This window comes from Heloderma suspectum, chromosome 17, assembly GCF_057233095.1.
Source record: "Heloderma suspectum isolate Gila_16-S chromosome 17, 16-S_ref, whole genome shotgun sequence".
Taxonomy (NCBI): domain Eukaryota; kingdom Metazoa; phylum Chordata; class Lepidosauria; order Squamata; family Helodermatidae; genus Heloderma; species Heloderma suspectum.
In genome coordinates, this window is record NC_139474.1 from 17,606,947 (window position 1) to 17,831,347 (window position 224,401).

The 224,401-nt window shown below is 48.6% G+C and overlaps 5 protein-coding genes across 17 annotated transcripts in view; 1 reads left to right on the plus strand and 4 right to left on the minus strand.

The window, feature by feature from the left end:
* RIIAD1 (regulatory subunit of type II PKA R-subunit domain containing 1) overlaps positions 1-391 on the minus strand; it is a 10,755-nt gene extending 10,364 nt beyond the window's left edge. Inside the window, exon 1 of the mRNA XM_084823812.1 lies at positions 286-391. Within this exon, the coding sequence (XP_084679938.1) occupies positions 286-369 (84 nt within the window). The 5' untranslated portion in view covers positions 370-391. The remainder of the gene's footprint in view (positions 1-285) is intronic.
* A 20,383-nt stretch (positions 392-20,774) lies between these two features.
* On the plus strand, positions 20,775-87,126 carry LOC146334623 (CUGBP Elav-like family member 3). 3 transcript variants are annotated; one of them, XM_084823661.1, is made up of 14 exons: positions 20,775-20,919; positions 45,366-45,448; positions 71,439-71,487; positions 71,870-71,998; positions 73,128-73,207; positions 73,986-74,129; positions 74,957-75,107; positions 76,229-76,378; positions 78,395-78,460; positions 79,143-79,254; positions 82,536-82,543; positions 82,820-82,834; positions 86,194-86,337; positions 86,999-87,126. In XM_084823661.1, exons 1-14 carry the CDS (start codon positions 20,775-20,777, stop codon positions 87,124-87,126), a joined length of 1,404 nt encoding a protein of 467 aa, XP_084679787.1. The 3 variants fall into 3 exon arrangements, with proteins under 3 accessions (XP_084679787.1, XP_084679785.1, XP_084679786.1); XM_084823659.1 differs by lacking the exons at positions 82,536-82,543; positions 82,820-82,834 and having other exon boundaries at positions 74,957-75,129; positions 76,236-76,378; positions 79,143-79,250; XM_084823660.1 differs by lacking the exons at positions 82,536-82,543; positions 82,820-82,834 and having other exon boundaries at positions 79,143-79,250.
* Positions 85,191-120,226, minus strand: LOC146334624 (neuronal acetylcholine receptor subunit alpha-7-like). 2 transcript variants are annotated; one of them, XM_084823658.1, is made up of 16 exons: positions 120,143-120,226; positions 113,627-113,766; positions 111,919-111,963; positions 111,499-111,608; positions 111,022-111,101; positions 109,726-109,893; positions 107,735-107,929; positions 106,523-106,609; positions 104,436-104,545; positions 100,206-100,761; positions 92,813-93,092; positions 91,847-91,879; positions 91,162-91,258; positions 86,928-87,214; positions 86,180-86,447; positions 85,191-85,870 (listed from the first exon to the last, which is right to left on the minus strand). In XM_084823658.1, the coding sequence occupies exons 1-10, from the start codon at positions 120,165-120,167 to the stop codon at positions 100,246-100,248; spliced, it is 1,476 nt and encodes a 491-aa protein (XP_084679784.1). In that variant the 5' UTR covers positions 120,168-120,226; the 3' UTR covers positions 85,191-85,870; positions 86,180-86,447; positions 86,928-87,214; positions 91,162-91,258; positions 91,847-91,879; positions 92,813-93,092; positions 100,206-100,245. The 2 variants fall into 2 exon arrangements, with proteins under 2 accessions (XP_084679784.1, XP_084679783.1); XM_084823657.1 differs by lacking the exon at positions 120,143-120,226 and adding an exon at positions 117,251-117,341.
* A 1,767-nt stretch (positions 120,227-121,993) lies between these two features.
* SNX27 (sorting nexin 27) lies at positions 121,994-169,988 on the minus strand. Of its 7 annotated transcripts, none has more exons than XM_084823651.1 (14): positions 166,579-167,100; positions 144,640-144,871; positions 140,815-141,007; positions 139,318-139,382; positions 138,296-138,400; positions 137,241-137,319; positions 136,077-136,240; positions 134,997-135,086; positions 134,467-134,616; positions 133,092-133,220; positions 132,809-132,868; positions 132,283-132,345; positions 131,450-131,522; positions 121,994-122,080 (listed from the first exon to the last, which is right to left on the minus strand). In XM_084823651.1, the coding sequence occupies exons 1-13, from the start codon at positions 166,926-166,928 to the stop codon at positions 131,475-131,477; spliced, it is 1,728 nt and encodes a 575-aa protein (XP_084679777.1). In that variant the 5' UTR covers positions 166,929-167,100; the 3' UTR covers positions 121,994-122,080; positions 131,450-131,474. The 7 variants fall into 7 exon arrangements, with proteins under 7 accessions (XP_084679777.1, XP_084679775.1, XP_084679778.1 ...); XM_084823652.1 differs by lacking the exon at positions 121,994-122,080 and adding an exon at positions 126,378-126,459; XM_084823650.1 differs by lacking the exon at positions 121,994-122,080 and adding an exon at positions 129,153-129,239.
* A 381-nt stretch (positions 169,989-170,369) lies between these two features.
* On the minus strand, positions 170,370-210,702 carry TUFT1 (tuftelin 1). 4 transcript variants are annotated; one of them, XM_084823665.1, is made up of 12 exons: positions 210,598-210,702; positions 194,945-195,019; positions 194,544-194,648; positions 192,246-192,332; positions 189,229-189,300; positions 187,988-188,107; positions 187,133-187,261; positions 184,974-185,068; positions 183,166-183,271; positions 177,231-177,314; positions 175,144-175,232; positions 170,370-173,650 (listed from the first exon to the last, which is right to left on the minus strand). In XM_084823665.1, the coding sequence occupies exons 1-12, from the start codon at positions 210,661-210,663 to the stop codon at positions 173,587-173,589; spliced, it is 1,092 nt and encodes a 363-aa protein (XP_084679791.1). In that variant the 5' UTR covers positions 210,664-210,702; the 3' UTR covers positions 170,370-173,586. The 4 variants fall into 4 exon arrangements, with proteins under 4 accessions (XP_084679791.1, XP_084679792.1, XP_084679790.1 ...); XM_084823666.1 differs by having other exon boundaries at positions 170,371-173,650; positions 187,988-188,104; XM_084823664.1 differs by having other exon boundaries at positions 170,371-173,650; positions 175,132-175,232; positions 187,988-188,104.
* Positions 210,703-224,401: the final 13,699 nt, after the last annotated feature.

A 224,401-nucleotide genomic window follows, 5' to 3' on the forward strand; every position in this document is an offset into this window, starting at 1 on the left:
TGTCTCTCTGCGTGGTGCGCGCGTGTCGTTATTGCTGTTATTTCTCGCGGAGGCTTGCGATGAAATGAACTCGCCCGTGCAAAGGAACGAGAAATGCGGCATTCTTTCCTTCTCCCCCTCCCTCCCCAAACCATGCCTTGCAGGAGTGAACCAAACCCCCAGCATGCAGCGGGCAGTGCAGCGGTGTGCAAAGAATCGGCACGATTGCAAGATGTATTTATTTATTTTAGAGGGTCGGGGGGTGTTCTTTTTGAGCCCCCCCCACTCCTCTTTTCTCTTACCCACCTTGAATTGCAGGAGCTTATCTTGCTGCTCTGCGCGGAGGGAGCCCACATCCAGGCACTCCAGACCTGACCCCGCGTCAACCATCTTGCCGGCTCCTTCCAAAGGCAGGCTGGCTGCTGTTGGCGTTGCCATGGGGATGGTTGCTACCAGCTGCCTTGGCCTTGGCCGCCAAGCAGAACTAGGCCCGAGGAGCCGGCTGGCGCTGCCGTTTCCCCATCCACCCTCCCGGGTCGTGGTTTCTCTTCTTGGGGGGGCCCCCGTCTCAATTACCACTCCTTGCCAGGAGAAAAGCAAAACAGAAAAGCAGGAGGAAAAAGCCTCCTCCCCTCATACGATGCGCACGCTTCGAGGCCCTCTTGGAGCTCGGCGTTTGCAAAGCGGCGTCCGCCTGGGCCCTCGCTGCTTGCGATTTCCGCAAAACCGCGCCCACTTCGGGCCCTTTTGCGCGTGATGCGGAAAACCGCACGCGTGCGATTTTTGCACGCTTACAACATGGAGCCGGGATGAGCCACAGCTTCCTGTCGAGTTCGGTTAGCTTAGAGCAGCCGTCCCCAAGCTGCTGCCCTCCAGATGCTTGGGGCTACCACTCCCGTCTTGCAGACTGGGGGTGATGGAAGCTGTAGTCCAACACATTTGAAGGGAAGGCTGGCTTAGAGGAATCCCCGAGTTTGCCCCGTGTCATGTGCGAAACGTCCCTTGGGGACTTCACGTAGTTAGCAGGGGTGGCAGTAGGCAACGCAAAACCCACAAGCCGTATCTGGCCCAACAGAGCCTTTTCTCCTAGGAAAGCTTTGGTTCTCCCCACCACTGCCCTGGTCCCATTCTCCCACAACTGGCCATACATGGATCGCCGCAAGGCACCGATATCGCTAACGGATGTTTCCCGAATGGCTGCTTCCCTTTCCCCCCTTTCTTCTAGCCTGTCACGCGGAAATTCACCAGGGGAAGCCTTTCCTGGTATGGGGGCAAATAATATTAGCAGTTTCACCTCCTACATTCCTGAACCTTAGAAGCAGAGGAGTTAGGCCTGGGGAAAAAAGGTGGCAACCAACCTGGGTTGCATTGGAAGCCCTTCTGGGCCCATTTTGGCCCATAATTTTATGAGACCCCGGTAATCTCCATATGCATTGTCAATGCTCCATTTTACACACACGCGCGCGCGTGCGCGCGCATGCGTGAGTTTTTCCCGCCATTTGTGTCTTGCTTTCGCTCTCATTCAGTCAGGCGATCTTTGGGTACATGCTGTTTGTACCTCAGTCAGCAAATGTGATTCTTAGAATATACCCTTAGCAATATTTACTTATTTATTAGGATATTTATAAACCACAATTCATCAAACGATACCAGGGCAGCGAACAGTAAATATAAGCATGCAGCCACAAAATGCATGCAGACAGACAATAAAATGCAACAGTGAACCAGCTTTCAACGGCAGTAAAAATGTGGTACTGGGCAACTTAAAATGCCTGGGCAAACAGAAAAGTTTTGACCTGCCGGCGAATATTTCAAGATTGGCATTAATCACGCCACAGAGGGCACCATGACAGAGAAAATAATAATGCCCGGGAATCCATGGGAATGAGGCTGGGGAGGGAGGGTGAAATCTGTGGCTTCTTTAAAAAAAAGAGAAAGGTGTAATTGGTACCTGACTTTACCATCCTCTGCATGAGCAGTCACGTGCAAGTGCCATTACGTTCATTAGGATTTACCTCAGCGAAGGTGTGCATAGGATTGCAGCCTGGCATTGCAACGCCATGTATATTTACTTGGGACTAAGACCCACTTTGTCCAGTGGCGCATGCTCCCAGGTAAGCGGGTATTGGTAAGCGGATTGCAGCTTACATTGCAATCCTTCGCACGTCACATCAGGCAAGCCCCATTGAGTTCAATGCGACTTCCTCCCAGGCAAATGAGTATAGGATTGCAGCCCGACAGTGCAACCCCATGCATATTTACTTGGATGTAAGCCCCGCTGCGTTCAGTGGGGCTTACTCTTGGGAAGCTGTGCACAGGATCGCAACCTTCGACTCTGAAATACAGTTCTAGCATTCTTGGTTGTACAGCTGGGCTTAGGTTTCATCGCATGTTTTAGAGGTTTTCTGTATTGGTTTCCCCTCATCCCCCTTAATTTTATATTAGATATTCTATTTAGAGATATAGATTTAAAAGTGTCCTGCAAAAAATGCACACTGTGTGTAAATCCGCTTACACAGAAGCCATACACCACTAACGCTAAACGGTGCTTACGTATTTCTAAGCATACTTAATACTAGGAGTAAATACATGTAACATTTATCAAATGCTAACTCTTTAAATGCAGAACTTGATTAAAAAAACCCTGTTTCTATCCAACATTCAAGGTTAAACACCCTCTTTTTAACAATTACACTATGTGCCAGAATATGTAGAATATGTTGTCTCCTGTTTAATTATTTATGGGGTTTGTTTGCTTTCTAATTGTAATTACTTTTTTTTTTTTTTTTTAAGTGTCATGTTCTTGTTTCGTTTTTGTGAGCTGCCTTGGTTGCCTCTAACTGAAGCAGGAAGCCAGGTTATAAATGTATCATCATCATCAATATTATTAATTTGTAGTATTAATGCATTAGCTGTTTGAGAACTGGATTATTGATTTCCCTCAGTTTGGAAATCATTAAGAACTTTGAGAAGATTTAAAAAAAAAAAAATAATATAAATGTCACATGAAGGCTGAAACCTCAGCACTGACATGATAGGGAAACATCACCCGTTGGATTTTGGCCTGCCAGTGCTGCACACAGCTGTGACAGGCACGTGAGCCTTGCTGTGGAGGGGTGGTGGTGGTGGAGAGAATGGTAGCAATGCTGGCAGTTAGTGTTTTGACCCGTGAGTTAATCTTGCTCTCCCTCTGCCTAGCGGCCTTGGCAGCTTCCCAGCCCAATTTGAAGCATTTTTCGTTTCTCTGTGTGGTCGCATAAATAGATTTTTGTAGCAACTGTGTCTCTTCTGTTGAAAATGCCTAGGGAGGGAGGAAGCAGGATGGCGAAAGAAACTTGAAGCAAAACCAGGGGTGTGGGAAGCCTAAAAGCACCCCTTGAGTGTTCTCTGGGGGAGACACTTTTGAGAGAGAGCGGGTACGGGTATCAGGGCACAGGCCTACCCAGATGCCTGATGTTGCCCTTTGGTGGAAAGTGCACTCTGTCCATGCTCAGAGGCCTCTTTCCTCTCTTACATTGCATCCTGCAGGCCTCAGCCTTGGTAGTCAAAACAGCTTCAGGAACTGAGTTCAGGTTCAAGGTAGGCCCCAAATATTTCCCCCTGGGGTTCAACTGCATCTATGCAGACCCTGTTGAATAAGCTTTCCAGAAGAAATTTGAGAAGCGGCCAGCGCGTTGCTCTTGGCCTTATCAACCATTGCCAAATTCACTCCCCTGAATTTTTCCTTCTACCTAAAGGGAGGATTTTCTTTCAAGTGAATGTCATATGCAGAAAAGGGGCAGAGAGAGGGGGGGGGAGAAAGAGAGAGAGAGAGAGATTTTCTCCCGAGGTTCTAATTAAAAGAGAGAAGGGCCGAAATGCGGGAAGCCAAGGGCCCAAAATAGCTGCCTGCAAAGGCCACGTAGTCGGAGTCAATACTTGTGCAAAGATGACTTTTGGTTTAAGATTTCTGGATATAGCTGTGACCTTTGGGAGAAGCAAGGGAGAAACTGGCGGTAACGGGAAGCAAGTGGGGCAAAAAAAAAAGCCAGGCGGTACGCTCCATTGAATACAGCTAGACAGCAAAATGTTTCCTGGTTTCTTTGTTTGTTTGTTTTGTGGAATATGGTATCTACAGGCAAATGCTTCTAGGAATAAAGAGAGGTACCGGGTTTTATACTTGCCTAAAATCTCTTCTGACCTGGGAGGCTGACTTCCTAATCCCAGATGCGTTGTTGTTGTTACTTCTGACATTTATTTGTCACTTCCCACCGCCAAAATCAGACTTTCAAAGTGACATGCACACAGAAATGCAGAAATCCAGAATTAACGTAACAGAAAACCCCCACGGTCAATATCAACTGTAATCGGCACAACAATACAAGTAAAAATGAACACCATAAAAACCTAATCAGAAAGCAATGTCTGTATGACAAGCATGTATACGTATGTGTGACAAGTGCGTGTGAATGGTGCCTGTTCCCCCTGCGGACTTGGCAATAAAACTCCGCTACCTTGGCGGGTTCGCAGTTAGCCTAGCTACAAATTAAGCCCTGCCAACCAAGAGGACAAACCCTCTCCCCCCGCCCACCTCGCCACCGCTGTATCAATGGTGGCACATGCAATGTTATGCGAGGCGCTGCGACCTCTGGGAGTCAGCTTGGCAAAATAATTATAATGATTTCCCAGTGTGCGGGGGCAGCCCAGGCATCCCTAAACACAATTGCATGTTACTCCTTGAAGGGTGATCAGCAGCCCACACGGACTAACTGTGCAAAGAACTGATTTCGATGTACACACACATACGTGCAGACATGCCGCTAGATTTCTGTGCGTATAATTATTTCTTGGCTGGCAGCTGAATGTAGCATGCACATTAGCAAATGCAGTGGCAGGTCCGTCAGTTTCAGTTTCACTCAGGACCAGGGTGAAGGAGTTATAAGCAAGATTTCCTAGAAGTGGATTTGAAGGAAGATTTGAAGGAAGGAGAAAAGAGAGGGAGAGAGAGAGGGAGGGAGGGAGGGAGGGAGGTGAAGGTGGCACCAGTAGCTGACCTGGGAGAAAGTTCCACAGTGGTTTCTGGATCCTACTAGTATTTATTCATATTTCTTTGGCTTCAAAAAAACATATGTGGTGAAGCTGCTCTGAATGTCCTAGGGCACGGTACTGAGCCTCTTTCAGACCAAGAGCCAAATTCAGTTTTGGAGAAGCTCTCAGAGGTGGGTGAGGCCAAGTGCAAAAGCGGGTGGACTAAACTACCAGCCCATTTTAGCTTAAAGTTCCCCTTGCCATTAATGAAGCCTTAGGAGAGCCATTTTAAATCTGTTAGAATGAGGGCGGGGGGACACGGAAAAGCCAAAAAACCGAACAATGGGCAGTTGAGGGGGGAGCAGGAATCACATAGTGATGTGGGGAAGTGGGCGTGGCCATTATCTGGGGAATCTTGGCGGGCCGGATTTAGCCCCTTGGGGGCCACTTCAGCACCCCTGCCCTATGGATAGAAGAGTGCAGCAGCACAAGTACGTTAGCTATTTACTTCCTTCCTTCCAGGGGTATGGGCCAGGAAGGGGGGTCAGTTAGGTGAGCTGGAGGCTTCCGGGCAGATGAAGGGGGATCGAGTTGTGGGAAGGAGGGCCACAGGCATCTTGGGAAATAAGAGCTGAATTTTGAGGGTGCGGCCAAGCCTGCGGGGAGCTTTCAAAAGAAGCCGTCACTGCCAGAAGTAGTCGAGCTGAATTGACTGTTTGGCAGGGGATGACGACATTGGGGGGGGCTCCTGCTGGGGACCGATGTTTCCCGTCCACCCCCGTGCTCTGGCAGTATCTCCGCCATATCTCCACCAGCCCCACCACTACCTCCACTCCTCCCACTCCTCCTTTCGCTCTCTCATTCTCCGTGGGGGGCAGATCATAGTTTTGAACAAAGCTGCTTCCCGTGGTCCTTCCACGTTCACCGTAGGAGGCTTCCCAGCTGCCTTCCCTCCTCCTGGCAGGAGGCAAGCAAATGGGATCGGGGAGAAGGGGCGGGGGGAAGGAAGGATGGAGCAGCTGCCGAGAGCATACCGGGTCAGGCAGAGCAAGAATCTTCCCTGGGCCTTGCAAGGGAGGCTTTGGTTAGGGTGTGTGGCAAGGGGAGGGGGCCTGCAGGGCATTTTGGATCTGCCCTTTCCAACATATGCAGTGGAAAGACCACGCTGCCTCATTCCCAAGCGGATCACCTCCCTCCTCCTCCACGCCCTCCATCAGACATCTCCTTCCATGACAGGAAGGCAGCAGCACCTTCTCTGCATCGTGGCCCAGAAGACTGACCATACCCGGCCGTAAGGCTGCAAGCGCCCTCTCTGGGCTTGCCAAATCCACACCACCTCCCAAAGCCTTTGCATGCCTCGTTTCCCAGAAGGTGGTTGCTCAATGGCCCTTGTGGGCCAGTAGCTACTAGCTGCTGGTCACACCCCACTTGCCTGGGCTGGGAAGGGAAGGGCTTGAAGGCCATAGCTGTGACTGTTTTCAGAACGCAGCTGGCAAAGGAGTTTTTGCAGTGAGGGTAGGAAGAAGGGGGTTCCTGGCAGCAGACTGCTTGCTTTTGCGGGAACGGTTTCGGCTTTAAAGGCTCACATGGTGGGCCTGAGTATTTTTTACGTGTCATTTCACCGTGTACATAGAATGCTTTTAGGCAGTCTGTTTCTAAAGGGTATCTTTTTCTCAGAGTGCGTGTGTCCACCCCCTCTCTTTTGGCGGGTGCACCTTTGTGGGATCTTTCCCTACTTAGGGAGAAGGCAACTTCCTATACTTCCTGGGGGATTGCTCAAGGAGAACTTTGCTGAGAATTGAACTCCCTGGGCCAGCACCACCCCCCAGCTCTGCACCCTAAATTCATCGCCTCACCGTCCTTTGCGGAAAGGCCGGTGCATGTCCAGACCCCAGACATTCTGCATTCCTGTATCTTAGGAACACGCCTCGCGTCAGGCGGTGTCACTCCCCGCGAAGGCTGGTAGACCCGTCTTTCGTCCAGCAAAACAAGTCTAGAGTGCAGTGGGTGTATTCACTAGGGATACCGCCAAAATTCTGCTCATCCAAATTTCAACCTGGATTTTGGAGTTCCGAAGTCCTGCCGTGGGCCCTAACCTTGAACCCTTGTCTTCTGAAGAAGACACTCCAGAGTTAATGGTTCAGGGTGAGGACTCAGCCATGGATAGGTGTTGTGAAGCTTGCAGTTCCCCAGGAACCAGTTCTCCAGAAAGACCTTGGGGGTCACCTCTCCTGAGTTCAGGGGAGGTTGCATGACCATCCTCAGGCTCTGAGAACTTGGGCCACAAGGACGCTCGCATGCCACAGCTAGGGATGGCGGAGAATTCCGCCACGGACTCCAATGGGGCTGGATTCTTTAGAGTCCGTGGCATGGCGGAACGGAGTCTGTGGAGGAACGGAAGACTTACCCCCACCACCGCACAGAATCCTCTTTGGCCAGATCCTCCAGCTCTGCATTTTTAGCGATATGGCCGCCATGCCGTATCGCTGGCTGAAGGGCACTGACTGAGGATGCAAATGGCGTCTGGGACGCCATTTGCGGCCATAAAGGCCTTAGTTTAAGGTAATCTCTTACCTGCCAGTCCAGGGGGGGTCTGTGGGGGGGGAGGCGATTCCCTATACATCGATTCCGAAGAGGAATCGATGTATAGGGAATCCTCTGTAGTTGTGCTTTTCAGTGCTGAGTTTTCCCCAGAGCATGGTGGATGTGCAGATTGTTGCAGCTCTCAGTTCCTTCAGGTATTTCCCCTGGTATATTACTGGCATATGTGTGTACATTGATAAAACACTCCAAAAAGGTAATCTTGATGTTGTTATACATACAGTTGTATTGAGAGTCTTGTGTGTGATGTGTTTCCAATCCCCTCCCCAATGTGCGTCAGTAACATGCTTGTTGGTAAAACACTTCACCTGCAAAATCTTGATGCAATCATAAATACGTAAAGATACCAAGAATGCTTTTCTTGCAGTGTTTTATCAGTGCACATAAATGATGTACAGGAGAGAAAGCTGTGGCAAATTGGGCATTACTCCTACTCTCGACTTAGTTTTAGAAATTCTGCTAGTTAAACCAGCATTTGGGAAGAGTGGAATTTGGCACAGAGGAAACCAGAGAAACGAAAAAGGAATAGAGTAGGGAAAACCCTTTTTCTCGCATTAACACCAGAGTACAGACCTAGAACCTAGAGTCTCCTAGCAGAGGGAGCTGGGTCTATGATCCTGAGGACTGATCGGATCTAGAGTTAGATCAGATATGTGGTCAGATATTAGCTATCTAAAAACCAAGAAATGCTTGTCTTCACTTGACATGATATCACAATGATTTTGTCCGCACAGCTCCAAGCACGCTGTGCTTTCAGTTTAAAAAAAAACCCAGTTTGGCACAGAGAATTATTCGTTATTTTTCGTTCTTTTGTACAATGTAAGGCTGGACTCTGCAACCACTAGAAACATACTTTGGTTTTTGCATCCACTTAACTGCCATGGATTCCCCCACGAGTCCTGGGATTTACAGTTTTGCCAAGGCTGAGAGAACTCTGTTAGAAGTCCCCCTCCTATGTCTCCCCCCTCGCCCACCATGCAACCCATCCCTATAATTCCAGGGCAAGGCCATAACTCAGTGGTAGAGTCCCTGCTTCACATGCCCCGGGTTCAATCCCTGGCATCTCCAGGTCGGGAAAATTCCTGCCCGAAACCCTGGGGAGCTCCTGCTGCCAGTCAGTGTTGGCAATACTGGGCTAGATGGGCCAAAAGTCTGTCTCCATATGAGGTCACTTCCTAGGCTCCCTATGATCTGTGACTCTCGTCTCGGCCTGGTTTGAGTCCTGGCTGGGTGCCGCTACACCCGTCGCCCCTTGCATTGGTGAATTGGGGTTTTGGATATCTGGCAGCCAATACAGGATAGGAAGGGAGCTGGCCCTAGCCCCCCACCCCCCAGGACCCACCTTGTACTGACTCCTGTTCAGGATAGAGAAATGCTTTGACTCCAGCAGCTGTTCCCTCTCCTTAAGCCAAGGGCTGCCTCTTGACCCACTTTCGCTGCTCCTTCTCCACCCCCCCGGCATGAAGGCACAAGCTGTTCAGGCTTGGCTCGCCCAGCCTCGCACACTCCCTCAGACGGGCCGATTTTTCCTGGCCCTATTGAACATCGCTTCAAAATTGGTGTTCAGCAAAGAGCGGCTAACAACGGGACATTTCCCCTCTGAATTAAAACGGGCTCTCTGAGACCTGAAAGGGACGGCTGGTAAAGCACATAAGGAGAATGCTTCACAGTCGGTAGAGCCCCTGCTATGCATGCAGAAGGTCTCAGGTTCGATCTCTGGCATCTCTAGGGAGAGCTGGAAAAAGCCCTGCCTGAAGCCCTGGAGAGCTGCCGCTGCCGGTCCATGTTGACAATATTGGGCTGGATGGACCGATGGTTTGTCTCCGTAAAAGGCAGCTTCCTCTGTTCCTATCCTCTGAGGCACATTCCGCTGATCTGGGTGTGCCTTCTGAGTAGCAGAAGGCAATCACAGAAAAGCAACCCCTGCAGAGATACAGCGGGCATCCTCTTCCAGGAGCAGGTAGCTGCTGCAGCTTTGAATTGAATGGTTCGAGTTCACCTGCAGGATGCTCTGCCCCGTAGCAGAAGCTGATCAGAAGGCGGTAAAGCCAGAGCAGGGACTTCTTGGAGTGATGCAATTGGTCAGAGATGTTTCCAGCAGCTCCCTTGCAGAGTCGTTACTCGTGGCTCACAGCAGCCTTGATAATGATTTCGGAACGGCTGGTTTATAGCCCACCATCTCCCACTGGCTGGAGTAGATGCATTGCATTGGTTTTGGTGCTAACTAGAGAAAACCTCACCGTCAAATTTGTGATGAGGTTCAGAAAGGAGCAGAAGCCAGAACTCCCCCTGTTCCCATATAAAAGACCTCTGGCTATAATATGAATATTGCAATGTCAATCCCTCACTCTTCTTTTTAATTCCCCTTTGGGACAGGGTTTGATCTGGATTTGTCCCTCAGCCCCAGGGCTTGTTTTGTTTCCAGAGCCAGGGCTCCCACCTGAAATGGCATGATGTAATAATAAACGGTGCTTCTGAGCATAACCAGAGCACCCTTCTGCTCACCAGCGCTGTTTCCCACACAATGTTCCCTCAGGGAGCAGGGAGTTGTGGGCCACATATGGCAACTCTGCCCGATTGAGCCCCCAGTGTTTCTATCTTTAAAAAGGAGCTGTGGTCCTCACCCCGGATGCAGCAATTGCTCTCCAGCCAATTGGCCCTTTGCATTGCAAGACCCTTGGGTTGCTCCTGGTCGTGGCCGCAGGAGAACCTCCCTGTGGTTTTTGCCCAGTGGGCCATTTCTGACTGCCTCCTCTTCTGCCACGCCTTTAACGGCACCCCAGATCCACCGCCTCACCTCACTACTCGGAAGCACCGCTGTAATCCAGGCCAAAAGGAATTACAGCTCGGCCGCGGTGCCCATTTTAAAAAATTAAGTACCAGAGGAAGGGAGGGTGGGGAGAAGTCAAGGCCGAGCCACGACGTAGGACAGATTTGTGTGTGTGTGTGTGTGTGTGTGTGTGTGTGTGTGTGTGTTTCTACCCGCTCGCGCACACACGCCCAGGCAAAGAGGAGAGTTCGTTCTGCTGCCCCCCCCCCAGCACGAATGAGATCATTGTGGAAACGAGCAAATTCTTAAATCATCTTGTCATCTCCAATATCAACAAACAGTGCATGCTTCTCAAGAGGTGCCAATATATATTGCACAGGTGGGCATCTTGCCATCCGTGCACACAGACGCCGGGGCCCTTTACGTGTCAAGGTTCCGCACGTCTTAACATTTTAACAGCAGCAGTGCCTTAGCCATGGTAGCGAAACAGAGCCTCTGGGCTCAAAGGCAGCAGGGGATCAGCATGACTGGGCATCCACCAAGGCCCATGCCCAGCAGGGGGGCCCGCTGCCACCATCTCCCCCCCCCTCCCCAAGCCTTCTGCCTCTGCTGCTGCTCCCCCTGGCTGCCAGGGCCAGTTCACCTGCGCTCTCTGAGCACGTGAGAAGTGACAAGCATGGGGGGAAGAGCACCACAGGAGACACCACTCGCTGCCTTCTCTCCTGCTGGACACAGGGGTGTGGGGCAACTGAGTGGGCAAAGAGGTGAGACCACTCATGCAGAGGGACCCACGGAGGGAATCTTAATCAAGGCCCTGTCCCCCCACTCCATGCCAAATGTGGACCGATCACTGAAAGCCAGTATGCCTGTGCACAATGGGTGTCAGGGAGAAACAATGAGGGAGGGGCTGCTGCCTTCCTGTCCCACTCAGGGGCTTCTCGGGGGCATCTGGCTGACCACTGCTGGAAACAGAATGCTGGGCCAGATGGACTTTTCATTCAACCAGTGGGCTTCTCGCTGTGTCCTTATCAGCCGCAGGAACGGAACCTCCACGCCAGAGGCCGTCAGCCCTCTAAATACCAGCTGTTCCACAGAGCAGCCATGGGCAAGGGAGTGCCCTTTTGCCTTCTTGCCCGACTTGAGGCACCCAGCTGGCCATGGAGGGGAACAGGATGCTGACAGACCCTTGGTCTCTTGCAGCAGGGCCCTCGAACGGCAAGAGGACATTCTCTGGCTGGCGACCGTAATTCGGGAAGCGAAGACCTGTATGGGTACGATTGCACAGGGTGAACGGAGCCTATATTTCCAGTGGCAGTATACCTCTGAATGCCAGGACGGTAGGAGCGGGCTACCTGCGAGTTTCCCAGAGGCACTGCTGGAAGCTAGGTGAGCCTTTTCGTCTGAGTTGGCAGGGCTTCTCTTTTGTTCGACAAAGCTTCCTCAGAAGGTCTTCCCAGTGTATCGTGCCCCATGTTAATTAGCAGGGGAGTAGGGTGCTGTTTGGATTTTTTGTCCGTGCCCCCAAATACCTTGGGTCCACCCCATCTCCTGTGGGATCTGGGGTTCCTGCTTTCCTTTCTCCTGAAAAGAGAGATGTCTGTGTGCAGATATACAAACAAACAACATGTTTAGATATGGAAGAGATAAAAGTGCATTTGTAGATGCATAAATGTGGGAGTTACACATCTCTAACCAGGGCCCATGATGTGAAGGCACTTAAGATGGCCCTAACCTTGCATGGCCCTACCAGTCAGGACCTGGTCCGTTTCTGTATGGGGAGACCTATCCCATATCTGCTGTTTGGAGCTCTGTGGAAATCTGCAGAACTCCCCACCACAAGATGTATTGATGGCTTCTAGATAGGACAGCTTAACAAGGGGACTGGGCAGCTCAAAGGAGGAGGAGAGGCCTATCAACAGCTATTCAGCATGAGAGCTAAATGGATTCTCCATATTTAGAGTACTTCTACCTGTGAATACCAGTTTCTTTTGCCTTCATGCCCTGCTTGTAAACTTTCCTGGAGCATCTGTTTGGCCCGTGTAAGAAGTTGCATGCTGAACTACACAGATACCTGATCCAATTCAGGGATTTTTACAAAATTAAATTCTTAAATACTTAAAATATTACTTTTGCAATATGCAATAGGTTGGAATGGAGGTGCGTAGAAAAACTGAGACAGAGATGTTGTGGATAGATGATTAATGGGAGGAGATGAATATGGGGACAGATAACTCAAACAGACCAAAAAACCTCTAGAATTTTCCTAACCCACTTCTAAAACGCTGGCCATCACCTCATGTTGTGGTGTGTGAGAGAGAGAGAGTGAAAGAGAGGTTGGGGGGAGAAGAAGAAGAGGAAAAAGAAGCAGCAGCAGCAACAGAAGTCTCTGCACCAGGGCATAATTTTATAAACCTCTATCATGTCCTCCCTATGCCATCTTTTTTCCTGAATCCCCAAAGCCCCGAGTGCTTTTCTTCATAGAAAAGGTGCGCCCAACCCTGGACTCCTGATCTATAAAACAGCCAGCCCAGTGTCCTTACTTCCCAAAGGGGTTTCCAGATTAGAGGCTTGGAGATTCGTGCTCCATCATGCAGTAAAGAATTCTAAAAATGAGGAGGGATGGAGGAAGGAAGAAATACCGAGCACAGTCAGGACTGAATTTATTTGGGGAGGGAGGGGGGCTTATAGAAGTAACACCATCCTCTCTGATTTGAAGGCAATTTCGTCTGCTCACTTGCTCAGAAGTTCCCTCTCGCTCCTTCTGTACACCAGCGATGAGAAAACAGGTTCCAGGGCCAGTGCAGGAACTGGTTACGCCCCAAGATTTGTGCATATGGGAATGGAGAGAGAATGAAATGTAGGCATATGATAGAGAAAAGATGGTTAGGGGCATGGCAGAGCCCCCCCCCCTTTACATAGGGGGAGAGGGGGTTGCTTCAACCAGCCTCCCTTCGCTCCTGTTTCCTGCGCGCCCTCCCCAAGGTAGCGCTTTCTTCTAATTGTGATCCGGCCAGCTGCGTTTCAGCACCCAGGACAGCTCCGGAGCTGAACAATGGGGCAGTGCGTTGGCCCCGATTTAGGGACGCTCGTCAAATTCCGAGCCAGCAAAAGGAGGCAAGGAAGTTCGAGGTTGAGTTGCACTGTGGGATGGGTGGGAGGGAAAGAGAGAGCGGGGTGCGGGGAGGCCTTCCTGGTGCACATCGCAGCCTCTCAATTCATGCCCTGATTTCCTTCAGGGAGGCAGGTTGAATGTAACGGGAGATGGGTCTAGTGTCTAGGCTGGCGGCTTCACACACACACACCTCTATCAGTCTGTCTATCATCTATCTATGTATGTGTCGCCTCCATTGTGCCTTGTTACTGCTGGCCTTTCCGGTGCATATGAGCACGCTAGAGAGCAGGGGGGGGGGCCACACTGCAACAGAAGGCAAATGCGGCCAAGGGTGGGGATATACGAGAATTTCGTTGCTGTTCGCAAATCATGTGAACACGCCCCATTCACGACCTCAAATCCGAATGTGAGCAGGAGAAATGTTTTTTCGAGAAATGTTCGCAAATCCCCAAATTTGCAATCATGTTTGAAAAACGTGTATTTTCTTTAAAAAGAAAAGAAAAGTGCACTTTGAAATACGCGTCTCGAAAAACACACCACATTTTTGCAGTTCAGTCAACAGAGAAAAGTGCACACTTTTGAAAAATACACACAGAAATGCACGCTTTTCCCGTTTGAAATGCATACTTTTCCTGTTCTAACGAGCCAAAAGGCGGGTTGAACATGAAAATGGGAGTCAGCTGAAAATCGCTGGTCCTCCCATCCCTAACCAAGAGACAGAATGCATGTGTGTGTCTCCCATATGAACTTGCCTGAACTTTTAACAAGATCAGATTCCCATCCTTTCGTTGCAGGCAATCAGATAGGTGGTTTCAAGAGACAAGGCCGGTGGTGGGGGTCAAACCATGGAAGATGCCTCCCTTTTGTTTTTTGGCATCCACTGAAGACCTTTTCATCACAACAAGTGCTTAATGTTTAACAGTCTGCTTGCTTTGATAGATTTGTATTGATGGCCGCGTGGAATTAGTATGCTTTCTTGGGCTGCCCTTTTAAGCATTTTCTGTAGTATTTTTCATTATATTTTGTTGAATTTTGATTGTGCTTTTTTCTGTAAGCTGCTTTGAGTGCTTTTTACAGAAATGTGGGATGATGATAATAATAATTTGTGTGTATATATATATATATATATATATATACATACATGTACACTAGCCGTATTCAAGCACAATATTTAGGAGGCTGCCTTGCTTTACACATCATTTAATATCTGTTTAGTTCTGGGTTTCACACTTGAAATGTAGGATTGTAGGATGAAATGTACACCAGCTTTCATTCTGACATCTCAGTCTTGAGGAGATGTCACAGTGCATTGTGTTATTGCAATTTCTCATCCCCTTTGAAAATAGGTGCAGGAGGGTCCAGTTGGTATTTGAGTGTGAAAAGTAGAATTGTCTCTTTGACATGCATACCAAAACTTATTCTGGTATCTCAGTGTTCAATGGAATGATCATGTTACAAATCACACAAGCTTGTGATGAACAAAATGCTGTATGGACAACCACAAACGCTTTGCTTTACTTAGCCAAAAATTACCATCATTATGAGAGGTGGTAAGATAAGCTTTGTAAGAGCTTGTATGCCAGGTGGTAAGAAGATAAGCTTTGCAAGAGGTTGGTTATAAGAATAAAAAAATACTAGTATTTACAAGCAGAGGAAAGCAAGTTGACAACTCTGGTGTTCCGATAATGCTTGAATAGTAACGTTTGCTTCTGGATAGATATGCATAACACTACATTCTGAAATTTAGTGTCGAGCACCTAGATGTTAATGTGCCATAATCAGACCTAATTTCAAACAGTTCTGTTGAGAAATGGCTGAAATGCAGCAGTTTAGGAACGTCTTTCCTTGTCTCTGTCCTCTGCCCCACCCCCCTTTTAACAGCCTTCTTTGCTCTGGAATCCTGTTCCTTTGTGTTGTTGCTTTTCTTGCCCCTTTAAATGCATCCACAATTTCAAGAACAGCAGAGGACTTGTCCTTCCCTGTATTGTGAAAATCCTTTGTCAAGTTATATGGTTTTAAAAGCTCAATGTAAGTCAGTGCATTTCCCACTAAGAGCAGTTGGTGTGACCCAAGCTCAGTCACAGAAGCATAGAATCATGGAATAGCAGGGTTGGAAGGGGCCTACAAGGCCATCCAGTCCAACCCCCTGCTTAGTGCAGGAATCCAAGTCAGGGCATCCCTGACAGCCTCCTCTTGAACGCCTCCAGTGTGGGAGAGCCCACCGCCTCCCTAGGTCATTGGTTCCATTGTCGTATTGCTCTAACAGTCAGGAAGTTTTTCCCAAAGTTCAGCCGGAATCTGGCTTCCTGTAACTTGAGCCCATTATTCCGTGTCCTGCACTCTGGGATGATCAAGAAGAGATCCTGGCCTTCCTCTCTGGGACAACCTTTCAAGTACTTGAAGAGCGCTATCCCATCTCCCCTCAGTCTTCTCTTCTCAAGCCTAAACATGCCCAGTTCTTTCAGTCTCTTCTCATAGGGCTTTGTTTCCAGTCCCCTGATCATCTTCATTGCCCTCCTCTGAACCCTCTTCAGTTTGCCTGCATCCTTAAAGTGTGGTGCCCAGAACTGGACACAGTACTCCAGATGAGGCCTAACCAGTGCTGAGTAGAGGGGAACTAGTACTTCCCGGGATTTGGAAGCTATGCTTCTATGAATGCAGCCCAAAAGAGCATTTGTCTTTTTTGCAGCCACATCGCACTGTTGGCTCATCTTCAGCTTGTGATCGACGACAATTCCAAGATCCTTCTCGCTTGTAGTGTTGTTGAGCCAAGTATCCCCCATCTTGTAACTGTGCATTTGGTTTCTTTTTCCTAGGTGCGGAACTTTGATCAGCATTCTTTGCACGTCCTCATTCAAGTAAAAATTAGTAAAAATGCTGAAGGGCACAGGGCCCAGGACTGAGCCCTATGGTACCCCGCTCGCTACCTCTCCCCAGTTTGAGAAGATCGCATCGATAAGAACTCTGAGTCCGATTCTGTAGCCAGCTGTGGATCCACCTGAGAGTTGTTTCATTTAGCCAATTTTTAGCTAGTTTGCTAATCAGGATACCATGGGGCACTTTGTCCAAAGCTTTGCTGAAGTCAAGTATATTAAGTCCACAGCATTCCCAAAGTGATTAATTGTACTTTCCTGGGAATGCTGTGGACTTAATATATGTGTGTGTATCTGTATTTATAACGATATCTCTAGATAGATATAGATAATTGCTTCTCAGTTCCCAGTATAAACTTCAGCATTTAAAATAACTTGTGGGCCAAATTAAACTTTAGTTTTAATCACTCCTTTATTCACATAGCACAAGCAATAAAGGGCTGGATTTCATGTATGGATTTGGGGCCCTTGAAACGTAGCCTGAAGCATGGAGAGAGACAATTCAAACTTGCATTGTGAAAAAAAAAGTCTTTGGATTAATTACCCTGGGCGTAATCTCATATTGCAAATCAGTGGAGGTTCATGACAATCTTCCTGTATGTTTTGGGGATAAATAAGGGCTCCCTTAACCCCTTTCCATAAACTGGAAGGAAGGAAAGATCTCAGATGTTACAAAGAAAATAAAACTTGAACACATGTTAGCGATCAACACATCTTCAGGGAAATCGTTCAAATCTTGGGGATGGGAATTTCTGAGAGAATTGGGAGACTTCATCTGGAATTACTAGCTGGATGGCTTTGTGCGGGGCGGGGGGCTGTATTTATTGCAGATCAATTTAACTAATAGATGTTAAATTGACCAATGGAAAACAGAGAAGTAAAAAGAGCAAGTGGATGTTTATGATAACTATGCCTTGACCCAGGAAGGCTTCCCTTGACCTCACCTCTCGTCTGGTAGTGGGGCAAAGAAAGGAAGCATAGGACAGTTGCTAGGGACCTTGCAAGAACATGGTGTCACCCAAGAGAATGGATCAGCAGCAAGTTCAGGATTGGGGGAAATAAGGAAGAACTATTCCATAGAGTGCACAATTAATTTATGGAATTTGCTGTGGTGATGGCTAGATTAAATGGCTGGAAAAGAGAGTCATTCATACAGAGCATTCAACAGCTATTAGCAAAATTAAGGGTGTTGAACCTCTTTCAGCTCGAGGGCCAAATTCAATTTCAGAGAAGCTCTTGGGAGCCATATTCCAGGGGGGAGGGGGCACACAGGCAAAACAGGGCGGATCCAAAATGCACAAAAGCCAGGAAGCTACCAAATAATCGTTGGTCAGGGGAAAAGGGTTCTCTGGAGACCCCAGAGGCCCAGAATGGAGTCCCAGGTGGGCCAGATTTGGCCCGCAAGCCTGAGGTTCAATACCGCCAGGCTAAATGGAGCCCCCATATTCAGGGGCAGTGCACCTTTGGTGACCACATGGTACAGATAAACTACAGGCAGCTGCTGCCTTGTAGCCCTGCTTGTGGGCTTCCCGTTGGGGCATCTGGTTAGCCATTGTGTGAATCAGCATGCTGGGCTCGATGGATCTTTGCCCCGATCCAGCAAGGCCCTTTTTTGTGTCCTCCTGCATCCAGGACGGGACTCAAGCACCGTTGTTTGCTGCCACCTCAGGACAGGGACAAACACACCATCCGATGCCTGCCGCAAAAGGATCCGATGATGTCTGCATGGCGGCAGCGGCAGCTTCTCACAAGCAGCACCATTTTTCAGGCAGCCCACATGTGGAAGAAAACCTCAGAGGTAAATTTGGTTTAATTTCTCGCACCTTAACTGAAAACACCATTGTTTTCTCGCTGGTGTCAACCACGTCAAGCAAAGTTCAGCGCCTTTAAGTCCCCTGGAGTGCTGTGAGAGCACTGAGCATGTTCTTAACTCCTTCCTGTTGAAACAGTGATCGTTCCTAGGCTGCTAGCCTATACACATCCCCTAGGAATTATTAAGTCCTGTGGAACTCAGCAGGGCTTACTTCCAAGTAAGCATGATCAGGTGCTGGAAACAAAGCCCTATGAGGAGAGACTGAAAGAACTGGGTGTGTTTAGCCTTGAGAAGAGAAGACTGAGGGGCGATAGGATAGCGCTCCTCAAGGACTTGAAAGGTTGTCAGAGAGAGGAAGGCCAGGATCTCTTCTTAATCATCCCAGAGTGCAGGACACAGAATAATGGGCTCAAGTTGCAGGAAGCCAGATTCCAGCTGAACATCAGGAAAAACTTCCTGACTGTTAGAGCAAGACGACAGTGGAACCCATTACCTAGGGAGGTAGTGGGCTCTCCCCCACTGGAGGCCTTCAAGACGAGACTGGGCAGCCACCTGTCAGGGATGCTCTGACCTGGATTCCTGCACTGAGCAGGGGGTTGGACTGGATGGCCTTGCAGGCCCCTTCCAACCCTACTATCCTATGATTCTATATGGTCATACTGCAAACTTCTTGCAGAGGTCTATAGCAGCCTTCCCCAACCTGGTCTCCCCACCCTATGTGTTGGGCTACAACCCCCATCATCCACAGCCAGCATGCGAACTGTGGATAATGGGAGTTGTAGCCCAGCACATCTGGAGGGCACTGAGTTGCGAAGGGCTGGTCTGGGGTGTGATCCAAAGGCACACATTGTCGCAGCCTTTCCGTGGATTAGTAAACCATAATGCAGATGAAGTCTCTAGGTATTTTCTGTTCAGTTGCTTGCACCGTCTAACTCTCGCTCAGCACCTGGGCGCTCAGCCACCAGGGATTCCCATGAACGCTGCCTGGAGCCCCATCATAGAGAAGTGGGGTTTAAATGCAGCACAGTTATATCTGTGCTACATTTATATAGAGAGCCAGCGTGGCGTAGTGGCGAGAGTGCTGGACTAGGAGCCGGGAGATCCGGGTTCTAGTCCCCACTCGGCCACGGAAGCTCACTGGGTGACTTTGGGCCAGTCACAGACTCTCAGCCCAGCCCACCTCACAGGGTTGTTGTTGTGAGGATAAAACGGAGAGGAGGAGGATAATGTGAGCCGCCTTGGGCTCCTTGCAAGAGGAAAAAAGGCGGGGTATCAATGCAATCAATCAATAAATAAATAAATCTCGCTTTTAAAGCTCTCGACATACATTTTCCCAGTCATCCTTACAACAACCTGTTCAGGTAGGCCGGTGGCATTACCTTCCCGTTGCGGTTGGCAGGCTGAGATGATGGTGGCTTGTCTGGCAGAACGTGGGGGCTTCCAACATAAGAGATGAAGCTGCCTTGATACTGAGTCAGAGCCTTGGTCCATCTCGCCCAGTGTTGTCAACACTGACTGGCAGCAGCGGCTCTATAGCATTTCAGAGAGGGATTTGTTCCAGCCCTACCTGGAGATGCCGGGGGTCGAACCTGGAACCTTCTGCATGCAAAGCAAGTGCCCTCGTCTAGACTGTGAGCCACGGCCTCTTCCCCCTTTGCTCAGCCCCTGTGACCGAAAACAAGGGGGGCTCTAAAGGCCCTTCGCATTTAGCTGAGTGGTGCCCCAAAGGTTCCAGGTTGCATCTGAAAGCTGAGAAGGGAATAACAAAGGCTTCCTTCGTCTCTGGGCTTTCTCCCTGTGTGTGCACCTTTCCCTGGGCCGGTAATTTGCTGCCGGTCCCTTACTCTGACATGATTATTAGTCAGGGGAGAGGAGGGCGGGCTTGCGGGAGGTTTTTGTTGGTGAAGAAAAAGATTTGAAACAGAGCTCAAGATCCATTAAAGGAAGGGACCATCAAGCCTGCAAAAGCGGCTGAAATTGAGCCTGAGGTGGGGCTGGGGGGGAGGGAAGGAAGGAAGGAAATAAAAAAGGAAGGGCGTGGGAGGGGAGGAAAAGGGCAGCAGGCAGGGGGTGGAAAATGAATCGATAAGCAAGCGGGGGGCGGGGGGGGGCATTTCACAACAAACCCAAGAATCTCGACCTCCTCAAGGAAAGTGAATCGATAAAGTAATTAACTGCTTGCAAGCTTTGTAATTGCTTGATCAGAAGAATTAGGATGAGGGGTTGGGGGTTGTGCACAACCCAGGAATAAAGGCCAAATCGCAGAACTCTTACCTTTTTTTAAAAAAAAATAATAATAATACTATTTTATTTTTGCACCAGAAAAAGTCGGGGTTTTTTTTTTTGTTTTTTTTTTACAAAATAATAATAGAAGGATTGGGGCGAGGGGGGAGAGCAACGCCATCCAATTAAAGCAAGATTGGAGAGAAATTTTGTCTCTCAAACTGCTGGCGGCTTCTGAGCTCTTTGTCTGTTTCGCCACAAGGAAAAGCGTCAAGTCCAGGTTGGGATTCCGCTTATTTTTGCTCCAGCATCCTTTTTCTTTTCCTTCTTTTCCTTTTTCTGGGGGGTCACCATTCTGAATTCGAGGCTCGCTCCAGCTTGCTCCTTTTTGGACCAATGAAGGAACCGGACGCCATCAAACTTTTCATCGGACAAATCCCCCGGAATTTAGAGGAGAAAGACCTTAAGCCCATCTTCGAACAGTTCGGCAAAATCTACGAGTTGACAGTCATCAAGGATAAATACACCGGCATGCATAAAGGTAAGGCAGCGCACGCAACTGGACAGCGCAGCCGGCAGTGGGAAACGACCGGTGTGCTATTTTGATGTGCATGTATGTGCATGGGGTGGGGGGCAGAGGGTTGAACGGGCTGGGGAAGCGCAGTATGAAACGACCAGGCAAGATCAAGCGGCGAGGGTGGGGGAGACGAATCGAGAGCCCGAAGTGTCGCCTGGAATTGTGTCACCCGCGGAAAAAAGACGGTAAGCGCTCGGAGAAAGGTGCGGATCGCCTGGCTGGTGCCGGCGATGCGCATGGAGCCTTCAGGGTCAGGAAGGCCCCCAGGGCAAGGCTTGGGAGGAAAAGCGGTTTTCAGATGCAGGAGGCGGGCGGAGGGGGGTAGTGGCAGATGGCAGGAGGTCCAGCCGGAAGATTTGCACGCACAGAAAAGGCGCTATGAATAGAAAGCTGGGTGTTTAACCATCCGCGCGATGGCTAGAGATGCAGGCGAGTTGACTGTCAATGGGATGGGGGGGGGGCGTATATTCAAATATCCCCGTTTCATTAAGCTGTGGAGCAGGGTTTGAAACCAGCTGGAAGTGTGTGTGTGTGTGTGTGTGTGATAACTTACCAAAGATGTGGGAGCCATCTAAGGGTGTTTAGCAAATTTAGGCTGACTTTGAGCTTGCCTTGCATAAGACGCCTTTGACGGAGACATGATATAGCAAATGCTTTCCGCACTTTCTTTCCTCTGATAGCTTTATTGATTGATTGATTGATTTTAGATAAAACAGGGAGGGGGCAGGACACCCCCCGTTGTAAAGGGCCTCATCTAAATGTGTCCCCAAACCCCCTTCTGTCAATGGCAGGAGAGCTTCTGATTTTTTTTTTTACAACAACAACACATTACTTATGGTGTTTTTGCCTTAAAAAAACACACACACACACACACAATTATATACCTTTGGGGAGTGAATAGGAAATACGTATTTCTAGCCAAACCTGGCGTCGGCGCTGGGGGAACGCAGCCTCTGCCAGAGGGAGGGATTCCAAGTTTAAATAAGCCAGTTTGACACAACTCCTGGGACCTCTTGCTTTCAAAACAGAAGGCTTTCATCTTTTGTTGGATCTCTTTCCAAATTTCCTGGTGAAACCATCCAACCCCCTGGCTGTCTTTCCATCACAGGCCTTTTATTCCGAGCTATATAAAAGAACCAAGTTTGTATCTTTGCTTAATTTTTGAGGATTGGGGTTAATTATATTTAAGAGCACCTCAAACTTTTTGTAGGTAAGCAGGAGGACAGTTGCAAAATAGTAATAATTATAATTATATTATTATTATTATTATTATTATTATCATTATTATAATTCTCCCCCCCCGCCCCCTCAACCCGACACCAAGGTGGTCTGTGCCAGCTTGTAAATACCACTCTGACCTCAAGTACCACTTTAAAGGAAATAGAAAGCAAGCGTAATCCATTCAGTACACCCCGAAGGAATGCAATTGAGAATGGAGTATAATTAAGAATATTACGGTTTTTCTTTAAAAAAATTTATAGTGACAAAATTGCATAAGGTACCTTTAATTTTGAGAATTCAGCAGTGTCCAACTTCTGGTGCTGGAGAAGGTGGAAGGCAGGCAGAACGAACCGGAGATGTCTCATTCCTTCTTTGGGTTGATTAATGGACGTTTTTTGGCAGTTGTTCGCCATACTATTGGGGGGGGGGTGACAAGAAAAGAAAAGAAAGCAACATTTGCTGAGTCAATTTGAAACTGCTGTCACATTAAAGTCTAGGAAAACAGAACTGATCGTCCATAAGGCCTTCTGGGATTGGATAATGTGAAGTTGCTGGTTTGGGGTTTTTATTTTTAGTTTTATTGCAAATAGACTTTAAAATGGATCACGTGAAGAGAAGAGTTGCCAACTTTATTGTCCTAGGCTCCTGTGCCTTTAACAAGAGGGTAAGCTGCAGACAGGAACAGGTGACTGTGCTTATCTCCATGCTGTGAAAAACCCCTGTTCCCTACAAATCAAGGTGCTATTAAAGATGCAGGAGCCAGGCCAGGAAAAAAGAAGTTGGCAGCCTCGTGAGAATGAAATGAATCAGTACAGTTACTTCTGAGATATAGGCCTCGGGCGTGTATGTCCTGGGTGGTGGGTATTTTTCCAAAAATACATCAGGATTTTTGGAGGGGGTAAGCACCTCCTGATTTTGCACTAACCAAAATCTTCTTAAAGTTAGATTTTTCAAGGAATTGGACCCACGCCACTATAAAATGCTGGTGAAAAAAAACCATTAAAGCAACCATATCCACCAATGACAGACCTCCAGGTTTTGAAAAGCACCAGTGTATTCCAAATTAGCTTATATTTGATTTTTTAAAACATCAATTCAGGAATATCTATGTCTCTGTATTTAGGGGTGAGGGGGAGAAAATTTGGATTTTCTAAGGGGCACTGTTCAGGTACAGCAGGAGACAGGCCCCCTGCCAGCACATCTGTCTAGCCCTTTGGAGTACCTCTCGCCCCCTCATCAGAAGATGCCTTACGCCCAGAGTCAGGTCATCGGGCCATCTCACTTAGTACTGGAAGTGATTCTCCAGGGTTTCAGGCAGGGTTCTTTGGCAGCCCTACCTAGACATTCCAGGGATTGAACCTGGGACCTTCCGCATGCAAAGCTTTGTGCCACTGAGCTATGGCCTCTTCCCCAAAAGCTTCTGTCCCCTCAGTGACTGTGGTGCCTGAGGCAGTCCCTGTTTTCTGGCCCCTGCCTTGTCCCAGTATTTTGACCAGCCCTCCAATCTGGTCCCCTTCAGATGTTTTGGACAATAACTCCCAGCATGGTTGACCATCAGCTGAGGAGCGTTGACACCCACAACGTCTGGAGGGCATTGGCTCAGGGAAGGCCAGCTTTGACTCTCAGGATCGGATTTTGGCTCATGTGGATTTCTCGCATTGTCATCCTTCGGGCTTCGGTTTCCTTCCCCAGAGAATCCCTAGGAGGGAAATCTCTGAGAGGGTGTGGACGTGCCTCTTGGCTCTAGCGCACATGCCCAGAAATGCATGCGCATGAACACTCAGGCACCGCACCGTGGGCAACCTACCATTTCACACTCACTGCAGCTGGCGCGGCTGATAACATGTCCTCGGACAATTCTGTTGTTCTTCTGGCCTGCCTTTCACCCGAAGAACAGAACGCCCATGTGGCTTTGAAACCGGCAGGATTATTGTAGAGCAAATGAATGTCGCCAGGTGGAGAGAGACCTTTCCGCAGTATGTAGCGGCGTGGGGGAGAGGGCTCGTGCAGTGAGACTTTGGGTGTTTTTATCTGCAAGCTGTCAGAAGGCACGCTGTTGTTGGAAACAATTAAACGGAGCTATATGCCATTCGCAAATCCTTCCACGCCACGAAAAGGGGTGACTGGCTTTTGTCCTGCACCTGATCATGTTTCTAATAGCGGTAACGAAGCCTAAGAAGCACCCACAGCAAATGCTCTTAAAAACATATGGACATTCTTCATTGGTTTGTTTGCAAGAGCACCTGAGCCAGTAACCCTTGCTGTGAACCACGCCCTCCTCCACTGAAATCCCACTGCCCCCTCCCACAGCTGAAATCCGGAACGGCACTGCCCGTTCCCCCCAGCAGGACTTCCGCTTTACCTGTAAGCCCGGTACCCAAGGCTGTTCCCCTAATTCAGCCTTCCGCCGGCCTGGTGCATTCCACACGTGTTGGCTGGCTGTGCTGGGAGCTGCAGTCGAACAAAATCGGGAGGGCTGCAGGTTGCCTTAGCATGGCGAGCAAGGTGGTTGGCGTGAAGATAGGTGGTTGCGTCGAAGAAAGGAGCGGGTATTTCTGCACGATGGAGAAGCACCACAAGAGATTGACAGCGTTGCACCTTGGCAACCAGCAATCCTGTGTTTTCTTTCCTCTCCACTTTCGAAAGTTTAATCCCCAAAGATGAGGCATTTTTGCCCAAGGGTTGTTTGGATAACCCCAAACCCACAGCAGCCATGGCAGGACCTCTGTCTGAGTCAACATGTGCTGGGCTTTTGCACCTCCAGGCTGCGGTGTTAAACCACGCTGACTTAGAAGCAAGCAGAACTGAATCCAGTGAGACGTGCTTCCAAGTAAACATGACAAGGAAGGTTTCTCTTTGTCTTCCCCAAACACTTTCTCACATGCACACATTTGAGAATCTGCTGAAGGGTTTTGTCAAACCAGAAAAATGGACGATTTAAAAAAATGGTCAGCAACGAGAGCAGACTCACGGCCCTGCCTCTGGTGCTTCCGATCCATCTTTATATAACAGCAATACTTTAATAATCGAAGGTGTGAAATTGGCATCGATTTCCAGGAAGCCCCCAAAGAATTTGGGGGTCAGGCCGCCCTCCCCCCCCCACACGCCCAAAACAAATTACAAACCTTTGGGCTATTATTGGTGTGTCTGCTTAAAAAATTAGGAAAACGGTTCTCAGAGATTAGGTGGAAAGCATAACGGAGGTCTCTTAGGCAGGAGAAATATGGAATGTCTTTTCTTGGGGTGGGTGGGGGGCAGCTCAGGAGGATATGGGGGCAAATAATGGAACTTAGAGACTCAAAGATTCTTTCTCCATTTTTATGGGAGAAAGTATTGGCAACATTGTGCTCTAAGATACTGTTTGATACACCTGAGAAATATAGAGAAGATAATTCAGGAGAGTCTTCCATCCTCTTTTGTGGCCCTGGGTGGCTGCCTAGAGCCCAGAGCCACCAGACTAATTGGGAGAATTTTATAGTGGGAGAAGCATCCCGCACACTGTTGGGATAGCTTATTCTGAGGCATGAGGATGATTGTGTCTGTCCCCTTCCCCCAATTGCAATCCATTTCTGTAAAACCGAATGGAGCAAAAAGCCCCATCCGCTCACTTAAGTGGAACAGGGATACAGCCAGATTTGGGGACACAACATTGGTTTTTCCTAGAGCAGCAGAACAGTCAGCTTGGTTCACCCCTGATTTGGGGATGGGGGTGGATAAGGAATTTGCAGAACAAGAGGTAAAAGGGAGAGCTGCCAAATGCAATCTCTAAATTGCCCCAGCGGGAATGCCTCATTCTAATGTAGAAGTGTTTTAAGTAATAAACAAGCAATATGGCCCCACATCTTGGCCTGATTATTGTTTGGGAACATACGAGGATGTATGTGGGGGTTGGACTCGATGGCCTTGTAGGCCCCTTCCAACCCTACTATACTACTATTCTATGAGGTTCCGTGCTGGATCAGACCACGGTAGGCCCATCCAGTACCCTCTACTAAACTGTGTTCAGGGTGTTCACGCAGGGACTGCTATTTTTCCTCCCAGCATTCATCCAGAGTGCAGTTAGTTTTCCAAGACAGGAACAGCCATCTTCCTCCCCACCCCTCTTTGCACATGGACTGGGCTGCAGCCCCAGAATAGCCACCATGCTACCTTTCTAGCTGCAGAGATTCACAAACTGCAGCCCACAGGTGCACAGAAAGGTTGCAGGACAGTCAAGAATATCTGCACCTGCCCCTTCACTCCATTTCTTCTGATAACAGAGACCAGGGTTGTTTTGACCAGGGCCGGATTACCGAATAGGCTTTCAACGCCCTGGCCTCAGGCCTGTGATTTTCATAATACGCTGCTGGTTTTACAGCACTGAAGAAAAAGATTTCTTTTTCTTTTTCTGCAGTTTCAATCCAGAAGTGTTTTTTTTTTTTAATATATATATAAACTGCTATCGCCTTACTGTGGAACAAAAGCAACATTTATCAAGTGGTCCATCAAGACTCACAGTGATTTTCAGTAGCCTGCAGGAAAAAAAAACCAAAGTTTGAGAATCGCCACTAAGTAATGTAGGTGTGTGCTGTTGGATGGAAGTAGGGGGTGAGATCAAAAGCAGTGTAATTTTGCAACTGAGGTCCCTGATGCTTTCTTTACCCACCGTTTCCAAAAGTCTAACCCCCAAAGAAGAAGCATCTGTGACAACAAGAAAGTTGTGTGACCCACAAACCAGCACTATGTCTATTGCTACCGTTAGTCATACCCTCCTCCCACTTCTGAAAGGCCCTGCTTGATCCCTCTTGTTGCCATACCTTGAAGAACTTCACCTGCTGATTTTTGCAGAAAAGGATGCAAAAAAGATTTTATTGTAGGAAGCCCAACGCGTTTCGGCCTTTTTATTATTTTTAGGCCTTCAGGGTGTAGAGAAAAGGGCCTGCGGAGTTTTTCCAGCAAAATATTGTCTTCTGTGTCTACTGGCGACACAAGAGACGTTCTTTTGCTGAAAAACCTCTGCAGGCTTTTTTTCTCTGCACCCTGAAGAAGGCCTAAAAATAAGAAAAAGGCGAAATGCGTTGGGCTTCCTACAATAAATAAAAATAAATAAAGGCATCCTGAGAACCTCTTTCTCTTCTTTGTGATTTACTTTGGATGCTCACCTCCTTCTGTTTTCTTAGCCTGCTGTTATGGACACAGGAGCAGGATAGGGTGGGTTTTAACTGGTCAGCTGGCAACCCCATCGCTGAGATATGGATAAGGCAGACCAGATGCAAAGGAAGATGAGAGCTCCAGACTCTGGATGGTTTAGGACAGGGCAGTTGATCCTCAGACCCTCAAGCCAAATCTAGCCCACTAGGGTTCCAATCTGCCCCGCCGGGGTTTCCCAGATGGCCACGTCCCCTTCCCCTGGGCCCCCTTTCTTTGACCACCCATCATTTGTTGTTCTCCGGGCTTTTGTGTAGTTTTCCCCTCATTCTAAAAGGTAGAAATGCTTCTCCTAAGGCTCCCTTACCGGTAGGAAGAGCTTTCAGCTAAAATATGGTGATGGGGGGGGTTGGCATCGCCCACCGCTGGAAAGTGGGCCTTGAGCACTTCCCTGAAATTGAATTGAATTTGGCTGAAAGAGATTTGGCACCACTGCTTTTGAAGTTGAGTGAAAGAGGAAATATTAGCGGGGACACGATTCCTTGCCCTGTGTCACTACAAACGTGATTGCAGCCCTGTCACCCTTTGCATTTGGTCATCCTGCGCACAGAGGTCCTGGAATGGCTCTCGGGAATCACCTGTCTCTCATCAGCCTCTCCCCTAAACTTGTAAGATGTAGATAATAATATAGGCCTACCTTACATGGCTGTTGTGAGGCTTACATAGGTGATCTCTGTATAGCTAGAAATGTGCTTTGTAAATGCTAGAGTCAAAGCTTTTCAGTAGATACAATAATACCGTCTAGCGGCTTGTCCTTGCTGAAAAGCTTTGAATTCGAGCAGCGCAGAAGGCTAGTCCTTATTGAGGAGGATGATCAGGGCTGAACTGCCTCATGCTGCCAGTGAGGACTTGTGTGATGCAACACTTGTCCATACAATAACATGTACATAAATGTAATAAATAAAGCAGTGCTTTCCACTTAGACTAGCGAGTCAGAGAGAAAGCTAAGCTAGAGCCCTCCTCCACAAACTGCTAGTTTTCTAGGTTCAGGGAATGTTGTATGAAGGAGCAACTCTGATCATGTTAGCCCCTGGCTACAGTCTGATGTGAGGCAACCCAGAAACTTGTTGAACACCTCAGCCAGTCAGAGCTAGGCATTTGGCAAGGAACTTTCACATGTCCTGCATATAGAAAACTAGCATGTCAGGGTTTTCGCTTAGATCCTCCCAGACACACTAATTCTGTATATGCAAGGATTTAAAAAAAATTCTTTCTTTTTTTATGGAGTAGTCCTAAATCACGGGAGCTGCACCTGAAGTGGATACAGCCCAGACGCAGGCTGACCCCTTCAGAATTAGGCCCTGAAGGGGCCACCAAGCCATTTGTTCAACTGTCTTCCCGCTGTACATCATCCTCGGCTTTTTGTACATCAATTTATGCAAAACAATAACTGATCTGTGGAACTCACTGCCACAAGGTGCAGCGATGGCCAGCGACTTAGTTTTAAAGGGGATCAAATTTTGAAGAGGAGGAGGAGAGTTCTGCCAAAGGCTGCTCTAAATGGAACCTCCATGGTCAGAGGCAGTGTGCTAGGGGCTGAAAGTGAAGCAGTTTTGTCTTCATGGCCTCCTCGTGGGCTTCCTTTCTTGGTATTTGGACTGGTACAGCAGGGTTTGTGTATCCACTCAACAAAGGATTGTCCTCGCCATTCTCTTGTGCTTCTGCATGAGTCAATCACCTCAGTGTGCCTCCTCACTGGAGGGAGGCAATCCCAGAGCAGAGATCCAGGCAGAGATCCCGGCAGCCTCTTGTCCAAGGGTGGGCAATTTCCCTGTGTCTCTGTGGTGGGGGTGATCAAACAACCCAGATTCTCCTGTTGTAGGAGCACCATGGAATTTACACACACACACACCACAGTACCTTTAAGAGAGGCTGAATGGAAAGCGCAACACCAGAACAGCACATCATACAGGGAGGCAATGGCCAGCCTCCTTCAATGGGCAGCTGCTTTGGGCTCACAGCAACCTTTTAATGATTTGATCTATTTGTTCATTATGGCCTGCTGGCAACTCCTTCATGCCCCACCTGTGTGCCCAGGCCCACGGTTTGAGAATGACTCATCTAACAGACAATGGCCACTGCTTTGCTCTTTCCTTCTCCTCCATCTTCTGCACCCTGCTCCGCCAACTGATCTATCTGGTCCCCAGGTTTAATAGCAATTGGGATATCTGTAAACATTCCATAGCATCTCAGTGGTTGAGCCAAATCTAGGGAAATACCATTCAATTTATTTGAAGCCAGAGCGTAGCAGAAGAGGTTTTTGAGTCTGTGTTTCATCTTGCTCTGTGTGCGTCTGTATGTGGTTTTCTGATTTTGTCAACTTGATCCGATTTGGGTGACAAATAGGCAAAAACACATTTCTTTTCCTGCATTGTGCTGTGTTTTACGATTTTATCTGATACCTCTTTCGTCTTTCTCTGACCTTAGTCAGTTCCGCACAAGACTGTCCCGAGATGGCTTTGCAAACAGATATGTAGATGCGGCCGTCCTGTTCATTTCTTACCTTTTGCAAACAGACGGGCCTCGTCAGCAAAAGGCGCCAGAGTTTGGGGCAGGGCAGATGTGGAGGCTGTGAAAAGCCGAAACGGAGTTCCTTGCTGATCCAACTGCCTTGCTGGATACAAACAGGCCCAAGAAAAAGTGTCAAGTTGGGGCCAAACAACCTGTGCAAATGACTAAGGGTCCCACTGGTTTCAATACACGATTGTCCCAGGGACGGAATCCGAACTCAAGAAGAAGGTAGATTATAAGAGGTCATGGCATCAGTCTACCCATAATCCAGACTAGTACCGTATGCTAAAAGCACAACACAAGAGCTAGAAATATGTGTGTGAAGCTAGTCCTTCAAGCGCCTGCTTTCGCCCAAGGCTCCACACCAAGTCTCAAGATGTATAACATGCACAGACGTAGCATGAGCTTCTTCAGCCCAGTGCCACCCAGATGTGATGGACTACAACTCCCATCACCTTCTGCCAGCATGGCTATAGCTGGCAGAGGGTGATGGGAGTTGTATTCCAACACATCTGGGGGGTGCCATGCTGTGGAAGGCTGAATTAGCATGCTTCTCAAGCCATTAAGCATTTGTAAAATGGGAATTTCTTCCTAGCTGCAGACAGGCTAAAATGTTCCCATTTTACAGGTGGCGTACACTAGTGAAATTTAATTTTCTAAATATTTCTGTTGTTTTCTGTAAACCTGATACGACTAAAATGTTAAATACCACGACCCCATGATAATAACCAGGTAGGCTGAGTCTTCCCCTTTAGAATGGAGGTTGTACCTCAGGCCAATACTGCCTGCCTGGGGTCCCAATTTAGCCCTCCAGGGTTCCCCAAATGGGCACACCCCCTTTCCCTGACCTCCAGTTGTTTGATTTCTCAGTTTTTGTGCACTTTCCCTGCATTCAAAGAGGTTGAAATGCCTCTCCTAAGGCTTGGTTACTGGCAGTAAAGTTTAAGCTGAAATACGCTAGTATCTCTGGTAGTCTGGCCACACACCCTTTGCATTTGGCCACACACCCTTTTGTCTTCCGCCCCTCCCACAATGGCATGCGGCCCCCGAGAGCGCCTCCAAAATGGCATCCGGCCCTCAGGCAGAAAGAGGCTCAGCACGCCTGCTTTGAAGTACCTCCCTGTGAAGTACCCTGAATTCTACCCCGTTCTGTCCCGATAACATATAAATCATGGGAGGTCTGCGTTTTAGAGAAGAAAGGGCACGTGGGGAAAGGCTTTTCTTCTCAGCCTCTGATGCCTGAAGTGAGCCTGGATGGGAGCGAAACTGTTACGCCGAGAAGCTATGGGGAAGGTTCAGCAGTCGTCATCTATCCCCTTTGCTCTAAAAATTGCTCTCTCGTGCCCCTGCATATAGAAGATTGGGGCAGACCTGGGTTTAAACAAAGAGATCTGCCCCAGCCGTGTGCAGTTTGGGCCTAATTCTGTGGAAGAATGACACTTGAACCAACCATGCATGTAGTAATGAGGAAGGCACTGTGTTCTGATCTCAGAAGATGGGGGTTTTCTTTTTTAAATGGTTGACATTGAAATTATAGCAAAGCTGACGACACTCCGCTTTTATGTCAGTTGTTTTAATCAGCTCCAGTATCTTACTATAACTGTTCCTAGCTGTTTAAAACGGTTTTTCTGTGTTAAAGGTTTTATATATTATGTTTTTATTATCTTGTATTTGTGGCTTGTAATTCTTGTGAACCACCCAGGGACCCTCTGCTATTGGGTGGTATAGAAATAACAACAACAACAACAACAACTTCCATCCATCCATCTCTCTCTCTTTTTCTCGGTTTCTGAAGTCCCATCTTATATACATCTTCTAATTAGGCACCTCCAGCTAATCATGATTCTGTTTTTGCCAGTCATGCAGCTACTGAAAGCACAGGAGGCCTGCCAAAAATATAAATGGCAACCCTAATAGAGGATTCAAGGACTACGCCTCAAGTAACACTACCTTTTTGCCCACAAACATTTATGGAAAAACATGCTTTGAAGGGAACAAAACAAAGGTCCCCTGCAAAACTCCAACTTTCCCTTTTTTTTCTCCCCGCACACAGTTTTTTGCACCCGATCGTGCCGTTGTTCCTTCCAATCCATTGCCACTTTGGTTTCGTTAAAACACGCACACAACTTAATGTGGCTTCTAATTTCTCTGTGCACAGTAAACAAGAATCCCCATCCAACCACCCGGTGATCACACCGCGAAGGTGGTGACATTGTGCCGGTGGGTAGCCAATCAGAGTTGGCTATGCGGCAACTTCAGTGAGGGCAAGTGAAGCTGGCTGGTGTGCCCTCCCTCTGAATGGCGGGGTGGGATTGCATCCTGTTTCTGAGGCAGCCGGGCCACACTGCAGTCAGTGGTTGCATCAAGAACATGAGAAGAGCCGTGCTGGATCCTACAATGTTCCTACAGTGGCCAAGCAGCTGGCTATGGGAAACCCATGAGTAGGATATGAGGGCGCCAGCACCCCCCTGCTCATGTTCCCCAACAAGAGGTATCGAGAGGCAGACTGTCTCTGACACCAGAGGTAGCCATCAGGACTAGGAGTCACTGGTAGCCTTCTCCTCCATGAATTTGTCCAATCCATGTTGGCGTCACTATATTTTGTGCCTATCTATGCACGGTGCTCCTGCCAACCTAGCAGTTCGAAAGCAAGAAATTGCAAGTAGATAAATAGGTACCGCCTTGGCGGGAAAGGTAACAGCGTTCCGTGCACCTCTGTGTTCAGTCATGCCGGCCATATGTCCACGGAAGCGTCTTCGGACAGCGCTGGGTCTTCGGCTTAGAAACGGGGATGAGCACCGCACCCAAGAGTCGGACACGACTGGCTGGGGACACCTTTGCCTTTGCCTTATGCACGGTGCTATCTATGCTCTTCCTGTTATCTCTCCTGAATCTCCCACCACTCATGGGTTCTAGTATTAGGGCAACTGGACCCTTTTTCCCCCCACACCATGCATAAATTTACACACCTCTATCAGGTCCCACCTTACTGAGCTTTTTTCTACATTAACGTTGTCACCTTTCCTCATAGGGCAGTTGCTCCAGCCCCTTGATCGTTCTGGTTTCCCTTTTCCACAGCATGCCCAGCATGGCAATAAATCCTGTACAGGGTATCCCAAGTGTGGTCACAGCATAGACTTGCATAAAGGCGTTACGATATTGGCAGTTTTCTTTCCGATTCCTTGAAAGAGGGTGGCGAAGCATTGCAATCGGGTTGTGTCCTCTCCTCACTTACCAGGGCTAACACTTTCACACCCCTGTTCACAAGAGCCCCTGAAACACTGCTAAAGGACAGGGGTGGGATAGTGCTTTTTACAGGGTGGAGGGATGCGAAGCTTTGGTGAAAGTTCTTCCCTGCTCCCATTTCAGCTCACCTCTACCTTCAGCTCCCTGCTTCAGTGACTGAAGTACGTATGACAGACATATATTTAGGAAGACCGCACATTTGAAGAGAAGTTGGATCTTTACCATTTGTGCAGACTCCTTTTTGCCAAAGGATGTTAGCATGCCTACTGTGATGAAAGGAGTTATTTTTGAGAGTCAGGTGTTGTTTCCCTGTGTTGTGTTTTCCACAACCATGTTTTCTTTACCCATTAAGGTTAAACTACCACCACCCCTTTTCTTTGCTGACACCAGTTTTGTCCCTTTAACAGAATCGTGACAGCAAAAATCAGCACGGAGGGAGCTGCACCCGTTGCATTTCTGCCCGCCACACAGCCACGAAAGGCGCATCAGGGCTTGGTGCCGTGATCTGGATACCAGCATTCCATTATGGAAAATGTATAGGAGTCGTAAGGGAAGTTCGCTCAGAGCATGTAGAAAGTACATTTCCTTCACCACTGAGCAGTCGTGGTGAGAGACCAGCTTTCTTTCAAGACAGGATAGCTTCTCCACCCAGCTTCCCCAGCTGCGTGCCCTTCAGATGTGCTAGACTACAACACCCATCAGCCCCAGCCAGCATGTCCATCATAGCCCATCACATCTGGAGAGCACCGGGTTGGGCGAGGCTGAGTGGCTCTGAGCACTATGTTCCAGGTTTCCATGTGCTGCTGTCTGTGGCAGGCAGACACAGAATGCATCGTGCAAGTAGAAAGCCAATTTGCACGATTCATGCAAGTAGCAAACCCTGCCTTTTGTTGGTGCAGGTTTTTTGAAATTCATTTATTTATTTGCTGGGCCAACACAGGCCTCCGAGTGTTGAGCCACCCTTATCAAGGGATTCTAGTGTCTGTTGCACCTGTCTGTTGGACTGTGCATGCTAATCATGGTCAGGGTGGCTGAGTTATTTGTATTTATTTACCAAAACATCTTCTCATTCAGTGCTTCAGTCGTATGGACTGAACGCCCTCTTGAGTGTTAAAAGCCCTTTGCAAGCATTCTCTTGGCGATCCTCGCAGTAACCCTGCAAGGTCGGCCAGTGCTATTATACCCACGTTGCAGAGATGAAGACGACAGAGAACATGGCTTGCCTTAGGCTTTAGTTAGTATTTTCATTCCCAGATTGTGCATCACAAGAGGAGTGTTGCCACGCCACAAAAAAAAGAAAAACAATTAAACCATGGAGCTCGAATTCCCCGTCCACAAAGCTGTGCTGGGGAATGCTGTAAGTTGTAGGCCTTCCCTCTGTCTAAACATGCATAGGATTGCACCCTAATTCACCTTCTCACCAGCAGCTGCAGGAGGGCGGAAAGTTCTGCCCCACTGGAGTCATTCACCCCCAGTACAGACATGCAGGAGAACTGCATGACTTTATGATACTGTATCACTTTACAATTCGCATGGCTTTTTATAGCCCTGGTGAGATACGAAGCAGAGACTCCCTGGTTCGCTACTTGCCAGTTTGTCCACTCCTCAGGTTTCTAGTCCACAGTGGGGGGTTTTTATTTGCGGCAGCCTGTCATCATTTTAAAAACAAACCAATTCTCTTGCTATTGGCCGGTGCTTTTCCTCTCTGTTCACTGGTAGGCAGTCACACACACGTGTGTGCGCGCGCGCACACACACACACACACACACACAGACGGGAGTGACTGCTTACAAGTCCGCATGCCACCGTCTTTTTGTTCTTCCCCTCCGGAAAGCAACCACTGGCGGCCCATCCGCTGGGCTGACGTGGCACCGTGAGACAGGCCTGCTGGAGTGTGACGACTTTTACTTTTCCACCTCACTGCTCCTTGCGACAGGCTCGCTGGCAGGGAGTCTAAATATAGACTCTGCGCTTCAGCTCGAAAGAAAAAGAACATATTTTGCTCATGAATTTTTGAAAAAGGGTGGCAGGGGGAGACAGCGAGAAAGGGAAGGGGGCTGGATGTCCTTTGGAGCAAGTTTGCTTTCTTTCAAACTTGGCACACATCACAACAGGGAGCAAGAACGACAGGCGGAAGCTACACGCATCCCGGGATAACGTGTTTCTCTAGCTTGGCGTTGGCTGCGTGATCTGGATTGTTTGCGTACATAGATCCATTCTCGTGTGTAGTTTCTCTCAAGAACGTGAAGCCAAACATGGCAAACTGTCTGCCCAAAAGCTTTTGAGGTGACATCAAAGTCCTCTCTGTAGCATCTGGGCCGTGATGCCAAAGATATTGTGGATCAGACCGATATCAAGTCCGGCATCTCGCTTCCCACAGTAGCCAGACTAGATTTCACTGGAAGGTCGGCAGGACAGCAGTTCGAGACCCGAGGGCCGCGTGACGGAGTGAGCTCCCGTCTTCAGTCCCAGCTCCTGCCAACCTAGCAGTTCGAAAGCAAGAAATTGCAAGTAGATAAATAGGTACCGCCTCGGCGGGAAAGGTAACAGCGTTCCGTGCACCTCGGTGTTCAGTCATGCCGGCCACATGGCCACGGAAGCGTCTTCGGACAGCGCTGGCTCTTCGGCTTAGAAACGGGGATGAGCACCGCACCCTAGAGTCGGACACGACTGGTTGGGGACACCTTTACCTTTTACCTTTTTTACCACCCAATAGCCAAAGCTCTGGGGCAGTTTACCAAGATGAAACCCTAAAATATGATAATACAGAAACCATTAACATTCAAAAATATAGAAACAAATTTAAACCATCAAGAATAAGAGTCCCGGAACCCATTAAAAACCCTTATCGTATGCAGTCAAATGCCGGGAAGTAGAGGAAAGTCTTAACCTGGCAGCTAAAACATGACAATGTTGGCACCTGGCAGGCCTCACTTGGGAGAGTGTTCCACAATTTGGAGGCCACCACCAAGAAGGCCCTCTGTCTCATTGCTGTCCTCCAAATCTCCCTTGGAGGAAGCAATTGGAAGCAATTGGCAGCATATGGGTTCATCCTTCCCAGTAGATATTAGTGAGAAGCCCCCCAACCAGGATCCGAAAGGCAGCGGCCATCTCCTGGGCTGTAGCTCAGTGGCAGAGCACACCCTTTGCATGTAAAAGGTGCCAGGTTCAATTCCTGACATCTTCAGGTAGAAACGGGCAAGACTGAAGCTCTGTAGAGCCACTGCCAGTCGGTGTAGATCAGAGGTGGGCAACCTTCTTTCTGTGAAGTGCTGCATTCCCTCGCAGGGAATATGTCAGGGGCTGCATGTCGGCAGTGACCAAGGATGAAGCCAGTGGTGAACAGGGCTAGAGATAAGAACGTAAGAAGAACCCTGCTGGATCAGATGAAGCATCCACCTAGCCCAGCATTGCGTTCCGGGATTCTTTTCACCCAGTGGCCAACCAGCTGCCCATGGGAAACCTGCAACCACCCTCCCACCCATGCTCCCCAGCATACTGCCTCTGATACTGGAGGTAGCGTATAGCCATCAGGAATAGTAGCCATTGAGAGTCTTCTCCTCCATGAATGTGATGTGAACGCTTGGAGCAAGAACCCCAGAATAAACAGGGGACCCCTTAGAAAAAATCCCTGGGAAAATGTGTTGCCGTGGTTTTTATATGGGGTCCCCGCTCCCATTATTTTAGTTTTTTTAGTTTTTTCCAGGCCTTCACAACGCTAGGCAGGGCCAGGGCCAGGCCAAACGTGGGTGAGGTCACCCCTTTTCTCTTTCTGCCACTTCCTTCCTTCCCTCCCTCTCTCCCTTCCCACACAGCATACTGCCAGGGAAAGGAGGCCTGAACTGACTGCATGCAGACTAGGGCTTCTGAAATTAGGCTGGGGGCTGCTCCTGCCAGTTGCTCAGCCCTGGTGTAGACAGCATTAAGCGGGATGAACCACTGCTCCAACTCGGGATAAGGCAACTTCCTACGTTCCTGTGTTTGGGCCCAACATCTGGAACTCAAGGCTTGACGACCTCTAAACATGGGGGCTCCATTGATCGGCCCTGGCTCTTGCTAGACCTCCTCCTCCGTAATTCTACGCCGCGTGGAGAGAAGTGCTTCCTTTTGTCTGTCCTGAAATCTACCGCCAGTCGGCTTCACGGGGAGGATCCAAATTCTAGCGTTATGGGCGAATTAGAATAGTTTCCCCCTGGCTCTGGGATAGGGTGCCCGCCCCAGCTTTATCTCCGTAATGCTATCAGCCTCTCGTGCCCCTCCTGCCTTCTCCCAGTCATCCTTTTATCCCCAAACTGTAAAGCCCCGAATGCTTTAGCCTTTCCTCGTGGGAAAAGTGCTCCGGCCTCTTGATCATGTTGGTTGCCTTTTTCTGCCCCCTTTCTCGGCAATATAACTTCGTTCGCACACGCAGGCCATCGCCGGTTGCTTGTAACCGTCAAGCGATGGGATTCTGCGTGTGTGAAGCACCTCAGCCCATGCATTTGAACCCAAGTTCAAATTATGCCTTGTGCAGAAATGTCTAGGAAGACCCACCAGCCAGAACACCAAGGCCGCTCAAGACATCTTGCCGCCTGAGGCTAAGACCATGAGGCACCCACTCCCATTCCATGTACCAAAACCGACTGGGATGTTTCTTCCACACTGGTCAAGAACAGCATCCTCCAGACTAGCTTAGGGGGGCACAGGGCAGGTCGCACAGCTCTTGCGCTAATGTGCGCTTGCGCTAATGTGTGCTTGTGCAAGTGCACATTAGCACAAATGCACATTTGCAAATGAATGAAATTCTCGTACAAAAACATTGATTCCATCAGTGAGTGGACAATGGAATGACAGATGCCTAAGAATCCATGGTACACGGATGGAATGGATTTACTAAAATCCGTATATCCCTACCAGTGTGTAGACTGGAAGCCACATGAGCAGGGATCTCAGAAGCCGTCTGCTGCTTGCTGGGGTGGTGACAGCTGCAAGTGGGGCTGCTTGAGGTAGTTTGGGGATGATAAGGTCAGCTTGCCAATGCATTAAGGGACATCTAACGGGAGACAGCGGTCTTTGACATTTGGGACAGTTGAACAGTGGCCTGATAAAGAAGTTCCCCCCTTACGTCCAGCTTTGATGTGGAGTCCAACCCTTTGTGTAGAATTTGTTGGGCTTGTCTGGAAGGCTGCCACAACCTAATGTTTGGTGTGTAGGCTGGTTTTTGTTTTACTCAATGGTGTTCACAAAGATTCTCTGGATATGGTCAAAAGAACCTTCTCAATGGAACGCCTCCCCCCATGTTTTACTGCAAAAGGTGTTGCCCCTTGGTGGCATTCCAAAAATCCTGGCTTTCGTTTAAAAACAAAACGCCAGGTTTCTAGATCTCATGGGTGTCGAGAAAATAGAATGCAAAGGTGCTCTGAACAGGAGATTCTAGCTCCTGTGGGTGACATGAAAGGGCATCTCCACTCAGCATGGCGCTTGTTCATCTGGCATCCAAAGATCAGCTTGTTGTCTTAATCCTGGAATAAAATAAGTCTGTCTGGAAGGCTGCCACAACCTATTGCTTGGTGTGTAGGCTGGTTTTTGTTTTACTCAGTGGTGCTCGTACAGATTCTCTGCATATGGTCAAAGGAACCTTCTTCATGGAACGCCTCCCCCCATGTTTTACTGCAAAAGGTGTTGCCCCTTTGGCATGCATTCCTAATCCGTAGGCTGCGAATAATAATCAGCGGTCGTTTTTCTAAATAAGCCCAGTTTCGTAGAGGATAACAATTGATGGCCGTTGTGCAGAACCAATAAGCTGGCAAGATATCAAGGGGATAATCACATGTTGTCTGAAACCCCATCCACAGCGCCATCTTTTCTAAGTGGTGCTCCAATTCAGGAGCGTACAGGTGTATCTTTCCTTCGATGCACCGCTGACAACCTCTGTCTAATGTTCATCTCACCTGTTCTCCTGGGCGCACCTGTTTTGTTCAGCTGCATAGGTCATCCCCCCTTTCACAACAATGCAGGAATGTTGCTCCTTCAGGCCAAGGTCTGAATTCTATTTCAGAGAAGCTCTCCACAGGGGAGGGGGCACATTCCTGTGGCGGGTGGGGCCAAGGCAAAAGGGGCGGACCCCAACGTTCCCAAAACATCATATTTTAGCTGAAATCTCTTATTGCCAGTCACTTAGCCTTTGGAGAAGCATTCCAACCTTTCAGAATGGAGCGGGGGGGGGGGGGATGCAGGAAAACTGGGAAAACACCACATGATTTTGGTTTGGGGGAAAGGGGATGGGGCCCGGGGAAGGAAGTGTGGTCATCTGGGGAACCCCAGATGGGCTGGAGGTTTTGCTCCCCTGACTTAATGTGTCCAAAGAGTCAATGTCAGATATTGGGGTCGAGAGGCAAGCTTCAAAGCAACGTTCAAAGGTGGTCACACTCTCGGATAAATTCAGGATTAAAGGTGCTTCCAGATGGATAGCTCCTGGAGCTAATAATCAAAGCACCTTGTGCAGCCCCACTGCCTTTTCCTCCGTAATGGATCTTGTTATTTGTGCGGAGTAAAAAGACAGAAGAAGCTGTGGGAGAGCACGGGAGGGTTACAAATGAGAGACAAAGGCGTCTGGACCACCCGTAACATTCTGTGAATGTGGCAGGGTGGTGCACAATAAAAGCCTCGTCTAGAAGTACCTTAAATTTGGTAAGAGCAGAGTATTTTAAGGACATTTCTTATGGTTACTGTTCATACCCCATAATTACCAGAAATATAGCTGCGCCTAAGGGACGGTGACGAGAAAACAATGGGAAAGCTGCCCCCCTTTCCCACCTGAAATAACGCCCTTGAATGTGTATGTGTGATTCCCTTTTTCCAATGGAATGTCCTCCAATTAATTCCCCCCTCCCATTTAAAATAAACCAAGCATGGATGATGATTTCTGGTGGATAGATATACAATTATTCCCTTCGTGTTCTTTTCCACCATCCACAGTGCTCTTGTTTTGAGGGGGGAAGCAATGATGGAGAATTATTTCATATCTTGAGCATTATGCAGATATTTACAAAAAGGATCCAGAGCTGTAATCCCAGGCACAGTTCGTCTGGGAGCAAATCCTACTGAATCCAGTGGGGATTTCCTTCCGAGTATCCATTGAGTCGTATCAGGCTGGAAGTCTGCAATATTTACTTCCAAGTAAAGGTGCAAAGGATCAGGGCTGTTTAGTCATCACTATATCTGCCAGTATTGCAAAGAAAATTAATATTGAACCAATTTCTGCCCATAACCTTTGCAATCCGTTTTACGAATCTGGCCGCTAGAGTGCAATTGAATTTCTAATTCCTCCCTCTCTCCCCTCTACCGCCCCAGCAATGGTTGTCTCAAAATTTAGAAGTGTGTTATTCATTGGGTAGAGGGTGGGGTGAGGGGAGGGATTTTTGAGCTGTTGATCAACGTAGAAGATTCTCCTGTGAAATTTCTTGGTGGCGGTTCTCGCCCTTCCGTCTTGCACGCCGCATCGACAGATGTATTTTTAGCTTTTCCGTTTGGATTGCCAGTGGGAAGAAGTTAAGTCGATCGTGCCCGGGTGAGAAATGATAGTGTAAAAAGCTTTTATGAAGTAGAGTTAAGAGATCTGGAGTTTGGAGATGGTGGGCGAGGGAAGAGGGCGGAGAGCATTTCTAGCTGATCACAGAATTAATTTCTGCACCGTTTTCTACAATGTATAAAGGTGCTAGATCTCAAGACTCTCTCTGAAGCCACCTCCTGTGACCCAGGAGTGTAACAGGAGTGAGGTTGGAACCTGGATAGGGTGGGCCTCAAAGGTCACGGAATATATTGGTAGTTGTTAAAGTATTATTTCATTTCTTTTTCTTTGTGTAATACTTGATTAGACATGTAAGCACAGGGGAATCTAGATATTAAGCACAACAAAAGGAATTTAAAAAAAAAGTTGTAAAAGTCAAAAGAGACAGAAAAGAGACAGCAGCGCCAATGTTTTGTAGTGCCCAGCATGTCTCAAGAATACCTCTTTATCAAGGGGAAATTTTTGATCTCATACAAAACTTCCAAAATGATTTGCCTTTCCCAACCTGGTGCCCTGCAGATGTATTGGACTACAAATCCCAGCATCCCCCAACCAGCTAGTCCCTGCTAGCCTCAAGGGAATGAAGTCTGAGGAAGGGGAGCTCAAGTCTCTCTGGGCTGCAAGGTCCCCCTTCCCCATACATAAGAATATAAGAAGAGCCCTGCTGGATCAGACCAAAGGTCCAGCATTGTCATCCAGCATTCTGTTCACACAGTGGCCAACCGGCTGCCCACAGGAAACCCATAAGCAGGACAAGAGAGCAACAGCACCCTCCTGCCCATGTTCCCCATCAACTGGTGTGCAGAGGCATACTGCCTCTGGTCCTGGAGGTAGCACAGAGATAGCACCATCAGGACCAGCAGCCGTCGATAGCCTTCTCCTCCATGCATTTGTCCAGTCCCCTTTTAAAGCCATCCAAATTGGTGGCCATCACGACGTCTTGTGGAAGTGAATTATGTGCTGTTTGAATAAGTTCTTCCTTTGACCTGTCCTGAATTTCCCACCAGTCAGCTTCATGGAATGACTCCACTGGGCAGTATTATGAGGGGGGAGTAAAATGTCTCCCTATCCACATTCCCCACAGCATGCATAATTTTGTACACCTCCATCGTGTCTCCCCTGACCCTCCTTTTTTCCAAGCTAAACAAGCCCAGCTGTTGTAACTTTCCCTCGCAGGGGAGATGCTCCAGTCCCTTGATCATTTTAGTTGCCCTTTTCTGCCTTTCTTCCAGCTCTACAATATCAGTTTGTAGCTGCAGTGACCAGAAGTGCTAACTGTTGATGGACAACTTCAAGACCCTTGCTCTCCTTTTTTAGGGTTCCTTATTCTTAAACCCAACTGGGACTGGACAGCCCATCAAATAGAGGACTGTTGTCTGCAAATAAGGCACAGGGCCACCCTGTCAACAGTACATCTCATGTCTCCAGCATGCAGGCCATAAACCTGCGCAAATGAACACGAACCACCACCCTCCGAAGTGTCAGCCTGCCATTTCACACTCTGCAAGGACATCGATTTTGCATCTTTCAATCATGTATACTGTAGCACAGGGGCAGGCAAACTTTTGGGGCCTGTGGGCACATTTGGCAATTTGAGAAACTGTCCTGGGCGCTGCCACACAATGGCCACGCCGCAGAGAAAAGCATCAGCCGCCCATCTTCACTTCCTAAGAATGTATCTGAGCCCCACGTGGGGCCCAGAGGCATTCGTGGGGGAAAGAAGATGGGACCAGCTAGAGAACCTTGCTTTGCTTTGAAGCCAGCCCAGCTGCAAGTAAGAAATTTAGTTATGGAGGGAGCAATCCTATGGCCGCTAGACAGCAGCTAGACAGCTATAGGATATCTTGTTTTCTGGGAACTGACCTCGGAGCCCGCACTCCAAGGTCGTTTCCTGGAGAACTGACCTCCCCCCACTTCCGCACTGCCTCCGAGGCAGCACGGAACAGCCCCGTCCTCCGCACTCACAAGAGGAGTGCGGAGTGGCCAGAAAGGGGCGTATCTGGGGGCATTCCGGGGTGGGGAGATCGTAACTGTGTTGTACGACAGCCTCCTTCCCTGCTCCACCCTCCCGCAGCTAGACAGCCGCAATCAGCTGTCTAGCCGAAAAAGCAGGGCAGGAATAACGCGGAGGGAATGATACCCTCCGTGCTTCTCCTGCCCTGTGCTGGATAGGCGGTCGCCTCCGAATTCGGAGGCGGTCACCTATCTGGGTAGGATTGCACCCGAAAGAAATTGCAATAAAAAGTAGGAGTGGTTGAGCACGTCAGCGGGTGACAAGAAAGGTGTCCAATGGTGCGCTGATACCCACAGGTGCCATATTGCCTGTCCCCATGCTGTACTGAAGTATTATTATTTTCTAATGTAACTTCAACCAAATGAAAGAAAACTCTTTGTGCTTTTTAAATTAGCAGAGGGCAAGCTGGGGCAGAGTGAAGAAACGGAACAGTCAGATCCTGGATTTCAGAGCCGTGTAAGAGCGGCAGGATGGGGGAAGCAATCTGGCGGCCATGCTTCCTATGACATTAGGTGTGTTTCAAGCGTGCTCCTGTTTCCTTCTGTGAAATAGATGGAACGTATGCAATCTCAGCTTCCACGCCCGTTTTAAATCCTTCAACTTCTTTTCCTGCCCGCTAGATGGATTTATTTTTTTGCATTTCTTGTAATGTTCTCTTTGTTTTTGTTTTAACTTTCGTATTGTGTGGGGCCCTTTCGAGAGCCAAAAGATGGGATATACACGATCTTACAAATAAAAATTAATTGGAGAGACCCTTGCAGCATTATTGCAATAGCTATTGCAATAGCTTTTGCAATTGCCATCTTTCTTGCAGGACCACCTTTATTATGTAACTGGCAGGAACCTGTTTGGACTGTATCTTTGCTGTCTAAACTTACATAGGTCACATGAGCCAAAGAAAGCCACCAGCTGGATAGATTTATTGAAAAACTGAGTTTATTCATAAACTATTGAAGAATATGAAACGCAGTGGTAACATTCATCCCTATGCATTATTCGATGTTTGTATGTTTTATTTTATTTTTAAAACTTTGTGTAAGATGTTCCTGATTAATATTTATACTTCATTGCTATAATAAAAATGAAATAACATAATATAAATATAAATAATTCAAAGAGCAGTTTGCAATGTCAGAAAACTGAAATTGGTGTGTGTGTGTGTGTATGTATGTAAAAACATGCATGCACTAACAGGAAATGAGATCTGCAGGCTGGAAACATGTCTACACTGGAAATTCAAAGCAGTTTCAGACCTGCCGGCAACTGCCCTCTTTTCAACCCAAGAAACCCTAGCAATTCTAGTTTGGGAAAGAGGCTCAAACAGAAGATGATCAGTGTGCTCTCTGTGCTACATTCTCAGGACGTAGCTGTGGCCGTCTGGTTTCAAGCCATCTGAAATGTGTCTTCTCACCATCCTCCCCCTGTCCCCTCCCACACTAGGGAGGGGGGTATCTAACAGCACAATCCTAACCATATTTACTCAATTGCTGGGGAACACGGGCGGAAGGGTGCAGTTGCACTAAGGTCCTGCTTGTGGACTTCCCACTGGGGCATTTGGTTGGCCACCATGTGAACAGAATGCTGCATGAGATGGACCCTTGGTCTGATCCAGCACGGCGCTCCTTACATCACCCTCTCCTTACATGACACGTTTAGGGTTGCAGCCTCAGCTTCCCGGCCACAACCCACAGCTTAGACCAAGCTCCCCCAATCTGGTGCCCTCCAGATGTTTTTGGCTCCAACTCCCATCAGCCCCAGACAGCATAGCCAGTGGTCAGGAATGCTGGGAGTTGTTGTATGAAACTTCTGGAGGGCACATATTGGCTTTGCAATGGGCTGACGGTCACCGCTCCCCTCGAATGAATCCCGCTTTCTGCAGTGGCCCACCAGATGTGGACTGGAAGCCCAGGAGCAAGGCTTGAAGGCAGTCGCTGTCCTCTGCTGTATGTCCCTAAGGTCTAGTCAAGGCCAGCATCAAGGGTAGGCATGACTGGGCATGCGCTGAGGGCCCACACCCCAGCAGGGGCCCACTGACAAGGGCCCCTGGAGTCGCTCCTCCTCTCCCCCATTGCAACCCGCTTGTTCCCCTGCCTCTCGCTCCGGCCCAGGCAACGGAGCTGGCGAGAAAGGGGAGCAGGAGATGCCCTGGCCTGCCTGCTCCCTGGCTCTCTGCCTGCCAAGCAAGCAAGAGTTGGCACCGCTGAGAAAGACGGGCAAGAGCAGCTGGCGACCATGGCGGTGAGCAGGCAGATTCGCTGAAGGACGGGGCCCATGGCGGGTGACTTGCCCAGGGGCCCTCCAAAACCTGGAGCAGCACTGGGTCTAGCACTGACGTATCGCCATGGTGACTAATCATAGGCCGGTCCTCCGTGGATTTTCCTAATCCTCTTCTAAAGCCATCTGAGATGCCTCCCGTCCTCTCCAAGAATGACAGTTGCTGGGGAGGGAGCAAAGACCATTACGCCCAGTTTCAGTGCCTCTAGCACCGAAGTACCGGTTTCCGCACAGCCTGGAATCGGCCCCTGTGGGTGTTCGGTAGCTGGGTGTGCTTCCCTCCCGCTTCTAGCCTTGTGGTCTTTTTTATATGGACAGGGACCCCCCGCTTGTCCGAACAGCGCCTGGCGCCCACAGTTGGGCCCTGGGTCCCTGATTAAATTGCCACTCTTCTTCTTCCTCCTCCAGGATGCGCCTTCCTGACCTACTGCGCCCGCGAGTCAGCCCTCAAGGCCCAAAGCGCTCTGCATGAGCAGAAAACACTGCCAGGGGTAAGTCCCACAGAGCGTCCTTCCGTCTGACGGCTCTACTGGGGGCCTCTTCACTTTGCTGTCTTTCCTTTAGCACCTGCTGCGGGAGCTTTTAAGGCACCGCTGTCTCCCTGGCTCATGAATGTGTGTGGCAATAACCAGATGGTCGTCGTGCTCTCGGTGGAGCCAGGAGAACAGCAGGTGGGCCGACCCCACTTACGCCACCCACATTTATCGCTGTCCTGCCAAGGCTGAATTGTTCCCAGGAAACGAGGTTTCTCCTCCAGACCCTGGAGCTGTAAAAGTTTTGTCTCCTGTGTATTCGGATCACCTGTCCCTTTAAGTACATCTAGATCCCACCCCCCCATTTTACTTGGATTAGGGGAGACCCCGCAGCAGAGCTGTCCTTACACATTGTGGCAGAGAGTTGTATTTATTTACTTAGTCGTATGTATATAACCCTGCAAACAGTGGTGTTGGGGTAAGCTTTGAAACGTGGGCGCTCACCATGATGGCCCCCCTCGCCATGTCACCAAGGAGGGTCCAAAAATCCAGGCAGCCATATCAATAAACCAGTTCCAGTAGTTTTCATCTTCCCCAGGAGCAGGTCTTTCATAAAGTGAATGGGTCTCCATTGCCCATTCAAGACCAAGCCCATGCCAAAACACTTGGTGTTGCAACAGGGAACAATATATTGTAGCTAGGAAAATTTACTCCCCCATTCCCAGATACTGTGAGTTTTGCAGCTGAGCTGAGAGGGAACAGGGAAGTCTGAGGGGGGCAGGGGGTTGCTGACCTAAGCATCCCTGCTAATACAGGGCTGGCTAGGAATCTCTGTCGCTGGCAAATCCGGTTCTTTTTTTGACTCGGAGTTCTGCAGCGTATACAACTTGCCTTGCGCTTGCGAGCCAAGGTGTGGGCTTTTCCTCAAACTCCGGGAACTTTTTTTTTGCGCATTTTTTTCCTGCAGGCTCTGCAATTCGCACAAATTTCTGAACCGTTTGTGCAAATTACGGCTGAATTTGTGCAAATGGCTCAGAAATTTGTGCGGCTAGCACAACCTGTGAAAAAATGCACAAAACACCCAGGAAAATCTGCAAACTGGCCTAACTCACTGCACACTGAGTCGGGCACCGCAGCAGGAATCAGAACCAAGTCCGGGGGGGGGAGGGAGGTGAACCTTGGAAAGCCCGTTGAACCTGACCCCCCCACACACGAATTTCTCCGATAACCCTAACTCTGGTTCCACTACCTGTAAAATCAGTTAAGGGTGCAACCTTGTGTGCGTTTAGACAGGAAAAAGTCCTACAACTCCCGGCATGCCCCAACCATTGTGGCTGGCTGGGGCATGCTGGGAATTGTAGGACCTTTTTCCGTCTAAACACACGTAAGATTGTGCCCTTAATGACCAGCTCCTGTGTGGAGCCTTATTCCAGTAATCAAGATCGAACAGGCAATGCATAGGGTAAGGCTGAGATCTGAACCTACACCTCCATACAGAGTCCCTCTGTGAAGCCTGAATCCAGTAGTCAAGGTTCAAGAGACTAACACAGACACAGGTAGAGAGTAAAAGTCTCCAAAGGGCATTCAGGAATAGAGCAGTCTGCAGTGTCATGGAGTGATTTGATTATCATTCATTTTTAAAAAGCATACTTCGCTTTTCCACCATGAGATCCCACAAAGCTTCCACAGAAATATCAAAATATCAGTAACAGCAGTGGAAAGAAAAACTAGCAGCACCCACATTAAGGTTTACTCTTTTCCCTTTTTGTTTTTCCACAAATAAAAACGGGAGCAAAAATAATCTTTTCTGTGGTAACGCCATGCTCGATAGCAACGACAGAAAAAAATCACCTAATAAAATGGAGCAACATCAAAATATAGAAACCTTCTTTCCAGATAATTCTCCAAGAATCCTTATTACTTAAGCGGATATAAAGAGGAGCATATAGACAGGATTCTGCCCGTTTGCTCACTAACGTGTGATACAATTACATAACTTAGGGCGCAAGCCTATGCAGATAGACGGCCTCCTATCCAATGCAGGGCAGGAGAAGTATGGAGGGGATCGTTCCCTCCGCACTCCTCCTGCCCTGCATTTTCAGCTGGACAGCCCGTTGTGGCTGTCTAGCTGCGGGAGGGCTGAGCAGGGAAGGAGGTTGTACAGGCATTTCCACCCTCCCTGCCCCGGAACGCCCCCAGAGACGCCCCTTTTTGGCACTCCACACTCCCTTTGTGAGCACGGAGGATGGGGTTGTTCCACGCTGCCTCCGAGGCAGCGTGGAAGTGTGGGGAGGTCAGTTCTCCGGGAACCGACCTCGGAGCGTGGGCTCTGAGGTCGGTTCCCAGAAAACAAGATATCCGATGGCCGTCTCGCCACTGTCTAGCGGCCATAGGATTGCTCCCTTATAAACATCAGGCTAACTGTATTTAAGGGTGCAATCCTATGCATGTTCACACATGAACAAGTCCTGCAGCTCCCAGCATTCCCCAGCCAGCCATGCTGAGAGTTGCAGAACTCTTTTTTTGTCTAGCCACCCACAGGATTGCACCCTAACAGTCATAACGAGGCTTAAATAGTCATAAACGTAGTCCAGTCAAAACATCTCACCTTAATAAATATGCAGCAAAATTAAACAATCCGATAATAATTAGTCCTAAGGCCAAACAAATGAGAAACACCAACCAAACAAAGCCCAAACAGCAGCAAAACTAGCCGTGGGAGCAACAGTTTTTGTAGTCGGTGTCAGCCGGGGCACCACCCTTCTAGCCCAGGTGGAAGCCAGCCCAAGAAACAGAGACCAAATCCTGCAGGGCTCACAGCTAGATGGTCTCTCAGCAGCTTCGGCAGGAGCAGCTGCTGCCATTGCAGCTGGAGTCAAACCAGCCTGTAAAAAGCCTAGACCAAGAGTAAATCTTCACCTTTGTCAAAAGCTCAGAGTTTTGTAGCTCTGTACAAAACATGCGCAAACAGTTTGACCAGAGGTGACAACAGGACGAAAGAAATACGTGCGGACGAGGTCCTGAGCCTTACGAGCACTGTGTCAGCAGGGCTACATCCGTACGTACTTCTCACTTTGGCTTCCACACCTCCTGGGTGGCGGAAGATCCAGCATCCTGAGAAATGTACCTTTTAATTTTTATCTTGAAAATGTCAAGCTGCTATCCCTCATGGCTACACAGATAATAAAATGTAATGTTGTAGACAGAGTGTGGAACCTGGGCCTATGTACCGTCCCCAGCCCTGAAAACATGCTTGCTTTTTGAATGTTTATTTCACTAACTCTTGAACTAACTTCCTACCTTGCTGGGGTGTTATTGAGAATACAGTAAGATCACACACACACACACACACACACACACACACCACTTTTGCTGCCCTGAGCTCTTTGGAGAAAGGGTGGGACGTAAATGGGATTACCAAATGGGATAAGCTTTGGTGATGCTCACTGAAACCTCAGAAGCCGGGTTGGGGGAGGAGGGTCATTCTGGACAGGATTTGTGGAAGGGACAGCTAGTGAGTCTTTGATCCTTCGGCTGTAAATTTGTGGTCAAGGCCTGATCTCATATTTAGTTTTTGTACAACTCCTAGTGACTTTAGACGCTTTATAAATAATAGTAATTCTTATTCCTTAATATGAAAATATGTTTATACTACCTTTCTGCCCATCCAAAGACACCGCCCACCTAAATCAAGGTGGTAATAAAAACATGATAAAATACATCAAGATTTACACACAGACACACACACACACACACACACACACACACAAAATAACAACCAACTAACTAGCAAGAATAATCTAAGCCGATCAGTAAAGCAGCATCAAACACACCCAATAAAACAGTGGTGATTTTTCTCAAAAGAAGGAGCAATCAACAGTAGGAGCAATTCAGTCAGCATCCAGAGCAAGCAGTTTCGGGTGCAGTCCTATGCATCTTTAGTCAGAAAAGAGTCCTGCAGCTCCCAGCATGCTGGCTGGGGAATGCTGGGGGCTGTAGGACGTTTTTCTGTCTAAGCATGCATAGATTACTGCAATGCACTCTTCCTGGGGCTGCCCTTGAATATGGTTCAGAAGCTGCAGTTTGTGTAAAATGCAGCGGCCAGACTAACAGGGACAAGACAGTCCGACCATATAACACTGATTCTGGCCCGCCTGCACTGGCTGCCTGTATGTTTCTGAGCCCAATTCAGAGTGCTGGTTTTGACTTACAAAGCCTTACACGGCTTGGGACCACAGGACCTGATGGAAGGCCTCTCCCGGCATGAACCGACCCATACACTACACTCTGCATCCAAGGCCCTCCTCCGGAAGCCTCCTCCGAGGGAGGCTCGGAGGACAGCAACAAGGGAGAAGGCCTTCTTGGTGGTGGCCCCCCATGTATGGAATGATCTCCCTGACAAGGCCTGCCTGGCACCAACATCGTCATCTTTTCGGCAGCCCTCTTCTCTCAGGGATTTGGCAGCTTATAACGAGTCTTTTGATGAGGTCCTGGTGGATCGTCTCTGGCTAATTGTTTTAAATTGTTTTAGATATATGTTGTTGTGCATGCTATCTGTTGTGTGTCCTTATGTGAATGGTTTTATACTTTATATAACGTATTTTAATGGTTTTTAATTTTTGTGACCGGCCCAGAGACCAGCTATGAGGGTGTATAGAAACAGAATAAATAGGATTGCACCCTTAACCAGGCGTCTTGGAACAAGCAGGGAGGGAGCCAGACTGAGCCTCCCAAAGCAGAAAGATCCAGAGCCTGGGTGCCAGCACTGAGAAGACCCTGCTCTGTGTGCACAGGGCAGCTCAATGCAGCTCACACAGTGCTGGATCAGGGCCTCAACTGAAGACCCAAGTGATGGTTCTTGAGATATCCTGACCCTGAACCATTTTTAGTGTTCTATGACCCTCTTGCCTGTCAGAAGCAAAATACATTTCATTGCATTTCATTTATTACTTTTTTATACCACTGTCAAGGGGAAGGGAAGGAAGGATCCCTGCCGCTGGGACCGGCCCCAACCTCCCTGTGAGGGAGGACCGCCCAGGACACAATCCCGGGATCCCCTTCCCAAAAACAGGACTGGCCAACCCCGGCCCTTCAGTCCCCCAAAATACCCAGTAGCCACCCTCGTAAGCCAGGAGGCACTGAAATTAGCACTGAGGTTATGCAGAGAGATCACACCAACTAAAGGTTGGATAAGGTTTATTAACATCAAAATAAAGGGGCAGAGGGGAAGGGAAGAATGGAAGTGGCAAGTTACACAGAGGGTACAAAGCTACATCACTTAACTATATACAGAGAGCTTCATGAACGCACACCCCAAACCCAAAACAATAAAGCTACCTGGCCTATCCTTGCATACCTAAGCATGGATCTCCCCGGATAGCAACCAGCTGTCTGGAGGTCCTAGACCACCAGGATGAAGGGAGACCCCATGCCTCGACCTCAGCCCACTTTTAAAGCCCAGCCCTGGCAACCCAGGGCAGATTTTCCTTCAGCCAGTCCCTGGGTGGGCCGCCCTGGCCTCCAAGAGGCTGGAACTCTCCCCCAACTCCCCCCCCCCAACTAATTAGTGTGTAATCTAGTGTGTAACTCTGGGTTACACACAATCCCGGGTGGTTACATCTGACATGACAGCCTGATCCCATCTGATGGCAGAAAGCAGGCCATTATTCTTGACATCCACCAACAGCCAAAGCTCTCTGAGTGGTTTACAAAGATTACCAACCTCAAAAATACAACATTGTACTATACATGATGTGAAGAAAACAAATTATATGTTCCTAAACTTCATCCAGGTAACTGGATTCGATTTTTTTCTGGCAACACTAAACCTTTCTCCCTAATGCTCTAGCTTTCTACATGCAGGGAAATGTTTCTCCTTCTTCCATAGGGAGAACATTAAAAATATGAAAAAAAAGGTCTGTTATTCTTACTTCACACATATAGAACAGGGGCTAGTAACCTGCCAATGGCCACTAAAAAACCATTCTACACATCATGGAGAACAAAGTGGTGGAAGTCCGGGCTGCGCTACTTCAAATCGCTGCTGGGGACCTGTGTTTTTTAATGCTCACCTTTGTCAAAAGCAAAACAAAACACAAAGCTCTCTGCATGTAGAATTCAGAGGCGGAGAAACATGTAATATATCGCCCTCTCCTCGAGGTGCTACCTGCAGGGGGGTTTGTTTGTTTGTTTGTTTGTTTTGTTTTTCACTTTGGAGATCATGAAAAAATATGGACCCATCTAGCTTGCAGTTTGACAGTCCAGAATTCTATTAGCTCCACATTCTACATTCTGCAAAATGGGTAGATGGGCTTATTAATTAATCTGTGGCTGAACACCAGTTCAAACACAGGTCTCTAAAATGATCATACTAAAGGTGCGATCCTATGCATGTTTAGACAGAAAAAAAGGCCAACGACTCCCAGCCTTCCCCAGCCAGTATGGGAGTTGGAGGACTTTTTTCTGTCTAAACACGGATGGGATTGCACCCTAAAATGATCAAGGGGCTGGAGCAACTCCCCCATGAGGAAAGGTTACAACGTCTGGGACTCTTTAGCTCAGAAAAAAAGAAGGGTACGGGGAGACACGACAGAGGTGTACAAAATAATGCCTGGTGTGGAGAAAGCGGATGGAGAGGCATTTTTTCCTTTCCCATAATGCCACAACCCAGTGGGGTCATCCCATGAAGCTGATTGGTGGGAGATTCGGGGCAGATAAAAGGAAAGGCATCTTCACAAAGCGCAACAGTGAAATTCGCTTCTACAGGATGTAGCGGTGGCCACCAATTTGGAGGGCTTTAAAAGGGGGTTGGACAAATTCCTGGAGGAGAAGGCTATCAATGGCTACTAGTCCTGATGGCTATGTGCTACCTCCAGTACCAGAGGCGGTACGCCTATGTGCACCAGGTGCTGGGGAACATGGGCGGGAGGGTGCTGTTGCACTCCTGTCCTGCTTGTGGGTTCCTGGTCAACAGCTGGTTGGCCACTGTGTGAACAGAATGCTGGACTAGATGGACCCGTGGTGTGATCCAGCAGGGCTCTTTTTATATCCTTATGCTTTCCTCCATCCGAGACTCATGATCTAGGTATGGGGAGCGGGGAGGGGGGGCAGATGAGAATGGGTGTCACCATTCATCTCCAGCTGTTGCTTTGGCCATGAAGGAGAGGAATCAGGGATTAATTTGGGCTGAGCCCCCAAACTTTTGGTGTTTAATTCTGGGAATCCTGTGATTGAGAAGGGTGCCTTTGAGTATGTGCAGAGTGCTAAATTTCCACCCTTGCTGAGTCAGTTGCCACGCATCTTGGGACTGCAAGGTAAGGACAGTATGGAGGATGAAGGCAGACGTGACCCCTCTCCCTGCACCCCCCGTGAAGCATCTCTGATGCACTTAACCACTGAGAGACAGGCGCTCTCTTCTGTGACCCCCCCCCTGCAGAATAATTGACCCCCATAAAGCTAACCCATCTCCTGGGCTGCAAAAACAGTTTTTAATATGATCATAACCTGCAGCCATCTCGACATGCCTTCCGCAGGCCCTGTTTGGCTAAGAAGCCGGCTAAATGAGATAGAAGAGAACCCATCCCTCCCCACAAAAAAAATCCAGCGTCCCTTGTATATTGTCCCACTCAAAAGGGGCCCTTTTCTTTTCCCTCCCCTTTTCCCTCTCTCTTGGTCCCCGCTCCCCCCGGCATGCGATTGCAGAATACAGAGGGCTACAGAGGAATGGGGCCCGTGGACTTTGCTTCCCTCTGCCTCCCTTCTGGGTGTGGGGAGCGGATGTTTCACTGTCTCCGTGGCTTGGAGCTCCCCCTTTGTCTGTGGGGCACAGGCTCCCTTTTCCTCTCTATGCCACCTGCTTTTGCTTTCTACTGCTCTTTACTCAAGTTTGTGGATTGTTGTTGTTGTTGTTATTTCGGCAATGCCTTCGCTGTGATTTGCAAACATTTCCATGCCTTGCCGCGTGGATGGCATGCAGTTTTGCTCTTCATATACAGAAAGTTTCAAAGGAAAACACAGGCTCTTCCAAGCAAAAGGACGAAGCCCGTTCTGCCAGATCCCTAGCAGGATAGTAACCCAAGACCACCTCTCACTACTGCCAGGATAGGAGGGCTGCAGGGGCAGAGATTATCCGGGCACCTCTCTGAATGGTCAGCTTTCCTTCTTTTTAAAGTTTCTAGCCTTTGTGACTTAAGGAGACATAAGGAAAAGCATCCAGGCAAGATTCTACCCAGTTGCTCACTTAATGTGTAATACAATTAAGGGTGCAATCCTATGCAAGTTTGGACAGAAATAAGTCCTACAGCTCCCAGCATTTCTGTTTAAACATGCATAGAATTGCACCTTTAACTTACGGAGCAATCCTATGAGTGTTGGGACAGAAATAAGTCCTATAACTCCCGGCATTTCTGCCTAAACTTGCATAGGATTGCACTTTTAGGGCACAATTAAATAACATTTGCCTAATGTTTTTAAGTTATGTAATTGTATTACATGTTAGTGAGCAACTGGGTACAATCCTACCTGCATGCTTTTCTTTATATCTGATTAAGTAATAAGGACTAGAAACTTTTTTTAAAAAGAATACAAAATAATACTGAACATTCAGGGAGGGCCTCAATAATCTCTGCCCACCCCCTGTATGGCTGCATCCATGTTCTGGCTATAGGGCAATGATTCCTCACCCACTCAGTCCCCCTCCCCACAAAATTTAGGGCTTTGGGGCCTGCAGGATAAGCAGATCAGAAACATAATGGTGAGAAAGTCTCGGATAGAATCTTGCATGCTGCCTGTTAGCTCATTCACCCCATGCTCTGCCCATGGCTTGTTACAGCACCCTGCCCATACCTGGGGGGGGCCCTGGTGCCATGTGAATGAAAGCTGGCCAAGTGTAAGGAAGAGGGTTGGGTCAAGCAAGAACAGAGTGCTGATAAGCTTTAAACGTTTGGACATTATTCTCCAAATGTCTTCAAAGGAGGTGGTGGAAACGCCTAGAATTTCTAACAAAAGGTTCTGCAGCTCACGCCTATTGAGAGCCCCCTAACGGGAGTCCAGCGCCTTAATTTGGCCAAGCGACGGGAGACCTGTAGAGACTTTGGGAGGAAAGTTGGTGTTGTACCTTTAGGGCAAGGTCCGGCATTTCAAGTAGAAGACTCAGCTCAACTGCTGTACCTGTTTTGGAGGGGTCCAAGAAAGATGTAAAACACAAAGTGATAGAAATCAGAATGAAAGTTGGGTGCGTGCGTACAGGACGAAATCCTGCATTTCACATTAGAATCCATCCTCCCCACCCACCCCGCAAGCCCCACACCCATTTAAAAGAGGACTAGAAAGTTGTGACGCCTCTGAGTCATGTGCCTTCATTACTTCTCTCACGTCCTGCTTCTGGGTTTCCCATGGGCGGCTGGTCGGCCTCTGTGTGAACAGAACGTTGGACTAGATCCAGCAGGGCTCTTCTTACGTTCTTACGTCCTAAGAGTGTGGGGACAGGCTACAGTTCTTCGCCGGAGAGAGGGAGGCACTCTGTACATGGCCAGATAATCTTTTCTCTGGGCATGTACAGAGACCGTGCGTCACATCTGTGTCTTTGAAGGAGGGCTGTGGACAAAGATGGGAGAGGTGGTGCTAAATGGGCAGATGGGGCTTTAGGAGAAAGACCAGGAAGAGGTTGTTTTCCCCCCTGCTTGCACTACTGAGTGACACAACTCCCATCTGTGTAACCTGGGTTCCATAAGAACTTTCAGGGTGCGCCGGTTCGTGCTTACCATTTCTGTTGCATGGTGCTTCCCAAATGTTATCCCCTCCTCGCAATAACCCAAGGAGGTAGGGTGGATTGAGAGAGATCTTGACTTGGCCAAGCCTAGTTGGTGGGCTTCACCGCTGAGTCAGGGTTCAAACTGGGTTCTCTCCGGTCTCCAAACCTGCACTTTCACTACCGCTCAGCATTTCAAGTTCCGAAAAGGGACAGACCGGCCCTGCCTTGAAGTCACTGCCTTGGGCCCGTCCTCCACGTCACCAGACCCTTGAGGCCTGATTGTGGCGATGTAGCTCTGCAAACCGGGCATTCTGCACGTGCTCAGGCACACCCTTTGCCTTTATCACTTCCAGTTTGTGGGGGCTGGTTGCAGTCAGTCGGTGATGTGGGGGAGGTGTAAAGGTCAGTATTGTAAAGTCATGATGGTATGCTCCGAGATGAAGCCCAAAGCCCCTGTTCTCCCTGACTCAAGCCACACGGAATGAGTTTAGAGATTAAGAGATCCTGCCCAAGGCTCGTTCTTGGTAAACAAATTAGAAAGTCTACCAGGGAAAAGAACACAGTTTTTGTAACAGAGGCATTCTGCACGTGCTCAGGGGCACACCTTTGTTACATCGTGGGCTTCAGACCTGAACCCCGTTCAGACAGTGGGCTCTTCTGACAGTTCTTAATGTGTTGAGAAGAAGCAGATGTTCTGTGTGTCTGTTTGTGGGGTAGTGGCGATCCAGTTCCACTCCTCCCTTTGCTCACCTCGACCCATCCGACAAACCATGATTTCTGTTTAGTCTTGCCTCCTCTCTCCCTCTCCCTCTCTGTCTTTCTGGTGTTTCCTGGCAGCTGTTTGTCTAGGGAGGTGGTGGAAGGGGCCTATTAAAAGGAGCAGGTGTTTTGCCTGCTGTTGTAGTAGCAGTACGTATGACTTCTATATTTTTCTTCTGGCAGGGCCTGAGCCCTGAAGACTAACAGCCTCAGGTCTGTGCTTTTGTTTACGACTGGCCTCTGAGCCCATCCTCTTGGCCATGACTTGGCGTGTGCGCTGTGATTCCACAGGAATAACGCAGAATGTGGCAGGGCAGACCTCTCCAACCTGGCGCCCTCCAGATGTTTTGGACTGCAACCTCTTACGTTCTTACGTTCTTAACTCCCCCTGCCCCGCAGGCCATGGCAAATGGTCAGGAAAGCTGGGAGTTGTCGTCCATAATATTTAGAAGGTACCAGGTTGAGTATGCAGAGTATTTTTGTTTTGTTTTTTACTTCCTGAGAATTGCTGCTTTCAATTCAAAAAAAGGACAACCAATTTTCTAGCCTTTATAGTTAAGAGCAGAAGAAAAGCCCTGCTGAATCAGGCCAAAGGTCCATCTCGTCCAGGATCCTTTTTCCTACAGTGGACAACCCATGGGAAGTCCATAAGCGCAACAGAGAGGCAATATCCCTCCCTTATTGGCATCCCCACAACTTTTATTCAGAGGTAGATCTTGCGCCAGGGAGTCCCATAAGTGAATTCTGGGTCACACGAAAAAGGGCTTCGTTTTGTCTGTCCCGAATCAACCAGCCATCGGTTGCGAAGTTATGATCGCTGACAGCCTGTCAGAAACGCCCGTGGTAAATCTGAGGAGCCGAGAAAGTGGGCTGAATGAAATTCCCGGTCAGTTGGGGGGCCCTCACTGCCCTCCGTAGCTCCTTCCCCACAAAGCCCAAACGCACACCCCAGTCTTGTCCTGGTACACTTGCAAGTAAGTGGGAGTTTACTCTCTAGTAAAGTCTGTTCGGACTATGTCGATTGAGTGATACAAATGTGTATCAGTTTCTTTTTTTAATTGCAGAATGTAGTGCTGAATTTTGGATGTTCTCTCTGCAGAATTTTACATTTTTTTTTAATTATTATTATTTGTCCAGGCCTGCCTTTGGTTTCTAGGCCTCTTTGGCTTCCCGGCTCCCTCGCCTCCCCGTCCGCCTTTTGTTCAGGGACTTGTCTAGAAACATCTGTCATAAATATATTCCCTTCTGCTCCTGCTAGCGCGTCACCTGGCCGCCCGGTTGCTAGGTAACTGGCAGCTCCAGAAGTACCGTAGTCAGGTAAACATCGTCTGGCGTGGTGGAGGTGCGGGGGGGATGAAAAGGAGGCAGGTGTACCGAATTGGGGGCGGCTGAGCTAACGACGGCAGGAGTGTTCATCGGGGAGCGGTAACACCATGGGGGACAGGGGCCATGGATCTGTGGACGTGTCTGCTCTCCACGCTAGGGGAAGACATGTGTTTCTTGGGAGAGTTTTGTATCTGGGTTGATGTACGTGTCTGTTTTCCGTAGAAGCCGAGCAGAGATTTGGTCCCAGGTCTCTTACGACTCCCCTTCAGGGCTGACAAGGTGAAGTCTTTAGTAGTTTCATCGGAGGGGAGAATTATAAAGGGGAGAATTATCTCAAGGCTAACTGGGCATGTTTAGCCTTGAGAAGAGAAGACCGAGGGGAGATAGGATAGCGCTCTTCAAGGACTTGAAAGGTCGTCCCAGAGAGGAAGGCCAGGATCTCTTCTCCCTCATCCCGGAGTGCAGGACACGGAATAATGGGCTCAAGTGACAGGAAGCCAGATTCCGGCTGAACATCAGGAAAAACGTCCTGACTCTTGGAGCAATACAACAATGGAACCAATTCCCTAGGGAGGTGGTGGGCGCTCCCACACTGGAGGCGTTCAAGACAAGGCTGGACAGCCACCTGTCAGGGATGCTCTGACCTGGATTCCTGCACTGAGCAGGGGGTTGGACTCGATGGCCTTGTAGGCCCCTTCCAACCCTACTATGCTAGGATTCTATGATTCTATAGCTTTTGCATCTTCTCCAGCCAGAGTGGCACTGCCATGGTGAAAAGTTGCACCGGAGCCTAAATTCTCCCCTCTATCACCTATTGCTGGTCTCTGCAATCTGACTGGTTGACGTGGGGTGATTTCTTTCTGATCCTAAATACATAACCTCCAACAGTTTGTGGAACCTACAGAGAACTCTACTGGATTGGAGCAAAAGGTCCATCTAAGTGCCTCCCCTTCCCTGTGGCACATAACTGAAGCTATTGCTTCCTGCCCTCAGGGTGGTTCATTCTGGGTTCGAATGTTCCTACATCTTTTGATCAGCATTTTGTTATAGCTCAGCTCTAGCTGCAACTCATTCAAGCATCCGAATTGTGGCCGCAACCGAGAAAGGATCGACTTAGCCATGCCCTGCCTCTGGTCACCACGACTCCTGCCTACAATTTCCCGGTTATAGTTTGCATGCTGGAAGCTTCACCTACATGTGAGGAAGGGTTACGCACGAACACAGAAGGCAGAGAGTGCTGGGTGCCCTGTAAGGGACTTTGGTACTGTCCATAAAATCATAGAATCCTAGCATAGTAGGGTTGGAAGGGGCCTACAAGGCCATCGAGTCCAACCTCCTGCTCAGTGCAGGAATCCAGGTCAGAGCATCCCTGACAGATGGCTGTCCAGCCTCCTCTTGAATGTCTCCAGCGTGGGAGATCCCACCACCTCCCTAGGGAATGGGTTCCATTGTCGTGTTGCTCTAACAGTCAGGAAGTTTCTCCTAATGCTCAGCCGGAATCTGGATGCCTGTCACTTGAGCCCATGATTCCGTGTCCTGCAGTCTGGGATGATGGAGAAGAGATCCTGGCCTTCCTCTCTGGGACAACCTTTCAAGTCCTTGAAGAGCGCTCCAGCTTCTCTTCTGCCCGCCGATCCTTCTCCCATTCAGGAAGGGAAGGGGGCTGAGGTCCCACCCATCATGATGGAGCAGGGGTGTTTGTTGCTCTAGTACCTTTCTTTACACACAGGTCAGGGAAGGGGCTGCTGTGTCAGGAAGGGGCTACAGCTCAAGGGCTGAGCACCAGCTTTGCACGCAAGAAGTCCCAGATGCAATCCCCGGCAACCTGTTGAAAGGGCCTTAAAAGCAAGGCTGGGAAAGGCTACCCTTTTGAGACCCTGGAAAGTCACGTAATGGTTCAAGGCAGGTGTTTTGAAAGGACTCATTCCATAGTGGGCGGACCACCTGCGTGACATGCCCAAGGCCCCAGTCTCAGGTTCCCTTGGGCAGCAAAGCTGGCCAAGACCTTTGCCTAAAGGTCTGTATGCAGAAGGTCGTAGGGTCAGTCTTTGGAATCTCCAGTTTCAAGGATCTCGGAGATCGGGTCTGGGGAAGGTGTCTCTCTCCGCCCGAGACCCTAGGAAGCTGTAGCCAGTCCGAGTACACATTGCTGGGCTTGATGGACAGACGGTCAAGCTGTCCATCACGTCGGTTCGGACGCTTTCTTTCTGAACTTCCCACGGTCATCACAATCAGACAACAGCGGACTGCGTGAGTTCCGTTTTCCTTGAGGCTCTGAGTAGATCTGACTGGGGCTTTAAGCTCTGGGATTGCTTGATCCCTGGATATTTTGAGACAATTGGCCTGTCAGCTCTCTCTCTCTCTCTCTTTCCCATCCTCTCTGGAGGAGTTTACCTGAGACGCCGTATCACCCTCCCCAGGTCACCAACGCTAAACAAACAGCAGGCACTAACCCTGCAGTAATACTCTGGCCACCACGCACAGCATGCTGGGATCTAAGGACATTTGGGATTGGGTTGGATAATCCCTGGATTTAGGCCTGGTGAAGCCGAGGCGAAGTGTGGAGAGGGGAGGGAGGGGGCAGGGGAAGCCGGATTAGGGCAGGTGGCCCCCAGACTGGGGGCTGCCTTCTGATCTCAGATGGGCGCCCATGTCCTTCCTTCCTAGGGAAGAGACAGCGAGTGGCCCAAAGTCATGGCCGAAATCCCAGCACCCACCTTCCTGTGTGGGGGCTGCAAAGAATGAGCCCCCCCAGGCAAATTGCTCCTCGAGATTTAATCCTGGCCAAACCAGGGCTGAGCTGAGCCCAGGATGGTATGTTTTTAGCAGGCCTTGGTCTGCCCGTATCTTTTCCTGCCAAATTAGAGCCACCCTCAAATTTCACCTGAAGCAAAATTTCGAAGTCAGTTTGGGGATTCCGAAGTAGCAGGGCCATCTGGGAATGTCTGAGGTGAATAAAAAATAGGGGGGGTGACCATCTGGCAGCCCCCAGAGGTCTGGACTGTGACCCCAGTTTTGGCCCGCATGCCTGAGGCTTCACATCCCTTCCTAAAGGGATTGGACCGATTAACGAAGGAGGAGAAACCTTGCTCATTGCTACGAGTCACGACAGCAAAGTTGAAACTCTGCAGCTGGAGCAGTCTACCTCTGCATCCCCGGCAGCAGTGGGCTTCCTCAGAGCATCCATCTGGCCATCACGGGAAGCAGGAGGTGGGACAGGATCGTTCCTTGGTCCGATCATGGGTAACAATACTGCACTAAACATGGAAGAAACAGAACCTCCATGTTCAGGGGTAGTATACCACTAAATATCCAAAGCTGTGGAGCAGCAATGGCGCTGCTGCCCTCGTGCCCTGCTTGTGGCTTTCCTGGAGGAATCTGTCTGGCCGCTGAGGGAAAGATGCTAGACTTAGAAGTATACTTGGTTAGGTCCAGCACGGGTTTTTTTGTGTTCTTTGGAGAGGGGGGGATTCCAGCCAAGCCACCTGCACATGAAAGTGTTACACGGGATGGTGGCGGCGACGGCTGTATTTGCAGTGCACAGGCGTGAGCTGTGGAGGTTGTGATTCATGCACGCAGACACATCATGCTTGCTGTGACACTGCGTGGCGTTTTGCCCCTTAACTGGAGGATCATGGCAGCAGCTGGCACCATTCCGTGGGCGGCTAGTTAGCTTCCCAGCCACTGTATGGGCAAGAGAGCCAGCCCACAGCTTCTCTTCCGTGTCACACCAGCCAGCTTTCCCTCCAAAGGGGACACCATGCTTCTGGGACTACTGCTGTTCTAGCTATAGAGAGCCAAAGAAGATGTGATGCTAAATCTGTCATTGTTTTTTTAAATGCTTCGGGGCGCAATCCTGTGCATGTTTAGACAGCAAAAAGTCCTACAACTCACAGACACAGTATTACCCATGCTGGCTGGGGAATGCTGGGAGTTGTAGGACTTTTTTCTGTCTAAACACGCATAGGATCGCGCCCTTAGTAGCAGGCACAGAGAGAAGGGCGAGGAAAGTGATTTTTGTCAGCACCACAGCCCGTGGGGCGGGGAGGATTAACCCTCCCTCCCCAGCCATGGTCCTGATATTCCCACCCCCGTGCCTGCTACTGATTTATTTATTTTTAAACCTGATGTGCTTTCTAATGGTGCATTTAGCATCACATCTCGCTTGGCCCTGCAAACAAGGTTCAAGGCCGCATAGGAAACTACCTTATACAGAGTCAGGCCATCCGTCCCTCTACTTTAGCATCGACTGGCTCTTTGGGGGTTTGAATGGGGGTCTTCCTTTCTCACCCCAGCTTTGACAGGCAGTGATTCTAGAGAAGCAGAGATGCTTTCTCTTCACAAAGAAAATACAGTATGCACATGCCCAGGGACGCTCTGCCCTCGGGTCCTTTCTCCCTGTGAGAAAGGAATCCTGGGCATGCCCAGAGGCAATCAGAATGTTTGTGAAACAAAAGGAATGACAAACCCAGGACTTGGCAGTAGCCTGTGTGTTGTATCCAGAGTAAAAATTCAGTAGCCGATGCTCTGCCTACCAAAAAGGCTTCTTCTCTCCTCAGGAGAGGGGCGAAAATAATATACACCAATTCCTGTCCTTGTTAGAAAGGGAATGCCTGCTCCAGATGGCTAAAGGAAATTAACCCTGTGTCGGGATGATGGCAACCCCACTCTAATCTCCCCTGCGGATCAGAAAAGGGCCTCCAGTTGGTGAATGCAACAGACAGCAGACTTTCCTTGCGGGGCAGGGGGGTGGACCGAGGTTTGGTTTATACATCCAGGGCCTTCCTATCTGGGAGCAAACAAAACTGGGAGTTGTGCTCATCTCTTTCACCAGCCGGGCCTCTACACTTTCAACAGGGCTCCAGAGAGGGGAAATTTGGTGGTGCAATTCCTTTTTAGAATTGCCATCGCTGTCAATTCTATTGTATATTTAGGGCACAGGAACCCTAAATGGGGCCCTTCCCTCACACACACACACTTGCTTTTCCTGGGTACCAAACAGATCTTCAGCAACCATCTTGTTCCCTGCCTCTTGTAGTTAGCAGCTTCCATTCCTCCTTCACCGGTCCAGGCACTGGATATGTCTGGCAGCTACGGCGTGGGATATTTGGCTCCCAGCTAGCAGAGGGGTCATTACAGCATAACACAGCAGGGGTCCTGTTCGACCCCTCTGTCTTATCCCACTCATCCTCATGCAGGGAAGCTCACCGCTGCGATTCATATTATTACTTGATGGTGTTTTTGTGGTTCCGGCACCGTGCATGGCCATTGTACAAAAGTCAGTGGGGACGGGCCTCTGCCCCAAGGAGTTTACAAACTAAAATCTGACATTGCAGGAGGCAAAAGTGGAGGGAGGGAGAGAGGGAGAGATAGAAGTGAGTATATATGGGGAAAAGAATATGCATTCAGTTCTGTTACAAAGAGCTATACTTGGCCCTGAAATTCAGTTCTCTGGTAGCTGGAAAACCCCACTCCCTCTCTCTCTCTCTCTCACACACATACACACACGCGCACGCACACACACACACACACCCCACCTTCAGCTTCTGACATTTCTCCAAACTCCACACATGTTTCCAAACCTGCCTTTCCTTAAGAACTAGAACCTTGGTTTCCTCTCCCTCCCAGTAGTGACATCTACATTTAGCAAGACGCTGAATAAGTGTACCAGATCTGGCCTCTGCCGTGGCAAGCGGCAGCTGTTCTCTCCCTCCTTAACATGGGGCACAGCCCCACCATGACATGACGTTCTTTTGCACATGCCCTGTGGAAATGTCACGTAGCTACACAGGAGCACCGCTTCGCTTCCATGAGGCTTACTTGGGTGAACTTCCCGGTGGGTTGCATGTGTTCAGCGTGCCAGATCTGTCTCCGTTTTCACTGCTTTCCATGGCCTGACAGCCGGGTCCCCCCCCCGCCCCGCTCCGCTCTTTGTTCCACCCCAGAGCTGACTGCATGCAAGTGCTCAGCGTAGCTGCTGTTGTCTGTAACCTGCCCGCGTCATTTGTCATGGGTTAACCATGCCGCAGCGCCATGCTGTGGACCCAACTGGCAGAACAAACCCAGACTTTGGAAAAGCTTTCCCCTGGGGCTGGGGGTTTGCCTGACAGGGCCCTTCCTTCTCCAGTGCTGCGATGGAAATTGTGTCATCCACAGGGGCCTGCCCAGATCAGAATTGTGCAGCGTATTAACATGAAGAAGAACCAATTATTAAAGGGCGGGGGCTTAGAAACAAATGATTTTTTCAAGCAAACCCCCTTGGATGCTCCTAATTTCCTATTCTCTCAAGTTTTGTAACCCTTCCCCAGATACCCTGCTACACTATCCTTCATTGCTAAACTCTCCCCACGCCTCCGAAATGCACGCACCTTTTCTCCTCTCCCCCAGCCTGCTCTGTTCCCCTCCTTTGCCAAAGTCTCCTGGTCATTGTTTATAGAGATAAGTGATGATGTCAGGGCCGTTCCTATGGCAACGTGATGGGTAAATTGGAGATGAGTGGGTGGTTGCCATGGAATATATTCTCTAGTTGCCATCGTTACGGGGCATCTGCTCCTTTTTTCCCTCTTCTTCTTCACCCCCCCCCCCAGTTTTCACTGGCAGAGATAATGATGTTGGGAGCGGGGCGGTCTTTAGAAGTTGACGGATATATATATATATATATATATATAAATAAAATTTCTGGAATTGTCTGTGTCTTGGAGGATTGAGCAGTTTCGTGGAGGGAGGATTAATACAAGAGGAAATTTTGGGTTTGTCTTACAATAAAAATGGGGCAGTCCCATATCGCTTTTATCATAAGAGCTTCGAGCACTTTGGAGCAAACGGGTGATAAAAACATCATAAATACTAATTAGAAAACATGAATTGTGAAAAGCATGCACATCGACGAGCTCACGTTTGACAGAACCCCTGAATCCCTTGTCGTCTTCTAAAACATAGGCACATGTAACTGAAATAAATATTATTTGCCGCTTCTGCTTCAACTTTTTAATTGTAAGCCCCTCAGGGCAGGCCCCTGTCTTCCTATACTGAAATAAACGCGTATTCTTTCCCAGTTTATCTCTGTTGCCTCTCCTGCTTTGAATTTATCATTGTAAGGCCCCTGGGGCAGGGACCTTTCCTGAAACAAATGCATATTCTTCCTGTGTTTCACTCCTGCCTCTGTTGCCAAATTCTAGATTGTAAAGCCACTTGAGGGTGGGGGACCTGTCTTTTTGTTACTTTGTCTAACACCACAGGCACTGACAGCACTATATAACTACTTCATAATAGTAATTATTATAATCAGTAATAGAACTAATTCCTGCAAAGCCAAAACTACTAGAATTAGAAATGTGGAGAGGAGAGGCCTTTAAGCCGCAGAGGGACTCAGCCCAGATACATAAGCTGTCTTCAGGGACAGAAAATCTTGCAGGCCTAAGGTGAATAAACCCCCAGGAGAAATTCCCTTTTTCTGGCCTGATTGTTTTCCCTCCAACCCCCCCAATCCTAGTCCCAATGAAAGACCGTCTGCCTCTCTGTTTCTAATTCGCGGTGGTTTTGCCATCTCTTTTATGATTTGGGGGGGGGGGGTTGGCCTGGCTTTTAAAAATGGAGGTGGGGGTGGGGGAAATAAGAATAATAAAAATTGGGAGTGGTGCGTGTACGTGTGTTTCGGAGGGGGGAGAAGAATAAAAAGGAGTTGCAGTGGAAGGGAAAGCGGTCCCCTCCGCTGCACTGGTTGCCTTGGCAACGGAGATAACCTGGCAACAAGAGGCAAAAGAGGGAGGCCGATGCAGAGGAAAGATACAGGCCCCGGACACCATGGCAACCGGCTCCCAATCCCTGTGTGGAGCCTTAGTGGATGGCTGGGGGGTGCGGCATCTCTCCAGATTTGGGGATTCTGCCCTTCCCACCACCCTCAGTAAGGGCAGAAGGAAGGGGCAGCAAAACGAACCATATGTTGGGCTGATGTAGACAGAGCTGCCTACGTCACCTTGCAGGTTTGGACTGGGGAATTTCAAAGCCTGCCCTTATTTCACTGTTCATGAGCAGGCCTCTCGAGTATCCCCGAATTTGTGGTCCACACCCACTCAGGAGACGGCAGCCGTGCCGGCAAAGCTAGCCCCAAAGCGTCCTTCCGATGCCTTCCAGCAAAATGACCGCTGCAGGACGGATCGCGTTCCAGAACATTCTTGCGGCCAAATGTTTGGCTTCTTAAGTCCCACAACCCAATGGCCTCTTTAGCATCCCTGCCTTATTGGCTTCCTAGCCCACAGGCCCCAAGCACTCCCTTGCTGGTCTGTGGGGGTCCCTTGCTTGCCACCGCTTGTAAGTTGCCTTGGGAGGGCTCCTGCCTTGAAAGGCAGCCAAGGAATATTTAAAATAAAATAAATGAATAGAACCCAGCTTTTATCAGTAACGATGCAGTGAGATGCTCCATTCCTCACCTCCTCCTCTGCCCTTCTTTGCCTCAGGCCCCCATTTCCTTCATCCATCCATCCTTAGGCTTCTTCCTCTTCTTTCTACTTTACCACAGGCCGCTTCCCAGTTAACCACCCTGCCCTCTGCTTCCCATCTTGACCCAACGCTCCTCCTGCCTCTGCCTCCTGCCGCTGCTGCTCTCTGTCACTGGGCCCTGTGTGGCATTTTCCTTCCTTGGGAAAAGCGGCACCGCGTGTCAGCGCTCTGTTGCTGACAGCTTCCCGTTCAGCGTAGAATCGCCATAAGCATCCTGCAAGAACCTGGCTGAACAAAGACTCTGTGTGTTTGTGTGTCCGTGTGAGTGTTTGTAAGTAATGGACGAGACCCAGTATTCAGCCTCCGTTATTATAAACCAGGCGACCTCCCTTTAGACTTGTACTCGTTCGAAACAAAATAAACATAATGAAAAGATGAGCTCCTTCCTTACAAGCTCATAGGCACCAGATACCTGCTCCCTGCCCATCGTGCCTAGCTCAAACCCTAGGAGGGTTTCCACCTTCAGTGGGGAGGGAAAGGCACTTGGTGCATGATCAGAGGAGCTGTCCTTCCCAAATGATCTGCAGATATCAAGGAGTTATAGCAGAAGTGCAGACTCTCAGACCGACCACTGATCATTTATTGGATTCCCAGCTTTTGTGCGGGTTTTTTTTCCCAGTCCAAAAGGCTGAACTGCCTCTCCTGAGTTACAAGAGCTTTAAGCTAAACTATGCTGGTATTTTTGTCTTTTGGCCCTGCTCCCTTTTGCCTCAGGTCCCTCCCCTTTTATTTTGGCCACGCCCCCACTGGAATGCGGCCCCTGAGAGCTTCTTCAAAATGGGAATCGGCCCCAGGGTTGAAAGATGTTCTGCACTCCTGAATTACAGTCTAATCAGGGAGGTGATGTTGGCAACAGGATCCCATGTTCCAGGGTCGAGCCCGGCCCAGAAAAAAGCAAGAGATTCCCGGGAACGTGGCATAAAATTTGCCTTTATTGGGTTTTCACCGCTTTACTGTATGCCCAGCGCCACACCCCTGGCACTCCTCTACCGCAGGCTGTCCCTGCTGGATTGGCAGAGTCCCGTACGCAGTACATTAGCGATAGGAATCGACTTAGCAGAGCGTTCATTACACGGATCGCACAAGTAGGGGCTTACCCTCACCTCTGCCGCTGGGGAGGCTGTGTGGGTCAGAAAGCAGTGGGGTTGGGCGGCAGCAAAAGGGAGATGCGGAATGTGTGTGTGTGAGAGAGAGATTAGCGTTGCAGGGATGGGAAAGGGAGAAATACCGCCGTGTGTGCAAGGATCCCATCTTTTCTACCCCTGATCCACACTAAAGGCTTCAACTGGTTTAATACTCATTCCAGCTTTGCAGGGAACCCTCACAGCTGTATTTTTGTGTGTGGGGGGAGAGAATCAGCACCTCCAACAAAATTCTCAGCATCCTCCTGTAACTACGTTTCTCGGGATCCTTTGCTTTGGAGGAGGGGGAAGCCATGACAGTTAAACTGGTATAAACCTGATATAAATTAGTGATTCAAAAGTGGCCTAAGTCTGTGTAATACCAGATGTGTTCCATTTTCTGGAGATCATGAAGGTTGAGGAATAGGAGCCGCTGTGTTTATCTCCAACCAGTGGGGTGGGGGAAAGTATGTCACCCGCTCCTCCTCCTATCTCTTACTATTGATTGTTATTTATATTTATAGCTAGATTCAGTGTGCTGCTTCTTTGCTGCCAAGGTGCACTCAAAGTGGCTTAGAATCAATAATTAAAAACCCTATAAACAGTTCCATAATAAAGAAGAAGAGCCCTGAAGCCAGGTCAGACCAAAGCTCCATGTGGCCCAGCAGCCTGTTTCCAACAGTGGACAGCCAGATTCCTCCGGGAAGTCAACAAACAAGGCCTAAAGGCAGCAATGCCCACTTCTTCTTTTTTTTTGTCCCCTGCATCTGGTACTCAGAGGTAGACTCCTCCTGAGAATAGAGGTTCCATTTAGCCATCATGGCTAGTAGCTGTTGATAGACCTCTGCTCCTTCTTCATTTTGAAATCTGTTTTGAAAGCTGTCTAAGATAGTAGCCATTGCCACATCTCGTGGCAGTGAGTTCCAGAAGTGAATAATGCATTGTGTTGTCTACCCTGAAGTTTCACTGGGTGAGCCCTTATAACCCTTCAAAATGAAATAAGAGAGGCTGAAAAAAACCTATCCACTTTTTCTACACCGTGCGTAATTGTATAAACCTCTGTTGTGTCCCACAAGTAATATTTTTTTTTTGGACGAAACGCATTAGCCTTTTCCAGGCAGGAAAGCAGTCCAGTTCCCTTGATGGTTTGGTTGCACTTTTTCTGCATCTTTCCCCTGCTCCACAATCTCCTTCTTTGAGATGGAATGGCCAGAACTGTACCCAGTATTCCAAATACAACATGAAAAAATGTTAAATCCCTGTTGGCATGATACTAACACAATTAACGTGTAAGAGAAACAAGGGAGGGTCTTGGAGCCCCTTAAAAACTAACACGTTTATTCTGGCATGAACTTTCATGGACGCTGTCTACTTCATCAGATGCCGTGCCTGGACAGTGCCCACAAAAGCTCATGCCAGAATAAATTGGTTAGTCTTTAAGGTTCCACAAGGCTTTTCGTTGTTTTTGCTGCAACAGACTAACACAGCTCCTCCTCTGGAAATAAGAGTAACAGCAGCTCATAAAATCACATGAATTCATGAGCTTGGTGTTGGAAAAGAGTTGATTGACCAACTACAAACCTCAAAAAGATCAACACCCCCCCTCCTCAGAAAGAATACCATAAGCTAGGGCCACCACTATTTTAGCCAGGATTACGTCATCAGAGAGGACACTAGCACCAGCAACTTGTCAATTAATCTTAATTCACAGGGTGACGTGCATATGTGGGAGAAGATGTCCCTGTAAGGTATCCCGTCTTCTGGCCTTTTAAGGATTCGGCAGTCAAACAACCCAGACCCCTGAACTTGACTCAAAACAAACTAGTAACTGATGAGCATCAGAAAAGAATCAATGTTAGGTTTGCTGATGCTGATAAAAGCCAAGCTGCCCCATTCTGAACTGGATGACGATTCTGCGCTGCTTCCAAGGACAGCACCATGCACAGCACATCGCAGTAGCCAAGTTGAGAGGTTTCTCGAGCAGGCCAAAACAGAGACCACGTCCTTTACCTTCCAGAAAGGAGCGCAGCTGGCATATCAGCCAAAGCTGAGCAAGCACAGCCCTGGTCTTACAGGGCGGACTTTTAGCTCGGGATTTGGTGACTTTAGTTTTATGCTATGGAAGCTATCCAACATGGCTCACCATTATTTAATACATTACTAAGTGCGTGGAACTGGAATAAATGAATAGACTCTACTTGGCATGCGCATGGATGGCACTGCACAAAGGAAGACGTAATAAATAAAACAACGAATCATACACAAGTGCAAAAACAGTCTGAAAACATAAAATAGCGAGAGCAAAGAGTTAAAAACATCAGCCCCCAATTATCATCCATTAATCCAATGCATACTTTCCTAGCAGGAAGCCCCATTGAACACAGTGGGATTTTTCTCTGAGTGAACAAGCATAAGACAGTGTCTGGGTTCGGACAGTCAGCGGGGGAAACAACGCAGCGTCTGTTGTTTCCCCCAGCTGTGCGACTGGGATTATCCTAATCAGCCGCAACACGTTGCAGGTCGTCCTGTCGTCCAAAGCGAGCGTAGCGCAGTTTCACCCACCCTACAACCCACAGCTTGCCGTATGGGCTGCAGGGTGGGTGAAAATGCACTGTGTGTGTTGACTGCCACGTACACCAGAGACAAGATGCATCTAGCCACCCATCCTGAGGTTTTAGCATCTAGCGATGCACTGGGGGAGGAAAGGCCAGCTCTGAAGAATCACAGTGCCGGCAACGCCCATTTAACCCCATCTTATCAAGGAGCCCTTCCGCAAGAGCCCAAAGTAGCGGTCGTGAAGTACAAGAAACGGGGGCCGGAAAATGGAGCCTACGAAGACAGGTGATCCCCAAACCCTCCAATGCAGAGGTTAAAAGGCAGGGGAGACCAGATGGGGGCTTGTGAACAATTCCTTGAAAATTAATGCCCTCTCCTGTTCCCCATTCCATGGGCAACTGGGCGTTTTGAGAGCCTCGTCCATCTCCTTGAGGGCTCCTTGCTTTTTATATGATTACAAATGCTTTTACAGCAAAAGGCCCCAGACGCTTGGTGGGATAATCTCACTCTTCCTAATCCTGCAAGCAAGGGAGAGAGTGCTTCCCTGGGCCTTAACCCTCCTGCAGCTGACCGGGGCTTTGGGGGAAACTTGTGTTTCTATGAGATGGGTGCCCGGAGCACCATTTGTAAAACGCTAAATTTTGAAACTGTTGGGAATTCAAGCAAGCCTTCAGTACATGCTACACTTCCTAACGTCTAATCCTGGAAACATAGAGAGGCTGGTTGTTCTTACTCATGTGTTAAGAAACTATTTATTTTCATATTATCTTAATTATGACTAAATATGTTCCTGGCATTAAACAGAGGTGCATGACTCGCATGAAGTCCTGGATCATGACACTGAGGGTGGATGGTACTTTCTTCCACGTTATCCCATCTTGCCAGAAATATTTCTTCTTATCCCACAAAGGGCTAGATGTGGAGCCAAGACTGTGATAGCCCAGGGAGACTGTTCCAGAAGGAAGCCTCCCACCTTTTACAGTACAAAAACGTATCATCAAACACGCCTGAAATTCTCCTTGTTTGAATTTGTCCCTGAGTTTTGGAGTCCTGAATTACGTGCTCTTGTTTCCAAAATGGAACAGATGCATTGGGAATCCTCCATCGTTCCGTTTTTTGTTTGTTTTTTAATCCTGAATTTTTTACAAAGCCTTCTGCATGCAGTTCCCTGCAGCTTTTCAGTTCCTCCATGCCTTTCCCCCTCTATATCGCCATTGCACATGTATGTGTTGATAAAACACTGCCTAAAAAAGAAGCAGTTTTGCTGCAAACACCTGCTAGATTACACCAAAACTCTTTTTGTGTGGTGTTTTACCAATGCAAAAACAAAAAAATAGTTTGGTTTTAGATGGCCCCCACACATACACACCTATTTCCTTTCTCCAATAGGAGAGAACAAGCCATTCCCTGGGCGCGTGGCATCTGTGTTCATAGTTCAAAAATTGGTTCAGGAGACAATGTCGGAAAGAACTGCGATCTTTTCATTTGGTTTTTTTTTTGCCTTGCCTTAACGCAAATGCTACTAGTTGAGGCTTTAAAAATCTTATTTCAGCGGTCTCTCTTTTATTCCTCTAGATCAGGGGTGTTGAACCTCTTTCAGACCAAGGGCCGTAGTGGTGGTGGCCCCCAAGGGCAAAGCCAAAAAGGGGTGGGGCCAAAAACCCACAAAAAATACCAGCATATTTTAGCATAAAGCTCTTTCTGCCACTAACTCAGCCTTGGGAGAAACATTTCAACCTTTTAGAATGGGGGGGGGGGGGCTGTGCGCACGCACGCACGCACGCACGCACGCACACAAATACCAGGAAACCACCAAACAATTGGTTGTCAGGAAAAGGGGTTGGGGTCAGGAGCACCGGAACCCCTGGGCCTGAGATTCTGAAATTCCAAAAGATTTTCTTCTGCCTATCCAAATGTTTTCTAATAGATTAATCTATGTGTTTAAGCCACTCAGCACGACAGTCCAGCATCAGTCTGTGTCTCCTTTTCCTTCCAGATGAACCGGCCAATCCAGGTGAAACCAGCAGACAGCGAAAGCAGAGGAGGTACCATCACCGTCAGTGTTTGGGGCATGTGGTACAGTCCACACACAGGTGTACCATGTCATCTGTGGTTTGTGAGAAATAGATCTCAGATTCTGGACAGGATTCCCCTAATAGTTTTCCCACCTACATACGCTACTCCCATTTCTTTTACTAGTTGCTTCCCAAGGTTTTTAAGTAAAACCGGAACATTTGCGGCTACCAAAGATGAATGTCCAAGAAATACGCACGCACGCACATGCGCGCGCACACACACACGCAGACATTGCAAGGGGTGCGCCAATATTTTGGGTTGGAAACGTCTGCAATGTAGGGAAGGTGCTTTGTGGGCTAGACCTGGTCAGACTTGTCTTTTCTCTGAGCAACTTCCTGTCCCCTTCTCCAGAAGACAGGAAGCTGTTTGTGGGGATGCTGGGTAAGCAGCAAACAGACGAGGATGTCCGGAAAATGTTCGAGCCCTTTGGGAACATTGACGAATGCACGGTACTCCGCGGTCCTGATGGCACCAGCAAAGGTGAGCAGAAATTGTTGCCCTTCCCACCCACCCCACTCATTGACACATCCCAGAGAGCTGTTATTCTGCCAAGGACCTTGCGACAGCTCCAGGGAGCACCGTTATATAAGCAACTTTAGGATACATACAGACGTATTTAAAAAAACAAAGACTCAAAGAACATTGTCCCCCCTTGGGTTGAGGCCAACGTCCTCCTGCATCTGGTATGCAGGTGACAGACATACTAAAACGCAAATTCTACCATCTCCCCTCCTGACCCACCCCAACACCCTTCAGGAGTTGTCCAGCTTTGTCATTTTAAAGCTCTTTTAAAAGCTCTGCGTATGTTTTTTTAAGTTAAAAGTCCATTTGTCCACTTCTTTTGTTTTATTTTGTAATTCCATCAATTCTGAAATAGTTGAAAAACTGTGCCAGGGAGTGGGAAGTGGTTTCATGACGTCACTAGTCCCAGCCAATTGGTACTATGCACAGCCACCTTCTGCTACAAACGTGCAGAACCAGTTTGCCCTGAGCTCAGTGCGGGAGAGACGGTGGTGTGTTTTAACGAGATGAATGCCTGCAATGGGCTCAGCACTTAAATTATACCCGCACACACCTTTTGGAAAATAAAAGGGTGGAGAATGACAGCACTGTTGCCATTGCGCCCTGCGTGTGATTCACCCTTGGGTAGTCAGTTTGACATCAAGCAATTCTTCCGTACTTCAGATAGCTGTGGAGATGTGTGGGGTTAACAGTGAGGCTGAGCTGCACGTTCAACAGAATCACATATTAGAGTCCTTCCAGAGCTGTCTCCTTTCCAACTGCAGGCAGGGAAATCACATTCTTAAAAGCTCCTCCAACTAAGGGGGCAAGGCTAGCTACTACCCTTCTCTGAGATGTGCTAGCTTTCCGTATGCAGAAAAGGGAAGCTGAATGAGGAAATATTTTTTAAAAATGCAATTTCCCACCTCCCGGCAGTGTGAAAGTGGTACAGTTTAATAACGGCTTGGGCGGTGTGTCATTTTGCTGAACATGTCCCGACTGTGAGCAGATGAGAGCATCTGCACGCCCGCCCATCCGTGGCGTGGAAGGTCCTTGGTTCGGTCTGCCTGTGAGTCCTTTTCTCCCTCTTGCCTGTCTCCTCCGCCAGGCTGTGCCTTTGTGAAGTTCCAAACGCACGCAGAAGCACAGGCCGCCATCAACACGTTGCACGGAAGCCGCACGTTGCCGGTGAGACCCCAGACACTGTGGGCTGAGGGGAGGGCTGAAAAACATTCTTCTCTCCCACCAAGTCCATTAATTTTTAGCTTCTTAGAAAAAAGGGGAGCAGCTCTCCCATGGGCTCTGCTGCCCACCAATGGACGAGGCTCTCCATTGCACCTTCCCCAGAGTTTAATCCAGCCCTCCAGGATTCCCAATGCTGCTCCCTGGGGTTCCCCAGAAGGCCTCTGGCTCCTGCTCCCACCCCCACCCCATTTCGCCCCACCGCCAATCCTTTCGTGGTTTCCCAGCGGCTTTTTCCCCATTCGAAAAGGTTCAAATGCCTCTCCTAAAGCACAGTTACTGTCAGGGAGAGCTTTAAGGTGGAATGCACTGGCTCAAACTCATCCCCCGTCCACCATCACCCCTGGAATAGGGCTCCTGAGCACTTCACCAAAATGGAATTGAGCCCTTGGGCTAAAAGGGGGGCTGGACCTGGGTTTGGGGTCCTGCACCCCTGCTGTAGACAGACTTCTTGTACAAGTGGCCAGGAAGCTTTTTTTAAAACTGCAAAAAAAGAAGGGAGAACCTCGGCTGTCTCATCTAAACTTAGGTAAAGCCCTTTCCTTTCTCCCCCGACCCTCCCAAGCGTTGGAAAACCCAGGCTGAAAGGACCGTTCTGGCTCTAATTTGCACCAGCTCCTTGCTGAAGCTTCCGCCAGGTTGCCTTCAAGTCCTTCTTTTTCCTCTTCGCTCTCCCCAATCTCTGCTCCCCCCGCCCCGCCCCACCCCACCCCACCGCTTGCAGGGTGCCTCCTCCAGCCTCGTGGTGAAATTTGCGGACACGGAGAAAGAGCGGGGGCTCCGGCGCATGCAGCAAGTGGCGAACCAGCTGGGCATGTTCAGCCCCATCGCACTGCAGTTTGGGGCCTACAGCGCCTACACCCAAGCAGTAAGATGCTCGACTCGGGTCCAGAAGCCCAGAATTGGTTGCGGGGGCAGGGGGGGGGGCGTCTGGCTGGGTTGCAGAGGAGCCATGTGGGAGACACACACATAGGCATGTTTCAAGCACATTCAGAATTCCGTACTGTAATTGTGCTGTTACTTTTTATTATCTTATTTTGTATTTTAATTGCTGTATTTGTTTGGTGACCCCTCCCAGAGAACCTGTGTAATAGGATGGCTATACAGATCCAGTGGATAAATAAATCCTATAATTCTCTCAAACAGCAGCAAAAGTATGTCAGGACTGTACCACTTCAGAGTGCAGATGAAGGCTTACAGAATGGAATGCTCCTCCATATTAAAAGGGGAAAGAAATATCCCTGCTCCTAGAAAACTAGCATGTCAAGAGGAAGCCTTCACCCCGCCATGCTAATCCTCTGCGTCCACAGCATTTGTGTCCTTCTTCCCGTGAGCTCCCATCTTCATGCTGAAGTGGTACAGTCCAGACACCGGCTACCGCATCTCCTGCTTGTGCGGACGAGGCCTCCGCCGGGAGGGTTCCTCATGAGATGCTGTGTCTCTTGCCAGCTCGGCGCTTCTTTCTCCACGCAGACAGATCTGTGCACTTTCTGTCCACTTTAATGCTAGTTTAGCCATCACGGCTTCCCCACAAATATTCCTGGGAACTGATTTGGTGGGCAGGCGAGGCCAAGGATTCAGATAATGCACAGTTGCCACAGCACAGGACTGGTGTTGCTGATGAGGTTGTAGCGGTCGACCCCGGGGGGATCAATAACGTGTTTTCCCCCCAAATCTCTCTCCCGCTGCTGCCAGCTAATGCAACAACAGGCAGCTCTTGTTGCCGCGCACTCCGCCTACCTCAACCCCATGGCGACGATGGCCGCCGTGCAGATGCAGCAGATGGCCACCATCAACCCCAACGGCCTCATTGCCACCCCTATCACCCCCATCACGCCTTCCTCAGGTAAGCCTGGCCAAGGACGGATGTCTGGGAGAGGGCGGGGATGCTGCCTCACTGTCAGGACTCCCCTCCACCTTGTCTGGAGGAATACACAGGGCAGCATGGCATCACTGTAACCCAGCCTTGAATATAACCAATTGGCTGGTCGCCTGTGGCGAACAGAAATTCCACCCAGGGAGTGGAGAGCTGGTGGAGGAGAGACAGCTAGCACCGTCCATCCTACAACAGCCCACCTGGTCCCTTTGCTAGCCGTGGAAGTAGGGGCCATTCCTTCTCCACCAGTCCACTCAGTTTTTCTTCTCCAAGCCTGCCAAAACGTTAGAATCCTGTATTTCCATGTGGGCCATCTGGAAGCCTCATAGCAGGCTAGTAATTTTTGTGAGCTTATTTGCAAGGCTGTTGCAAATGACCAATCCAGGTGGGTTTTCCAGAAAGGTCTGCCACATGCAGGAGCTGGCGGGAATCTAGCTACCCTCTGGTAAATGGATCATTGCTGAAAATGGTCCGGTTTTTGGTCCCTCATGTGGAAATGCTATCAAAAAGAGAAGGGCAAAATCAGAACTGACGGAGCGCTTCCTCAGGTGGTGCTGTGTGCTTTGGGAGAAATACATGCAGCATCGTGTGTTTAGAGCAATTCTACCAGAGTCCAGGATGTGGGAATCTCAGCTACAAAACAAAATCAAGTTTCTGTCTCGCCTTTATGGCAGGGATGGAGAAATTGAAGCCCTTCCGATGTTGGTGGGCTGCAACTCCCATTATCCCTCAACATTGGCTATGCTGGCCAGGGGACGATGGGAGTTGCAATCCACCAACATCAGGAGGGATTGCCGATGCCCAACCCCTGCCTTTTGAGAGCCTCCAAGGTTGATCCTTATTTAACTTGCAATATATCCTGGGCCATATGGAAGTGTAAAATTTGGGGTGTATCTAATATTGAAAAGGACAGGTGGAGGAAATGACCACAGGAGGTGACTAGTGGGCCCCAAACCGCTCCACAGCTAGTAACTTGCAGAGTAGATTATTCCAGATTTCATAGCACTCCAGATATCATAAACGATGCCATCCTACAACGCAAGAAGTTTGAACAGTGGGTGGGGCCCTCATCCGCCACCTTTCCCCAACAGGTACCAGCACACCGCCCGCCATCGCTGCCACGCCCGTGTCTGCCATCCCAGCCACCCTCAGCGTCAATGGCTACAGCCCTGTCCCCACACAGAGCACGGGGCAGCCGGCCTCAGAGGCCATTTACACGAATGGCGTCCATCCTTATCCAGGTATCTGTTACGCTCAGGGTTAACTCCCTAAACTGTATTCCTCTGTCCCTGCACACACATACATGCCATTCCCATGTCTGAGTCTTCCCCCACAGCCCCTTGACCGTGCCATCTAGATCAGGGGTCTCCAACCTTTTTGGACCCAAGGGCATATTTGAGAAACTGCTGTGGGCACCACCACAAAATGGCTCCCATGGAGGATGTGGCCAGTCACATAATGGCTGCCAGGGGGCCTCACTAGTCAAGAGGTGGGGCAGGTGGGAGAGAAATAGCAAGGCTAGAGGCTGAGAGGGAGGGGGAAATGGAAAGAGTTGCGTCCTGGGCCACTGCCTTCTTCTGCCCACACAGACCTTTCCCTTTCGCTGCCTCTTTCTCCACTCCCAGCCTCACTATTTCTCCCTCCCAATCCCTTTCCTCCCTGTTTCTCTCCCTTCCCCATCCCCACCCTTCTTCTTTTTCTCCCTTCCTAGCTCTTAGCCTTGCTTTCTCTCTCTCACCCCTTGCTGTTTCTCCGCACTCCTAGCCTCAAGCCTCGCTCTTTCTCTCCCCTCTACCCCTTTCTCTTCCTGCCCGCTGAGCAGCTGATCAGCACCAGGTTCAGGAACAGGAAGGAGAACCTGGCGCCCTAATATTGTTCAATTTTGCATTAAATATTTTTATTGACGCGGGAAGGGAGTGAAGAGCTTTGCGGGCACCCTTGGAGGTGCCACGTGCTTGCCACAATAGCCAGTCGTTTTCCGGGCTCAGTTCAAGCTGTTGGGTCTAACCTTTAAAGCTCTAAATGGCTGGCTGTTGGAATGAACCTACTCAGTTACTAAGGTCAGCAGCAGAGACCCTTTTGAAGGCACCCTCGCTTGCAGGAGCCCACTTGTCGGGCATGCCAGAGAGGGCTTTCTGCTGCATTGCTCCCGAACTCTGGAATGCACCTCCTTTGCAGTTGTGAGTGGTGCATCCAAGAAAGGGGTCTGGGCACAACTCTTTTGAACTGGGCTTTGAAAGCTGTCGTTTTAAAAATTGTTTTTAATGTTACACTGTGTTTTTATTTGATTATGTTTTTTACTTTCGGAGCTTTCTGTAAAATGCCCTGGTTTGGCTTCAGAAAGGCAATATAGAAATAATAATAATAATAATAATAATCTGGGATGTCATCCTACGAGGCTGGGCCACTCTACAGTTTTGTACAGAGCCTGCAATGTACTTTCCTGAGTGTTTGTTTGATTTATATCCCGCCCTTCCTCACAAAGAGCCTAAGACAATGTACGCTGCTTGGTCTGTTCCACTATTAGAGATTACATCGATTCATGGAGGACGGGTGTGCTGGTGACTATAAGCCATGACCGAAACTCCATGTTTTGAAACACTCTGCCTCTGAATACCAGAGGGGAGGTTTGTTTATATGTGGTTGTTTTAAAAACAAAAACAAAAAAAACCCTAAAACTTGTATGCCTCCTTTCTGCAACTGCACTCAGGGTAGCATGAAAAGTCCTTTTGTACAAAAATCACTGAAATGTAGTAAAGAATGTAGAGTATAAAGTAATATAACAGTGGTCAAAACGCACAGACAGTAGAGCTATAAAGACATTTTGTACCGCCACAGCTGGAATACAGATAAAACAAAAGTAAATCTGTTTTTTAAAACAAAAAGCCACAAGCAACTTTGCGTGTTTGTTTTCATGCCCCACGCATGGGCTTCCCAGAGGCATCTGGTTCACCGCTGAACAGGATGCTGGACTGGATGGACCCTTGGGCCTAATCCAGCAGGGGTCTTCTGGCCTACAGAGGCAGTCTCCCGCCGAGTAGGGCATGCTGAGGCCGTGCAAAGGAAGAGGGCTGCTGCTTCATGCATCTCCTGCTTGGGGCCTTCCTGGAGGCATCTGGCTGACCCCCACTGGAAACAGGACACTAGGCTAGGTGGAGCAAGAGTCTCTCGCTGCCGTCGGAGTTCGATCACTGTTAAAAGCCGTGATTGCCACCTCATAAGTGTGTGTGCTGTTCCCCCTTCACCCCATGCCACAGCACAGAGCCCAGCAGCCCCTGTGGACCCATTGCAACAGGCATACGCCGGGATGCAACACTATACAGGTATGTGAACAGGGCCGGGGGGTGGGGGGAACTGGGGTCTGTAGGAGGCTGGGCTAACGCCTCCTCTTGCCTGGGCCCCTTTGCCTAGGTAATATCAGCCAGACCTTGTTTTCTTGCTAAGACTCCATTGCCTGTGCAACACCAGAGGCCTGGTCTTGTTGAGCTACCTAGGCCCTGTTGCCTGGGCAACGCTGCAGGCCTGGTCTTGCTGGGCTACCTAGGCCCTGTTGCCTGGGCAACGCTGCAGGCCTGGTCTTGCTGGGCTACCTAGGCCCTGTTGCCTGGGCAACGCTGCAGGCCTGGTCTTGCTGGACTACCTAGGCCCTGTTGCCTGGGCAACACTGCAGGCTTGGTCTTGTTGAGCTACCTAGGCCCTGTTGCCTGGGCAACGCTGCAGGCTTGGTCTTGCTGGGCTACCTAGGCCCTGTTGCCTGGGCAACGCTGCAGGCTTGGTCTTGTTGAGCTACCTAGGTCCTGTTGCCTGGGCAACGCTGCAGGCCTGGTCTTGCTGGGCTAACTAGGCCCTGTTGCCTGGGCAACGCTGCAGGCCTGGTCTTGTTGAGCTACCTAGGCCCTGTTGCCTGGGCAACGCTGCAGGCCTGGTCTTGCTGTGCTACCTAGGCCCCGCTGCTTGACCAATGCAAGGAGCGCGGCCTTCACTCTGTACCGCTTCCTCCCACAGCTGCCTACCCCGCCGCCTACGGACTGGTCAGCCCAGCCTTCCCACAACAGCCAGCCGCTATCATCACCCAACAGCCTCCCCCGCAACAGCAGCAGCAGCAGCGGGAAGGTAGGTGGGGCCAGGCTGCACCTTGCAAGGAGCCGCATGCAACCCACCCTAAAACTGGTGGGCCGCACAGCCATGGCAGGCAAAGCCCGGGGAGTCACAGGGCGCTGGCAGGTCAGGTGGAACCAGGCGAATGGGCAGGTGGAACCTGCAATGACCCCACCCCCAAAACCAAACTGGGAACGGTGATGTATTCTCAAATCCAGCTCAGCCTTCCCCAGCGTGGTGCCCTCCAGATGAGCTGGACTACAACTCCCAGCATCAGGCTGGGGGATGCTGGGAGTTGTAGTCAAACACATCTGCAGGGACCTATCTTGGGGAACACTGACACGCCCCATGTTTTCAGGAACACTGGCTCCGCCCACTGGCTCCTCCCCCACATGGCCTTAGGCCGTTTCTACACGAGGCGTGTCTTGCACGCTCATGATTGGCCACTCAGGGACGCTTGCGGGTGCATGACGGCGTCAACCTCCAGGACGCCTCCCGCTCCTTCCCCAGGTAATCACGCCATAAAACCCCCCGGAAATAAGCTGGAATTTTTTTTTTAAAAAAAGTGGTTTTTTGGCCGCCACTAGATGGTGCAGTTCCATCACAAACAATGGGAAGCCCTGTACTGCCGCCAGGAAATGGCATTTTCAGTTCTGCCTTGTGCACACCCTCATTGCGCCGCAGGAACGGAAGCAAAATGCCCTGGTAAGGCTGCGGAATTTCCTTTAATGTGGAGACACCCTTAGTCGTACTTAGAATAGACCCGCTGAAATCAATGGGACTTAAGTTAGTCATGATCAACTTAAGTCCCATTGATTTCAATGGGTCTTCTCGAAGTATCTAATAGGGTCACCTATTGGGAGTAGGCAAATAATGCAAAGGAGAGGCCTTGGAGACAGTAACCATATCTGGCCGAGAACATCTTACTAACTCATAGCTGTATTTGCCACTGAAAATCCTTCACCTCTTTAATTTCTGCGTGCAGGCTGTTCTTAAAGGCACAGCCATGGGGCCGATAAAGAGCCCCTGGAAACCCCCAAAACTATCAGAATTCAAGCATTCTCCTCTTTTGCTCTTTCTGCCTGCAGAATTTTGACCATCTGATTGCAGCACTCCAGAACCCTTTTTGCGAAAGAACGGTGTTTCCTTATTGCTGAAATCTAATTAATCCATTAACTGAAGTGGGTTCTGGGTGGTTATTATTCCTCACCTTCCAGTTACTTGCAATAAGTGGAAAGGCTGTGCTGAACAAACCTCTACCGCACTACAGAATAGCAGACATTAGTTGAAGCTCATCTTCTCCAGGGTGAATGGTTAGATCAGAGGGTAACATTACCTGGTCCAGCTACCAGATAACGGAACTAACGGTACGCTGTGAAGGATGTCTTTGCCTTGAAGTCCCACTCTGGATCAGGCCCACAAATACGAGTTCTGCAGAAGCTTTCCCCAACAGCTGATATATCACAGTGGGGAGGAGAGCCAGGCTGTGAGTTCAAATCCCCTTAGGTGGGGGTTAGTGTTTTTTTGTGTTACAAAGGGCATCTGTAGTTACAGGTCTACTAACTTGCAGCTCCCTGAGAAGCCAGGGATTGCTACTTCAAGGCCAGCTTGGTGCCTTCAGTACCTCCCACTCTCTTGCCCTGAGAGGACGCTGAGGAGTTAAGCCTCAAATAGAAGTTCTGATGAGATTCTCTAACAGCTAGCATAGTTCAGTGGGGAAGGATGCCTGGCTGTGCAATCAGAGTCTGTGAGTTCAAATCCTGACTGTGGCTTGAGCTCTTTTTGCTTCCTCAAGACTGCTGAAGAGTTAAGCCTCAAATAGAAGTTCCGAAGAGGTTTTTTTCAGCAGCTGGTACAGCGCAGTGGGGAAGGGCACCTGGCTGCACAGTCAGAGTCTGGGAGCTGAAATCCCCAGTGTAGCTTGTAGTTCTTTTTGCTTCCTCAAGGCTGCTGAAGAGTTAAGCCTCAAATAGAAGTTCCGAAGAGGTTTTTTTCAGCAGCTGGTACAGCGCAGTGGGGAAGGGCACCTGGCTGCACAGTCAGAGTCTGGGAGCTGAAATCCCCAGTGTAGCTTGTAGTTCTTTTTGCTTCCTCAAGGCTGCTGAAGAGTTAAGCCTCAAATAGAAGTTCCGAAGAGGTTTTTTTCAGCAGCTGGTACAGCGCAGTGGGGAAGGGCACCTGGCTGCACAGTCAGAGTCTGGGAGCTGAAATCCCCAGTGTGGCTTGTAGTTCTTTTTGCTTCCTCAAGGCTGCTGAAGAGTTAAGCCTCAAATAGAAGTTCCAAAGAGGTATTTTCAACTGCTGGTATAGCACAGTGGGGAAAGGTGCCGGGCTGCAGAGCCAGACTCCGGGAGTTCAAATCCCTGCTTGTGTGGCCTGAGTGAAGAGCCAGCTAGAGATCACCTAACAGTCAGTGGCTGATGGGATTAAGTACCCTGCCACAGGTGCAGCCTTGGGCAAGATGCATGGCTCTGAGTGCCCAGGGGTGCCCTCCTCCAAGCTGGGAAGAGGGGGCACCTAGTATAAAAGGGGTGTGAGAAGAGAAGTTTTTGCTACGGCGCCTGGGAGCTGTATTTTTTTAAAAAGATACTAAGTCAGAAGTTTTTCACCTGGGAGTGAACTTAGACACTCCCAGGTTACTTTAGGCAGGCTGCCCCAGCTAGCTGACCTGCGCAGCGCACCGCTGCCACACAGGCCTCCCTTCTCTCTGTGCCTTGTCAGCCTCTGCCAGCTGGGGGGCAGCTGGGCACTGGGGCTGCGCAGCTTGCCAAGGCTGCACAGGTGGCGGGGCACGTAACCCAAGGAGCCACTCGCTGCAGGATGACCTCGGCTGGCCCCTCTCCTGGGACACACACAGCAGAGATCGAACTCATGACTGCTAGCCTCACAGGCATGCGCCTTACCCACTGTGCTACACCAGCACTTGAGAAAAGCTCTTTGGAAGTTATATTTGAGGCTTGCCTCTTCAACAGCCTTCAGGAGGCAAAAAGAACTCAAGCTGAAGAGGGGATTTGAACGCCCAGGCTCTGCAGCCAGGCACCCTTCCACACTGGGCCATACCAGCTGTTAGGAGAAGCCCTTTGGAATTTCTGTTTGAGGCTTAACTCTTCAGCGGCCTTGAGAAGGAGAAGAAAACATTCACTTCACCTAAAGGGATTTGACCTCTCAGCCTGTGGCTCAACAGTCTGGTGTTCTGTGCCATACCACCTGCTCGAGGAAGCTTTGCTGAAATTGTATTTGAGGCTCTGCTTGCCATTCCAGGCAAGAGAGAGGGAAGAATTAAAGGCACCTGGGAGAGAGCAGATCCTGTAATTCTCAATCCCCACCGCCAGTTTCACTTCCCAGAGGGCTCTAGGAGTTGCTGCAAAAGAGAGCGCACGCATCGGCCAGTTCTATCTGCAAGCAGCCCTTGCAAGACAGTATCAGTCACCCTGGCCACCACGACTCAAGCCCACCAGCACCGGTCTCCCAGCCAGCGTTCCTTTCTGTTACGCTGTGCCTACAGTCGCCAGACAGCCGTGCTCTGAAGCTACACTTCCATGCAGCGTTTCCCTGGACAAAAGACCAGGAGGCACGAAAGCCAGGCTGGAGCCCACAGGGCCTGTTTGTTTTAACCCGGCCTCTTTTTTGAGCCACTGATAAGGTGCGCAGAGTCATTTCCAAGCCCCCTTGTCCCCCCCCCCAAGAACACCTGCGCAGCCTTGACTAAGCAAAGGAGCTCAACCCAACCATCTGGCTTGCATTCACAAGACTCGCGCTTGAGCTCCACACTCAAGCTTCTGTCCACAGGGAGCTACAAGGGGCAGGTGGGAAAGAGCTGTTGAAATTGTTTGGGGGGCTCCAATTCCAGGTGGCTTTGGGGGGCTAATGGCAGGAATACACCCTCCCACCCCCGTTGGTTGTGGTGGAACGGGCTCCTCCAGCTTTGGTACAATCCTGCTTTTCCCTCGCTGAGGCTTGGCAGAACTCTACAAAGTGTGTGTGTGTGTCCCCCACCCCCCCGAGTCAAATATCAAGGCTGCTGTCTTAAATGGGATGCCAGCATCTTGGTGAAAGCAGAACTAAAGTGGGAGTTGGGAGCTTCTGATCGTACAGGCTGTGTTAGCAGGGTGGCCAGATGCAAAAGAGGACAGCCTTTTCGAGCCGAGTGGAAGAGGGAATTCCAGCTGCCACAACCCCCTACACGAGCTGAAATTCCCTCTTCTACACAGCTGTTAGGGGCCATGGTGGCTTAGTGGTTAAGATGCTGAACCGCAGACCGGAAGGTCGGCAGGACAGCAGTTCGTGACCCGAGTGCTGCGTGACAGAGTGAGCTCCGTCTTCAGTCCCAGCTCCTGCCAACCTAGCAGTTCGAAAGCAAGAAATTGCAAGTAGATAAATAGGTACCGCTTCGGCGGGAAAGGTAACAGCGCTCCGTGCACCTCGGTGTTCAGTCACGCCGGCCACATGACCACGGAAGTGTCTTCAGACAGCGCTGGCTCTTCGGCTTAGAAATGGAGATGAGCACCACACCCTAGAGTCGGACACGGCTGGTTGGGGACACCTTTACCTTTTTTTTTTTTTTTACACAACTGTTAACGGGGCAGAAACTCTGCTGTCCTTTTTGCCATCCCTCCAGCCACCCTACCAGCTGTCACCAGCAGCTCTCTCCAAGCGGAGATGGGGACTCACATTTGCCGGGCCTCCATCGGTAACTCATTTTCTAGCCAAGAGGCAACAAAGCCAGCCAGTGGGACCTAAACTCCAAATGCCTGGCTCAGCCGTCATCACCCAATCCTCCCCCCGCCCCCCAACTGCAGGTCAGACTACACACAGCATTAATTCCATGGTCAACAGCCATGCCAGGAGACTGAAATGCCCCACACACCTAAGATTTTTTTCTACGATCCTCTTGCCACGGCTGCTAGCCACATAATTAACATACGTCATTCTTCACTGATCTTTATTCAGGGCAGGGGGAATTCCACTCACGTCCATACTTCCGGGATTTGAATTCATGCTGGCTGGTTTTATAACCACCAACCTTGCCTCAAAGAATCCCTGTGAAGGCCATGCCAGAAGCTTCTCTTCACAGCTGGATCGTGCAGATAGACAGCAGAGGGTCACCCTAGGCAAGTGGGGTGGGAAGACAGGGCTGGAACTTGGCATGGCGCCACCCTGCCTGCCTTTAAACACCCTTTGGGCTGTTGCCATTTGCGATCACCGTAGGGGCTTGCAATGAAATGAGTGGGCAGCCTGGTCAGGACATGCGAAACGAGGTTCTGTGAGTGAGTTTGGGGCCCAGGAATGCAGGACCTTGGCCTGGTTGCAGGGCGACCCACATGTCGTCTGAGAGATACTGCTGCAACTCTCCAGGACGGGAGGACGTGTCAATGGGTCTCGCAGATTAGCAGGGCTGGAGGAGGGTCAGACAGAACCCCCCCCCAAGCCTATAGCCACCCCCCCACACTAAGGTATTGGAGGTACAAAGCCTGCTTAGAATTCCCCCGTACCCTAAATAATCGGACCACAGGTTGGTCAGTGGGGGAGCTGAGCAGCTGAGGCAATAGAACAAGAGAGAAGTCAGGAAAAGTCCACTTGCTTAGGAAGGGGGGGCAGCCCTCCCACCCCTTGGCTTGCCCCCCACACACACACACCTTTATCTCCTTGTCCAAAGGTTGCAGACAAGCCCACTCTTGTTCCACCAGCAGCCCTTCTTCTTAGCTAAGGGAGCAGCTGGTTTACTTAATTTTATTTTTCATTAACAGTAAAATACATTGTCCACATTTTAGGGCAAAGCTCTCACGGAGTGGCATATGTAGCAAAATAAAGCACGAAACAACAACAAAATCACATTAGAATAAAATAAGATCATTTAAAACAGAAGTTTAAAACATCTTGCAACACAGGACACTTGTAAAATTAATTTAACCATTTAAAAGCAGCAACGCTACAGATCACTCAGTGGTTCTGAGGTTAGGTCAGAATAGCAATTTTATTTTATTTATGTATTTATTAGATGTATTAGCCGCCCATCTGGCTGGCTACCTGGCCATGAGCAACGAGTTCAGGGCAGTTTATTTGGGGTTTTACATATTTACACACACAGAGTTTATCCTCACTATCATCCTGCGGCAGGTTGGCCTGAGAAATTGACTTAAGGCTGCAATCCTGTGCATGCTGAGACAGGAAAAAGTCCTAGAACTCCCAGCATTCCCCAGCCATGGGAGTTTTAGGGCTTTTTTCTGTCTCACGGAGCAGAGGACTGTGGCCTGAAGCTTGCCTAAAGAACGCCACGCCTGTGCTGGGATGGAAAGCGCAGTCTCCCTCCTTCAAGCCAAACCTCCCACCCATGACGTCGCTCTTTCCGAGCTCATCCCCACAGGGCGACATGCTCTCACTCCCGTGGGCTATGGCGCTGGCCAGGCAAGGCAGGGGGAATAAGGGAGGAGTTGAGATCGCCTAGCAATCCGATCGCCCAGCACTCGTGCCCCCTCGGAGCAAGACGACTCTTGGCCAAATGGTGCGTTCGGCACGAGTAGGATCCAGAGTGGGAAAGGTCACTTCATCTAGGCCAGGAGTCAAATCTCCATCAGGTATGCTGGTCTGTGTCACTTGCGCCACACAGCTGCCCTGGAACGGCCGTCGCGTTTGACCTAAAGCACAATTCAAACGGGGGAAATTAGGAGTTTGTCTCAGCCGCCAACGTTAGAAGTGGTTTCAAGGAGACTGGCGAATTTTCACAGTGGGCTATTGCACCCGTGTCCTGCTTGTGGGCTTCCCACAAACACCCGTCTGGGCACTGTGTGAACAGAACGCTGGACCAGAGAAGACTTTGGTCTGATCCAGCAGGATTGTCTTTTGTTCTCACATTAACTCCCTACATTCCAGCACATTCACAGCCAACGACTTCCCCTCCTTTCCCCACTATTATCCTTCCCCCCCGGCCCCGTCCTGCAACTTGCCATTTTTTTTGCAGGTCCCGAGGGCTGTAACATCTTCATCTACCACCTGCCGCAGGAGTTCACGGACTCCGAAATCTTGCAGATGTTCCTCCCATTTGGGAATGTCATCTCCGCCAAAGTCTTCGTGGACCGGGCCACCAATCAGAGCAAATGTTTCGGTATGGATAGCCAATGGGGAAGGAAAGAGGATGGATCTTCAGGTAGCACAGTCCCCCTACTCCTGGGTAACGGCCCACGACAAATCTGTGTCGAGTTTCTTCCGCCCAAGCTGCACGTAGGAACATCCAGGGTCACTGCTGAGCAACTGGCATTTGTTTCCATGGGGCTAAAGCAGGGTCCTGAGTTTTTTGCTTGCTGCCTCAAGAATGATCCCCAAAACCCAAATCCTGGTTGTCGATGCTGGCAGCGCAGGCGAGAGGTTACTCCAAGGCCCTTCTGGTGCTGACTGTGTGGAGGAAAGCTCCAGCTTCTAATCCTAACTGACTCCACCCACCCTATGGGTTTCATTCTGGAATTATTAGTGTTGCATGATGTATCCTGGGCTTTGCTAGTCACAGGGAGCTGTGCAAGGGTAGTAAAACTTCCCCTCCTCACAACACCTCAAAATCTTATTCACATCCCCATCTGGCTTGTGAGGTTTACAGCATGAGGACTAGAAACTTAACTTCTCATAAATAAAACGATTCTCAGCGAGACACATTCCACATGGAACGCCACATTCCTGCCCTTATGTGGGATCGTAGCATACCTGTCTGCTGTGAGGTCTTCTCAGCGGGCGTTCGCCCCCCGCCCCTCTTCTCCATCTCTCTCCCCGCTCAGGATTCGTAAGTTTCGACAATCCCGCCAGCGCTCAGGCTGCCATCCAGGCCATGAACGGCTTCCAGATTGGGATGAAGCGCCTCAAGGTGCAACTCAAGCGGCCCAAAGACGCCAACCGGCCCTACTGAACTGCCGCCCATCAGGTGGGTGTTTCTGCCTGTTCCATCGCCAGGGCTTGGCCCAATCAGAGCACAGATAAGATGCTTGAGGGCAGAGCTGCTGGGAGAAAGTTGGGAAATCGGGAGCTGTCGCTCTTTCAGCCCTAGGGCCAAATCCTCCAGGTCTGCCCTGTTCCCCCAAAATGCACGTCTTGGCCGGCTGTCGAGGTCTGAGGGGGAAACTGCAGCATAGTGTCACTTTCTCAGCTTGGGACTAGAAGGAAACAAAGCTAACACCTTCCTGTCATAGCCCATCTGCTTGAGGAACACTTCGCCATCAGGTGCTGACACAAAGACCCCTGCAGCCCCCTAACAGGCCCAGAGAATTAAAAGTCAAATTATTTAGATCAATCTCTCTCTCTCTCTCCCTTCCGCTTTGCACTCATTGCTGCAAGGCCTTGCTGTCAAGTTTGGGAAAACGCAGGGAACGAGGGCGGGGGGGGGGGAGGGATTTCACCAGAATCCACTGGCATATGTCAAACTGGAGATGGCCCATTGCCAAAGCAGGGAAACTTTATTCTGCGCCTCATCGGTCTAGCTCAGCCTTCCCCACCCTGCTGGCTGGGGGATCATGGGAGTTGTAGTCCAGCACATCTGGAGGTTGGCGTAGAGCAGACCAGATTTTCTCGCCGATTTTTTCCAGAACTAATTTTTAAATGGGGTGGGGAGGAAATAGGGCTTTTTTTAGCTTGATGCTAGTTAGCCCAGCAAGCGTTGAAGGTGGGAGCGCAGGGATTGGTTCCCCAGCAGAAGCAAGACAGATCAGAGTTAATTCCTGGAAGTAAGGTAATGCAATCGCCCACTATCAGGTAGCGGTAGCTTGCACCCCGCCCAGCATCTAGAAGAGGAGCGCTGGGTGAAGGGGCTGTAGCGGCTGTCGCTATCTTCGTTTCCTTAGAAGGCTTCCGGACCCGGACGTTTCTGAGGAAATGAAGACGGCAGCAACTGCAGCCTTGCCACTCTCTAAAGGGGTTGGTCTGTTTTTAAGAAAAAGGACTCGCCGCAGGCGCGGCGAACCCTGCGGAGCCTGCCTAGGCCTGCGGTGCCTTTCTGCATGCGTCAGTGCCCTGGGCATGCGCACAGGCAATGCACAGCCGATTTGGGGCGTTCAGCTGCGAGGGAGATGTGGGCCGGCCACAGCAGGAGCCCAGAGGCAGGCAGCAAGGCCAGAAAACGTGAACTCACGCAGGAATGCCCTAGGCCGCCTCTTCTTTGGGGAAGGGCCACCTCGAGCTCAGAAGGCCTTGGACTCATTTCGTGTATATGGCACACTCGTGCACACTGGCAGAGAGTTTGAGAATTGCCTGGGGCTGATACGTTGGGATGAGTCACGAAGACCAGGCTCTCCAAACGCACAGCACACATTTTAAAACGTCCAGCTCCCGCCTTGAAATTGTGTTGGTTTCCCCACCCGCACCCTAGTTTTGTATATTAATGCTATATTAAGGTTGAAATTGAGAAACTGAAAGGAAGTATTTCCAGTCCCGCTTGCTTGTTTAAAGGAAATAAGCCACACAGATTCATTCTTTGAATTAAAAGTTTGGTTCAGCTTTATGGATCATAGCCAGGCCGAGATTCAGGGGATGGGCAGAATGTAGAGCAGGCGGGGTGTGTGTGTGTGTGTGTGTGTGTGTGTGTGTGTGTGTGTACCTGCTAGTATTAAAAAGCAGAGTGCATAAACTCTGCATTGCAAAAGCTTTCCCTCCAAAATTCATTGTTAATTGTTAAGGGGGGGGGGGGGGATGCTCACTCTTGTGACTAAATATCTCCGTAAATGTCTCAGTTCAGTTCAGTAGAAAATTATTCTTTATTCATTATTATTCTTTACTTGTATCGTGCCGCGTATATCTATGGCACATTACAAAGTACAAGTGAACACACACACGTCATTCGAGACGCAGCGGGGTGGGAGAGACGAATGGAGGCAGCAGTAAAACAGGAGAAATGCAACATTTCAGAAACGATGGAACCTTTCACTCATCTTCAAAATGTTTAGCAGATGGGCATAGCTATTCCTGTGCCCCTACTTTGTTTTTCAACACTGAAGTAGGAAGAAAAGAGACACGGCCCTGATCCAGAGTCCCCGGGGGTGGGGGAGGCAGATGAATGTCTCTCTCTCAAGTGACCTGCCCTTTCTCTTGAACAGCAGACTTTGCAAAGGGCACCCAGGAGAAAATCTACCCTCCCTCCACCAAAATACAGGGCGACAGCCCTGTGGGTCCAGGGAGATCTGGATGTGCGTCAGAGCCCCCGACGCTCGTGACAAATTAAGAGATGAGGCATGCTCAATAACTCAAAATGTTTGCCTAACGCCAGTGCTGCTGACCCCCGGTTGGCAACTGCCAGGAAGGGAGGATGGTGGGCCAAAACCAGCATGCATGCGCATGCATACACGCGCACACACACGCACACACACCATGCCCGCACCAGACTGGCAGCAGCAGGGAACGAATGGGGCTTCTCTAAGGGCTGGTTTTCACCCACAGCTACGCCCTCATCTCAGACATTGTGTCATATTCGTATCTGGATAAATCATCTCTCTTGGTCCCTCCAAGGTTGCAGAACCTGGAACTGGGAACCCAGATATTTCCATGTCTTCCCTCACCCCTGCAAACCCACACACGGGTCTCAAGACAATGAACCGGCCCCAGCACCCCAACTTACAGCAGAAGCTTGCTGGAGCCCTGCACGAAGCTGGGATGTAGAGGGGGGTCCATGAGTGTCCGTATGTGGCGTGACATGTCCCATGCTTTGTTCTGGTTAACCATCTTGTTCTCGTGTGTGTGTGTGTGTGTGTGTTTCCCACCTATAGTTTGAAGCAAAATTCCTCCTGGCATGAATTGTGTACACAATTTGTTTTGCCTGTGTTTTCGTTGTCGTTGGGGAGAGTGTTGCGGGGGGCCTTAGGGGACTCCTCCCTCCTGCTTTTAATTTCTCAAGAAAATATGATTTTGCGCATTAGGGAGACGGAGTCCCATGTGGGGAAGGTGGGTGGAGTTTTCCCCCATTAAATTTCGTTGTTGGGAGCCCTGCTCCCACTCTATCAGCTGTGGCCCATTTGCTGTGTGGGCGTATTAGAGGTGGTCTCTATGGCCCAAACAGGCAAGGAAGGCTTTATAAGCAGGAAGTAAGAATCAGGTCCTGTTGACCAGCCAGAAAAGCATTTTAAAAGCCTGCTCTTCTCCCCTCTGCTAAACAGAATGTGATAGAATTTCAAATTACTGAGACACGTTTAGATAGGTGGGGCTAGTAAACAGTCTTGGAGGCAACTAACATTTCTAGATGTGTCTATAAGGCTGCTCTATCATCTATATAAAAAGACCCAACCATGATCCAACAGACATAAGCCCATTAATTCTGTGTTTGCGTCCTCCTCCACACACATGCACACCCCATTCGCCTCCCTTTAAAAGTCTACCATTAGCCCTTGTCATAGAAAGTAGGTTGTTTGGGGGGCGGGGGGTTAAACCTAGGAAAGACCCAATTCCACATGCAAGTGGAGAATGAGAGGTATTGGTGAGGGTTCTCCTATGTTGGCTAGCCCTGCCAGAAGTGGATTGTACAAACTGAGGTTTATGGATCACTGACGGAGGACAGAACATTTGTTGAATATAACTCCCCTGTTGTAATGCAAACTGTCTTGGGGTGGCTTGGTCTTGAGTGGACAACTAAGATCCATTCGCTTTAAAAAGACCTGCTCCTGGCGGAGATGGAAACTCCTAGCACTTGTTTGTTGATAAGGATCATTACGGTTTCCTGCAGTTTGGGGCTCTTGCATTCCAAGTAGGGATGTCAGAGAATTCCGCCCAAATTTTAAATGGGATCGAATTCTGACAAATCCAGTCCATGGAATCCTCCTCGGAACGGGAAGGACCAGTCGATCCAGACCGGAGTTCACGCAGACCCTTTTTTTTTTTGTCCGCCGAATGGCAGATTTTACAAAAATAATTACAAAAAGAAATCTGTAAATCGGAACTGGAGGAAGAAGAACGCGAACAGCTTTACCCTTTTTACGAGGCATTTTCCCTGTGACCCGAGGCTTTCTTTCGCTGGGGCTGAGTCTTGAAGTCCACGGAAATCCTCCATCTTTTCTCTTTATTGTCTGTGGAGGTTAGGAAAGGTCCGGTGAGGTGAGGTGAGGTGAGGTAAGGAAAGGTCCGGTGAGGTGAGGTGAGGTCAGGACAGGTCCAGTGAGGTCAAGTGACCGGAAGTTACGTGGGGAATCCCCACGAAGGGCTTTACCCTTTTTACAAAAATAAATAGGCTTACGGAGACCGACGGCAGGGACGCGAAAAGGATTTTTTGGCAGTACTTGCGGAATTATTTACATAAGTTCGGGGAGCTGGAAAAAAAAAACGGTGGAATCCGGGGCATGTGGAACGGGGCAGCCCTTGGCTCTGCGGAATCCTCGTGGAGCGGAGGCGCTCCGCAAGGATTCTGGGGGGCGGAATGGATCACCTCCCCCCCTCCGCAGATTCCCCACCGGAACCGATGGTGAGGAATCCATACATCCCTAATTCCAAAGCATGGCTATTGGGACTGTCAGGATGAGAGCCTGCACTCCCAAATTGACCACTACAACACTGGGTGCATTGGTCCATGCCTGGCTGGTGCTGGCAGAGGGACTGAGTCACAGCATTAGCACGCTAACAGGTTCTACAGAGCAGCAGAAATACGCTTAGTGTCATACCTGGTCTGCAGCCTGCGAAGAGCTGTCCGTAGTCTGGAAAACAACCAAGACGCAAAGAAGTGGAAGGTTAGAACTGGGCAGTGCAATCAACTGTACTAAGGCAGTGTCAATTAGAAAGTTGTTAAAGAGGGTGTTCTGAAGTTACCCTCCAAGCCATAAAAAAGTGCTGAAAAATTTAGAGCTGCCAAAAATGCAACACAATCCATACCCTCCTCCCCACTGCCCCCAATCCCCCCAGGTGCTGGGGAATTAAAATAGCAAGGTCAAAACATTCCTGTCGTGTCTCTTTTAATGTGTAAGCAGTGTTGTTTTGTTTGAATAAATGTCTTTTTACAAATTTTTACCCTGTTCTTACCAAAACGCTAAAATGCGGGGGGGGGGGGGGGGAGATTTTTGAATTATTATTTTTTTAAAAAACACACAAAAACCGTAAAGAAACCAAACTCCCGTTTTCTTTCTTTGCTGCTCGAAACCACGCCCACCTTCCCTCCCTCCCTCGGCAGGGTTCCAATCATATCTTGAGACGACTCTGTTGCTAAGCTACCCTTCGCTGTCACGGGAGACCTAGCTCCGCCCCCGTGTAAGTTGCATCCTATGGAATGAACAAAAAAAGTGGTTGTATTCTTTATTATTATTATTATTATTATTATTTGGAAAGACAAACAAAACGTCATGTGATCCGAGTTGCACTCTTTTTGCATGACGTCTGCGTGATTTAGCATTTACTGGATGTGCCGTGAGTTTCTGGAACGTAGTTTTCGTTTGGTGAAGTACCCCCTCCACCCCCCTCTCCTCCTCAGAAGCGCACACACGCCCCAACCTCAATCACTACCCCCCGCCAAGAAAGAAACTCGATTAAATGACAAACTATGTGCCTCTTCCCCACGGCCTCCATTTCCTACGGTTCCGACTGTCCCATTTTACACACCACTTCCCCATCCCGACACATGTCTTTTGTTCAGTCACCTTTAAACCCAGTTATCACTGTACCGCTGTGGGCCGTCCTTTTTCTATGATTTTCTTGCCTGTGCTGTGTTTGCTCGTCTGTATGGTTTTATTTCTCAAGACGCGTTGGCTGGTGGTGCTGGGCGGCTGCTTTGTGTTCTGTGGGCAAATGCAGAACTTCTCATTGGCTTCCACACCCCGCTTTTCCCACTGCCGCCTTTGCCACATGGGGTCCCTGACGTGTCGTCCTGAGGTTGCATACAGGTCGCTTTCACCCTTGATTTACCCGGTTGAGGTAAGCCTAAATTTAAAGACACACATCAAAATAAACACCGCAGCATAGCTTGTGCCAACTATGCTCTAAGCCCACTCGGTCCCCGGCCACAATGCCACACATCCCAATAAAAAGGTCTTGCATTGTGCCCAGGAAGATTTCTATGACCAGTGTCTGGGAATCGAGAGTTGCAGGCATACAGAATGACCAGTAAAAATACCTCTCTGCAATAAGGATGCTAGGCACAGACGTGGCCTCTTGGGAGACCTGTGAGGGATGTCACTATAACAGGCAGGAGGCAGTCCCAGAAGCCGAGTCTGGCCTCAGCTTTGTTCTGGGCATCCTAACAGGAGTACTTTGCCCCAAGGAAGCTCTACAAGGCGGGGCGCAAAGAATCTGAATCCTCACATGGAAAAACGGATGTGGCCGTGAGGCGGAGCAATCGGACTGCCACTTTGCCATGTGCTCAGAAGTTGCTGCGGCTCCAACCAGCTTCTTCCGGTTTATAGTACCTACATTTGATGAATCTGGGTTAATACCAGAGTGGATTTGGGCAGGTGTGCTCCTAACAATCCAAAAGCAGGGTTTCCAGTCCACATTATAACCATTGCCAGGGGATAGCCGTGCTAGTCTGGTGCAGAAAAACTGATGCCGCAATAAATGCGGTAGTCTTTAAGGGGTCCGGGAGACCCTTTGTTGTTTTCATCCACATTACTTATCCGAAACACGGGACTGAGGCTACTTCCAAAGGGCGACGGTGCCGTGTCTGTGTCCTGACAATTCCATTCTCAGACATGGAGCAAATAACTGAGATCTAATCATTTTATATCCCAACACCCAACCTCCACCATGACTGTAACCCGAAACCTTGCATGCATTCAATTGGGCCAAGGGAAAGGGCCTACGCGAAAGGTGCCTTCCCTCGTGTGGCAAAGGAGATTTCCACACACATGCCTCAAGCCCCGTGGGCTTGCTCGCAACTCCCCTGCCGCCTCTCCCCACCAAGAGTCCCGTTTCACCTCCCTCCCACATCCACCTGACTGCATGCCTGCCGCCTCCCTCTCTCCAAGCCCTCCTTCCCCTCCACCTGTGCATGGAGCCCCTTTCCTCCTCCCATCTCATCTTCTGGGAGCCTGTTTGGTACCACCATCACCGCCACCCGTTACCGGAGATTCCCAGTGGGTTCTTGTCCCATAGCAACCGCTGCTGCCTAGGGAATCTCCCCCGCCATTGTGTTGCCTGGCCTGCGAGCTGTTCTGTAAATGAGAATTTAAAGCTTTCGAAGGCCTTTTTTGTCGTCATCGTTATTGTCGTCGCTGTGGGTTTCTCCTGTGTTTTGCTTTCTGTGGTCGTCGTTGGTGCGTGCGTGTGTCTGTATTTCTAGCTGCTAAACAGCATCATGGGGCCGCAGCTGACGCCCTGTGGAGACCAGACGCCCCTCAACCATGGACTCCACAGGGCACTTGTTGGGGGGGGGGCGCTATTATTAGTTACTGTTATTATGAACAAAGAGCTACAATAAAATGGGTCATTTTCTGCTTCCACCCCCACCCGCCCCCCATTACTGCGATATTTTACAATTTTTTCTGACGTCTAATGGATTATCCTGGCAGCACTCTTGAGTTCTGAGATGGGGCGAGGAAACCAAGGAGAATATGGCCCAAAATAAGAATAGAGTTACAGTCAAAACAGAGCTCAGCGGTAGAGGTAGGAATCCTCCCCAATCACAATTTACAGGAACTGTCCTGAATTAGAAACACGCGAGCCACTTATCCTCCATCTCGCCTCCTCCCAGGCCCTATTGAGTTAGGTGAAATATATGACGTACAGAAGAGGCTTCTGCCCCCCACCTTGATGCAAAGTGAGATACCGGTAAGTCTCGTCGGCTCCCGTAGAAGTTTGGATTCCTCCAGTGCCCCTGTGGCCAGAAGGAGTGACTTGGGCGATCCTAAGCAGCTGCCTTGCACCCCAAGGCCGGGCTGCTGGCATCCTGGGATGCTGTCCAGAGGAAGCAGAGCAGGGCAGCACTGCGTGCTCAGCTGCGAATGGGCCAGGCAGCATGTTTGGGTCACTCTCTGCCTGACGTGGCAACTCCAGTCCCCATTCACCGCTGACCGCCTGTACAAGCATCACCTCCTCGCCCGAGCTGGGCAGGAAGCAGGGGAGGGGAGGGGAGGGGAGGGGAGGGGACCTGCTTTGGGGACAGAGAGTAAACCCAGGATTCCAGTCAAACCAGCCTCATGCCTCTGCATGTCCTAGGCTCCCGAGCACCACCTGGTCTGTGGCCCAGGGGAAAAGGTCCTGCTGGAAAGGAGGTTTAATATATTTCTGTCCTGTTTTTTTTTTCTCTTGTCTTCTTCCCCTTCCTTTCTTTAGGCCTGGAGCTCAACGGAGGAGCAAAGCCCCCCTGATTCTCTTGCCCTTCCTACCCCCCAGCCCATTGCCCCTCTCCCTCTGCTCTTTTTCCTCCCCATAGATCATAGAAAGCTGCTGCCTCCCGAGGGGCCCCACTCTCCTCGCTGGCTCGAACCAGAGGGATCCTCCGCTCAGCCACACCCTCGACTCCTCTTCGAGGATGGATTCAATCGGAAAGGCTTGCCGCATCCTGCTGCGCGCCCCCAACCTCCGCCCCCGCCCCCAGCCAAGGAGCACCACGTTGGGGAACCGGTGTTGTCAAGCGATGCCCCCAACCCAGGAAAAACCTTTAGCAGCAGAAGCTTGAATTGCAAGACAGGAGGCAGGGAAGAAGACACTGTTTGGACACAAGCATCTTGGGCAGGAGTTCTCAGGACTGCCAATCCAGATAGGAACACAGCCACCTTTGGGGTCCACATCCTCGCCCCTTTTCCCTTGGCGCATGTAGTCACAGCAACACAAGCAGTGTGGACCCCCTGCAAGGGTGTCGGGGTGGCAAGAGTTTTCAGGCACTCCCTAATCCTTGCACCCCATCCATTCCTGACACTGGTCCAGCCAGCCCCTAGAAGGAGCAGAACCTCCTTCCAGCTGCCTGAATGAGAGAAGCTGGGGGCTGTTGGCATGACACCAAGTGGGGCACAAGTTAAGAGAGAGAAAAAAGGAAGGGGAATAATCCCAAGTGGGCTAATGCAAGCGACTGGGGATGGGGTGGGGAGGAGCAGGTCGCTGCAGACATTCCAGCTTTTTTGCCATTTCTTTCTCTTCTCGTCTGGAGCTGCAGCTACGGGGGAGGCCATGACTGAATGACAGTGCTCTCCAAGCGAGTTTGCTGACATTTTTCTTTTCTCCTGGCAAGGTCTCGTGTGTCATTAAAGTGTCCCAAGCTTCTGAACTCAGGGGTGCATTTCCCTCTTAGACCCCCCAAAAGTTGACTGTAGGAGCAATCAAGTATAAAGTTTACCCACCCTTGGGGGAAGCTCACTCCTTTGTGTCTCTGTGTGAACTGCTTTCCTGGGAGCACCTCCTGACTGGCAGAAGGGAAACCCAGATCAGCGACTCATACATGGATGTGGCAGGAGAGCCCCTGCGGGCAGGTGCTTTGGGAATCACAGTATACCTGCTCCTACCTATTAACAATTGGCCCCTTTCATCAATGCAACTGACAGGCAGACGTACAACAGGTCAGATGCTTCTTCTGGCACAGGGAAGCATCATGTACTGAACTCTCTTCTAGCTGCGCAACTGTTTAAAGGCACAGGAGCCCTGATGGGGAAAGACCTTAGCAGTGCTACCACAAATGCATTTGCTTGCTCCCTAAGGAACCAAGCCTGCCCTGATCCTGCCCCTCTCCCCTCAGGCTTTAGAACAGCATGAAATTAATCTCCCCCCTCAAACAAACAAACAAACTTCACCCCCTGTTCTTCCTTCCCGGAGGCTGCTTTTCATCGAGTGTATACGCATGGGAGCTGGGGATGGGCAAAGAGACAGATTAGAGTGGAAACCATACTCCTATCAAAGAAAAGGTCTCCCCCGCCCTCCCACCTTTCTGGCTGTTCCCACTGAAGATCAAGAAATTCACCCGGGATGGGCATTGGTCAGATGTAGAGGACCTCTCTAGAGGAGGGTGTCGAACTGGTCATCAGCTGTGAATGGACAGGCAAGCATGTTTAGCCTAATGCAGCAAGCAGGGTTCTGAGGACTCCCAATCTACGGCTGGCAGGTTGCAGCTGCCTAAAATTCTTCCCAGGCCCAGAGCATGCCCTCCAGGGCATTTCGGAAGCTGGGTCTGGCCAAAATCTGGATTAGGAGATCACCTGGGAATCCCATGTATGATATTCAAGGGCCTCTTTGGGGAAAGAGCTGGATGCAAAGCTAGTGCGGTCTATAAGGCATTGCCTGCCAGTTCCTGCCTGGTGCCCTTCTGGCCCTGCGGCAACCAGGGTACAGCAAGAAGGCATCAGCACCAATGGCACTGGAGACTGGCACTGGACCAACTGGGGTACCCAGCTGGTGTATCACGCCAGCAAGGACGAGAGTGCAGCGGAAATGCGATGAAGCTTCTCTCCCATCAAGGTGTGGCCCACATCCATTCAACACAGCCCTCCCAAGATGGAGAGACGGGCTGAAGACGGCCACTGCCTCAGGATCCACTTCAGACTGGTCAGTAACGAGGCCTGCTGCAAAATCCTGGATTTGTCCCTCTGTCCAACACCATGACAACTCTGGGTCAGCCAAGTGTTGCCATTGAACCTTCCAACATCCATGGGACATTTTGATCACTGACTTGAATCCATTTTGGCCAATACATTTCAGGAGCGTAGATTTTTCACTCCCCACCCCTCCATACATGCTTCACTGGGAGAGCTCCCTTTGAAAATTCTCCTTCCCTCTATCCCTCAACTCGATTTCCTGAGGCTGTGCAAGTGGGGATTTTGACCCATCCAGCCTCACCTGATGGCTGCCAAATTTCTGGAAGGGGGATCCTTACAGGTTCTGAAAGACGGGGTACAAAAATTATTTTTTTCCAACCAGCTGTGCTACAGGCAGCTTGCATTTCCACTCCCCCCCCCCCATCATCCTTTTTAAATGGGCAGGGAGATGAAAGAAAAAGACCCTGAGAACAGTCACCCAAGGGAAAGACTACAGAGGAGGAAAAACTCGCCTCTCCTGTCTCCGAGGAAAGCCTAGCGTGCCACAACAGAACCAAGCAGAATGTGCGGTTATAGATACTCAGTAGTCATACGGTGCTCGAATGCAGAGCTGCGATTCAGCCCTTATTGTATGCTGGTGGAGCTTTGAAAATTCAAAATGGACTCTTTACTCAGAGGGGGCAGAACAAGGTTGTTTACCAAAGCTGGATATTGGGACACAGGGTGTCCTGTCCTCCCTACCCACACCCTGTACTTAGCGGAAAGCCCCTCAAACCCACCCTAAGAACTGGATGAAATATCCATTCCCCATCTCATCCGTCTACTGCCCCCTCCCTTGTCTCTCACTCACACGCACACACACTCCCCTCTTGAATAGCTTGGTGTGCGTAAAGTTAATCCTACAAGCTCAGAGCTGATGGCACAGTGCGAACGTATGTGCGAATTTCTCTTCTGCCCTATCACAAAGAAGGGTCTTGCTGCCCTCATCTTTCCCCTGCCCCTACATCGGCCCTTAAGACAATATTTATTTTGACCTGTGTCTCCACAAGGCAAATTGTGAACAAAAAAACCCCTAAAATCTTAAAACATGACCTGTGTCCATGCCCACAAGCACTCTGAAATCAAGGTTCTACCATAAGGAAAGAAAGAGAAGAAGGGAATATGTTTACAGTCTCTTTTGCTGATCCAGTAATTGTAAATAATTCCATTGCGATTAGCTGCAATTAAATTTTAAAAAAGGGTTTCAATCCATCGCCATTTTACCTTTTCTGATTTTAGAGGATTTTAAAAAACCTTCTCTCTCTCTCTCTTTCTCTCTCTCTCATACTGTCTCCACTTTTTTCCTTTTATTTTCTCTTCTAGGGTGGGAGGTGGGTTTATTACTCAGTCATTTTATTTACAAGGACAAATGGGGGGAAAGTGGGGGGGGAAGAAACAAGATCAGATGAACTTTTAGTGATGGAATAAAAAAAATGAAGAGTTGGATTATATGTTTCAGACGATATCAACACTTAAGTTATTGATTATTTATTGCTGTTTACTTTTAATAATTTAATTTTTTCTGTCTAAATAAAAGAAATGAAAAGCAAATACAATCTATTATATGTTGCCATCACTTTGGAGGATTATAGCACTATGCCAAGGATCCCCTAAGAAGAATGTGGGTATCTGATTTTGCTAATTTGTTTTCTCCTCCTCCCTGGAGAGTGAGCTCTATTATTAATATTAATTTTTAATTTACTGCCTTAGAAGGTAACATAGTTTGCCTTTGTGGCTGGGCTGTCCCAGATGCCACTCTCAAGATGACATATCAACACCTTCAAAATAGAAAGATAGCAGCTCTCATGTTCGGTACCACATTTAATGCTTTTCTTAATATATACAGAACTACGAACACCTGAACATTCATAGGTGATGGTTTTTTGGAAGGGGCGAGATCCGTGTGCCATAATAAAAACATGTTCACAACAGTACCGTTACATCAGTATAAAGCACTCTCAGTGTTGCAAAGTGCTTCAGAGACTTTATTGCATTTTGTCCTCAGAATACCCCTGGGAGAGTCAGCTGAGAATGCTCCCATTTTACATCCTGGGGAAACTGAGGGTGAGAGGGACACCCGGCCACGATGCATACGGGCAGGCACATACCTTTCCAGGATGTGCATCTGAATCTAGTTTCGTTTGCTCTGCAGAATCCCCAAACGCCCCCACTCTGTGTTCGTCGCTGCCACACTGGCTTTGGAAGTCATGAGGTTTAAAACATGGCTTGGAGAGTTCGGGCCAGTGGCAAAACGAACCAGCATGATGGATTTGTTGGACAGTTTGAGTCTGACAACCTCAGTGGGAGCAAGGGCATCCACTTTGTCTTCCAGAGTAGCGCGTGCGGATTGGCAGAGCACATAATATTGCCAAATGCCACTGCATGCAGGGCCTGCTGTCCTCGACCAAGCCTGCCCAGTTAGGGCTCACAGGATGTCTCCCTAGCAACATCCATCCTGTTGCTAGGGAGGGAAGGCATTTGGGGAAGGCCTCCCTTGTTGCTCGGGAAGGGAAGGTGAAGCCAGACCTCCACAAACCTGCCATTTCGCAGACTCGGAGGAGTCTGCTGCAAGAGGGTCACAGGAAATCCTTCGTGACGGCCTCGGCAAAGTTGGGCGCGGCCATGAGGATGCCGATGGAGCAGACGATGTGGACGAGGGCAAAGGTGACCAGGCAGAGCCGGTCGACAACGGCCGCAGCAAACTTCCACTGGCTGCAGGCGGCCTGAGCGGCGTCTCGACCCCGGAAACACCGAGCCACGTAACGCAGTTCCTCCAAGATGTGGCCCAGCTCAGGGGCAGACAGTAGTTCCTCGGGGGTGGAGGCCAGCGGCTCCAGTGATGAAAGGAAAGGCCGCGGCACATTGGGGGGCTTGGCAGGGAAAGGCGCCGTCAAGATGCCCATGTAAGCGAGGCTGCCATTGGCCACGGCAACAACCGGCGGCCCCTGCCGGGTTGGCGTGCTGCCACCTTCGCTGCTGTCTGAACTGCAGCTCAGCAAGCTGGGAGCACACAGGGGCCGCCCCACCGGCTCCTCCCCTGGTTGGCGCATGCGGAGCAGCCAGGCACCCCAACGCAACACCACCACTTGGACCTGTGTGGAGATAAGAGAAGGAAATCTGGAGGAGGGAAAACGGGGCTGCCGTTCACCCCGGGACCAAGGAAAGGGGAAGAGAACAGGGAAGGTACGCCTGAGTGGACCATCACGGGGAAACCATCGAGGCCTAGCAACATTCTTAGTTTCCCGGTCCCCTCGAAGGCTGTCAAGGACTGCTGTGCATGTAACAGTCTGGAACATAACGCTGCCAAATCGAAACTTAGTTCTGAGAAGAAGCAGAAATAAGTGTTTGACTGAGGCTTCCCAGCCCATGTACATGCAGCAAAAAACTAACGTGCAAGTTCAGATACAATGGTCAGTGCAAAGGTTTCACAGTAATGCTTACATACAAGGTGTTTCCACACAAGCATTTTCTAATGCCTTTGATGTGATTTTTTTTTAAAAATCGCTCCAATATCAAACTCCAGCGGTGAGTGCCGACCGTTGAGAAACTAGGAGGTATCAAAGTAAGGATTATAGTAACTACCAACCCAGTGCTCAGTAGTCACAGTACGTTATCAGTTGGAAAAGAAAAACGGGAAACTGGGGGATGGGGGAGTGTGGAGCAGAAAGGCCTGCTGGAGGAAGGCATGGCTGGGACGCTGAATAGGAGCGCTCCTGTTGGGAGGGGAGAATACACTGTAGTAGTTTGTTACAAGTCCCACTTTTTCCATATATTTACTTGCAGCCTCACTGAGAAAACTTCAAGGCAGCTTACCAGTCGTAAAAATGACTAACACTGAACTCATCCACTGTGAGGACAACAAAGGCATTGATAATGATACAGATGCAATCCCATCCTCTAGATGGGAAACCGGAGTATCGGCACAGCATAAGATATGTCTCCACCAGTGGAACATTGGGCTGCAATACGACACTGGCTCATTCCTACCATCAGTTCACCCCTGTAGCAGGGCCCCCAAAATGGGACTGGAATCAAATCCTAAAACTTCCTTTGCCCATTCCACCGACAGACATCATGCCGACGAAGCGAGGTTTGTACACCAGAGCGCTCCCATTTAACTCAATGGAGAGGGGGAACACACAACGCTCCCCACAATTCCCCCACGCCACCACAGCGGAGCAGAGGTCCCCGACTCTGTTGTGCCAGTGGGGTCAAAGGACTGCCAAGCCTGGCTACAATTACACAGACTAGGGAGCAAACCCCAGCGACCACAGAGAGTTGCAAAGGATGGGGCTGTGAAACAGCAGCAGATACAGAACAGTCCAGCATCGAAAGCACTAACCACTCTGAAAGCAGCTGGCTGGAAAAAGCAAGAGCACTACGTTCAAAGGCCCAGACAAATAAAAACTGGTTTTTCTAGCCACCAGAAACGCAGAAAAGTGGACAGCGGGTTGGCAGACCTAGGGAGGACATTCCAAAGTTGGGGAGCTGGTACTGAGAAGGCTCCGTCTCCGATCGCTACTTGACCTCAGCAGGCAGGGGGGCCAAAAAGGGCCTCCTCCAATGATCACGATGCACGGGCAAGGCAGATTCATGCTGGAGCAGGCAGTCCTTGGAATACCCTGGTCCCAGAGATCTACGGGGGCTTTGTAATTCTATGCACACTTACCTGGAAGTAAGCCCTACTGATTCCAGTGAGCTGTCTCTGGAGCAAATATCATTATTCATCATTAACATTTAATCTACGATGCCATCAGCAACACTTTATAGGAGTAACGTAGGCCAAGTCCCATCCCATGGAGTTTACAATCTAGATTTAGACAACGGGCGGGCAGCCTGGTGCTCACAGGCACCGATGCGCCCCCAGAGCCCTTTCTTGGAGCCCCCCAAAGTACCCTCCCCTCCCATTTTTTAAAATTAACACATTTTCTTACTGGCAGCTGGGATTGCTGTGAAATAGGTTCATGTTGGTGCTGAAAACTGTGGGTTCAAAGGAGTTGCTTGCTGTGTTGGGGCTGGGGCTCAGAACCCACCTCTGCTTTGTTACTCTGTCTTTTGGGCAGGTGACTTGTCCTTTGCCACACCTCCCATGGAAGCCATTTTGAGGTGGTGCCCAGGAGAGCTTCTCAAGTTGTCAAATGTGACCATGGCCCAAAAAAGTTTGCCTAATCGATTAAGATGGGGGGGGCAAAAGAGAGGGTGAAGTAAAGGGGAGATGTAGGGCCAGAGTAACAAGTGATTTATGAGCTGATACAGGAGAGTGCTGGGAAAGTTGAGAGCTTCACAGGGGGTAAGGAAATTGTTAGCTCCCCTTCTGATCACAAAAGGCCCCCAAAGAGTCTTAGACATTCAATTTAAACCCTTAAAAATGCCAACACTAAAACAGCACAAGAACTGTTAAGGCAACCAAGGTGAACAGAAGGTTGCAGTCCTGTGCAGACTTATGGAATCATAGAATAGTAGGGTTGGAAGGGGCCTACAAGGCCATCGAGTCCAACCCCCTGCTCAATGCAGGAATCCCAGTCAGAGCATCCCTGACAGGTGGCTGTCCAGCCTCGTCTTGAAGGCCTCCAGCGTGGGAGAGCCCACCACCTCCCTAGGGAACTGGTTCCATTGTCGTATTGCTCTAACTGTCAGGAAGTTTTTCCTGATGTTCAGCCGGAATCTGGCTTCCTGTCACTTGAGCCCATGATTCCATGTCCTGCACTCTAGGATGATGGAGAAGAGATCCTGGCCTTCCTCTCTGTGACAGCCTTTCAAATACTTGAAGAGGTACATGACAGTAAGCCCCTCTGACTATAGTAGGGCTTAATTCCAAACACTTCGCCTGGCATCTAAAAGGGTGTTTTATTTAAGGGGCACCTGACATTGCGATGGACACCCCCAAAAGGCAGCTCACCCAAAACGTTCCACATATAAAGTCATAAATAACTTATCAATTGTTTTTTAAAATGGGGCAGGGGGACAAGAACACAGTTTTTTAAAAAAACAAAACACATCCTAAATATTGCTAAAAGACCAGGAGAATGGAGGGACATGACTGAGGTGTATAAAATGATGCCTGGTGTGGAGAAAGTGGATAGGGAGACATTTCTTCTCCTCATAATACCAAACCCAGTGGGGTCATCCCAGGAAGCTGATTGGTGGGAGATGGAGGACAGATCACAAGAAGAACTTCTTCACAGAGTGCATAGTCGAACTATGGAATTCGCTGCCACAAGATGTAGTGATGGCTACCAGCTTGGCTTAGACAAATTCACGGAGGATAAGGCTAAAGATGGCTATTAGCCATGATGGCTATAACACAAGCAGGAGGATGCCCTTGTGATCATGTCCTGCTTCTGGGTTTCCAGTGAACTAGAGAGGCCCTTAGTCTGATCCAGCAGGGCTCTTTTCGTGTCTTTTCCCGGCACCTAAAAGATGTCAATGAAGGCACCAGAGGGACCTGCCTAGGGAGAGAGTTCTACAAAGGGGCACCACCACAGAAAAGGCCCTTGTTCTAGCAGGCACCTGCCTAACTTCTGGAGACCAGGGCCCTTAGAACAGCGCCTCAGCTGACAGGCAGGCTCAGAAGGGTGAAGGCGGCCCTTTAGATATGCTGGTCCCAGAGTGTCGTGGAGACAATGGGCTTACGGGAAGGATTCAAAGCAACATAAAGGTGTCCTGGGAAGCTCCAGGCAAAGGACTCAGCAAGGGAGAAGGATCAGACTGTTACGTTTAGCAAACTACGCAGAGCAAGGATTCTAAATCAGAGCAGGGAACTCACCCATCTTGGCATGCACCCGCCGTCGGGGTCGTGGTGATGGTACTGGAGCACAAAGACCGTGGCAACCACAGAAAGACCCACCATGCCCATAGTGCTGGCAAAGTACTGCCCTGGAGGGGGGGAATAGGAGTTGAAGGATTCTCAAGTTCATGTTGGACTTGGCGGCTGTATTATAACCATTATTGACATAAAATTCCTCAACCGCCTTTGGCCGACACACAGAGGAGCAGCACCAAGGGCCAGGTAAATCCAGAGAAGAAGAAGTCTACTGATGGGGATGCGCCAGGAAACCTAAATGGAACTTCCTCGTACAGATGTAGTCTACCCCAGGGGTAAGATGCTAAGGGGTGGGTCAGAGTGCAGGGCAGGGGATCTGCTGAATTTCTGCTAGCCATACAGCTGCTTAAGGCACAGAGCTCTGCTGGGGGGACGGGGGGGAGGGGACAACAACCTTATCAAAGCCAAAGTATATGAACAGCAGAATTACACCATCTTGCTCTAGCAGGACTGTACCACTTCAGGAGGGGTGGGTGAGTAGGTTACACGCTTGAATACAATCCTGTTTTCGTTTTGTTTTAAAAGACAGCAGGGCAGGGAGAAGGGTTCTAGAACCTTCAGCCACCTCCCTGCCACATTAGCTTTAAGTATACAGGATCATTGTGCCTCTAAACATGCACAGAGTACCAGTCACAGGCTGTCCCAAATCCATTTAGAGTAGGGAGGGAAGGGCAGACGGCATGCTTTATAAGCATCTCTCTAAATTAAGCACTCCCCCCCCGCCCCCCGAACCCATATCTAGGCCTTTGTCCCATATAGAGGCAAATGCTGGATAGGGGCGAATGCTCCTTCCTTGTTCTCCTCGACCTCTCAGCAGCTTTTGATACCGTTCACCACGGTATCCTCCTGGACCGCCTGGAGGGGTTGGGCATTGGAGACACCGTATTGCAGTGGTTCCGGTCCTTCCTCTCTGGCAGGTACCAGAGGGTAGCACTGGGAGAGGAGGTTTCGGACCCGTGGCCGCTCACTTGTGGGGTGCCACAGGGTTCCATCCTCTCCCCGATGCTATTTAACATCTATGTGAAGCCGCTGGGGGCTGTCATCAGGAGGTTTGGGGTGCGGTGTCATCAATATGCAGATGACACGCAGCTCTACCTCTCGTTCAAATCTTCACCAAGGTTGGCCGTAGAATCCCTGTCCAAATGTCTGGAGACGGTGAGTGGCTGGATGGGGAGGAATAAGCTGAAGCTGAACCCTGACAAGACCGAGGTACTTTTGGTGGGAGACAAGAGGAGGCTGGGGGATGTTGACCTGGTGTTGAACGGGGTACGGCTACCTTTGAAAGACCAGGTCCGCAGCCTGGGGGTCATTTTAGACTCCCAGCTGTCCATGGAGGCTCAGGTGTCAGCTGTGAGCTGGATAGCACTGTACCAACGCCATCTGGTACGGCGGCTGCGCCCCTTCCTTCCCGACCATCTGCTCCTGTCGGTAGTACATGCCCTGGTCTCCTCTCGTCTAGACTACTGTAATGCGCTCTACGTGGGGTTACCCTTGAAGACGGTTCGGAAGCTGCAGCTGGTACAGAATGCGACGGCTCGCCTGATTAAAGGCAGCGAGATCACATCACTCCAGTGCTGAAGGAGTTGCACTGGTTACCAGTTGTTTTCCGGGCCAAATTCAAGGTGTTGGTTTTGACCTTTAAAACCCTATATGGTTCCGGCCCAGCCTATCTTGAGGAGCGCCTCCAGCAGCACCAGACAGGCCGCTCAACAAGATCAGCCTCGGATGGCTTTTTCTCTCCCATCAGCCAGGACAGCTAGCCTGGTGAGGACAAGGGAGAGGGCCTTCTCTGTGGTGGCCCCCACTCTGTGGAACTCCGCCATGCCACCACTTTAATGAGCTTCTGCCACTTATTAAAAACATGGTTGTTCAGGCAGGCATTTGGGGAGGGTCAGGGTATTTTTAGAAAGATTATGTTTTACTGTAGAATTTTATTGTTTTAAACTGTTTCTATTATTGTACGTTGACCAGAGTGGCTGGGTGACCAGCCACTGGGCGATTAATAAATCTGTTAAAACAAACAAACAAACCTATCAGTGGAATGGAGTCTGAGGTGGCTGGCATGACCTCAGCCACAAGCAACATGAAGACGGTGAGTGAGAGGAGAACGGTGATGCCTATAAGGGGAGAGCAGAGACAAGCAACAGGTCACTATCCCACAGAGCTTAGAGAAGCGCAGAGACAAGCAACAGGTCACTATCCCACAGAGCTTAGAGAAGCGCAGAGACCAAGGTACGAACCAGGAAGCCACAGCCATAAACTTGGCTTGCTTTACACAAGCCACTATTCTCTCAGCCTCAGTCATCCTATCTGCAAAATGGTCATAAATACATACTGATCTTTCTCGCAGGGCTAGTGGGCCGTCTTAAGTTGGGAAACTGGGAAGGGGCCTGGCCCCCTCAAACGTATTTTTTTCTTTTTTAACCTGCAAGCGTCGAGTCCCTTTCACCCAGAGGCTATGAAGATGGTGGGGAAACACACACAGGCAATATTTTCCTCAACTGCTCAGCGCAAGATCAACCTGAGCCCACCTTCCAGCATTCTGTGGAGAAATGCTCACAGCACAGGGTTCAAAGCATCTTCAAAAAATGGAATTAAAGTGCTATGTTGATTAAAGTGTTTCTAACCTAAATTGTTTCCTTTGAACATGGGAATTTATTTATTTATTTTATTTAATTTCTATACCGCCCAATAGCCGAAGCTCTCTGGGCAGTTCACAAAAATTAAAACCAAACAGCACACAATAAAACAATTTAAAATATATAGAACATTAAAACCACAATATAACAATACAACCACAATAAAACCTAGCAGCAGTGCAGGAGTTTAAAATACAGATTTAAAACTGCAAAGCTAAAAGTTTAGAAAGTTAAAATGCTAAAATGCCTGGGAAAATAAAAAGGCCTTCACCTGGCGCCGGAAGGAATACAACGTAGGCGCCAGGCGAACCTCACTAGGGAGCTCATTCCACAGCCCGGGTGCCACAGCAGAAAAAGCCCTCCCCCTAGTAGCCACCCGCCTCACTTCCTTTGGCAGGGGCTCACGGAGAAGGGCCGAAAGGTACTCATACATATGGTTCTGCTCTTTGGAAGACACTTAGGATGCCTTCCCTCTGCCCTAGGCTCAGGCCCACAACAAGAAATTTAAGGCTACTCTTGAGCCCATAAGCTGTGCCCATGAGCAGCCCCTCTCCCGCTCCTCTCGCACCCACCCCCATGTCTTCCTGCCAACGAGAGCTTTACCCAGAGAAATCTTCTCTCCAGAGTCGGCTGGTAACAGGAAGACAAGGAAGGTCATCGCAGAAAGAAGCAAGCAAGGGACCAGCATGTTGAGGGCATAATACAGTGTCCGGCGCCGCATGGTCACAGCAAAGGTGACGTCCAGGTAGGGCTCCCGGCAACATTCGTAGAACACTTTGTTCTCACTGCCAGGTATACCTGTGTGGGGGTGGAGAGAGACAGTGACAGTGACAGCATAGATGTGGCATACACTTTTTAAAAATTAAAAGCGTACACTCGTTTTTGCATTCAGTAAATGGAAATTCAAAGTGATCTTGATAGACTGGAGCGCTGGGCAGAAAACAACAGAATGACATTTAATAGGCATTAATGCCAAGTTCTGCACCTAGGAAAAAGAAACCAAATGCACAGTTACAAGATGGGGGACACTTGGCTCAACAACACTACAAGCGAGAAGGATCTTGGAATTGTTGTCGATCACAAGCTGAAAATTAGCCAAAAATCTGATGTGGCTGCAAAAAAGGCAAATGCTATTTTGGGCTGCATTCATAGAAGCATAGCTTCCAAATCCCGGGAAGTACTAGTTCCCCTCTACTCAGCACTGGTTAGGCCTCATCTGGGGTGCTGTGTCCAGTTCTGGGCACCACACTTTCAGAAGGATGCAGACAAGCTGGGGAAGGTTCAGAGGAGGGCAACTAAGATGATCAGGGGACTGGAAACAAAGCCCTATGAAGAGAGACTGAAAGAACTGGGCATGTTTAGCCTTGAGAAGAGAAGACTGAGGGGAGATAGGATAGCGCTCTTCAAGGACTTAAAAGGTCACAGAGCGGAAGGCCAGGATCTGTTCTCCATCATTCCAGAGTGCAGGACACGGAATAATGGGCTCAAGTGACAGGAAGCCAGATTCCGGCTGAACATCAGGAGAAACTTCCTGACTGTTAGAGCAATACGACAATGGAACCAGTTGCCTAGGGAGGTGGTGGGCTCTCCCACACTGGAGGCATTCAAGACAAGGCTGGACAGCCATCAGGGATGCTCTGACTGGGATTCCTGCAATGAGCAGGGGGCTGGACTCAATGGTCTTGTAGGCCCCTTCCAACCCGACTATTCTATGATTCTATGAGATGGATTCCTGTCTGCCAACCAAAGCCCTCAACCTCAATCTGTGGATTCTGAAAGCAGCGAAAGGTAAACTCCCATACCCTTCCGGGGGGGGGGGGGGATTCATTTTATTTATTTAAAGTATTTTTATCCCACCCCTCTGCCAAAAAGGCTCCCAGAATGGCTTACGTACTAGCAGTTAAAAAATACGGCCTCTGCCCACAAGCTGACAATCTAAAAAGATACAGCACACAAGGGAAATGGGATGGATGGGGAGGGAAGCGGGGGTGGGGGGGAATTAAGTACACTTTCAGCAGTGCTGGTGGAATGGCCCTGCTTGTCCTCTCAGGGTCCTATATCCCTGGCTGCCACCATGCGCACACACACACAGGCACTCCAACCTGAAGCTGGTTCACAAGGTATGAAATGGGAGCATCTCCACACTCTGCTGATGGGCATCCTTGATTGCCACTTTAAATGCCCCCCTCCGCAGATGGTTCAAACTGCTGAGCACTCCTGCATTCCTGGGCTTGGCTTGGAGCTGGTATGTTGAGGGCTCTGACATGGTAGATTTCACATTGTGCATGCCAGCCGACCGATGCAAAGAGATGTCCTGTTTTCAGGCTGTTTTCTTAACCGGGGGTGTATACCAAAGTATCGGTTTTTTTCACTGTGGTGGGAGTACTAATCATTTTAATACCTTCATGACTGAGCAAGCCGGTGAAGGCAGTTGTCTTTACGCCCACATGTGCATACATATTTACATTGTTCTGCATAGTTTAATCTGCAAATCTAGTACTTTGGTTCAAGGAAGTGAGTGGTGACAGAACGGGGATCAAGAGAATAGTCCATGAGGACTAGAGCCCTGGGCTTGCTCGAGGCATCTCCCTTACCGACGAGGTCCCATTCGCCATTGGCAACGTAGCCAGATGTGTCCGTCTCGAGCATACGCAGGTCAAGTAGCCAGCCATCGTACGTCCAGGAGCCGAATTTGAGGTCGCACTTCTGGGTGTCAAAAGGGAACCAACGGACATCAATCCGGCACGTGCTTTTCAAGATGCCTGGAAGGCGTAAGAGCAGGAGAGGGAAAATGGCCAAACGCTGTAAGCGGTGAGGATTTGAAAAATTGTAACATTAGCTACACTGGCTGAGGAGGATGGGAATAGTAGTCCAATGTGTCTAGCGGGCACCTGCTTGGGGAAAGCTGGATTGCAAATTTATTTCCCCCCACCCACAAGTACACTCACTGGAAAAGACCCTGATGCTGGGAAAGACTGAAGGCAAAAGGAGACGGGGACGGCAGAGGATGAGATGGCTAGATAGCATCACCGATGCAATATGAACTTGAGCACACTCCGGGAGAGAGCGCAGGACAGGAAGGCCTGGCGTGCTCTGGTCCATGGGGTCACGAAGAGTCAGACACGACTGAACGACTGAACAACAACAACAACCCACAAGTACAAAAGGCCTTTCTATAATAACCGTCAGCAGAGGGAGCCCTTGCTTAACAATTCGTTAGTCACCGGTGTCGCAAATAACACTACTCCAAATCTGCACAGCGTTTCAGAGCATTTAAAGTGCCTCACATATATTATCTTTACAACAACCCTGCAAAGTAGGTCTGTACCATAATCTCTATACTGAGGGTAGGGAGGAGGCTGAGGCTGTCTGAATGCTGGCTTGTTTAGGCCACCTAGCAAACCTGCGGCAGAGGTGAGATTTCGCAAGGGCCGTCGGTCTGGAGACAAGTAAGCGGCCAAGGAGAGGCAGGCCCGCAGTCTGAGGAACAGCCAGGACAGAGCTGGGGGCTTCACGGGACCAAGTGGATCCCTATTGAACTTTGCCAACCCAGTAGTTGCAGTACCACCTTTGACCATCTGTGGTGGTGGCGCTGCAGAACAAAGATGAGGCGAGGAGTTCCCTCTACCTTCAACCTATCCCAGTGGCACCAGGTGTAAGATGCCCCTAATTCAAGAGCCCTGCAGCTCCTGACAGACTCAGACCACAAAACCACTAGATTAGGCCACCTGTCCACATCCAAATATTTCTGGCCAGCGGCCAGTCTGTTTAACCTCCACTCCCAGCCAGCCGTCCTCCTTAATGTACCCTGGATCTATTAAAACAACCGTGTCCCACCTTTCCGCTACAGAGCACCCAAGCCAGCTATATGGGGCCCGTTTGCATCTCACCTGGGGGCAGCCACTGGCAATAGCCACTGGAGTTGACCAAGACATGAGTGTGGAAAGTGGAGGCAAAGTCTTCATTGGCACTGGGGAAAAAGGGGGAGGGGAGAGAGAGAGCACAGGAGAAAAGCTCTCGTTAAATCCAAGTCAGATATATATTTTTTAATCAGTTGCCTTCGCTGAAGGTCACACAAACCAAAAACCAGCAATTGAGGAACGTCTGACATAGGGCTGAAAGACTCCTCTCCTTAAAGGAGATCAGTCCTCAGCTCAAGGGGGAGGCTGGAAGGTCTCCCATTTAAACCCACAGTTTCTTCAACCCTTCCACAGCTCTCCGACTCCAGCTGCCACTCAGAAGCTCTTGCTCCCGGGACAACCTGCCGCTTGGCTCCTGCAAGCCCCCCATGGCGTCCTACTCTGCCAAGGAAAAAATAACAGGGCCATGGAAAGCCACAATGTGTCCTAGATCTAGACAGCCCTCACCTGTTGTACAAGAGGATGTCCGGTGTCCAGACTTGGTCAGCAGAGAACCGTAGAGTCTTCACGCCGGGGTATTCCGATTCATTCCATCGCAAATAATGATCGTACCAATACTAAGGAAGAAAAAGTGGCACTCGAGGGACCTGCCAACTTCCGTTCGTTTAGTTTGTTAAGATGGAAGACTCTGTCAGTATTAGCACCAGTTAGCTCCCCACCCCCTTGTCAGCTTCGTTTGAAGCGACACAGAACATTTATCACATCATCATAATTTGGGGCAAACAGGGTGAGCTTTGCAAGAGCTGGGCTGCTAAGATCAGAAGCAGAGCTCCTCTGCCAAGTAAACTGACACAACTCAAAGACTGCCAGTAGTACAGGTGAATCTGGATAATCTGCCCTTCCAACTTCCTTACACCATGATCTTACCATCTGCAGCCACACGTTAGTGGTCAGAACTTGGTTTTTCTCATCCTGCAAAAAGAAAAGTGGAAAAGGTTAAAGGAGCAGCGATCAGGGCCAGGTGGTTAAGGAGTTTGAGAGAGCAAGTAAAGAAGATAATCTGCACATATTGCAATTCTGTATCTAAAGGCGACGTGGAAATATTTGAATGAAAAACCCAAGAGACCCCACAGAAATTCCAAGTTTAGGAAGGCAGGCAGCAGAAAGTAGAAGATACATGGACAGTTTTGCAATCTGGCTTAAGAACACAAAGGCTCAAATTCTATGCATCTTCCTTGGGACAGGACATTTGCTTTAGCATGGAATGTTCATAATTTAACGTTTTCAAACTGCAATTTTGAAAGGGGCAGTTTCAGCATCACATTAGGTCTTTTCTAGGGTTGCAGCCCTTTCGCCAACACACCTTTTCTAGGGCTGGAACCTCTTGAATCAACTGAAAAGGCATCCCCAGTTAATCGGGCAACACATTTTTAAGAAGCTGAATAATTTTAATGCAAGCACTTGTAAACCTGCAGGTGGTAGGGAACATTCCCCGTTCGTTCGTTCTCTTTCTCTCTCTCTCTCTCTCACACACACACACACACACACACACAGCAGAGCAGAGCAGAGCAGAGCAGAGCAGAGCAGAGCAGAGCAGAGCAGAGGGAATGCCTCTTCTGGTACCATCAGAAGAGGTATTCTCTTTCACACAGAACAAAATTCACTTTTTAATATCATGTTAGAAGAAGCATACTAGAAGCATTAGAAGGGAATACCTCTTCTAGTTCCATTTTTCCCACACCTTCATACAGGAGGGAATGCCTCTTCTAATACTATGTCAAAAGAGACATCCCTCCCCTCCACCTTGCACCTGTAGGAAGCAATACCTCTTTAAGAAGAATACCTCTTCCTGATATATATATATATATGTGCACCACCTAAAAACAAAAGTGGCCTGCTTTCCTCCCCAAAACTATTGCTTTCATCATATGCAAATTCATACAGATGTAACCCATTAAAACTCATCTGATTAAATCAACTAAGGGAGCAATCCTATGGCTGCTAGTCAGCAGCTAGATGGCCATAGGATATGTGGTTTTCTGGGAACCCAGCTCAGAGCCTGTGCTCCGAGGTCGGTTCCTGGAGAACTGACTTCCCCCACTTCTGTGCTGCTTCCGAGGCAGCGCAGAGCAGCCAAAATGGGGTGTTCCAGGGGGGTACTCTGGAGCGGGGAAGGCAGAAATGCCGATACGACACATCCAATGTGTCACCTGGCAGCCACTTCCCCCGCACCGCCTTCCCGCAGCTAGACAGCCGCCGCAAATGCAGGGCAGCTGAAGCACGGAGGGGACGAACCCCTCCGTGCTGCTCCTGGCCTGCAGTGGATAGGCGGCCACCTCCAAGTTCAGAGGCAGCCGCCTATCCCCATAGGATTGCGCCCTGAGATTCCTTTAAGCAGACGACTGCCCTGATCTTTTCAAAAACACTACACACAATTAAACTGCTCCGATTCAGTACTCTGACCGACCCCCTGTTGCTTTCCAGAACTTCTAACTCCAGCCACATTTAACAGGGAAATGTTGGCTGCAAAAATATCAGATGAGGCCGATACTAATTAAGATCTCAACTTAAGAGTCATCCCCTTGATTTGCCACTTTCCTTAAATCCCACGCCACCCTCCACCCCGGCTACTCACCACATCCATGATCTGCATGAGACTCAGAGTAAAGTGGATAGTGATTGGCTCTGCATCGTCCCCCACAGGCCTTTCCAGCGGAGTATAATCCTCCATCAATTCCCTCAGCAGCTGCCGCTGATAGATGCCTCCTTGAGAGCCTGCAAATCAATTCAAGGCTTAATCTCTTAACTAATGAGTGATCCAGGCTCTCAGTTCAAGGTCCTCATTGGAACGCCAGCCTCCAAGCTTTGGAAAATCCGAAGAGGATTGCTCACTACTGGCTCAGGCTTTGCTAAGGGCAATGATGGCTGGAGAAACGACAGAGACACCCTCGGGTCGTGGTGGAGCCACTGAAGGCTAGAACCAGGCTGAAAATGGGGTGGGGGGAGAACAGAGATATTTTCAATGCAGATGCCCTAAGCAGGAGGAAAGGGCTGGGGGCAGACAAAATAGCTGAATCAGACACACACAAACATACATGCTTCAGGAATAGTAACAGGGGCACGCTCATATATTTGTCACGTTCCTCTTTTCCACAGATGATCGCTGCCTCCACAAAAACACCGGGTTAGGCATTGCTGAAGGGTCCCATCATTCCTGGAGGGCACCAGGTCAGGGGAAGGATGCCGTACCCCACCAGCTCTGTGCTCTATTCAGGTAGTCTCCAAGAGCCTATCCTGCACATACCTAAAAGCAAAGAGGATCTTTGGTTTGTTGTGAAAGATACACACAGGGTGCTGGTGGTGAACGGAACGGCCCTGTGTGTCGTCGCCAATTCAAAAACGAGCCTCACCACCACCGGCAGTGTGTGAAACACGCAGAGGCTGCGGACGACACGGAAGCTCAGTGTTCCTGCATGTCTATTTGTACGGTGAACCTTGACTCTGAGGGTGCAACCCTATGCGTGTTTAGACAGAGAAAATTGCTGGCTGGGGCATGCTGGGAGTTGTAGGCCTTTTCTCTGTCTAAACATGCATAGGATTGCGCCCTAAAGATCCGTTTCTATTTTCAGCTGCATACCCAGAAAATAGACTCTTCTTGTCAGTATTAAGATTCGACTGAAAAGGAGGTGGTGGGGAAAGAAAATTAAGAAGAAGAAAAAAAACACTCTCCCCCCTTCTCTTGTAATACTGGAACTCTGAAGCTGCCCCATGAAATCGACCGAGATGGCCTCAGACCCGGATGGCTTTAAAACTGGATTAGACACATTCCTGCAGAAAGAGAAGTCTATCAGCATTTATTAGCCATGTTAGCTGAACAAAACCTCCATGTTCAGAGGGAGTGTATCTCCCCATATCCGATGCTGGGGAAGAAGCGAAGTCTGCGGAAGAACATAGGATACCTCCATATTCCGGGTCAGGTCACCAGTCCGTCCGGCTCAGGTTCGTCTCTACGCTGACGGGCAGCAATGGCTCTCCAGGGTTTCAGAGCGGGCTCTTTCCAAGCCCTACATGGAAATGCCGGGGACTGACCCTGCGACCTTCTGCATACAATCAGACATCCTACCACTGAGCTATAGGACCCTTCCAAAAGTAAAGTAAGGTTCCAGTCCTCAGGGTTCTGAATAAAAGGCTCATTTAAATACGCTTATATTGAGGTCCATCTCGCTCAGCATTGTCTACGCTGATTGGAAGCATCTCTCCAGGATGTCAGACAGGAGTTTTCCCCTAAAGATGACCTACTTGGCAGGCACCAGGGATTTAACCTGGGACCTTTTGCATGTAAATTAGGTGCTCTACAAGTGCGTTATGGCCCTACCCCAGAGGCATCTTAGCTGCTCCTAGAAACAGAATACCGGATTAGGCTGGATTAGGCGGCCTGCTCTAGCAACACGATTTCTGGCTTTTAAGAGCACCCAGTGCTTTTTGCAAAGCTTTGATCTGTTTCAATGGGCTTGGCCAGGAGAACATCCGAGTGGGTTTTTAAAAACTATAGGGGGATGTTGCAGAGAGGGGTACAGCAACCTAACCCTAAGGCCCTAAGAAGAGCCCCTGATGGATCAGAATAAATGGGTCCATCTAGCCCAGCATCCTACTTCCAACTAGGGATGTCTGCGTGTCGCAGATTGTTAGGTGCCTTTCATTCCGTCGTCGGTTCTTTGGCAGAATCAGATTTTTTTTCCAGTTTCACAAGTGTGCGCAAATTCACATTTGCACAAATTCGCACTTTGCAAAAATACGCAAATCCCCCCAAAATGCACATTTTCATGCTTTAGTTTATGGGGGAAATGTGCATTTGCAGCCAGCTTTTTTTTATTTACATATTTTTCTACAACTAAATTTGTGTAAAAGTCCAGAAAGGAAAAGAACCAGTCTGCAAGTCCGCAGAATCCGTGTGACTCAGGAAAAGACCGTCTGCTGCAGAATCGGCTGGCAGATTCATAGAAATCCAGACTCCCTTAATTCTGTTGCAGGTTCTGTTCCAACCGTGGGCAGCTACTTGCCACCAGAAAGCCACAAGCAGGGCCTGAAGGAAACAACCCTCCCATGAATGGTGTCCAGCACCTACTACTCAGAGGTACACTGCCTCTGAACATGGAGGCTCTATTGAGCTGCCATGGCTAAATACCCATTGACAGGCCTCTCCTCCTCTTTGTCTTCCTTGAATTTGTCTAACCCCCTTTTAAAGCTAGCTAGGCCAGCGGCTATCACTACAACATCTGGCAGCAACAAACCGCAACAGTTCATTATCCCCTGGGTAAACAAAGATTTCTTTTGTCTGTACCGAATCTACTGTCCTTCCCATTGTATTGAATGACACACGCATCCCAGGTTGATGCATTGTGGGAGCAGGAGGGGGCCAGGGAAAATGTCCATATCCTTTTTCCCACACCCATCTCTGCTAATTCAAAATCTGTAGCTGTGTCCTCTGCTTACAGCTGGATCCATCCTTGAATGCAAGGGGGAGAGGGAGGGGAGAGAGAATGTGGTAAGGCGCCCCCTTTTAACTTGAGACCATAAACCAAACTGACAAGGCAGCTGGTTCTCTCCCACCTTCTGAAGAAACAGAAGCTATATATAAAAATTAGCCCAACAAGCATGAAATAACCTAGCTGTGGCAGGGGGGGCAGCGAGCGGGTGGACCACTAAAATTTGCTTTAATTCCTGTAAAGCTGAGAGAGAAACCAAACACAAACATATGCTTAAAAACAACACACACACACACACACGACTGCAAATCTTGTATTTGCTCCAAATTGCATGACAGAAAAAGAGAGATTCATCTAGACAAGCTTGAATTGTGGAGCAGAAAGTCAGAAAGATTATTCTAGCATCTCAGGAGATCAAAGGAATACCTAGCCACCGAAGGCTACACAGATCCGTTAATTACAGCTGAGAGAGAGAGAGGAAAGCTCTCATTTTAAAAAGCTGGATCTATTTCAAAAGCTCTGGGAGATTTTGAAAGGTTTCATGATTGCTTTTGGCTCCACATCCTGTCCACCCTGAAAAGTCCTCCACAAAACAGCAGAAAAAGATCTACCACCCACGGGGCTTTGCCATTCTCAGTTCCTTATTTTTGAGATGCCAGTGGGACACATTTCGTGCCAGGAAGGTCAGCGGGGGGGGGGGGGGGTAGTTTGCAGAAAGAAAAGAGATTTTAGAACAAACACTACCATGTGTAGGAAGGAAGAGAGTAAGTTACCTTGGAACAGAAGGAAGATGCTGAGGGCAAAAATCCGAGCAGGCTGTTCCATTTCTGCAACCGGATCACAAAAAACGACACACAAGCCCATGCCTGGTACCAACTAGCCCATTCCCTTCATCGTGCTTTGGCTGGCGTATGAAGGATGCGCAGCTCACCGAGAGAAGCAGCATGAATCCTCATTTAGAAGCGAAAAGGTTTGTGAGGGGGGAGGAGGATGGAGAGAGGGAGAAGGAAGCAGAGAAGGAAGCATCAGTGCCCTACTGGACAGTTTTCTGCTTTCATTAATTCAATGATTTGGCTGTTGTTTCGGCTGCAGAGGCTTTAAGAGTGGCATGAGTTCTATAGAGGTCAGTGCTAAAGAGACTTAAAGAGTGCATTAATTTCACCGCATCTCTCTCTCTCTCTCTCTCAGCCCATTAGTGATTAGACAAACAGATGAAAAGATGGACAGAATAGATGAACCAGCTTAGAGAAACAGAATGAATACGAATTATGAAAAGATGGAGACACAGAATAGACCGATGGTGCAACCCTATGTATGTTCACTCATAACTAAGTCATGTTGCGTTCAAAGGAGTCAACCCCCAAGTAAGTGCGCTTAAGATCAATGGAATTATGGACAGATATGTAGAGAGATCACATTGATATGGAATTCAGACTGATGAACAGACAGACAGTATAAACAAGATCAGACAGACAGATGTTGGCTTGGGCCAGGGTGCATATAAGGGATGTCCCAAGATCCAGTTTTCAATGACCCTCCGCCAACCCTAAAACATATAGAGGGTGCCCGGGCAAGGGGGCAAAATTATTTTCCTCCCACTGCAGATTAGCCCACTGACAGGCAACCTCCACATAGATGAAATCAGGATGTGCTACTTTGGCAGGCTTGAAACTCAGCACTTCTCATTTTAGGAAGCGACTGCGGAAAGAAGAATATCTAATAATTAACATGTCATAAACAGGCGTTTATATGGTGCTTTTGAGTGTTTAGGGTTTCAGATAAATTGCCTCACTAATCACGGAAACACAAAGTTGGAGGGTGGCTTGGAGGCCATCTTGTCTTGTCCCCTGTCGCCGCCACGCACCGGCCCCCCCGCCACCCGCATTTGATGGAGGAAATCGAGCCAGGCCATCCTCAAGAGATAGTTGCCCAGATTCTGCCTGAAGACCTCCAGCAAGGGAGAACCCACAACCACTCTTCGTGTCAACTAGATCCATTGCCAAACTCCTCTTACCATCAATATGTTTCTCCTAATCCTCAACCGAAATCTCCTGTTCTGTCACTTAAGCCCATCAGACCTAGTTCTGACCTCTGGGGCAGCAGCGAACAAGTCACACTCACCACTGGTATTTGAAGAGGGCGATCATGTCCCCAGCCCCACAGCCTTCTCTTCCCCAGGCTAAACAGACCCAGTTCCTTCGATCGTGCCTTTTTCATTCTGCTGTCCATCTTCTTTGCCCTCCTCTGAACCAGTTCCAATTTGTCTGCATCCCCCTTATCTGTTTTCCTGCCCATTCTCTCAAGACCCAAGAAAGAGATTTCTGCAAGCATTTGTCAGTAAGCTACTGGATTGTACAGAAGCCCCAAAAAACATGTTTTATCTCCCTGCCACTTCAGATGTTTTGGTACCGTATGAGTACTGCGTTCTTTGCTAACGCAGCCGAGAAATTAAGAAGTACGTTGTTAAGCAAAATTATTGTTTCTTGTGCAGGAGACCAATCGGTGCTATGATGTAGGAACGTTAATAAACTTTTTCTGTGGTGCTCTCAAATTGTCCCTCTCTGTCCTACCTTCAGCCATGCCCCTTCTTTAGAAGGAGTAGGGCTGTGGTTACAGATTTGTAAGAGAACTGCAGGCTATTCATGTTCAGGGGCACCCTTTCCTTAGTGATTCTGACTGACCAACTAATAAAAACTGAACAGTGGATTGCCAGAGGCCAGTAGACAAACTGAGGAGACATGAGTGTCCTACCCCCCCCCCCATCAACACCTGCAAGGCCCATCTGGCTTTGCTGCAAGGCTGGTCACAAGGACTCACCAGAGATGACCAAAATCCAGCTGCACTGGATGACAGGGTCCCATCCCAACTCATCTCCCTTCCAGCTCAGCCCCCATCCTATCCCCCAAGCTGCTGCTGCAGCTGTTCTGTGTGCTGGTGCATAACAACCGCTTCTCTTCCTTTAAAGCTTCACTCCGTGACCACCTCCAGGCCCGGTAATGCAGGGAGAGCAGTAAATCGTACGTGCAATGCAAACCGCCTGGGATTCCCGCGGGGGCCAAAGCTCTAATTGAAATGAGGCTCTTGGCACAAGAACAGGGTATGAATTCCAAGCGGGCAAAGAGTCCTCCCGCTGCTAGCTGGAAATTAAAGAGAAAGGCTTCCATTTATTTTGCCATCAGAAACTGATTATCCTGCAGCAGCCAGGAATCCAGACAAGAGCCAGAAACAGTGACAGAACCTGCACTTCGCCAAATGCAGGAGAACCCACCGGTATCAGTTACAGGCAGGGTCCAGTGTTCTGGTTCAAGATTCCAACTAACCTTGGGCCAACGACTCTCTCTTAGCCTATCCCACCTCGAAGGGGTGTTGTGAGGACAAAAACTGGGTTGGCAGCTAACCTTTTAAGCAAGGAGAGCCGACAATATTGGCTCCACCTGTCAACTCCCACCTGTGGTAGGTAGGAGAGAGCAAAAGGTTCTCTAAGCCTCTTCGCCCTGCTATGAATTGGTATATCCACCAGAAGGCATTCTGAGGAGACATCTTGCTCTGAGGGGATGGGAGAAGGAACATATTCAGCTCGAACTCAAAAACGGAGAAGAGACAGTGCAGAGGAAAGAAAAGAAGAACAGACCAGCCCAGATGGGCAAAAGATGCAGTGTGCAAACCTGAGTTCGACTGATATATTGCCATCTATCTGGGCAACGGAACCAAACATCACCATCACGTTTTCCTCCTCCCTCCCAGTTCCTCTCCTTGCGTCTCCTGTCTTTTCAGCTTGTGAGCCTGAGGGACGGTCTAATTATTGATTCCGGTGAGCCACTGTGGGAGCCTATTGACTGAAGAGCAGGATAAAAAGGCTTTGAACAAACATATGGACTGAAACAGAACCCTTTGCCTCACCACGTACCTTGGCATTTCCTCCCAAGCTGACACACATGCAAAGGGCTCTACAACCCTTTCTCCCTACTGTCAACAGCAGGATATGCTTCCACAGAGCCCTTTGCCCTGGTATACACCTTGCCTGCTTTCTCCTGAGCTGGGAAAGAGGAAAATTACTCTTGTAACCCTCTCTCCCCCAGTATGAATCACAACAGAAGGGTAGGCTCCCGCCACCATCTTTTTTATGGACTTCAACAGGTGACCCCTTGTACAAGCTAAGGCAAGGCAAATGGGAGTGAACAGCTGAAATAAAAGAGGAAGGACGGAGCTGAAGTATTTGATGATAACAAGGAGGAGGAGATTAAAGACTTTTGAGACACTAGGATGAGCAAGTAAGGAGTCTGGGAACTCTGTTTGGGGCCAAAGAGAAAGCCCTTCTTGGGCAGATTGAGTGTTTGGGCTACCAGTTCCCCACCTTACAATATATTAATCTTTCTCTGCCAGACTGGGGTGGGCTAGAAATCTAGGAAGAGGTTGGGAAATTATTTCAGATCGCAACAGACTCTTAACATATTGAAATCTGCCTTTAAAAAAAAGGACATGCAGCACTAGAGCATAAATACTTGAAAGCTTTTCCTTGCCTCCGTGCAATTCTTCCAAGAAGATTGTCCTTACCTACATCTTTTCCCCACTCGGAGCTACATTTAACATGGATTTTTTTTTCTTTTCCACTTCCCCACTTGGGAATCCTTATTGATTTGACCCGCATAGCAATAGCCAAAAGCTTTCGGGGTCATCTGCTGCAGTCGAGCTCCAGAGAGGGAAAGGACATTTATTTCTGTTCAGTGGCTGTCTGTGAAAGGCCCCTGGAGTTCTAAAATCCTAACTCCCCTACCTTTCTTCTCACAATCTAGCCAGCATGTTGCTAACACAGACACCACTTCAGGGGCTCCAGGGGATATGCTTGCAAGCCTCAAGCTAAAAATCACCATAAATATTTACTTGAACAACCCAATTTTGGCTGGGAGTTTTTCCATCTTCTTACCTTGCCACCTGCCAAGAACAGCTTCAGATGCCATCAGCAGGGCAGGGTGTCCAAACTGTAATTCCATGGGGCCACAGAAAGAGACCCTGTGAGCAGAATTCAGCAGCCTGCACATTCTTTTTTAAAGCAAGACCCAGGGATGCAGAATCTCAAATTTGGTCCTCCTGGGGTCCTGATCTACTGGGGCTCCCCAGACAGCCATGCCCCCTTCCTCTGGCCCCAACTCCTTTTTGCCAGTCACCAATTGCTTGGTGGTTTCCTGGCTTTTCTGCAGTTTTTCCCCATTCTGAAAGGTTGAAATGCCTCTCCTGAGGCTTAAGAGCTTTCAGCTAAAATATGCTGGTGTTTTGGCCCTGCCCCTTGTCTTCAGCACTGCCCACCACAAGAACGCGGCCGCCGAGAGCTTCTCCAACCCTCGGGCTGAAAGAGGTTCAGTACCCCTGTTCTAGACCATAAGACTGGACAGATATGTTCAAAAGCTTGTAAGCAATGCCTACCAGAAAGCCAAGCTTCCATTTAACAAGTTTCTAGCTCTTACAACTGTGTAAAAGATACACTTCAGTAAAAGATACGCTTCAAAGTGTGCAGGCAACGCCATCCCCGAAGGCCAAAGGAGCCAAATACAATTTCTCATGTGGGCGAGGGTGAACATCAGCTCCTTGCTTCTTCTTGTGGCAAGCTGAAGTGGAATAATAAAACAGTACAGAAATTGCATAGTTATATTAAAGAATTAACTATTAATTAATTATTAATTCTATTCTATCTATTAAAGTGGGCCAATGAGCTTATCTTTATCGAGGTGGCAGAATCTAGGTGCTCTTGGCACAGAACTTGTCTCCCAGTGGTAACGTCTGAACAGGAAACTCTTGTATCTCCGAGTGTTGAGGCACATGAAATCTCAGAATCCTCAAGCCCACCAAGAGCTCGCTGGAACAGCCCTCACTCCCGTCTGCTTCTTGACATCTCCTGTAACAGCCAAAGCTGCCCTTAGCCACACCTCTGTAATGCAGACTATAAGCAGGGCTGTGTATGTGTGTCTGGCCTTCAGCTTTTCTTTTCTTAAAGAAGTTTCTAGTCCTCAAGACAGGTTTGAAAGCACGGGGGCAACTTCTGGTGAGACTTGACAGGTCCCGGACCAGGAGTGTGAGGAAGAGAACAGAATTTCCAGTGCTCAGCTCTGCACTGGCCTTGGAGATTGCTACTGCTCGCGCTTCCCATCCTATCTTTGCGGGCATGAGAGCTAGAAACGTAGCTTTCATTTTTAAAGCCCAGATCCTCAAGATACTGTACAATTTGGAATTATGCCCCTTTTTATGTAATAACCACATACAGGGCCCTAGGTATAAATATAGTAAAATTAATTAAGGGTACAATCCTATGCATGTTTATTAAGACAGAAAATGTCCAACAACTGTTTTCTGTGTAAACATGCATAGGATTGCACCCTAAAGATCTGAGCTACTTTTTTTTGGCCTGGCACAACTGACAGGCTGCTACTAGTATATTTATTTATTTATTTATTTATTTATTGCATTTATACCCCGCCTTTCTCCCTCTTGCAAGGAACTCAAGGCGGCTTACATTATCCTCCTCAGATGAAGTATAGCAGATGAAGGTCCCTCATACTGAGTCAGAACACTGCGGCTTTGGATTGCAGCACCTCTCCATGGACCAAGGCAGGAAAAGGTCTTTTCCAGCACCTTCTACCTGAGATCATTTTAAGTAAAGATGCTGGGGAAGCATACCTGGGAGGGACCATCTGCATATGAACATGAGTTCACCCACATCAAGCTGCACCCCCCTCCCTGCCCAGAAAAGAAGAGACCGACCGAAGCTGTAGCCATTTCATCAATAAATCAATTTATTTAAAAGAATATGTTACAATTAGTTACACTAATTGACTTTTACCAAACAAATTTTAGAGTTGTTAGCTCTAAAGAAAAATGAAGAATGCAACACGGCTGAAAATGGGTTTTTTGTTTGTTTTTTAAACCTTTTCTTTCCCCCATCTATTTTTCCCCTTCTTTTTCACATCTTGACATCGCAAAATAAAAATACAAGATACTGCAATGAAGATTACAATTAAGAGTTCTCTCGAATAAATTAAAAAAGAGAGAGAGACAGACACAGACAGACACACGCATGGCGTCGGAGAACCCGGGGATTATAAAAATCACTGGCCAAAGCCAATAAAAATATTTTTTTTAAAAAATGAAGAGGTGGGTGGGTGGAGAAAAGTTCTCAGCCTAATTTTTGATGACAGAGTGTTGGATTAAAGCCACCCACAATTCTTCCAACTGAAAGAAAAAGAAAAAAACCCCAGTACAAGCCGAAAAGCTATTCCTCCCCACAAGGCAGCTGTTATTGCTCTTTTAAGAAAAGTGGTACTTTCTTTGTTACGGCAAGCATTCCTTTTGTCCTGAACATGCTTCATCCTGGGGTGGGCAAGGGATAGAAGATGCAGTCCACCGCACACATTTAAAAGTGGTGTGCAGGGTTTCGCAAATGCTGCATGCAGCACGTGCGGTTTGCTCGGAAAGACGCAATCGCAACCCAAGCTCACGGTCGGCTGGGGCTTCGAGGGAACGGAAACCGGCCCTGACCTGACGGCCAGGTTAGTGGAGAGACTCGGAACAGGAACTGTCTAAGCCGAAGTAGGTTTAGAGTGGGAAAGCAGAGAGAGAAGAACTCTCAAGAACATACTAGGCTGGCTAATACAAAGTCGAACTGCTGGTCTATTTAGCACAGTACTGTCGACTGATTGGCAGCGGCTCCTAGGGTCTTAGAGGTCTGTTCCCAACCCTGTTACGTGAAACCTTTTTTAAAAAGTGGAGCGATTGAGCCTGGACACCTTCTGCATGCAAAGGGCTTGCTCTGCCACCGAAGGCTGTTCCCCCTGCTGTACGGAGACTGGCAAGCAGCTCGTAGAGGTTTTGGCAAGCCAGGATCTGAACTTGGCTATTAATACAACCCCTGAAGGCGCCCCCCTCAGCAGGTAAACCACCAAAGTAGACTGAAGCAGGCAAGAGCCAGGCCTGGGGAATGAGGCAGCTATCCAAGGAAGTTTTTCTTGATCCGGTCCTTGCCAAGGATTATTACATTTATTTGAGCTTACAACCTCCCCTCTTCCTGGCTTGAGGTGGGTTAATGAGCATGACCCAATTTGCAATTGGGCACAGAATTCAGTATTCTGAGAATCTCAGTTTTTTTCATTAAAAAAACTAAAGTAAGGTGCTAGTCCTCAAGGCTAGGAAAAGTGTAAAAACAAATCCAAACACCTCATGAAATTTCAGAAGCTGGGAGAGTGGGGGGTAGGGTTGGGATGTTGAGCAAATTCTGCCCATGGTCCAGGAGGCAATCTAAATTTTGTTAACCACTTTAGGTTTTTGTATTCAGCAGAGGTCACTTTCACTGGCCTTTTCCCTCCCTCTGGAAATCTCTGTGATAACTCATTGGAAGTCCACTGGAGAGTTATTTGGTTGGGAACGGGGGGGGGGGGGGGGGCAATGTAAGCAGAAGTTAAGCCAGTTGAAGAATTTCTGTTCTCCCGCTGCAGAATTTTGATCTTTAAGCACAGAGCAGATCTACCTCTGCACATTAAGCTTAAACACAGACAGAAGGTTTTTCAGTTGATTAGAACTAAATGAGCGTATGAAGCTGCCTTAGACTAAGCCAGACGAATGGTCAACCTTGCCCAGTATGGCAGCAGCCCCCACAAGTTCTATTGCCCTGCTACCTGGGCTCATGTAACTGGGGATGGACCGGCGACGTTATGCAGGAAAACCATCTACTCTGCCGCTGAGCCGCGGTCTCAGTGTAGCATATGAGCTTGGCACGGCTCCATCTAAACCAGGGGTGTTGAATCTCTTTCAAACCAAGGGCCAAATTCAATTTCGAGCATGTTCTTGGGGGCCTCATTCCAGTCGTGGGTGGGCCCAAAGGCAAAATGGAGCAGGGACAGTATATTTTAGTTTAAAGCTTTTTCTGCCAGTAATTAAGCTTTCCGAGAGGCATTTAGGAAGCGGGGGGAGAGACACTGTGCAAAAGCCAGAAAACCACCAAATGATTAGCTGTCAGGGGAAAGGGTGCAGCCACTTGGGGAACCCTGGCGGGCCGGATTTGGCCCGCTGGCCTAAGGTTCAACGCCCCTTATCTAGCAAGTAGCGACAACCCTGACAGGCAGCTCTTCTCAGAGGTCTCAGGCTGACGTTTTGCCCCACCCTGATTTCAGAAATCCTTGAATGAAGGGTGACTGAGGGACAGTCTGCATCCAAAGCATGCGCTCTACCACTCCGCAACGTGGCCCTGCTCTTTCCATAGTAGCAGTAATACTCCACTTAGATGCAGTGATTAGGGGAAACCTGTTACCTTGATCTTCAAAATGTGACATGGCGGAAGCAGCAAGGAGTGAAAGGCAGCTGCATCCAGGAAGGCCAGTTTTAAAAAGGAAAGGGCTGTGGGCAGCAGGCCCAGGTGCTGCATCCAAGTAAGTCCAGATCGCACAAGCATCGGGCTGGCCGCTGTGTGAACAGTATGCTGGACTAGAGAGGCCTTTCGTCTGGTTCAGCACGGCTCTTCCTTATGTTCTTAAGACTCATGGCCACAGCTACTGCTACCCGCACATGCTCTTCCTGCCGCTGGCATCAGCACATGCCAGCCACATAGGGCCAGATGCGGTCTGGGAGCATCCCCGCTAGGAGGGGCCGGCTGTTACTCTGAGGTTGCCAGTTGCTGACTCCTACCCTGTAGCATTTGCTTAAATCATTACAGCTTGGGAAGTTTATCCTGCTACAGCTGCTAAGAACAGCCTCTTCTGAATATTCAAATTAGGAGACACACCCAGCAGAACGGTTATACAAACACGCGTGCGCGCGCACCCTGACCCATTTAAAGTCCCGCTCAGTTTACATGGCGTGTTTTTGTTGCCAGCAGGGATGGCTTTGTGAGCAATTCTTTAAAGGAGGACGAGAAGTCACCTGATTGGAAGCGAAGACACATTAAAGGCAGCCAGAAGGATGACTTTTAAAAAACCGTACATGTTGACTGAAAAGCAGGGGGCTGAGTTGTGGGAGAGAAGAGAGAAAATCTGTACAATGACATAATGGTAACAAATACGGAAGGCATTCATATTTCCACACAACGGAATGAATTTAATCTGGATTACAAGAGCTGATTAGCAAGGGAGGGAGGGGAGGGGGAAATCTTGCTTGAGGCGAGAGACTGGAGTCACCATTACCTTTCAAGTCATGCACCTCACATATTCAGGGAAATAACTGAGAGGCAGAGTGTTTTCCTGGAGACCACACAGAGGAGCTCTCCACCACACATCTATACCCAACACAGGACAAAGTCTTCCTTACCAATTGGGTAAAGAAGGACCAGACTATTTCTGGGTGGGATGTCTGAGAGCATTCTCCCTCACTCAATTTGGCTGTCCACTCAGGCTCCTGAGCAACATTACTTTATAGCCACATGTTTTAATTCTCTACAGCATCAAACTTTCCCTGCAGAGAAAACTAGCATGTCAGGAAGAAGGTCAGGTCATAATTCTTCTCCCTGACTACTAGCTTTCTATGTGCAAAGGGGTAGATATATGTGAGAAATATCTTTAGGGAAGCAATCCCACAGTTTTACTTCTGGATTCTGATGATGACCAGGTCCTACAGAATATTACACCAACAGCACAAAGTTGAGACTACACCCAGGCCTTTCAGCATAATTCCCATCTGCCAGCCCCCTGCTTCCTTTTACTCTCAGGATTTCTAATTCTCCTACCGCCTGTAATTCATAATTAGCTAAGTGGAGAGTGAGGGCAGAGTTTACGAAACACCACATTTATGCACCTGCACGATTACAGAGTTTGCTTCCCTCTCTGCCTCACGCACATCCACAGAATGCCTAAGCAATGAATCAAAGTTGCTACCATAAGGAGCAGTGATAGCCACTGACTTGAAGGGCTTTGACAAGGGATCAGACAGATTTACTGAAAAGGCGGTGAGTCTCAGTGACTAATCAGTCATAACAGGTAAATGGAACCCTTAGGGTTTGAGGCACTATACCTCCAAATACCAAATTGGGGGGGGGGGGATTGCTATTATGCCCTCCATGCCAGCTTCCTAGTAACAGCTAGCCCCTGGCCACTGGGAAACAGGAGACAGAACTAGGCGGCCCTCTGGTCTGAGCCACCAAGCTGTTTGGACAGGGGAAGGAAGGTGGGCATCTCCAGGGCTGCAGCCATGCCTGCCCCACAAATGCTCCTCCTCTGCCTCTGTTCTCTCTGCAGGGTTCTGCCTTGGTGCCCCTACAGTTCATATTAGAGAGCTACTTCAGAATTGCTGCCAGGTAAACAAAGAAAGGGAGAAAGAGAACAAGCTAACCTTTTAAAACCCAAGACCGATCTTTTGGCAAACGTGTTTCAAATCAAGCCAAGTTGCCTCTAGAGCACGTTGCCATACATACGCACCCCCCTGCAGCAACCTTGGCTGGAGCGATATTTATCTATAATGCCAGGAGGCCCACAGAGTGCTTGGGAGGCAGGCAGGCAGGCAGGCAGGCAGGCAGGCAGGCAGGTAGGAGCAGAAGACCTGACTTGATGCCATCGTGGGGCCACATCTAGTCCCCTCCTACCAACAACCCCAGCTGCCCATAATACTTCTAGCACCCTCATTGCACAATTTACGGCTGCATTTAAAAATAAAATGCACAAACCCCTGAGGAGCAGTTAACTGGTGCTTCCAGCCACACAGCACTGAAGTTAATCCAAGCCAATTTTCTTTAACTGGATTTGGACATCCCAAACTGATCTGTTCCAGCCAGCATCTAGGAAGGTGAGTTAAAGTGAATTGGTTCAACATGGCAGAACCACACTGGATTTTGGCAACTGATGCTTGATCTGGGAGGCATTCAAGTAGGCTAGGAGACCGTTCCCATAGCTTCATGTCTGGAAATAAGACCAGAAGGGGGCTGGAGAGGAAAAAAACACTGTTTGGGCGGTGGGGAAAAGACAACACACTAAACCAAAGACTGTTAATATGGGAGACGGAATTCCTTAAAATATTGGAAGGGCGCTTACTGGCCAGGAGAGAGACCCTGTTTCCCAGAGCTGTGTTTAAGCTGCCCCTCTGACATCAAACCCACTCCCTTCCTTTTCCAGATGGGTCACGTATGCTCAGTTGTTGGCCCTTAAGTGGCAAAGCCAAGGAGCAAAGACCTCTAGGCCATGGGAAAGAAGGCGGTGTGTGAGCCTGGAGCAAAAGCCTCACACACGCTCCAATTAATACGGGGTGCAATCCATCTGGAAGCAGACGACGCAACTCTTGAGCAACTCAACAGTCAAGCCTGTGCAGGAACGACTGCCCAGCGGATTGGGGCCCCTTGTCTCAGAGCCACTAACATCCACTGATAGACTGGGCCGCTAGTTCATGGAAGCTTCTGCCACGATAAACCGGCGAGCCTTTTGAATTCCGAATGCTCACTGCAAATCTCATGGTGGAACAAGCTCTGGATACAAGCACGTTAGTGTGGAACTGCAAAGCCCCTTGTGCTCTATCGCCAATCCTGCTTGGCACCGAAGTCCCAAGCCCTGTGACTTCCCCATATCTCTGGCATACCGTACGAGACACCCCTCCAGTTCCTCCACCCGAAAAGAAACAGATTAACTTACTGACAGTCCAGCAAACAGATGGTTAACTCAGTGTTTTTTTTTTCTAACTCCTCTCCAGCTGTAGCTACTCAGTGTGGCTGGCTGTTGAAAGTACTCATTTTGATCATGGCTGCACAAAATGTGCCACGGCAAGCTGTGCACAGTGCCGAAAAGCAGAGGCAAGAGGCAGGACTTTCTGGAAAGACAGATCAGTTGGGGAAAACAGTTTTTTAAAAGGGAGAAATTAGAATAAACAGAAGCATTCCAGCCAACTCAGGAGGTACCCTGGCAAGAGCAGCATAGTGGAAGGAAATGTTTTCTGCTCAAAATGCTTGTCTGGGCCCAACTGGGTTTAAACTACCTTCTTGCTTCTGCCATTGTCTAACTGACCACCTACAGCCACCCCCACCCCACCCCATTCCCCCTTCCCTTTTGCGTTGGGCCTTTTAGAGAGCAGGAATCTTTCATGTTATGCTCAGCACCTTAATTAATGTAGATATGCTAAAAGCTCATGCGTAAGGTGGGTGAGAGAACCGGCAGAGCAGCAGAGGCATTAGAAAAGCCCTTTCTCCGGGGCACAGCTTGGCTCATCTCAATGCTTTCTTCCCGGCAAAGGACCAATACAGATGCACACGGAGATGAACCTGCCACGCAGGCAGTCAGACCGCTGGCCTGTCTAGCCCCGCCTTGCCTCCTCTCCCTGGCAGTGCCTCCCCAGGTCTTTCCCATCCCTTGCTATCTGAGATGCTTGGGACTGAACCCGGGACGTGCTCTACCGCCGAGCTATGGTCCTCCCCCAAAGTAGCCGGCTTGCCCTTGCTCGTTCGCACACTCGAACAAAGGCAAGCGCTTCTCATTTCACACAACACACGTCTAGGGGACGTGGCAATGGCCGCTGGCTTTGAGGGCTTCAATACGGGATTAGACGCGTTTACGGAGGGAGAGAGGCAGCCAGCTGGTGTGGAGCAACTATGGGCGCAACAGCGGTGCCTCAGTGCCCCTGGAGGCATCTGGGTGGCCACTGTGGGAGAAGATGTTGGCTAGATGGACCTTGGCCTGATCCAGCAGGGCTCTACTTACATTCTCACGCAGTCTTCATCCCTGAACTCGTGGGGAGCCACAGAGGCTCAGAAGAGCACTACCAGCACATCCTGTGATGGTGCAATCACACTTCATGCCCAGGAAAGCCTCTCCTGACACCGAGCTTGCACAATGGCCGCTATTCCCTTGCCACTTAGCAGATGAAGGGCACCATACACTAGTCAACACAACTGGCTCCCAAGGGAAATCTGGCAACACCCAGGCTCTGGAGGAAGGAGGCGAAGACCTGACTGGCCCAGCCAGCTGCCGGCCACCGCTGCATTGGCCGGCTGGTGCACCACATATTTCCATGATTGCAGGAGGCTTCATCACATTATCAGCTCACTAACAGGCAGAAAAAAACCCTCCCTGCCCCGCCTCTCACCCAAACACTGATTGTGAAAATGCATGAACATGAAATGAAGGAACTGTATTGCCAGAGGGGGAAATGGAAGTTATAAATCCTGATGTGATGTGGCCAGAACTGAAAGGAAATTTTGTACTTCTGAAAAACTGAAATCTTAAATTGAAGTTTCACAATTGCATAAACTCACAGCTGGGATATTTTGATTCAGATGGAACCAAAATGTTTTGTCAAAGTGCTGACTTTTAAAAGCCTCCCCGCCCCGCCCCCCACATCTAAAACGCAGCCTCAGAAATAACAGGGAGAAGCTCACCCCATTTTTTTTAAAAAAAATCCAAACTATTCAAACTTCTTTCAAGATTCCAGAATTTGCTTCTGATTTTGATGGCGTTCAAAATTTGTTTCAGCTCCAGTGAATTCCTACATACAAGAGGTGTTTATTTTCTTTCCTCTTTCCTTGCTCTGGAAGATTTTTACAAAAACACCACCACAACAAATCCAGGAGGAAGGGCACCTCCACGTAGAAATACAAGCGCTCCAAAGATAACAGCCGTCGATATGAAAATTATATATATGTATATACGTGCGTGATAGTTTGTATATATAATTTTTTTTACATACATACATATATATGTCCAAACAGTGCAAATGGATGTACATTTCTATATCCAGTTGTAAAAAAAGGAAAAAATCCCTCAGCATAGTCCATCTTTAAACAACAGGACTCCAGGAAGGGGGACAAACTAGAAAACCACAATTTTTGTTGGTAATAAACTGGACTCCCACTCTCTTGTTTCCGACGACTTTGCTGGTTCCCCGCCCCAAGTTGCTTAACATGAAATTCACAAATGGTATTAATATTTAGTTTAAGGGCTTTAATACAATAAACCATTTTCCCTCTCTTTCTTTTTTTGTTTTTAAAAGTGTTAATTTTTCAGGAGGGGGCGGGGAAGGGATAATACATTTTTTGTCCGAGGCGGCTCAAGGCTAAGTCGTAATGTCTCTGTGCTGTGTCCGCATCATCTGAAAGATGTTCTGGAACAGAACAGAAAAAAAGAGAGACATAACTAAGATGCTGAAAGCAGCAACGGGCGACAGACACACCAAATGCACCCGAAAAGCCATCTGGGTGCTGCTAGTATCCCTGCTGAAAACCCAAAACTCCTGAAGGATGTTTTCATGGGTCCTTGAGCCACTCGCTTTGCAAAAGGGGAGAGGGTAGCTAGTGGGAGGGGAAAATGCCCAACAAGACAGACGGGCCCACCTGCTGGAATCATGGGATTTGTAGTTCTCTGAGCTGAGAGAACCACAGATCCTGTGATCATGGCACATGGCAGGAAGTGGCACTCTTGGGTAAGCCCGGCAGTATTGTTTATAGCAGACTTCCTGAACCTGCAGTCTTCCGAATGCATTGGACTGCAGTTCCCATCATCCCAGCTTCGACAACATCTGGAAGGCACCAGAGTGGGGAAGGCTGATTTTAGAGAGGCAGGCAGGCAGGCAGGCAGGCAGGCAACCCCCCCCCCCATGCTTTACCTCCCTCCATCCCAACCCTGCACATGCAGACAAAGTGACAGAGACTGGCAGGGGCAGGGGGCAGGAAGTGAATTCCATTTTGAATCAGGTCCAGGCAGAGGATTCTGGGGCTGACCTCTCACAGAGTGCCCCTTTCAAGGAAGGGGACTCACTCTTCAAAAGCATCTCCACATGGCATGGGAAGGAGGAGGGGATGGGTCGAAGACCTCATACTACTAACCCGTCCCCTGAGAGTAGACCTTTTCCCACCCCCTCTTACCTTGCTGCACATATTGTCTTTACTGCAGTTCTTGTTATCCTTGTCTGTTGCTTCTTCCTCCACCTTCAAAAAAGGACAGAATTATTGTGAGACATATGAAGTACGCAAGCAAATGAAGATCTAGCAGCTCTAGTCAGCAAAGGTTTCAGCTCTCTCGCTCTCTCTTGCTCTCTCTCTGTCTCATGCTCTGTCCCCTTCTCTAGTCAAGTATCTTGAGCCTGAAAGAAGCCACAGCCCACCTGTCTAAGAAAGTGAGCAATTGGGGGCAACATCCCTTTGGCTCCCAGCATTGCCAAACTAAAAAGTACAGCCTCCAAGTCTTGGCTTGCACACCGCACTTAAAGGAGATGAAAACCACCAGCCTCTCTTAGCAAGCACCCAGGGCCAATGCCCAAGGACGGCAGACTAGGTTCATTCAAAGGTATGCTTTGCACATTGAGAATTGTGCGTCTTGGACTGCACCAGACTGCTGGGCCCAGAATTATGCTTTCTCTCCTTCCAGATGACACCCAACGTGATCTCTCACCTCCTTCCGCCACTTGAGTTCGCAGAAAACCCGCTCAAAACACTCATGCATGTAGTTAAACTGTGGAGAGAGAAAAAGCAACCATCTCTCAGAACTGAGGGCTCACGACTCTACTCCTCTCTGCCATCCCAGCTACAACTCCACCCCTTTTCCCCTCACTCCATGGGCACCCAAAAGGTCAGGGAAGCAGAGGCCGTGCTTAGACCTGAATCACCATGTCCTCCGAGTGGCTGTTCAAAGCTACCACTAAACACGTCTCTCTTCCCCCTAAACCCACACTTACGTAAGGGGTGAAGATTTTAACCCATCGGGGCTTCTTTTCCCCTCGCGCGTATTCGAAGCAGAAAGCCATTCCCTCCTCGTCCGTGTCCCATCGCTGCATCTCATCCCATTCAAAGGCTATTACCTGGTTCTGGAACAAGAGAACAATGGATGTCAAGAGGAAACGAGGCCGTGTGTGTGTGTGTGTGTGTGTGTGTGTGTGTGTGTCGGGGGAGAGGGGCGAGTCCAGTCCCAATAGAACTCTGAAGGCATCTCGCAATGCTTCCTATGGAAAGTATCTCTGAAGTATCTCTAGATGCAGAAATTCAGGGCCTCACTGCCTTCCTTGTGGCACACCTCCACCGAAGCACGTTGTGCAAAGAGGTATTTTCGTTTGGCTGTCCTGCATATGCCGCCCATCGATTTCACTAGATGACAACCCCCTCCCCCTCCCACACACACAAAGTTCTAGCATTAGCAGAGCGATAAAGTTTTCCATCCCACTTTCTCCACATCATGCATAATTGCATGAACGTCTGTATCATGTCTGCTTTTAGTCACCTTTTTTCTAGACTACGAACCCATCGACGCGTCTGCCTTCGCGTCTACAGAAGGGGCTCCAGCCCCCTTTCCTGCATCTTGCCCAGTGCTACAACATCCACCCTTTTGAGATGGAACCACCCAAACAGAACAACGTATTCCAAATCCTAGGATTTGTGGAAGGACGTTATGATGCTGGCAGTTTTCCTTCCCTTTCCTAATCACCCTGACAATGGAATCTGCCTCCCCTCCATGCCCCAGGAAGAAAACAATGGGGTCACAGCCAAGCAACACAGCATATTCTTTGCACACAGAAGGCTTAATCTGACTCATTTTCATTTAAAAGGTTCTTGGATGGCAAGACTGTGCGACCCAAGACAAGCCCAGAGAGCTGACGGCAGTGAGAGCACACAGTGCTAGCCTAGGAGGTCTCAAGCAGAATAACACTGATTACATATTCATGCAAGCCGCTACTGTAATATCTAGAGGGCCATCAAAATAAGGCAAACTTGTTCTCTCTTGCTCCAGGACCAGAACTGATGGGTGGAAATGGCAGGGAAGCAGGTTTCAGCTGAAACTTCCTAACGGGCTGAGCTGTCTGAGAGTGGAACAGGCTGCCTAGGGAGGTGGTAGGCTCTCCTTCGCTGGAGGCATTTAACCAGAGGCTGGATGGTCACCGGCTGTAGTTGCACCCTGCACTGCAGCTCCTACACTGAGCAGGAGGGACCTACGCAAGAGGAACTCCTGGCACTCAACGGTTCTGACCTTCCCTCCCAGCCTCAGCAGCTGCAGTCGGCCCTTCCTGACTGACCCACACGGAGCCCAAACGCTTCCCCCACCCGCCCACAGCTGCTGACCTCTAGCTGGCCTTCCTCGGTGCAGGCGTGGAGTTTAAAGTGCTTGACGCTGATGGCTGTAATCACGTGGCCCTTGCGGCGGGAGTCACAGGAGCAGTGTGGGAAGACGATCTCGTTGTAACCCTCACAGGTCCGCAACATGTTAAGATACTGAAAGGGATGGGGGAGGGAAAAGGAACAACAGAAAGTGAGGACCAGGGAAGGTGGACGGAGGCAATTGTTGGGGAATTTTGTGCTGGAATTCTTTGAGTTTTGCAATCGTGAGCCTTTCACAGGCAAAAAGGGAGAAGACAGACCTACATGTAACATAATTCGTGGCAAGTCCGCCTTCCTCCTGGCTTTGCCATCTGATTAACATACATACCAGCCAGTCAACATTATCAGTTCTGCCCTCCCTCCCCATACGCTGCTTGAAAAAAATATAAAGTGACGCCTATGCATGTATTATAAATTGCTGCACTGCTTCCAGCACTGACTTAGCAGGCGAGACGCCCAAAGCTCGCGTCCCAGAATGCCTTGCTCTGCCTTACCATGACCATCTTCCTCTGCTCGCAGAGCTTCTGCAGTTGGTAGGACTTCTCCTCAGCTTTGATGTATCCCTTCTTCACATCATCAACGGCCTGCGCAACACAAGCATTCAGAGACTGGTGGCTGCCCCAATCAAAGAGCCAAGCAAGATTAAGCATCTTCTGTTCCTTCCTAGCTCAGCTCAGATGATCCATCTGCCCAGCACCTTTGCCATCTTGCCTGCACCTCCCCACCCCATGTCGCCATTACAGCTTCAAGCTTGTAGTCCTTATGCTTAAAGCTCTCTGCCCCAGAACAAACAGGATCAGAAGGACCTCTTAAGAACTTAAAATTGCCACACTGGATCAGAGTAAGGGTCCATCAGGCCCAGCATTCTATTTCTGAGGCGTCGGACCTGCAACAAAGTTGCAGCGCAGAGGCTTCTGCTTGGTGTTTCAGTCAAGATTCTAGGCCCACGGAGCTTGCTCAGTCCTCACGGTACTGTTCGGGGGTCCCCCACCCACCCAACTTTTCAGAGCTTTTTTTATTTGTTTCATGAAGGATTTTTGTTGTCTTTGTATTTCTGCAAATCTTTGGGTTACCCCAAATCTGCTGCTAACTCCCTCTTGCACGTGGATGGTGCCTTTTTACCTACATAAGGAACAGCACTCACCCACGAACACCAGAAATACAAGGGAATTATGGTAGCCACTGCGACGCTTCTGGGGAGCTCACAAGCAGGGCAAGAAGGCGATGGCCCTCCTCCCATTTGCTCTCAGCATCTGGCATTCTTTGTTTACTGAATTTTTAATCTGCCCAACAACCGATGTTCTCTGGGCATTCGGAGGTAAACTGCCTCTGAACATGGAGGTTTCACTGAGCAATCCCCTCTTGACTTTCTCCTCACTCTCTGCTCCCCATATCCTCATCACCTGCCCCTTTCTCGTTCTCTCGCTCTGCGTGGCAACTAATTTCTCCGCAGGTGTGTTATCCGCCACACGTCAAAGGGTTTTCTAAAGGAGAAACCTACAAGGCACACACAAGGAGGGTCCAAGGAGCCACACACCACCTGTTGCGTAACATGCAAGGTCGCAGGTGCCCACCTGGTGGAAGAAATAGGTGACCGCCAGGTCGTTGTCATTCAGAAGGGCTTCCTCTTCCGTGGTGAAGAGCCACTTCCTGATCGTCAGGCAGGTCCCCGGCACAGCCGAGGTGTAATTCTGCACGTAGAGCTTGTGAGGGAACTCGTTGGGCGCCAGCTTCCGCACTGCGTAACGGGTGGGAGCCCAGAGAAGAAAGTAGTGACGCGCTGGTATCACGTGGGCAGAGGCTGGCACACTTTCTGTGCACCCACCTTTTCCATAAAGCCTTGCCTGACTCCTCCCTCCCCACCCCCAATCTGTAGACAAGACTCCAGCCCCAAGCAGTCTAAATATGCTTCAGCTCACGCTCTTCCGCTTTTTAACCAGGGCCTCTCCCCCATCTTCCTTCTCCTTCTGTCCTTTCCACACTGGCAAACGTGACTTTCCTTGGGGGAGGGAGGGTCGCCTACATTCATGGTGCTTGTGCAGATACGCGCCGCCACCAGTATCAGCCCAAGCTGGGCACAGCAAGAGGATTGTTAATGGGTGTCGTGTCATCTATGGGAGATTATCCCTCTGAAACCAGTATTCAGAGGTAGGCCGCCTCTGAGTATGGGAGCAGCTAACAGCAGTAGGTGGCTCTCTCAGCCCCCTTCACGAATCTGTCTAATCCTCCCTTTGGAAGGCATCTGTTCAACAGGTTCAGATGGCAGCAGCCCGGAATCGAGCCCTTCCAGCCACTCTCCCCAAACACTGGCACCTTCTGCCAGAGGGTTAGATGAAAGCTTCCTTCTCTACTTCCACAAGGGTTGCAAAACATGCCAGTGAAGTTATGGTCGGCGAGGGGTGGAGCTTTCCCCTAGTAAGCCCTGAGAAAGAGAGACTTTTCCCTGCCGGAAGAGGGGGCCAGGCTGGAGGGTGGATCAGCTGGGCTCTGGGGAAAGGGTGGATCAGCTGGGCTCTGGGGAAAGGGTGGTCGGGGATACCCCTAGCTTCGTTGTGCACCCTGCTCTATAATACCCCTCCCGCTGGCCCCAGTTGTCTTTTCTTCTGAAAATAAATATCCCCCATGCTTGAGTCTTCCCTTGCAGAGAAGGTGTTCACATTTTCCAGTGAGGAAATGTTTGCAGATGCAGAAGGCTGACTGCAATCCAAGCGACTCCTTCATCTGGCCCTAGTTCTTACCGAAAGAGTGATTTATCACTTCGAACAAGGCAAAGTAGTTTGCGGTCGTGCTGTCCATCCCAACTTTGGCAGCAACAGCCTGGAGAGCAAACCAGTTGAGGGGAGAGAAGAGAGAGAGAGAGAGAGAACAGGAATCAGGGGGTGTTACTCCCCGAGACTGCACTATCCAGAGGCAGCGGCCTCACCTCGGGACGCTGGCTGTCCTCCACGTGCCGCAAACTCTCAACCCTAGGTCTCTGACAAAAACATTAAGTCGGTCGATTCCCCACCGCAGCAAACCTCAGGATTTTATAACTAGGCCTCGGAAGCGCTTCCTCTTGAAAAGTGATTCAAGTTCTGAAGACAATTAGGTCAGCTTGTCTTTCCAATTCACCCAGTTTCAATTCCCAGTATTAGAAGTCATTTCAAATTGGGGGGGGGGGGATTTTGAACTGAGCAATGGATGAAGAGGCAGCAACGAGTTCACCCTTCAACCTACCCCTTGTCGGTGCCCAATACGCATCTCACCTATTTGCTCCTGGACACAAACAAGCAGCCCTAATAATCTCTGCCCACCCCAGTGTGAACAGCAAAAGGAGGGTGCACCCGAGTTCCCCTTTTCGGGTGTCTCAGTGTCTTGGCCACATGTGCAACTCAGCAGCTCACAAATAAAAGGGAAAGGGTTTGTTGCTGTTCACACCGGGGGGGGGGGGGGTTGTTGCAGGGGAGGTTAGAAAGCACTTGGCCTGTATCTTGCTTTACTCAAGAGCTGCACAATTTGCAGGGGGGGCTTTATTCTGGGAGCCTGGTAGGAAGCTCCTCAGGGCCTGAGTGAGCACACAGGTGGCCAGTTGCCAAATCTTATTCTATTGCTGCTGCTCTCCGAGAAACCACCTCCGCCTCCCTTAGCATCACAAGGGCTGAGGATTCTCCCCTACTCCACCATGTGTCTATGGGCCTGCAGAGCCTTGATTTAAAAAATTAAAATGGTACACAGCGAAATGAAGTCCAGGTTTGTTTCTTTTTCTCTATTGCCAGTAAATGGACACTCCCTTGGTCACCCTCTCCCTCCTCACCTGATACACCTGGTCTGTGGTGCTGTTCTTTTTGACCCGGACAGTCACTGTCGTGATGTCTGGAAGCGCCACTCTTAGTTCCACGTCTGACACACCATTGTAGTTCTGGGAGGCAAAAGCACAAAGATACAGTCAGCAATGTAAAGGTGTTCTCTCTCTCTGGTAGTAGGTTTATGAGCTTGGCTTATCCCGCACACAAAGGAATTATTCTCAGCTGTAAGAACTACACCACAAAAAGATAAGGAAGGAAAAGGAGAACCATGCAGGATGCCTCAAGTCCTTGTCAAACAGAATCCGCCTTATTGAGATGGATTCTTTCCCACAATGGAGGGATTTGGGGGCTCAAATCTGCCTAAAGGTCATAGCCACGGGCCTAGGAAAGCCTTTTCTCTCCCCACTCTATGATCCCAGATGCAAGATGGCTGGCTCATGGCTCAGAATACTCTTAGCATTAAATTCCGAAAAGGTTGCTGCCCTGAGCTCTAGTACTGTGGCCTCTGTACACAAACAAACCAGGTTAGATGTGCACATAAGGAGGTACCTTCCACCAGGTCAGGACCCTGGCCAATCTAGCCCAAAGTTCCCTGCTCTGGCTTTATTGTTTATACATTTCTCTTATTTTCTTGTGCCAACTAGGCATACTACCAATTAACAAAATAAAATGTGATGCGCCAAGCAATTTATAAATAGAAGACAGGCAAGAAAAATGTGTGTGTTGGGGGGGGAGAAAGCACCACTTTACAAAGCACTCAAATACATATTCCCATCTCTCAAGATCTAATCCTGAAAGGCCTGGCAGATATGAGAGAGAAAAGCCTTTGCTGAGCGTCTCAAAGCTTCAGTGGAGCAGACCTGGCCATTTCCCCCTCACGAGGGAGTTACGCAGAATGGTGCCAGCTTTGCATGACCTAATGCAGAGGAACTCCTCAACCCTGAAGCTGGGGATCAAACCTATAGCCTTACGCATCAAAAGGTGCATTCCCCGGCACCTCCCCGGGGCGCTCCATTTTCATGAAGCCTACCTCATCCGACTCCGACAAGAACTCTTGCATGATGTCACTCTCTCCGATGACCCGGATGGAGCACACTGCAGAACCAAAAAGAATGGCTCCATCAACAGACAGGATAGGACAGGGTGGCACTAGTCACAGGATGCAGGGGGATCATCCCCTGTACTGTTTTCTAGGCTTCTGGGAGAGAGCAGTGGTACAGCCCACTTCCACATGCAAATCCAGAGCTAGCTATTCCTATTCCCAAGCCAAGTCAAGCCAAAACACTGGCCCATAAAATTCCAGAGATGACCCAATTAGGGGAAAATATATATTTTCTCACCAACTGTGCTATCAGCCAGAATCTGTGCCTGATGTATTTATGTGTAGGGGTGGGAAGGCAGGGTGGGGAGACAGTGGTTTCCCCTTCAGACCTGTTCAGGTCCACACCTTCTTAGCATCACCAGTACTATAGGATTGGAAGCTCCCATGCCAGTCACTGGGCCCTCTGACTTATCCATCCTTCCATGCCAAATCAGACTGAAGTAGTGGGGGTGAAGGCAGTTTCCAACCAAGCTTGACCTGCCCCCTTCAAAAAAGAAAGCTTCCAAGGGGACTGTGACCTGATTAAAGAAATGTTACTCTATGGGTTGTAGGATTCTTTGTCAACTGTGTAATTGACCAAATCTATAAAAAAACCTGCCTATAAGCAAAAACAAACAAGTATACTTCCTTTCCCAGTAGCAACGTATGGCTGTGAGAGCTGGACTATAAGGAAGGCTGAGCGCCGAAGAATTGATGCTTTCGAACTGTGGTGCTGGAGAAGACTCTTACGAGTCCCCTGGACTGCAAGGAGGTCAAATCAGCCAATCCTAAAGGAAATCAACCCTGACTGCTCATTGGAAGGACAAATACTGAAGCTGAAGCTCAAATATTTTGGCCACCTAATGCACAGAGAAAACTCTCTGGAAGAGACCCTGATGCTGGGAAAGACTGAAGGCAAAAGGAGAAGGGGACAGCAGAGGATGAGATGGCTAGATAGCATCACTGATGCAATGAATATGGACTTGAGCACGCTCCGGGAGAGAGCGCAGGACAGGAAGGCCTGGCGTGCTATGGTCCATGGGGTCACGAAGAGTCGGACACGACTGAACGACTGAACAACAACAAATACTTCCTTTGTAAATGGTGCATTTATTGCATCCTCTGAGAAGAGGCATTCCGCCATTCTCTCAGAGATTGGAAGAAATGCTTCTTCTGAGATTATTTCCAATGCAAGGTGGCAAGCACAGTTTAAAAACTGAAGCCTGTTGCCTATTTCATCAGGGTTCTTTCTGATCAATTAATTTTTTCATACTGTAAAATAAAGAAATAAACGATTTTAAAAACTGCATCAGTATGTCCAGGGAACTGGCTGATCAGAGCCAGGCTGTGGCCAGACAAATGGGCTAGCAGGAATCAGCAAGCCAGCCTCAAGGCATCAAAAAGCCAACATCCTTTTCTGCCATCAAACAAGGCCCAACTGCGTACCCTTTTCGAGGTATTCCTCAAGCCCCCGTCGCCTGGCATCCAACTGCTGTTCGGATAACGAGAATGGCCATTTGCCCGGCAGGCGGGGAAAGGTGAAGTTGGCAAACTCCCGCTTCAGGTTCTGATGCAAGATGGCGAATTCACGGTACCGCTTTGAACACAACTGCCGGCCCGCCATGTAAACGTTGTAAACCTAGGAGAGAGACAGGAACAAAAGCAATGTCAAGACCTTGCACTGTCAGGCAAGGAGTCTTTCAAGAAAGGGCGATGGCCGTTTCTAAGATAGAAACCTAACAAGATAGGTTTGGCTAAGAGAGAGAGAAGGCTGAATGGGCTATCTGATGTGCAAGGATTTGAAGAGCCAGGCTTCACACTTGTATAGACGAATACACACACACACACACACAGCATGGATTTTATTTTTTTTTTAATGCTAAAGCTCTGTAGTGCAATTATCCCAGAACTTTGGAAACTTTTCTTTGGGAAAGAAGCTCAAAAATCACAACAACCCAGAAAGATAGGTTAGGCTAAGAGAGAGAGAAGGCTGAATGGGCTATCTGATGTGCAAGGATTTGAAGAGCCAGGCTTCATCGTATAGACGAATATATATATACACACACACACCCCCCGCTGTATTATATCATATGGTCTATTCCAGCCTTCCCCAACATGTTGCCCTCCAGATGTTTTAGACTTCAGCTTCTCTCACCTCTGGCCATTGGAAATGCTTGCTGGGGTTCATGGGAGTTGTAGCCCAAGTCATCTGGAGGGCACCACAGTAGGAAAGACTGGTCTGTTCTAATCCCTCAGAGGTTAGTGGGCGACATCACAGTTAGGATAGATTTTGGAGACCAAACCTGTGTACAACTTGCCACTTAAAAGATTCTAAAAATTGCCTTACCCAGACTAAGGTATGCCTGAAACCTCACTCTGCCCTAAACATCAACTAGCCAGGTGCCTCTGGCATCTCCCAAGTGGGTAAGAAGGTAATGGCCACCCCCTCCCTAGTTGTCTGCCCACTGCACCTAGTATTTAGAGATATACTGCCTCTGGGCCTGGATCCATCATAGCTAAGAGCCATCAATACATCCATACCTCCTCTATGAACTTTGCAGGTTACCTCTGAATATGAGTTACTGAGGACAGACAACAGGTGGACAGCGCACGCACACTGTATCAAGGACTTGGACTACAAACAAAACTGCAGAGAGTGTTTGAAAATGGAAAGTTCAAACTGTGTGATTTGAACATCATTCTTCAAACAGTACGTACAAGTTTTGTTTGTGGCCCAAACCATCAACACACAAACACACAACATTCAGCAGTTATTTCCAAACAGGGGCTCGGTCTCTCATTGGGAAAGTGGCTCCTGCTTCTCAAGGAGGAGGAGTGAGAATGGGAAGGGAGAAGGAAAATGCCATGTCTGTCCGTTCATTGAGCAATCTTCCCTATTCAAAGTCCGTAAGTGAGCCATCACAGTCTAGTCACCAATGTGTACTTTATGGCTCAACACACACACACACACACACACACAGACTCCTTTCAAACTGGAACAAGACCCAGAGGACTGGATGGGATCTGAAGGCCTCACTGGGTCCTCTGGGGGTTCTCAGAGAAGTGGGTGCTTTTGCACAGGCTGCTTACAGATGGACATATGCCCCTCCTCCTCTAGGGTTGGCACATGACCAGAGGTTAGCTCAACTTTTAATTACTACTGGAAGATATAAGGGTTGACAGCGGTTCCTCCTCAGGATGGTTGAGAGAAACAGAGTGCAGCCGTTCTGGAATGGAGATGGAAATGCTTTAGTCCTCCTGGACAAAAGAAAGCATCTTTTCCCAAAGAAGCACCCTCTCATACTCCCTCTCTCAATGCATGGTAGGACGGGATAAGTCACTGCTTTTCTCAGAGGGGAGGCAACGGAAAAAAAAGAGCATCAGCAGAAGCTTATTTTCCTCTGCAGCAGCCATGCAAACAACGTGACAATTCTTTGCAGATCAAGTTAGACTTCTTTCGTTTGTCTTGGCCAAAGTCCATAACAGAAAGGGAAGTCAGAACTGTTTCAACACACCTCCGCATTCCCCCCAGCTGGATGAGGTCAGCAGCAGAGGCTTCAGAGGTTAGACAGATGAGGCCTAAGGCAGGGCCCTTCTGGGATGGCACCCTGACTGCAGAATGCCTTCCCCTAACATATGGGCCTGGCACCCACACTTATCTTTTAGGCACCACATGAAATCAGTTCTGTTTTGCTAAGCTTTTGGCCAGCTGCAACACAGACCCACTTCTTGATTTTAAATTAAGCTGTTTATCGTGTTGGGCAAGGGGTAGGGGGATTACATGGCTGCCAGCGAATCAATGAAACACTGAATCACTGAGCAGCTTTTCAGGAAGAGAAACAGAAGGCGCTCCTTTGGAAATGGCTGCCACTGGCAAGGTAGACAAAGGAAATCTACAGAATGTGGGGGGATATGAGGGCCTAAGGTGACTGCAGACCCCTCAGTGCATGTAGGAAAGGGGCACTGGAAAAGGTAAGTGCTCCCAGCAGCACTGTCAAGACCGGACTACGGGAGGCAACCCAGAGGGGCACAAAAGGGGCACAAAAAATCTTTTTCCCTCCACTTTCTCCAGTCAGGCTAGGCATGCTGCAGAGCAAAGCTCCAGGTGTGGGCAATGAAAATGGCAAGTGTGAATGTCTGGAGCTTTACTTCCCAGCATGCCCAGTGTGCTGTGAAAAGCTTTTTTAAAAAGAAAAAAAGAAAGAAAGGAGGACCTTTCGTGCTGCACCACGAGCTGGCAAGGTGGGGAAAGGGATAGTGCGTAGACTGACCAGTGCTGGGAAGATGACAAACAGGTCTTTCCTTTTCCCAAAACATTCTACAGAGGCTGTTGTCGGGCCCAAGAAAAAGGAAAGGGGGAAAGAAAGAAAGAAAAAGGGTCCCATTCAACCCCTTCCCCATGCCTGGTAGTGTGTATGGTGGAAGGAATGACTGAGGTGGTATATGTGGAGAGGTGGCGGGGGAAGGGGGAGAGAGAGAGCGCGATCGCGCAAGGCAGTGGGACAGCCAGGGAGGGGTGGCTCAGAAGGCATCTTGCCCAAGGGCCCCCTCAAACCTGGCAGCACCCACCAAGTGGTCCAGAGGAATGAGCACAAAAGGAAAGGAGCCTGAAAAGGGAAGGCAAACTGGGAGGCAAAGGAAATAAAAACAGGCACCCACAATTCCAGTGCCTGGCCCTGTGATGAGGAGGATTCCAAGCTGCCTCCATCAGACTCTCCTTGGGCTGTGGTTTGGAAGAGAAGAAACAGCACAAGTCTCTCCCACTGCTTCTTTCCTTCTCCAAACTGCATTGAAAGCAAGAGAAAACCCTGCCTCTCTTTCTCCGCACTTGCTAGAGGGGCTCAAAGGAGAAGTGGGGCCTCGTCTCACTTGAGCAGACGGTTGGATGGGGTGAAGATACCAGAGGGCTTGGGAAAGAGGAGTTTCCCCATACCTGTGGAGCTGTTTGGAGAAGGAAAAGCTCCTGCTGTTTCTTGCCTTCTCCAGACTGCAGGAGAAACAAGAGAAATCCCTTCCTCTCCCCAAAATACTCTTGACATTTGCGGGGGGGAGCTGGCAGCAAGGGAAGGATAAATACAGAGCAGAGGGGTGCACACTTGGGGAAAAGATGGCAGGCTGACGCTGCTCTCTATCCATTTACAATAACTGCCAAACCTTTTGCCTACAGGCCCCTCATAAGGCAGTAAGAACTGTAAAAGCTTTTCAAAGCCACCCATCAAGAAGGGCAGGGCAGGCACAGGCCCTCGGGACCCCAGCCGAGCTGGTACTCACCACGAACTTCTCACCATTCTGTTCCACATGCTTGTAGGTGGGGATGGAGATGGGCACCGCTTGCTTCTCAGTGTAGTCGTAGAACGACTGACCCAGCGAGTCATCACTCGGGTCAAGGTTGTCGGCCTCGTGTGGCGGCACTGAGAGCACTGTCAGGATCAGTTCCTTCTCCCCTGCGCGGATCAGGTCCACCACTTGCTTGTGCGTTGCCCCTTCGACATTCACGCCGTTCCTGGCAAGAAGAAGTGAAGATGTTGTTCCAGGAAAGGAGGGCCATGCGCAAGCTAGAAGGATGTCAACTTTAGAGCTCCTATTAGCATACAACCGGTGGCAATTTAGCCATGAGAAAGTTTCTGGGGTTTGAAAATTAAAGCCTATTTAAGCTCTCAAAGGAAGGGGTGGGGAGGAGGGTTTTAAATTGAGGGTTTCCCTGAAGCCCTGCTTCTGGGCTATCAGGAAAAAGGAGTATTACTGGCTGAGCTATGTCTCCAGGATCCTTCTTTGCAGTTCTTAATTGTTCATCGATTTCATTTAAAAATTATTTGGACACCATGTCAATTTCAAGCCTGTTTCATTGCAACCAGTCCAGCCTAGCTGCCCAGATGTTTCGCGACCTAACTCAGAAGTGAAAAGACCCACTGATTCCTCCAAAATGTTCACTGCCTGCCTCCAGGACAGCTTTCCTCAGTGGACCCACCAACGGAAGGCTTCCTTTGCTCAAGGTCTTCTTCTTGTCTATGCTACTGACCTAAGCGACAGCCCCGCCTCACTGGTGCTTCTAGCGCAACAATTACACCAGCTCAGCAACCCATGCAGCAAAACAGCAAATGGGATTTAGTGGGAAGTATGTGGAAATGGATGCATATTGGGAGGGGAAGAGCCTAACTCCACATACAGGGACTGAACCGGACCTGTGACACTCTAGGAGAGAGATCTGTGGAAAGCTCAATGAAGATGCCAACAGCATGCCACAACAGTGAAAAAGGGATATTAGGAAACATACTGAAAACAGAAAGGCCAGCACCATAATTACCTTACAGAAATCTATGGTGGTGGCTGGGTTTGGCATACCATTAACAGGTCCTCCTCTCAAGGAGATATAGCAAAGAGAATTTTGCCTTTCCTGTGAGGAAATGCAAAACCAAATGGGACCTTTTAGCTGAGAGGGGTCAAAGACAGTGGGAGGGACTGACAAGGTCTAAAACATTATTCGTGGTGTGGAAAAAGGAGGGAGGGTTCTCCCTCTCTCAAGACACCTGGAGTCATCCAATGAAACTGACAGGTGGTAGTAGATCCAGACACGGACACCCCCCCCCCCCCCGAAAAGCACTATTTTACACAAAGCACAACAACATTTATGGAATTCGCTACCCCAACTTGCAGCAACACCAACCAGCCTAGACAGGTTTAGAGGAGAGGGTTAACAAATTAGTGGAGGAAGAGAGGTCTACCAAGGCCTTATCAGCCATAACTATAGCAGTCATGACAGCTAAATGGGTCCTCTGTGTTCAGAAGCATTATACCCCTGAAAGACACACCTTGGGGAGAAACCAACAGTAGATGGCTATCCCTTCAAGGTGTAGCTTGTATTAACCCAAATGCTGCTAATAAGAAAAAATGGTTGAGATGTGTATCCTACTACACAGGCTTGGTGGCAAGGGTTTCCATTACTCAATAAAGGTTACATACTTATAACATGAGCCTGTCACATCCCATTAAAAGTGCACGCACACAAAACCATTACAAGAACTTTAGAAGGAAATGTCTTCTAAACAGAGCTACATGGAAAGGGCAACTTTCTGACTCTCAACACAAACATGCACACACCACAAAGGAGAGGAATTTCCTTCTCAAGAGAGAACGATGCCTCAAAGTACAAACGCCTGGATGAGACCAATCTCTGCAAGTATGCAGGTAACAAAAGGCTCAAGGGAAAGCCTCCACAGGGAATGCTAGAAACTCTGTATTTTTTTTTAAAATACATTCAGAGGAAGATTAGAGGCCCATATTCTACAGCAGCACCTATATTGTCTATGTAATGAAGAATTTTATGCACAGACTGCATAGCCTCATGTCTCCTGAGAACAGACAGGTCCACCATGGCCTCACATGTGCTATGCCAGCCTGGATGGACAAGACACCATCTTGTCAAGTTCTTATTCTCTGAGCAAGTGTAATTTAGAGAGAGCTCTTAGGAATTCTGGAAATGCTATTGTTCTCTCATTAACAGCGGCCGGGGGTGGGGGCACTAATCTGTTGTTATGCTTAGCACTGATAGTCCCTTGCCCCAGAGAGGTTTCAATCTCAGATAAGATTATCAGGGCAAGGAAGGAGTGGTATGGTCAAGAAGTGGGATGCAGAGGGTTAGCTGGTAGGCAAGGACCTGATTTGCATGTAAACAATGGTTTAATTAACCATGGTTTCTTGAATTGTGGGTTGTCATTACATACGAACGCGGAACTATGAGTTAACTATGAGTTGGTAACCACTAGCAAGCCACAAAGAGAACCCATGGTTTGTTGCTGGGTTGTGAACTGTGGATTGTTTAAACTATGGGTTGTCATTACATCCAAAGCCAGAATTGTGGGTTCTTCATGGCTTATTTCACCAGACTACAGAGGCAGCAGGCAAGAGTGGTCCAAAATCCTAGGCTCTTTACTTGCCAGTACTGCAGATCACAAAGACAGGGATACAGGGGAGGGAGTGGGTGAAGGAGGAGGGAAACAAAGAACACAGGAACTGAGAAAACAAACCACAGTTTGTTCGACAGTCTGCCAGACAAACCCAGAGTATAGAGCAACAAACCATGGTGTAAATAAACCATGGTTTACCATTACATGCAAACCAGGCCAAGGAGAAGGCGATTATTATTATTATTATTTATTGCATTTATACCCCGCCTTTTTTCCTCTTGCAAGGAACCCAAGGCGGCTTACATTATCCTCCTCCTCTCCATTTTATCCTCACAACAACAACCCTGTGAGGTGGGTTGGGCTGAGAGTGTGTGACTGGCCCAAAGTCACCCAGTGAGCTTCCATGGCCGAGTGGGGACTAGAACCCGGATCTCCCAGCTCCTAGTCCATCCTGGAGAGAGGGGCTGTCCCAGTTATAAGGAGACAGTCAACAGAAAGTGTTAAGGTAATACAAGTAGAAAGGGAGGCTGAAGGTATGTTATGGTATACCAGGAAGCGAAAGCATATTGCACCAGTGTGGGCTGTAATCCAAAGAGGCCCATGTTCATGTGAAATGTACTCCCCAAATGCACATGGAATGGGTGTTTCCCCCACCCCAGTGGCAGCCCCTTGTGCCTCATGGAATGACACTCCACAGGGTCCCCCAAACTTTCAGGGCCAGATTTCGGAGGTGTAGGATGCTGCCAATACAAAGCACATGCTCTGCTGCTGAGCTGTGGCAAACATGTTTAGCTTTTAAGAGAATGTTACAAGACCTGCACAATGATGGAGCTTCCCCCTCATTTAATACATGCATCATGTCCAGTCATGAGCTGGACAACTTCCCACCTATGGGTCCTCACATTTAAGTACAGCTGCAGGATGCAGTAGGAGTCCGCCAACTCTGGTCTTAACATAGGCTGAGAAAAACTGACTGCAAGAGCAAGTCTGTTTTCAAAGACTCACGTCTGCCAGTGTGTCAGACACACATCCTGACCACAGTTCCCTTACAATTCTCCGAGGATAAACACCAGCTCCTCCGCCCAATAAGAACTAAATTTAGCCATGTGCCTTTGGCCAGTGGAATCGCAGGGACAATAGGGCCAGAGCCAGGCATCTAAAACATCCACTTGTTTACACAACAATTCAAAGGTGGTGGGTTTTTCTTCCTGTATCCCAGCTAACTGGGTAATATCTGCTGGAATTAAGGAGCAAGATGCGAGCCAAGCTCAGGCCTCATACAGAGGTATGAAACTATCTTCCTGTGAACTAGATCGCAGTACCCCTGTTTTACTTGTTAGATCTGTGCAGGAGCTTCCTATCTGTCATCATCACTTTGTATGCTGCTTTTCCATGCTAAATCCTCACTGTAACTGATGGGGCGGGTGGGGGGGGGGTGTTTTCCCAACAATATATTCTTCCCTCTTGTAATCCAAAATCTTTTGGGTTGGCTTGCTCTGGAATAGGCAATTAAGTCCCATTTGTTTTACCAGAGACCTGCTCCTGGTGGAGATGAAAACCTCTAAAAACCAGTTTATTGATATGGCCTGCCTGGACCTTCGGACGCTCCTTGGGGGCCTAGCTATGTGACTGTGCACGTCAAGATTTACCACTACACCACTGATTGACATGCTGAGGCACCTAAAGCAGGAGTCCCTCCAAAGATTCCCTTAAGCGCCCTGGCCTGAGGTCATGGCTTTCTCTGCAAAGGTGCACTGACACGCTCCACTAGAAGCAACAAGGGAATTCTTCGCAGACGCCGGGTGAACATGGGCAAACGCAGTCACACAGCATCTTTCAGCTTTAGTTCTGTGTGGGCAAGGACAAAGGCCATGCATCTTGGAGTGAAGGAACCCTTTCTGGAAGCACCCCTGAATTGCCTTGAATTGCTGACTGCCACCACTTCAGAGAGGCAAACCTACCCAAGGGAACACGACTTGCCCAATGTGGCCAGCTGAAAGCGTTCAGGCCAGGCAGAAAAAATCAACGCTGAACAAGGTCGCCCAGAACACACTCACTGTGAGGCGACAGCCTGAATGAGATCGCACTGGTATGTGTGAAGTTACGAAAACATAGCACCACAGCAGCTTCAGCACCGGGGAGGCGGTTCTTGGTCCCAGCTCCGATCCGGCCCATCACTCTAAGTCCTCCCGCGACATCTCCACGTGTGCTATCGAGGGGCCAAAAGGCTGTGACCTTTGCAATCAAGACTCCATGACAACCCAGTGGGGTATAATTAACTGCAGCCAAGAGCTGTAGATACGAAGGCGCAGGCCAAAACTGGAAGCTTCTTGCAGAGGGAAGAGGTCACTCTCGGCTTTGTTGTTGCACTGGCTGAATGCATTAATTGTTCGGGGTTGCTGTACTTAATTTCTCCCTCTCCTTTCTTTTTACATAGGGAGTTGCCACGCTTTGAGTCTCGGGGAGGCTTCCTGTTTCTGGCCCTGGGATCTGTATCAGTTATTTTCCACAAGGTACCACTTGTTGTCTCAGCAGACCTGCCCTGTCCCTGGAGAGGACTGCTCGGGGAACCACAATCCAAATTGGTCCTCAGCCAGCCTGGACTAAGTGTGCAAAGAAGATCTGTGGATGGTTTATGTACAGACAATGCAAGAGAACGCCGGGTTTGGACACATTGCCCAAGGATGCAGGGTTCCATTTAGCCTTCCCGAGGCACAGAATACAGGCGCCCAACTTCAGCCCTCGCAACTGGCAAGCAATTCAAGGCCCCTGGACTGGGAAGGCTTGGAATCAATGCTGGAAGTGTGGCTGCCTCCCCAGCCACTAACAGAGCAGAACTTCCCACACTCAGGCTCAAGCTACCAATCAAGCTCCCACTTCTGCTCAAAAGATTAGCTACCAACTGCCAAGAGGTCAAGCCCAGGCGGTTCGTACCACTTAGGGAGTGCCACTCGATCCACTTCAGCCTATTGGTGCAAGGATCCTTGGATGCCTAGTCCTCCCTTCAGGTTCCCTCCTTTGGCCAGAGCTAGCTGGCCTTTGGGTAGCCATGCCAGGAACCAGGCTCACAGCACAAAGGTCCCAACCTGACTCCCCCCAGGTCACCAGTGCAAGACCCATCGCAAGACTGAGCTGGGGAATGAACATGCCAATGATGGGGCTCAATGCTCAACCATGAAGCTCAGAGCAGAGGAGCTTTGGCACAAGTCTCTCTCCCTTACCCTATCCTATTTCACAGGGTCAATGAGAGGGTAAATGAGCCAAGAACTGCAATGCACTCCTTATGCTGAAGTAACACCCATTGTCCTAAGGTACACACCTGTCCAGTATCTCATTTTTCTCTCCACAGCCATCTGGTACAACTGGTTATCAGTATCCTGTTGGCAATACAGGGAAACTGAGGCAGAGAAAGAGTGATGGGGCCCTGGGAGTATACTGCACATCAGGGCATCACACTGCCTCTGCTCACACAAACAGATCCAGAATTCTCAATGCAAACAGTTTTCAATTTGACAAGCCTCATAGAGATTTCAGTGTTGGCAAGAAAACTTCAAGTGCATGCAAGGCCCTGCCAGCAAGTTCATCAGGGATGACAGCCTGAAAGCAGTCCAAGTAATGCAGCAGAGCACATTGCAAGGGATTATTCACTGTGTTTCACTCTTTTGCAAGCATGGTTTTATTTTGTCGATTTAAGGACTTGGAAGTCATACTCAAAATACAGCCCTCATTCTTGTAAAAAAAAAAAAAAATGGTTCCTGGTTTCTAGACCTCATTGAAATTTTAAAGAAGAACGTTGAAGAGAAAGGGAAAGAGGAAGTTGAGAAATTAAATGGAGAAGAAAAACGTGAAAGTCTCAACTGTTTGCGGGGTGGTGGTGTTAAAACTGGTGTGAGTATATCAAAAGACAATATATAATTTTAAATGTTTCTAGATCTCAGGGTGAAACCTGAAAATGTGATGAGGAGAACTAAGATGCATGGACATTTTAAAAAGCTGTTGTATGTATAAACTTTCAGGATTGAAGATTTTTGAGGGAGTGCCTCATGGCTTAGAGCAAGGGTGGGAACCCTCAGGCCCAGGGGTCAAATCCAGCACTACCCCATTTCCTCCAACCAGCCATCATCTGGTGGTTTCCTGGCTTTTGTGCAATTTTTCCCCCATTCTAAAAGGCTGAAATGCCTCTCCTAGGGCTTAGTGACTGGCAGAAAGATCTTAAGCTAAAATATACTACTCACTCCTTTTGCCTTTGGCCCTGCCCCTTTTGCATTCAGCCCCACCCACCGCTGGAATGCGGCCCCCAAGAGCTCCTCTGAAATTGAATTTGGCCCTGAGGCTGAAAGAGGTTCCCCATCCCCAGTTTAGGGATTAATAAATAGGAATACCCTAACACAGCCGCGAGCTCTGCTTTAATATCTAACATGTTCATGAACATAATTAGCCTAGGATGGATAAAGGCAAGAGTTCATCTAACCCACCATCCTGTCCAAGCTTCTGAGCAGCTCACAAGCAAGGGCACACAGATGACGGCCATTCCCCGTAGTTCAACTGCTAGCTGCAAAGAATTAAAAGCACTATCAATGATACCTCCAAGAGATATTCTGCATTTAGTAGTATGGGGAATTTAAAAAGCCACAGCATCCTGCTGGGCTTCCAAAGCAAAAGTGAAATCGACTACACCAAAAAGGGGGAAATGACAAAAACAGCCACCAGGAAGAGAACTGAGCTTGTACACAGAGCTCCAAACCTTTCCTGAGCTTCCATTCAAAATTCAGTTCCATCCCCTATTTGTTTTTCCCAGTCTTTCATTATTACTATTTAATAATATTAATATTCTTTACCTGACAAGACTGTGGGCACAGTTTCTTTTTTTAAATGTCTGCAAAACGCCCCAGAACTTCGAAATATTTGGACTATATTCACAAGTAGGTTTCCGAGTCCTGAATGGGAAACGGGAAACAACTTCCAGTTCCTAGCTTCTAGTATCTAATCTTTAACCACCAGCCCTGCACAAGCCTGAAAAACTCAGATTCCTATCCTAAGCAGACTCACTCAGAAGTGAGCATATTCCTACTGAAACCAGAGGAGCGTATTCCTATATAAATGCCAAAAGAATCGCAGTCTTAAACAGGATGGAATTCCACCCACCATGAACCTCCTCTCACACCGATTTCAAGCATATGTAGTAACTACCAGAAAATCTGGTACCCTGATACTCTTAGCTCCAGCTGCTTGTTGCTTCTTTAAAACTTCCTGTCCTTGTAGCTAATGGGAACAGTTTGGAAAGGTGCTGACAGTGTTCAATTACACTACAGGCACAAACAAGAACCAGATGGAATGCGTGGCACTCTGGCCTTCCTGTGCACCTAGTGCCAATCTATACCCTTCTCTGGCTGTCTTCTGCAAGCCATTTTACATGTGCATTCTTCCAAAACCACTGGAAGCAAAAAAACAATTTTAATTGGGATCTTTAGCACAATCTATCCCTAAGGCTCAAGAGAGTAGGTTAAAGTAAGTTCAACAAGCAGACCTTTTGGTTAAATTGTATTTTTATGTATCTGCTTGAATATAGGCCAGAAATTTGGACACATCCCCAAGGACATGCTTCTGAAATCTATTTCCTCATTAGAGCTATTCTGAGGCAGCGAGAAGATCCCATTTACCTCCCACCCACTTAATGCAAACACAAGAAAGCACCCTGCTTTGCATCGTTCCTTCCAAGAAGCAGAATTCATTTTTGTGCTCATCTGGGCACAAAAGAGCTCACTGCCCAGCGAACTGTGCCACAGAAGCAGTAGCATAGCCTTGCCCAACCTGGCGCCCTCCAGATGCGCTGGACTACTACAGCTCCCATGATCTCCCAGTCAAGATGGCCAATTAAAAGTGCACAATTCGTCATTTAGCAACCTGTAACAAAGCAGTGGGACTCTATTTTGCCCATTTCCCAGATGGGGATCTGAGGCTAGGAGACAGAGCTTTGTCTAACATCACCAAAGCCAGTTCACGATTGGCCAGAGATGGGAATCCTGCTCACCCTATCTCAAAATAGGGTATTGTACAGTAGGAAAAACAGAAATCAAAATGATCAAGGAGGGAAGCAATTTCCTATTCCATGGAGGAAGCTCCCAAGGAGGGCATTCTGTTCTACTGCACTTCCCCACCAAGTCCAACGCTGTGCTCATCAGACCACACCTGCCAGCAACGACAAATTACCTATGAAACCCTAACTATAAATGATGCCATCAAAGCCACCACCGCGGCCCAACACAGAATCCTGCAAAGTTATCTTTAAAAAATGGTCAGTGACACCGAGAGACAAAGATTTTGGCCTTGCTGGGCCTGGTGACTGCTTCATAAAGCAATTTTCTGACATCCTCTGCTGAGCTCAAGCGCTGTGAAATACTCATACACAGACACACTGCCTTGTTTTTACAGACCAGTCCCGTGTTTTCGCAAAGCTCTCTCCAAGCTTCGAGTCATTAAGACTGCGGAGAAAACAGGTAGCCGAGACAGCAACCCTGGGCTTGCTTCCTTGGAAGTCAAGGAGCTTGCTCAAGACATTGGAATGAGGCTCTGAAGTTTGTTGTTAGAAAGAGGAATAATTCAGCTAGTCGTTTTTTAGGACTAGCACTGCAGAAAACACCCCCCCCCCCCAGCACCCCATCGAAAGGGATGGGGCAAGTAAACTTTCAGAGGCATCGGCGTTGCACATGTACTTCTAGCCAAGACTCCCGTAATCCAAGGAATAGCATCAACTCTCCTCAAATATAATCCAGCACCTTTATAAGAATCAGAGAATTCATACATACCATTGTGTGTGTGTGTGTATATATAATACACACACAGAGCTAACGCAAGCTGGGGGTTGGACTCAACGGCTTTGTAGGCCCCTTCCAACCCTACTATTCTATGATTCTATGATCAGGCGCTGATATATGATGGCCATGTAGACAAAAAGGCTGTACTGAGAATCAACAGGGAGGTATCAGCATGCTCAGGAAACCCCAAGGTTCACAGAACTAGAAAAAAAATTATTAGGGAAAAAACCCAAGGGGGCAAAAACAGCCCAATGAAGACTGAGCATGCTCAGTAGCCCCTGAATGGTGACTAGCTATGGGGCAGGATGGAATCAAGTAGTCTAGAAGCCTGAACAGAAGTACTCCACACTGCAACATTTTGTTGCAGGCTCCTCTTCTATCCCACCTTTCCATCCCTAAAGTAAGATGGGTGACAACTACAATAAAAACATAAATCCATGGAAAAAGAAAGCAAAAGAAAAATAAAGGAGTATTATATTACCGTTGGTGAATTAAAAAATCTAGATTACTTCAGGAAATACCCAGATCAAAGGTATGTCTGAACAGCAGCATTTTGACCAGAAGACGGATCAGGAGGATGACAGTAGCTGGGCCTCCCAAAGCAGGAGATCCCACAGTGCACCACCACAGAGAAGTCCCTATCCTGTGTTCCAACCAAGGAGGCAGAGCACTATCTCTGCTGCTGGCACCACCTCTCAAAGGTCTTGGGGTGGAGGTCTTTGCCCAATCCTGCAATCCAAGCCCCTTAAAGGGATCTTGCGTTTCAAGTGCTGCCTCTTCATTATTTCAGGCATCCTTACGTCAGCCATATTGCAGATTGCAAGGGGGCGGGGGAGAATGCTGAAGCAAGTTCGCAACTAGTGACTTCCTCGTTCATAGCTCAAGGTTCTAAGCCACTATGCTACACAAGATCTTTCTAGCCCAGTAGTTCCACTCCACTTCAAATCTGAGCTATTGTTCTCCCCATCTCTGCACATGGCTGGTGCTTAAAAACCTGACTCCAACGATTTTTTATTTACTAAGCCCCATCAGCACGCACAGCCCATTTTAAAGTATAAGGGGACAGGTCTTGCCCTGAGGGATTTAACAGCAGAAACATAGGAAGCTGCATTATACTGAGTTAGACTGCTGGTCATCTAGCCCAGTACTGCTGAGACTAAATGGCAGCAGCTCTCTAGGCTTTTAGGCAGGAGTTTTTCCAGCCCTACCTGGAGATGCCAGGATTGAATCTGGGACCTTCTACATGCAAAACATATGCATTAGCATAATTGTACAATCTACAATTCAGCACAGGCGAGACAACAGGGGAAGGAAAGGGAAGCAGGGTTAGGGACAAGGGAGAAATGTTCATTTCAGTCACACGCGCTGGGCCAGTTCACACGTCATGGTAAGCCACCATGGGTTAATTAACTCATAGGCTTTCACAATGTGTGCCGGCCACCATTTTGAATATGCAAGCCACAGTGGAGGCATGCCACGGCTTGTCATGTCATGTGAACCCAAGTATCGTTGGTTATAGAGGGTTAAACAACCCTTGGATAACCTTAAACAACCCATGGTTGCTCTGAAATGTTGTGTGGTGCCTTTGGGCAAGGGGGGTGGGGGGACCAAACAATTCTGCCTCCCCTCACTCCATGTACTCTAACACCAATCATCTATTCCACAAACGAATATGAGTTTTGTTCAAAGTTGCAGTGCATACAGCTCGCTGCTGCCGCCTGTGAGAATGTATCGGTTTGGGCACCATTCCCCACAGAGTTAAAAGAGGAACCAAGCAGGATCTCTACAACAAGTCCTAAAACCGCACACAAACATCATATGACCAAAGCAGCAGCTCTTTCTACGTTCTCTTCTCATCCTCGGGTCATGCTGGAATGACAGGAAGTGAGGATGCAATTGCCCTCCACAAATCCTACACAAACCAGTGGGGAGCCTCCGCAAAGGGGCATTCAGGCTACCCAGGTCTTGGCTAGAGAAGGAGAAAGCCTAAGGAGCTATGCCCCCACCTCAGAACCTCACATTCCACCTCAAGGTGCCCCCCACAACCCTAAGAGGAACCCTACCCACAGTTTGAGAACTGCTATATCAGGGGGCAGCGCTCAGAATGTAGGAACAACACGATCTTTCTTTAAGAGCTCCCACTCTTAAACGAGAGGTAAAAACAAGGAGACGAGCAGCAAGGATAAATGAGCCAAGTCACATTTACCGGCAATAGTGCAGGAGTTGGGGTACTCCAAAGAGGGGGTAGAAGGGAAGGATCACATGGAAATACAACATTAGGTCAAGTGGTTGAATCAGGGGAGGGGCTGCCAACGTGATTCCTTCACAGCATATAGAAAGCCACTCTGGACATCAAAAGCAACTGGGGCGGGGAACCTGAGCTCATCCACTTTGTATGCTCTGTGCAGCAACAGCAAAATTAAACTGCCCTTTTAAGGATTTGTATCTTTGTGTTCCATGGTAAAGAGGTTAGCTTCTGTTTCGTTGCACAGGCAGGCAGTGTGACCTCATGATTCACCGTATCCATCACAGATGGGATGGGAAGCAGGCAGTTTTAAAGCTGCTCGGTCAATATCCTAGCTGCAAGAGCACATCAAAAATGGAACCATATCCAGAGAGGACTGTGTGGAAGCTCCTTGCTTGCAAACGTCTGAACATCAGAAGCTGCCTTATCAAACCATCAGCCCACCTACCCCAACCTGGTGCTCTCCAGATGTGCGGGACTGCAACTCCCATCATTCCCAGCCAGGCCATGTTGGCTGGGAATGGTGGGAGTTGCAGCCCCACACATCTGGAAGGCACCAGGTTGGGGAAAGCTGGACTAGCTTGTTATTGTCCCTTGTGACTGGTAGTGGCCCTGCAGGGTCTCAAGCAGAGATTTTTCCCAGGCCTAACGCCCAAGATTATATTAATCAGAGATGCTGGGAATGGAACTTGGGACCTTCTACCTGCAAAGTATGAGCTCGACCACCGAGCTACAGTTTTGCCTTACCCCCACGCATACACGCACAGAATGTGGTTGGACAGGCAGTGTGTAGATTGGTGGTTTTCGAACAGTGTTCCAGGGAACCCTGGAAGAGAAGATCTATAATGGCTTGCTCACTGGTACTTCTCCGTTGTGAACCACCCAGAGAGTTTCAGCTATTGAGTAGGTTACAAAACTAATAAATAAATAACATCTTCCCTTGTAGTGTGGGGAAGTGTCGCATGCATTCCAGGGTACACTCTCTGTTCACACACAGAACAGCAAAACCCTAGGCCTCACATAAACCACAATCCTGCCCTAGAACCCTCACCACACCCCAATTCCCAGCCAGCAAACCATCAGCTTCTTACCCCTTCCTATGGGCCCAAGCTCTTGCCTTAGATTACTCGAGTAATGGAAACAGAGGTGTGCATGAGGAAGGGAAGGGATACATTTCACCAACCACGCTTGCCCTGCTCTCCTCCCACCCTTATTTTTTGAGGGAGAGGGAGACAGATTTGCCAACAGACCCACTGAAATGACCCAACAGCAAAACCAGTTGCCAAGCAGGGGAGTTTGCCTAGAATCCCTAGGACTGCATAAGTAACAGTATCCCATGAAACACCATTCAGAGTGCAAAAATCCATACGTCAGACTCAGTTAGACCTTTTGAAGGATGATGATTGTGTCACCCTACTCATGGTCAAAAAGGAAGACATTTTCTGGAAGAGAATCTCAAGGCAACTGGTCTCCCACCCTGAAGAGAGCACAGCAATTTTACACGTTTGCTGCCATCTTTCCCCAGACCATGCGAGCATACTGTTCTTCACTGGCACATCCGAATATTTCCTTCAAACAATAAAGCCTGCTCTCTGAATGCATTCTGAGGCTAAGGAGCCCACAGGGGGGCACACTGAACTTCGTACTAAGCCTGCACTGGCATGTGCTGTTTCACATCTCTGGCAGTTTCTTACATGTGGGAACTTCTCCCCCCTCCCCGGTTTAGGTATTCAGACAGCTTCCTCTTTGTCCTTCTGTAAAAAGTTACTCAAAATTCATCCCGCTTCACTCTCTCTTGCCTCTCCTTCTCAACATACTGTTTGACTTGATTCTTTCCCTGTTGGTAGGTTAATGATTGTATATATTTATCATTTTACTTTAACTCTAAAAAGGAGACAGCTAGTACAAAGGTCTTCACCTTTCTCTCAAGTGTTTGTTTTGTTTTTTAAGATTAAGAATTTATGAGCAGGGACCAGTGCATAAATTCAGACTTCTGTAAAGCATAAACGATAATCATAACAATGACAACAAATAGGCCAACAAATTGGCCACCACTTTGCCCAGCAATGCAATCTCACATGACTACACACCTCGTCCACACCTCCCCATGTAAGAGAACAGATTACTCCCTGGCCATTATAAAACATCCCAGCCCAGTGTCTATAGAACAGGAGTGGGCAACACAGAATCCTTGGACTGCATGAAGCCCCCGGCAACCCCTCAATGCCTCCCGCCAACAAAATTCACAGCAGCAAAAAATCCCCACAAACTATTTACTACTAAGGAGCCATAAATAGGGGTTTTGTTTTTGCTGCTGGAGGCAGCAGGAACATGTGCTGTCCGCAGAAGGGGTGGGAGGTCCAGGGGTGAAAATGGCCCTGAACTCCCTGAAGTTGCTCACTCCTGATACAGAAGAACAGCACAAGACACTGTAGTCAACGTATTCCTATGGGCTGGAAATGAGACATCTGGAAAAGCAAACTCATCAGCTTTGGACAGCGAGCAGATCTTAGAAGTAGGGCACGTGTCTCTCAATGGGAGGGGGCTCAGGAGAGAACAGGACAGTCCCCATGAGATGGACCAGAGGGAAACTGGGGCAAAAATACAGCAGGGATGGGAGAAATACACAATATTTTCCACAGAGGTGTGTGTGCGCGCACGCAAGTAACTGTGTGACCTTAACCAAATTGTTTTATAACTTTTCTGGCTTGAAAATTAATTGTGGTATGGTGCCTGTTAACATGGCTGAATGCCACCAATGATACTGAAACTATTCTTTTAAAAACCCATAGCTATCTGGGGCATGCTGGGAGTTGTAGGGCTTTTTTCTGTCTAAACATGCATAGGATTGCACCCTAACAGTATTAAGAACTACCTTGCTGGATCAGGCCAAATGGTCCACCTAGTCCAGTGTCCTGGTGATTTATTCATTTATCATATTTGTATACCACTCCAGATATAAAACAGATTCTGGAGCAGTGAACTAAGAGGTAAAATTGTAAAAATATTAAAACCTCATATTAAAATTATTCTTTTTGAAAACAGAATGCCAATAAAACCTGTGGTTGGTCAGTTAAGGAATGCTTCCTGGAATAGAGCTGTTTTCAGGAGGCGTCGGAAGCAACAGTGAAGGCTCTTCTCGGGGGAAACTCCAGTTGGGCCATAGGTCCATGTGGAACCACCAGGAGCATGCCCTCTGATGAACTCAGTGACCAGGCAGGCCGGTAAGGGAGAAGGTGCTCTCTCGGGTAGCCTAGTCCCAAGTTGTTTAGGGCTTTGTACACTAGTACCAAAACCTTAAACCTGGCCCGGTAGAGAATAGCTTCCCACAGTGGGCAACAAGACTCATCCAGAAAGCCCCCAAGCATGGTAAAAAGGCAATGGCCCTGCCCCATAGCTGGCCCTACAGTAACTGGTATTCTGTGGCACACTCCCTCTGAACCTGCAACTTAAAATGCAGCCAATATGTCGCCTTTCTACTAGCATGTTCAAGGTGAAAAAAGCTACTGATAGACAAATTCATGGAGGCAGAGAGGTCTAACGTGTTTTTCAAAAGTTATCTATGTCCATGGCCATCTCCATACCAGACAGAAGTGAGCTGTGTAAGTTAATAATGCTCCATGAGAAGAACTCATTTTTCTGCCTTGAATCAGCTGCCAATCCATTTCTTAGAATGACCTATGGTTTCTAGTGTTATGAGAAACTTCTCTCTCCATCCCATGCTTGATTTTATGAGCCACTCCAACCCAAGTCACCTTTTTTCTAAAGTAAAAAGCCCTAAAATACTTCAGCTTTCTCCTCTAAGCTATATTCAGTCTATTTATACAATTTGGGCACGCTTTCCCACCAAATGGCGAGCCCAAGGCGATGGACGATTAGCGACTAGAAATCAAACAAGGAAACTATCAGGAATACATAAGAGCAGCACCTCAACTCCAAGCACAATTTAGATCACTTCACTCTTTGCCTAAACTCCACTAACTATATGGTCAGGTAGATCCTGCAGCACCTTCCCCACTCTGGCGCCCCCAGATGTGCTGGACTGCAATGGCCATCATTCCAGTTGGCCATGCTGGCTGGGAATCATGGGAGTTGCAGTACAACACATCTGGAGTGCACCGGGGGGGGCAAAAATCTGACCTACAGGATAAGAGATTTCAAACAGTGGCTGTATGCTGGCCCTACGACATTTTCCCCCATGCAATGAAGCAGCACCAAGCAAGGCCTGCTGCACTCTCCCACCAGTAGAAAACCCAGAAGATCTTTGTAATACTTGCGCAGTTTGGGCCTGAGCAGCCCGCAAACGACTGGGCAGGGGTGAGGGGAGGAAGGCTGGGCCCCTTGACTGAAATGCATAGGCTTCACTCTCTCGTTCCTCCCGGTTTTAGTGAAACCATGCTCCACTGTCTTGTACACCTTTACACACAGTAGGCAAGGGGACTGGCACAAAGGGTAAGGGGGGGGCTCCCTGGCCTGCCTGTAATCTGATCAATGGAAGCTGTTTCCAGTGTAAAAATAGGCAAATTTCCGAGTCAGAGACTGTGCCCCTCCACTAGCTGGTTGCATGCATTATAACAAATCAAGGCTACATTTCCTCTAAGGCCTACAGATTTGTTTTTAAGTAGAAATTTAACACACACACACAAGGGGTGATGCTTGAGTGCTTATATTCATCTGTGGGAACCAGAAAACAGGGTTATATTTCCCACACTTACTTTATCTCAGTTATCCTTACAGCAACCCTGTAAGGTAGGGAAACATTAGCATATCCATATTATTAGGGGCAGGGATGAGTTGCTATCTCACAGAGACTCTCAGACGTTTGCTCCAAAGAAAAAAAACCCTGCATGCCAGAAAATCGGGGGGGGGGGGGATTTCCAGCCCAGTCACGCACACCATGCCAATTCAAACAAATTTAAGGGATACTAAACAAGGTAGTGCTCTACAGAAGACCAATGTCTTATGGCGGTAAGGGCTGTGCAGGCTTTAAAGTTACACAGAATCGTTCACAAAGCAAGCACAGTAGAAGCAGGCCTTAATTTTTAAAGTTAGACATGCTCAGTTGGCATATGCAAATATTTTAGTCACTTCAGCTGGACAGCGACAAAAGTGAGGCAGGTTGGGGTGGTGAATTTCCATCTGGTGAGTGAAAACAAGGGTTGGTTTAGATTCAGCAATGTCTATAACCAAAACCACTACTAGTATCACCAAAAGAAATAGTATATTTGACACTTTCCACAAACAGAAAGAGGAGGGAGTTTTTAGCCCCATTCTGCATGGCCAGAAAAGTCAGAACACTACAGTGTTTCGATTAAGCGATCCAGGTGTGGACCCATGGAAAGCATCAGGTCCCCAAGGTGAGTTTGTTCAACTCCTGAGAGCAAGGTGGCATGGTGGTTCTGGACTGCAGTTCTAGCCTGCACTGCAGTGACCCCAGATTAAAGAACCCAATTCCTCATGCAACAGCAAGAGGCATCTCTTATTTCACAAATGGAAATGACCCTACTCACAGGCACAACAGTCCACTGTTGAGTGCAGGAATGAATCAGTCCCTGCGCAGCAGGGTGCTAAAGAAAGTGACCCCCCAGCCTTGCTGAAAAAGCTGGCCTTGCCTGGTTTAGATCATGCAATGGAAAAGCCGGTGACTCTCTTCTCCAGCTCACAGGAACATTTCCCAACTAAAATGAAGACGCATTTTTTCCTTCTGCTAACATCCTCCAAATACAAGCGCAGCACAGAAAATGCAAAGCATCCATTAGTTCCGAGGGCAACTGGTCTCACAGCAGAGCTGGCCTTATGGGCAATTTTTGGGACATCCTGCACACCAAAATGTTTCTAAGGATGCACAAGCCAAAGAAGCAAGCCAAAAGTATGAAGTAAGGAATTCCATACTGAAAGAACAACCAACACAGCCTTCCAACTGCTACAAAACTGTATTGTCTCCTAGTAAATAAAGAAGCATTCCTTATCAATACATGCTCAACAAAACCATCAAAATTAGGCACATTCTTGATAACCACTTCTACCAGAAGTCTTAAGTGGAGAGAAGCCAAGAAAGACTAGGTAACTTATATACCAATCATAACAGTCACTGATCAGAAAACAATAGAAGAACCTCAACCTGCTTCCATCATTCCCACACTCTATAACTCTGCATCCTCGAAAACAGGTTGGGGGAGACATCTACAATCAGAAGATACTGAGAAAAGTTTTCTGCTCATTTCTTCAGGGGATGTCAGGGTTTATTGAGAACTATTTCATTGTTTATTTCATTTATAAACTTAAAAAATGAATAAAAAGTATTAAAAATAAAGAGAAAACTATTTCAGCCCAACCAGTTCCAAGGATATAACACTAGGAGGGACAGACACCCTTCTTAGACATAAGCGCCCTCTGTTTAATCTTTATTGAGGTTTCACATGGGAGTTGGAGGGGAAGAGAGGGTATGAGTTGTACATGAGAAATAGGGGTTTATTACCTCTTAAGAGAAGATAGGGCCCTATGATCTTATCCACTCCTTTTATACTCTCCTTTTATTAATGTCTACCTCTTCACATTCTCAAGGCGGCTTCACTTCACAAAGACCTAACAATTCCATTAACCATTCTGAAGGGAAAAAAGAAATTAGCCACAGCACAACAAAATTTGATAAGTTCAGCAGCAACCAGATTCAATAACAGAGAGTTCTCCATTTTTAAAAACACCATTCAATTTTAATAACTGGCAGCGAGTAAAGAGTTTCCCAGCCCTCCTGTGTATTCAAGACCCCTTAATCATCCTTATGGGAAGGAAGAGACAACAACCCTCTTCCAGCATTCGAAGTCTTGTTTAGCTTCCTTAGGGCGCAATCCTATAGGGATAGGTGGCCACCTCTGAACTCGGAGGTGACCGCCTACCCAACACAAGGCAGGAGAAGCACGGAGGCAATTGTCCCCTCCACGTTTCAGCCACCCTGCATTTGCGGCTAGACAGCCGATTTTGGCTGCGGGAAGGAAGAAGGAGGGGAAGCGGCTGCTGGACGACACATTGGATGTGTCATACCAGCATTTCCGCCTTCCCCACCGCAGAATGGCCCCAGAATGCCCCCAGGAACACCCCATTTTTGCCACTCTGCACTCCTCTTCCGAGCACGGGGACGTTCCGCGCTGCCTACAAGGCAGCACGGGGTGGGGGTCAGTTCCTGGAAACTGATGTATCCTATGGCCATCTAGGTGCTGACTAGTGGCCATAGAATTGCTCCCAAAGAGAGCAAAGAGGGGGGGTTTATGAGAATAGGTAACGGGATTCATTTTACACATGGGCTTCCTCTAAGAGGAGGATCCCACCCATTGTATCCCCCTTTTAGTGTCTTTTTCTTTAATGTGGCGGGGAAAGGGGGGGTCTTAAAACAATTAAACATGGGAAAACACATAATAAATGGAGAGAATATATTAGGGGGAGCTGGCAAGATTGGATGGAGAGAACTGAAGGGGTCTAAGAAAAGGCTACAAAACACACACCCGCTTTTGGGGTCAAGTTCATTAGGATGAACTTGAGGCCACTTGATTCTCTGCACTCGGTCTTCTAAACTTCCTGTATATGTTTTAATAAATTCTTACATAAGCCGCCTCAAGTTGGTGGACAGAGGTGGGGCATAAACATTTTAAATAAATAAAATATAGGATTACTGTAGTGAAATTTTTTTTATCTATGCTGTATTCTGAGAAGGAAAAATGATTCTGGGTGAGTTGCACCAAAGGGAGACCTCCCCATATCCTCCACCAGTAATGGCTTAAATATAGCATCATAAAGTATCATAAACTGTGTTGTTCATTGAGAAAATCTGTTTAAATTTAGGGAATTAAAAAGTGAAGTGGAAAATCGCTATACTAACATTGATGGGTTGCACAAGGGGGCAGAGGGATCTCTCTACAACTCTACTCACTGGTAGGGAAAGCTTTGAACCATTATCAGAAGTGTTGTGGTCTATGAAGTACTCTGAAAATATATTTGAGGGGAATATTATTAAATAAATTGAGGCAAGGTTGCACCAAGGATGACAGATGCCACCTATAATTGTAACCCTTGAATGGACCATGATATTTAGTACGATCTACAGTACACTCTTGGAATATAAGCTGTTGTGTTTGGGGGATAGGTGACAAGAGAATATTGCTATATAGTTCTCTATAGAGTTACAAAAAGAGTGGTGGCCCCCCTCCCCCCTACATACAGCTGCACCTCCAGTGAAAACCATGAATTGAACATATTAAGTAGTATGACTGTAGTGTAGCCTAAGAAAACATATTTCTAACACTGCTATACAATTGTGGATGATTTGCACCAAAGGGGGGCAGGGCTCCCCATATCCCCTCACCTGTACTGAAAACCCTGAATGAGCCATGACATTAAGAAGCAGTGTGGTCTATAGTACATTATGAGAATATATGTGTAGAAGAACATCACTCTATATTTGCAGGTGGGTTGCACCAAACTGGGTGGGCCCCCCTTCCTCAATATCCCCACCCTGTCACTTGTACTGAAAGCCTTGAATGGACCATCGTGTTAACTAGTAGGTCTATGGAGTACAGGGGTGGGCAGCCTCCAACTTCCCAGATTTTGCTGGGATTGCAATCCCCATCATCTCTCACTATTGGCTATGCTGGCTAAGGCTGGTGGGAGCTGCAGTCCAACAACATCTGGAGGGCCACATATCCCCCCCACATCTTGGTGTAAACTCTAAGAACATAACTGATTTGGTCTTGTTTGTGTTAATTTGCTTTAAAGGAGGAAGAATAATGCTATATAATAATGGGTGAGGTAAACACAGCGCTCCCTCAATATCCCCACCAGCTCCCCGCATTTATTTCCCCACAGTTTATATCCCCATGATTAACTTGTGGCCTTCCAGATGTTTTGGCTTACAGCCCTGATCCTCCCACATCACTGGCTGTGCTGGTTAGGGCTGATGGGAGTTGTGGTCCAAAACATCTGGAAGGCCACAACCCAACCCCAAGTGTTGAATTGCTGTTTTGTTTCAAAGAGAGAAGAAAATTGCTACATAATTCTGGAGTGACATACACCTGGAGTCGCTCCCCCTCCTCAACATCCCCACAACTGATTTTCTGGGGTGAGGTACACGCAGCCTCTCCCCCCATTCCCCCACCACCCTTCCCCACCCTTCAGCGTCCCATAGCCCAGCCTTTCCCAAGCAGACGTCCTCCAGATTTGGGGGACAATTCCTATCAGCCCCAACAAGCAGGGGCAATGGTCAGGAAGGCTGAGAGTTGTGGGTCAAAACATCTGGAGGGCACCAGGTTGGGGACAGCTGTCATAGCTGATGTATTCCTATTTTGTTTTAAAGGAGGAGGGGAACATTGCTATGTGGCCGCAGGGTGAGGCGCGCACACGCAGCTCCCCCCCTCAATATCCCCACCACACCTCCCCCCTCCTCACTAACGCCACAGCTGATGTGTTCCTCTTTCATTTTTAGAAGGGGGTGGGGAGAACATACCTATATGGTTGTGGGGTGAGATACACATGCAGCCACTCCCCCCACAGCGCCCTCCCAATACCCCACCACCCTTCCCCCCTCCTCCCTATCCCCATAGCTGATATGCTCCTGTTTCGTGTGGGGGGGGCATTGCTGTATGATTGTGGGATGAGAGACACATGCAGCCCCTCCCATCATAAGCCCCTCCAAATACTCCCACCACGCTTCTCCCCACCCCCTTTTAAAAATGAAAGAGGAAAACATCAGCTATGGAGTTAGCAAGGAGGGAGGAACATACCTATACGGCTGTGGGGTGAGATACACATGCAGCCCCTCCCCCCACAGCCCCCTCCCAATACCCCACCACCCTTCCCCCCTCCTCCCTATCCCCATAGCTGATATGCTCCAGTTTCGTGGGGGGGGGGCATTGCTATACGGCTGTGGGGTGAGCTACACTCGCAGCCCCTCCCCCACAGCCCCCTCCTCCCTATCCCCATAGCTCATGTGCTCCTGTTTCGGGGGGGGGCGTTGCTATACGGCTGTGGGGTGAGCTACACTCGCAGCCCCTCCCCCACAGCCCCCTCCTCCCCATCCCCATAGCTCATGTGCTCCTGTTTCGGGGGGGGGCGTTGCTATACGGCTGTGGGGTGAGCTACACACGCAGCCCCCCCACAGCCCCCCACACCCCCTGCACGACTGCGGGGCGAGGAGCACACGCGGCCCCCCCGCCCCCGGCCCCCGCCCCGCCCCCGGGCTCCGCCCCCCCGTACTCACACCTCGAGGATGCGGTCCCCTTTGCGCACCCCGGCGCGCTCGGCCGCCCCCCCGCCCAGGACGGCGCTGACGTGCTGCAGCGGCGCGTAGAGCTCCCCGTTGATGCTGCGCAGCTGCCCGCCCTCGCTCACTTGCCCGCGCACGTTGAACCCGTAGCCGGACTCCGACTTGACGATGCGCACCACGCGCGGCCCCGACGGAGGCGGCGGCGAGGCGGCGCCGGCGGGCGCCGGCGGGGGCGGCGCCGACGACGACGAGCCGCCGCCGCCGCCGCCGCCGCCGCCGCCGCCGCCCCTCAGCGGGCCCGGCAGCACGGAGCGCGGCAGCCCCTCGCTCGCCTCGTCCGCCATCTTGGCGCGAGCAAGACGCCGCCGCCGCGGCGCTCTCCCCTCGCCGCCCCTGCGCGCGCCTGTCACGCGGCCGGCCACGCCCCCGCGCGCCCCGCCACGCCGGCTTCCGTAGAAGTCGCCGCCGCCGCCGCCGCCGCCGCTGCGCGCGGAACGCCGCTCGCGCGCATGCGCGCACAGGCGCCGCCCCCCCTCCTCCTCTCCCTCTCCATTCACCTGCTCCCGCACCCGCCCTCTTTCCTCCCCGGCGCCCGCGGGGCTTCTGGGAGACGTAGTGCGGGGCGGAGCACGCCCCCCCCAACGAGCGGCGTGACGAGCCCGCGTCTGCGCGCATGCGCGCTGACGAACAGCCTGCCCTGCCCGCGTTCCCTTCCTCCTCCAGGCGTGCGAGCGGGAGGGGCGGCGGCGGCGGCGCCGCGCATGCGTGCGCGGGGCTGGCGGGGGGGGCCACGCGCGAACCTACCTCACAGGGTTGTTGTGAGGATGCGAGTGGGGAGCGGGAGGGTTGTGTGCGGCGCCTTGGGCTGCTTGGGGGAAAGCTGGGCGGGCAGCTGATACTTCGGAAGACAGAAACAGAGCCCGAGGTGATCTCGATGGACTGGAGGGCTGGGCTGAACACAGCAGAACGACGCTTAACAGGGATAAACGCACCCAGGAAAAAGAAGCCCAACGACAAGCGAGAAGGATCTTGGCATTGCCGGAGATCACAAGCTGAAGCTGAGCCAGCCGTGTGATGTGGCTGCAAAACAGGCCAAGCCACCGCACAGTTGCGCTCGTTTCACACGCCAGCAAGGCGATGCTCAAAATCCCACGAGCTAGGCTTCGGCAGCATGCGAACCGAGAACCGCCGGAAGTACAAGCGGGGTTCCGAAGAGGCAGAGGAACTAGAGATCAAATCGCCAACGTTCGCTGCATCGTGGAGAAAGCGAGGGAATTCCAGAGAAACGTCTATTTCTGCTTCGTTGACTACGCTGAAGCCTGTGATTGTGTGGATCACAACAAACTCTGGCAAATTCTGAAAGAGATGGGAGTACCAGACCACCTTACCTGTCTCCTGAGAAACCTGTACGAGGGCCAAGAAGCAACAGTAAGAACCAGATACGGAACAACCAAGTGGTTCAAAATTGGGAAAGGAGCACGACAAGGCTGCATATTGTCACCCTGCTTATTTAACTTATGTGCAGAGTACATCATGAGAAACGCCGGGTTGGATGAATCACAGGTCGGAATTAAGATTGCCGGGAGAAGTACCAACAACCTCAGATACGCAGACGATACCACCCTAATGGCAGAAAGCGAAGAGGATCTAAAGAGCCTCTTGTTGAGGGTGAAAGAGGAGAGTGCAAAAGCTGGTTTGAAACTCAACATTCAAAAAACGAAGATCATGGCATCTGGCCCCATCACTTCCTGGCATATAGGAAGAAATGGAAGAATTTCCCAAGAAATTCCTGGGAAGAAATGGAAGCAGTGACAGATTTTATGTTGTTGGGCTCCAAGATCACCGCAGACGGTGACTGTAGCCATGAAATTAAAAGACGCTTGCTCCTTGGGAGGAAAGCTATGGCAAACCTAGACAGCATAGTGAGAAGCAGAGACATCACCTTGCCAACAAAGGTCCGCATAATCAAAGCTATGGTTTTCCCAGTAGCAACGTATGGCTGTGAGAGCTGGACTATAAGGAAGGCTGAGCACCGAAGAATCGATGCTTTCGAACTGTGGTGCTGGAGAAGACTCTTACGAGTCCCCTGGACTGCAAGGAGGTCAAATCAGTCCATCCTAAAGGAAATCAAGCCTGACTGCTCATTGGAAGGACAGATCCTGAAGCTGAAGCTCAAATATTTTGGCCACCTAATGCGAAGAGAAAAGCCACTGGAAAAGACCCTGATGCTGGGAAGGATTGAAGGCAAAAGGAGAAGGGGGCAGCAGAGGATGAGATGGCTGGATAGCATCGCCGATGCAATGAATATGAACTTGAGCACACTCCGGGAGAGAGTGGAGGACAGGAAGGCCTGGCGTGCTATGGTCCATGGGGTCACGAAGAGTCGGACACGACTTAACAACGGAACAACAACATAGAAGCATAGCTTCCAAATCCCGGGATGTAATAGTTCGCCTCTACTCAGCACTGGTTAGGCCTCATCTGGTGTACTGTGTCCATTTCTGGGCACCACACTTTAAGAAGGCTGCAGACAAGCTGGAGAGGGTTCAGAGGAGGGCAACAGAGATGATCAGGGGACTGGAAACAAAGCCCTGTGAGGAGAGAAGGAAAGAACTGGGCATGTTTAGCCTTGAGGAGACTGAGGGGAGATAGGGTAGCGCTCTTCCAAGTCCTTGAAAGGTGGTCACAGTGAGGAAGGCCAGGATCTCTTCTGGATCATCCCGGAGTGCAGGACACAGAATCATGGGCTCAAGTGACAGGAAGCCAGATTCCGGCTAGACATCAGGAAAAACATCCTGTTAGAGCAATACGACAACAGAACCCATTCTCTAGGGAGGTGGTGGGTTCTCCCACACTGGAGGCCTTCGAGATGAGGCTGGACAGCGACAGCCACCTGTCAGGGATGCTCTGACTTGGATTCCTGCATTGAGCAGGGGGTTGGACTCGATGGTCTAGTAGACCCCTTCCAGCCCTACTATTCCGTGAAAGGGTGGGGTGTGAATGTAACGAAACATTAAAAAAAGGACAGCCTGCCCCAGAAAAGAAACAAAACCAGCTGCACAGGTAATACCTTTATTGGAACCAAACAAGATTCCGCAAACATTTGCAAGCTTGGAGAAGGCTGCCCTTGGTTACTAGTCCCAATGGCTCTGTGCTCCCTCCAGCATCAGAGGCAGTCTGCCTGTGTACACCCGTTGCTGGGGAACATGGGCAGGAGGGTGTGTTGCACTCCTGTCCTGCTTGTAGTTTCTTAGTTCGACAGCTGTTTGGCCGCTGTGTGAACAGAATGCTGGCCGAGGTGGACCCTTGGCCTGATCCAGCAGGGCTCTTCTTATGTGCTTAAGCTTTCAAGTCCTCCAGAGTCCTGCAAATAAAGTGGTGCAAATGAAGCCAAGGATGGAACAGGAAAGTCCAATTGTTCTTTTTTTGTCATCGACAGTCTTTTGTTGTGGTTGTCCCTACCTTCGCTTTCTCTCCTCTCCACCACACCCATCCTGCTTTTTGTCACATCTTGCTTGACCAAGGGATCTGTAGATCTCAAAAGCTTGGCGCCCTATTTTGTGCACATTTGACTGTGGAAGAGGTGGCGGGCAACATGGGGCCTTCCGGATGCTTCCTCCTACAACTCTCCTCATCCCTCACCACTGGCTGTGCTAGCTGTGGCTGATGGGAGTTGCAGGCCAAAACAGCTGGAGAGCCACAACTTCCCTACCCCTGTAAACCGTATTGCCTGACCCTGGATTTGGGGATTACTATTTTTTCCTTGTAGACCAACCAAGCTTTGCTTTTATGTTTAAAGGGTGGTGGTATTTTGCTCTGAATTCCCTCACTCTACTTCAGAAACCATTGTGCATGATAAGACCTATTGTGTTCAATGGCAAGCGCACGTAGCATTGCAGCGTAAGGGACGTCCACTTGTTTCAGCCTCAGTGGGGCTGCCTCCAGCTCCCCAAGGAAATTGCAGTAAGAGGGATAGGCAGGTGCCCTCCAGATGTTTTGGACTACAATTCCCACTCCTTAAGCAAGGCTGCACAGGATTGCAGCCGAAAACCTTTACACATGTTGTCAGAAGTCCATCTCACCAAGTTCAAGACGACATCTTATCAGGCTTGATTTAGGTTTACTAGCCTGATCTCATAAAAGCTTATCCCATACATCCCAATTTTTTTTCAGCTACAAGCTGACTGCAAGCCAAGTATGAAGAGCAGCCTAACGCAGGGGTGTGAACTTACCATATGTTACGATCAATATGTGAGGCCCACCTCCAGAGAACAGCAACAAGGGAGAAGGCTTTCTCGGGGTGGTCCCAATTGTGGAACACTCTCCCTGATGAAGTCTGCCTAGCACCAACATCATCATCTTTTCAACATGAGGTTAAAATGTTCCTGTATTGCCCAGGTATTTGACAGCAAATGATGGGCCTTTTAATATCTGCTGTCCTATCAGGCCTTGATATTGTACTGCTAATTGTTTTTCAGCTTTTAAAAAAAATATGTTAAAATCTTATGTTTTTATCACATTGTATTTTAGGGTTTTAATGTGTGTGAGCTGTCCAGAGCACTTTATTTCTATTCTACCCAACAGCCAAAGTAAATAATGCAGCAACTTCAGATGGGTTTACTCAGAAGGAAGTCACACAGTTTGGCCGAGTTCATGCCCAGGCATATGATCAGAATGCAAAGTTATCTAGTGTCCCATTAACCTCCAAAAGAACCTAAACATGCACAACTCTGCACGGGATCGCAGCCTACACCTCTCGCCTCCCTTTTGCTCCAGATGCACGATTCAGCCTTATTAATGTATGCTTGTTTTCCCTCCCTCAAAAAGTACCCTACTCCAGAAGGCATCACAGCCGCCAGTGGCACACACAGAGCTAAAAAGTACACGCCAGCAGCTTGCTTGTTTTATTGTCAACACACATACGGGCTAATATGAAGCAATTTAACCAATGTTTGCAAATGTTCACAGCTGTGAGAGTTGCTAATCAGATCAATTAGAAACTTTTTGACCCAGTAAAAATGCATCCCGCATTAACAGGGCAATAGATTTTTTTAAAACTGCGTTTAATGATTTTTCATACAAGATTAAACACACACACGGTAGGAGACGCCATCTGGGAAGAGGCAGTCTTGTCTTTTCCATCACAAAAGGGAGTAGCTTTTAAAATGGAGACAGTTGCACCTAAAACAGCAAAATGCTTCTCTTGTCAGAGCGATTCCCTTTACACAGAAGCAAACCCCCCTGTATTCAAGAGGACTTACTCCCAATCAACCATGTATAGGATTACAGCAGCTTTTCCCAGCCATGGCCCCCCAAATGTTGTTCAACTACAACTCCCATCATCCTCAGCCAGTGTGGTAGGAGCTGTACTCCCAACATCTGGGACCCCAAGTTTGGGACAGGTTGAATGTACAGCCTTAATCTCTCAAATACATCTCTGATGGATCCAGTGACATCTTTCTAGACTGGTGAGGTGACAGACTAAATTTAAACAAGCCCTCTCAGAAAAGCACGTTTGGGTTCAATTTATTTAATCTTCCCTTACCAGGAAAATGTCCATTAGACCTGACCATGCCATCTACCTCTGTCCCTTATTCTTTTTAATTATAACACTCAGATTGTATTGCTGCCTCTGATCCTGTTGGGCACATCTTTTCCTTGTCACTGTGTTCTGGGCAGGGATTACTCCGCAACACCTTTTATCCTGGGGATAGGAGCAAGAGGTAAAAGTATTAATTTTGCTGGTAGGTCGGTTTGCCCTCATCTGGATGGGAAGGTGCCTCTCGCTGAGAGACTTAAGGTGTAAATGCAAAAGAGAAATTAAGTCGGAGTGTTGGATCACAGAGAGAACGGAAAGCAATGCCCTGTGGCAGCTGGCTGGCTGCTGTGTGAACAGATGGGCCTTGTGGTTTTATTCAGCACAGCTCTTAAGTTCTTAGAATCAGGCAGAGCAGGGAAACGGCACACAGGCATGAAATAGATCTCTATCCAGTGAAGTGACCGTTGCAAAGAATGTCAAAGTAGGTGGACTTTCCTGTGTTCCACTTGAAGGCACTTCTTAACATCCTCAAAAGCAGATATGCACACGCAAGACCCCCCAATGGATGGAGCAACCGCCCTTGATTTGTTAAGAGTACAACTGTCACTACCAGTACGTGAGGATTCTGGGTTAAAAAAAAAGGAGACCATGCAAGTTCAAGTCCTCCTCTAATGAAGGTGAAGCACTTTTAAACACAACTTAGCATTTATTTATATATGTACACACACACATCCTACGCTAAATTACATTATACCCACCCATTCCTTACATTCCCTCACAGTGTGATGTGACCAACAGACAAGGCTAAACTCAGCGTAAAGGCTGGCTTCAATGCAACAAGCTACTTCTCCACCTGTGTGATGGATGGCAAAGTGGCATGTGGGGGAAGGTGAGAGGTCAGGGATCCTCCCTCTCTCCCCTTTTTGTCAAATCCAATGGGTGTTTAAGATAGTAGTAGTAATTAATAATCTGAAGAGCTCCTCCAACAGGAGTTCTGGCCTGCATGTGCACCCTGCTACGAAAATTGGGCGGGGGGACCCTTTCTAGCACTGAACACAGCAAGTAGACACGTATATTTGGTGGCTGGGGGTGTATTTAAAACGCACTGCCCTTCCAAAAGTAACCAGCCCTACAGAACTCATGTGATGGATATGAAGAGAAAAGTTCCTTCTTCCAGCCTTTTGCGGAGGGGGAAGTGTCACTGTCTTTTGCGGAGGGGGAAGTATCACTGTCTTTTTGTACATTCCCACACTGTCCAGAAAACCCCCCGCTTCTTCCAAGTCACAGCTGGCCACGCTGCTGATGCCACCCCAGTGGCCGTCACGCACTGTGGGAAGCTGGTTTCCTTTGGGGAGCAAGGAGATTAAAGAGCGGCAGAGCTAAGTGGCCAGCTACAGCCTACGATCCAGCGCGTTTGCAGGTTTCTTCTCGGGGTGGGGTGGAGCGGTGAGATGAGTTCCGATTCATGTTTCCACTACTCTGATGAGAGGCCAAGGTTTAGGGCCCAGAGACTTGGTGAGCCTTTTGCTACAGGAGAGAGAGAAGATGTATTATCATCATCATCATCATCAATTTAGGAGTCTCCCTAGAGACAAAGTTCTCAGGGCAACAGGAAGGAAGAGAAGGAAGATCAGAAAGTATTACAGAACACGCCTGGGCAATGTGAATCATGGATGGCCCACATCAGCATTTGGAGGGGCCACAGTTCCGCCCCAGCGTACTTCACAGCAGCCAAGGGTCCCTGGATGGCACCTCAATTGCCAAAGACAGCCCATTTGGAGCAGAACTGCAGACCAAGCTGGCCTCACACACACAGTCGTCTTGACATTCACTTCTCTCCAAGATAATCTATTGCAGGAGATGAGTATCAAGAAGCCATGCGTTCAAGCTCAAGAGTGAGCCGCAGGCAAAGAGGCTCACTCAGCTCTGCTCGGACAGCTCCGTTCTGCTCTCTAGTGCTACGAGTTCAGATCCTGATGCAGCCTCTGCCCATGGGGATGCAAGTGTGGTCAAGTGACTAGAGCAGGGAGTAGGCAACTTGGTGCCCTCCAGGTGTTTTGGACTACAAGTCCCATGAGCCCCAGCCAGCATGGCCAATGATTAGGGATTATGGGAGCTGTAGTCCAAAACATCTGAGGGAGGGCATCAGGTTGCCTACCCCTGGGCTAGAGCACGGGATGGGGAGAGTTGGGCTCAAGTCACTGCTTTGCCACAAAGCTCGCCCAGCGAACTTGGGGTAGTTGCTCAGTCTCTAAGGATCTGTTTGCAAGGGTTACCAAAAGAAAGCATGCTCAACATGCTTTGAACGAGGCATGTGAGGGGAAGAAGACTGCGGCTCATGAAAGGGGCAGGTGTGGAGAACAGAGGGCCAGAGGTGTGGAGAACAGAGGGCCAGAGGTGTGGAGAACAGAGGGCCAGCCCTTTGGGGGTGTCCCCAGAAGACCATGCCCCTTTCCCCCAACCACAGAAGGTTTGGTGGTCTCCCGGCATTTATGCAGTTTCCCCTGCCCCAATTCTAAAAGGCTGAAATGTCTCTCCTAAGACTTAGTTACCGGCAGGAAGATCTTTAATGTAAAATGTGCCGGTGTGTGAGTGTGAGTGTGTGAGTGAGTGTGTGTGTGGGGGGGTGGCTCTGCCCCTTTTGCCTAGAATGCAGCCGCCAAGAGCTTCTCTGAAATGGAGTTTGACCCTCTGGCTGAAAGAGGTTCTGCACCCCTGGTCTGGAGAATGCCCCTCACAGGCTGCCATACTGGCTTGTGAGGGCAGAGCTGGTCGTAAGTTGGAGGCAGGCTCCGCCTACACCGTGTCTCTCTTCCCCCTGGAGCAGGGACAGGCAACGCGTAGCCTTCCAGATGTTGCTGGCCTGCAACTCCTATCAGCTCTCACTGTTGGCCATGCTGGTTAGGGGATGATGTGAGTTGTAGGCCAAAACATCTGGAGGGCCACAGGCTGCCCATCCCTGCCCTAGAGGCAGACAACACTCCCCTGCCCCTTCTCCAGCAGCTCACCTGCTGACATACTCTGATTTGGAGCGGGGTCTGGCGGTGTGGGCCCCGGGGTTGGTTTGCTTTTCGATGAGGTGCTCCATGCGATCGTGCATTTCCAGGTTCTTTTCAAAAGAAAGGAAGAGAGAACATTTAGAGGGGGAAGGGACAGCTCCCGAAAAGGACACTTTTTTATGTTTAGCTTCATGCAGGAAAAAGGGAGAAGCCACCAGCACCGGCCTCAGGCATGCAATAAGCCCCCGCTTCAATATCGGAGCAAAGCAATATCGGACATGCAAGCACTTTGGGCAAGAACGGCAACAGTAAACTCTGCAGCCTACACAAAGCAGACAAATTTGTGTTAAGTGATCTTCCTTTGCGTGACCCCCCCCCCATTTCCTGTTTTTGCAATCATGGGGAGGGGAGAGAGCAGGGAGCAGCTCCACTGCGGGGCACAGAAGCTCCCGCAACCACCAAACCACAAGGCAGGGTAGACAATACAGCTGACCCGCTGACTGCCTGAGAACCTCACATCAGCCAGCCAGCCAGCCTCCAGTAGCACTGCAGCATGCCGCTAGAGGACAGCAGAGCAGAGAGCATTGCTGGCCTCTGTCTTGCCTACCAGTAAACACGCATTGATTTCCATCATTCCAAGCAAGCACTTATGGGATTTCTTCCTTTCCTCTTTCTTTCTTTCCTTCCTTCTCTTTCTTTCCTTCTTTTGCATTTTATCTCCTTTATTCTTCCTTCCTTTCCTTTTTTTCCTCCCTCCTTCTTTCCTTCCTTCCTTGTTCCTTCCTCTCTCCCCTTCTTTCCTTCCTTGATTCTCCTTCCTTCCCCTCTCTCTTTCTTTCCTTGTTTCTCCTCCCCCCCTTCCTTGTTTCTCCTTCCTTCCTCTTTTTCCTTCTTTCCTAGTTTCTCCTTCCTTCCTTCCTCTTTCCATCTTTCCTTCCTTGATTCTCCTTCCTTCCCCTCTCTTTCTTTCCTTGTTTCTCCTCTCCCCCCTCCTTCCTTGTTTCGCCTTCCTTGCTCTCTCCTTTCTGGCTAAATAAGCCAACTCTCAGGCACTTCACTTTTAAAAAAGAATTCACTGCCACGCAATGCAATGATGGCCATTGACTTAGATAGCTTTAAAAAAGGGGATTGGACAAGTTCTTGGAGGCAGCGGGTCTATCAAAGGCTACTAACTACACGGAACCCCCAGGTTCGGAGGCAAGCTACCTCTGAATATCACACACTGGGGGACAAATGGGGGGGGGCGCTTTCATACCCTGCTTGTGGGCTTCCCAAGAGGAATCTGGCTAGCAATTTGCACAGTTCAATCAACAGTAGCTCAGTGTCAGAGCCCCTGTTGTGCATGCAGAACCCTGGAGAGTTGTCGTTTGATGTAGATCAGGGGTGTTGAACCTCTTTCAGCCTGAGGGCCGAACTTCCTTTTGGAGAAGCTCTTGGGGGGCCACATTCCATCTGTGGGTGGAGCCAAAGGCAAAAGGGGCGGGGTGAAAAATGCCAGCATATTTTAGCTTAAAGCGCTTACCGCCAGCAACTAAACTTTAGGAGAGGCATTTCAACCTTTCAGAATGAGGGGAAAAAACTGCACAAAAGCCAGGAGAACAAGAGATGATTGGTGGTCAGGGGAAGCGGGGCGGAGCCAGGGGAAGGGGGCGTGGCCATCTGGGAAACTTCAGAGGACCAGACTGGGAACCCAGATGGGCTGGATTTGGCCCACAGGCCTAGGTTCAGCACCCCTGATGCAGAGAGACTACTAAGCTAGATGAACAAACGGTATGACTCGGTGCAATGCAGCTTCCTATGACCCCATTTCAGTCAGCCCTTTAGTCTGAACCATGACGAGTGGAATCTTATTTATTTTTAAGGGAAGAGGCATATGGTCCTCTGGCAGAACACATGCTTTGCAGGCAGAAGGTCCCAGGATCATGGCCTGCATCCCCAGGTAGGGCTGAGAAAGTCTTCTACCTGAGATCCTTTAGAGCCGCTGCCAGTCAGTGTCAACAAACTTCAGCTAGATGGACCAAGGGTTATTACTCACTATAACGGCAGCTCTCCATGTTCCAGAAAGTCGGCTAAGCGGTTGAAAAAAACAGTAACACTACACTACCTACCTCAGCCTCCAAATAGGCCACTCGCTCTTTCAGTTCCTGTATTATTGCATCTTTGGACTGAATCACCGTTTTGGAATTCTGGAGCTGTGGAGGAGGAGCAGTTTTCAGAACAGAATTAAGACCTGTACGCCTCCAAAGCAGAGCCAGGTACACGTAGCAAACACAGAGAGGAGATGCCTCAAAACCGCACGGTAAGCAGCTTGTCTCATCAGAGCTAGTTTCGCGGTCATTTCCAGACCTCGGGGAAATTCGGGACCTGGAGTTCTGCGGGGGGGGGGGGGTATAGAAATCTTTCTAAAACTATCATTCCCAGGATTCTTTGCGGGAAGGTCATGTCTGTTAGACAAGACACTCCCTTGTGGCACAGCGATGACCCAACACATCCTAAGAGAGCAAACGTGGTTAGACTGCTCGACTTAAATAGAACAGGAAAGAGCTTTGTTCAAAATCCTTGGGCCAGTTGACTCTTAGCCTAGCCTACCTCAAAGGACTGTTGTGAGGATAAGATGGCAGATGGCAGTGATGGGGAATCACATACACCTCTTTTGAGCTCCTCTAGAGAAAGGGCAGGATAACAATGTTATTCGAATGACCATGCGATCTAAGAAATCTTAGTTGACCTAATAAATGAGTTGCTCATACATTTAAGCTTTTTGGAAGGGTTCAGACAGTGCATTTGTTAAGTCCCAGCAGGTTCCATTCCAGAAGACGCATTTCCTCCTGTGCAGTTTTTAAAATAAATGTTATTTTAATGTGTGTTGCCTGATTCAATGGGGATGCCTTGTTGGTTGATTTACAATACAAAGTAAGTAAATGGGTGGGTGGTTCATTCATTCATTCATTGCATTTACATCCCGCCTTTCTTCCTCCAAGGAACTCAAGGCGGCGTACATAATCCTCCTCCATTTTATCCTCACAACAACAACCCTGTTAGGTGGGTTGGGCTGAGAGTCTGTGACTGGCCCAAAGTCACGCAGTGAGCTTCCGTGGCCGGACAAGCACTAGAACCCAAATCTTCTGATTCCCAGTCCAACACTCTAGCCACTATACCACACTGGCTCACTTTTTAAAGCAATGAAAACCTGAATACCTAATCATGCGTATCTGTAGATCTTTTGCACAGACGTGACCTGTCCCCGTCACCTTTGTGATACAGGGCTGACTGATCGAGTCCTTTGGGGCGTGAGTTGCGTCACCAGAGGGTCAGTCCTAAATCAAGAAACACCCGGGGAGCTCTCAATGGGGAAAAAGATTTAAACTCTCCAAGGCAGGCGGAGACATGGTTGGATCTCGCCATCTGGTTTCTGTTACATTTAGCCATTAGCTCTTCTTCACAGTCTAGACCTACAGATGTGCCAAGAGTAGATACAGCACTGCTATTTTGGAGTGACTTCAAAACAGTAAAATAAAAGGGGGGGAAGGAAGAGAGAGACTGAACATCTCTGAATGGTTTACATTTATTTACTTAAAATGCTCACATCCTGCTTTTAATTAATGGAAACCTCTGCCATAAGACAGTTTAATTTTTTTTGCTTTTATAGTACATTTACACTTTATTATAAATGTTATATCCTGCTTCACATCGACAGATATCAGACTGGTGTAAAATAGATCGAAACCCAAAATACAAACCGTTACAGTAAAAGCAAACAGGTCCATGGAACGGTGGCTGGGATTTACTCATCAGTCGGGGAATGCTTGGATGAAAATTCTTCAGTAAACACCGGGGGGGGGGGAGCGGGGGAAGTCACATAGCTGCACGCCTGATCTTGGGGGCGGGGGGCATTCCACACGGTGGGAGTCACCACACTTAAGGCCCTTCCCCTGGTGGTTCCCAAACAGACCTCTGACCCATCTGGGACCACCAGGAGCCTTTCTTCAGAAGACCTCAGTGACTGGGCAAAATGATAAGGGTGTGAAGTGTGTCTTCACGTCCCCTGGTCCAAAGTTCTTCGGGGCTCTGTAGACTAGGACCAGAACTTTAAACCTGGCCCAGTAGCAGATGGAGCAGCACCTTCAACAGAGAAGTTACGTGCTGATATGGAGCGACACCTGACAACAACTGGGCAGCAGCATTCTGCACTAGCCGCTTCCTTCCATTCTGTCTTTCTTCCATCGTGGAATTTAAGATGGCATACATGGGCTGGACAGATAGTCTCCCATCCAGGCACTGAGATCTGCTATGCTTCAGCAAGGTGGCTGCCTCATGTGGCCACAAAACATGGCATGGGACTGGTCATCAAATGAGGATTAGACACCCTCACAGAGGAGGAGGAAGAGATGTCCATTAGCGGTATTCGCCACGGTGTCTAAACGTAGCCTGGATGTTCAGAGGCAGCCTTCTTCAGAACATCCGTTGCTGGGGAGCACAAGGGAAACTGCCTTTCTGCCCTGTTTGAGGGCTTCCTGGAGGCATTTGGTTTCCCAACGTTAAAAGCAGGACACAGGACTGTATAGACTGAACTAGAGATGTGGAGGCTCGGGGGTGGGGGGAGAGCGAGAAAGAGAAAAAGAGAAAGAGAAAAAGAGGGAGGGAGGGAGGGGGAGGGAGAGGGAGGGAGGGAGGGGGAGGGAGAGGGAGGGAGGGAGAGGGAGGGAGGGAGGGAGAGAGAAGGTCTGGAAAGAAAACCCAGAATATTTTGTCCAGGGAAAAAACCTCTCCCCTGAATTTTTCTGGTTCTTCCCCACACCTTATTTTTTCTGTTTTTTCCCCAGGCTTTCACATCTCTACACCTTACACATGCCTTTTGGACACCATTTTTTCCCATATGTTCCCATCTTTATATGCCAAGTTTTTAATTTTACATTTAGAATCATAGAATCATAGAATCATAGAATAGTAGGGTTGGAAGGGGCCTACAAGGCCAGCGAGTCCAACCCCCTGCTCAGTGCAGGAATCCCAGTCAGAGCATCCCTGACAGGTGGCTGTCCAGCCTCGTCTTGAACGCCTCCAGGGTGGGAGAGCCCACCGCCTCCCGAGGGAACTGGTTCCATTCTCGTATTGCTCTAACAGTCAGGAAGTTTTTCCTGATGTTCAGCCGGAATCTGGCTTCCTGTCACTTGAGCCCATTATACCATGTCCTACACTCTGGGGTGATGGAGAAGAGATCCTGGCGTTCCTCTCTGGGACAACCTTTCAAGTCCTTGAAGAGCGCTATCCCATCTCCCCTCAGTCTTCTCAAGGCTGAACATGCCCAGTTCTTGCAGTCTCTCTTCATAGGGCTTTGTTTCCAGTCCCCTGATCATCTTGGTTGCCCTCCTCTGAACCCTCTCCAGTTTGTCTGCATCCTTCTTAAAGTGTGGTGCCCAGAACTGGACACAGTACTCCAGATGAGGCCTAACCAGTGCTGAGTAGAGGGGAACTAGTACTTCCCGGGATTTGGAAGCTATGCTTCTATTAATGCAGCCCAAAAGAGCATTGGCCTTTTTTGCAGCCACATCACATTGGCTCATATTCAACTTGTGATCGACAACAATTCCAAGATCCTTCTTGCTTGTAGTGTTGTTGAGCCATGTATCCCCCATCTTGTAACTGTGCATTTGTTTTTTTTCCCCTAGGTGCAGAACTTGGCATTTATTTCTATTAAATGTCATTCTGTTGTGTTCTGCCCAGCGCTCTAGTCTATCAAGATCACTTTGAATTTGGTTTCTGTCTTCCGAAGTATTAGCTATCCTGCCCAATTCTGTGTCATCTGCAAATATGATCAGCATTCCCTGCACCTCCTCCTCCAAGTCATTCATAAAAATGTTGAAGAGCACTGCGGTACCCCGCTCGTTCCCTCTCCCCAGTTTGAGAAGGTCCCATTGATAAGCACTTTTTGAGTCCGATTCTGTAGCCAACTGTGGATCCACCAGAACATTGTTTCATCTAGCCCACTTTGAGCTAGTATGCTCATCAGGAGATCATGGGGCACTTTGTCGAAAGCTTTGCTGAAGTCAAGGTATATTATGTCTACAGCATTCCCACAGTCCACAAGGGAGGTTACCTGATCAAAAAATGAGATCAGATTTGTCTGGCAGGATTTGTTCTTGACAAATCCATGTTGGCTTCAAATTATCACTGCATTGTTTTCAAGGTGCTTACAGATGGATTGCTTTATAATCTGCTCCAGAATTTTCCCAAGGATGGATGTCAGACTGACTGGTCTGTAGTTCCCAGGTTCCTCCTTTTTACCCTTTTTGAAGATAGGGACAACATTAGCCCTCTTCCAGTCATCTGGCATTTCACCCATTCTCCATGATTTCTCAAATACTCTAGGATGCAGTTCATCTGGCCCTGGAGATTTGAATTCATTCAAAGTAATTAGGTATTCCTTGACCATATGCCTAGCGATCTCAAGCTGCAACCCTGCCCTTTCAGCCTGTGCTTCACGTTTGCCGGGGGGGGGTCATAGACGAGACTGAAAGAACTGGGCATGTTTAGCCTTGAGAAGAGAAGTCTGAGGGGACATAGGATAGCACTCTTCAAGGACTTGAAAGGTTGTCACAGAGAGGAAGGCCAGGATCTCTTCTCAATCATCCCAGAGTGCAGGACATGGTATAATGGGCTCAAGTTACAGGAAGCCAGATTCTGGCTGAACATCAGGAAACACTTCCTGTTAGAGCAATATGACGATGGAACCAATTCCCTAGGGAGGTGGTGGGTTCTCCCACACTGGAGGTGTTCAAGATGAGGCTGGACAGCCATCTGTCAGGGATGCTCTGACTTGGATTCCTGCATTGAGCAGGGGGTTGGACTTGATGGCCTTGTAGGCCCCTTCCAACCCTACTATTCTATGATTCTATGATTCCAAGACTGAGCCAAAGGAGGAATTGAGCACCTTTGCCTTCTCTTTGTCATCTCTTATCATTTTGCCATCCTTATTTAATAGCTGAACCACCATTTCTTTCCTCTGCCTTTTACTATGCACGTAGCTGAAAAAAGCCTTTTTGTTGCTTTTCGCATCCCTCGCTAACCTCAGCTGGTTCTCAGCTTTAGCCTTCCTGATGCCATCCCTGCAATTCTGTGCTACCTGCCTGTACTCTTCCTTTGTTGCTTGGCCTTCTTTCCACTTCCTATATGTGTCCTTTTTTGTTTTCAGGTAATCTCTAAGCTTTTTGTGAAGCCACATTGGCTTCTTCTGTTGTTTTCCACCTTTTCTTCTTGTTGGAATTGTTTGTAATTGAGCCTTGAGAATTTCCTTTTTTAAAAGCTCCACGCACTTCGGACTCCTTTTCTCACTAGAGTCGCTTGCCATGGAACCTTACTGATCATTTTTCTGAGTTTATTAAAATCAGCTTTCCTAAAATCCAGGGTACGCGTTTGACTACACTCGGCTTTTGCTTTCCTTAGAGCCAAGATAACATGGTCGCTTTCCCCCAGAGTGGATAGCCGATCCTCTAGTTCCTTCCTCTACTTTCTGTAGGAGGAAGTTATCCAACACACAAGTCAGGAATTTCCTGGACAGGCCACGTTTTGCAGAATTTGTCTCCCAACAAATATCGGGGAAATTGAAGTCCCCCATTACCCCATCATGCTTCCTTGAAACATTGGCTATTTGCTTTTCAAAAGTTTCATCCTCGTCTTCTCCTTGGTTGGGTGGCCGGTAGTAGACTCCGACCACTAGGTTCCTTTTATTCTCTGCTCCATTTTGTCTCTTATTATTGTTAGCCAGCTTGAGGGCGAGTTCCTTGGCGGAAAGGCGAGGTATAAATCAAAAATCAGTCAATCAATCTGCTTTGTTGTTGTTTTTATCCAAGAACTTACACCACAGAATTCGGAGAAGTGAGAAAACCAAAGGATAATTGCCTACCGGTTTGTGTGCTGGTTTGGGAAGTGCGAATTTGGCCAGTTCGTATTAAAGCGTGAACCGAAGGCGTTTCTCCCGCCCCCTGCCCCATACCAGCCTGCCGCCCTGCCCCTCATCCCGACAAACAGCTCAACACCAACACCAACCTGTTCAATCATCTGCCGGACCTTGCGCTGCTGACTCTTGAGCATATCGTCAAGATGGTGGATTTTCTCCCGCAGGGTGGCGACTTCCTTCTCCAGTTTGGCCGACCTGGATACGGACCAAAGGCCGCAAGTCAACAACAAGACATTTTAAAATCAATTTCTTTGGCACTAACTGTGCACTCCTATGCACGTTTAGCATGCTGGGAGTCGTAGGACTTCTTTCTGTCTAAACATGCATAGGATCGTGCCCTACGTTGCGCAGTTCCCTCTCCTCACAGCAAGGAGACACCGCAGCCTTCCCCATCCTGTTGGACTATAGCTCCCAGCATGCCCCAGCCAGTATGATGTACAGTACACACGTCAGGGTCTACGATACACATCTCCACAGTCACAAAATCGACCCTGCAACCCTCCAGCTGCTGCTATTATTGTTTACATTCAGTGGGGACTCGACCCCAGATCTCCCAAGTTCCAGTCCAGCACTCTAACCACTACACCACGCTGAGTCTTCCAAGCTTTCAGTGCTAACCAAAGACCTATTTATTCAACCAAGCTTTTGATTGGATCTGTGTTGCTGAGCTTTATCCATCCCTATTTATCTGTTCTGTGTGCTCTCATCTGTTTTATTGGCTACTGATGATGTGATGGTATGATGGCATCGTGCTTTATTAATGCTGTGCCCTGCTGGGACGTTATTTTATAATGAAAAGAGGATGCTAAATTTTATAAATTGATATTCAGAGGTAAACTGCAGCTGGATATGGAGGTTCCTGATGTGCATTTTAAGTGACTCTGTTCACTGGCTGAATACCCTTAGATCGGCCAGCAGCAGTAATTGCAATAGTAACAAGCCACCTCACAGAAAGGTTAAACCCAACCTAACCACCCCCAAATTCGCAAAGAAGTAGTTAGACGCGCTGTAAAAGTTATTGGCAGCTTTCAAAGCTGTGCCGTAGACATATTAGGCCTCCTGTGGGCAGCAGGAATCTGAGATTAGCCACTCCCTCCTCAAGGATGGCAGCCAGATTTAAAAGGACAAGGCACACTTCTTAAAGAGTGGATAAAGTGCAGAAGGATAAATTTTTCTCCCTCTCCCATAATACCAGAACCTAATGGGGTCATCCCATGAAGATGATGGGTGGGAGATTCAGGATGGATAAAAGGATGGACTTCTTCATTGTTATATTGTGGTTTTAATTTTATACATATTTTAAATTGTTTTATTGTGTGTTGTTTGGTTTTAATTTTTGTGAACCGCCCAGAGAGCTTCGGCTATTGGGCGGTATAGAAATGAAATAAATAAATAAATAAATTCATACAGCGCAGGGTGAAACTATGGAATTCACTTCCACCAGATGTAGTGGTGGCCACCACTTTGGATGGCTTTAAAAGGGGGTTGGACAAATTCCTGGAGGAGAAGGCTATCAAATGGCTACTAGGCCCGATGGCTCTGTGCTCCCTCCCATGTATACCGGCTCCTGGGGAACATGGACGGAGGGGATTATTGTACTCAGGCCTTGCCTGTGGGTTTCCCACTGGGGCCACTGGTTAGCCACTGTGTGAACACAATGCTGGACAAGAAGAGCCCTGCGGGATGAGGCCAAGGGTCCATCCAGTCCAGCATTCTGTTCACACAGTGGCCAGCAAGCTGCCTACGGGAGACCCACAAGCAGGATACGTGATCCAGCACATGATGCACCACGGCTCCTCTTACGTCACGCCATCCTCCTGCACGCCGCGGGGCCAGGCTCAGGGCTTAGTCGCTCCCGCATCTTGGTGGCGGTCCGCTCGTGAGTCAAGCACCTCACCTTTCCTGTTCAGCGAGCTTGTCTTCCTCAAGGCTCCTCAGCTGCTCCAGCTGCAACTCGCCGTCTTTCATCTTCCGCAACAGAGTCTGGTGCTCCTGAAAGGAGAGGAGGAGGGCAAGCGAGCTGGGACGGCTGCCACAGCATGCCAATCCGACAGCAACAGACACACCTAGGGAATCCTCTGGTACCAGCCCGCCTCAGCGAGGGGAGAACCAAGAAAGCCGTGGGACTCAATGGTATTTATACCCATCGGGCTCAGGGTTGAAGTGGGCTGAAGTTTGTCGCCGTGCCTTGCTGCAATCTCTGAATTTATTTCAGATATTTCTAGGCTGCCTTTCAGGGCAAGAAGCCCTTCCAAGCCTGTTTACAACAACAGAACTCATATAATAAAAACTGGTAAGAGTAAATAAAACAGCAAACACTCATAAAAACAGCCACCACACACCTGGCCTGGACAGTATTAAAAACCTGCAACGCAGCTGCAGCTTCAAACCCAAATAGTTTGGTAAAACATAATCAGAAGGAGGCCAGAGTAAACAAGGTTTTCAAGGTGTTCCCAAAAGCCTGCAATGATGGGGCCTGGCAGACCCCTGATGGCAACTTATTCAAGAGGTGTGGGGCCATGGAGGAAAAGGCCCTCTCTCATGTACTTGTCCACATAATTGCCCTCAAAGGTGGGCAAGCGAGAAGGACCTCGGTGGCTCATCTTAAAGTGCAGGCAGGCTGATAAGGGTGAAGGCGATCCTTCGAGTAATTTGAAGGGCTCACGATTTAAGGGATGGATGCAGACAGAGCTGCACGTGCTCCGTGCTAAATTAAAACAACACGCGCAAAGCCTTGAGCCCACGAGAGTAGAGTTCACAGCTGATCCTGAGCTGGTGGGGTGAAGCGGCTGAGTCTAAGCTGTGAATTGGCAAGTCTCCTGTTCCAGCCCACCGAGTGATGCCCCTTATGTGAATGCCCTTAAGTGATGCCCCTTATGTGCCCCTTAGTGATGCCCCTTATCTCTCCACCCCCACCCCACACTCACCCTCCCATCTTCCAACTATCCAGGGCTGTTATTTTAAAAAAAACAAATACTGCAACAGCTTGTACAAAGCACTGTCAATCAGCCTTCCCCAACCTGGTGCCCTCCAATGGCCATGCTGGCTGAGCATGCTGGGAGCTGTAGTCCAACAGATCGGGATGGCACCCGCTTGGGGAAGGCTGCTTAATGTATTGGCAAACTGAGGAGGTTCACACCATCTCACACTTTCGTATAATTCTGCTTAGCTTCTGCTTTGTTACTTTATTCTGAGGAAGCCCCACCTGCTCCTGTTACGAAATCTTATGTAGCCGGGATCTCAGCAGGTGCTGCACATGAACCTCCAAGCGTATCTTCACAACCACAAAGGCTGGGAACTTGGGTTCTTAATATGAAATATGGGACTGTCAAAAAAGGCAGACTCTTGTGTTCAACACATGGCCTGTAATTGCGTGGAATCATGGCCTGCGAAAAAGGACCCCTGGGCATGGCTGTTTTGCGGGAGCAAAAGGGAACGAAGAAAGGGGAGAGGGAGAACGCTTGCTGAATATGCTCTGATCACCATTAATCCCCTTCCTCAGAAATGGAGCTTCTCTCAAAATATACACCCTCCCTTGCTCAGACTACACAGGCCAGAAAAGGCACCTTGTGACACATGCAAGAGAAACAGATTTATTGCGGCATAAGCTGACCAAGCAGCCTCTGGTCCACGAAAGCTGATGCCACGCTATATCAGGCTGTCTTGAGAAGTGCTACAAGAGTACTTTCTGTACAGACAAGAAGACCAGGTAAAAGAATAGTGCCCTCTTTCCCCACTTCCACACAGCATTTTAAAGGAATGGCAATATCCTGTTCCCAAATATTCTGACAGGGAGGAGTCCTGTCACAGCTAGTGAAAACGGCAGCCACGACAGTTTACCTCACTCACTCCTCAACCACTCCTGCTCACAGAGCAGTTGATTCTAAAATGCAGGGGAGCAGAGGCCGAGTCCCAGAAATGCAGGGACTCACAGTCACCAGAGAAAACAAGACATGGGTAACAGCGGGGGAATCCTCTATTTACAAACAGAGCCAAGAGAAAGCCTCTCCTGTCATATTTAGGATGTGGTGGGGACAGCAAGAGAAACAACAGTACCTTCTCCATCCCAGTTAGGAGTCTTTGCAATTCTTCCAGCTTCAGGTCCTTTTCTTCCAGGTCCAGTTCCGCCTTCCTGAGGGCCGTGCCAGACTGCTCCGCTTCCCTCCGGTAATGGGAGATGGATGTCTGCAACACAAGAGGAACATTTGTGGCAAGGGGTTTCCCCGACACAGAAAAACCGTGATGTGACGCACTCGATACGGCAACTGTAACGCAGGAGCCACGCCAAGGGGCCACCTACCCCCAGCACAAGTCAGCTCTGCCACGCAGCCCACTGCCCAGAAAAGCTGGACTATTTGGTCAAAAAGCACAAGGAATCGTGGGAATTGTCGCCCTATACAAAGGGACCTGCAATCCTTCCGTGAGTAAGGAACGAAAAAACACAGTGTTCCTTGGGGCAAGGCATGGCTATGTCGAACCCACATTCAAGTGCCCAAAGAGAGCCCTTGAATCAAACCGCCCCCAACCTCTCGCTGTGAGGTTCAAGGTGCTGCTTCCTTTCAAAGGAAAGGCAGGAAACAAACCCAGCACATCAAGGAGAGCACTCTCCCATCAGCTGCAAACCCCAAGGCTCCCTTACAAGCGTAAGGGAGGATACTCCCTGTGAAAAAGGTGCTCTGGCCCACTATTTCTGCTGCTCTGGAGGACAGCGGTAATTACTGCCTACCACAGGTATTGTTCGCAGTGTCTTTTCAGCTGCTATTCCCTTCGGGGTGTTTTACTGTGGATTTTCCAATTGGAATTTAAGCGCTCACTGCCAGCCAAATCATCACGGCTATGTTGATAGAGGTACGTCCAACGGTAAGTCCTAGCAATGAACCCCAGATCTCCCCCGCAGCCATGAGGGCTGACCTCATAGGCAGCTCTGTCCGACTGATGCCGCTTCTCAGCTTCCTGAAGTTTGGAGAAGAGCCTCTTGGTCGTCTCCCGCATGATCGAGATGTCTTCTCCAGGATACGCCGGATCGTCCTGCTGGCAGATGAGTTGGAGGGAAGAGCTCATCAATGCTCAGAAACGATGGCACACAAGCCAGTTTTTACAGCCGTTGCGCCGTTAATCCCCAAAGCTAGGATCAAGGCGATTATGCCTTAGTTTCGGAATGCACATTCAGAGGCTGTTTGTTGCCAGTGTGCAAAAAAGACCACCACTGAGGAGGCGGCTTTTGAATGCGAAAAGCAGCTGGTGGGAGGGATGAGAGCTCAGCTTCACCACCCTCTTCCCTCTGGAACCCCTCTCACCTTCCCACCCCACAACCAGAATACATATGAGATCTTCCCTCAAGTCAGGGGGAGCCTGGTCCAGCCCTTCCCATTGTACTTTTTGCTAACTGCATTTAGCCTTTCCTCCAAAGAGCTCAAAGCAGAATAAGTGGTTCTCTCCTCTTCCACCCACTACTTTATCTTCACAACAACCCTGCAGGGTAGGTTTATGGATGTTGGAGAAATCTGCAATGGAAGTGAATGAGTTCGGATTTCTACGAAGCTGATCCACAGATTCTGCAGTGGAGCAGCTTTTCCTGAGTCGCACAGATTCCGTGGACTTGTGGACCGGTGTTTTGTTTTTACTTTCCAGAATTTTACATAAATTTAGTTGCAGAAAAATACGTAAAATCAAAAAACACCGCCCCAAAACACGCATTTCCCCCATAGGCTAAAGCATGAAAATGTGTGTTTTGTGGGCATTTGTGCATTTTTGCGAGTGCAAATTTGCACAAATTCGGGAGACTGGAAAACATCCTATTCTGCCCATGAGCAGACAGTGGAATGAAAAGGCACCCAACAATCCATGAAACGCAGGTGGAACAGATTTTACGAAATCCATACATCCCTAGGTAGGCTAGGATGAAAAATCGCAACCAGCTCAAGGTCACCCAGGAGATTTGAACATGGGTCTCCCCAATCGGAGGCTGGCACTCTGCCCGTCACATCACCCTGGCTCTCATGTGGTACCCTCACCACACCAAGCTGGCACATGGGGAAGAGGAAGCGAGTGCATGCTTAACGCATCCAGTTTCCTTCCAACTTTAGCTCCTCCGTACTTCGGACCCCACCCTCTACACTGCCTCTCCCAGAGCCCTGAATTGTGGAACAGACCTGGCTGACGGACACGCTGCGATATGAGGCAGTTCTGTGAGGATGGATCCCGTTCGATTTTTCCAGCGTCAGCTGCATTTAACAGACAAACCAACCCACAAATAAATCCAGAATGTCATCGGGAGGAATCAGCGCAGCAACTCTCTCGCGACAGATTTTATTTATTTATTGCACTTCTGTACCATCCAATAGCCAGAGTTCGCTGGTGGGTTCACAAAAATTAAACCCCTGAAGTACAGTATGATAAACACATATTATAACACTTTTAAAAGCTTAAAACCGTGGGGAAACTTAAGAGTGACCAACCTAAAGCCATTCTACACACACACACACACCACAGACGCTGCTTCTCCCAAATCTTTGATAACTCGCTTCCTACATTTGAGTGTGTGAGTAGAAAGGCTGTACAGCAAGATAGCTGAATGAAAGAATGATAACCTACAGTTAAAATATATATATATATATATATATATAAAAAAAAGGTAAATGTGTCCCCAGCCAGTCGTGTCCGACTCTCGGGTGCGGTGCTCATCCCCGTTTCTAAGCCGAAGAGCCAGCGCTGTCCGAAGACGCTTCCGTGGCCATGTGGCCGGCATGACTGAACACCGAGGTGCACGGAACGCTGTTGCCTTTCCCGCCGAGGCGGCGCCTATTTATCTACTTGAAATGTCTTGCTTTCGAACTGCTAGGTTGGCAGGAGCTGGGACTGAAGACGGGAGCTCACTCCGTCATGCGGCCCTCGGGTCTCGAACTGCTGACCTGCCGACCTTCCGGTCTGCAGTTCAGCGTCATAACCACTAAGCCACCGCGGCTCCTATATATATTTATTTATATATATATAAATAAAAATAAAAATAGCAGCCTACATGAAGGAAATTACAACCCCACTAGATCACTAGAAGTCCATCCTATCCAACGTCCTGTTCCCCACAACAGCCGAACGGTTGCTTCCAGGAGGCCAGCAGGTAGGGGCTGTTGCTTGAGCTTCAGAGCCTCTACCTAGTTCTCAGAGTTAATAGCGGTTGGCGGATCCCACCTAAGAATGAAAGGACACCCTGTGCTGGATCAGGCCAAAGGGTTATTTGATCCAGCATCCGGTTCTGCAAAGCGGCCAGCCAGATGCCCAAACAGGAAGCCGGTCATGGAGGGTGACAGCTCTTTCTCATTCGTCTCCAGTGCCTTATATTCAAGGCATGCTGCTCAGGGCTGAATAGCCTTGGCCTGGTCACCATCTCTTGAGTTCATCCCTGCCCCACAGGGTGGTTAGGGTGAAATGGGGCCAGAGAGCCCCACTTTTCCTGCCTTCAGGCAGGGTGGGATAGAAATATGACTGGAAGCTCACAAGATGCCAATCGCAGCAAGTCGCATGCAGAGGGACAACGTATGAATCATTTATTAGCAATATTTATATACTGCTTCTCATCTGAATAAATCCTGAAGCACTTTAAAAAGAAAAATACAAGAAAATACACAATGGTGTCATGTTAGAGGTTGGTTCAAAGATGGCTCGTGGCTAGGGAATGTGCCAATGCGAACAGATAGGTTTTTAACACACACACCTAACAGACGCCAGTGTTTAGGCCTGATGTACCTCAGAAGGGAAATCATTCCACAGGGTGGCAGCACCACAGAGAAAGCCCAACCCCGTGTCACCAACAAATGGAAATCTGTAGGCTGCAGCACGGACAAGAAGGCCTCCCCTGAAAATTGTAGTGGCCTGGGAGGTTGGAATAGGGGGAGATGCTCCTTGAGGTAGCATCATAATGGCCATGCGTACTTACTATGATAGTAAGTAATAATGCATTCCAGGCATTCACTCAAAGATCTGGTTTGCACAGAACATTAACCCATGGTTCATTTAACCCAGGGTTTGTCTGGCAAACAATCCAAGAAACTGTGGTTTGTTTTCTCAGTTCCCCAGGTTGTTCCCCTCTCTTTTGCCCACTCTCTCCCTGTTTCCCAAATGCCTTCGCAATGCTGTAGTACTGTGTAGAGCAGCTGGGTTGTTGTTGTTTTTTTACCTCACTTGCCTCCCACCTCTGCAGCCTGGCAAAACAACCCATGAACAACCCACAGTTGTTTTCACACGTAATAACAAGCCACGATTTAAACAACCCAGAGTTTACAGCCCAACAACACACCATGGGATCCTTCCTTGTTCATGGTTAACAATTTACAGTTAAACCATAGTGCAGGGTTCACATGTAACAACAACCCATGTTTCAACAACAACCCACACTCAGGGTTGTTGTTACACGCGAAATAGGCCAATGTGTTCCACAGACATCTCTGCTTTTTGAAAGAGACAAACACAACACATCGCATCTTCCACAGGTGTACATCTCCCAAATTTCATGGGAAATGCAGGGACCTTGCCAAAGGAGCCGCCAACTCCTTCCAAGAGGGCGAGGCATCAGTTGTGTTACCGGGTGTGGCATGTGCATAGTGAGGCCAATAAACACACACATGACAGTTCCTTACAGATTCCTTCCAGCTAGCAAAACAATTAGGGACTTGAATTCAGCCACTCTTCAAGGCTGGTGTGACTCAGCGAGCTACAGAGGCAAAACGTTGGTGCCAGCAAGCTGGAGACAATTTCTAGCCAACCTTGAACACGAGGAGCTCTTCTGTGCAAAGGTTTTTGTTTTGTAACTTCGCTAAGGCCTACCTGCCTACAAAAGTATCCAAAGAACATTTCAGGAAGGCTGTGTGCATATTTGAGGGCGGGGTAACAGACAGAGAAGCAACTGGTTTCTACCATGTTGACAAAGAGGCAAGCCTCCCTTTCCAGGTTAAGTTTTAACCGAAAAGCAGTTTGGCCCTTCAGCCACACAAAGTTCAAAGGATATACACAAAGTTGTGTGTCTGCACTGAAGGTGGTACTGGGTAGAAAACTGAAGATGTCAGTGCTCCGGCAAGCATCCGTCCTTGTCCAGTCAGGGGCTCCGCCAGTGTTTGGGCCAATTTCTCCCCATTTGCTTGCCAGCACATATCATCCCAAAAAAGCCGCTCATTACCTCTGGGAGATGACAGCTGTCATTTTTCAATTGGTGGAGGCTCTTTTCATGCTTGGCCCTGTCTTCGGCTCGGGCTCTGAGGTACACCTGAGTCACAAAGGAGAAACCACAACGCCCAGGTATGAGTGAACCGAACCCAAAGCGAGACAGGACAGGCATAAAACTCTGCGAACAGTTACAGAGCGAAGCATTATCGAGTATTGTGAAGGGGGTGACACAAACTCACGGCAAGCTGCAACAGTTCTATGAATAAGATGAAACACTGGGCTGCTTGGCAACCAGAATGGCACTCAGATTATGATTGGATATATTCATGCTGTAGACCCACATTTTCCTTTATGGTAATATTTCCTCTAATCTCCCACTCTATATTGTGTTACTTATCTGCTGGCTGTTCCCCTTGCAACAGTTCATTATCATGAAAATTAGCAGAACACCCCCGAATACGTTTGTTTTTTTTAAAAAAATAAATACATTTAGACAGTTCCTCAGATAAATCAGATATGCACCCAACAGATACTGTTCATTCTAATGTGGCCGGTTTTAAAACTTTGCCACACTAAGGAGGCTATTCTGGTTTACTTTGCAAACCACTGGCAGGGAGGAAGGGGAGGGACACTGAAAGGGCTTCTAGTTTTTAAAACTAACTACTACATTTGCTCTTTGAGGCTGCGACCGACCAAGCTTTGAAGGTACATGGAGAGCCACATAAATACAGCTGGAAACAGAAATGTTTTTAAAGTTTCAGTTGCAGCAACTGGTGAGGCTGAAGTGGAAAGCTTCATTTCAGCTTATACCAAGGAAGCTTGCCTCTTCAGCAATATGCTAAGGAACTCTAAAGAAATCTCCAGCCCTTCAGCATTTTCCTCCATTTTGGAATCTGGGACCATTTGGAAATATAGTGTGAACCATCGTGGCCTCCAGACTATTGTTTAAGAAGCCCCATTCTACCCTAACTCTGCATTTCCCTAAGTCAGCTCCCTCCCAGGCCTCCTTCATGAAGGTTCCTCCTCCCATACCTATTTACCATCAGCAGCCATTCCAACAGGCTGTACTGAGGGAGATGAGACGGGAAGCGGGGCTATTCCACCAACCCTGCTGAAAGACCACCTGCTTTTTTCCTCTTCCCTCCCCATGCCTTTTTCCTTTTGCGTTATGCATTTATAGATGGTACACCTGCGGGCAGGGACTGTCTCGTTTAACTGATTATACGTAAGCCGCTCTGGGAGCCTTTTTGGTTGAGGAGAAGCATAAAAATACAAAGAAATAAATAAACCCCACACCACATAGATAGGCCCACCGAGGAATCCATGCACACTCCTGGAGACCTGTGGGGTGTGCAACCTGGAGCATCCTCTCTGTTCACGCGTGGCAGTTAGGATTTACTGTTGCCTTAGGTAAACTGAGAGCATACCCTTAGAACACCCCTAACATCCCTTGAAGCTGTGTGTGGCGGGAGACATTCCACAGTGACACACAAGCCCACTTCCCAGAGGAGAAGTCTGCAATGACGGATCATCTCAACGGGACATCAGAAGTTACCTTAGCGTCAGACCTTTGGTCCAGCTAACTGAGTATTCTCTACACTGGCTGGCAGTGGGCCCTCCAAGGTCTCAAGGCAGAGGTTTCCCAGCTTTGCTAAGGGATCCTTTGAACCAGAGGTGAAGAACCTATGGCCCTCAAGATATTGTTGGACTGCAACGCCATTCATCCCTCAAGACTGGCCATGCTGGCTGGGGCTGTTGGGAGTCAGAGTCCAACGACATTTCGAGGGCTCCAGGTTCCCCACCTCTGCTGTAAATGGAGATGCTAGTAACTGAACCAGGGACGTTCTCTACGTAAAGCAGGTCCTCTACCACTGAGCTATGATCCTTCCCTAAAAACAAACAAGTTTCCAGTCCTTGTGGTTCTGAACGAAAACACAGGAAGCTCCTTTATACGACGACCAGACCACTGGGCCGTCCAGCTCATTATGGTCGGCACCAGCCTTCCCCAACCTGGCGCCTTCCAAATGTGCTAGACCTCAACTCCCATGATGCCCAGCCAGCATGGCTAATGGGCCTCCTGGCTGGGGATCATGGGAGTTGTAGTCAAACGCATCTGGAGGGTGCCAGGTTGGGAGAAGGCTGGTCTCTCAACCACAATGGCTCCCCAGGGTTTCAGGCAGGACAGAGCATTTCTCAGCCCTACCTGGAGATGTCGGGGATCAGAACCTGAACTGCAGCCGCTCCTTTCTCACTGAGGAATCCCAGGGTTTTGGCTATACTTCAGTGAAATGCACGACCACCAATGGCTCACCTTGATGATCTCCTCATCGCCGTCCTTGGACTTGATGCACTCTGATGCCAATGCATGGCCACTCGTGGGGCGGCTGGCCACCATTGCAAAGGCCCTTCCCACCGGCTACAGCAGTAGAAGACAAAAGCAAAAGGTAGAGAGTAGGTTCTCAGCCAGCCTTCCTGGCCAACGGTTGGGGGAAGGCTGCCTTATCCCACTACCCTGCTTTTTAAGGAAATGTGGGCGTTGTGTCAAGGACATAACTCTCCCTCTCCCCCTGCCATACAGGAGAGAATCTAGTAGCAAAAGAAAGAGGCAGGCAATGAACCCTCCACAAAGCTCATGGGTTCCCTTCACACAACCATTTTTAGAAGCAAAACATCTGCATGGGGTAAGAAAGAGAAAGAAGCCTGTCTGCCTACCTTTTGCTTCACTTGATCAGGTCTGTCCCCAGGGAGGTCATTCTGGAGGGTGAGTCTTAATATTTTCTCACTGTCCTAAAGGCACAAGAGGGGGCGAAAAGAGAGACAGTTAATCATTTGATTTGTAGTACATTCATGCACATGGCGCAGAATCATGCTAGATAGGTCTCTGCCACACGAGTTTACAATACAGATTTCAATGAGACAGACAGACCGATCTCTATGTGGAGTGGGAAACGCACAGGGAGCGGAGGAAAAAGTGGGGCGAGAAAGTGATACATATGAACACACACAGCTGCAAGTATTTGAGTTGCAGGCTGAGCACTGAGGAATTTCGCCCAAGGTTTCATGGGAGAGGTGCATTTTGCAGAGGGATCTGTAGCAAGGGAGAAGTGACACCACCACTCCTGTATCTTAAGAGCCATCTAATAGCTAAAGAGGTTCTCTCCATGAGCACTAATGGTTAGACAACGCTTGCTCTATTATTATTATTATTAATTAAATGTATATCCTGCCTACTAAAACTGGTGCTCAGAGTAGCTAATAATAATAAAACTGAGATTAAAACCAACAGTGAGTAATATAACATAAAAACGAATAAATCAAAAACACAATTAAAAACAAAACAAAAAAGGAAATAAACTGCACCCGACCCACTAACACCCTCTTTGGCAGCAGTCCAGCTCACATGCCAAAAGCCTGCCTGAATAAAGATGTCTTTCCCTGCTTTTGGCAGTTACCAAACCCCCTCCAATTGGCCTGGCTAGAGAGAAACAGTTTGCAATTCAGAATACCAAGCAAAAGAGACCCAAGCTGGCCTTTTTGCAGCTGGCCTGAGCAAGGAGACCTCCAAGGGCACGCCGTTTGCTTTCGAGGGAACTGACACAGCTTTAAAAGCCTAAGCTCTGTGCCCGGATGTGCATTTGGAAAAGAGTTGCTGCAAAAAGACTTCTTAAGTCTTCAGCACCCCCTCCTCCTCACAAGGAAACCAAGCCTGTACAAAGGCTGTCTCTGGAGGTGTCCTACCACTCAGGGCAGCAAAAACAGCTAACTGATATATATCCCCCCCAAAAAATAAAACCTGGAGTCACCATGTCTGGGGAAAATATCACCTGTAATCCAGTCAAAGAAGGCACTTAAGGAGGGAGGAACCTGAAATTCCATCCAGGCAGGGTAACACCATGAACTGTTCCTTGCTATCGGAAGGGACCAGCCTTGGACACCTGTTCCGGAGCGGGGGGGGGGGGTGCGAGGTCAGACCTTCGTTGGTGTCCATGCCCCCTCCCTCTTTTCCAGTGTAAGGAGGGTGCACTGAGGCCCCGCTGCCAATAAATCCTCAACATGACATTGTTCAAGGTCAGGTGGCAAGAATTAAGAGGACTGCTGCTCCATCAGAATGTCAATACGTGGTGTGTGCGTGTGTGGCGGGGGAGATAGAAGACACTCGTCTTTAATTCATGGCCGACAGTTGGCGCGGTGGATCCATTTCCGCCACCCCATGCTGCATAAACAGCTTAACCGGCTTTTAAGAAACAAGTAGTTCCTCCCGCACCCCTTCCCCGGCCTGCTCCAAGAAAACATCCTCAGAATCTTGCTCTCGATCTTGTAAACAAGCGTTGGAAGAGACTTATTCTGAGGCAACTGCAGGACTACATGAGATGCCATCTGGGCTCCGACGTGCCACTAACAACAGCATGCCAGTTCATTTCTGTGTGCACCCGTTTGTCCACAGCAGATGATCAGGAAAGTGTCCATTCAGCAGCCTTGTGCTTACAAAGGAAGTCGGGAGCACAATGAAATTTGGTGTGTACATTTGCAGCATAATCCTCCGTACAATGTTCAAACAGCTGCCCAACTCCCTATGTGCATTTTACGGAATGGGACAACCAGAGGGGCGGTGGGGAAGAAAAGAGATGCAAAATACAAAGTCACAAGGTACCTGATGCAAGGCCTTTCAAAAAGCCGTGCTTTCGGCATTAATTTACACAGTGCTATCAGCATACAATAAGCTCCCTGCCCTGAAATATGACCATGCACGCCAGTTGCTAAGGAGTACAACCGGGAGGGTGCTGTTGCACTCATGTCCTGCTTGTGGGCTTCCAACGGGCAGCTGGTTGGCCACTGGTGAACAGAATGTGGTCAAGATGGACTCTTGGTCTGATCAAGCACAGTTCTTACACACAGCAGCCTTACCCAATCCAGTGCCTCCCAGATGTAGTAGTTGGACTATAACTGCTAGCATCCTTCAGCCAGCCAGTTTGGGGAAGACTGGTTTGCAGGTTAAGTTTGGACAGAGGTGGGACAGACAGAAAAAGGGAACAGAGGAAAAATCTATCCAAGGGAGGAGGAGTCTGAAACCAGGCACATGACACCTCTCCGGAACCACATCACACTTCTGCCTAGGACAGCTGGGCCCTTACTTGAATGCCTCTGAGGCTTCAATTAGGACCAGCCATCATTTCCCAGTTTATTTGACAGCAATTTGTACAAGTTTGGGGAATGCACATGGCCACTCCTAGGCATTCAATTCCAGCCAAGAGGCAGAAAAATGGGAGGGTGGGGGGTTTGGGTCAGGGGGAGAAGTGTTTGAAAAGCACTTGGTCTTTCAACACAACAAGGCTTGTCTTAATTACCTGGCAGGCCAAACATACCACCGAAGCCTATTAAAGCTATCGCCATCATGTTGCGTTTCCAACAAAACCTCACCCCAGAAACACCTGGATAAATATCAGAGCCCAGGTGAACCTGGGGCTATTTGCAGTGCCACGAAGGTGAAGCAATGGTCTCACATCTCTCATCCTGCTCATACCATGTAAGTCAAAGAAAGGTGCTGCCTTCGGGACTTCTCCCTGAGTGCCAGTTCTGTCCCAACTCTTGTTTTCACCAATCAGGGCTTAAGCAAGAAGAAACCGGCATGCCGGCATTTTTTAATTTTATTTTTACAACGGTACAGCAGGTTCTAGGCAGCCTGACACTGTTCCACACCCAGAGAAATCCAGATTCTACTTTTAAAGTACGTTATGATGCAACTTGTGCAGTTTACTCACTTGTCCTCCCAGAATGGGATCACTCGGAGTGGGATTTGTAATGGATACTTGCATTTCTGCAAAAATTTAAGGGAGATAGGGCCAATGTAATCTTGACAGCCTCGCAGAACTACAAGTTACAACAACTAGAACTGTTCTACTCTCCACACGGACTTCGCTACCAGGCACAGATTTCGGGTCCCCAAGAATCTCAGACTTTTTTTTTAGAGCACCAACTTCTCCCTAGCCCTCACGTTTATGAAGATTTTCTAGAGACACAGCCATGTAGCTCTGCTTCAACAAGACCAGAGAGTCTTGTGACACCTTAAAGACTAACGAATTTATTATGGCATCAACTCCACTTCACGCATTTGAAGACGTGGACACTGTGCATGGAAGAGTATGCCACTGTTAGTCTTTAAGGGGTCACCAGACTCTGTGATGACTGTGGAGGAAATGACTGGGTAACAGTTGCTGGGATGGCCAAAGAAGAGTTCCAGCAGCTGGTGCAGCTTGAGAAAATCCAGGCTTCTGAGGCATAAGAAACTTTGGATGGGCATCGAGGGAATCAAATTCCCGGACTTGTTTAAGCATGCGCTCCACATCACTCCCCACACAGACACAAACTGCATGACTGTCCATTGTGACAGATCTTCTCACAGATGTCAGATGCTGCTTTATAGGGGGCTATTTAACTCAGTGCTGCCTACAACAGCTTTCTCCAACCAAATGTTTTGGACTTCATCTCCCAACAGCCCCAGGCAACACAGCCAATAGTCAAGAATGCTGGGAACTCGCCAGGTAGGGAGAGGCTGGACTAGACTGACTGGCAACATCTCGCCAGGGTTCAAGAGAGGGCTCTCTCCCAGCCCTACATGGAGATATCAGGGACTGAACCTAAGACTTTATGCATGCAAAGCAAGGGTTCTTCTACGGAACTATGGAGACACCCTTTTCCTAGCAATCATAAGCTTCCACCACCAAGAGTAAGCAACAGTCACAATACCAGCAGAAACAACTTGTTCCTCTATCTACATGCCCATGTTGCAATCCTTACAAACAACCCTGTAAGGTGGGTCAGTGCTAGTAAACCCGCATTAAAAAGGGAGGGGGGCTGCCGAGAGAGTGGCAGCTGCCATCTGGGGAGTTCACAGCTGAGAGGGAGGAGGGAGCAGACACGTAGAGGGGGCATAGCCCAGAGGCTGAGCACCTATATTGCACACAGGAGGTCCCGGGTTCAGTCTAGGTAAGGCTGAGAAAGACGTTCATCAGAAGACCCAGGAGAGATGCCACCAGTCAGCATAGACAATATGGGGTAGGTATGACCAGATATAAGGCAGCTACTCCTGCTCCAGAGTGAGGATCATAGTTCAATGGCAGAGCACTTCCTTCGCCCACAGAACGGACCCATGTTCAGTTCCCACCACCTCCAGTTAAAAAAAGGATCTCGGGTCACAGGATTCTCCACCTGAGATCCCCAAAAGTGACTAAGGCATCCTTCCTCAACCTGGTGCCCTCCAGATGTCTTGGACTGCAATTCCGATCATTCCCAGCCATGATGGGAGCTGCAGTCCAAGACATCTGGAAGGCACCAGGTAGGGAAGGCTGTGCTAAGCAATTAGCCCTGGACTGGATGGAACCACTAGTCAGACAGCATAAGGGAACTCTTATGTTTTTGTAGTCCTAATGCTTGACATTTTATACCTCAGTTACCCTTAAAGCAGTTGAGTAGAAGGTAGACCTCCAGGTGATTTGGAGGTCAACTCCCAGAAGCTCCTGCCACCATGGCCAATGATCAAGAATGCTGGTAGCTGAAGTCCAAACCATCTGGAAATCTACTTTCTGCCCATCCCTGCCTTAAAGCAACCCTTCCGGGAAGGTGGGTGTTACCAGCAACTGAGGTTGAACAATTGTCCAAAAACATTCAGCACATTAGTGGCCAAGGTACTGGCAACTTCCTAGTTTACAGCTCAAGTCTTTGGGCCAGTTTGCAACACCACCTTTTCACCCTGTGGACAGCGGCAGGATGCCCATAACCAGCATATACCATGCCATATTTGGAGAGCTACTGAGGTGTAGTGGTTAGAGTGTTGGACTGGGACTCGAGAGATCTGGGTTCTGATCCCCACTTGGCCATGAAGCTCACTGGGTGACTTTGGGCCAGTCACTGACTCTCAACCTAACCTACCTCACAGGGTTGTTGTGAGGATAAAATGGAGAAGGGGACACCATTTTGGGCTCCTTGAAAGAAAGGAGGGGTAAATGTAACAAACAAAACAATATTTGGGTCGCAACGACTCAAAAAAATCCTTCAGGGATTGTGGCAAGGATTAATTAATTCCTCTGAGCATTCCCAGGGCATGATGTGTTAGCTGAAGTGGTTATTACCTCAGTATCTATAGCAGCAAACATCTCACACACAGTGCAAACACGAGCGATCTTGCAACCGCCCCATATATGGTAGAGGGAAAGAAACGGCTTCAAGATTCTGCTTAGGTTTCAGAAGACGATGAGTCACTCCTATCACCAATACAGACTGGTACAAAGGCACTGGAGGAGATTCCTGTAAAGAGGAGCAAGCCTGCAGAAACACTGCCAGAAAAGTGGGAGTGGGGAGAGAAAGTTCAGCCGAACAAACATTTTATATTATAAATGGGACCTGCAACACCGTGTTGCAGTGTGGAGTGCTCTTCTTGTTCAGGGATCTAGCTAGCAACGTCTGTCCCGAATACTCCATTCCACCCCTGCTCGGTTTTTAAATAGGGTAACGCTCCCAAGCGTGCGTGCATAAGATTCCTGGCCCCAGATGTGGGAGCTGTTGTGTTCATGCCCTAACCTCCTAGGGTTGATGCACCATTCAGCCAACAGGTCAAATAGTGTCCGGATAGTGGACTGTGATGAAATATCCTGCAAAGCTGAGGAAGCCACTGCGTTGTAGCTGAACAGCAGTCTTTGGAAACAGCCAACTTGTTTAATAGTTGTATTCCTTTGCTTTATTGTAAAAAAAAAAAAGGGGGGGGGAAAGGGAAAAAAAGGGAAAGATAAAAGAAACATTTTGGGGAAGTTTTGTAAGTTGCAGGCTGACTTCAGGGTTCTAGGATCAAAGCCAAAGAGAAGAACTATTCATGGACTCACAAATATTTATAGAACCCCGCCTAATATTGTCCAAAGTTTCATTGCAATTTAGCTTCATGTCTCATTTTTTACAATAACGGTAAAAGTGTATGTTTTTGTGATTAGCTTAAGGATGAAAACTGTTGATTGCATACAGCCCAACCAACCCTATGTGCGTTTACTCAGTGCTAAGCCCCGTTAGGTGAATGGGACTTACTTTCAGGTCAGTGAGCACAGGATTGTGATCTGAAGTACAGGTGGGCAACTTGTGGCCCTCCAGATGTTTTGGCTTACAGCTCCCAGCAGCCCTAGACAACACAGCCAGTGGTGCAGGCTGATGGGAGTTGTAGGCCAAAAATATCTGGACCCCTAGCCTGAAGTACCTTAATTTAATGCATCTATTTATATACCGCTTAACAGAAGAAATAATCAGCTGTATAATACAAAAATGATCAAAACATACAATATAAAAATAATGAAATAGTGATTTAACATGTATCTAAAAGATATGTATTTTTTGTTGTTTTGGTCAAGTCAGTACTTGAAAAACACTTCGGCCATTACCCGATCAGACCTTTTTTCACCGGCCAAACACCCAATCCTACTTGCTCACAGCAACTCACCACATCTCAGTAGAGAAATGACAGCTCTCCAACCACACGCTGCATGACGGCATGAATTTATTTAAAAGATTCTTTAACCTGTCTTTCAGCACACACTGCCCTCACAAAGTGGCTTACAACATCACAAAAAGATGAACATACAAATTACAATTAAGGACACGTGCACACACAGCAGCTGCTAATGGTTTTTAAGCACCAAATGCAGACTGGAATAAATGACTTTGTGGTTGGTTGGTTTTTTTAAAGCCAGCAATGATGAGGCCATATGTATGGCCTTGGGGAGGGTTTTCCAAAGGTACAGGGACACCACTCAGAAAGCCTTATTCCCAGTACCCACCAGCCTAATGGATATTGGCGATAGGGCCTCTGATGGCGATCTTAATGCTTAGGTAGGCTCACGCAGGTGTATTATCCTTCAGATGACGCAGTCCCAAACCATTTAGGGATGCTCGCTTGATGGAGGATGCACAATTATCGGCACAAACTCTTACCTAAAAACAGCTTTTCGTTTTGCACCAGATAGTGCTAGAATTGTGTTTGTTTGATAGATCCTGCAGAAGATGTTGAGCATCTACAACACTTAAGGATCAAGAATCTTTTCTTGGTGTTCTGATCAAATGAATGCTTTAAAAAAAAATTGACCATTATTTGACCAGTCAAACTGGTATGAAGACACACGCAGCCGACAATCATGTGAACTGCACTGGGTGTGGACTCAACATCCAAAATGCACAAGAAAGCAGAATTGCACTAGACATTTGCCAATTTGCAATAAAGAAAATGCCAGGTGTCCACAGTACTTAAGGAAACTGAGTCAATTACGTGGAGCGAGGGGCAGGGGGCTTTATTACATTAGCACAGTGCCAAATGAGGTTCCAAATTTGTATTGGCACACCCTCACAGCACACAGCCCAACCAGATTGCTCCATCTCTTTAAAACCTGAAAGACAGCTCTGCTTGCTCTCCATCAGGAGAGCTGTCAAATGCACCCATATCTGTCATTTCCAACTGAGATACAATCAGCTGAACGCTAAGACTTAAACCAGAGACAACAAAGCCCTGAGGTGGCCCTGTAATATAATGACTAAACCAAAAACACAAGTCAAGTCCTAGTAGGTGCCTTGGTTACGCAAATGCAATTTTCCCCAAGTCCCCAACACAATTACCCACTCGACAAGGGGCATGTTAAATGTTGCAGAAAGAATGGAGTCCCATTTCCCGTACCAAGGATGTAATTATGTTTGCATTTGTTATTCCACTAAGGCCCATTCGCCTCCACCCTGGCTGAAGTTTGACAAGACACAGAAAGAAAAAATGACAAGCACCACTTCCGAGAAGCATTAGGGCAGAGCGAGTAATAATTTTCAGGACAATAATGGAACAAAAATAACCTGTCGGCAGTTTCTGCTAAAGTAACAAACATATGAAGCTGCCTTAAGACAGCCACAGGGATGGTCACTTGTAGCGAGTTGAAACTGGCTCCAGATGACCAGCCATACTAAATCCGGTTCTTTTCCTCTTTAAGGCCACAACTAACAACAGGTATTGTGGGAGGTAGGCTTCTTAACTATAGCATCCTTGAACAGACAGTGTAGCATGGGGTAGTTGAGTGTCAGACTAGGTCTGAGGAGACCCAAGGTCAAATCTCCACTCAGCCTCAAGCCTCAATGGGTGAGAGAGATTAGGCTGGAAAAGAGTGACTGGGCCAAGGTTAATTAAGTGGAATTTTAAAAATGCAGCATTATACTGCATATTTTAGCTGGAGTGGTAAGAGTGGAAAACCCAGGTTCAACACATACAGCACTGTGTCAGACACTCAGCTTCTCCCACCCCACAGGGTTGTTGCAAAGATAGGAGACCATGTATGCAGCCCTCAGCTTTTGGGGAGGAAGTGCAGGCTGAAAACACAACCACCATCACCTAATAAAACCTTAACAAAGAGTGAGGAGTGGGAATTGTGGTTGACATCTCTGCAAGGCTGCTGTACCAAGCCTTCTACTTTCCCATGTGACAGGCAGGGGCTCAGTTCACAACCGCAGGTATTTCCCAGTCTTCTTACTTGAGATGGGTTAACTGGGATGCCAGGCATTTAACCTGGAATGAGGTGCCAGCAACAGCCCCTGAACTTCCACCATCTTCCATTTCCAGTCAGATAGCTTTTTGTCCACATCAGTTTGCATTACAAGCATTTTACAAAAAGAAGAAAAACACCAAAATGGAAGCTTCAGCACTTCAAAATAATTCTCTCTCTCTCTCTCTCTCTCTCTCTCTCACACACACACACACACACACACAATATATATATATATATATATATATATATATATATCTGTTCAGGTGGTCAGTCTGTCTTCATAGAATTATTGGCTGCGTTCGCACACAATGCCAAGCCATGGTTTATCGTAACCACGGTTTGTGGCTTTAGCCATGAATTGTCTTGCAGACAAGCAAAGAATCCACAGCTTATTTTCCCTGTCTCTGTTTCTCTCCTGCCCATTTTTCCAGCCTTCAAAGCGGTTTCCTTTTCAGGCTGCTCTTGCTGGATGCCTCTGTTTCAGGCAGACAGCAGCACAAACAAGGCACAGTTCTGGGTTCAGACATCACAACAAGCCATGGTTTAAACAAGCCGGACTTTGTAAGCCAAAAGCAAATCATAGGTTTTATTTGTGCCTTACAGATAGCTGACAAACCAGTTTGTTTGTGAGGATGGGTCAGACACAACGACAAGTCAGATTTCAACAAGCCACACCATGGCTTAATGTTATATGTGCAAACCAGTCCATGGAGTTGGAGGTAAACTTGAAGGTCGCTGTAAGGCCCCAGGCCTGCAAGCAAGCCAACAGTAATTGAGAGAAGCTTAGAGATCCATAATGCTCTCTGCTTTGGTTCATTACTAGTGGCAATGTGCTTGTAGGTGGGCTCCTAGGCTTGTAAGATGAGTCAAAGGTCAATAAAACCACCTCAGCACATTCCATGCCAATGAGCTCTGGTACCATTTATCTTATCAGGGCCTAGGATGAGCCTGAGAAGTGAATCTGTTGATCTTAAAGCTACAGGTGTCTGTGCTGGGAATATTCTGATAGTCTTGCTTCTGCCAAATATGTTACGATGTACGATTATATGTACGATTATATGTTACGATTAGGCTATGCTGGGAAAGTTGTAGATGAACTCTAATGCTTGCACCTGTCATATTACCTCACTGCTATGCCTGAATAAGATATATGATATATAAGTCTTCTGGGAGCAGAGCTCTTTGTTCAGAGAAGCTAAAGTCTCATAAGTAAACCTGGATCTGGCTTATCACTTTCTCAGCACCTCCAAACCTCAGCAGCCCACGGCCAGGGCATATAGTCACCCAGTCCAACCTCCTGCATAAATACCTCTAACAAAGGAGAACCCACCAATTCCCAAAGCAGTCTGTTCCACAGCTGAACAGCTCTTAAGGTTAGGAGCTTCCACCCAATGCTTAGCTGAAATCTGCTTCCCTGCAATTTCAGGGCCACAGAGAACAAGGCTGCTCCACCTTCCATTTAAATAGTACATTTGCAGTATTCTTGTCTTCTTCAAAAGAAACCTGGAGATGCCACAAACATACACATAAACACAGAGGCTGAGAGCATAAGTGACTTGCCTGAGGTTAGTCAGCAGGTTCATGACAGGATGAACTTTGAAACAGGGACTTCCCACTCAAACACACATTCTCGACTGGCATGGCATACACAGAGGACTATTCCAAGTGTGTGTCCATTGCTCATTGCTATATGGGGCCCAGGTACCTTCCCTCAAGGAAGCGCTTCTGGGGGTCATTGTTTTCCAGCACTCCACTTGCAATATATTGTGGCCAGGGAAACTTGGGTCATCTCCTGGCTAGCAGGCAGGGTTGCAGTGGCCAGTGCCTGTAACTTCTTTGACAAACAACTACCACACCAAACAGGTACCCCGTCGCCAGCCACACTCAGCCACCAAAGCAGGAATTCACGCTCCGTCGAAATAAGAGATGCTTAAATCCTAGGAATGACAAATGCAGCTGTCCGGAGCAAACTGTTTAAAATAAGTAAGAGTGGCAAAAAACTAGAACTATCCCTTTGCTACTTGATGTGAGATTTCTGGAAATTTTTGAATAGGAAAAACTTCCAATGCGAATTCGGGTAATTTGCATAAAATAATCTGCATCAGAAAATTTTCGGATTGCATTAACTCAAGCTGGCAAAGGGGGGGCGGGGAGTCTCCCTGAACAAAGAAACCCTAAATTATAACCCTGCTACTAAACTTTGAGCCTGTGTCTTGCAAACAGACAGAAAGAAGCAAAGAAAGGACACAGGCAGACAAGATCTGAGTCACAAGGAAGCCATTTCAGAAGTTGTTGATAAGCCAGGGGTTCATGTTCTTAAACCTGTCAGATAAGAGGCAAGGATTACAGTAGATCGAAACAGCTAGAATCTTACTTTCACAGCAATCTTTCAATACTCAGTCTTCAGGCTCTTATGAACACAGTTCTTGGGGTGTGGGCAGGAAAGGACTACCAAGACACTGAATCATTAGGGGCTGCTGGGGAGAAATTAAGAGTTGCATCCAAGCTAAACATTCCAGTTGGTTATGGGACAGGAGATTAATTCACCACCCAAATCCATTATCAGTGAGTGAAAGTATCAAACCTTGGTAATAAGGAAAGAAGAAGCGTTCCATATTCTAAAGAGATATGTCCTAGAGCCCAAATTTATCCCAAGTCCCGCTGCTTGATCTTAAAATTAGGGCTGGATCATAGTCAAATATTGTCAACTATCCCTCAATGCTTGAAGAACTGGATTGCTACATACATGGCAAAATTGTCTTAGAAAATAACAGTTGCTGTTAGTTTGCTTTCTAAGTGAGATATCTCAACACAATGTTACAATGGTGAATGCTCCTGTTCAGGGTTCCAGCCAGCCACACTCTCTTCCATATCCTCCATTCCATCCTGCAACAGTCAGTCAACATTCCATGCCCACACATAATCCCCAATGGGCTGTTTTGGGGTCCCCCTCAGGGTTTTTCCCCTAAAGAGTTTTTGTACTTTTGCAAACCTTGGGGTTTCCCCCAAGCCTGCCGATACCTCCTTCTTGTGCATGCATGACGCCATTCTGGCTACATGAGTTTGCTATTAGCATATATGATAATTAAAGAAAAACTTTAAGCTAATCCTGGCATTCTAGGATCAAAGCCAAAGAGCTCAATGAATTGTTCACATCACCAACATTACCAAAAAGTAACAGTTCATTACATGGTGTAAAAAAAGTAAATTCCTTTGTTTCAAATCACAGGTGACAACTTTTGTGTATTTAACATAAGTATCAAGCCTGCTGGTGATTAAAAAGTTATTTTGCTTGTTCTAATAAAACACCTTTAAAAAATACTTCCGTATTATTTGACTGGGAAATTAGACAAATCTTTTTCAATGGGTCAAATGCCCAACCCTATCTCAGATGTGTAGGTACAAGCAGTGGCACGGGATGGGACCCTGCGTATGTTCAGAGGTTCTTCTACTCTTACTTCTTGATGCCAAGTCGAACAACGTGTAAACAGATTTCTGGATAAACTGTAAATTAAGGAGAGGGGTGGGGGCAGAGATGTTACATTTTTGTCAAGCCTGGAGGGGAGGATAAGATTTATGAGGCAGCAAAAGTTCAGGACTTGATTCAGGAATTCTAAGAATTTGGGTAGGAGGAAGAATCTAGAAAACTAGAAAAAGAAGGAACACGGGTAAAGAACATGTTATGTACCCCTCTTAGGAGATACATTACAGGTAAATTTATCTCTTTTGGCCAGACCAATATGGGCTTAATGGAGCATGCAAGCTGTTGAGTTCTGCAGGACACTTCATCACACTTCAATTTTTGTGCAACGAAGCCTTCTGCAAAACCCGAATTTTCACACTTTGTATCAGTGGTGAAGGGCAAAATTCCATTTTGAAGAAGCTCTGAGGCCACATTCCAGTGGTGGGTGGGGCAATGGCAAAAGCGGCAGCAAAAATACCAGCACATTGTAGCTTAAAGCTCTTACTATGAGTAACTAAGCCTTGGGAGGCATTTGAACCTTTTACAATGCTGGAAAAACTGCACAAAAGCCGAGAAACCACTAAATAACTGGTGGTTGGTAGAAAGGAGGCAGGGTCATCTGGGAAACACAGGAGGGGCGGATTTGGCCCCCGGGGCCTGAGCTTTCACACCCAGCTACATATATTTAGTGCAAGTTAGGTTGAACGTCCTCAGAAGCAAGTCCTATTGTGTCCAAGGCTATCAACGGCTAATAGTCCCGATGGCTGTATGCTACCTCCAGTACCAGAGGCGGTATGCCTGTGTACACCAGTTGCTGGGGAACATGGGCAGGAGGGTGCTGTTACGCTCATGTCCCGCTTGTGGGTCTCCCGTGGGCAGCTGTTTGGCCACTGTGTGAACAGAATGCTGGACTAGATGGACCCTTGGTCTGCTCCAGCAGGGCTCTTCTTATGTTCAATGGAACTTACCCCATCGTAAATATGCTTAGGACTGCAGACTAAGAGCGCTCTATTTTTTTGCATTTTTTTTCTTCTGTGACATGCCTAACCTGGCCCTGGATGTCTCCTCCTCAGACCGCTTTTATGGACTGCCTTGATTCCGGGCTGGTATTGCCAATCTTCCTGGCCTTGGCGGGCCCATGATTTACTAGCATAGCTTCACCTCCACTTTGGCCCAAGAGTGGACTCAGCCCAGGCAGGAAACTGTGAAATAATCCAGGCAGCTTGATTTTATAAAATCCTTCTAGAGAAACTGCTGTTACTTACACACACACACACACAGCAACCAACTTCTTGTTGATATGCTACAGTGACAGAAAGTAACAACCATTTTGATTGCAAGGGCTTCATCCTACGCATGTCTTCTCAGAAGGAAGCCCCACTAAGTTCAACAGGGCTCACTTTCAATTTAGCCCATCCTGTGACATGCTGCCTGACCCCAGGTGTATTTACTCGGAAGCAATTCCCAAAGAGTTGAACTGGGGCTCACACTCAGGAAAGCATGTTCAGGACTGCAACCTTAATGAACTAACAAAATTGAAAGTCCAAGGAAACAAGATTGAGATATTACAAATCTGAGAGAATGCCATGAAACTTCCAGATCTCGAAACACTAGTTGCTCCATAGAAGTGATTGCTTATATGCACACCTTAACTCTATCTATGTGCTATGTTAAGATGTGACATAAAAGAGGAAGTGCGAGCCCTCCAAATTCAGTGCAACTTGTACTTTGAGGACCTGTGTTTTAATTGTGTTTAGCAAAGTCTGAACAGCATCTATTCTGAATTCTTATCTCATTCTATGCTTTTCTCTCTCACACACACACAGTCAGGATGCATTTCCACCACCCACCTCAATAAGTGCTGGAATCAGGTGTTTTTTTTTAGGTGTCAAACACAGAGGAAGGAAATATTTCAAACATCTAAGCACCAGCCTCACATTTTTCACAGGTTCTTTCCTAAAATAATAAACGCTACTTAAACATTTGCGCCGCTTATATTTCAGATGCTCAACTTAGAAACAGCTGCAGTAGGTTAGTCAAATTTATATAGAGTTATGAATCTCCTACGCAATCTTTCACAGGTAGGTTTTAACTAAGATTTTCCTGTTTTTTACTGGATATCCAAAGAAGTTCTACAGAGCAAACCAATACAGCAAACCAATACACATGTATAAGGGAAAATCCTATATACACCGACTCAACAGTAAATCCCATTAAATTCAGTGGGAGCTTTACCTCTGAGTAAATAAGGATTGCAGCAACAGATCTATGGATTACCCAATTCAGGGTTAGCTTCTAGCGAAAGAAGAAAATGCTCCCACAACATTATTCATGTTAATGCTGAAACTATTCTTCCCTGTAATACTGGTAGTCATCCGGGGAAAGGGGGTGCCACTAATGCGCTCTCCCAGGTATGAGCTTTTGCCCCCAGGGTGGAGGGAACCCTGCAAAACCTGTACCAGCTGCATTAGGGCTGACTTCCAGAATGGGAGAATAGGGGCTTAAGTCTTACAAGGATAGCTGTCTCGAACTGGTCAAGTTACGAGAGCAAGGGGCAACCTGTACATGCTCAAAGGCAACCTTACTGCACGAGCCAGGGTTGCGCTCTGTCTCACATTTAAATTGTTGCAGTGCAATGCTTCACACAGAAGTGAGTGCCAGACTGCATTCCTATACCTACTTTCCTGGGAGTAAGCCCACTGAACTCAACGGGGCTTCCTTCTGAGTAGACACATATAGGAGGCACAATCCTATATGGGTCGACTCGCATATCCTTTACAGGCACAAAAACACCACACACACCGGGCTGCCTTCCACATGGTATGGCAGCCAAAGCGTAGTTGGTGGATCTTGACTCCTGGTTTTAAAACAGACTCTTGGCAGTCGCCACACTTCGGCCGCTGAACCATTATTAATTGTCATTTTAAGTTTTGCACTGCGTCTTCTTCTTCCCCCCCCCCCCCCCCCCAATGACGCACATCACTTTCAAATTTTTTTTTTTTTTTTAAGGAGGGGACACTTAAAAAAAATTTAAAAAGAGGAACAGTATGAACAAACACCGTTTTCAATTAATTAATTTAATTAATTTAATTATAAGGAATCGGAGTAACATCATAACGAATAAGACGGGTTGCTGGTGGGGAGCTTTTTCTTTACTGTTTGTTATCATAACGTATGATAAAGCCTCGCAATATACATGCGCGCGCGCGCACGGACGCACTTGGTGAATTACAGAAATGCATGCGCAACTCAGGAAGACAGATAGATATACACGTTCCCAAGGGGGGAAGATTCCGCCGGCCTTCCCAACGAGTAAGTAGGAAGCGCGCGGAGGGGGCCGGACAGCCGCTTACCGGGTCGTCGCCCGCGGGCTGCAGCCGCGGAGCCGCCACCGCGCACAGGCGCTGCAGCGCGCTCATCGCCGCCGGCCGCCGCGCCGCGCCGCGCCGCTCCAACTGAAGGCGGGGACGGGCGCGCCCGTTCCTTATATAGCGGCCACGCCCCCGAGCCGCCTCCGGCCACGCCCCCGAGCCGCCTCCGGCCACGCCCCCGAGCCGCCTCAGGCCACGCCCCGGGACGCCGGCCGCGGTCGGCGCGGTAGAAGCTCGCGCGGGCCGCGCCTCCCGCTGCCGGCTCGCCGAGCCGCGCCCGCCGCGCGCGCTCCCCGGGTGCCGCCGCCCTTTGCTGGCGGGGCGGGTTTTCAGTGTTTTACCATCAATTCGTTAGTTAATTAATCAAGGAAAGGGGGGAAAAGTCTGCAAACGTTGGGGGCAGTGGCTACCGCAGCCGCCTTGGTTGAGTTCCTTCCGCAGTGCAGCGCCTATCATCCCCAGCAGCCTCCTTAGTTCCTTCCGGAGTGCGGCGCCTATCATCCCCAGCAGCCTCCTTAGTTCCTTCCGGAGTGCGGCGCCTATCATCCCCAGCAGCCTCCTTAGTTCCTTCCGGAGTGCGGCGCCTATCATCCCCAGCAGCCTCCTTAGTTCCTTCCGGAGTGCGGCGCCTATCATCCCCAGCAGCCTCCTTAGTTCCTTCCGGAGTGCGGCGCCTATCATCCCCAGCAGCCTCCTTAGTTCCTTCCGGAGTGCGGCGCCTATCATCCCCAGCAGCCTCCTTAGTTCCTTCCGGAGTGCGGCGCCTATCATCCCCAGCAGCCTCCTTAGTTCCTTCCGGAGTGCGGCGCCTATCATCCCCAGCAGGCTCCTTAGTTCCTTCCGGAGTGCGGCGCCTATCATCCCCAGCAGCCTCCTTAGTTCCTTCCGGAGTGCGGCGCCTATCATCCCCAGCAGGCTCCTTAGTTCCTTCCGGAGTGCAGCTCCTATCATCCCCAGCAGCCTCCTTAGTTCCTTCCGGAGTGCAGCTCCTATCATCCCCAGCAGGCTCCTTAGTTCCTTCCAGAGTATAGCTCCTATCATCCCCAGCAGCCTCCTTAGTTCCTTCTGGAGTGCAGCGCCTATCATCCCCAGCAGCCTTCATGTTCCTTCCAGAGTACAGCTCCTATCATCCCCAGTCAACATGGGCATTGGCCGGACTGGCTGAGGATGATGGTGGCCCTGCACGGCATAGCTTATGGCTTCACTGAGTTATGCAAGCCCCTTTGCCACAACAAGGCAGTGATCCATGAAGGGGGAGGACGATGAAAGTAATACTCAAAAACATCTGGAAGGCGCCGTGGTGTGGAAGGGTGGCCTACGGGGCCAACTGCTTGCCTTCCGCAGTGATCCATCTTTAATGAGCCCTCTTGTTATCATTTATTTATTGCATTTATATCTCGCCTTTTTTCCTCCTAAGGAACCCAAGGTGGCGTACATAATCCTCTCCATTTTTTTCCTCACAACAACAACAACCCTGTGAGGTAAGCTGACCTGAGAGTCTATGATTAGCCCAAAGTCACCCAGTGAGCTTCCATGGCCGAGTGGGGCGTAGAACCCGGAAGTCCCGACTCCCAGTCCAACACTCTGGCTACTACACCACCCCGGGCTAATTAGCATTATTAATTATTAGTAACATTATTTACTCAGTATTATATTGTAAGCCTCACTGACTGCAAAAATAGAAAAGCAATAACTATAATTAATTACACATTATCAGTAATAACAATACATACCCCGTTTCTCAGCTTTCATAATGAGAACGGCTTACAATGCCATGCACGTGCAAATTCAGTATCACACACTATAAAAGCGATCACAGATAAAGCGTGCAAAATCTTCCCCTTCAGCATTCACCTTTGGTGGGTCCACATAGCATTCTGCACCAGGCGTGCCACGAGGAAGCCCACAAACGGAGCACGTAGGCACAGCCCTTTCCCTGTTGTTTGGCCCCTAACACCTGGCACTTAAATTCCAACTGCATCTGTATATGGAGGTTCCATTGTAGCTATCATCACAGCTGGATGCACTGAGGAAAACCCTCTCACACAGCAGCCTCCCCCAACCTGGTGCCCTCCCGACGTGCTGGACTACAACTCCCATCCTTCCAGCAAGTATGGCCAATGGCCAGTTCCCAGACAATGGCTGTGATGGCTGGCAGTGATGGGAATTGCCGTCCAAAACACCTGGAGAGCACTGGGTTGGGGAAGGCTGATCTACCAAGACAAGAGGTGCTCTGGTGCATCAGACCAAAGCTCCACCTAGTCCCGCACCATCCAGTTTTGCTTTATTTATTTATACAATTTCTATCCCGCACCTTCAACATAAATTAATACTCCCAGGGCCGCGAACACGGCAGCAAGAAATGAAAGTACAATGTAATCAGCATGAGCAGCCAACCAGATGCTTCTGCTGGTGTTCCCAGCAACTGGCACTTTGCCTCTGGGTCCTTCCAGACAGAGGGCTCCTAGCCCTAGGCATTGTGCAGCAATTCCTATAATCCCTGACGACTACCCTTTCCTCCTTACTTCTGGGCCCCAGTAAAATTTTGTGAGGCATTATAGAAGCGAGGCGACGGGCGTTATAGAAGCCTCATCTGGAAGTATCCCCTGATACTGGAGGTTAAAAAAAAATACAGGAGCTTTTGTCGTCGGCTCACCTTCAGAGGCATACTGCCTCCACAAAGGGAGGATCTGGGTAGCTACTTATTTATTTGCGATATTTATACACCGCTAAATGTAATAAAATCCCTAAGCAGTTTACATATAAATAATCACATTTAATGTTGTTGTTGTTGTTCAGTCGTGTCCGACTCTTCGTGACCCCGTGGACCAGAGCACGCCAGGCCTTCCTGTCCTGCGCTCTCTCCCGGAGCGTGCTCAAGTCCATATTCATGGCATCGGTGATGCCATCTAGCCATCCCATCCTCTGCCGTCCCCTTCTCCACATTTAATGTACATTATTAAAAACAATTCCAATTGCAATACAAGGAGCAGTAAGATGCAGCAGCATGGTTAATTAAATTCCAAACTGGGGAAAGCCTGGGTGAACAAGTGCATTTTTAGGAGGTGTTTGAAAGATGCCACATTTTCTGCCTCCTGAACTGCACAGGGGAGGGTTTTCCAAAGGGTGGGTGCCGCTACCGAGAAGGCCCTCATGGCGACATTCCATTAGTTTCAGAATGACCAGCAAGGCCTCCTCTGACGATCATAAACGTCGGCTGGGTATATCTAAGGGAAAGTGGTTTGTTAGATATCCTGGTCCCAAGTTGTTTAGGGCTTTGTATGACAACACATAACCTTGAACATGCCTCAGTAGCTAATATTTGAGGGAGTGCCTCTCCCTATATATGCCTGCCGGAGGATCAGGATCTGTTGGAGGGGCCCTCCTCTGCGTCCCACCAATGCAAGACATAGGCTATGGTGGGACATGGGAGAGGGCCTTCTCAGCTGTGGCACCCCAGTTGTGGAATGCCCTCACCTTGGAGGCCCGATTGGCACAGACACTGGTTTCGTTTCTGCGCCAAGTAAAAACATGGCTTTTTACCAAAGCCCTTGAGGGCTAAATGTATTTCCTAAAGTAGCACACTGTTTTACCTGTTTTATTGTTTTAGATTTTAATTTAATGAGCTTCCGTCGTGCATTAAAAACGTGGTTGTTCAGGCAGGCATTTGGGGTGGGTTAGAGTATTTTTTTTTTTTTTAATTTATGGTAAAATTTTATTGTTTTAAACTGTTTTATGGTGGGTTGTACATCGCCCAGAGTGGCTGGGTGACCAGTCAGATGGGCGATTAATAAATTTAATAAATAAATAAATAAATTGGTATTAGCTTGTTTAATGGTTTAATATGTTTTAGGTGTTTAAATTATTTATTGTTTTAGACTATTTTATACTGATTTTATCTGTAAGCTGCCCTGAGATCTTAATGATATAGGGTGGGATACAAATGTTTTAAATAAAATAAATAATAGGCAGCCAGTCCAGTTCTTTTAACACAGATCTTACGTGAGCATAGTTGGGTGAGCATAGCTGCATTCGCATTACAGTAGTCTAATCGTGAGGGTACCAGTGCATAGATCACCATGGCTAGGCTATCCCTACGCAAGAGCGGGCGTAGTTGGCGTACCAACTGATGCTGGTAATGGGAGCTCCGGGTTACTTGGGCCTCCAGTGACAAAGATGGATCCAGGAACACCCCCTAACTATACACCTGCTCCTTCAGAGGGAGTGCAACCCCATCCAGAACAGACTAACAGCCCAGGTCCCAGAAGGGAACTGCCAACCCACAGGGTCTCTATTAGGGATTCATTTTCAGTTTATTGGCCCTCATCCAAGCCATAACTGCTTCCAGGCACCGGTTCAGAACATACACAGCCTCTCCTGATTCAGATGTCACAGAGAAATAGAGCTGGGTGTCATCAGCATACTGGTGACACCTTGCCCCAAATCTCCTGATGACTGCTGCCATAATGGAAGGAATGCTATGGAGTAAAGGAGGAAGTGAATTGCAGACTAAAGGTGAGGGATGCCACATTTAAAACAAAAACAGAAATGGCTGTGGAGGTATGCAGACCAAAACCCTTTCTCCCTTGTTTCTTCCCAACATTTAGCATTCAGAGGCAGACCGCCTCTGATCCATTGAGCTGTCCTGACTGACAGGCCGCCTTCTCCTCCCTGAATTTGACTCATCCTTTTATAAACCATTTAAGCCAGTGGCTCATTCCTACATCTTGTGGTGGTGCATTTGGCGTGGTCTGCGCATGCGGAGATTCTAATGTGCACTAAGAATGTGCACTAATTGCAAAGCAATTCCCCCTAGAAGTTCTTTAATACCTGAGCCCAACCAAAAGGGGGGAAATGCAAAGTAGAAACATCAAATAGAGTAATTCTGAGTATCTGCAGAGTGCATTTGCTTATATCACTGGAGAAACAACAAAGGGTCTTGCGGCACCCTAAAGACGAACTAATTTATTCCGGCATAAGCTTTGGTGGACACTGACCACTTCATTAGATGAAGTGGACTGTGTCCAAACAAGCTTATGCCGGAATAAATTGGTTCATCTTTAAAGGGCCACAAGACGCTTTGTTGTTTTTGCTGCAACAGACTAACACAGCTCCTCCCCAGGAATCCATGGCATCATCCATAGCCATCTCCACAGATACCTTTGGCTTGCAGCTTTGCACTGTGCAGGTTTACTCAGATGTAAGTCCCTTAGTGAACTTTCCTTAATGAACTTGAGCACGCTCCGGGAGAGAGCGCAGGACAGGAAGGCCTGGCGTGCTATGGTCCATGGGGTCACGAAGAGTCGGACACGACTGAACGACTGAACAACAACAAGTCCCTTAGAGCACAACAGAGCTTGTTCCCAAGTAAGCATGCACTTAGTGGCTCCTTTCATTACCTTTTCCATCTCTGAGATAGCCATTGGGAGAAGAGACATCCTGAACGAATCATACAACGACAGACTTAGAAGGGCAGTCATTTTGTCCAACCTCTATGGCTGTACTAAACTGATTTGATTGATTTTGTCCAACCGATTGCTCAATGCAGGAACCTTGAAACTACCACATCCCTGTGATGGATCCAGCCATTGCTTAAACACCTCCAGCAAAGGAGACCCTGGAACCTCCTGGGCAGTCTGTCCTACTGTGGAACAGTTCTTACCATAAGGACATTTCTCCTAATGTTTAGCCAAAATATGCTTCTCTGAAATTTCCACCCATTGGTTCTACTCCTCCCCTCTGGATCAACAGAGAACAAGTCTGCTCCAGGAGGCTGTTCTGAATGCAGGTGCATAATCTATGGCATATGTACTGTTGGGCTTTGCAGACTTCCAGGAGGTTTTATAAGCACCTTCCAGGTGGCCGGATGGATTTCTGAAAGTGGCTTACATTGGTACATGTAAAGCATACCCTAGACTACAGTTGCAGGGTTGCCTCTTAGTGCATTGATTAGCAGCTGTCAATCATCCCACCCCTATCCATCTAGGAACAGTGAGGGAAGAAAACCTCAGACAGGAATGGGTTCCCTGATGTGATGGTGTTGTTTTTTCACCTCTCTCTGAAAGACAGCTGTAGCAAAATGATTATTTGCATGTGAGGCACACCTTTGAGAATCAAGGATAAAATTACAGGTCTTACCCTGCTAGAATCATAAGGGTTTTAAACAAAAACAACACATGGTTTGCAGATTTCCCCAACCTCAGTCTCTCCACTGGCCATGCTGACTGGGCATAATGGGAGTTGTAGGCCAACATACCTGGAGAGAACCAGGTTGGGGAAGTCTGCATTCTTAGGGAAAGTTTCTTGCAGTTCCATTGATAGGGTTCCCCCACCCTCCACAGAAACATGAGAGCTAGAAACAGTTTTTAAACCAACCTTTCTTTGTTCCTCAAACATTAGAGGTTGAGAAATTGGATGTGACCATAGCTCTGAATGTAGCTTCTGTCTACTGCAACCTTCTTCATCATTATTAACATTTCTATACCGCCCATAGCAGAAGCTCTCTCAGCAGTTTACAGAAGTTAAAACATCAAAATACAGTATACAAAGTTTAAAATCCATTTACATAAAAGCACACAGGCAATATACACAAACAACATATAACTAAAAACAACGTTGAACTGTCAGTCAAAACTGAAGACACATCCAGGACTGATTGCAAACTCATCATGCGCTGCCAAATGCCTGGGAAAAGAGATAGGTCTGAACCTGGCACCAAAAAGATAATAATGTTGGTGCCAGGCATACCTCATTGGGGAGCTCGTTCCACAGATGGGGGGCCACCACCGAGAAGGCCCTCTCCCTCATTGCCACTTTCCAAGCTTCCCTCATGTGTGTTTGTGTGCATGATGACATTAATTTGACCTGCACACACTTCTAAAATTGGAGAGATGCATTTCTTTCTCTCCCGCCCCACCTTTAATGAAAACAGTGTGTGCCCATGGTGTTTGACTTGCCAGCCAGAAACTTTTCATGACTGTGTTCTACTTACCACACAAAATGCACTTCATTCCTCTATTCCAGGGGTCCCCAACCTTTTTGGACCCCTGGGCACATTTGGGAATTTGAGACCATGCTGTGGGCACCACCACCAAATGCCTAATCCGTGACTTGCTGCTTTGGTGCCTGCCTGTCATGTCTATGGATCTTCGGCTGTGTCTTATTCAGCAAAACCTTTTGTTTCGTGTCTGCTGGACACTGCAACCTCTCTTTACTAAAGGGTTGTTTAATTTGGCTAATTGCTGATGGTGCAATACAGCTAATGCTTCTTTTAAACTATGTTCTGGCAACATCCAGTAGTTGCTTCCTTGGGGGGGGGGGAGGTTATTACACAGATACATTTTGTACTGGAACAGTCTTTAATATTCACTGAAATACACACTCTTTTAAATTATTTAACTGTTTCATGGGAATTAACAAATGGTCAGCATAAATGGATTCTGTGCACCCTTTTGACAGCTAAAAGACTGATATTGCAAAATTGGAAGGATAAACACCCACCTCCCATGATGCAATGGACTGAGGACCTTACAACGCTTTCATATTTGAGCGGGTGGCATATAGACGCCACCTCCAAATGGATACTTATTGGGATATTTCATCCACTTTTGATGATTCCCATGTATAATTGCTAGAAAGTGGTATGCATTTCATACAAATCCATGAACATATATTTTAAAATGGGGGAATTTTTAGAAAAAGAATCATGTGCCCACAGGCACCATGTTGGGGACCCCTGCTCTGTTCAAATCACAACTGTAGTATCGTTTGTGCTAGGCCGAGGTAGTTCCTCACAATGCACCTTATTACAGTATGGAACTCATTGCCACAGGTTAGTATTGTTTGCAGGCTCTGATAAAGATGGATTTGGAAAAGGACTTGAGAAGTTCACAGAGGAAAGGGTGTCAAGGGGGACTGCAAGTCCTATGACGCAGGAATAGATCTTCCATTTTCAGTAGCAATGCAGCTGTATCGCAGCATTACATTGCTGTATTGCTGTTCTAATTGTGGATGATAACCTCTTCTGAGTTATTTCCTTGATGAATATTTCTTTTCTTGAAGAAATACTCAGGATATCATAAACGTGTAGGCAAAGTTATTGGTGTAGAATTCAGCCCGGTTTACCTCTTTGCACCCCTTCCTCCCACCATTTGATTTTTGAATTTCAGTTATTACATTTCTATACTGCCCGATAGCCAAAGGTCTCTGGGAAGTTTACAAAGATTAAAAAATCTTAAAAACACAATATTGTACATCATATGAAAACTATTTACATAGAAACAGAACACACACACACACACATACCACATATGTGCAAACAGTTTTAACAATCAACAATAAGAAATCCCAAGAGCCGATTAAAAATCTTATCATATGTTGCCAAATGCCTGAGAGTAGAGGAAGGTCTTAAACTGGTGCTGAAAAGAACAAAGTTGGCGCCAGGCCGGCCTCAACAGGGAGATCGTTCCATAATTGGGGGAGTGCCACCCAGAAGGCCCTTCTTGCCACCTTCTGAGCCTTCTTGGAGGAGGCACCCAGAACAGGGCCTTAGAGGATGAGGTAGCGTACAGGTAGGTTCCATCAGCACACAAAACCTCTCCTGTTCCAAGGTTAGAATTTCCCCTCCTGCCTCACATTTTATCCCAAGCCCCCACAACTCCTTAAACTCTCATGCAACACAGAGATCGTCCTATCTCTGCACCTTGCTTGACATTTCTTTCTCCACAAAACTGCTTCGATTCTGCCTAAAGAAAAACTAATTTTCCTCTGCCTCCCAGCACCTCCATTTCTTTTCAGCATTCCATGACTGCCCTTAGAAAGCTGGCAAACATTCTGAGTCGTCATAGAAGTTCAACCAATGGAAAATATGACAAGGGGGGGGGGAACCTCCTACCTGTCAAGCAAGTCTGGGATCATCAAGATGCTTTTTTGCCTCCAGGCTGAGTAGCAAATGTCACCACCACTGTGGTTTTGGAAGACGCCAGGCAGAGACACAAAACCAAAAAGGGATCGAAGTGTTTCATTCACAGAAACTAGCCAAAGGAACAAGAGATGGAGCAGTTCCTGGGGCAGAGACTCACTGATGAGCAGAAATTAAATATGAGAAGCTTATCCCTACCACTGCATCTCCATGCTAAGAGGGAACACTTTACCTGTTGATTTTCTGCCTGCCATGCCATCCATAGAGGCATGGAGACTCTCTCCTCTAAGAACATTTTAAAAGGTAGCAACTCCAAAAAGGAAAAAAAATAAAACAATTTGGGCAACAGTCCCAGGTTCTACTGTTTACATTTGATAATATTGGTTATTTTTTAAAAATAGGTTACTATTATGGTACCCCACCTTGTACATTTTTAAATTGAAAGGTGGGTATAACTTTTTAGAAAAATACATATTTGAGAAACTGAAGAAGGAGAAACGCTGAATTTGCTCCCATCGATTCTCTTTACATCTGCAAACGTTCATGCCAAATATTCTTTAGCTGTATTCTCCAAATACCTGAATATTTGTTGGATAGTAACCAGATATTTCCTATCTGCATTTGACATCCTACATTTCTTGCCTTCCAGATGTTTTGGCCCAAGACTCCCATCATCCCTCCCCATTACCTGTGCTTGCTAGGGTTGATGGGAGTTGTAGGCCAAAACACTTGAAAGCCCATAAGTTGTCCACCCCTGTCTTACAATGTGGGATTTTTATATTTGACCATCGAGACCTGCAAGTTCAAGTCATGTTTTGTTTTGTTTTTACTGTGAGTAGCTATTTTGATTCTGGCATGTTACTACTGGAATAAAGAATTAAAATTAAAGACAGCCTTTACTTGAGAGGAAGTTTTTGTTTATCAAAACCACGATATATTTTTCAAGATATTTAGGGAAGTACATGGTGACATTCCTTAAACATCTTGAAAAATATATCATGGTTTTAAGAAAATCGATTTAATTGATTGATTATTGGGATAAATTGCAGTTAATTAGCCAGCTACACATTTTTTAATCTGCTGGCCCTGTTGAAAACAGCCACACAACCAGTGGATATGAACAAGCAAAGCAGGGGTGTCACCTCCAAAAGGAAGTTTTATTATAATTTCACTCCACCCAACATCCTCAGTGTCCCAGCAGAAAAAAAAACCCTCAATAATATCAATAACCCATAACTGCGGTGCTATTTTTTTCCTTTGTCTGTGTTAAGTACCTTTCATAAACAACCAAGAATCTTGTGTCTCCTCGAGGACTAACAAATTCATTATGGCATAGACTAGTCTCCTCTTTTTCAAAAACACAATGATTCTGCCATGGAACTAATAAGAGGTCTGCAGCCCAGATTTCAAAGCCTCCAATTACAAAAATAGAAAAAGGGAGCGGGAAAGTCAGGTTTGTTTCTTTCACCAAAGCATGCACCAAATCAACAGCCAGAGAGACCTCCTTCTGAGGAGGGAATACCTTTAGGGAATCACAAGCAAAAGCACAGAAGGGATGGCTGTGCCCTGCTGTGTCTGGAAGTCAGGGACAGACTGCTCCTGTCCATGGAGGTTTAACTGAGCAAACATAGTTTATCATGAGTGCCCTCGTCCGCAGCAACCTGAAAGCAAATCCCTTTGCTGCTCCTTCTTTGAGGATAATATCTAGAAGGGGATGTTTTTTACCCAGGGGACAGCCATTACCATCCCACCCTACACTATCTTCATCCGTTAAAATTCTTCCTCTGAGCTCAACCCAAACACAAAAAGTAGCAAAGCAGGTTTGTTGGAAGCCCTTCTCCTTCAACAACACCTCCCTGAGGGGCTTTGCAAAGTGTCATCGCCATCGCAGATTTATTCCATCCATCTTTCTTCTGCCTCTGGGTTTAGCATTTAAGAGAGAAGGTGGGCTGAATTGGTGCAGTGTCCCTCAGTTGCCGACCCTTGATGGGGAGACTGGTAACAAAAGGTACCCAACAATATTTATCCACCTCGTGCTGGCTTTGAGACTTACCTGGTAGCAAAAGACCCTCTTTTCCTTCTCTGTGCCCTTGAAGGAAGGACGTGGCAAGCTTCCAGTCATTCTGGCAGGCACAGAGAACCTCCTTGGACAGCTCCAGAAGGACATGGTTTCTCTCCTGCAAGGAGCATCTGTTGACAACACTTCTCACTCTCATGAGCTGAGGAGCCAGTCGTGCCTCCACCTCTCCTCCTCGGCAAAGAGGTGTGCCACTTCCCCCGTGGCCGTGTCCTCCTCTCCTCTGGAGGATGCTCTAATTGCTACGTTCCCATGATGTTAGCTCATCAGGGCCCAGCAGTGAAGTGGGAAGGCCTTGGCCACATCTGGTTATTACCTAAGAAGCTCTGCAGCAACAGTTCTCTTGCAGTCAGACTTCATCCTGCACAGGCTCTAGGGAAGCCTTCCCCAACTGGGTGCCCTCCAGATGTTTTGGACTACATCTCCCATCAGCCCCGGCCTTTACGGCCAATGATCAGGGATGATGGGAAGTTCCGGCCCCAAACATCTACAGGGCAGTAGGGTGGGAAAGGCAGCAAGTTTCATAAGTAAATTCGGCATGGTGGGAAGGATGGTAAAGGGAGGCAGGACACTTCTGTGCAGTTCGTACACAGTTTTCATATACAGTAGGGGTGTTGAACCTCTTTCCGCCAGAGGGACAAATTCACCTTCGGAGGAACTCTCAGGGGCTGCATTCCACATATATATCTATATATCTATATCTATCTCTGCCATGGTTGTCCTGGTGCAAATTGCTTTTTTCTCACCCTCTTCAGTTCCTCACTAGAACATGAGTATTACTTGATAACCTTTGACAAGGACCTTGTGCAGCTCTGCCAGACAGTTCAGTGTTCAAATCCTTCATCTGTGTTCAGGGCCAACCTAAGACATTTTGCTGCCTGAGGCAGAACAGCAAATGGACACCCACCCCCAAATTCAAGGTGCATAGTGCCCGAGGCCAGTCATGTTATTTTGGCATCTGAAGCAGAAAATCTCACAAGCCCTTCTCCCGCTTCCTGACAGTAAAAACTGAATACAAATAAATTAACCAACAAATTGCTACCTTTTCATGATACCCAAAGTCAGCTGCCTGAGGCCCTAATGGGAGGGCCCTGTCTGTCTTCGGTTCCCATTTAGGAAAGGGCCGTAGCTCAGCAGTAATGCACATTAGTTGCAATAGAAGAGCAGACGCTTTGCATCCCAGATTTGATCCCCAGCATCTCCAGTTAGGGCTGGGAAAGACTCAGTCCTGTCTGAAACCCTGGAGAGCTGCCCCCAGTCAGGCTTCTGCCATCTGGCGCCCTCCAAATTTGTTGGACTACAACTCCTATCATCCTGACCATGCTGGTTGGGGGTTATGGGAGTTACAGTCCAGCACATCTGGAGGGCACCTGGGTGGGGAAGGCTGGCGCAGACAATACTGAGCTGATTTAGACCAAGGGTTCCATCTATTCCTATGTATCTGGCACAATTCAGATATCGATTTGAACATGCATATGTAGCAGGTCATCCCAGTGTGTGGCCCATGGGTTGCACTAGGGAATTGTCTCTGCCCCTAAGCTACCATTTTGCATCTGGCATGCACCCATCGCCCCCTGAGCCACCATTTTGTGTCACATTCCAGTTAGTGGATTTTGCAGTTCTAGTAAAAAAACAACAACAAAATAGACCCCTCAGCCCAAGATCTGCTCACCCCATCACTGTGGCTCTTCCTTGCATAGCATGACTGAGGATTACACCCCATCCTGCCCATCGCTTAAATTCTTCCATGCTGATCCATCGCACAAAAAAAGGGGAGACAGATGCAAGCCTTCCTAGAGCCATGCTGTTTGGACACCCCATCCCTCACTGAGGCTGGTGTGTAACCAGTCTGAGTTTCTCGAGAGCCAGCTTGGTGATACTTTCCCACCTCCCGCTCAGCTGTGATGACAACTTTAGACAGGAAGGCGTAGAATTACAGCCCTAATTCTTCAATGTCACTCAGAAAGCTTCTCCTGCAGTGGCTGAGTGGATAATTTTTACCCTGTGAATCACCTGGGATATATTAAACAGTGGGCCAATGGTGGTTGTTAACAGGAACATGACAACAGGGCAGAAAGGAAGACAAGAGGGGTCATGCACATGCCACCACAGCTTCTTTGAGTGCCATTTTGGGTGGAAAGGTGGGAAAGTAATTAAGAAAGGAAGGAGGAGAGGAGAGGAGAGGAAGATGTGTGAGAGAAATAATTCAGTGGTAAAGCCCCTGCATTGCATGAAAAAGGTCCCAGGTTCATTCCGTGGCACCACCAGGGAAAATTCCTGCCTGCAACCCTGGAGAGCTGTTGCTGCCAGTCAGTGTCAACAATTCTGGGCTACGTGGACCAGGGGTCTGCTTCCAATAAGGCAGCTTCCAATGTTCCCATGACCTGGCTCAGAATTTGGGCATGCTTACTTCGAGCCGGGTGCTCACAATTTGACAGGTACATGAGAACCTTAGAAGAGCCCTGCTGGATCAGACAAGGTCCATCTGGACTGGTATCTTTGTTTCCCACAGTGACTAGCCAGGTGCCCCAATGGGAAACCCGTAATTAAGGCATGCATGAGGGAAACAGCCCTCTTCCTTTGTATGTTTCTAGTACAGAGGTATTGAATCTCAGGCCTGCAAGCCAAATTCAGGCTTCCGGGATCCCCCAAATAGCCACAGAAGTTATTCAGTGGTGAGGCACTTTGAACATGCTTAAAGGCACTCTCTTCTTTACCCTCTTGCATAATACTTTGGGGTCATCCAATTAAATTGATGGGCAGTAGATTCAGGACGGACAACATAAAAG

Excerpts from the sequence above, each read along its gene's own strand:
- LOC146334624 (XM_084823657.1), bottom strand. The coding sequence starts at position 117,341 with ATGGGCTTGTGTGTCGTTTTTTGTGATCCGGTTGCAGAAATGGAACAG. Across the intron at positions 107,930-109,725 it reads TGGCGAATGGGACCTCGTCG|GTATACCTGGCAGTGAGAAC; the intron begins GTAAGGGAGATG and ends ACCCCCACACAG. Across the intron at positions 106,610-107,734 it reads TGGAGAGAAGATTTCTCTGG|GCATCACCGTTCTCCTCTCA; the intron begins GTAAAGCTCTCG and ends CTCCCCTTATAG.
- SNX27 (XM_084823651.1), bottom strand. The coding sequence starts at position 166,928 with ATGGCGGACGAGGCGAGCGAGGGGCTGCCGCGCTCCGTGCTGCCGGGC. Across the intron at positions 141,008-144,639 it reads AGAATGGTGAGAAGTTCGTG|GTTTACAACGTTTACATGGC; the intron begins GTGAGTACCAGC and ends TCTCTCTCCTAG. Across the intron at positions 139,383-140,814 it reads TGAGGAATACCTCGAAAAGG|TGTGCTCCATCCGGGTCATC; the intron begins GTACGCAGTTGG and ends TTGGTTCTGCAG.
- LOC146334623 (XM_084823661.1), top strand. The coding sequence starts at position 20,775 with ATGAAGGAACCGGACGCCATCAAACTTTTCATCGGACAAATCCCCCGG. Across the intron at positions 20,920-45,365 it reads ATACACCGGCATGCATAAAG|GATGCGCCTTCCTGACCTAC; the intron begins GTAAGGCAGCGC and ends TTCCTCCTCCAG. Across the intron at positions 76,379-78,394 it reads TGGCGTCCATCCTTATCCAG|CACAGAGCCCAGCAGCCCCT; the intron begins GTATCTGTTACG and ends CCCATGCCACAG.
- TUFT1 (XM_084823663.1), bottom strand. The coding sequence starts at position 210,663 with ATGAGCGCGCTGCAGCGCCTGTGCGCGGTGGCGGCTCCGCGGCTGCAG. Across the intron at positions 194,649-194,944 it reads CTGATCAAGTGAAGCAAAAG|CCGGTGGGAAGGGCCTTTGC; the intron begins GTAGGCAGACAG and ends CTACTGCTGTAG. Across the intron at positions 175,233-177,230 it reads TGGCCTATTTGGAGGCTGAG|AACCTGGAAATGCACGATCG; the intron begins GTAGGTAGTGTA and ends TCTTTTGAAAAG.